At 46.3% G+C, this 234,275-nt stretch overlaps 4 protein-coding genes, 1 long non-coding RNA gene and 2 other non-coding genes across 20 annotated transcripts; 4 read left to right on the top strand and 3 right to left on the bottom strand.

The window, feature by feature from the left end:
- Positions 1-5,646: 5,646 nt before the first annotated feature.
- On the top strand, positions 5,647-9,143 carry PRR29 (proline rich 29). 3 transcript variants are annotated; one of them, XM_036339992.1, is made up of 6 exons: positions 5,647-5,886; positions 6,194-6,269; positions 6,569-6,675; positions 7,641-7,864; positions 7,997-8,067; positions 8,260-9,143. In XM_036339992.1, the coding sequence occupies exons 1-6, from the start codon at positions 5,827-5,829 to the stop codon at positions 8,286-8,288; spliced, it is 567 nt and encodes a 188-aa protein (XP_036195885.1). In that variant the 5' UTR covers positions 5,647-5,826; the 3' UTR covers positions 8,289-9,143. The 3 variants fall into 3 exon arrangements, with proteins under 3 accessions (XP_036195885.1, XP_036195884.1, XP_036195886.1); XM_036339991.1 differs by having other exon boundaries at positions 5,649-5,886; positions 7,997-9,143; XM_036339993.1 differs by lacking the exons at positions 5,647-5,886; positions 6,194-6,269 and adding an exon at positions 6,300-6,389 and having other exon boundaries at positions 7,997-9,143.
- A 102-nt stretch (positions 9,144-9,245) lies between these two features.
- On the bottom strand, positions 9,246-20,201 carry ICAM2 (intercellular adhesion molecule 2). Of its 3 annotated transcripts, XM_036339989.1 has the most exons (7): positions 18,481-20,201; positions 16,011-16,098; positions 14,704-14,842; positions 13,829-13,925; positions 11,818-12,084; positions 10,455-10,775; positions 9,246-9,460 (listed from the first exon to the last, which is right to left on the bottom strand). In XM_036339989.1, the coding sequence occupies exons 3-7, from the start codon at positions 14,791-14,793 to the stop codon at positions 9,282-9,284; spliced, it is 954 nt and encodes a 317-aa protein (XP_036195882.1). In that variant the 5' UTR covers positions 14,794-14,842; positions 16,011-16,098; positions 18,481-20,201; the 3' UTR covers positions 9,246-9,281. The 3 variants fall into 3 exon arrangements, with proteins under 3 accessions (XP_036195882.1, XP_036195881.1, XP_036195883.1); XM_036339988.1 differs by lacking the exon at positions 16,011-16,098; XM_036339990.1 differs by lacking the exons at positions 14,704-14,842; positions 16,011-16,098 and having other exon boundaries at positions 18,481-20,195.
- A 4,782-nt stretch (positions 20,202-24,983) lies between these two features.
- ERN1 (endoplasmic reticulum to nucleus signaling 1) lies at positions 24,984-93,206 on the bottom strand. Of its 6 annotated transcripts, XM_036339983.1 has the most exons (24): positions 70,322-70,475; positions 69,108-69,228; positions 65,020-65,914; positions 63,273-63,483; positions 57,488-57,521; positions 56,388-56,460; positions 52,585-52,657; positions 50,202-50,324; positions 47,863-47,964; positions 46,805-47,066; positions 45,886-45,964; positions 44,739-44,904; positions 40,626-40,744; positions 39,790-40,008; positions 38,480-38,747; positions 37,698-37,788; positions 37,225-37,414; positions 36,374-36,473; positions 35,915-36,114; positions 32,731-32,878; positions 31,611-31,738; positions 30,285-30,408; positions 29,827-29,894; positions 24,984-29,120 (listed from the first exon to the last, which is right to left on the bottom strand). In XM_036339983.1, exons 7-24 carry the CDS (start codon positions 52,586-52,588, stop codon positions 28,869-28,871), a joined length of 2,643 nt encoding a protein of 880 aa, XP_036195876.1. In that variant the 5' UTR covers positions 52,589-52,657; positions 56,388-56,460; positions 57,488-57,521; positions 63,273-63,483; positions 65,020-65,914; positions 69,108-69,228; positions 70,322-70,475; the 3' UTR covers positions 24,984-28,868. The 6 variants fall into 6 exon arrangements, with proteins under 6 accessions (XP_036195876.1, XP_036195877.1, XP_036195875.1 ...); XM_036339984.1 differs by having other exon boundaries at positions 63,273-65,938; XM_036339982.1 differs by having other exon boundaries at positions 63,273-65,914.
- Positions 93,207-102,734: 9,528 nt separating this feature from the next.
- LOC118671589 lies at positions 102,735-104,871 on the top strand. Its single transcript, XR_004972779.1, has 2 exons — positions 102,735-104,558; positions 104,782-104,871. It is a non-coding gene; the product is annotated as an uncharacterized LOC118671589 (long non-coding RNA).
- On the top strand, positions 104,640-104,709 carry LOC118672546. The gene has a single exon (XR_004973110.1). It is a non-coding gene; the product is annotated as a small nucleolar RNA SNORD104 (small nucleolar RNA).
- Positions 104,872-104,897: 26 nt separating the features above from the next.
- LOC118672575 lies at positions 104,898-105,029 on the top strand. Its single transcript, XR_004973130.1, has one exon. It is a non-coding gene; the product is annotated as a small nucleolar RNA SNORA76 (small nucleolar RNA).
- A 991-nt stretch (positions 105,030-106,020) lies between these two features.
- On the bottom strand, positions 106,021-198,144 carry TEX2 (testis expressed 2). 5 transcript variants are annotated; one of them, XM_036339975.1, is made up of 12 exons: positions 197,995-198,143; positions 160,805-162,467; positions 147,971-148,171; positions 145,512-145,851; positions 143,233-143,480; positions 133,657-133,803; positions 129,020-129,119; positions 119,665-119,797; positions 113,786-113,911; positions 111,885-112,094; positions 108,386-108,506; positions 106,021-107,532 (listed from the first exon to the last, which is right to left on the bottom strand). In XM_036339975.1, the coding sequence occupies exons 2-12, from the start codon at positions 162,440-162,442 to the stop codon at positions 107,410-107,412; spliced, it is 3,387 nt and encodes a 1,128-aa protein (XP_036195868.1). In that variant the 5' UTR covers positions 162,443-162,467; positions 197,995-198,143; the 3' UTR covers positions 106,021-107,409. The 5 variants fall into 5 exon arrangements, with proteins under 5 accessions (XP_036195868.1, XP_036195873.1, XP_036195871.1 ...); XM_036339980.1 differs by lacking the exons at positions 143,233-143,480; positions 145,512-145,851; XM_036339977.1 differs by lacking the exons at positions 106,021-107,532; positions 108,386-108,506 and having other exon boundaries at positions 111,956-112,094; positions 113,748-113,911; positions 197,995-198,144.
- Positions 198,145-234,275: the final 36,131 nt, after the last annotated feature.

Below are 234,275 nucleotides of genomic sequence, written 5' to 3'. Positions count from 1 at the left end.
CGACCCCTTTGGCGGTTGAACGACCCTTTCACAGGAGTCGCCTAAGACCATCCTGTATATCAGATACTGACATTACGATTCATAACAGGAGCAACATTACAGTTATGAAGTAGCAACGAAAATAATTTTATGGTTGGGTCACCACATGAGGACCTGTATTTAAAGGGCCAGAAGGTTGAGAACCACTGGTCTAGAAGGAGAGGCTAATTTTTCTAATTTGCACAAGGTGTCTTTTGGATTAGGGATGGGGCTGGCTGGAAAACAAAGCTGTATGTTAAATGTGACTTTTTCTCCACAACCACAGAAGGATGCATGTTCCTTCTTGTGATAATTCTCCTCCTTCCTTTGGGGAAGGGTCCCTACTCCAAATATGTGATTCTGGTGGGGCTGCTGCCTGCAGGACTGCCACCCTGTCCCGGCCACAGACAGGGCCATGTTACCTGGGCGTGGCCAATCCTCTTGGCCACAGTGGTTGGTCCAGAAGCTGAAGGAGGGCCGATCTTAGTCCTCCGGGACTTATATGTATTGATACAAAAGAAAGTGATCGCGCCCGGCCGGCATGGCTCAGTGGTTGAGTGTCCACCTATGAACCAGGAGATCAAGGTTCGATTCCCAGTCAGGGCACATGCCTGGGTTGCGGGCTCAATCCCCAGAGTGGGGCGTGCAGGAGGCAGCCGATCAATGGTTCTCTCTCATCACTGATGTTTCTTTCTCTCTCTCTCTCCCTCTCCCTTCCTCTCTGAAATCAATAGAAAATATATATTTTTTAAAAGTAATCTCTCTCTGCTCAGGACCCTCTAAGTGTGTCTAGAGTCACTGGAGAAAGTCTGAAGGTGCCTGGGGTGTGCCACCCATCTGCCTGAGGAGGAGGGAGTGAGACCAGCACGGAGAGGGAGCGATGAGGGAGAAGGCGCCTGGAGACACCAAACCAGTTAAACTATCCCACCCTGACTCACAGGAACTGGCCTCATCGTGCCCTGTCCCAGCCCCAAACCCCAGCCCGACCAGTCAGTTTCTCCCCTGAGTCATCTGGTCAGGGTGATTTTCTGGGAGCTTCAGGAGGTGCTCCCCATGGTCGCTGGCACCCCAATTCCAAGGCAGCGGACGGACTTTGAGACCGGTCCTCATCACAGGCATCCTACTGATGCGATCTGTGTGCTTCTCTGGACCCAGAAGTGCCCCCAGGGCCTGTTGGACAAAACCCCATATACCAGCCGTGGGCAAACTACGGCCCTCGGGCCGAATCCGGCCCATTTGAAATGAATAAAACTATTGAAATAAAAGACCGTACCCTTTTATGTAATGATGTTTACTTTGAATTTATATTAGTTCACACAAACACTCCATCCATGCTTTTGTTCCGGCCCTCCCGTCCAGTTTAAGAACCCATTGTGGCCCTCGAGTCAAAAAGTTTGCCCACCCCTGGCTCTAGCTCCTTCCAGTCTAGCTCCTTGAGGGACTGAGCCCAAGAAAAGGGCCCCCAGCTGGGTCATCTCTCTGCTGGCTGCGTCCTCACTGGTACCGAAAGAAGCAGGGAAGTTTCCACGGGAATGCTTAGGCGCGGCCCTTTTCTCTCCTTTTCTGGGGGAGTAAGGCGGGAGCTCTTTTTTCTAGTCCCATAAATCCCCTTGATTTTACACACACATTCCCCTATTAGTAGATACGGGGTAACATTCAATGTTCAATTCTTAAGAATAATGCTGCGATGAACACATTTGATGAGCGATCTTTTTCCATGTTTAGCTTAGTCCCAGGAATAGATTTTTACCAAGGCAACAGGGAGGACTTTGGGTACATATTATCTTGGGAGACTACAAACAAAATCCGCCAAAACAAAAAAACAAACAAGTGAAAAGGAAGTAGGTGGAGTGGTCCAGGCTCACAGGAAAGAATAGCAGGCGGAGCCAGTAGCTGCTCACACCGCTCCCCCCGGACCGGACCGATGCTAGATCTTCTACAAGCAAAATGGCTCCGGCAGAGAGACGCACGGCGTTTCCTTTCTTCAAATAGCAAATGCTTCCGTGCCCTCTGACCGAGAACTCCGATCGAATAGACGCAGGATCGTTTTAGTTCAGCCCTGTCTTCCAAAGCACACGATTCGCGTAGGGTTAACGGGTCATCTTCTATCGAAGGTATTGAACCAGTCACCTCCAGCCTGCTCTGGGCTCCCTTTAGAGGGGGGAGGGTGATGGCCTCCCTCCTTGCTGGCCTCCCTGCCTCCAGTTTGCCTCAGCTTAATTCACTGACCACTATATTCCTAGACCAATTTTCTTTAACGTTTACTGCAGTGTTTCACTTCACCAAACACACATTTGTCCTAGAGCTACTAGGATAGCTTTTGCCTGGAGTTTTCAGCAGCCTGGGGGCAGACAGGGAGAGAGTGGGGGCTGGTGTCTCAGTTTGGATCCCCCAAAGGCCTGGATTTGGGGGTACGCCGTTTCTTTGGAAGGAAATCTCAGGAAGCACAGTGAGGGAGTGGAGAAGTGGGAAGAAGAGAAAAGCCAGTAGGCTGTGCGTTTGTGAGCGGGCTGTCACCGGGACCACTGGGGCGCGAGGCCACGGGGAGCGCTGAGAAACGGTGGGGATGACCCCTCAGAGTTGCCCCACGGAGGCCAGGAGGCTGCGGAGCTGACCATCAACTCCTGTCCCTTCATGCTTCAGGGTTGCTCCTGGGACAGCCTCAGGACTGCCTCCCTGGGGCCAGAAAATGCCCCAGGTGGAGACGGTAGATGAATGCAGGGATCAATTGCAGGAGCCCCTGGGGGAGGCTGGGAGGTGTGGTCAGGCCTGACAGCAACTCTGTAGTTTCTCTCTCTTCCTGCCTCCCTCCCTGTCTCTGTATCTTTTCTGTTTCTCTTTTTTCCTTCCTCTCCTCCTTCCTCCTTGCCTCCCTCTCTCTGCACACACACACACACACAAGCACACACACACAAGCACACACACAAGCGCACACACACACACACAAGCACACATATATACCTGTGATCTTAAAAATAGAAATAAGATCTTACTATGCTTATTGATTGTTTTCTCAGCTCTTTTGGACATCATTCCACATTAATACAGGGTGTCTCCCAAAAATGTATACACACTTTGAATAGTTATTTCCAATGGGTTAAATCTCAAAAGAACGAACCATTGGAATTAATAATTATTCAAAGTGTGTACACACTTCTTTGGGACACCCTATGGGTACATTCTGTACAAAGCATGTCAAACTCAAAGGCTAACATGGGCCAAATAAACAAGGTTTAAGTGTATGTGGGCCGCAAAAAAACCAAAAGCTTCAATTTTCATAGAAATGTAGGTTTATTTTGATAGAGACATGTGAATACAAAGGGCTGAAATAAATGAGTCATTGTTAACACGAAATAATAGAACATTTTAATAAAAATTAATATTTTTTCTTCAACATTAACTTACCAGACACTGAATAACTGCACAAATGAATACGCGTAAGGCAAATAAACCTATTTTTCTTGTTCTCTGAAAGCGAAGTATTTCCTGTTGCGCACACCAAACAAGTCAGTCCAAGACTGTTGACGTGGCGATCGGCTGCTAAAATATTCGCGGCTAGTATTAGTGGAGAGAAATGGTGCACCTGTGGGTAAGGTGCGTAAGGGAAATGAATGCAACACGATGATAGTAATCAGTCATTAGCGAACGTTGTAGTTCGTTATTAATAATTATGAATAACAGGATGTTGTAAAAATTAAGTTACGGAATTTTCATTAAAACATTTCTTACATACCGTCACATTGGCTGGGCCACAAAAATATTCGTTGTGGGCCGCAGGCGGCCGCTGGGCCAGGAGTTTGACATGCTTGTTCTCTACCAACATTGTCATTGTGTTCCGCTGGGAAGATACCCCATCGGACACTTGTTCTCTCTAATCCTGGTTGACAGAAGCAAAGATGTGAGGAACCCGATGAATCCTCCTAAAACCTGGCTGTGTGCGTGTCGCCCCCTTATTTCTCTCGTGCTCACATCCCACCAAGAGCTCTCCATTACCCACAGGGTGAATCCCAAATTCCATAGCCAGGCCTTCGAGTCTGACCTGTGTCTGCCTGGGCTGCTGGGGCCTCCCGCTGCCCAGCTCCTCCAGCTCAGCCAGACAGTTTGACTCACTGGATCATCGAAGGCCCTGTCCACACCCTGCACCTGCACCTCTGCTCGGGCAGTGCCCCAGCTTGGGGTGTCCTCTCCACCCACAGAGGGCCTCCCCTCCCTCAGAACTCATCCCTCAGTGAGGAGTCCTCTCTCTTCAAGATCCACGGCGACTTTGCACAGTCTTGTATCTTCGCTCTTTTCATGGGTGGGTCTTCACTCCCAACAGCGCTGAACCAGGAGGCTACACTACGGTGTCCCCGTGTTCAGGAGGCGCCTTGCACACACAGGCACCTCCTCGGTGGAGGCAGCTGATGGTGAGCTCAAGGACAGGTGTGTCTTTCTCCCTGGAAGAGGGTGGAACGGGAAAGGTGCCCTCCCACTCCCCGGGCCTGTGACCTCAGTGTCCCATCTCTGTTTGTTGGTGGCTGTTGAAGTCATTAGAGCAGTGGTTCTCAACCTTCCTAATGCCGCGACCCTTAAATACAGTTCCTCATGTTGTGACCCCCCAACCATAAAATTATTTTCATTGCTACTTCATAACTGTAATGTTGCTACTGTTATGAATCGTAATGTAAATATCTGATATGCAGGATGTATTTAGGCGGCCCCTGTGAAAGGGTCGTTCGACCCCCAAAGGGGTCGCGACCCACAGGTTGAGAACCGCTGCATTAGACCCACAAGGGCAGCAAATGCGCTGTCCACAGACCTCCCCCCTCCCCTGGAGACAGGGACTGAGGCTCAGAGGAGGAGGTGGAACCGGTCTTTCTGATTTTAGACGCCAGGACTGCCGGGAAAGGCTGCTGAAGAGACGTGGCGGGTGGGGGCAGGGCGATGCACGGGGTGCTAATCCCAGCTTCCTGTCCTGATTTTCCTTGACTGCTGCTCGGGGCCTATCTTACGAAGTTCACAGCTACCGAAATAGATCTTTCCTCTCACCTGTTCTTGAGCAAAGAAGGCCTTGGTGACTTCCTGTCAAAGAATGCCTGCTTTGGTAATTTTTCCAGGAGGAGGGACAATAATGGGCCTGCTGCTGCTGAACGCCCAGCTTCTCCGCCTTGGCCAAGGAGCAGGGGGCAGACAGCTAAAGGGGAAGAGGGTGGGGAGGTGGGAGTGGGGGTGGGCCAGGGGCCAGCCACCTGTTTCTGGCCAGGGGCCAGCCTTTTCCGTGGACTTGGTTGATGTTTCCTTCCATGGTCTGCTCCAGAAACCACCCTTGGCCCAAGGATGCCCCTCTGACTCAGAGAGACAGACAGCAGATCCTCTGCCCACCTCACGCCCCCTCCCCTCGCCCCTGGCGGATCCTACAGAACTCTCTACTCCTGCTTAACTCATCATCTGGTCATTGGAGTTTTGGGGCCTGAAAACCAAGTGTCTTGAGTTAGGGCCACCTCTCCGGCCGCTCACTCATTCACTCACCAAACACAAGCCCCCAGGTCAGGGGCTGGGGTGTGTGGGGGTCTGGAGTTACAGGGAGGAATACGGCGTGATACCCAGCCCCGGCGCAGGGGGTTTGGGGGTGGACATCCAGGCCTCTTCGGGGGGTGGGGGGCGTCCTGGGAACCCCACGTCCTTGGAGGTGGAGAAAGGAGAGCTGAAGGCAGCGACTTAGGGCAAACGCCCCAGGAGTCCCGAGCGGGTGGGGCGGGACCTGCGGTTGCCAGGGAGGAGACTTTGGCGTCGCGTCACCAAGGTAACCCTGACCGGAGGAAGCCGGCCATGGCCTCTGGGCCTGGAGGGAGCTGGGGTCATCCCGCACCGCAAAGGGCAGCCCCCGTGGTGAGGCTGAGCAGGGAGCAGAGCCTGCCTTTCCCGCGAGGCCTGCCTGCGGGCGGTGGCAGAGTTGGGGAGCGGTCACGGGGTGGGCGGGCTGGGGAGGGGTGAGAACTGGCGGGGGGGGGGGGGGGGGGTGAGATGAGGAGAGAGACCCAGCTGGAGAGGAAGAGACTTGGCAGGGAGCGGGGAGGCCAAAGGGGTGCTGAGGGGTTAGGGAGGCAACTGGGGCGCGGGGTGGGGGTGGGGGTGGGAAGGGTTGGATCCCCAATCCCTTCTCCTCTTAGCCTGGCTGAGTCACCCCTTTCCCCAGCCCTGGGTGAGGGTTCTGCAGCCCTTCCCATGGGCCGTCCCACCGCCACCCCCGCAGCCAGGACGTGTGAAGGAAGGTGAGACTCCGGGCTCCCTCCTGCCCTGTGCCTCCCTCTACCCGCACCTGTCTGGGCACTGAGGCTGCACCACCACCCGCTTCTGCGCCCCAGGGCCGGGTGTCCGGGGAAAAGGCCCTGGTGGGGGCAGGGGGCTGGGGAGGGGCAGGGGGCCAGGGTGGGGGCAGGGCAGGGGGCTGGGGTGGGGCAGGGGGCCGGGGTGGGGCAGGGGGCGGGGTGGGGTAGGGGCAGGGGGCTGGGGTGGGGGCAGGGAGCTGGGGGCCTGCCTGCTGAACCTGCTGAACCTCTCCGTTCCCTAGACGTGATGGAGCTGATGCTGCTGCAGAACGCACAGATGCACCAGCTGATCCTGGGTCGCCTGGTGGCAGCAGTGCTCAGCCCCTGGCCCGCCTTCTCTGGCCCGCAGGTGGGAGGCTGGGGGGTGGGGCTGGGGGTCCCTAATCCAGACCACGCAGGCCTTGTTTTGAAGCAGACATCCCTGCAGTGTGTCCCTCCCTGGGCTGCAGGTCCAGGAGGACAGGCGCCATCGCACCTGGACCTGCAGGCGCCTGGTACTTAGGGGCTGATGTTTGCTGAGAAGCCAATGAATAAATGAATGACTATGAACACCAGGCAACTTTGGCTGTGCCGGCACAGGAGGGGTGCCCTGCCTGCGTGCCCCCCTGGCTGGGCATGAGGAAAGGCTCCATGGAGGGGCAGGTGGCCTTAGAACAGTAATGGCGAACCTGTTAAGCTCGGCGTGTCAGCATTTTGAAAAACCCTAACTTAACTCTGGTGCCGTGTCACATATAGAAATTTTTTGATATTTGCAACCATAGTAAAACAAAGACTTATATTTTTGATATTTATTTTATATATTTAAATGCCATTTAACAAAGAAAGATCAACCAAAAAAATGAGTTCACTTGTCACCTCTGACACGCGTGTCATAGGTTCGCCATCACTGCTTGGATCCAGCCCTTGACAGCCACATGGGGTCTTGATGGTTGGAGGTGAGGGTGTGTCCACCACCCAGGCTGGCAGAGCCCTCCAGCGGCCCTGGGAGGAGTGGCTCCAGGGCCTGGGGCAGGCCAGGGGCAGCTTCCTGGCCCCCTCCCCAGCTGTGGAGTCAAACCTGGATTCTTCCAGTCCCTGCTCGCCTCTCATTAGCTGGGTGACCTCGACCAGCGGCTCGGGCTCTTCAAGCCTCAGGTTCCCACCTGCAAAATGTCTCCAAAGTGCCTGCTTACATGTAGCAAATACCAAGAACCAGTTGATGATGCAGATCTGGAAAAATAATTTCGAGGCACGGAGGAGTGGGGGTGGGGAGAGCCTGACCCTGTGTCACCTCCCCCCCCCCCGCCCCCCCCCCCACTCTCTCGCAACCCCCAGGTCCACATGGAGGGTCTGAAGGAGGAGAGTGAGGAGGAAGAGGAGCTGGAAGCCCAGGAGGAAGGGCCTCTGGTGTTCCACCACCACTACCTGCCCTGCCCAACGCCCGCTCTGGGCCTCCAGCCTCCCTGGCCAGCGCCTTTCCTTCCCCCTCCGCCACACCAGCCCCCCTGGCAGGATGCACCCAGGATCCAGCAGCGCCCTCCTGCCAGGAAAAGGGGGGTGTAAGTGAGGCGAGACCCTGCTCTGGCTGGGCTGGAGGAGCTGCCTTGGGGCTGGGGCGGGTGGAGATCGCTGTGGGTCAAACCGCAGAGGTCACTTCTGATGGGGCATTTCTTTTCTCATCCCCATCTCAGGAGAGCCGTGCCCCCACCCCCACCCCCCAGTGCCACAGGGACTGTGGGTGCGGATGTACCCCCGGCTTCAGGTAGGGGCAGGGGGTGTGGGCAGCAGGCGCCAGGCCTAGGGATGGGTCAGGAGGCTAGGGGGGTCGTCTTCCCCTGAGGGTGGGGGTACTGTCACTGCTGCAGGCAACTGGCCTGTCCCCTTCCCTTTCCCTCCTTGGGGTCCACTGAGGCAGGAGGGAGTCAAGATGAGGGTGCTGTCTCCCCCCACCCAGATTACTATGACGCTGAGAGCTTACTATGAAGACAGACGCTGGCCCAGGGACCCACACCAGCTGCACTGCGAGGCTGGATACAGCCCCCCGAGGGCCCCTCTGGTGCTCACAGCCACACCTGACAGCCCTTCTCTGCCTAACCCCAACCGGGCCCTCCCCTCCAGGGTGAATCAGTCTCCTCTCCTTCCCATTAAGACCTTGAGCCAGCCCCTCTCTTCTCTGGAGTAAGCTCATTAGGTTCTTCACTGTTCAAGGCCCTCGACCCACGTGAACACCCACCTCTGCCCCACTGTTTGCTTCCCGGGCGAGGGGGAGGCTGGGAACCAGAGCCCCCCCAGACCTCAGTCCCTCACCCCTCTCTCTGGGAAGGCCAGGGCTGCGGGGTCTCCGCTTGGCCTAATAATGGAGCAGGAGGCCAGAGAAGACTGGTTTTGTTGTCCACAGCTCTGTAAAGGCCAAGATGCAAAAGAATCCTGACGGGGAGGGTCCTGGAGCTGCGCCAGATCCCTGGGGGCCCCACCCTCCACTCCACCAACAGGAAGTTGGCTCTGTGGCCGTGTCCTGCTCCGACAGGGAGTGGCCCCAGTTCCCGAGGGCCGTGTGGGAACAGAGTGTCTCTGCCCGGCCAGGCCAGGGCACACCGCCCCAACCCCACCGAGGAGGCTCTTGTCACTTGGCCGATGAGGGTGGGTGCCCGGTGCTGAGGCTGGTCAGCATGGGGGCGCCCCAGGGCTGGGCTGGCCCGAGGCCTCTGTGAAGCAGAGGGTGGAGGGACACTGAGGAGGCTTCTAGGGAGAGAAGTGTCGGCCCGATGCGTCACCTTCCTGGCCGCTGAGTACTCTCCCAGGAGGAGACGCGAGGCACAGGGTTAGGTCCAGGCGTTTGTATTCAGACTAGAAAAGGAAACGCCCCCCAGGTCCTCTGCGGCTTGTCACTGTCCTCCTGCCGTGGCCTGGCCATATCGCTGAGAGCCACACTGAGTTCCAGTGGCTGCCGGGGCCGGGGCCACGACCCCACGCAGGCTATGCCCGGTAGGAGCGTCTCAGCCTCCTCCACGCGGCTTGTACCCCGTAATTGCCGCTCCGCCTCTGGTGCCACTGCTGGCCGAAGACAAAGCACAGCAGGACGGACGCCACAAACAGCAGCAGCAGCACCGACACAACGGCGATGATGATGACCATCTGGTTGTCCGGCATGGGCTCTAGGGGAGAGGGCAGTGGTCTGAGAAGGCCTCCGGGCCTGTGTGCACATATGCATAACCCGTGGACGCAGACAGTGGGGTGGTGAGGGTTGGGGGGGCGGGCGGAGAGAGGGGGCTGAAGAGCGTCGATGGGGGAAAAAGGAGACACGTAACACTTTCAACAATAAAGATTAAAAAAAAAGAAGTGCTCTGGTCCTAGGTGCCAGGGCCCAAGGGGGAGTGAGGTCCACCCTCATCCATCCTGCAGTCACCCGGGTCACAGAGACGAGTGACAGATGGTGTACTAACTAGGGGAAAGGTGAGCTGGGGTCTGGGCTACCAGCCAGGCCTCGGTGAGGCTGTGAGGGCAGCCTGTGGGCTCTGGGCACCATGGTCTGGACAGTGCACGCCAGCCCCTCCCTGGGCAGAGCCGAGTGAGTTTCTACCAAACTCGCTAAAGACAGGGAACACCTGCCATCAAGAGTCACAGAACCGCCCTGGCTGGTGTAGGCGAGCAGGGAAGGGTCGTGGGTTTGATTCCCGGTCGGGTTGTGGTGTGCGTGCGGGAGGCAACCAATAAATGTGTCTCTCTCACATCAATGTTTCTCTCTCTCTGTCCCCTTCCCTCCCTCTCTCCCACTCTTTCTAAAATCATTGGAAAATATCCTCAGGTGAGGATCAACAATAACAAAAAGAATCAAAGAACAGCGGAGTTCTAGAAGACCTGGTTAGGTCAAACTTTTCATTGTAGAGAGGACCCAGAGAGAGGAGGTTGACTTGGTCAAGGTCACACAGCTCACTAACGGCCAAGCAACTAGTCCAGGTCCACTCTGGGGCTTGGAGAGAGCTTCAGGGAGGAGGGAACGTAAGAGGGACCCCTCTCAGGACCCAGTGTGGGGCCCCTGTTGCCTACCCCTCGAGCTGGCAGAGAGTGGGCTGAGGCTCTGACTTCCCTCAGGGCCTAACGTGAAGGCCCTGCCCTCCCGCTCTCCGGGGCAGGCCGGGGCCTCCTCACCATGGATCTCAAGCACCTGGGGCTCTGAGGTTTTTCGGATCAAACCCCCACCACGAGTTTTCAGGTCCAGCTCAGCCCGGCAGGAGAAGTTGTGGCGACCGTCTTCCTTGTGAGCCGTGCTGTTGTGTGTGATCATGGCTTCTTGGGGGGCAGCTGTTTCCCCCTCAAATTTCTGCATGTGCAGGGGCTCCTGGCCACGGAACAAGGTGAGGGTGAGGTTCTCAAGGGGTGCCACCGCCGGCACCCTGCACTCCATGGTGAAGACTTTGCCCACAGTCACCCAAGTGGGCTGCAGCTTCAGCAGCACTTGCTCTGGGGGGTCTGCAGGGGAGAAAGTGGGGAGGTTGGGGGCACGGTCCCAGCGGGCCCACCCAGCCAAGAGCACCCCCTATCAGCACCGTGTGCTCAGGTTCCCGGCTGGACTTGCGGAGGCTGGGGCCTGGCCTGCTCCAGAGTGTAAGAGAGGAAGAAGGAGGCCGTTCAGGGTGAAGGGTGTGCCGGGTGGTAGTTTTACGAACGTGACGGGTTCTGCCGTGGACAAGAATGGAGGTTAGGTGTCTCCAAAGAGAGGGTCAGAGACTGTGCAGCCAACTAGAAAGATGTACATGTTTGCATCTGTCTCCTTCCTCTCCAGAATTTTAAAAACTAAACAGTTGGGCACTTATGTTCAGAGAGACTTAGAAGGGAGTGCTCACTGGAACTGGGCATGAGCTGTGAGTTCTCCCTTAACAGGTGGGGGCCAAAGTCAGACCTGCCTTCATCCTCAGGGTCAGGTTCACGGCCCCCTCAATCCCTTATCCAACGGAGCCCTGGGTGCGGCCTGCATTTCCCTCTGAGCCAGACATCTCACCCCAATCACACCAGGATAGGATGTTGGATCGAGGGCATCATTTATTTGATCCGTTAATGGGGAGGATCCCAGCAGCACCCTTAGTGCCGAGATGTTGGGAGAATCCCGGCCTCTCCAGGCCTCCGTGGCTATGGGCAGGCGTGTGTGTGATGGTCTCACATTTGCCGAGGGCCCTCAAGGGAAGAGAAAAGCACCTGGGGACTCCTCAACCTCCCCTGGAGAGCGTGCCGCCCTCCTGATGGTGCCCCCACCGCTTGTCGTGGGATACGGGGTGTTCCCCGGACGGGGCTGCTGCTGAGCTGGGAGGAGGCTGTGAGCACTGCGATCGCCCTCTTCGGAGCAAGCCTCAAAGGCGGGTTGCCACAGGCCCACGGAGGCCAGCGAAGGGTGGGAGCAGACCCTGAGCCCAGGGCCTCGGTCCTGCTCCTTGCCACCCCAGCAGCCCAGGGAGGGGCAGAGCACCCAGGAGCAGGCGCTGCGCTGGGGGAGGAGGGCCGAGCGAGAGGCACTCACAGAACACGGTGATGCTGGCATTCCTCTGCACCTGCCTCCCAGAGCAGGTGAAGTGGCAATATACGACCGTGTCCGTGGAGACGTTGAAGACCTCGTAGAGCTCCCACTGAGGCTGCTTGTCCAGCAGAGTCTTGCTTAGGGTGGTCTCCAAACCGCTGATAGTGGGCTGCAGACAGCTGGTGCTGCAGTTGATCTTAGAGGACCCTCCGTGCTTCACCACCAGCTGCTCTGGCCACATGTAGACCTCGAACGCCTCCTCGCCAGACCCTGGAAGACCAGAAACTCTGGGCAGCAGATGTCCCCGCTGTCCTGCCCGGTGGAGCTGCCCACTCTGATCGAGGGGGCGGGGCCAAAGAAGAAAGGCCAGGGATGGTCCCTCTGCTCCTAGACCCTTGACCCTTGTTCAGGCCTCGTGGGCTGTCCCCCTGCCTCTGGGTGCCCCTCCTCCAGCCTGTCACCTCCAGGCAGATTCGTCTTCCTCACGCACTTCTCTCTCCACGGAGGGGGACCCCATTCCACCTTCAAGGCCCCAGTGTGCCCTCCCTCCTCCACCAAGGCCTCTCTGAGATGGAGGTGGACTGTGTCTTCGGAGCTCCTGTGGCCCAGGGTTCAACCCATCCCTCCCTCCTCTCCTTTCTTCCTCAAATACGGTTTGAACGCCCGCCCGCGTTGTGCCCGGTACTGTTCTAGGCTCTTCGGAAGTGAGCAGAGCAGACCAAATCCTGCCTTTACAGAGCTCACATTCTAGTGAAGAAAAAGACAACAACAAACAAACACCCCGCCCATTGGATGGTGGTAAGCGCCTGGGAAAGGAAACAGGGGTGTGTGTGTGTGTGTGTGTGTGTGTGTGTGTGTGTGTGTGTGGGGAGGGAGGGGCACTTTAGCACAGGCCTCACCGAAATAACAACATCTGAACAAAGACATGAGGGAGGTGGGGGTGAGCCCTGCCGATATCTGGGGGAGTATTTCTAGGAGACGCCCTGGGTCGGGAGAGGGTGTGTGTGTCTGCCTGCAGAAGAGCGAGGTGTCAGGATGCTCTAGCTCAGCGAGGAAAAATGCAGGGGAAGCAGGTCAGAAAGGAAATGGGACCACCCTGCCCATGGCCCGGGAGTGTCCCAGTGATTCACACTCCGACGGACTCTCCCTTCGCCATTTTAGAGCTTCTAGAAGGCAGGACCCTGTCCCCCACTGTCCTGTGTGTGACAGACTCAGGAAGCATTTGATGCATGGAGACTGAGCCCTCAGCACTCACCTCTCTCTCAGCAACGACCAGGAAGGTCCTCGATCCCAACCAGCTGGGCCCAGCCTGGGTCCTGTGCTAGCACCATGCCCACATGCCCCACGCAGCCCCCAGATGGTAGAACATAATGAAGTGGCAAGAGACGGGCTTTGCAGGTACATGGAGCTGGATTTGAATCCTGAGTTCACCGTGTGCCAGCTCTGAGCCTCCGTTTCTTCATCTGTGAAATGGGCTAGTAATTCCTGTCCCAAAGCTGTTGTGAAGGTTCAATGAGATGGCACTTTAAAAGCATCTGGCAGGTTGTGCAAAACGGGGTGCGTGGCACCTGGTGGTATTTCCCCTCACCGTCCCCTTGACCCACTGGCAGGGCTTTCACTTTCGCTCTGAGGCGAGCCAGAAGGTGAGGCCCTCTGCTGCCCTCTTCTGTCCCCTAAGCAGCATCTGAAGACCAGCTAGGCCGGGAGTGCCTTCCCCTTCTCTTGAACCCCAGCACCCTTCACCTCCTGAGGCCCCTACTCAGCCCACCATTTAGTCTCCATGACCTGCCACATCCACACCATGAAGCTGTGGGGCTATTCAACCTGGTGTCCCAAAGGCCAGGACCCTCACCTGCTCCCAGGTGTCCATACCATCCTGTGCCCATGGCTGGGGCCACTATGTCAAAGCCTCCGAGACTTCAGGGTTAGCACCCCGCCCCTAAAGCCGGGGGAGCGGGCAGCCCACCCTCTGGGCTGGCACAGGCCCAGTCAGGAACCCCAGGCACTGGCTCACCTGGGCAGAAGAGCACAGCAAGAAGAGCTGCGGGCAGGCCCCAGCAACAGAAAGGGGACATCTCAAATGGCATCCACGGGCTGGCAGCTGAGGGGGCCTGCAGAGATAGAGAGTGGGGTCAGGGAGTGGTGGCCTGGAGTCGCGGCGGAGCCGCCAGCCTTTTGTAAGCTGGTGACTGCATTTCCTCTCATTATCTGAGCGGTTCTTGGGAAGCCACGTGGAAGGCGGCTTCCTCCGCCTGGGCTGCAAGAGTCCAGGCAGAAGAAGGCGGAAGCTGCTGCCAAACGAGGCCACAACTTGACCCTTGGGCATGCCCAGTTTAGAGGTGATGAGTGCCCACACGTGGGCAAGCAGGTACACGTGTGTGCGTGATGTGCGTGCACACAGGATTCTGGTGCGCTGTGTGGGCACAGAAGACAGTGATGACTACAAGCCCCAAGTCTCACAGGACACACTGTTGGGGTCCACTCTGGGAAGAAAATACCCTAAGTCAGGACCTGTCCAGAACAGGGTCATCCTAGCAACGCAGATAAAGAGCTGGGCTTTCCTAGGGATACGTGGGTGGGACTTGGAGGCTTCCAGCTAACAGCCCAGCACAAATCTACTTAGACCTTCATACCCACATAGCTTTCAACCTGGACCTGACCCGACCCAGCTGATACAGGGACAGTCTGAGGCCCAGAGCCTCAGGAAATTTCCCAGCCCTCAGCAGCCCAGGCGCAGACAGAGGTTATGGGATCAGTTCGACTGTAGCCCAAATCCTCAGCCTCCATTTCCAGACTTGGCTTGTGGGGTCTCCCCTCCCCATCCAGGTGGGGAACAGGTTGGGTTTAGAGTCTGACAAGCTGCAGTGTGTTTCCTGGAGGCTTTGTCACCTGTTGTAGGATCCTCAGACGCAGTGAGCAGGTGAGGGGGAGTCCGATGGTGGGGAGGGTCTTGCCAGGAGGCTTTTGGTCCTGACACATCCAGCCTTCTTGCTCCAGCTGTGGCCAGGAGGCCCAGGGGCCAGCTGGCCTGGGAGAGACAGGACAGCAGCAGGCTTCCTTGCTTTCTCAGCCCGCCCCCCTCCCCCAAAGATGGGGCCTTGCCAAAGGGATGCCCCAGCATTTTCAGGGCTCGGGCCAAACCTCGTTCCTGGGTTGGGAGGGCGGGGAGAGGCCATGCCCTTCTCTTTGGCTGCTGTTACTATAGTATGTGGCTGTCGAGGGCAGCCCTGTCAGCAGGGACCCGGGGAAGCCCAAGACAGGCCGCTCGCTGGGCCTCGGAATGATACAGAGAGAAGATGGAGAAGAGAGTGGAACTGAACTCCAGCCCACGGTGCGGCTGCAGGAAACACTCCCCCAATCCAAGCTAGAGGCTGAGGGGGCGCCCCAGGGGATCAGACAATGGGCCCTGCTGAGGTGGGGGCTCTGTGGTCTCCACTGGGTCCAAATAATAATAATAACAATAACTACAAAAATAATCACAACAGTAACACAATAAAGTGAACATTTACTGACTGCAGGTCACAAGCACTGCACAAACATTAACTAATTAATCCCCCAACTCTACGAGGTAGGTACTGTTACTGTCCCCATCTTACAGATGGGGAAACCGAGTCACCGTTGGGGCAAACCAGGCCTATGCCCATGGCTTTGTTAGACATATGTGTACTGCATTCTGAGATCTTACATGTCAGTCTCCCCTCCCTCCCCACTGGCCTTTCCATCCATGAAGGCAGAAGCTACAGCCACCAGAAAGTGACACTGCCTGGCACACAGTAGGTCTTAATAACTGTTCAGTCAGTAGATGGATGGATGGGTGGATTAGCAAATGAATGAGAGACAGTCTTGATAAACAACCCAAACGACCTTTCTGGTGGGCCCACTTAGCATATCTTTCTCCTTCTGGCGATGTCTCTGCTGCCCCCCAGGCTACAGCTGGGCTATAAACAGGGACAACCAGGGTCCCATGATCTTTACAAATCCTCAGATTTTTAATGTGATTCAGGCTGGTTCCCTTGGAAACCACAGTTTTCCATGTGACTAGCAAATGGGCGTGACCCGGATCTTGACCCAGGAGTATGGAATGGTTGAAAGTCAGAGGGTGGAAAAAGACAGCCCCGGCAAACAGTAACCAGGAGAAAGCCAGGAAAGCCGCGCTGATATCGGACATAGGGGACTTTTACGATAAAAATACTTACTAGGAACAGGGTAAGTGCCTAAATGAAAAGGTCAGTTCACCAGGAAGTTAGGATAGTTCTAAACTTGTAAGCATCTAGCTTCAAAGAACTACAAAGAGATAAAACCACCATCAAAGCAAGAGGTTTTAATACACTTCTTTCAACTACGAATAATGAAGCAGACCAAAAAAAAAACAAACAAAAACAAACCCAGTAAATGAATAGAAGAGCTGAAACATAGTTTAAAAGCTTGATAGGTACCTATAAATCAGAGAATACAAATTTTTTAAAAGGTTAGTTTTAAAATTCCATATATTTGGTAATGTAAAAACATGCCCTAAAATAACCCATGGGTCAGAATAACCCATTACCCAGAGTAATAACACATTTAAAAAGATTTAGAATTGAATAGTAGTGAAAAAACATATATTAAAATTTATGGGATGCATCAAACATGGTACTTAGAGGGAAAGTTATAGCCTCGATGCTTGTACCGAAAATAGTCTGAAATAAACACCCAATTTAAGTAAGTAGTCAAGAAGTTAGAAAAGGAAAAACAAAGCAAACCCAAAAGTAAACTCAGAGGGAATAATGAGCAGAAATCAATAAACTAGAAAACAAAGGAGACAGGATGGATAAAGCCAAAAATCGGTTCTTGAGAAAACGAATAGAATGGGCATATCTATTTAAAAACAAAAGAAGGCACAAGTAACCATTATTAGGAACGAAAACAGGAACATTATAAGATTAAAAAGAAGACGTTCCAGCCCAGCGGCATGGCTCTCAGTTGAGCATCAACCTATAAATCAGGAGATCATGGCTCAATTCCTGGTCAGGGTACATACCCGGGTTGGGGGCTCAACCCCCAGTGTGGGGTGTGGGGCGTGGGTTGTGCAGAAGGCAGCCAATCGATGATTCTCTCTCATCCTTGATGTTTCTATCTTTCTCTCCCTCTCCCTTCCTCTCTCAAATCAATAAAAATATATTTCAAAAAAGAAGACGTTACAAATTCACAGAAAAAGAAAGCAGAACAGTGGTTGCCAGGGCCTGGTGAGTTGTATGATGGGTAGAGTTTCCGTTTTGTATGAGAAAACTCGAGGTTGGTTACAAGAAAACACGCATTTACTTACCACAGCCAACTATTGCTATCCGGCAAAGAGGACTTTTAGTACAAAGATATTGATAAGGGATAAAATGGGTGCCTAAATTAAAGGATCAATTCATAGTCTACATGGATAAGCATCTCTCTTGAAAAAACTACAAAGAGATCAAACCACCAGCATAGCGAGATATTTTAATACACGTGTCTCAACTATGGATAAAGAAGCACACTAAAAATGGAAAAATGGTTAAGATGGTACATTTTGTGTTATGTGAATTTGACCACAATTAAAAATGTCTACAAATAATTTGTGCCAAGAAGTGTGAAACAAAATAGAATAGGCATGCATATGTGATAAAGCACTAAGAGCATCGGGAGGGTGGCTACATCTGGGTGGGAGCGAGGAACGCACAGGTAGATGCAGGGCTTAGGAACAATACATGCCTGTGTTGAGTGTTGGGTTCAGGCCTTCCATACTACCCTGCTGTATAGAATGTACATGCGTGCTTCATATGTTACATTACGTGCCACACATTAAATGTTACTAACAGGATGCCAGGAGAAAAGAGAAATTCCCACGTGTTAGACAGAAGAGGAGGCTCTATGGCAGCGGTTCTCAACCTGTGGGTCGCGACCCCTTTGGGGGTCGAACGACCCTTTCACAGGGGTTGCCTAAGACCATCGGAAAACACATAGATAATTACATATTGTTTTTGTGATTCATCACGATGCTTTAATTATGTTCAATTTGTAACAATGAAAATACATCCTGCATATCAGATATTTACATGACAATTCATAACAGTAGCAAAATTACAGTTACGAAGTAGCAACGAAAATCATTTTATGGTTGGGGGTCACCACAACATGAGGAACTGAATTAAAGGGTCGCGGCATCAGGGAGGTTGAGAACCACTGCTCTATGGGAATGGGAGGGAAGTGCTCACGGAGGAGAGAGGATTTCACTGGGATTCATCATGAACCCCAGATGCAAGCCCCAGAGATTGGGGACTGTCCCTTCCCAGGATCCGGCTCAGCTCAGAGGGCCCAGGGCATATCCATCTGGGCCCCTGGACCAGAAGGCAGCCCCGCAGCTCTAAATCTGTCACCGAGACAGAGCAGGAGAGGAAGCAAGAGAACAAAAACAGGAAACTACCACAAAGCGTGGTTCATGAACTCAGAGAGCAGACAGGAGCTCCGTGGAGCTGGGGACCTCTGCGATCTCCAGCCTCCTCCCCCAACCCCACACTTAGAGTGTGTGTGTGTTGAGGGGAGGGGGGGCGGGGGGGGATGAAGGTCCAGGGAGGGGGAGGGATTGAAACTCAGGCTTCGATGCTCCATCCCAAATCCTTTCCACTCTGCCCAGGGAGGTGAGAAGTGTGGCCTTACCTGTCATCTGCTGGATGGAGTGAGTGATGGGGAAGGAGCGGTGGCCAGGGGTCCAGTACACCCCGAGAGGTGGAAGCTGCATGAGATGCTGCCGCTGGGTGCCCTGGTGTCTTGGGGTCTGACGTATTAATTCAGGTTTCTTCCTTCCTTCTACCCAGAAGTCACGTGCTTCCTGTGCCTGGTTCTCATCGCTTTCCGTCCGCTCCCCCCCGAAAAAAAAAACAGTGGTTAAAACACACACAGCCAACGATGTCAGCACGTTAACCTTTTCTGGTGTACGGTTCTGAGGCATTCAGTACTGTCACACGCGGTGCCACCGTCACCACCACCCATCTCCAGGACTCTCCCATCTTCCCAGACTGGAACTCTTCCCCGTGAAGCACTACATTCCCCAGCCACCCCTCCCCCCAGTCCCTGGCAACCACTGTTTTACTTTCTGTTTCTATGAATTTGACGACTCTAGGGACCTCCTATCAGGGGGATCTTTGTCCTTTTCTGACTGTTTGTTGCACTGAGCGCAATGTCCCCAAGGTTCATGCATGCTGTGGCACATGTCAGAATTACCTTCCTTTTAAAAATGTTTTCAATTAAATTAAAATAAAAAACTTTTGATTAGAAAGAGAAACATCGATTGGTTGTTCCACTCATCCACGCATTCATGTGTGTGCCCTGACTGGGAATTGAACCCACAACCGTGGCATATAGGGATGATGCTCTAACCCACTGAGCTGCCCGGCCAGGGCAGAATTACCTTCCTTTTTCAAGCTGCATAATATTCTGCTGTGTGGACCGACCACATTTGTGTCTCTACTCATCCGTCAACGGACACTTGGGCTGCTCCCACCTTCTGGCTGTGGTGAATAATGCTGCAATGAATGTGGGTGAACAAATCTCTCTTCAACTCCCTGCTTTTGACTCTTTGGGGTTCATACCCAGAAGAGAGATTGCTGGGTCACATGGTAGTTCTGTTTAATTTTTTTGAGGAACGGCCATACCATTTTCTTCTCTCCTTTGAGGTGCAGTGTCTGCACTACTTAGGGCCTTTGATGAATGATAGAGTTCCAGGGTGAACCCCTGCAGGAAGCTAGTCAACATCACAGAGCTGGGTCTTCCCTGTGCCCCACCACGAAAACCTGTCTGTGACCAAGAACCATCGCTTTCTCAGGTCACGTCACACCTGCCACCTCGCCTAGCAATAAAAAACACACAAAAACAAACAAACAAAAAACTACCCTAGCAGAGTGACTGTCCCAATTGGCAGAAAGAATCAAAGCTGGGTGCAGAGGTGGGTGCTGGGTGGCCAGCGAGGCTCGCCCACAAGCAGGGATCTCGCCCCCAGAGGCCAGCCCCATTTTAAGCTCCTGGCTTAGCCAAGTCACAAAGTAGACGATGTCAGGGACCAACAGGACAGTCAAGGCCATGCCCACACAGGGTCTTCTAGGCCCGAAGCCATCTCTCCTGGTGCTTTTGTGTTTCGGGCTCTTCACAGAAGTTCGTTTTGGAAAGTTCCTGTCTCACTGCTGCCAAAACACAACCAAGGGAGAACGTCGAGGTGGGGGCAGCAGGGCCGAAGGCTTTGTGGAGCCCGTGTGACGTTAGAGCTCTGATGGTACCTGCGGTAGATACAAATTAGGGCCCAGCCAGTGTGACTGAGTGGTTGAGCATCAACCTATGAACCAGGAGGTCGGGGTTCGATTCCCCATTGGGGCACATGCCCGGGTTGCAGGCTTGGTCCCCAGTGGGGGTGTGTGTGCAGGAAGCGGCCTATAGATGATTCTCTCTCATCACTGATGTTTCTATCTCTCTCTCCTTCTCCCTTCCTCTCTGAAATCAATAAAAAAATATATATACTAGAGGCCCAATGCACAAAATTCGTGCACGGGTAGGGTCCCTAGGCCTGGCCAGCAATCAGGGCCGATCGGGGCCTTCCAGCTGCCAGCTGGGTCCTTCCTTTTGGCTGCTGGCCAGGGCCTCCCTTCCCTGGCTGCTGGCTGCCGGCTAAGGCCTTCCTTCGTTCTGTGCCACCCCCTGGTGGTCAGCGCAAGTCATAGAAAGCAATCAAACTCCCGCTCTCCCAGTCGAACTCCCGAGGGGACACTGCATATTAGCCTTTTATATATATATACTAGAGGCCCAGTGCACAAAATTCGTGCACTTTCGGGGGGGGGAGCAGGTCCCCTCAGCCGGGCATGCGCCCTTTCGCAGTCCAGGAGCCCTCGGGGGATGTCCAACTGCTGGCCAACCCGGCAGTCAGACATCGTTAGTGCTGCTGCAGAGGCAGGAGAGGCTCCCATGACCACCACTGCGCTCGCCAGCCGTGAGCCCGGATTCTGGCTGCGTGGCATGCCCCCTGTGGGAGCACACTGACCACCAGGGGGCAGCTCCTGCATTGAGCACCTGCCCCCTGGTGGTCAGTGCCTGACTGGTCGTTCCGCTGTTTGGTCAATTAGCCTTTTATTATATAGGATAGATATATAAAAACTTGTTTTAAAAAATTAGGGCACATGTCGGATTCACATTTTCCCCAGGAGTGATGGCTGGACTTGCCTCTTTTGGAGAAGAATCCCTCCTTTCTCGACCACAAACAGGTTTTCTGGGGAGCTGCTGTCCTCCTACTCCACCCCACCTCCCTGGCCAAACGATTGCTCCAAAGTGGCATCATGGTATTTCAGGCATTTACTTGAGTTTGTTTGTTTTTAACGAGTTGGGGAAAGAGAGTCTTTTCCTGCCAGGTTGCAGAGGTCAGAGGAAGCCAAGCCTCCCTTCTTGGGTCTGTAATAGGCGAGAAGGTCAAATGCTCAAAGAAGAGGTGAAAGTGCTCTGATGGTTCCAGTCCTTAGTTCTAGCCATTCCTGAGGCCTTTCCTGCAGTTTGGCGTCCGCCAGCCAATTCTTTTGGCCTTTTTGCTCGAGCCAGTTTCAGCGGGTTTCTGTCCAGAGCCAGAGACCACGCATCCCCAGAGGACTCGTCAGTCAGCAGGGAGGCTGCAAAGTGAGCTGCACGTGGCCTGCACTGGCCGGGCTCCAGACCCGACTTTGGTGCTGGGTCTTCACGACAGGAGAGGCTGGGAATGTCTTCCTGGAAAGAGAAAAATAAAGTAAGATTTGATGACAACATAACATTACTTCTGCCCCTCCAAACATCCTTCCTCCCTTTTTTTAAATTGCTTTCAGAGCGGAAGGGAGAGGGAGAGAGAGACAGAACATCAATGATGAGAGAAAATCATTGATTGGCCGAAACCGGTTTGGCTCAGTGGATAGAGCGTCGGCCTGCGGACTGAGGGGTCCCAGGTTCGATTCCGGTCAAGGGCATGTACCTGGGTTGCGGGCACATCCCCAGTGGGAGATGTGCAGGAAGCAGCTGATCGATGTTTCTCTCCCATCGATGTTTCTAACTATCTCTCTCCCTTCCTCTCTGTAAAAAATCAATAAAATATATTTAAAAAAAAAATCATTGATCGGCCGCCTACTGGGGATCGAGCTCACAACCCGGGTGTGTGCCCTTGACTGGAATCGAACCCGGGACCCTTCAGTCTGCAGGCTGATGCTCTATCCACTGAGCCAAGCCAGCTAGGGCCCTTCCTTTTAAAAAAATAAATGAAAGGCAATAATTGGAGGTAAGTGTATATCCCGATTTGGAGAACAAGCTGTCAGCTTATGAAGGGCCTCTGAACAGTAATGCCATCAAAATCTGCAGCTATCTCAGCGTTTCCCGAATTCATTTGGCCATTGAGCCCTTTAACCTAAGTGTACTCTCCTTCGGTACTCTGAGGTGCAAACGCAACTGTCCTAAATGAGTCAACCCTGGGCCTTGTTTCTCTCACCTGGTCCTAGCCACACTAGGATGGCGAACCTATGACAGGCGTGTCAGAGATGACACGCGAACTCATTTTTTTGTTGATTTTTCTTTGTTAAGTGGCATTTAAATATATAAAATAAATATCAAAAATATAAGTCTTTGTTTTACTATGGTTGCAAATATCAAAAAATTTCTATATGTGACATGGCACCAGAGTTAAGTTAGGGTTTTTCAAAATGTTGACACGCCGAGCTCAAAAGGTTCGCCATCATTGCCATAGGGCATGTGCGTCTGGGACATGAGACACCCCACCCGACCCAATGCTCAGCTCTCCTGGCCCCTCCCCTCCCCTCCCCTCCCCTCCCCACTTCCTGTGATTCACACCCGCTCAGGCAGCCTCTTCCAGGAACTCACCATAGGGAAGGGTAGGCCTCAGTCATCTGTGCTTATCTGGAAGGAATCCGAGACCAACCTCTGACCCAAAAAACAGTTTCTTCCTAGTCTGTTCAGGATGAGGCCCTTCTCCTCTATTGGAATACCCCCCCCCCCAAACAAACAAACAAACAAACAAACAAAAACAAAACAAAACAGAGACTCCTCATTCACTCACTCACTCACAGAGTCTCCTTTGGCCCCTGGGCAGCTCAGGCCAATGGGCAGCCCCCTCCTGGAGCTGGGTCTGCCCTCCTGGACCCTGTTCCCCCCACTCCTGCTCAAACCTGGACCGAGACAGCAAAGCCAGTTCCTCCCGTGACAGGTGTCTGAGGGCCCAACAGCGGTTTCTTCAAATGTCTGTGAGTTTCTAGTCCCCTCACAGCCCTACCCTTCACCTCAGTCCCATCATTACGATCAAGGCAGGACTTCCTGCCACTTTCTTGGGTTGAAACTCCGCAGTCCAGTTGCTCGGCATCTTCCAGAATCTTGATTGGGCCGCGCTGGTGTTAGTCACTCTTTCCCGTTTTGTGTCACCGCCAGGCACACTCCACGGGCACTTCCGTGGCTTCCTCCGGGTCATGGAGCAGGCCTGGGAGGGGATTCGGAGAGGCAGGAAGAGGAGACAGCAAGGAAGAGCACTCACTGGGCTCACTTGCCCACCCGCTCTGGGGGTGGAGTGACTCAGTTACTGCCCCTCCTGTTTCTGGAACAGAGCCCCCACCAACCACCACCATCTTCACTATGGTTTCAAGGGGGCTGCTGAGCTCTTACCAGCCCTGCTCCTCTGCCCACAGCGGATGGGCCCAGGCACGATTTTGGCCCTGCCGAAGCGTCTGGTCAGTCTCTCACTAAAGTGGAAGATGTCAAGGCCAAGGACCGATGAGGGCACCAATGCTCCAGCACAGTGCCTGGCCCAGTATTAGCTGTTGTCATGATCTCTTGAAGCTAACACATGACCCCAATGAGACAAACATAGAGAGTCCAATAAGTGCATTCGCTGATGGAATACAGTTGTGAATGTGTGTGTGTGTGTGTGTATATATATATATATATATATATATATGGCTAATATGCAAAGTGTCCCCTCAGGAGTTCGACCGGGAGTTTGATTGCTCGCTATGATGTGTGCTGGCAACCAGGGGATGGTGCAGAATGAAGGCCCTGGCCGGCAGCCAGAAGCCAGGGAAGGAAGGCCCCAGCCGGCAGCCAGAAGGCCCTGATCGGCCCTGATCGCTGGCCAGACCAAGGGACCCTACTCGTGCACGAATTTCATGCACCGGGCCTCTAGTGTTTAATAAAGTGCACCAGACACTAAGAAAACACATTGTCTTTGCAGCCCAAAGCTAACTCAGCATGAAAGCAGCAAACCCCATCTCAGTGCCTGGAGCCCCGGCCCCACCGTGCCAGTGGCCCCACCACCTGCTGGCCTCCTCTCTCTGCTCTCGGAGGCAGCTAAGGGTGCTGCCAGCTGCCTTCCTCCCTGGCCTGGGCCAATTCAAGAGGCAGACGCAGTCCTGGCGTAATAGCTGTGTGGGGGACGCAGGAGCTGTCTCTGCTGTTGCATCAAGTGACAGGAAGCAAGCCTGTGTCCAGAGCTTTGCTGTGTCCAGAGCTGCAGACGGCAGGCGGGTGTGTCTATGGTTCTCAGGGACGCTCCGGTGCCCTCTGAGGCAGGGGGAGAGGGGACCACGTGGAAGGAGCCAGTCTTGAAGCTGAGCCCTGGCTACACTGTCCGGGGGCTGGTGGGCCCTTCAGCGTCTCCCTTCAGGTGGTGCAGGAGAAAGCAAAGCCCTCTGATTTTAGAGGGATGGATGGGAGAAGGAGAATGCGTTCCTTTGTGTGCGGGAGGACACACCCTGTGCTTTCCCAGCTCTGTGCTGGCCGAGTCACCCCAGTGGGTTTCTCTCATCCTAGACTTCTTGGTCCAGCATCCTATTCACCATACATGTGCCCCAAATTCTGCTGGAGCCCAAGTCTCACCATGAGGCAAGTCTGTCCCAACTTGGCCACCTTGCTGGAAGTCAGCTCAAACTGATACTTCGGGGGACTTCCTGCAGTTTCAAAGGGTCTTTTCCCACAAAGAGCCACCAAGAAGGATGTCCCAGCCCCACTCCCTGCCGCAGACACCAGCGGGCAACTGCACCTCCACCCGCCTTCCCACTGGCTGAGCCAGCTGCTCACCCTCACCAGCCACCGCCTCGCCCGGAAGGCAGCTGGGATCAACCCCTTGGTCTGAGTGGTGGTCGCATCTTTAAGAAGATGAAACTGGCTTCCAAATCTAAAACTACCTTTATTTGTGGTTGGCTCAACATAAGACGCCATCATCAATCAGCAGAATTATAAAACTGTACAGGAGGTACAAAAATAGGCCATTTTACTTATATAATTACCCTCACATTGTCAAGCTTTAAAAATACACATAAAAATTGTACAATCTGGCAGTTTATAAAATATAAAGCTAAAAAGGAGGATTTTAGGCTCCACAAAGAGGATTGTTTCACATAATTAACACACATTTAACAACTAACCATCCACAGAGAAGACACGATGGCACAGAATCATTTTTAAATCACTTAAAAATTAACATTTTTACCACGACCAAATTATTCACCCTTTACTAACAAAGCCTACTGTAAGGCATCCATCCCGTGGAAGGATACAGTATAACTTTTCCTTTTCCAGTTTTAACATGGTCAGGGGTGTTGTCCAAAACAAATCGTCTGTGCTTTAAGCAAGTGCAATTGTAACTGGGGTATACTTCAGAGTAAAAATTAAATAAATATAAATAGGTTAAATAAATAGGTCATTGCAAAAAGAACACTACGTAAGGTTTGCATCTGAGAACATGGCAGAGTTGACTGGTAATGCTTTCCGGGTACTGGGGACACCCCCGTCACAGCTTTTGGGGTACTGGAAAGGAATACTGCACCCACCAAGCGCAGAGCCCGGGAGGTGGGTGTGGGGACCTTGGCCGCGGTTGTGGGTTAAGGCTGCCCGGTGGGAGGCTCACTGCGGATGGTTCTGTGGTTCTCCACTGAGCACAGGAGAGATTCACATGCTGCTACAGTCAGAACCGGAGTCACGCATGGGAAATCACTGTTTCAAAAGGAAGTACAGAAGAGGATAGACGCTTTGGCTTGAAAGATAACGGTCCAACCCTGGAAGGAGGAAATCTGGCTTATCTGGACGGGACACGCAGTGACTTCCTTGGAAAGGCTGCTGCCAGGCCAGGCACATCTAAACAACTCCAGGACGGCCAGGGCAAAGCAACGCCGGGAGGCATGAAGGAAAGGGATTTCAGAAACCGAAGGAAAGCTAACGAGAATGTAAGGGGGCTCTACGGGTGCTGGGCTCGCTCTCCCTGCATAGAGGGCTTGGACGCGGAGCCAGCCCATCTTCCGCAGGACCCAGCTGAGGAGCACATGGAAAAGGGGAACGGTCTTGGGAAACCCAAAGTATCGGGAAGCTGGCCAGAGTCCAACTTCTGAAACGAGAGCGGCCAAGAGGAGAAAGCACTGCTGTCCAAAGGCCCCCACGTCAGCGAGAGGTCAGAGCAGCAATGAGAGGGAACCACACAGATACCCGAGTCACGTCCACACAAAGCCTTGGCGGGAGGACCAGGGTAAACGCTGATAAGGACCGTTCTTGATGGGAAGAAAATACTTTGCTGGACCCACTGGCCTGGAGCTTTCCCAGTACAACACATGCAGCGGGTCAGAGTGACGTCTCGCCGCTCAGAGCCTACGATGACTATTGCACTGAGACAGGGTTTTGTACTTCGGCGCCCGGATGGCTCAGTGGCTTATCAGGTAACACCAGTGAGTCCTGAAAGTGCAAATGCTCGGATGCCCCATGACATGCAGAGTCTTTTATAAAATGAGTTAGAAAGCTCGAGAAGCAATCAGAGAAAAGTGTCGTAAAAATAAAACCGAATACTTCTAAAAAGCCCAACAGCCTTCTAGGACTCGTACTCCACAGCCCAGAGCTCAGCAGCACAGCAGGAAACCTGAATGCTAGAGGCTGAGACGGGATCTACCACAGGGTGTTTCCATGGCAAGTGTCCACGCAAGACCTCTGCAAGCCTCTGAAGGCCTGGATCCCGAAGGCGATGAGGATAAGATGGACAGAGAGCAGTCTCACCAGTTCCGAGGGGTCCCAGGACACGGGCGCTTTAAGACTGAAAAGGTGCAAACCCCAAATCACGCCCTTCCCCAACCCTGGGCTCCTTCATGCACTGATGTTAACTTGTTGTCTCTCACCACAGGCTCCTATGAGAGCACAGGTTCTATCTTGTCCCTCTCTCTGTCCCCAGCGCCAGTGTCCCAGCATGCGGTGAATCAATGAGTCTCAGTGGGTGGTTAGAAATATGATCAGCAGAAAAGGCATTTTAAAGAGAAGTTGTCCTGCAGGCAAGTTGAGCCAAAACAGAGAGATGACAAGTATCGGGCGGCTAGAAATGACTGGCTACTCTGCAAAGAGAACGCTCAGCAGTGCGGTACAGCCGCACCCGGCAGCAGAGAGCCGGCAGCCCGGGACGTCCTCGTGGCACCTTCCCGCCGGTCCCTCGGGCTGGCGGCACAGTGACCCACGGAACGGAGCTGGCACAGGCAATGAGAGCGGGGAGAAGAACCCGCCTGGCTGTGCGGGTCTGAATGAGGTAACTGGTGAGCTTCACAGAGGTGGGCGCTGTTTAAGAGAACGAGTGATCTCAGGCATCATGGAAGGGATGGGCGTCTACAAAGGCAGAACCAGAGCCTGTGCTGCGTGGCCTCCACACACGAACACCACGAAGACATCGCACAATAAGAAACAGTGACTTCCCGTCAGGCAGTGAACTCCACGGTGAGTCTCCGAGTTCACCGGGTGGGCCTGCGTGAGCCGCTCCCCCGGCTGGAGAACGTACAGGAGACGCTTCCTCACGTGGGACCCTCACTGCATGTAACCACTAAGGCTCTCGGTAGAGAAAAGACAGGAATTGATTAAAACGAAAATTAAAAATTACATTAAATTTAGGGGGAGAAAGGACACGGCGATTTAGGGAACATCACTCTGAGGATGACGTGTACAGTGACGCTGTAATGCTTGCTCTTCACCAGCTGGAGAACGTTCTGGATACGAACACTCTTCCTGGCGGGGGGGGGGGGGGGGGGGGGTACCACACAGAATAGATGTATTGCATTTCTTCTTCATGAGCAAGCTTCACGTGACGCTTAGCTCACTTGTGCTAATGTGGCATTCTACAGTGTGATCAAACTATAACGTTATTAAAATCTGCCAAGAGAAACAAAAAATCCTGCCCACGAGGCACGCGGGGAGCCTGGCCTTGGCCACCAAGCCCCTGGCCACCCTGCTGGCTGCAGGGATAGAGGCCTCATCGCCTGCCCTCTGGCCCAGGGCTCTCCCGGGATGGCCACAGTGGCCAGGTAGGCCCTTGACCCTCCGGTTCCGAAGGCCTGTCCCTGACTGGGTCCTTGATGGCCAGGGAAGTATCACTTCTTGCCCCCAAATGCTCCTAAGCATCCCTAAATGGTCCAGGCCACAAAGCCACCAAAAGCCACCATGGAGGCCACCAGCACGTGGGGCCGCAGCTGCCTCGGAACCGAGCGTCTTCTCCGTTTCCCGCACCTGCGGCCGTGGCCTCCCTTCCGCGTGCGCTGACCCGCCCCAACACCACACGCCACTGCCCCGAGGAAGCACTGGGTCCAGTGACCTGGGACACTTGGGTGCATGGTGCTCGGGACCAGTGACCTCCGTCCCTCCGTCGGTGCCCCTCAGCCTGCTGGTCGGGGAGAGCGGCTCCGGGCCCCGCACACAGGCAGAGCTTAGGCTTTCTTCCTCCCGCTTCCTTCAAGGCCTGCAGGCTGACATCGAACAGGAAGTTTAAAAAGAAACGTGTCTGAAGCCAGTCTATCCAGGAGGAGGTGGAGGTGCCCTGCTGCTGCCTGGGGACGGCCCTTCCCGCAGCTGTTCCCTGGTGGTGAAGCTTTCACCCCCGTCTTCCCAGCTTCCTGCAGGTCAGGAGGGGTCACCTCTCCCCATCTAGGGGTCAGACCCTCCTCTGCCAGCTGCAGAGCAGGCAGCTCAAGGCACTGGTTTGGGAGCTTGGTCTTCTTGCTAAGTGTGGCCCCTGGCCCTGGATTGCAGACAGGGGGCGCTCAGTCACAGCTGGGGCCACAAGACGGAGTCCGGCCTGGCTCAGGGGCGTCTGCAGTCAGGGGGGCCTGAGGCTCGGGGGGCGGGTGGAAGTAGTAGGGCTGGAAGAGCCTCTCGTGGCTGCACAGCTCCATGGCCCGGTAGGTGTGAGAGAGGAGGTGGGGGAAGCGGGATGTGAAGTAGCGCACAAAGTCGTCGGGGAGGGAGCCCAGGGTCTCCCGCACCTCCACGGGGAGCTCCCGGTAGTGGTGCTTCTGCAAACAGGACGACAGACACAGGTCAGTTAGGGAGCCCAGGAAACGCTGGTCAGAGACCCTTTTATTACTCAAGGAAGAAAACGTTAGTTAGTTCTCTGTAAAGGAAAGGGGGAAGGGCTAAGCAGCCCACAATCCATCCTGCTCACCAGGGCTGCTTCCTCTCACTCGGAGACCTCGGAGCTGAGCAAGGCCCAGCGTGGGGAGTGGGTGGGGACCTAGCGAGGCCCCTGGCAGCCTCAAGCGGAATAAAGTCGCCTGGAACTGAAGTGTCTGCCCCAATGGGCTTGGAGGCCTCGTCTGGGCCTGGGCCCTATCTGAAGGCTGCTCAGTGACAGCTCAGGCCAACACCCCCAGGGCCCTCCAGAGACAAGTGGGGCCCCTGCCCAGGGCCCTGGAGACAGGCCCGTGTGGGAAGTGCCCAGAGGGCCCTCTAGGGGTGGACATGGTGCTGGGTCGGGCCGGCAGAGGCACCACAGTCAGTGGAGACCACAGAGAACGCCGGCACCACAGAGCCCACCTCCCAGGTGAGCTGCTCGCCTCAGTTCCCCGAGGACGAAGCCCGTCTACGGGAGGAAAGTCTCTAGTTTGCCCCGTCTGGCTAAGGCCGCCAAGCCTCTGTGAGGTCAGCATTCCAGGCTGGGTGAGAGGGTGCATAGAGAATGGACAGGAGAGGGTGCTGAGCGGCTGGGTTCACAGCCCTCACCTTATTTCTCATGGCTCGGAGGAGGTCTCTGACGGAGCCGCCTTTGTAGGTTCTGAATTTACGCAGATCTAGAAAAAAACAAGGAATGCAATGGAACAAACAGTTTCCACAAGAAAACAATTCCTGAGGCTCCTGGGGACTAGGCGATGGGACTGAAACATCACTGCACTCTCATCGAGGACAGAGCGCCCAGACTGAACCCGGGTGGGGCTCGTCTGCATCCCACCTGCTGATCACACCCCGACCAGAGACAAGCCCCACCCACCACTGATCCGTCACTCAGACAACAATGAAACAATGAAACAACAATGAAATGGTCTGACGTGCATCTAAACCAGTCGACACCCACAGAGAGCCTCCACCCTGCATGTGGTGCTTGGAGCTCCAACAGCCTACGGCTGCCATTTCCACGTTTGCGTCTCAGAAGCGGTTGCAGCTTTGGGGACATCGGTGGTCACCTGTCTGGAGGGGGACGGTGATGTTCTCCCTCCAGTCCATCTTCACCACGGCTCGCCCGCCTCTCTCCAGCTGCTTCACGATCGGGCCGTCCAGGGACTCCTTTTCTATCCGGTCACTCACGTCCTGCAGGGAGACGAGGGCCACAGGTGGTGGTCAGTGTGGAGAGAAGCTGAGCTGGAGGATCGACACCCAGGCAGAGCGGTCACTGCCTCCTGAGTCCTCAGCTGCGCTGAAGCCGGCCTCAGGGCAGGGCAGCTGGACTTCTGCCTCCCCCACCCCAGTGAGTTAACTTTCCCCTGGGAGTGGCCACATCTGCTACTCACTGCAGAGAGGCCCACATGGTCCGTCTCCATGACAGAGATGACACAGATCATACCTGTCCACGGACCCTGAGCCCCTCACCTGCATGTCACACCAGGGAGGACTCTGAGAAACACATCACCTTCCCCAAAGCCACCTGGCAACACTAGGAGGCCTTAAAATAGCCACAACTTTACAGGAGTTCATGTCCACTGATCCTGTAATTTAACCTCAGAATCTATCTTAAGATCTGGGCAAACAAACAAACAAAAACTCAATATAAGGAAATGTTTAAATCTGTGAAACTTGAATGAAATTGTATGATGCCTGAGGTTTGCTTCAAAAAATTCTGGGGCGGGGAGGGGTGGAGAGAGGGCCAAGGCTGACTTAACAATTGCTGGACCCGGCTGATGGCTAACCGGGAGTTCATTATCATATTCCCTCTACTTCTGTGTGCATCTGAAAGCTCCCATAACACAGGTTTTAAATGATGGCACACACATATGATAGAATGTAACAGTCATTAGAATTTTAGAGCTTTAACATGGAAAAATACTTAAAATAGTATATACAGTAAAAAAAAAAAAAAAAGGCAAGATACAAAACTGTACATATAGCTTGATCCTGATCTCACTTTTATTTTATGAAGAAAATACATTGCTGAAACCGGTTTGGCTCAGTGGATAGAGCATCGGCCTGCGGACTGAAAGGTCCTAGGTTCGATTCCGGTCAAGGGCATGTACCTGGGTTGCGGGCACATCCCCAGTAGGAGATGCGCAGGAGGCAGCTGATCGATGTTTCTCTCTCATCGATGTTTCTAGCACTCTATCCCTCCCCCTTCCTCTCTGTAAAAAATCAATAAAATATATTTTTAATAAAAAAAAAAAATATATATATATATATATATTAAGCTGCCAGGCCGACTGCCTCTAGGTATGGGATCGGGGTCATGTGTCTTAGTCCTTGTCCTGCTGCCTCTCAGCGCCTGGCGAGCGCTGCCTCCGTCTGCATGGAGCCAGGCCCACCTGGAAGAACTGGAGCTGCTTCTCGAGGCTCCAGAAGAACGGGTGCTTCAGCACATGCTTCGCTGACGGGCGCTTCTGAGGGTCCATGGAGATCATCTTCTCTATCAGATCCCGGGCGATGACGTCTTCTGCGGAGGAAGACAACAAGCAGCGACGAACGCATCATCACCAGCCCAGTGCCACGGCGGACCACCCCCACCTGACCCGTCTGCACGCCTTTGGACTTAAGACTCCATGGACAAGAATTCGTCTGTAACTTAACGAAGAGCTTGCCCAGGAATCTTCAGCGGATAAGGAGAGTCCTCATCACAGGGTGTGAAAAGGGCTGGAAATACCCACTCAGAGGCTCGGTGACAGCCATGCCCCCTACCCTGAACTGGGGGCCACGAGAATGACGCCCCGGCTGCACACGGGTCAACACGGAGAGAGAGTCAAGGTGAAGCTAAGAACTGAGCATGTTGCAAAATAGTATGTACCTATGCACATATGCCTAGATGACCAGAGTAATATATACAAAGGTGTCATCAGCACCCATTCATCACTGTATAATGGAAATATGGGCCTTAAACATTTCTCTACTGGGAATAAGGGAAATTAATCCATCAGCAAAAACGTAAGTTTTTAATTTTAAAAAGTTAAAGACGTTTTAAGAACTGGGTGTCGTGGGTAAATTGTAACACAGAAAAGCCTGAGGTCAGGAAGAAAGACTTGCTGCACCCAGGCCTGGAGGGTGAGGACCAAGCTGGCCTGTCCTCAGCCCCGCCTGCACCCGCTGACCCCTGGCGCAGGCCAGAGCCAGTCCAGCGTATGACGCATGGGCTGCGTGTCCTTCCGAACGTTGGTGCAGGAAAGACCTCAGATTATATAACCCTCACCAGTCATGAGCTGGAGAACACAGGTCCCCACAGGGGCTGCCCAGGTCATACAGGTAATGGGTGACCTGACGGAAACTCAGCTTCTTGGCTCTAGAAGGAGGTGCTGCAGGAATAGTCCCTCCAGCCACAGGTGGGCTCCTGGAGAGAGCATCCCTGGGAACACAGAGCTGGCACCATCCCAGCGCAGGGGCCTCCGGGCAGCTGAGGAGCAGCTCCTTCCCCCGCACGCCCTGCTGCCCGCTCACCGTGCTTCTCGGGCTGTAAGCAGTCGAGGCTGTAGGCGCCCAGGAGGATGTTGGCCTGTCGCTGCAGGGACTTGCCGAAAGGGTGGCTGCCCTCAGAAACCACGTAGTAGAACACGCAGCCCGCAGAGAAGATGTCCACCGTGTAGGTCTGAAAAGAAGTGCGGGGTGTGAGAGGCCTCTGGGAGCCCCTCTCCCAGCAGCAGGGGAGTGCGGCTGCCACGTCCTCCGCGTTGAGCATGTCGTGGAGGACGGGCTGATGTTTGGGAACTGCTCGGAGCGGTGCTGGGCCCTGCAGGGGCTGCTTGGGTGGCGTGTTCACCTTCAAGACAGGGGCTCTGGGGCCGACTGCCGGGACCCGGCTCTGCCACCGGCCAGCCGGAAGCCCTGTGACCGCTCTGTGTCTGTGTCCTCCAACGGAAAAAGGAGAGAACATGCTATGCTCCTTGGGGTTGTGAAGATTACGTGCACTAATACGTGAAAATTCACCTAAACTGGTGTGTGGCCAGAGGAAGCTCCCTCCTAGCCATCAGCTACTCTTCACCCAGCCGGCAGGTGGCTCCTTGGAGGTGGGGATTTCTGTGCCTTTGCTGCCTGGTGTACCCCAGGGCCTGCTTATGTTCGGCTTAAAACTTAGTTAATAAAGGAATAAAACACTTGCTGCTTCAAAAATAGCCCCAGAAAGAAACTATGTGACAAGTTTCCAGGGAGGTCATTCTGATGTTTGCGTGCACCTCTCACTGATCCCACAAACCCGTTCTGTGTCTGCGGGGACTTTCGGGAAATGTGCAGTGTGGTTTCCAGCCTGCACTACTGGGATGTAACACTAGGTGGCTCCCGAGCATGGCCTGCCGCCAGGCTGCACCACTGATTCTCCAGCAGACACCTGAGGACCCGGGAGGGACCAGGAGCCCGGCACCTTCCACTCCGGGGAAAACACTCCTGTAACAATAACGACCTGCCGTCCACCTTCAGCACAGCCCCAGGGGGTGAGCACAGCGAATGGCATAAAGACCTGGGCAGAGAGGTCCAACGACGACCAGGGCAAGGTTGTCCTAGTCAAGGACGAGACTCAGGTCTTCCAATTCCCAGGCCCGACCACCTTTATCTCATCAGACTGTCCTCACGCGGGTGACAGATTCGGGACAGAGGAGCAAGTCCACCACAGCTGAAGCTCTCACCTGCCACTTCACCTGCTCGGTATCATTCAAACTCCCCGTTTGCCACAGCCTGCGCTGCCTGACGCCCCCAGTACACTCAGCACCGATGCCGGGGCGCTCTTGTCCTACGCGCCTGGGTCCCCTGCTCCCACCAGCTCATCTCTACGCTCAGTTTTGTTCTTTCCCAACCTTATTACTGCCACTTGTTCTTTAATTTAAATACCCCATAAGCTGTTAGAACACGGCTGCCACCAACTCTGAGGTGAGCTGAGTTTTGCAAAGATTCAATAAAGGGGAGAGGCTACAAACTCCTATGAACTGGATGTGGGAGGCTCCACTGTAAGGGACTGGGACATAAATAGTGAACTAGGATTCTGCTCTTAGGACGGGTGTGAAAAGTCTAGGTCTCAAACTAGAAGGCACAGAAGTGGCATGTGAGGTGCTTTATACAGGAGAGGAAATGAACAACTCCATTCAGTTGGACCCGAACACGAAGAAAAAAACCTACGTCAAAGATTCCTATTACTTAACGAATCACAGTACTTGCTTTAAGTTAGTGTTTAAAGTGTGATGAATTTTCTCATGACCTTCATCATAACTGACTTCTTTGGCTCACTGACCAGCTGCTGGTCCCCTGTGAATGGGGTAAGAGGGCTCGACGGAATCTCATCTATGTCAGACTGGCTGACCCCATCCAGGTCTGGATCGGGGGATAAAGGTGCGGAGACACGATGGGCTCTCAGCAAAAGGATGAAGAAGCCAGTGGGAAGGCTCCCGTTGACCCAATTTGAGTGTCAAAAGGAGAAACAGAATAGGAGAAAAAGGACTATAATGGATTATAACACTATTTAAAAAATCCATGAATTCATAGTGACTCAAAAAGAGAGAGAGAGAAAGGGGATCAGAAATAAAACTCCTCTTTATAGAAAAATATCAGCTAACACATGCAGAAGAATTCCCACTGAGGTAAGGAATTCCGGGAGGGACTGTCAGCGGACGCTGTGCCATCGGGTGAATGACTGTTGGGAAAGAGGACACCATCCACGCTGTGCCAACCATCGCCCCACAGGGAACTAACAACAAAGAGGAAAACGTGGTGGAGGGAAAAGCAGGTGCCACCTGCGGTGGGTGAGCCTAGCTGGCATCACTAGCGGGGTCAGTAACAACAGTACAACTGCCGTGCCGTGCCGCCTGATGCCGTGGCCTGTGACGGCTGCTGCAAGAACACGTACCTTCAATCCATTCGGTCCTTGGGACCTACTTTTAGTTCACAGGGACACAAGGACTACACAGGCGAGTTAACACCACCACGAAGACACGAGTGAGCAAGCCCCAATGGGGCTTTCTCCAGACGAGCGCCTCACTCTTCAAACGTCACTGCCAGGGAGCAGAGAAGGTCGGGGACCGAAGCAGATTACAGGGGAGAGCGTCACATGCCATGCAAGGCACCTGACTGGACCCTGGTTTGCAAACACCAGCTCTGTAAGCGGGATCTGGGGCAATGTGAATGTGGACTGTGTCAGAGGTCAAACGTTAGCTGTTGAGGTGTGATATGGTGTAAAGCTTAGGACTGTGCTTGTTCTCGGAAGACACCTGCTAGGGTATTTAAGGGTGAAGGACTGGGGTGCTTCCCTTTTATATTCAACTGCTTCAGCAACAGACAGAAAGTGAAAAATAACTAACATGTTGAATCAGGACGGAGGTACAAAGGTATTTTCTGCACATCTTAAAAATCCTCAAAATGACAAGTTGAGAGAAAAAAACAAAAAGAAAAAGAATACAAACTGGAAGTGCGTTCACCTTATGGAAGCTCTGAGTTCCCAAATACGGGGGAAGTGACTAGGGAAGGAGGGAAAACCAGACACTTGCTCCCGTGGGCCCCTCTCGTCCATCTGGTTGTGAGACGATACGAAGGGCCAGCAGTGTGCTGTTAAACACGTGTCACTGCCCTCCAATCCCGACAGGAGGCTCCTAGTCCTGACAGTGCAAGAGGCTGCAGTTTTCCAAGGCCTGTGCCCGTTACTCACGGGGTTCTCCTTGCAGTCCTCACTCAGCATCTCCGGGGCGATCCAGCCTTCGGTGCCGGGCACCCCCGAGCGGCGGCTGAAGCTGTGCCTGCCCACTGCCAGCTTCTTGCAGAGGCCGAAGTCGGAGATCATGGCCTTGATCCTGCCATGCGCATTGGGCATGGAGAGGAGGATGTTGTGGGGCTTCAGGTCTCTGTGAACTAACACAAAACTCCGGATGAGCCCAGTGTGAACCACGAGCAACATCGGGCCTCCTCCTGCGATGGGAGTGCACCTCCCTCAGACTGCCCAGCGCCCTGCGCCTCTACAGGCTTCAACTGCGTAAGAATCCTCCTCAGACGCTTACACAGCGTGCACACCAGCGACGCAGCAAAGAGCTTCGGCGGAGGCCAGGCCCACCTGGCAAGCCCGTCACCCGGTCACCCCGCCCGGGCCGCGCCCCGTGGGGAAGCCTCTCACCGATGTTGAGGGAGTGCAGGTGGGCCAGGCCGGAGGTGGTCTGCTGCAGCAAGGTGATGGGCTCCAGGCCGAGGTGGGCAAAGTCCTTCTGCTCCACGTACTGCAAGAGACGAAGGCCCGGTCGCGGCTCGGCCCCAGGACTCGGCCCCTCAGTGCATGCTCCTCTTTCTCTTTTTAAAGTGATTCAATTTTATTTAGAAAAGTCCTGCCTCCTTTCTGCTTTAACATTTGGTATTGAGTCAGCTCATTTTCTTTTATCATATTTTAAGAAAGGGAAGTTTTACTGACAATATTCTGTCCAAATCCTTATTTTTCCAAAGACTTTCTCCTCAACGAATAGGCTAATTTAAACAAACAACTAAGCTCCAACTTACTAGTTCACAGCGGGAAAGATAAGAGGGTAAAACACTCAAGTTCACTGCCTCATACAGGTAAACCTACGAGTGAATGAGTGAGCCAGTGTCACGGCGAGTTGGAAACTGAGCAGAAGGAATTATGATCCTAACGACTCGGGTCATCAGGAAGCGTCCTCCCAACCCACACCAGCCCTGGGATCGGGACCGGCCAGGTGTTCCAGAGGCCAAGAGGGAGAAGAACGCTAACCACAGGTTGCCCGAGGCAGGCTGAGGGACACCCCAGTTTAAGGTGGGGTGATAAAACTGCTCCACATTTTGACTTTGTTTAAATGGGTATACAACTTTGCAAATGCATCAAACTGTCTGTCTTAAACGAGTACATATTATATAACTTCAATAAAGTTAATAAAAGGAAATAAAAAGGCAACTCCGGCCATCCTGAAACCGTGCCCCAGGTGCCGGGAGGAGGGAGGCTGCGTGGGCGCGGGCACCCACCTCCTGCAGCGTGGCCGCGCACAGCTCAATGGCGATGTACTGGAACTGCCGGTCCTTCTCGGTGCAGAAGTAACGGATCACGTTTGGGTGCTCGTCAGACTCTCGCAGCAGCTGGACCTCGCGGTCGGCGAAGCTGAAGCACTCGGGGAGGATCCTCTTGACCGCCACGTCGCGGCTGTCGAACATGCCCCTGCAAGACGAGGAGTGGGTTGGGTTGGGAGGTGCAGGGGGCTGTGGAGAGGACAGGAGGCCCGTGGACCCACAGTGTTCCTTCTCCTCTGACACAGCGGCCACTCATCTGCCTCAGAGCCCAGGAGGTTCCGACCAACCACCCGTGGTCACCCCTTCTCTCCCTGGAGGCGGCACTCTTCCGTCTGAGTCACGGCTCTGACCCTGCTGAACTCTGGAGCCTGGCAAGCGACAGGCACTCCTGTCTGTCGTGGTGAAGGCACAGGGCTCTCCAACCCACTCACCGGTACACAATTGTGCCCTCCGCTCCGTGGCCCAGGACGTCCTTGGGACAGAAGGAAATTTTCCCAACCATCACCATGCTGGTTTCCTCATCTGGGACAAAATGGGAAAAAGGAGGGACTGTGTTAAACAAACCCAACCTAAACCTGGAGGTGAGAGTGGCTATAGCTTCCTGAGCTCAGACTGAGACATGCATCTCAGACTCTCTATGCCTGTCCCCTGGTGAGAGACGCTCTATGCCTGTCCCCTGCCCCGGTCCTGCCTCTGCACTGCTGTGAGAATGAACGTCTTACACCTTCCCGAAGACAGGGGCTCGCTACAGACCCACCTCAAGGATTTGCTCCTGAAACACCCGTGTGACATGGGGAGACCAGCTGCAGTCTCCAGCGTGAGACTGAGGACTCTGAGGTCTCCTGTCCTGACACCAGCCTGGGCCACCCTCCAAGGGAAAGTGGACCAACAGCTGCACTTTCTTCCCTGGCCCCTGGCTGGCCTCGGGAATGCTCTCAAGCCAGGGGCCAGTGCACCTCTGGTCAGCAGTGACTGCCAGCCCTTGTGGGGCAAGATGAAAGGGGACCCCGGGGGCTCCCAGAAGGCCCTCTGAGAGGAGAGGCCACAGATGGGCAGAGCCCCGGCCTGAGAGCGGGAGGGAGTCAGGTGAGAACATGTTGAACGCTTGGGAACTTTGTAACCCCGTGGACACTCCCAGGAGGGCCATGTGCTGTGTCTCTCAGGTGATACTCAAATGAAAGAGAAAACGACACCAAGTGGCAAATGGCTTTACCCTCGTCGTCCTGCTCCAGGCAGGGGCTGGTGCCGGCCCTGGAGGCAGAGCTGCTGGAGTGCAGCGAGTGGTTGGAGGCTCGGGGGGACGTGCTGGGGCTGCTGGTGCCCGAGCTCTCCGAGTACAGGCCGGACGAGTCCAGGAGCTCGGCGTCCTGAGCCACGTCCCCGGGTGCGTGGAAGGGCAGCTGCTGCTGCTGCAGGAGCTGGATTTTCTCCAGTTCCTTCTGGAACTGCCGGTGCTGGAGCTGCTGCTGCTGATGCACGCTCTGGGAAGAGAAACACACGTCCAGACAAGTGCGGAGTGTCCCCGGGGCCCCGGGGGAGGCAGGGCTGCCTGTGCCAGAGAAGCAGGTGCACCTTATGTGACCCCACAGGGTGGAGGAGATGGTGGGAAGCACAGGAGGCAGGGTCTGTTCACCGGCTGGTTGTCTCCCTGGCAGTTAGACTTCCCAGGACAGCCCCTTCTTCCCACTGGAGGCTGACGGCCACCAGGCAGGGGCAGCAGAGCTGGACCCGCTTAAACAAGTGGAAAGCACCCCCAAAGTAAAGGGTTTATATGCCCATTCCTATATGGGCATGCGCTTCCCGGGCACTGTGAGCTAAGGTGATAACATTTCAGGGCTCGGAGCAACCTGATGAAGGAATATTCCTCTGGTACATGGTATCCAACGCACGGCCTACAAGACTATGTGACTTTAGCTCACTTATTTCCAACTAGAAAGTGGGAGGGATGACCAGGCCACCTTTCTCACTCTCACTGATATCTCTAATAGCCAGTTTTTAAGGGAAGAAAGTTAAAGGGATTTTCACTTATTATGGCTATTCTTTAAAAAGGAAAATGTAGTTAACTATTCAAAAGGAACTGTAAGCAAGGTTTACAAATCAGTTTGTACAGTCAAACCATAAGATCTTCTCATTTTTTGAGAAGCCAGTGTCTCTCTAATTACAATGCTTTTAAAGATTAGCAAATATTGACTTTTACATGTGAAAAGAAACGTATATGCTTGTTTGCTGTGTTTGCCCGGGCCTCACTGTCATCAGGTGACAGGCACAGAAGCTTGGAAACATGTGGGTGGGCCAAGGGGAGGGGCCGGGCCTCACTGTCATCAGGTGACAGGCACAGAAGCTTGGACACATGCGGGTGGGTCAGGGGGAGGGGCCGGGCCTCACTGTCATCAGGTGACAGGCACAGAAGCTTGGACACATGCGGGTGGGCCAGGGGGAGGGGCCGGGCCTCACTGTCATCAGGTGACAGGCACAGAAGCTTGGACACATGCGGGTGGGCCAGGGGGAGGGGCCGGGCCTCACCAGGGGGTAGGTGATGATGAAGGCCACCCAGCCGATGAGTAGGAAGGTGCTCAGGACGATGGTGGCAATGTCCTTGAGCACGGAGTCCACAGGGGCCTCGGGCTTGGCGGGGGCGTGAGCGAACTTCTCCTCCACACCCTGAGAAACGGTGCTGGGCGCATTCTCTGAAGTCTGGTCAACCAGGTGGATAGCCTTGTGTGGGAGAGGGTGGTTACATCTCTGCAACATTTCCAGCAAGACAAACGAGCCAATCAAGAGAAGCACTGACTGTTCACAAGGAATATGTGAGATGTGCTGGATTTTTTTAAGCCCTCCCGGAGAGCACAGGGCCTACAACTGCTGCCTGTCCCAAAGCGACTGCCTTAAAAATTACTGCTGTGATGTTATCGTTACTCAGTCTGAGCAGCCACTGGACTCCGGTCTCCCCACTTCCTCTCTCCGTCTTCCCTCTGCTGCCAGGGTTGTCCAGGTTTGGTAACACGGTTCTTCTGTAGCCAAGTGATCCCCTTTCCCACCGGTCCCCACCTGGTAGCCTCAGATCTGGTCAGGCCTGTCTCCTCAGCCCCACAGCTGGACACACAGGTCAGCCTCACCTCCAGGCCTAAGCTCTGCTGCTCTCCTTCCTCCAGCGGCCTCTGCTGCTGTCCCAGCCTTCGGTCCCACTGCCTTTCCTGCAGCTTTTGCTAATGGCCATCTCCTTCCTCCCCTCCGTCCCTACCAGCTGTCATTTGCCGTGGACTCCCCAGCGGAGTTGACTGTAAGCTCTAAAGGCAAGAGGAATGCCTTATTCCCACCACCCGACCCGAAGAGCCGTCACTGCTCCCTGCCCCACTCACGTCCTCAAAGCTCTTTTTCTCAGAGTCGGCAGGAATCACATTTTCCCGGTGTTTGGGCAGATTGTTGGGGAATCTCTCCAGCATCTTGGTAGACGCAGACAGCGGCGTTTCATGGTGTCCTGGGAGAGGAAAGGACACTTTCATGAGAACAGCGTCCAGGTGGGGGCAGCCCTCGCGGCCCAGCTGAGGCAGCAGTCGCTATCCACAGAGAGGTCCACAGTGCAAACACTCACGTTTGTAAAGGGAGAGAGCGAACACGAGAGGCAGCTGCCAGGAATGTCTCATCAAGACAGAAGTTTTGCCCAGCGGGTGTGGCTCAGTGGTTGAGCATCCACCCATAAATCAGGAGGTCACCAGTTCGATTCCGGGCCAGGGCACATGCAGCGTTGTGGGCTCAATCCCCATTAGGGGGCATGCAGCCAATTGATGTTTCTCTCTCATCAATGTTTCTATCTCTTTCCCTTCTTCTCTCTGTCTAAAATCAATAAAAACTTTATTTTTTTTAAAGACAAGACATGTTGTTGCTTAATGGCATGCATCCAGTCTTCTCAATCTCATAATGAGGGGCGAGAAGTCTCCTTGTCAGGAGAGGAATTAGGGTGCTGGGGATACGTTTCAGAGCAAGACTTGTGTGCGTGTTCCTAACAGGCTGTCTGCGGCTGAAGCGTTAGGAGGCTTTGTTCGACGTCCAGGGAGTTCGCCCTTCAATGCTTCCCCTTGTAACATCACTCCACTAAGAGTGTCAACTTCCCACCTTGGTTTTCAATTGCCCCGGGGAAGCTCGTTCTTTTACTGTAACGTGAGCTTCCATCCGGGGAGTGGTGAGCTATTCGCGAGAGCAACAGGACATATCTGCTAGGAGGACAGGGTCAGGTGCTCTCAGCGTTCACTCGTTGTTCTCCACACAACTACTTCGTGGCTACCCAGTATTCATCACACATTTATTGAGCATCTATTGTGCGCAAATGACCCCACACACCACCAAGTGTGCCAGTTCACCTCTCCCTGGGCTTCTGGCACTCTGGCCCCGGACACTTTCCTGTTTGTTCTCTCACTGAGATCGGGTCCCACTGTGATCTTTCTGCTATTCTATCCAAGGTTTTACGATGTATTGCTAAGATACAAACAGCAGCTAGTCCAAGCTACGGACATCTTTTGAACTAGACAAACCCTAAGTCCCTCGCTTTAGGTCAGTTCTCTACCAACAACACAACACTGCTCTTCAAGGGAAGCCTCACTTTGGTCTGATCCGCCCCTAGTTGCTCCTTGCTGGCCGAAGACCTCGGAGCCAGGCTTTGCTGGGGAGTCGTACTTCCTCACGCGAGGTCTGCAGACCTCGGACTCAGATTTGCTGGTGGGCCCAGGGACCTGAACGTACCTCCCGGTCCCTCTAAGGCTAACAGAAGACCTTCACTCTAAGAGAAATCATGCCTTCCACGAGCCACCATGGGCAGCAGTGCCCTGCCCGCCCCACCCCTGACGCCCGCTCTTCGTGCTCCAAGTCCTGCCCCTCCTGTAGGGCACCTCGCAACCCACTGCCATGGAAATGATGAGCCCCAATTCATTCGTCTTCCTCCTGTAGTTCCTACGCACAGGCTTCTCCCTCAGCTCGGTAATAGCATGCTTCACATGCTGAACCAAGTATGCTCCAAACAGAGCATACGGGTACTCACGAGACCCGGAAACACTTTCATGTAAATGGCACCTGCGTTTAGTGATTATCTACCATCAGCAGTTATGTCCGGACTCCAGAGCAAAAGCAGAGGCCCTGCCCTGGGTCTGCCGATTCAGGGTCTCGGGGGCTTGAGTGCCTAATTGACAAAGTTCCCGGGTGAAGCTGAGAGCACCCCAGGTTAGCACCGCTGCTCTGGGCAACCCCAGACCAAGTCCCTCAAGCTAAGAGGACTCACTTTATTTTCAAGATGAATGTGATGTGGGGATGTCCTTAGTTTCTTCCACAAAAACCAAATAGAAGAACAAAATAGTTCAACATGAAGAGCGTATCCTTTGGCCTTGGCCCCAGTTTACACAAAGACTATTTAAAATGGGGACGCGTGGGAGTTCCTCAGAAGGGCCTTCAGAACTGAGGATGCTTCCCTAACTACTTCTTTATATTTCGTGGGTTTTTCAGTTTTCTTACTTGAGCAAATTTTCCTTTTTAAAGGGATATCATTTTGCAATGATAAAGCCATGAAGATTTTTTCTGTATTTTTTTAATAGTCTTACATACACCTTTCCTTAATTTCCAATACTTTTCTCACTTCTTAACCATTAGTAGGCAGTCTGTGTTCCCTTAACTGGTACATAAAACAGAGTTGCCTTATCACTTTAGTGGCCGCTGCTCATTAGCTATTTTTTCCCTTACTGTGAGCCCCTTCACACAAGTTTTCCAAACTACTTCTGTTAAAAAAAAATACAGATTTTGCCATTCCTTTGCCCATTTTTTGGTAAAGATAATGACTAAAAGAAAAATGGCTGCAAGGAGTCAGGATGAATGAGAAGAACAAGACCTGAGCAGCTACAAAGGGGATGGTCAGGGCTTGAACACACCCAGGTTCCTCTCTGCACCACCAGCCACACTGCTCCCAGGCCAGCCTCCGAGGCCCCGCACTCCCCAAGCCCCTCCACATTCCCTACCCAGTACCTCGGCTCTGTCCTCTCTCTGCCCAGGCACCAGTCAGCAAAGATCAAGAGGGAAAATGGCGAGGAGAAACCTCACGAGCCCCTGTGCCCTTACGAGGGCACCCCCAGTTCCCTCCTGCCCACCCCACCCCCTGCGGCTGCATCCCCGCCTCTCACCACCTCTGGGGCTCGGAGGCAGCAGAACTGGGACACAGAACGGGCAAATCAGATTCAAGAAGACTCGGTCCTGCTGTAATTACTTGGGACACTTGCCAGAGACACAGCTCTCTCACCTCTGCCTTCATCTGTCACACTCACTGCCTCTGGGTGTCATCTCGATTCTTATCTGGCTGGCGGACAGCGGAAGAGAAGGAGAAGGGACTCCCCACACACACCCAGGATTTTTGCCGTGGCTCCTTGACCCGGATCCAGCCTCTAACTCTTCACCTCCCTCAGTCCCTGCTGGTCTTCAACCCTCGCCTCCCCCCGCCGCCCCCACACCCACGCCAACTCCAAGTGAATTCTCCTATAGAAATCACTCCAGTTTCCTTAACTATCAATGGAAGTAACAAGGGTGCCCTACCTGTGAAAAATAGGAAATGTATTCTAAAGTGCTTAGTGCCAATGCCTGGCACATTAGACATTCAGTGCATGAGATGGCTGCACAAAGTTTACAGGACAGTCATGTGCTGCCTAATGACATTTTGGTCGTTGCCCGATTGCATATATGAAAACGGCCCCCAAAAATTATAATAGAGCTGAAAATTTTCTATTGCCTAGCAACGTCGCCATCATGATGTCACAGCACAACCCATTACTCACGAGTCTGCAGTGATGCTGGAGTAAAGAAACCTCCTGCACTGCCAAGTCATATAAAAGTGTAACACAGACAATTATGTACAGTACAAATATTGACAATAAACATCTATGTTACTGGTTTATGTATTTACTATACTATCCTTTTTGTTATTTTGAAGTGTCCTCTTTCTACTTATAAAGTTTGCTGTCAAACAGTGTTCCACGTTATGCCAGTAGCAGCCTCATACACCTTGTGCTTGCTGTGTCTCTGGATGGCATCATTTCTCTTGGGCTTGATTTAATCTCGTGCTGCTGTGTGCAGGAACACGCTGTGGAGGCTTGTAGCCGAGGAGCAGTATGCTGTGCCGTATGGCCTAGGTGTGTAGCAGGCTGCACCTTCTAGGTTTGTGTAACAACACTCTGGGATGTTTGCAAAATTACAAAATCGCCCAACGACGCATCTTTCAGACCGTATCCCCGACATGACTGTACTTAGTACTTGAGTTTTGGAATAGTCGTTAAACAATTTTTGGGAACTGACTTGGCAACACAGCTGCCCTGTTCATTTCCCTTGGGGGTAAACAGTTCAAGGTCTGGAAGACTAGGACACCGACTAAGCACAGAACAGTTGATTGTAACTAGCAAGGTCGGCTCTGCCCACCAGGAGGCAGCACATGGCAGGGAACCACTCACCGATCAGAAGCCAGTAGTTCCTCAAGTAGTTGAGCTTGTTCTTCCCTTTGAGCCCAGGGTTAAGCTTCAGGTCCGTGCTGGGTGTGATCACACACTCCCCTTTGTCCCCAATGGTGACGCCGTCAGTCTGGGGGCCTTCCAGCAAAGGAAGGGTGCTGCCTCGGGGCTGTGGACAGAGCTGAAGTGAGGCCTGGGCAGCCCTTGCAGGTGAGCAGGCCTTCCCTCCCTGTGACTGTCCTAAGGCACTGTCCTACCTCCGGTTGGGGCTGGTCCAGGACAGTCAGAGCCAGACACAAAGGCCGTAGGACGGCAGGGGAGGCTCCCCCCTCAGGGCGTGAAAGGCTGTGCTGAGGTCTTTAACATGGACACCTTTTCAAATTCTTTAGTCTAGGAACTGGGGACTGGGGACGGGAAGGGTGTGTGTGGAGTTCCCAGCGGCTCCTGTGAGCAGCAGTGGAAGTGAAGGAGAATGCCAGGGCACTGAGCAATCCACGGTCGAGGCACCAGACCAGGGTGGAGTCAGCTCCCCAACGAGCCCGCTGCCGGCTCGGGCACTGCTGGACCTCAAGTGAGGCTGCCCTGCTCACGGGAGCCGCTGCCAACCCGCCTCACTGGGAAGACAAGGGATGCCAACCACACACCTCAGACACCAAGTGAGCCGCCAGGACCATGGGGTTTCAGATGCCCAGAGACGGTGCACTGACCAGGTCAGGAAAGGATGAAAAGGATGTGGGTAGCGAAGAGGAGGAAGGGGAGAGCCGGAGTGTGAGGTGCAGCCTGAACTAAGGCTGAGAGAGATGGACAAGGAACTTCGGAGATCAGCGCACGGGTTGGACCCCAGCAGTGGGGAGGACGGGCACTGTGGGCCTGGGCTGAGGAGAGCTGTGACCTTCGGCCGGGGGTTTAGACTTCAACACCCAGGCCAAGGGGATGACCAGGGCTTCCTGGGCCTAGCAAGCTGTTTTGTCACGCAGCTCTCCTCGAAAGGAGAAGGTGGCATGTGCAGGAAATGTTTTTGAGGATCTAAGATCTTAACCAACAGATGTTTATATATGATTCAAAGTCACTTTTTGCAAAAATGGAACAGGAGCAGTTAGGAGGCTGTATCTGTGAGCCTCCCCCCTCCCCCTCTCGCAAGGGAACTTACCACAACAGCAACCCCCTCGTGGACCATTGAGGGGGAGGCGTAGAGGCTAGTAGAGTATTTCCCAACGTACAGGGTGGGCCTAGGAGAAAAACAGACATATGCATTCCACAGTCCTTTAAATCCTGGGCTTTTTGGAGAGAAGAATCACAGCCCCAGCCCCAAACACCACCCAGAAGAATAGCCAGATGAACTCTTAAGCACTCTGGGGTGTGGAGGCGAGACTCCTGCCCTGGCAGCAGGAGAACTGGACTGCAAGCCCCGGCTGCCACTCACTGCCTGATGTCCTCATCTGCCACGGGCAGGGCTAGGCTCAACCATCCCCACGGCGCCTGCAGAAAGGACTGCGTGCAGGGATCACCTGCGAGAGACTGATGCTTGCGGCCACGGCAAAGCCCCTGAGACGGTGGTGTATAGTTTAGAGAAAACATTCCTGCATATTATCTCATTTGCTTTTCTCCAAAAGCTCTCTCAAGTGGGAAACTGAGGCCGAGGTGGGGATGGAGAGCACAAGCCTGCTGAATCTTAGACACATGCACCCTAACAGTGTAGGCCTGATTTTTAAGTGGATATAACTTACAGTAAAAACTTAAAAAATACATGAAATGGGAAAAGGAGTACATCTCTTATAGTCCCACTACCTGAGATATATCCAAATTGTACTATGAATACTAACTGTCTCTTTCCTATCCCCACCCATCATTTTAATTCATTTAATACTTAAGAATTCTGAAGCGCCAGGGGACGCCCCCAGGTTCTTATATTCTGGGGTTTCTGAATGAGCCAGTTTTGGCTCTCTGTTTTCCTCACGGCTTCAGAGTCGGCTGCCCGAGCCCTGACCCCATGTGTGGTGTGGCACGCTGCGGCCAGCCCAGAGTGTCAGGGTCACAGAGGCCCTTTCTGCCTGAGCCCCCCGACTCACATCAGCTTGCTCTTGGCCTCCGTCTCCTTGGGGAAGGGGTACTTCCACTTGGTGATGCGCCCCACCTCCCCGGACATGAAGGTCAGGTAGCGCAGGGTCTCCACAGCGACGTTGATGTGCATCACCTTCCGCAGCCCCTCCCGCTGCCAGACGTAAAAGGCCACCACAGGGGAGGCATAGTTCTGGATCCACAGGACGTCGCCAGACTCACTGTCCACAGTCACCACCAGCCCATCGCCATTGGACACAAAATGGGACATCTCTGCACAGATCAGACAAACAAAGCCACATCGAGTCTCGCCCTGTTTTGCAACCACATCCTCAGGTCCCGGCAGGTTGTGGCCACTCAGCTAGAGGAAACAAGGTTTCTGGAGTATTCTCCGATCTCCCCCGAACAGTTTCACACGTTTCCAATGAGCTCGCTCAGGCTCTACCACAGCAACACACTAGGAGCTGCCTGGTTTGTAAGCCTAAGACAGGATCACCCTCTGGAAGGTGAGTTACTTAGTGACGTTCGTCAGCGTTCCATTCGCTTAGGGAGAGCAAATAGCCAACGGGGATGCATTTGATAGCAATCGTTTCAAACCTATTGATCAGGCTCAAAGTCAGGGCTGAACACATCTGACCACAGAGCTGGTTTCTGTCAGACTTCCTGACCCCGGTATTAAGTTGGCAGAAGTGGTTTTTAGTTTTCATTTGAGTTGGGGGAATGTTTACTAGACAAATAACTGGAGGGTGAGCCACATGTAGGCAGTGAGTTGTTACTGTCACAGGTGATGCTTTTTCCTGCTTCCCACTGGGCTTCTAGCAAGTTCCTTCTGAGACAAGAGGGACTGGGCAGAGTGCACCTTCCCTCTTCTCAGGCTACCTTGCACCGTTTTACTTGGCTTTCCCTCCTCACTTCTCACCAGGACCTGCCTTCAGCGCTGCCTGTTGAAGTATTTACTCTAATTCCATGGGGAGTCCAGAACCTGCTGACCAAGACTGTCGCAAAGATCGAGCTTTTTCTCCTGGATCACAAGGACCACCCCGCCTGGCACAGCCACCGGAGGACTTACTGTAGTCCACGTCGTCCTCGGGCAGCGAGGCTGCGTAGTCGAAGTAGGTGGCGTTCCACCGGAGCTCTCGGGTTTTGGTGTCGTACATGGTGATGGTGTATTCTGAGGACACACACCAGCCCGTTACCAGAGGGGCCACGCACCCACCAACGTGCTGACCTTATCTAAATTACAACAGACAAGTCCTCCCTAAACTGCCCGCAGAAAAGGCCAGGCCATCCATGTGGAAAGAGAAAAGGCCGTGTGGAGAACTGAAGTCTCAGACTCATGAGTGAACCCAGTCAACAGCACGTGGAGCAGAGACGAGCCACCCCCGTGGTGCCCTTGAACGCAGGACTCACAGGATCATGACCAACACTTAGATCACAGTGTTGTTCTAAGCCACTGAAGTTCTGGGGTGGTTTATTATATAGCAATAGACAGATGATGTTAGAAATTGGTACCTAATAAAGTGGGAAGGTGTTATAACCCAAACCCAAAACATGTGTCATTGACTGGGACCAGGTGCCAAATGGAGGCCGAAAGGTCGATGTGGAGACTGAAAGAGCAGGAAGAAAACTGCTACTGGAAGCCGAAAAGGGGTAACCCAGGTTATGGGGTGGTGACACAATTACCCAATGAACTTGTGGATCTGGCTAAAGAGATTTCCACGCAGAATGCAGAAAGTGCCGAATGGCTTCTCTCAACTGCATGTGATACATTGCAAGACAGATAAACTAAAGAAGAAACAATTTGGTTTTTGAACTGAATAGAGAGGAAATATAGAGGGTTCAGGACTGACATTCCAGCTGAAAAAGATTCTCAATGTAAAAAAAATGGCTTTAGGGCAAAGATGAAGTCCAGGGTGCTACCAGCAAAAAATGGCCTCGGGGTCCAGATCAAATCAGATAGCCCTTGTCAAGTAGCTCAGTTGGTTAAAATGTTGTCTCAATAGGTTGCAGGTTCAATCCCCGGTCAGGGAACATGCTAGTACAAGAAGCAACCAATGAATGCATGAATATGTGGAACAACAAATCGGTGTTTCTCTAAAAATCAATAAAAAAAATAAAGTGAGGCATTAAGACCCTTCTTTGAGACCTCAGAGAGATTTAAGGTGGTATTTCACAGACCTCCTGCTATTAAGGTAGCATTTCACAGACCTTCTGCTAGATCAGAGGGTCCTAAGAGCCGTGAGAGTGTGGTCCATAGCACAAAGTAGAGAGATGTGTGGGTGTGGCTTAATCTTATAGAATGGACTGTAATTTGACACATGCTAAATCTATTTCCCCAGCCCCTGGTTCTGGGCTGGCTTCCTGACTTGCTTTGACCAGCAGACTGCGGTGGAAGGGAGGTTCCGGGACTTCTGAGCCCAGGCCTTGGAGGCATCGTAACGCCCACTTTTACTCAAGCAGAGGATCCAGTCATCATGGAAGGAAGTCCAGGCTCTCTGTGTGGAGCTGAGCCAAGTCCCCAGGCACCTGAGTGAACCCAGCCAACAGCATGTGGAGACCACTGATCCCTATTGAGCCCTCCCTGAATTTCTGACGCACGGAATCCTGAGCAATTAAGTGTTGGTGTTTGAAGCCACGAAGTTAGGGTGGTTTGTTAAGCAGCAATAAACAAACAATAGAGACCTTCCTGCTCACGTACAGAGCCCGGACTGGCCTTACTCACTCTTAGAAAAGCACTGTTTCCACAGCACCTGGAGGAAGGTTCCATCTCTTTTTTAAAGCCTTGGCTACCTGAATGTTTAGACAAACTTAGCGCTCAACCGTAATTTCTTTTTTTTTAAATCCTCACCTGAGGATATGTTCATTGATTTTATAGAGAGAAGAAGGGAGAGAGGGGCAGAGACAAAGAGAGGGAAAGGGGGTGGGGAGAGGAAGAGAGAGAAAGAGTGAGAGCTGCTGTCCTGGGCAGGGACGGGGAGCTGAGGTGAGGATGAGGCCTCACAGAGAGGGTACCTTTTGAGCAGCAATGTGAAAAGAGACAGGATGTTGGCCAGACAGGCCAAAACGTGCATACCTGTTAGAGAGGGACCCACAATTCCAAGTGTTTTAAAATAGCACTGCTTATTCTGGGAGCTGTGGGTAGTTCATTTTCACTGGAAAATGGAGAAGGGGAAAGAGGCAGCAGCTGCAGGCTTTGTGGGCTGCGTACGGATCGGACTGTAACCCTCAGGCACTGAGGAGCCACAGTGGGTCTAGAAAGGGGAACCACGCGGTAAAATCTGTGCTGGAGAAGACGGCTCCGGCCGCCTTCTCGATAAGGAAGCCCGGAGGCAGAGACCCGTGGGGAGGCTACTTCAGGTCCTCTCTAGAAACAGGCAGGTTTGCACACGACAAAAGGCTCCTTCTTACCTGTGCGCCCAAGGTACAGAAGAGAGGTTGAAGGGCAGAGGCTATCTGCAAAGGCCGATGACAAAGTCTGCTGTTTCTCCCCGGTCAGAAGGTCAATGACATACCAAATGTCCTGCTTTTTACCTGAAACGTCACAAGGACACACTGGTTTACACTCATCCTACGTGGACAAATACCACTGCCGAACCAGCAGCCTCTGTCCGAGAGACAGGCCACTGTCTTGTCACCCTGCTCTGAGTTGGTAATGGTAACGTGGAGATAATAAAACACTTGGGCCACAGGGTCTCATAATAACTGAATAACCTAATCGTGTGCAAAAATTTCTCCAAACCTAGTAACTCATATTATCCTGCTTTGATTAGTGGCCTTAAATACAAGTCTAGCCTGGAAAGGGCAACCCTTTCCACACTAGGATCTATATAAATTCACAAGTGCACCCAGGGGTTCAGCGCGCTGCTAACCATCATCCCTATATCGCAACCTCCCTACTGATGAGCTCACGTGGAAGAGGATCTACAGCAGGGGTCCTCAAACTTTTTAAACAGGGGGCCAGTTCACTGTCCCTCAGACCGTTGGAGGGCCGGACTATAGTTTAAAAAAAAACTATGAACAAATTCCTATGCACACTGTACATATCTTATTTTGAAGTAAAAAAACAAAACGGGAACAAATACAATATTTGTATTTGCATGTGGCCCGCGGGCCGTAGTTTGAGGACCCCTGATCTAGAGTGACTGTTTCTGACTCTAATGAGCTGGTACCTGCCACTGGGGAGTGGGGCTGGTTGCAACCTGGTGCTAATGAGATCAAAGTTATCTCAGCCCCTGTTCTAGCCAGGAAGTTATTCCCAGCCACGGGCTACACCTCTCACCTCAGTCAGCTGATTAAAAGGTCTGATCAGGTGGACGGCATAGCCAAACAACTCTTAGGGAAACTCAGAGATGTGCATCTACAGTACACATACCAGAGCATCATGGGAGTGGTGAGTCCGTAGCATGGGCCTCCCATCTGAAGGTCAACACATTCACTATGATGTGTGTGCATCTCTGTTTTGTAAGGTGTGGCCCCTTCCTAACTTACTGGCCAAGTTTCCTATTTCAAGGGACTTTCAGAAGCAGTGCTGAGATGCCAGGGAGAGCCCCGGGTATTCGAATTTGCTAAGGCTGCGCTTAGCTCTAACAGATGTGGCATACACACCAAGTCCACATGTGTGACGCGTGTCCATGGGTCCTAACTTTGTTCTCAGCAACAAATCTTAACATGAAAAAGATCTGAAGACAGAGTGAAAACATCACCAAATAGCTGTGACCGCGGTCCCTTCCCATCTGGCACGGCGCCTCTCTGGTTCCTTCGAGGACCACTGCAGTCTCCACAACCCAGCACCACTTACATGGATGGACTGGACAACTGCCACACTTTTAAATGTGTGTAATGAACTCACTTAAGAGGCACCACACAAAGGTGATGGAACCACAATATCCTAAATGCAGCCTAAGTGACGAATCGCTGGAAGGCCAAATAGAAACCAGCGATACCGATGGTCAGAAGGCGCGCAGAGGGGCCTGGGGCGTGGCGCAGAGGAGAGAAAGCCTGGGCTGTTCACTTCCTCCAATTCCCTCGGCTGGGGTGGAGGGAGGTCCTCACTCTGAAGGTGTGGGAGGAAGCCAGAGCCCGAGTCCCTAGCAAAAACTTACTATTCAGCCTGCACTAGAGGCTCAGAAATACACATACAGGCTCCCCTACCCCCAGGCATGAATAGGCACTGAGCACTTTCAGTTCCTCCAGAAACTGGTGTATAAATACAGGATATTATTACGACTACGATTTCAAGATAAATACAGCTCTCCTTTGTGTGACAAATGCATTTTTATTGACATTCTGGCAGCGACGTGGTAAAGGGAAAGCAGGTGATCCGATGCTTTGGAAGATGTGGCCCCTGTGGGTGTTAAGTGCAGTTTTCACCCAATACTCTGATGCAGGAAATACTAAGACAGCCCTATAATAGATAGGCAGGAGCCTGGCTTCCCTTTCTTGGCTCACACCATTGTATTCACTTAAAATTTTGTCCAATGCTTCTGGGTATGTTGCAATCTTTAAATCGCAGGGGTAGGTCAACACCGCAGCTAAAAGCTTGTTAAATGAGTAACCATATTAATGGTGTCGAGTCTGTTCCCAAGTGGGGGGAGCCCTTTCTTAATTGTTCGGCTGATCCAGGCTCGAACAAGCCTAACCCAGGCAAGAAAGACCTTCAGGCAAGAAAGACCTTTCCCAGAAGGGCTGGCGAGGGGACCGCACACCTCTCTCTCAGAGACGCCACTTGCCCAGCTTCTGGGCTCATTTCCAAAGAGCTCAAAGTTTCAGCGCGGAACACAGGAACTCTTACCCATGTAGAGAATCCCATCTGAACTTCGGCATGGCGATGCCTGTACCAGCTCCGGGATGGTAAAGGGAAGTTTCTTAAAAGAAAAAAAAAAAAAGGCAAAGGGAAAAATAAGTTAACCAAGTCTTACACAATTATTACAATTTTCACAGTATACTCTGCTTCTGTTACCCAATTCTGCTAAAAAGAGAGAAGCACTGTTGATGGCAGATGGGCGTTTTCCTAATTGGAGGCCGAGGAGAGGGGTGCCCTGGGCTTCCAGATCCATTTTGGACAAGCCCTCGGCTCCCAGGTCCCTGGCACTATAAACACTAACTCCTTTACTCCATGGGCCCCCCAAAGTCTCTTTTCCGGAGCACTCCTGGGGGCAACACAGACCTTTTTCTGAAAAGGCTTACACAATTTTATGGAGAGTTGTACAATCTTTGAAATTCTAAGGGGGCAGAAGAATTCGCCCGTCTTGGAAAATTGGCCCAGAGCCAGCTAAGACTGAGGAGAATGTCAATGCTTCTCAGAGTGAGAGAGAGCCATGAGATTCATTCTGAGGAGCAGCAATCTCCGTGCCCAGCGGGAGCTCCGAGAAAAAGAAGTCATCATTATGTGGGCAACATAGGAGCCTGAAGTGGAAGAGAAGTGTTGATGTTTTCTTCAGTAAATAATTCTCTACTGAAAAACAGAAGACAAATTGGACCTTCTGGTGTTAAAGGAAGTCACGGTAAGTGCCAGGAAAAGAAACTCAGAGGAATCCACATTGTTTCAGCTGCATTTCATCATAAAACCGATTCTTCTGAGCCTCCAGCTGACATCTGACGAGTCCTTTTGGTGAAGGCTTGTTTCAGTGTGCTTTATTTTTGGAACATTCTGTGTTTCTGAAACCGTTCTATAGATAACTGCCTCTACTACGCTGCCACCTTTTTCTCCACAAAAGATTTCTCTCTTGCTTCAATAAACAGAACTTGAAATAAGTAATCATTCGGACTTTCCCATCATCCCAAGGTTTAAGCTAAGCCTTAGAAAAGGAAAAATGCCACAGCGCAGCTGTAATGACTGGGCTTCTGCCAGATGTTTCTGAGAATCAGAAAGTCACTGCAAGGCTTCTGAGTCCTGTGTTCTCTGCCAAGCCTCCCGATTCAGGGCCTGAACTGGCAACATGTTGCTCCTGGAGCTGCTAACCCACAACGCAGGAAGGCATCATGTGGGGCGGAGGTCAGAGCATCCTCTGGAAGTTAGAGAGCTCTTCAATCTCAAGTCCAACGTGAAGCTTTGGACTTGGCGTGTTCCTTCACCCCCCGCTTGCCTCCAGGCATAGTTTCCGCTCCTCTCATATGGGGACAACACTGTCATCCCAGAGGGTTGCTTAGAGGTTCAGATGAGACAACGTATACAAGTCACTGGACCCAGTTTCTGGCCAGCAAAGCGCTTCAGTAATGGAGGCTTCTAGTGATGTGGAGAGAAACGTTGAAGGTGAAACACACAGACCTCTATCTACACAAGGCCTGCCCTTCTCCCACCTGTTTCAGAAGTCATCAAATAATTTTAAACTTCCCAAATTAAGGCTCACAAGCCACCTACAGTCTAGACCAGTGGTTCTCAATCTTGGCTGCACATTAGAGGCTTTTTAAACTTTCCACTGAAGCAGAACTTACAATCAGAAAGCTCAGAAAGCTCGGGGACGCGTACGGCTCAGTTACATTTGCAACGTGAACATGCCCATGTAACCAGCACGCAGGAGGGGCACAGAACCTTCACAGCACTCTGAGAGCCCCTTCTGGCCCTTTTCCAACCATGACCCCCTAGGCAATCACTATCCTAACTTCAGAACACCACAGACTCGTTTTTCCCGTCTTTGAGCTTCAGAGAAATGCATCATTCACCGTGGAGACTTTCTTGTTTGCCATCTTCTGTCCCACCTTATGTTGGCGAGATTCGTCTATGTCACAGACTATTCTCATTGGTGTAGACCAGGGGTTCTCAAACTACGGCCCGCGGGCCACATGCAAATACAAATATTGTATTTTTTTCCCGTTTTGTTTTTTTACTTTAAAATAAGATATGTGCAGTGTGCATAGGAATTTGTTCATAGTTTTTTTTAAACTATAGTCCGGCCCTCCAACGGTCTGAGGGACAGTGAACTGGCCCCCTGTTTAAAAAGTTTGAGGACCCCTGGTGTAGACTATGAAACTGTATACAATGCCATAATTTATTTATCCCGTCGACTGTTGGTGCTATTTGGGTAGTTTTCACTTCTTGGTTATTATACATAGTGCCACAGTATATTCGTGTACCTGTCTTTTGGATTACACATACATGCATTTCTGTTGACATATAACCCAGGAGGGGATTACTGGTCACAGATACTGCTACACAGTTCTGACCTGTACTTCCACCAGCAGCATACTGGAGTTCAGTTGCTTTGATTCCCCCCCTTCCCATTTTTTTCCATTTTTCTCTCGTTTTAGCCATTCTAATGAATGGGTGGTAGTATGACACTGTGATTTTTTTTTTTTTAAAATATACATTTTTATTGATTTCAGAGAGAAAGGGAGGGAGAAAGAGATAGAAACATCAATGATGAGAGCGAATCATTGATCGGCTGCCTCCTGCACGCCCCAACCCTGGGGATGCAGCCCACAACCTGGGCATGTGCCCTGACCAGGAATCGAACTGTGACCTCCTGGTTCATAGGCTGACTCTCAACCACTGAACCATACCGGCTGTGATTTTTATTTACATCGTTCTTTATACACGGTGGGGCAAAAGTACATTTACAGTTGTGAGTATGCAAAACAGTTTCTTCTTTAATTACTGTATTGTTTCCCATACAAACAACTGTAAATCTACTTTTGCCCCACCGTATATATTTTGAATACGAGGACTTGGTTGGATATGGGTATTGTGACTACATTGCAGCCTGCCTCTCTTAACAGTGTCTCTTAAAGAAGAAAATTCTGAATTTATTTCGATAATTCAATATATTGATTTTTTCCCTTTTGTTAGTGTGAGATGCTTTTGTTTTGTTTTGTTTGTATCCTATTTATGAAACCTTCACCTACTCTAAGGCCATGAAGATGTTCTGCTACTTTTTGTCTTAAAGTTCACTTCACATTTCCCATTTACACATGCAATCTATCCGGAACAGAGTTTTGTGTGTCTGGTGTGAGGTGGGAGTTGAGATTTGTTTTTTCCACGTGGATATCCCAATTGACCCAAAGCATTTATTGAAAAGATGAACCTTCCCCACTGCACTGTAGCGTTGTCTTTGTCATAAATCAGGTGCTCATATGTGTGGGCCTGTTTCTAAGTTCTCTTATCCTGATGCCTACACTGACTAAATGGACACTTGAAACTGGGATCTAGATTCAGCATTTCTTTAGGGTTCTCTAGGTTTTTACAATGTGTAGCTAAGGTGGAGCACGCCATCTAGATTCTCAAATGGAGATGGGGATACCATGTGCCCCCCCTCCCCCATGCGGACGTCTGCAGGGGGATGGGCAGTGTTTCAAACTACCCTGCTCTCCACACCAATTTGAGAATCACTAGCTAGAGTGAACCCTATTACTGAAGGGAGTATTATACCTTTCCAGGGTGTTGGCTGGGCCATCAGAACCTGCTTGTCTAGATTAATGTTTCTGAACTCTGGCTGCCATTTAAAAGCTGTAAAAACATATTGATGCCCAGGCCCTGCTCCAGACCACCTGAATCAGAATCCTCCAAATGTCTTTAAGCTCTCAGGTGATCTCAATGAGCAAAAGTGGAAGATCGCTGGTCCAGAACCTCTGGAGTACTAAGAAGCTAAATACACTCACCGTTAGGCCTTCGCTGTGCTTGCCCCCAAGTGTATACAGACTGCCATCGTTGGGATCCGGGAGGAAGGCAGGCCTAGAAATGAAGCAATAGTATCAATGACAGATTACAGCTCAGGGCACAAAACAAACTACCAAAGCCATGAAAGCCATGACTGGGGGAGGGGGAAAGTGGTGTGTGTGTGTGTGTGTGTGTGTGTGTGCGCGCGTGTGAAAGCTAATTCTACCCGCAGCTTGTCCACTTTAGCCACAAACAGAATATCACTATGGTGGTGTGTGCTGTACTTGAGTAGGAAAAAAAGCCGCCTGCAAAGGGAAAATTATAAATCATCACAGGAGAGTAAATCACCATTGGGTCAAAGCCTCTGGATGCAGGTAAAATAAGTGAAAAGGACCCAGTGAGCCTGCTTTTCAGCTTTCAAGTCAATAACTTCAACAGCTAGTACTTAATAGTGCAGCATGGCAGATAAACAGGTAGAACAAATCTGCCTTTAGTGTTCAACAAACATTTATTTTTAAACCAGAGGCAATAAAAGCAGACTTTGAAAGCTTGACATCAGAAAGAACCTGCCAAGGACATGGATAAAGGTCTCTCGGCCGGCAGCTTCCCATGAAGCAGCTGCGAGGTGGTCTTTGGTCAAGTGAACCTGCTGAAGGACTATCCTGCTCACACAGAAACCCCGGAGGGTCACCTGAGGCTCTTACAGGCGCCATCCCGCCTTTATTCTAACACACACCTCTAGCAGCAGGTCACCCTCATGTTTCCCTCCGTGGTTAACACAGTGAGAGGGAGAGCTCTAAACCCTGAGGCCTTCCTGAGGACTTTGGAAGCTTAAGTTCAAACCTCAACTTAAGTTCCATCTCAAATAAGCCTTTTAAACAACATTGCCCCCCTCCCCCAAAATGCCACTCACTCCCAAAGGAATTGACTACCCTCTCCCCAACAAAGCTTCTGACGTGGCACCTGTAAGACTTTCTATGTCTCTAACATTTTCTTATACCTTAAACTTGTACATATGTACTCCCAGCAATTGGCTTCATAAATATTGAATAATACAGAAAATGCATTAAAGGAAAGTACTGAAGCAAATCGGAAAACTTACTCTTCAACGTGTGTTGGAACCTGCAGAACTGGATCTGTGTGAAAGAACAACAAAGGCACCATCAGACAGACTCCGAGATGTCAAGACTCCTGGAGAGTTCCCAGGGCCAATTCACAAGCTGTACCGACACCTTAGGTTTATTTACATGAGATAACGTGCAAAAAGGCACTTTAGAAAACGCACAGAGACAAAATGTAAACTCTTATGATTGCCACTGAGATTGGAGAGAGAACTGACAGCAGAATGTAACTGCTCTCAAGAAACGTGCAGATAACTTGGGGGAGGGACAGCGAAGGGAGAACCGTCACAGCCCTCAGTGGACAGTGGGTCAGTGTCACTGTCTGACACATCAAGGACTCTTAAAACCAAAATCATCACCTTGCCAAATGCTTGGAGCAGTACCAGATATTCCCATTGAGAAAAGCAAAACCGTGGCTTAAGCATCAGTTCTGCTGTTGATGAGAATCTGACTGGATGGGAAATGGGTACCCCCTTTTGGAGCAGCAGTATGGCAATCTGAGAGCCTGCAAGTGTTCATTCTCATGATTCTCTTTGACCCAGTAACACAGTAAGCACCCAGCCTGTTTTGTCTTCCGGATGAAAAGTATAGTGTCAGTCACCGGTGACTGACTGGGCGCTTAACGTGTTAATCCCACTTCTATAAAGTGTAGGATAAAAATAACACAGAATATAGAAAATGCTTTCTGTACAAAGATGATCACAGTAGCATTACAAGTTACTCAACTATTCAAGAACATGGTTAATTTATGAAATGCCCACCTCTAAGAAAATTAGGGCTCCAAAAAGAGCTTATAAAAATTTAAAACGTGTACAAATCGCTACACTCTTCTGTTTAGGAGAGCAGATGACACTGTATATAGAGTATTAACGCAGCTCAGAACCTCTCCCATGCACATCGATAAAACTAGATACAGAGGCAAAGAATGCTAATTGTGAGCTATCTCTGTTGAAAATATAAAGTGACTTCCCCACCTTTTCTTTATTTCCTCAAATTTGTACAAAGGTAGGCATTACTTTTTGAATTGGGAAAATGTTTTCTCTCCACGTCAGTGTTATATCTGTAGTTGTCCAAACGGTGGAATTTCTCCTTCCCTAGATTCTCCTGGCACAAATCCAGAGGACTCTCCGGATTCCTGGGCGGGATGGTGGTGGGGTGAGAGGGCGCTGACACAGTGGTGTTGCGACAGAGCTAAAATCCATAGGCATGAGATGGCACAGTGATGAGGTATCTCTAGCATCAAAAACCCCACGGGCGGTACAGCCATGCCATCCACAGCTTCAAAGCTGGGGGCGAGGACGGCTAATACTGTGATGTGACTGTGGACACAGAGTTCCAGGCTCCCCCGGCTCTGCCTATGGTGACAGGCAGCTGTCTGTTTCTCCCAGTCGGTTGGGATGGTCAAAGAAAGCTCTGTCAAGCCTTATCAAATGTTGACTTTGCCTTACGAGCCCAGCTCCCACATGAAGGCATACGGTGTTCACAACAACAGAGGCACATAGACCACATGTGGTCTGTGGGCAGCAAACAATTCATTAAACCAAACACATTATAGGAAACTGGAGAAACTTCCAGTCAGTAAGCACATGTCTGCTGTTCCTACTAATCACCTCTCAGTACAGGCTCACAAACAGACTGATGCAAGAGGCAGGAAATCAGGACCCACAGCACTTCAGCTCACGGTGCAGTGGACAGCCCGGTTACTGCAACAGCCCTGCAGCCAGGCCAGGGGGGAAAAGCCGGAATGCTGCAGCCAAAGGGAAACACTGAGCCACACCAGCGGGGCCAGAGGGCATCTCGTTGGTTCATTTCACAGGAAGACAATGCCGAATTCTAACAAGTCACCAGAAACAAGACTTTGGAGGCCAAGGGGTTTGTGATTCTGATTCATGAGCCTATCTTTGTTGTCCAGCATCTGCTCACAGGGACTCATCTTCAGGGGAAGATTTCCCTGGCTTCCCAGAGCGTATCCACTGGCCACCTGACACTGAGGCCTCAGGTCCCATGTCCTGCACCACAAAGGCACCAGTAGTGACACAGGCCGTCACTGGCAGGAGCCAGGAAAGGATCAGTGGGACAACGATGCCATTGTTTGAGAACCATGCTGTTTTTCTAGGCTTAGGAGGAGATGCACGCACTCCAGTAGGGGAACCTTCTGGCCACCTCAGCTTTCCCATCCACACAGAAAAATAGGTTCCCGGAATAAACACCTGCAGAGCTTAGGGCCACAGATTGGCACAACTATTAACAAGCTCTCACAGAAGCAAGCACACGGCTGCTTTCTTTTTCTTAAAAAAAATTTGAATTTGAGATCTGTTTTAAAATACTACAGAAAAAAATTGTATGGGGGACAGATAAAAAAATGGCAGCTTGTCAATAACTGTTTAAAGATGAAAATGACAACACAGGGCAGTCATGTTGCCCTTCTCTCTACATATGCTTGAAATTTTCCATAATGTAAAAGGTAGATAAAAATAGTGGGAAAGCCAGCAAAATAAAAGCAAAAAGCACCATGTGAAAACATGCAACGAAAGCCCAACACGAAAAGGTGGTTGTTTTTATTTAATAATGAGAACTGGTATCAGGCAAGATTCTTGTTTTTTGTTTTGTTTTTTTAAAAAGAGCCATGAGAAAAGAAACCTGGCCTAACTATCCAAGTATAAACAAATACTGCTACCAAATAAGCCACTCTATCTATATGGAGACTGATAAGGATAAAAGCTGTTTTACTTTCAGAAGGAAATAAAGGGGGGGGGGGGCAGGTTAGCTCACAAGTGTAAAAATGGGTATTATTCCAGGGGAAGGTAAGGGTATCAGATAAAGGTAAAAATATCAGAAGAGGAAAAACAATGGCTAAAAACCTGAAAGTGGTGATTTGTCTCTTGGATTAACACAGGAAGAAACAGAACAACGAACCTGCTCGGTGCTGCCCTGGGGGCAGCCACTGGACTCGACTTGATCCCCCTGGCGGGTCAGGCCGGAAAAGGCACAACCTTTATACTTAGAGAAACCTGGGTGAGATTACCGAACACTCATTGCTCCTGTTTGTGCTAGTCTAATCCTCCTTTTTAACTTGAGACAGAAATGACTCAAAGTAGATGTTCACATCTTTCCTTTGTCGAAGTTCGGAAAGGTAAATATTTAAATATTTTTATTTCCAAAAGAAGTGCTGGCCTCCCTGTATTCCTCGAATACCGCCAAGCGTGCACTTCCCTCAGGGCCTTTGCATTTGCTGCTTCCTCTGCCTAGGTCTTTGATCAAATGTCACCATCTCAGAGAGGTCTTCCATGACTACCTCCTACCCCCCAGGATGCCCCGCCCTCTTCCCTGTTTAGTTCTTCTCCATGACACCACCTCTGAAGTATAGCTGTATATTTTATTTAATGTCTAACTACTATAAACTTTGTGAGGGCTAGGATTCATCTTTTATTATCTGCTATATCCCAAAAATCTACCATAGTGCCTGCACACAGGAGGGGCTCAATATATTTATTAGTTTCCTTCCAATTCTTATTCCCGCCCAGCCTGGAAATCCACAGTTGATCACTTCTAATGATGCAGCAGCTATGTTCTCTCAGTCTTCAACCCAGAAGCTACCAAGCAGCCCCCTCCCCATCCCCCGCCAACCCCCCCCCCCCCCCCACACACACACACACCAGGCTCTGAGCACTGCTGAAGAAACCCCCGCACTCTTGGAGATACCATTATACATCTGTGGCCAGCGGGGCCCCATGTCAAAGGAGATAAGTCTATCTACTTCCGGGTTGGCCTCTGCTGCCTGTTCCTCACAGTTGGTGCCTCAAACCTTTACTCCTGGACTCAAGGCCCCCTTCTCTCCACACACCTGGGCCTCCTGTGGCTCTCTGAAACTCCCTACCCTTCACCCTTCAAGTGTGTCCAACTCTACCACCCTTCCCTTCGCATCTCCATGGAAGGACAAAGGTTTCACCTTCACATTCACAGACATTTCACACTCATCTATCTAGGCCTTCAAGCAGCATCCTATCGCCAAGGATCGTCCAGTCCTCCTGGCTGGCTACCGCCTCCCCTGACTACAGACACACAAACTGGGCTTATACTCTCTTTTGCATGTGCTCTCCTTTCTCTCCTAATGCATCCACTTTACATGTACAGTTCGATGAGTCTTGAAAAACACACACATGCATGTAACCACCCTCACAATCAAGATATAGATAATTTCCATCCCCCCCCCAAACATTTCTCACATCCTTTTAGATGCAATATCCCTGACTCCCACCCCATCTAACCACTGAGAGATTCGTGTGTTTGTTCTAAAAGTTCACAAATGGAATTCATGTAGTAGGGTCTTTTTTTGTGTCTGCATCACACGTTTTTTTTTTTTTTTTTAAATATATTTCATTGATTTTTCACAGAGAGGAAGGGAGAGAGAGAGCCAGAAACACCGATGAGAGAGAAACATCGATCAGCCGCCTCCTGCGCATCCCCCACTGGGGATGAGCCCGCAACCCAGGTACATGCCCTTGACCGGAATCGAACCTGGGACCTTTCAGTCCGCAGGCCGACGCTCTATCCACTGAGCCAAACCGGTTTCGGCTGCATCACATTTTTGCAATTCATTCTTATTGGTGCGTGCCTCATACTTTGTTCTTTTTTTTATAGTGGAAGGAGTACTCACAATTTGCTTTACCTGTTGGTAGACATTTGGGTATTTCTCGTGTGTGTTTTTTTAAAATATGTTTTTATTGATTCCAGAGAGGAAGGGAAAGGGAGGGAGGGAGGGAGAGAGGGAGAGGGGGAGAGGGGGAGGGAGGGAGAGGGGGAGAGGGGGAGAGGGGGAGGGGGAGAGGGGGAGAGGGGGAGGGGGGGAGGGGGGGAGAGGAAGAGAAACATCAATGATGGGGAAACATGGGGGTGGTAAGTCGGCAAAACAGAAAAATGTCTCTGATGAAGTCAACCAAAATTTAAATAATTGTTTCAAACTGGAGCAATAGGGACTGACGGCCTCTCTCTGGAGGTAGCTCCAGGCAGACTTTCTCCCAGGTAGGAAGGAATAATATCCTTTGATTATAGAAGCCACAAGAACAGGCTGCCCATTTGACTGGAGCTTAAGGAACCTTCCAAGATCATTGCCTCCTCTTCCCCAGATGAGCTGATATTTCCGGAACACCCTCTTCTCTGGCGGAATCTAGATGAGCACTGGTCCACTTCAGTCTTCTCTCTAAAGCACAACCACCTACTGACCCCTACACACCCGGTGCTTAAAACCAGCTTCTCTGACTGCAAGACTTCTCCAGGTACAACTAAGATGTTAGGACCAGTTAGAAAGTCTCCAAACCAGCCCCTTCTAAGTGCACTTCTAGCGGGGATTTGAGATGTTCTGAGCCCTTATGAAGCACCGAAGGCCACAAATGAAGTTCCTATCTGCTTTGTGCTCCCTATAAACCTTCCCCAGGCCAAATATTCAAGAGCCTCGTCTTTCCCTCCCATCCCAGCTATTAGTAATTACTGCTGAGACTTAGCACACACATCTCATAAACACATCAGACATCTACCATCAGCTTGGTTCCCTGGTTCATGCCATGCAGGAAAAAGAGCTTGGAAAGCTTGTACGCATGAAACCAAGTATAAAATAAATGGCGGAAACACGTGGTATACGCCATAGGTATCACAGATCACCCAGGTGAGAACTCGGGGAGGGCTGGTGCACTCAGGGAGAACGGTGCCATAAAGTAGGCTGCCCTGGCTGGTGGGGAGGACAAGACTACAAGAGTGAAGAACTATCACCGCTTTGTGGGAATGAGGACACAGGCTTGGCAAGTGTGAAGTGTTCCTTCTGAATGAGAATCAGGTCGGACAGCAGGCAGTGAGACCGTGGAGGAGGAAGCCGAGAGAACTCTGTGATGTGGCGTGGCGGGCACTGGCTAGGAACTGATTGTAGGCGTCTGAGAAGAAGAGAGATGTGATGCAGCCCTCTGAAAAAAGGTCAGCCAGGGCACTAAGCAAATGAGAAAAAGAAGGAATCAGAAAGGGATACTGAGGAAGGCGACTTAATAACCCCAGTAAGATGGCCAGGGTGGGCCCGGGTGGGGGAAAAGGAGGGATGGTCAGGAACCAAAAAGGAGGGGGGAAAGGCCAACAAAACTTAGTCCTGATCAGAAAAGTGAAGTGAAAGAAAGGAATGAGTTAGAGGGCGCACGATTTTAATCCTAGCCAACGGTGAAACGAGATCAAACTAGATCGGCTAGTCTGACTGCAGTAGACAAATGCCATTTCCTCATGAAAAATGCTTGAGGTTCTAACACTGTTTCCTTATAAAAATTATTGGTAGAAACAAGGTCATTCACCCTCCCTTAACTCAAAACTCAAGTCTCCCAAATATGTTTTTCGTGCTCAGGTGAGGCGATTAGGGACTACTTCTCCCCAGTGGCAGCTCATTGCTCCCTCCAGAGGAAAGTACTTCCGGAATCTACACTCTTCACTCGTATTCAGTTGTTAGATCCAAACTGTGGGGAAGAAAGTCTTAAAACATTTCTCAAAATTCAGCTCACATGAGAACATTTTAAAATAGACACCTAATCAAAAGCGTCTCAAAATCCAAATCTCATCAGAACTGAGAAAGGATGTAACAGGTTTCCTTACAGGTAACCTCTGCAAGTCATGCAATGTCATGTGTGATGAAGGTGATCGTGGGGAGATACCAAAGTAACCTAAAAACCCGCCCATAGTGAAGGCAGCTGACTTCTACTAGGCTCTTATTCACCATCACCTTGGCAGGAGTCAGTCAGACCTAAAAACGCACACTGAATGGTACAATCACTTGTGAAGGAAATTTAAGGGGGAGGATAAGGCAATTCAATACTATGACTTATGACCAAATGTCTCTCAGCATGTCCTATTTCACAGAATTCATTCTTGAGTGATGGGAGTGCCAGCAAACCTCGCACGGCATCCCAAGATGAACAAAAGGATAACTAAGTAGTCACAGCCAATAAAAAAGGGAATTTTACTCCTGCACTTCAACATTTACAACTGTGCTCTGATACATACCAAGTAATGCAGCAAAGACTACCCACTGGGGTTGAAACCTATGCTACGTGTGGTGGCTGCGGGCTGAGAGGTATCTCTACAATGGGAGACGTGCTGCTCCGAAGCCAGTCCCGAGCGTGAGGGAGGCTGTGAGCGGGTACAGAGGAGACTGGACACCAGCTGGTGACGGCTGAAGCTGAGTGACAGATACATGAGCGTTCATTATATAATCATCTCTATGTCTGTTTATGTTTAGAATCTTCCATGACAGAGTAAAATACAGGAGACACGTTTCCAAGATGCTCAAAAGCAGAAACAGGCCCTCTCATGGCCCTTCTTGTGAAACTTAATTTTCAGTCCTCCAAGACAATGGAGAACAAAGAAACACTTTTCTTGTGCTTAGCCGATAAAGTAGAAAGGTGGTGATGCATATCTGAAGCCTAGAAAGGTTCTTAGGAGAAAAGAGATTAGGGCTATTAACCCTTCCCACAACTTCCCTTCTCACGTTTCCATCACGCCTCTGCAGGCAGAAGTCGGACACTTCCAGAGGCACACAGCCTAAAGGAGGACAGAAAGCCTCCTGCAGAAGCCGCAAAAGCTGTGTGAAACTCAGATCAAAAACTGGAACTGGAAACTAATGCGACGATGGCACGAGTGGCAGGCGAGTATCCTGAGGAGGCCAAGTCAAGTCTCATCTGCTTTTCAGGGCTCCTGAAGGACGTCTAGTCAGAAGGGTTCTGGAAATCCAGTGGGCCTCAGGTGCCTCCGACATTTCCTGAGCATCCCTGGCTGTTTAGAGGCCCCAACCTTCAAGGAGTTAGAAATTCAGCAGGAAGACAAATGTAAACAAAAATTCGCACCACCAGCAGGAAGTGCCTCCAACACCCAATGGAGGAAAGGGCTCACCCTGCTTGAGGAAACAAGCAAGTAACCTGGGATGAACAGGAGCCTGCCCAGCAGTGCAGGCTGCTGGAGGGGAGGGAGCAGAAGCCAAGGCCCAATGTCTCCGAGGCCTGGAGAGGAGCTGTGGCTGCAACAAGGCGCACCTCTGGGGGGAAAAGGGGAGTTGAGGCTGGAGAGGTGGGCAAGAGCGGATTCAGAAGGGCCTTGCATGCATACTGAGGAGCTCGGTCTTGACTGTCTGTGGGCCAGTGCTCCCCAAACTAATCAGGGAAGGATCACACCATGGGTGATGCTTATCGCCCGTTGTACTTCTTTCCTCATGGACAGGTAACGCAGGAGGGCAGACCACACCTGGAGTAGCACTGCTAGCAGTATTTCAGCAGGGGTGTGGTGTGGTCAATTAGTCTTTTCAGGGGACACGTCTGACAGCAGTGTGATGGGTGAATGGGAAGATAAGACAGGTGCAGGGACCACAGTCAGGAAGCTGCCGCATTCATCTGGGAAATGAATAGAGAGCCTGGCTAAGGCACCAGCAAGGGGGATGGGGAGGGGGAGTCAGATTTGGGAGACACTTCTTCAGCCTGAGTGACAGGACTCGGTGACCGAGTAGCAGAGCATCACTCTATTTCCCAGACTGGGTGGGCCGTGCTGTCAGCACCGGGAGAAACCATAGCAAGAGGCACACGGTAAGAAAGGGAAACTCCTGTGGGAAGATTTTCTTCAAATTTCAAATAACCGATTTAGTTCTGATCCCTCCCTCATAAGAATCCCCAATATTAACCATTCAAGGGACATCTCAGGAGTCCGGGCCCATCTGGTTGGGAAAGCAGCCATGTTGCACAGTTAGCACATTTTTATAATTAATAAAGGGTGGTTCTAAATTAGATCCAGTTCTCCGTGCCATGGAAGGCATGGGAGTAGGGTTGCTAAAGAGTTAAGTGCAATTTGATGAAGATCTGAGTGTCAAAAATCGGTAAACTAGTATTTCAAATTGAGTGTAAGAAGCCGTAAACCAGAGCTGGCAATACCAGAGAAAGTCCTTTGGACCCCAGCAGGCCGAAGCGAGCTTTGTAAAACTAATCCAACAGAAAGCATGAGGACAATATTCTCTGTTTGCATTTGGGCAGAAAGTGCAGAAATAAAACATCCTCAACCATCTGCACTGGTGATATTTCAGAGACAGACAGACAGCAGAAGGTACTACCATTACAAAAATCACAGCTTAGACAGATCACAGCTAATGTACAGTGTCAAACTCAACTCAGTGTCGGAAAGCAAATAAAACTCTTTTTCTGCACTAGGTGCAGTCTGCCACGGTGGTGTAAGAAATCTCCACTTCTGGGAACAGCAACACGTGTTTGGGTGAGGAACAAAAACACCTGCCAAAACCACTCTGTGGAAAGAAAAAAAACAACACTCCCAGCTTGTTGGCCCCTGAAATAAGTAAACAGTTAGGAAACCATGAAATGGAGTAACAGGTAGATATTCTGCAGAACCCCAGTTGGATGAGTTAAAGGTGTCTGTTTGCATCAGCAAGGTTTTTCCATTTGACTTTGCCCACAACTGTGCAGGCCCAAGCCCACGGCCTTCCTTGCCTGGACTGGGGCAGTAGTCTCCACCTGGTCTCCTGCTTCCTCTTGGCCCCATCCGTTCAGTCTCAACACAGCACCTGCTGATCCCGTACAGCGGAGGCTGGGTGTTTTAGTCAGCTGGGGCCGCCGCAACAAAATACTGTAGCCTGGTATTTATTTCTCACAGTTCTTCAGGCTAGAAGGCGAAGACCCGGTGTTGGCATGGTTGGGTTCCTTGAGCTCGAGGATCTTTGGTCCTTCCTTCCTTGAGCTCTTACTCAGTGGGGCTGTCCCTGTTTAAACTTGCAGGGACCAAATATTGAGGGTCTAATATTTAGATTATTAGACCTTAATCAGATTTCTCTAATTCTTCCTTTAAGTGCCTTTTACCTCCTCCCTACTCTGCCTAGACGTGCTACCTCCTTTCCTTCTCCCCAGGCCTCGCTTCTCCGGACTGAATCCAATCTACCCACCAAGGTTCAGCTCCAACATCCCAGCTTCATGACGCCTTTCCTGGCCCCTCCCTCCGGCAGTTCCTAGGACCTCTGTGAAGCGGTCACAACACGCTTGTTGCGGAAGTTCTCCCTGCCAGACTGTGGGCTCCCTGAGGGCCAGTGCTATCTTTTTCTTCTTTGGGCCCACTGAGTATCTTTCACAGACCAGGTTCTGTAAACACACGTTAAATTAAGTAAAAAGGGGCAAAGTCTTTAAGCTCTAAACTACAGGAGAGAACAGACTAATTCTTATGTTTGGCTAGGTAACAAACAAGGCAGGACACCGTTGTGCCCGATACAGCGAGGCTACGTCTAGAAAGTAAGACTTGGAGAAGATCAATTTAAAATAATACAGGAAAAAGCAGAGCAGAAGAATGAAGTGTCCTGGAGGCAAAAATGTCCTGCCTAGGAATACTGCCACTAAGGGACCAGCCTTAACACAAGAGTAAAAATCTTATCGCAATCCTTCTGCACCTTGTTGATTTCCATCTTTGGACAAAATCTGAAATTGTGAAATTTCAACAACTCTGATTTTTTTTTTTTTTAAGCAGTAAAAGACTTAACAGGAATGAGAGACGGTACAGATAACATCCTGTAATGCAATGCCTAAACCCAGCTCTACCATCTTCTTGTGGCCACCGACTTCCGAGAGCTGGTCCTTTCTGTTGCTTAAAGCCCCTGCTGATCCAAGCAGGACCCCACCAGGTGCGGCAGGGCAGTCTGTAGTGCCTCAGCTGCCATCCTCTATGGATGGTAATTAGTTTTGCTGCTGTACTGACAAGATGACGTGTGGCCTCTGACACAGGCCCCTGTTTTCCCATCTAAAATACTATTTGGGGACATTTTATTAAGGAAGGAAAAACACTTGCTGTGCTCATGACAATAATGAGTCACGGATTAGTGACGGAAGAGAACACGCTGGTCAGGCCCTCATCTCGGGCCAAGTGAGGATCATTACTGGACAGAATAACAGAGATGACACGGAAAGCCCCAAATCCCGGGATTTGCATGGCTTTACCTGGGAAGACTGCATGGGAAATCGAATACAGTTTCCCAGCGGTAGGACTCCACTATCACCAGGAAGACAAGACCATAAACTGTGGGAGATTACGAAAGGAGAAACAGGTCCGGTCTTTTACTTCCCTCCATGTAGAGAACCAATCAAGTGGCCAACTTGGATGAATGTCAAATCTTACAGCCCTCAATTATCCCAGCCTCTATAAAAGCAAATGAGTCATTTGCGGTTAGAGAAGATACCTTCTTGTAATTATGATTACAAGATTTTAATTATTAGAACTTAAAAAATTTAACGCGGCATGTGTTTTGTAAAGACCAAGCCAGAACTATTAATAGAAAAGCCTAGAGCTCTTTAAACATGAAATCTGGGCAGAAGCAAACAAAACAAAAAACACACAGCCCACCAGTGCCTCTTCAACTGATGTACTTAGCAGATAATCACAACCCAAGCTGTAAACATACCTTTGAGCCCTATCCTCTCCTTGACTCCATTATCCCTTTTTATTTTATTAAATAACATATAACTGTTTTTCTCTTTTTCTGGAGTATGTTTCCTGGAAGCAGCAGAGCACATTGAACATGTCACCCAAAGACCAAATCCAAATTACCTTCTTTTAAAGTCCATTTGATCGAGCCTGTCCTCTTGCTGACAGCGTGCAAACTTCCATCCAGGGTTGACACAAACAGCAAGGTTTCAGGAAGCGTCACTGTGCTGGAACTTCCAAAAATCTGCAAAGAGATGGAGAAGAACCTTCCTGGTCAACATGATTCTTCACCTGGGGCATGTACCACCAGAGACCTCCGCCCCTGAAAGTTTCTAAAACCCACCAGCTTAGAGATGAGGAAACTGAGGATGGAGGCCTAGGTTCCCATCAAGGGCACCTGTCTGGACAACAGCTGAGTCAGAACTAGGACCCAGGTCACCTATTCTAAGTGACAATCCTTCCTGCAGAGGGACTGGCTTATGACCCAACATGACAAGGACAGGGATTTTGAAATAATCCCTGAGGTAGAAAGTACGCTCAGCTTTTTAACTGACTTCCTTCTCTTAGTTATATTTCACTTTCTAAAACTTGGCCATCTTGCAAGACTGATAAAGAAGAATGCCAACACACCCACACACACCCATACACACTTATGAAATTTTACAGGGCAAAGAATTAGGGGGAAATGTTTAAAGCAAAATAAGGAAAACAGCTCCCATTCTATAATGAGTTTATGTAGTAATAAAGCACCAAGATTTCAAGAGACATGTTATCAAAAATGCATAAAAAACATAACCCAAATTACTCCTCACTTATACTCAAAATACAATTTAAATTAAAATGCACATTTTATGCTCAATGAATTAAAAAAAATTTTTTTTAAAGAAACTAGCCAAAGGTAGTGAAATTCACTTGTTGGTGGTGATAAAAATGGTTAGTGCAGTCTTTCTGGAAAGTATAAACGTGCTCATATTTTTGGTCCTGTAATTCCATGTCTATATCCTTAAGAAATAATTCCAGATATGGGAAAAGCTCTGTGCACAATGATACTCATTATATCCCATTTTATAAATACAAAAAAACAAAACAAAAAACCCAACCTAGAAAGGTCTGAATTTCCAATAATATCTAAATGGCTGAAATAAATTATGACCCACAATGAAGCATTATGTAATCATTAAAACAGCATGTGGAAAAGCTACAACAATACAGAAAAATGCTTATATTCATTGTCACATGAAAAATAAAGAATCTAAAAATGTTTAAAAAAAACATTTTTATTGATTTCAGATAAAGGGAGAGGAAGAGAGAAAATCATCAATAATGAGAATACCTACCGGGTATCAAACCTGCAAGCCCTGACCGGAAATGGGTTGATGCTCAACCACTGAGCCACACTGGCTGGGCTGAATCCAAAAGTTAATGTAACTGTGGTTATAATTATACTGGACAGGTTCTTTTTGTCTGCCTGTCCTCTAGCTTTGCTAGAAATTGTACATACCCTCATCCACACAGATTCCATGGGAGCAGCCGTGTGTGTGTGTGTGTGTGTGTGTGTGTGTGTGTGTGTGTGTGATGTGCAGGTGATAGCTGGAAGGTTTCCTAGGAACATGCTTTTGCGATATGGGCCCATTCGGCAATGCCATCTTGTAATGAGCTTGTCTCTTCTTTTGTCTCTATATTGTCCTGCACATTAACTGGTTCCTGTAGCTGTTGAATTAAAAACAGGCCAACTTGTTTATACTGAAACAGTTTGAATTTTGGCACAAACGTTATTTTAAAAATATGGCTGGCTTTTAGCATGAACTCTAAAAGCTCGGGGGATTACTCCCCTGTGCATGGGAGTCTGACCCTCAAATACCTGGTCATTCTTGGTAAGAGCCAGGATGATGCCCAGTTAATCCCTTAAAAGGGAAAGCCAAGTGGCTCTCTCCGGGACAGTCTGAGGTGGCAGGACAAACACTCCAGCCCCTGCATTCCTTTTCAAGGGGGCGACACAGCTGCCAGGACCTAGAGCTCATCTCACCTCCTTTGTGCCTGGCCTGGAGGGGGAGAAGTTCCCCCTTTATTTTGTCCAGAGCCAAGGCCACTCACCTGGATGGGAGAAATCACAGCCAGCCTTATCGCTCCTGCTGAGCCTATTCTCCGGGTAAAGCCTTAAACCCGAGGAGGAAGGGTCTGCTTCTAATTCCACCTTTGGAACTCGGAAATCAGTTTTAGTTAGATTGGCTAGAAAGTGGTCGGCAAACTGCGGCCCCTTGAGTGTGGCTCTTCCACAAAATACCACGTGCGGGGGCGCACCTACAGTGCGATTGCAACTTCGTGGCCACACTCAAGGGGCCAAAGAGCCGCACGTGGCTTGCGAGCCGCAGTTTACCGACCACTGGGCTAGAAAAACAAGCCTCAGGGTTGATGCCTGCCCCAGCTGGAATCAAGAGGCTACGCACACCAGCTGTTTGGTGTAGTTAAAATTATTTTAGGCCACAGGGGATAGATGAGGTCAAGCTTCACCTAGACCTGCTCACACCTGAAGCAGAATCGTGCACGTTGCCCGGAGCATCTGGCCTGGAGAACAGTGGCCCTACAAAGACCACCGAGGCTGCAGCTGAACAAGACCCAGGGCTGCCTCCCATTGGAAAGGGGATGGGTTTGCAGCTTGATGTGGGATGGCAGGATTATGTTGGTAGGGGCAGTTGGGGAACTGAATAAATGAAAAGAAAAGACCCAAGCATGCCTGGGGGCCAAGAGATAGAAATCGCTGCTGAGCCCCCTCCACCTATCAAACAGTTACCCCAGGAACTGCCCTTTTGCATGCTAGGTCTTGTGATCACACAAGAATTGGGTTGAACTCTCTGGATAGATGAAATGGTAAGAAATTAAACTTGGGAGATTTCATTGAATATGTTTTCCTCCATGTGAAAAACAACTGGATGAGAGAAAGACAAAGGCAGAAACAGAGAAAGAAGCCGGAGAAGAAGAAAGCTGAAAGCCTGGGAGGGTGGGGCCCACTTTCACCAATCCTCAGGCCTCGCCAAGTCCCTGTCTTTGGGCTCAGAGACACCCAATCCTTACAATTAATTCCCCTCTTTGCTCAACCTAGTTGGAACTAGGTTTCTGTCACTCACAGCCCATACAGTCCACACACACACACACACACACACACACACACGCATATACACAGAGCCAATGAAAATATACAGAGAAAAAAAGATGAAGAAAATATTGCAAGATTATTGCCATAGCCTTTTCTCCTCTATTTTCTAAATTTTCTATAATAGGATCACATAATCAGCAATGAATTTTTCATAAGACAGGAGATGGACAAGTTAGCAGGTGGAAGAGAGGCTAGAATTTAAAGGAGCCTCGGCAAGCTCCTAAATCCCAGGTGAAGCGCTTTCCATCTCAGGACATGAGGCAACTCGACCACCTTGGATCATTAATATCCACCAAACAAGGAACCAAAGCTAAGAAGCACAGAGCTCTCCTGGCAAGACAGTGTGCTTCCAAGAATAGAAGAGTTTGTTGTTGTTTCAAAGCCTACAGTACAATTACAATGAACGAAAGGCCCCCAAGTACATTTATCACATATTGAAAGGGCTAATATTAAATAAAATATTAATAGTGCTGCTTCGAGGCTAGCGTGGAAACAATAGCCAGCTGCCTGTCTGAGCCGCCTGGAAACCACAGGAAGAGAATTGTCTACGGTTGGTTGGTGAACTGAAATAAAACACTAATCACCTAACTAACACGGTCTTTTAAACATCTCAAGAATACCAGCGTGGGCTAGACGTTGGATCTGGCAACTGAGACTGCTGACTGTTAATCACAACGTCCACAGTGACATCACAAACCCCTCACAACCGGCAGGTTTTTCTCTTCTTTTGAAGGCTCTCGGCTGTTTCAAATGAGAATGTCCGGGAGCCCCTGTGACCAGTGTCATTCTCTCAGAAGGCAAATGAATATGACAAAATGTCTGGCTCTTCACCCCTGGCATTTTTTTTGAAGCATGCGTACACCTGCTTTCAATACAGTTGCTAAAACTAACATGAATTAAGCTTCTATATGCCTTTGCAATACTACGCAGAGCTGCGAGCTACATGTATCTGAACCTCGACACACATGCTTCCCAGTAATGAACTTGCATTCCCTGCACCCAGGCATGTCAGTCGCCAGTGCTCCCGTTTCCCTACGACGGACGAAATGGCAATGGACCCTGCGGTCACACTAGTTTCCAGAGCCTGACAATGGAAAGAAAATGCTGATGCTGCAGACCTGCGGCAGGCTGACTACCTGGAATCTGACTCATTTTTCAAACTAGTGAAATATATATTCCTGGTTTCGATGGTGACTTCTGAGAAGTAGGCACAGTAACACTGCAGAAGGTAAGAACGACAGTGGTGGGTAATCTGGTCTAACCTAAAACTACACACCCATTAGCTGGTCGGTCCTCATGGAAGTCTGACACACATTATCTCACACAAGGCGACCCCAAGATAATTCTAGGAAACACCCAGACGATGACTAGAGGGTTGGCAATTCAGGGCAGAAGATGCTGGGGAAGTGGCTGCTGGTCAGACGGCTTATTTCACTTGGGCTGGGTGAGTGGTAAAGCAGTCCTCACTGCCGGCCTGCTCCGTCAGGACTTAACGAGTCTCCCTCCCGTGAAAACCAATGCCGCTGCCGGGCTGCAGCCTCATGTTCTATGTTCTGATTATAAAGCAGCTACACCAGTTCTTAAGATGCACCATCCACTTTACCTTCACTGCAAAGACCTGGAAGCAGCTCCCAAGTAACTCACATAGATGATTAAAAGGTGGGTTGCCGACAGTTTCATTCTCTAATATTCTAAGCTTAGCGAATTGTTAGCTGCTCTCGTATTAACTCCTCATATTTCAGGTAAAAAACAACAACAACAACAAAAAAAAAACCTTTCCTAAAACGAGTTCTGAAATAACTTTGTTTAGGAAAAAGTCTTTGATAAAGAGAATTATGGACACAAGGGGCGTGATGTGTTTAAGCAGCACAAAAACAAATGAAACAGCCTCTAGCAAAAACCCACCCATTTCTAACGAGTACTTGGGGCTGGTCAGGCCAGGAGGCGACTTACCCATGGCAGGAGGAAACCACCACCAGAGCCCCAGGGCTTGGTTTTGCTGCCCTGCCTGTCACTGAAGTGACTGCTCATCTCCATTCACCCTCCGCCCCTCAAGGAAGAATGGCAGGGAGCCCACTGCCAGCTGCTCTAAGATCCAGGGCACAGGAAAGGCCAGTGCAACTCAGGGTTTTCAGAGATGCTGCATTTTCCAAAGAAATGCAAGTCTTAATGTTCAGACTCACATTTCAAGAAAGAATCGGTCCACAAGCTAACTGACCACCTAATAACAAAGGCCAGAAAGAAGGTTAATAAAAATAGCACAGAACTCTCATCTCGCAGTCAGTGGGAAGAAGTGGTGCCATGCACACATGTGTCGCATACCCAGCTTTCCAGAGGGATCGAGACCTGATGAATCTATTTACAAACCTGGTGCATCCTACCCCAGGCAAAGGGGGTACATACACCTACAGAGGCCCCTCCACTGGGAACAGGAGAGCCATACACTTCTCAGATGGCATACAGATTGACTGAATCAAACCCAAGAAAGTTAAATTTACATGACAACACTGTAGTGCTAGTTTAGTAGAATAAGTAAAAATAGTTAAAATAAAAATCTCTTCTGTGAATCTTCTCCCCTTCCTACCTCCACTCCAACAGACCACAGTTTCTAAAATAACATCAGAATCAATCATCTGGCTGAGAAAATGGTTTTCCCCCCTTTTGGGAGAACTGCACCGACCAGGATTTGTTCAGGGATTTTTTTGTGTATGTTGTTTTTCCCCCCAAATAATTTTTCCTCTACTTTCATTGGATTACTGTTATAGTGCATAACCCTAACTTTAGTTTTATTTATTTAAGGTTAAGAAAACCATTTTTCCAAACCAAACTAGAAATCTAACAAGGATATTGGCATGTTTCCATAGAATGTCAATACACAATGTAATGTGTACCTAAATTCCTGGAACCTACAATCTGCCATCAACACCCAGTGTGCCTTCTACAGTGCAGGGGCTCCTGGCCAAGGCTCAAATCCACTGGACAGCTGGCCTCAGAAGTAAAGCAAAGTTAAAGTGACCTCAAGTTCATTTTGGTTAATGAATACTACACATTATAGTATTACAGGTAATACTGTACTTAAAACAGGTATGCAAGTGAGGGAAGGATTGCGTAAGAAAGATTTCCAAGAAATTTTGTTTTATACTTAGAACACAAGCATTCTTGAGAAGATTTAAAGCTGCATGTCACCAAATGTGGAATAATAGATTTAAAATGGATTAGAATGTGCTAAGGAATCAAGAGCTTATAATTATTAACAGCAATAATGCTCGGAGGTGAGAAGGGCATTGTTTTCCTGACTTTAATTAGTGAAAGCCACAGGATGGATGAGCTGATTTTAAGAGATATCAGTAAAACACTTTTTGGCTACCAAGGAGAGAGAGAGAGGGAGAGGGAGAGGGAGAGAGAGAGAGAGAGAGAGGGGCACAATTTGTGCAGTAATATGTTAATTCATCAGGAAGTACCCAAAAATATTATTCTGTAATATAGTCCTTGGCAGGCAGTAACTGATATTCAAAAAAGGATGTCCTTTTTTGTGTCTACAATTCTTCTATTTGTAGCAATAGTAACTACTTCAGATTATAAACTTCAACAAAGCCTGGCTATTTGTGATTCTGGTGGCTTTACAACAAATACCCAGCAGAGTACTGTCATTCTAATGCCATTTGATCACATAGAAGACTGTGCCCAATGATGGCCAAAAAGCTGTCTAGAATTCACCAAAGCAGCTACGACTAAAATCAGTGCCAGTAAATGCCAGTACACGCCCATTACATAAAGATCTCTTGTTGGAAAATAGAGCCCACATAAGTATAAGCCTCAGACTGATCAGGAGAGTGGGCTAAACAAAGACTACTTTTGAAGGTTTCTTATGTAAAGGCCTGTTAGACAGACATATCGAAGATTTTTATTCTAATCACACCCTGCTCTCCAACCCCGAACTCATTTACACACCTGACCCAACAGTAAAATCCTCTCTTCCAATTATGGAGATGTCTATATCGCCATCTGACACAGTGACACAGAAAACTCATTGTCTAGTTTCCTGTCTACTGAATTGGGATAGAGATTAGAGGACATATAAAGAGCTTCCCAGACAAGAAAAAGCTAAAGGAGTTCATCACCACCAAACCAGTACTACATGAAATGTTAGAGTCTTCTTTAAGAAGAAGGAAAAAAAAGACAAAAACTATGAGCAATAAAATGGAAATAATTACATATCTATGAACAATTGAATCTAAAAAACAAGTGAACAAGCAGAACAGAAACAGACTCATAGTTGGGGGAATGGGTGAAAAAGGTGAAGGGATTAAGAAGTACAAATTGGTTGTTAGAGAATAGTCATGGGGATGTAAAGTACAGCATAGGGAATATAGTCAATAACATAATAACTACGTACGTATGGTGTCAGATGGGTACAAGATTTATTGGGATGATCACTTATTAAGTTATATAATGTCTAATCACTGAAACTAATATAATATTGTATGTCAAGTCAACTGTAATTGAAAAATAAAAATGATTTAAAAAATTTAGAAAGCCTGGTAAAAAGAAGCTAGAGAAAAAAAAATTAAAACATTGATGATACTAAGAGACTTTTCTTGTTTAATTTTGCCTATATTTTAATGATTTCAGTCTATTACTAAGAACTAGTCCAAGTTCTGTTATACTTCATTTACTTGAGTGTAAGTCAGCAATAATCCATCAACCAAATACTAGTTCCTTCTAACCAGCCTATCAGCTGTTAAGTTTCCGGACATTAGGTCAATAAAGGTAACCATGACATTTGCTTTGGATGGGAGTCAAGTGTCTGCTTGGGATGCAGTAAAGGGCAAGGCCTAACTGAACAGCTCTGTGTGGTTTCCAAACTAAGCAACTGAGGGAGTAAAACTAGTATTGGTGGCCATTCTTGTGTGGTGTAATTAACCACCATCCAAGACAGTTACAATTCTTTGGTTTAGGCTATTCCTTTAACGGGTCTGATAAAAGGTTCCTCATAAATTCACTTTATTCCTGAGCACAAAGGTATACTAGTTTCACAACAGGTAAATATATTTCACCCACTGGTTTGGGAGCCCCAGGCTGTGTCTAAGTCCAAATAGCCAGCTGTTCTGTTTGTCTTCATGGTCCCTCTGTCATCAACTTATATTGACACCATGGGAGGAGGAAATACATTTGGGCATGAAAGGTGCTCTGTGGTCAAGGAAACAAGCCCTGTGCTTAATGTGCTATCAAATCCCTAAGGTTCCTAAGCATTTTATTATTTATGAAAACTAAAACTCAAGCTTTCTCGATCATTTGGTGGTTGAGATTTAGAATGCGAGTATTGCCACTACTATGCTGTTGTCTTCACTAAAAGGCAACAGTAGCAGTTCAGATCTTGTAAAAACTGAGAAATCTAGTAGGCTCATTTACCTTAATCGGAGAGCAGCATCATAAACAAACTAAACTAATAAAGGTCAGACTTAGACTAGTAATTCCTACAAGAAGACAAATTTGATCCTGCAGTTAAACCTACTGTTAGGAAGTCCTCAAACAAAAACCCTATGGGGAAAAAGGCTCGATTAGATACCAAATTTTTTAGTCCTGATAATAGCAACTAATCAGAATCTGTCAATTTTGTTCTTTACCCTTAGTTGGGGATTTCTTTTGGGGGAAGGAGAGTGGAAGGGGTCAAGTAGAAAGTGGATAAATGCTCTAGTCCAGTGGTCGGCAAACTCATTAGTCAACAGAGCCAAATATCAACAGTACAACGATTGAAATTTCTTTTGAGAGCCAAATTTTTTAAACTTAAACTATATAGGTAGGTACGTTGTTATTAATTTAATTAGGGTACTCCTAAGGCTTAGGAAGAGCCACACTCAAGGGGCCAAAGAGCCGCATGTGGCTCGCGAGCCACAGTTTGCCGACTACGGCTCTAGTCAAATAAAAGTTATCTACAAACAACTGCATTTATGACATAATTGCCATCCATGCTTGCCAGATGTTGCCAAGCTTCATAAGAGAAGATACTTGGACTTCCCTTGTCAGAATCCCCACTGTTTGAAGTCCATTTGAGGATTACCTACTTCCCTATTGGCCCAGTCCACCATACTGCCTTCCTGTTGCAAATGAGCTAGATGGTCATTAAGTCCATATGGCTCCATACAACACAGATCAAACTGTAGAACTGTTTACAACTTCTGGAATATATAATTTTAGAGATGAAAAGGGCTGAAGAGATCACCTTACCCAACCCTCTCATTTCATAGAAGTCAAGGCCCAGAGAGGTGAAGTGACTTGCCCAAGGTACCACAGACAGTTAACTGTAGACAGAGGACTGGAACCAAGGTCTCCGCCTTTCTGTCTGGTCCCTTGCCCACTGCACCACACTATAATTTCAATACTTTAAATCATGGTTCTCTGAGAACCGTAAGCTTAAATTATTTCAGGCCTGGAGCTCCCCTCTGAATCCTGCCGGAGAGGATGAAGAACAGCACGCTGCCCTGAGGGAAGGGGGGATAGGATCTTTTGGAAGAGGCCAAAATGTAAACTGTAGATTCTACACAGACACCCAATATACCAAAAGGCACTGCAAATTATACAGGGTGGGGTTTTTAAAAAAATGTTCTGGGTAAAAATTCCTGAGATCCCACTGTAGATCTAAGTGGGTGGGAATACCACCACAGAAAGTCAAAGGCCTTAGCCACCATAAAAAAATTCTTGCGATACATTTATCCAGCCCAGTACTAATGGTTTTCTTAAAAATGCTCTTTGATGATGATGATGATGATATAGTAGCCTCTGCCAATTCCTTTGATGAAGGAAGTCATTCTTTCAAGACCAATGCCAAGGAAACACACATTACTGATTAGCACAGGACAAGCCCTTCGAACAGCAAAGACCATTTTAATGACCAAACATATGCTGATGAGCCTCAAGCACTAAGTCAGGACTGCTCCATTTAGCAGGATATATGCTCACAAAAAAAGGAAACAGGGGTCTGAATATTAATTTTTTCATGTGAGAAAAAATCTTATGCCACCAGGTTTCCATAATTTTAGCATAGGTTTCTATTTTCTAGGATCCTCTGAGAAGCCCATGTAAACATCTCTATGCAATTCTCACACATTTGGGCAGAGATAGGAAATGATAAGAAAATGCTTGGAAGACTGTGTTGGCACAACTCAATCTGGAGAGGGACAAGTGAAGGCTGAGAACAAGAGCAGGGCAAGAGGACTGGCTGGGACCAAGCTACGCTGCTTCCTCCAGCTTATCAAGACGCAGGCAGGAAACAGAAGCAGAAAAGAATGCCCAAGAAGGAGATAGCAAGCCTCTGGATTCAAGGAAGAAGCCCTTCCAGGGACCAAGGAGAGAGGAACTCCCTCCTGAGAAATGGCTGTCCAGGACAGGGATGGGGGAGGGACGCGCTTTTACGGGACACACACTCTGTAGCCAACAGGCTCCATTTTCCCAGGGATCGCTCTTCCTAAAGTTACCATCTGGTCAGGCTTCTGCCTCGTCTGGAGGTCATCCAATCTTACTGCCAATTTCTCCAGGTTAGAAAAGCAGCTTACATGGGCATCTGAATTGTGGGGGAGGCTGGCTAAGCTTCCCAATCTGTTTCTCCTTTTGAACAACATCTCTTTAACTGCTAAGACAGTAAAATAAATATTGAGATTTCCAAAGACAAGAATTATGTAAGTACCAGGGAAGACATCTTATTGAAGAAATTGGTGGGGGAGCCAAAGATACCATCGGAAAGTAAACAAAGTCAAAAACCTGACTGTCCACTCTGACTCAAACCTCAGTTGCTACTCATCTCCTCCCCTCAGGGGCAGACAGCGATGGTATATGGAACAATTAAGAAAAGATTAAAATGGTTTATGATGTTTAAAAAAGAAGGATTTTTTTAAAAAAGAAGGAAAAAAAAAATAACTGCTGAAAAGATTTTTACCAAACGGTACTACATTTTACATTCTGGATTGTATGTGATTATCTGAAAACACTCTAACGTTTGTTAAGCTTCAATGAAGTATAATGTGATTGTTAGAAGGGCAGACTCTGGGGCCAGACCACCCTGGGGAGTCACCTTGATTTTCTCACCTGTAAAAAGGGAATAATAATACTTCTTTTTTTAAAAAAATATATTTTATTGATTTTTTACAGAGAGGAAGGGAGAGAGATAGAGAGTTAGAAACATCGATGAGAGAGAAACATCGATCAGCTGCCTCCTGCACATCCCCCACCGGGGACGCGCCCACAACCCAGGTACATGCCCTTGACCGGAATCGAACCCGGGACCCTCCAGTCCGCAGGCCGACGCTCTATCCACTGAGCCAAACCAGCTTCGGCAATAATAATACTTCTTGACAGGATTGTTGGGAGAGTTAAATGAGTTAATATACATAAAGCTCTAAGAACAATACCTAGTACACAGTGAGTGCCATATAAGTGTCAATTATTATGATGATTAATCAAGAACTGTGCAAGACACTAGGATCTAATCACAACAGAGATCTGATTCCTGCCTTTGTGGAGTTTATGATCTAATAAGGGACCATAGGAGTCAAAGAGCCAGACAAACAAAATGACAAATTGCAGTAAGTGCTATGAAAGAGATAGACAGGGACCCACGAGAGCATAACAGGAGAAGCGAGTTGGGGTTGTGGGATCAGTGTCAAAGGTTTTCCTGAAGGAGTGACCTCTGATTTAAGATCTAAAGCAGTGGTTCTCAACCTTGGCTGCACATTAGAATCACCTGGGAATCTTTTTAAAATCCTGATTTCTGGGCCTCACCCTCCGGAAATTCTGTTCTTTGTTATGGGGTGGGGCCACAACATGAGTAACAACCAGAATTTCCGGAGGATGAGACCCAGAAATCAGGATTTTAAAAAGATTCCCAGGTGATTCTAATGTGCAGCCAAGGTTGAGAATCACTGATCTAAAGGAAGAGGGGGAGGAAGGGAAGAATTTCCTGGGCAGAGGGAACAGCCTGTGCAAAGGCCCTGAGATTAAAGATAATTTACTGTGTTTGAGGACCTAGTGGGCCAGTGCTACTGGGGAGACAAAGCAGAAAGGGCAATGGGACAAGGTGGGGCTGGGAAAGCTGGCCAAAGCCAAGTGTGTGCTCATCCAGCGAGGCCACAAAAATCAGAATCTTCCCTGCGTGTCTTGTTACCTATGCAGCTCACAGAAAGAGAAGGAAGAGGTGCTGTACACATCCGTGCAAAGCAAATATGGAAGAAACAAATGTTCCCCTAAGGCAGTGATGGTGAACCTTTTGAGCTCGGCGTGTCAGCATTTTGAAAAACCCTAACTTAACTCTGGTGCCGTGTCACATATAGAAATTTTTTGATATTTGCAACCATAGTAAAACAAAGACTTATATTTTTGATATTTATTTTATATATTTAAGTGCCATTTAACAAAGAAAAATCAACCAAAAAAATGAGTTCGCGTGTCATAGGTTCGCCATCTCTGCCCTAAGGTGAAGTTTGATACACAAGACACAATCTGTGTTCACACCCTAGGTGAGTCTTCCCTGGTGTTTTATTTTATACCAATGCTGGACTGACGCTGGTTTACAGCTGAGTATCACACACCAAAACTTCATGGGCAAGTTGAGTAGTAAGACTGTTGTATGACGTATGGCCTATAAAGCAAACTCCAACACAAAACCTTTCATGAGACCCTCCTCCGAGGGACTTCTCTGACCAGCCACCAGGCACGGATTTGGAGGCCCAAAGAGTGGAACATGCCTCCTCCTGTCCTTTTTCCACCGGGGTGCTCCATCTCCCCAGTACCTGCAGTCAATTCCAGGCTCCTGTTGCCACAGTAAGAGTAACCATACAGTAAGGCTGAGTTGTTGGATCACGGTCTCGCATTACTCATGCAGGCTGACAAGTTATCAATCTCTTCTAGGCACTCCCTGTTTCACACTTCTTCCTGTTGGCTGACTCGTCTATGTCCAACTTACTCGCTAAATCACTTACTTCAACCCCACTCCCAGGACTGGACTCTCTTTTAACCTACAGATGCACAGAAAGAAGGGCCCTGTTACGTATAAGGTACTGGAACCCCAAGGCTTATAACACTCCTGCCTTCAAGGAGTTAACCATCTAGCAGAGAAACTGTACAACACAAGGGGAAATATGGCAGGGTCCATAACCACGCCTCCTGGAGGCTGGCCTGGCAGTGTGCCAAGGGCCTGTCCAGGGCGATTCCCTACGATTGTGAGCCCATACTCCCCTACTCAGGCCTGCTTGTCAATCCTTGGCCTATCCTGTGTTCACATAATTCCAAGTTAAAAAACTAAAGTTCCTCAGGTATCCCCACAAGCCTGGCACATGCTCGACAGGTGATTTTGGGTGAACAAAGCTGAAAGATGAGACTGGGAACAGGGATATATGTTCTGGCTCAGGCTCTGGGCAAGTCATCAAATTTCTCCTGCCATCAGTATATGATTCTATGAAGGAGGAACACTGAGTTGGAAGCTCAGAAGTGTGATGAGCTATGATTTACCAGGCCCTCATCTCTCCTCAGGCTTTGCTGTAGATTCTTCTCCCCCTAACTGATCAAAACATGCCAAAACCCACCTGAGAATTTGAGAGAGTTTAGAAGTCCTGATGCCTCTGAACACAGTCATCCCCAATCCTGGTCTTTCAACATCTTGGCGTCTCTATGTATCTCAAATTATTGCAACATTGGCAATTAGTAATAATCTGATTCACTTTAAGGTTCAGGGTGGGGGAAAGAAATACCATAGAAATCAACCAATAATATGTGGGAGGAGGTAGGTTACTCCCAAGGACACATGCTGTGGGCTATAAAACCAACCATCTCCTAAACTGAAAGGGAGATCTCTATTCTTCTCCAAACCACAAATCAGATAAGTGATTGAACTTTACTCCAGTTCCAAAAGCCCCAGAGATTTCCAAATACTGAACCTTCAGATCAAGATGTCTTAGGGTTGGTTTTAGAAGCAACTGTGGTTTGGCTCCCAGTCAGTTGAAGAGCAAAACTACAGATAATCTTGTTCTTAATCTCTTATGTGTAAAGGAAACCGTTTTCTTCTTGGTAAAACAAGACCACTGCAAGCGGAAAATGAACCCTAACAGAACTAGAGGATAAGGCCACTAGATTGTTCAGAGGTCAGCGATTCCCCGAAACTGGCTTTACATCTTTCATGCAGTATTTGAATGTGCCCGGAGATCTTATAAATCCTTCCCCCATGGAAGAAACTACTTAATGTTCTTTGAGTAACAACTGAGGTCGCTGAGATAACTGGCTGGCCATGTCCCGCACCTTGCTGTACCGCCAGGCCTTTCAGCCCGCACCTGCTGCAAAGGCCTTCGGGCTGCGAGGCTGAGAGACAGATATCCAGTTCTCACAGAAAAGGGGAAGGTGAGTCTCACAGACTGTCCCCTCCTACAATTTGCTTCCAACACACACATTCTCACCCTGATAAGAAAGTTCTTTTTTGTTTATATGCTTCATTCTTGTACCTTAACTATCGGACTTACTCCTCCCACAAATTTCTTCCACACCCACACCACCCTGGCTACTTCACTCTGGCTACAGAAGGCTCTCTTAAAACTCAGAGATTAATTTCACCTGCAAGGGTGCTGCAATGGGACCTGGAAAGTAATACTGTTTTTATTCCTTAGGCATTTTGATATATGGAGAAGGTAGCAATAAGTAAGCTAAGTGTCACTTTAAATAATTCTAAACATTGTGTAATTCAATAAGTGTATTTGAATGTAAGGCCAATTATTAGTTAAAGTTGATTTTTTTTAAATCCTCCCCCTTGGATATGTTCTTATTGATGTGTTTTTTTTTGTTTTTGTTTTTTAAGAGAGAGGAAGGGGCAGAGAGAGAGCAACATCAATGTGAGAAAGAAACATTGATCGGTTGCCTCCCATATGCGCCCTGACTGGAAATTGAACCCCCAACGTTTTGGTTTTCGGGACGACACTCCAAGCAACTGAGCCACCCGGCCAGGGCAAAGCTGATTTTTTTTTTAAGCAACTGGAATACTCACCAGTCTGGAATGACTTGCTCTTTTAAAGTTGGGCAATATTGGACTATATTAGAAACAAATACAATGCTAGATTCTCTATTCCTAGTTCTGCTGCTAACCAGCAGGATGTAGCGATCCCAATTCTCTAAAAGATAAGCCCAAAGCTGCCTCTAGGCCAGGCCAGGGCTCTGTGATATTACAGGGCACAGGTAGACACATCTGCTCTGTCTAGGATTAAGGTACAGGAATTACTTAATGGCCTCAATCTGGCTGCACATTAGTCACCTGGGGCTTACAAAAATGTTTTTTAAAGAAAGGATGCCAGCCTCCATGCCTAAAGATGTTGATTTCAGTCACCTGGGGTGGGGCCTCCGCACAGGGTTTTTACAAAGCTCCCCAGGTGACTGACTCAGCCAGGGCTGAGAGGCACTGCCTCGAGTCACACATTCCTGGCTGCAGCTGGGCCCCTTCTTGCAGGTGTTTCTCTCGTTCCTAGAGGCCCCTCAGGAGTCATGGGCCATTGGCTTTAAGAGAAAAGATGTCTGATTTAGTTTGGGCAACAAACTCCTCTGATAACTGTAGATCAATGGCAACATTAGGTTCTCTAAAGATCTGATGGCACTGTTTGTTCAGAAAATGTATGAAAAAATTCAGTTTCCATGACAAACGCTCCTGCAGCCTAGACAAACAATTATTCCCCCACTGGAAACAGAGGGGGGAGGGGCAATAATCCACCGGAGAAAGGGTTGGTTTTGAATTATAATTATAAATTAGTCTACTAACTACGGAAATCATGTTTAATACATAAGACGACAACCCTGGATCAGGGTTCATTCTTTAATAGTGAAACATCATGCTGAGTGAAAAATGAAAGTGACTTGGAATAATCACAACCCATTTATCTCCTGGGGCTTGGCAATGTTAAAATTAATCTTATTACTGATATGAGGAGCCCAGCGAGAGGGCACCACACACTATGGGTCGTCTCCACCCAAGCAAACATCCTGGAAGCCCCTCTCATTCTGTAGAAAGGAACACTACCGATGAAATCCCATTAAAGAAGATAGATTACAGCTAAAGCAACATCTTCCTCCCCCCCAAATAACCCACAACCCACTTGCCTGATGATAAACAGCTCCTTGTTTTATTGGTCTTCACAAGACTCAAAGAGGCATTCCATCAGTATTTGCTGAGTGCCCACTACAGTGAGTATGGCCGACTCACCATGCCAAATGCTAGATGCGAAGATAACAAGGCAGGGTCCCTGCCTTCTAGGACAGACCAGCAAGAGAAGTGTGACAGCCCCTATCCCAGGGCACCTTCTTGGTCCTTCCTCTCTTCCCTCATTACCCTCTCCTGCAACCCACCTAAGCTAACCTGAGTCCCTCCATTGCGGTCCAATGTCCGCTGTGTCACTCCCTCTCCCATCATCGCAGACCTACTCCCTGGTGCCAGAATTGCCTGGGAGGTAGGGGCCTCTGCAAAGGCAAACACCCAGGCCCAGCTTGATAATGAGAGTTCTGTCTTTTCAGGATTCCCTGAGGAAGGTGACTGCACTATGGAGGACTGACTTTGGTTCAAGGCTTCTCAGACATGAACTTTCAGTTTTGCTGTTTCAGAAACATTTCTGGGCGAGATCTTACTGATCAACGTGCACCTGCGTAGATATTATTAGACTTCACGCAAAGAAATGAGCTTAAACTGTGAATCAGGTTTAATCTCTCCATGATGGCCGCTAGATTTGGCTCCAGACTTCAGAAGTTTTGCTGGAGAGTCTCAGGTGAAGGCAGTGTTTCCGACTCTAGATGCATCTTTCCTACTGAAACAAAGGGGAGGAGGCTACAACTCTTGTGGGAGGAACAAGAGCCCTTATCTGAGCATTTTCCTGAAGCTTACAAATCTGTCTTCTCTTGCTGGTCCTTGGTCCTTCTCTAGATCCTGTCTGTCACTGCAACATGGCTGGGTCACCTCCTCAGGGTGTGACTGGTGTAGCTGGACTGATTTGTTCTAACAAACACACCAGAACATAAGCGCTGCAGGGAGTGCTCTTCAAAGGGAAGCAGGAGGATTAGGTTCAAGGCTCAGTTCTGTCAATGACACATGACCTCAAGGTCGCATGACCCTCTCTGGCCTCAGCTTTCTCATCTGTCTGCTCTGGGAACAGAGCAGGGCAGTGATCTTTCAACTTAGGGAGGGAAGATGATGCCTGAGAGAGGGCGGTATATGCCGCACCACCACCCCCGAAGGTTCTGATGTGCTCCCACTGTTACTGACATGCATCCTGTTCCTTATGTGGGGATGGAGTGGGGGGAAACACTGAAGCTCATTGCATTAGACCAGTGAGGTCCCTGCCAACTGTCTAATATACTCTGATTCTAGTTATCTTGGGAAGCATTTATACCTTTATGCAGCTATGCTCCTGTTGCTCACAAATATTTCTGGAGTTTTCTGGAAATTCCCTTCAAAGAATATACCTGTGAGTCCCCTACATGGTGGAAAGTCTTTAGTTGGTTTTTAAAAACAACCAAAAATTCTACCCAAGTGTCCTCAGTAACTTGTGCAATCAAGCTGACTAATAGTTTTCACCAAAACTTCAGTGTGAAGCATATGAAAGTTATATTCAAGCACAGATCGGAAGGAATTGGGAAATGTTTTAAGTTGTGTAAGGATAATTGGCTCAAGAGTAAATATTTGCTCTTTTAGGGCTCCCTTTGTGTTTTAGGTTGAATTATTAAACTGATTGACTACATCATTAAATGAAGTACTGAAAAGTAAAACAATTTTAAAAAGACTAACTTATAGGACGTCAACACTGACTCTGAAGGGGTGATTACGTATTTTGAAAGAGACAACATTCCTTTGGATGAGTAAGTTTAGGTATGTTTGTGGGAAAACAAAACAAAACAAAAAAACACCAAAGGCACGATGGTATTGTCAAGTGGCACTTTAATCTGCCCAGGAAATATAGCTGTATGGACAAGCTGTATGTTTTAAGAATAGCAGCCTCCAAAAGGCACAACCAATGCATCAATTATCGACTTACCAATAGGCTTGAAGCAAAACTGTAAATGGCCTCACAACCAACTATAGAAAGAATCTTGTCTCCAGGAGGCAGGCTACCCAAAACCAAACCTGCAGATGACCCCGAGGTATCTGAGGGTGCTCACGGGAGCCACAGCTGCTACAAAGCTGATCTGAAACCGCTGCAGACCCAGGGGCCCTACAAACAATTTACTGAACAAATCAGAACAAAACATTTTCTCAGTAGCTCTTGGTACATAAAGAGTCATCAATAGACCAAAATATAAGCAAAATACAATCTAAATATTTCATTTTCATTTGACTTAAAATCCATGCTGCTAAAACAGCTTACTTTAAAATGGCTATTATAAACCCAATTTAAGGCAAGTTTTGTGCTTTTTAAAACATCCAAAATAGTTTGGGGGCTGGGGGAAGGAGCTGTAAAAGATTACATTTGATCAGCAAATTCCAATTCTAGGAATTTATCCCAAGGAATAATTAAGCAGTTAAGATGCGTTCAAGCCCTGGCCAGCGTGGCTCAATTGGTTGAGTGTCATCCCATGCACCAAGAGGTAGGTAGCTCATCTGATTGCTGGTCAGGGCAGGAGGCAGCCTAAGGATGTTGATGTTTCTCTCTTATTGATGTTTCTATCTCTCTCTCCCTCTCCCTTCCTCTCTCACTAAAAAAATATTTTTAAAAAAGAAAAAATGGTTTATTGCATTGTTTATAATAATGAACATTAAAAACAGCCTCAATATTCTACCTGGTTGAATAGTCAAATTATGGTATATCCATTCAGAGAAGTGTTACGCAGAGAAGTATTACGAGAATGACGTTGCAGAATTAAATTTATTAACAATGAAAGAAAGATCTGTGATATGTTCCAGTTTGGGGAAGAAAAATATTACCTATGCAAATATGTGCGCAGAAAAAAGCGTCTGGAAGTATATATATCAAGGTGTTAGTAAATTAGCCACCAGGGAAATGCAAATCAAAACCATAATGAGTTACCACTTCATACCCACTAAGATGACTATAATCAAAAAGGCAGATAATAGCAAGTGTTGGTGAGAATGTGGAGATATTGGAACCCTCCTACATTGCAGGTGGGAATTAAAATAGTACAGCTGCTTTAGAAAACAGTTTCTCAAAAAGTTAAACATACAGTTACTACATATATGACCCAGAAATCCCACTCCTAGGTATATACCCCCCAAAAATGAAAATATATGGCCATTCAAAAATGTGTATTCAAGTGTTCGTAGTAGCATTATTTATAATAGTCAAAAAAGAGAAACAACCCAAATGTTCCATCAACTAAAGAATGGATTAACAAAATGCGGTGTGACCATATAATGCAGTGTTAACAGCAATAAAAACAAACGAAGCACTGATACATACTACAACCTGGATGAACCTTGAAAGCATTATGCTAAATGAAAGAAGCCAGTCACAAACGACCACATGGAATGATTTCATTTACAAATTATTTATTTGCCTGTCTCAGAGGCTGTGAGAGATGGGGAGTGACAGCTAATGTGTATGAAGTTTCTTTGGGGATGATGAGAACATTATAAAATTGATTGTGGCGATGATTGCACAATTCTGTGAACTGTACACCATTGAACTGTACACTTTAAACGGGTGAGTTATATGATATGTGAATTATATCTCAATAAAGCTGTTAAAGTATTAATAGAGGTAATATTTGGATAGTAGGATTATAGAAAGTTTTTTTTTCATTTAGACTTATGTATGCTTTCTAACTTTTCTACAATGAATATGACTATTTTAAGGGATTAAAAAAATCTTCGCATATCATATAGAAATTTTCCCATGTTATCATTCAGGAAGCACTAAACACATAAAAGATTTGAAAAAAGGGAAATAGACCTTTCCTTATAATAGTGGAAACTGCAAACAATCCATATGACCTCAGCAGGGTGATCACTAGGCAAAGCAAGGCTTAGTACCATGTCAACCCTGGTCCCCAAGCCAGGGCTGAGCACAGAAAGCTCAAATGTTTTGTCATGAGTGATGGTTTACTAAAGTGCTACTAGAAGTGACAAATGCACTCAGAACATTTCCTAACAGGTTATGGGAAACATTCTGTGGGAGCGAGGGCGGGAAACCAAACAAAAATATATAAACACATATTTTTACACTGTTGTATTTGCTGGGTGTTTGCACATGTCTAGATGTAACTTAAATTTTTAAAAAGGAATGCAAGCTAGGAGCTTATGATTACCTTTTAAAGTTCTACTTTCCCAATCCATATCTAGTCTCTTGTAAACATCTCTGAGAATGTGTTGCTCTGTGGCAGGTTACCAAACATGGAATATAGCAAAGATAAAGACAAGGGGAAAAAAAATTGCCAGCCCCTGGGAAATATATTCAACCCGCATGTTTCTTATTCATGGACTGTGATTCACCACTGTTTAAGCCAGCATCACACTCTAATCATATTGCTAGGTTACAGGCCCCAAGTTATTTGTGCATAATAAAAATGGAATCCATTTGATACATTAGGTTTTTCTCTCCTATATCATCTCTTTAGGGAGAACATTTGATCATTATAAAACACACACAATACTGAACCAAAAGATTACTTTGGATCCCCAAACCAAAGAGGTTTCCAATGATTCTTCGACCTGAAAAATGGAGTCAGAATCTGAGACAGGCAAATAACTATCCCCCAGGCCGACGCAGGTGGTGCTACTCCGTCCAGACATGAAGAAACCTTTACGTAGCCCACTGTCCTATACGCTGGGATATGGTCTGCCGTTGAACTCTCTCAAGAAGACTTCTCATACACTTTTTCTCCTTGCTCTGAGAAGCTATGCTACTGTGGAAAGCCCGGTGGTCAGGCAAGTTAATGAAATGACACACAAACACATGTGCACAACTACAGTCTCATCTCATGATTAGCAGCCCTGATAACATGAGCTTAATGAAACATTCTCCTCCTGGCCCCAGAATAAATACTTGCTATCTCCTATTAGGATAATTCATGCAGGTGATAGCTATCAGGATACATGGTAAGCGAGGACATTCCGAATTAACACTCGTGTCTCAGATGATGTTCTCAGTGTGTTTCTGTACTTACATGGTCCTCAGTTCACGGGGACATTTTTTATTCTGCTCTAAAACCAAAACACTGGTTTTAATCATTATGTTGTACACCTGAAACTAATATAATATTGTACATCACTGTAATTAGAAAAGAATTTTATTTAAAAATAAATAAATAAAACCAAAACACTGAATAAAAAAATGATATCCTACATAATAAAAGCGTAGTATGCAAATTGTCCCCTCTACCGGGAGGTTGTCTGGGAGTTCGACCAGGGGGCAGGGCAGGCCTGGGGAAGGGAGGGAGGCCCCGGCTGGCAGTCCACAGCCACTAGGGACCCTACCAGTACACGAATTTCGTGCACTGGGCCTCTAGTATATTATAACGGAAGAAAGTATTTTGCCACACATGCTACAGACCTCTTTGGTACTCGAGAGAAGGGGCACCTCAACACGGGAAAATGAGGACTACATGATAGCGATGATATGACAGCAGTGATGTAACACAAACCAACATGAGGTACAAGATCCAGGTCTAGGATGGAGGGGAAAACTCCCTGGATTAACAGTCTCAAATCCTTAATAACACTGGTATTATTGCATTTTGATCTGAAAGGCTGGAGTTGCAGCCCATGATGAGTCAAGGTCTGGCTCAATCAATCACAAACTGAAAGAAAAATCACAGTATTGCCTCGAATGCTCTAGTTATATCATCAATCAAAAAGAAACAGCATCCAAATATGCTCCTTGCAGATGTATAATATAAAAAAAAAATGACAAAGAGAGTAAAAAGCACCTGTGTTGGGGGATTCGAGGGGTAAGGAGAGTACATTTATCATCTATGAAGTGCAAGGTACCTTCAGGCATGTAAGCATGTTAGCTGTCCCCATTGCACTTACAGAAAACAGAGTCTCTAAGAAGTAAAATAACTTGCCTGAGGGCACAACTAGAACTCAGGTTTGTCTAATTTTACAGTCAGTGCATTCTACACAACATCACTGCTGCCTGGTTTTTACTGCACACTTTGCAATGGGTTTCGTTTAGAGTTTTCATGTAAAAATTCTCACTACATTTGGGGATAGAAATTTTTACTGTGAGATAATTCTGGGAGTGAAATTCTGACCTTTTACCTAAAAATGTAGTGACGCTAAAACATAACCTTTCAATATGGGTCTGGAATATTTTACCAGGAACTCTGAGACGTTTGGATTTCTAAATACAATTTGCAAATATTTACATGAAATGAAACTATATTCCCAACTAAAGCTAAATAGTTATTTGGGGCTGTTTAAGCCTACGTTATTCAATAACTAAAACACTAGACTCCAATGAAAGAACAGCATGGAAATGTGTGGCAAAGAAAACCAATACACTTTGGCCTGCATTATTCGAAATGACCAGTTTCCCTGCCATACATATGGTCATTCTCTTATCTGTGAACATATGCCAAGCAGCAGTTAACCAATCCACCATATAGCGTTGAAGTTCAAAACCTGAACCTAGTTGTGAAAGTGGATTTTTTTTCTGAAATTAGAAGAAAAACTTAAATACACGAGTTCTAACGTGAAGTGTGCACAAACTTTCCTTTAAAAAACAAAACCCGAGTGTGAAAAAGGTAACCTTATATATTATTACAGCTGTTTCCAAATCCTTGTTACTCCAGGAGCATGGAGCATTATTTACCTAAAATGCATAATCTCCAACGAGTTCCCGCTGTGGCACTCAGGTACACATGTCAGTTTTCCACCTGGACACCTGGCACATGATATCCACATTAAAGAGTACACAGTGGAGATCATTAAACAGATCCTGCACCGATGTACCATACCCACATCCTGAACAGTATGTTTTTTTAAAAACCACTCGCTAGGTTCTTCCAACCAGAAGAGGGGAAAAAACAACAAGTGTGTCCACAAAATGTCCTCCCAGCCGTGGTGCCCAAATCCACAGCCAGAGTAAAAGGTCTTAAATAGTTAAATAAATGTAAACCAGGCGCTTCTCCCCCCAAAAAAGATGAGAAGACGTCTCGGACAGCCCCCAGTGTTCTCACAGAAGGAGACAGTCTTTGACTCAAAGTTCGGAAGCGGCTTCGCCGCTGTCCCATATGGGGTCTTAAAAACGAGCCCAATTCCCACAGCTGAACTTGCTTCACGAAGTTTTGGTGCACAAAAGGCTGCCTCCTGCCTCACCAGACCAAGGAACCTGCAAGACAGGTGAGCAGGGTCCAGCGATCGAGCTCTTGGGTGGAAAAGCTCACTCTCTCGCAACTGCATTCGTCTCCCGGAGTTCTCGCGTATTGAAAGTTCCAACCAGGATTATAAACGCAAGGCATTCCTTTCCCCTCGGCTACAGGGCCCTTTCGGTCCGTCCCCAGCGGCCCCCGCAGGCGGAGCCCGCGCCCACTTGTGGGGAGGGTCCGGCAGGTGGCCTTCTGGAGACCAGGGGTGCCACCCGGGCGACACAAAGTTGCGCGCAAGGCCGCACCGAGAAGCGCTGCCCGGGACACCGCGCTGGCCGCGAGGCCCTCCGGGTGGCGTGCGCCTCGGCGTGGCTGGCCGCGGCCGCCACTCGGACCAGCCAGGAGGCGTTCGCTCCCCGCCCGGCGCTGCCTCCTACGCGCGTCTGGAGCCTCCGCCGGGGCGCACGGGGCCTCGAGCCGCCGCCGCTGCGCTCCCAGCTCAGAGTCCGGCGGGGCCCCGAGATGTCCCCCCATCCCACGATTCCCGGTCACTCACCCTGGAGCCGGGCAGCAGCAGCGCCAACAGCAGCAGCAGCAGCAGCCGCCGCCGGGCGGGCATGGCGAGAGCTCCGTCCCGGCTGCCGGCCCAGCCAGCCGGCTCTGGGGGGCGGTGCGGGAGGGCGGAGGACGGGGCGGGGGCGCCGCGAGGACAGCGCGGCGGCGGCTGGTCTTCAGCGAAGGAAGAGCTGACTAGGCGGCGGCGGCACCCCCATTCCCGACCCTTTAAGCGCCGGGCCGGCGCTTCTTCCGGTCGGGGCGGGTCCGGGCTGGGGGCGGGCCCGAGGCTGGGCGGGGCCACCGCGGGGGCAGGGCCAGGCTCGAGTGTGGGCGGGGCTGGCGCGGTGGGCGGGGCCGAGGTCAGCACAGGCTGCTGGCCGGCCCAGGTCCCGCGGCTGGGGTGGCTGGACAGCACCAGCCCAGGCGTCCGCATCTAGGGGCGCCGGGCTGTCGAGGCTGGGAGCTTATCCGGGTGCGGGGGAAAGGCCGGCAGCCTCGCCACGCGGGCGCACCCCTTCCCCCAGGAGGTAGGAGGTACCGCTCATCCCTCCGAGAGACCCCTTGAGTCAGACTTGATCAGGGGAAAGGCCAGGAGACAGGCGGTGCCGGCTGCCCAGAGCCCCGCTTGGTCTTCCCGCCGGCGCCCTCCGGAGGGAGGGAAGCAGCTGACGGGAGGCCAGCAAATCCAGCGCTTCTGCCTGCGCCCATGTCGCCGACTCCACTGCCCTGGGGTCCTCCAGCTGCCACTCAGCTAGTCGGAAGGCCTTTCTTCCTTTTTCTTTTTTCCCCCCCTCAGGAATTCCCCCCTCCAATCATGTCCAACAGGCATCAGTTCCTTTCGGAATAAACCGTGGCCAAATCACTTGCCAAAAATTATCAGTTCCAAAAAAGGAACTCACTTCGGCTGCTGGTGGCATGGTGTTCACGTGGCATTTGCATCTGTGACCTCCTGAAGCTTGGGATGACACGTGTCACAACTCATCGGAGCGAGTGGGTGTGTTTAGGTCCCAAACGAGTTCTGTTTGCGGGTTGTGGGCTATTAGCCTAAATTAAAGAGCCCAGCAGCTGTGTGGTCACTGGGTCCCATGCTGCCCTCCACTTGGAAGAGAAGACAGAGGACATGTTGTTTGTCATGAGTCAACCAAGAGTCGGAGCAAGACACGAATAGATCTTAGGAGAAAAAGGGTAAGTAACTTCTCTAATTTTCCCCAACCAGCTCGTAATAAAACCTAAGATTTTTCAGGGTTTGGGGAAAGAAGTAAGCAATGAAAGAGAAAACAGCAAAGCAGTGGGGGACTGGCCCGGGATCTGGTCCGTGTGCACTGTGGACCAACCCGCCCTGACCGTAACATAGGCATGTCTGAAGTAAGCAGCGTCCTGTAAACAGTTACCCATTCCCAACCCCTACTCCGAGGCCAGTCAAGGGACTAATCCCTACCAATGCCGAGTCCAGAGCAGTTTGAGTCTTGGCCACTGTGAAAGTGGTAGACACGTTTTGAAAAGTGTTATCTGCACGTCTAAATGCAGACAGAGAGGTTTGGGATTGGCGGGGAGCTGGGTTAAAACAGAGGCTGCATCACTCCCGAGCCGTGTGGCCAGGTGCCCAGGGAGGAGCCCTTTAATGCTTACCTGCCCGGCTTGCAAGCTGACAACAGGATCTGTAAGACCACATGCTTGAGTTAGGAAAGAAGTTTGACTAAAAAAACACCCCTTTCCCATGCCTTCTCCTCTGGTGCTTTTTCTCAAACAGAGGAAGTCTAGATGGGGGAACTTTCTGTACTGAAACTCTGGCAGCCTTTGACAATTCAAAATGTCACTGTGACCTTGTAAGCACCAGTGGACGAAACACAAAGGGGAATGCTTAACCTCAATTTGACTCATAAATCACTTTTAAAGATCCAATAAAGAAGGGAAAAAATTCATTTCAAGGAGCCCGGTCAGGTGGAGATATATATATATAATCTTGAACTCAGCTGGACCTAACACCCCCAGGTCTTAACTGCACTGTCATATGCTCTCAGAATTTCTTATGGACCAATTAGGTTGTTCTTACATTTAATCACTGGATATGTTTTATATAGTTCACTTGACTGGCAACTCATACTGATAAGCTTTGGTTTTATTTATGGCAGCATTGTCCATAATCTTGCTCCACAGCCAGGCATTGCTTTAGACAGCTTTTTACTTCTGATAAAGCAAAAACTGGCATTACTGATAAATACCATCAGAAGTGGAAATATTTTGTAGGGTGCCTTTGGAGTAGATCTGCCCATATAGAATACCTTTCTGGAAGTTTCATTAAATAGCAACCTCTAAACCAGGCAAAGGTCATGGTCTTATTGTAAAGATAAATCTTCTTGCACCAAGGTAAAAAAAATTATATATACACACACACATCAGCAAGCCCTGAATAGTATATCTGGATGGTGAATGGTGGGAAAAATGTAGTTAAAATCTTATTTTCATTTCTCTCTGAAACAATTGTTCCCAAATTTGGAGAGCTTTACAAAAACAGATTTCCAACACCTTCTCATGCCCTCTTCCCCTACTGATTCAGAATCTCCAGGGTGGAGCCCAAAGTCTGTGTGTTTTCCAGTTTCCGCAGGTGACTAAGGGTGCCAAGATCCTGAGATCCAGTTTACTCTCCATGTCCCGTGTTCATCCCTGAGGAGTCTCTTTTATTTATTTTAGTACATGTCGCCCTCTGGTGGAACAAATTATGACCTAGCTTTAAAAGAGTTTATGCCTCTTTTCTGTTTAAAACCCTTCAAAATTTCATTAAAAATGATTATGATGTTGGTTTGCAGATAGCTACTTAGTGAGAGGGTAGCTCCCTTTGAAAGAAAAAGCTGGTAAAATCCAAAAGGGAGGTCATGGTTGAAAGTTCAGTAACGTCTCAAAGGAACAATCTTTATGAGAATGAACGGACTCTGGCTTATTTTTAGTGATCCCAGTGCTGTTGCCCCGGCTTCCAGACTTGAACTTACAGCACATGTGGGGCAGCTGTGGGAGAAATGAAACGATGAAACGAGAGTGCCTGGTAGCAGGCTAACTCTCTATCTCCTTCGTGTCCTCATGTTTAGGGGAAACTGAAGAAAAGCCACTGCCACTGTGAGCAGCCTGGTTCTTAAGCAAATAGAACTCTTCCTGTTCTCGGATGATTGGGTCTGAAAAGATGGGACACTCATTCCGAACCGCTTCTCTTTGCCGTAGAACCGAACCTACTACATCCTTTCTTGTATCACAAAAGGGAGTGTTTCTTATTATCGCAGTTAATATTTATGGGGTGTTCTCGATTGTTTGGAAATGTGCAGAAATACATGCTTTACGGGATCATCCCACGTTATCTGGACAGCAGTTCTGAGGTGGGTGTTACTCGCCCCATTTTTCTAGATGCCACGTTGAAATTTGAAAAGGTTAATAACTGAGAGGGTAACACACAGCCAGGGAGAGGCACAACCCGGATTAGAATCCAGCTACCCATATGACTTCAGAGCTTGTCTAGGCGGCCCAGATGCTAGAACGTGTTCCACCACTAGCTGGTTATTATTCTTGCCCCTCGCACAGCATTATGACAAGGTAACACTGTGTGACCTGTAAATGTAGCTAGGCAGTAGCCCAGATTGGTGCGTGTCCCTGGAACGACAACCACAAGTTTATACATATGTGTGGTGACAAAGAGCATTGCCTCAAATGACATGTAAGTCTCCTGATCTTACCTGAGGGTTGTGCAAAAGAATGTAAGAAATACAGCAGACATCCGGGGTTTCTGCCCTGTGGGTAGTTCAGTCCAATCCTGAGTATTTGTTCACTTGCCTCTGAGCTGTTCTGTTTCACACCCATCTGTGCCAAGTGTATTTGTCACCATGGTGTCCATAGTGTTACCAATATATTACTATTTTCAAAGGCCCAATGCAGCACCAATACAGAAACAGTGTCCTCAGAGTGCCACTTCCTCACTGGCCAGTCCCTCCTAACCCCCTGGAGTCTGGCATATTTCCTCAGAACTTTCTGGAAACATCTCTTAAGCAGCTCATAAACGTCCTTCCTCTTATAAAATCCCGGTGGCCATGCTTGATCTTATTTCCATAGGCCTCTCTTCAGTTCGGGTATGTTAATAGTTCCCTTTCCTTGAACTTTTCCACTTTGAATATTACCATTTTCTGTCTCTTTTTCCGCCTTCCAGACTGTGTTTCTCAAGGCTTAATATGTATACCTTACCCAGCCTATCCCCTTTTCCTTAGGAGAGCTCATTCATAGATGTAATCAAATTTTAGAGCAGAAAGGAACTTTAGCTATAATTTCATCAGCTTCATTTTGGAGATGACTACATGGATTACCATTCATTTTTAAAAAAATATTTTTGTTGATTTCAGAGAGGAAGGGAGAGGGAGAGAGAGATAGAAACATCGATAATGAGAATCACTGATCAGCTGTCTCCTGCATGCCCTCCACTGGGGATTGAGCTCGCAACCTGGGCATGTGCCCTAACTGGGAATTGAACCTTGACCTCCTGGTTCATAGGTCGACATTCAACCACTGAGCCACACTGATCAGGCCATTCATTTATTCTTTGAATGAACATCACTAAGGGCTTCTGAGTACATGGATTGGTCCCACGAGGGAACATCACAAGAGTCTGCAAGTTGGTAAAGGTGATAGGACATGCACAGAAATAACCAATATATAGGCTGGCTGTGAAAAGTGTGTGAAGGCAGGAATAAACTCAGAAATAGAACTATGGTGTTCAAGACAGAGTCTGGTGGAAGGAAGGGGGTGAGAAGGGTAAAGCAGAGAGGGCTTCATGGAAGAAGTGGTGCCTGTGCTGGGCCTTTAGTCAGATTTGACAGAGAAATGGATATCCTAGGCCGTGGTCGGCAAACTGCGGCTCGCGAGCCATATGCGGTTCTTTGGCCCCTTGAGTGTGGCCCTTCCACAACATACCACATGCGGGCGCACACGTACAGCGCGATTGAAACTTTGTGGCTCATGCGCAGAAGTCGGTTTTCGGCCTGGGCGAGTCTATTTTGAAGAAGTACTGTTGATATTTGGCTCTGTTGACTAATGAGTTTGCCGACCACTGTCCTAGGGGGAGTGGAGGACCTGAACAGGGGGCTGGGGAAAGGAAAGCACTGTGTGGCTTCATGGGAGCCCAAGCTGACTCATCACTGGGCGTGTGCTTGGCATCTACACAAAGGAGCAGTGGGAGATGGGGCTGGGAAGGCAGCAGGATGGGTCAGTAGGTGGGGCCACTACAGTCAGGCTGGGCTTTCTCTAATAGGCAGCAGAGTGAGAGAGGACTGAAGTTGTATTTCTTTTTTTTTCTTTCTTTTTTTTTAAAGAGACTTTTTTTTTTTTTTTTAAATATATTATGGAGTTTCCTTAAAAAACTGGAAATGGAACTCCCATTTGACCCTGTGATCCCACTTCTAGGAATATATCCCAAGAAACCAGAAACACCAATCAGAAAGGATATATGCACCCCTATGTTCATAGCAGCACAATTCACCATAGCTAAGATCTGGAAACAGCCTAAGTGCCCATCAGTAGATGAATGGATCAGAAAACTGTGGTACATCTACACGATGGAATACTATGCTGCTCTAAAAAGGAAGGAACTCTTACCATTTGCAACGTCATGGATGGAACTGGAGAGCATTATGCTAAGTGAAATAAGCCAGTCAATGAAGGAAAAATACCACATGATCTCACTCATTCATGGATAATAGAGACCATTATAAACTTTTGAACAATAATAGATACAGAGGCAGAGCTGCCTCAAACAGATTGTCAAACTGCAGCAGGAAGGCCGGGGAGGGTTGCGGGGCAGGAGGTAGGGGGGTAAGAGATCAACTAAAGGACTTGTATGCATGCATATAAGCATAACCAGTGGACATAAGACATTGGGGGATAGGGGAGGCTAGGGGACTGTCTAGGGCGGGGGGATAAAATGGACACATATGTAATACCCTTTGTAATACTTTAAGCAATAAAAAAAATATATATATATATATTTTATTGATTTTTTACAGAGAAGAAGGGAGAGAGATAGAGAGTTAGAAACATTGATGAGAGAGAAACATCGATCAGCCGCCGCCTGCACATCTCCCACTGGGGATGTGCCCGCAACCCAGGTACATGCCCTTGACCGGAATCGAACCTGGGACCTCTCAGTCCGCAGGCCGATGCTCTATCCACTGAGCCAAACCGGTTTTGGCCTGAAGTTGTATTTCAAGGAGAGAGTTAGGGGAAGAGGCAGGCGTTTGAGAGACCGTTAGGAGACTGTTCATCTCTAGAGGAAGAGGGGAGAGGACAGATACAAAGCTTGCCAAGGCAGAATGGCAAGCATCTGACTGATGCAATTACACAAACAAGAAGACTGAGAAGAAGGAATTCAACAATAGTTCATCTGACCTTTACCTCATTCAAGGGGCTGTTCTCATTGCTGGAACCGCAGAGGGAGCAAGTAAACAGGAATTGGGGCCAGCTCTGCAAGAGCGGATATGCTAAGTGGTGTGGACAGACTTACTGTCTGCCCCCTAGCGGGCATCTACGCAGGCTGGCCCAATCATATTACTCTATGTGGAAGCCACTCAATGATGGCCCCAAATAATCCTTCTCTGCCTCTATCCACATGCTGCTCTGTCCATCAACAGGGAGAGCTTATTTTCCTCTCTTTCACATTTTTTTTTTGTGTGGTTAATCCTCACCTGAGGATATTTTCCCATTGATTTTTTTTTTTTAAAGAGAGTAGAAGAGAGAGGGAGAGACAGATAGAAACATCGATGTGTGAGAAATACATCGATTGGTAGCCTCTTGCACACTCGACCAGGGTCCGGGCCAGGGAGGAGCCTGCAACAAAGGTACATGCCCTTGACCGGAATCGTACGTGCCCAGGACCCCCATCCCCTTTTAAAAAAAATATATTTTTATTGATTTCAGAGAAGGCAGAGGGAGAGATAGAAACATCAATGATGAGAATCATTGATGGGCTGCCTCCTGCACGCCCCCCACTGGGAATCGAGCCCACAAACCAAGCATGTGCCCTTGACCCAAGACCCTTTAGTCTGCAGGCCAATTCTCTATCTACTGAGCCAAACCAGCTAGGGCTCCCTGGCTTTCATTCTGGACTGGGCCTGTGACTCGTTGTGGGCACAAGTGATATTCAGGGACCCCTCATCACAGGTTTAAGAGCTTCATTTCCTTCCTCTTAGAATACTAACTCTTGGATGCTCCCTCTTGGAAGCTAGCTTAGAAACCCAAGCCATCCAGACACAGGCCACGTGGAGAAAGGTTGCTCTAATCAACAGCTCCAGCTAGGTCCAGCTGCCAGACACCTGGTTGAGCCATCTTGAATGTTCCAGCCCAGGCAAGCCCCTAGGTGACCTCAGCTGATACATGGAGCACAAGAATCTCCCAGCTGAGTCCAGTTAACTCAGGTCATTCTGTGAGCGACAATAAAATGGCTGTTGTTTTAAATCACCGAGTTACAGAGTGGTTTATTGTGCAGTAATAGATAACCAAAACAGCTACTCATCTGGCCACCTTTACATGACCCATGAGTAGGCTTGTACCCAATCTGACTCCGGTTAGAACCATGAAAAGAGCCTTGTTTCCTTTCTAGTGGCAAAGCCAGGAGGTGTGAGGCCCAGGAGCCTCCTCCATCCTGCAAAGAAAGCCAATTCAAAAGCAAGATGGCAGATAGGGAGAAGCATGGATGCAGTCAGGGAGCCCTGGACAAGCTTGAGTTTGATTCTAGTTGGCTCGAGATCAGGCTGCCCAGCTCTCCTCCCATTTAACAAAACCTCCCCCTTTTTATCCCAGCTAGCTTGAGTTGGGCAACTTAAATCAATGAACCCTGATTGAAATGCTGGCTCAGCATTCCTAAGAGCACCAAATCAACGATGTATATGACTACACCTGGCCTATGGCTGATTATAATACCATTTTACACTGACCATATGGCAAACTATATAAAGTCTGACAGTATCAAGAATTGTGAGGGTGTAGCCAATGTGGGAGTGCATTATTTTTGGAAAATAACTTGTTATTATCTAGAAAGTTGGAAATGTGCCTACCCTACCAGACAGCAATTGTGCTTCTATGTACATACCCTAGAGGAACTTATGCACACACAAGAATATTCGAAGTAGCTTTGTAATAGCTTATAATAGTAAAAACTGGAAGCTATTTTAAACATCTAATATAAAGAGAATAGATGTGTAAAATGCAGAATAGCTGTGTACTGAAATGCTATCTTGGTTGTATTACTACAATTACTGGTTGCTTTACATGCATTAACATGAATATCACCAATATTAAGCAATAAAAAGAGCAAGCCACAGAAGAATTTATACCGTATATTCTATATATGTTCTATAAAGCTCAAAATCAAGCAAGACTAAATAATATACAAAATATGAAGAAAAATTAAAAAGAAAAGCAAAACAAGACAAACTCAAAATTCAGGATGGTGGTTTTCTCTGAGTGAGGAAGAATCAGAAGAGGCGAAAGTTACTTCAAAGTTACTGATGCCATTTTTCTTAAACTAAGTGGTAAGTATAGAATATTCAGTTATTAATTATCTTCAACCATACATACACTTTATATGTACTCCTGTATGCAGAGTTATTTCATAATAAAACAAAAATTTCTATTAAACTTTTAGAGTGGGAGGAAGGGAGAGAGGGAGGAGAGAGAGAGAGAGAGAGAGAGAGAGAGAGAGAGAAAAGAGTCACATGGATCAGTGCCTTCTGGTGCCTCCTGCACACACCCTGACTGGGGACCAAATCTGCAACTGGGGCATGTGCCCTGACCAGGAATCAAACTGGTGACCTTCTGGTGCCAGGAATGACACTCCATCCAACTAAGCCACACCAACCAAGTCCATAATAAAATTTTTAAATGAATTTTTAAAAGGAATATCTTACCAGATTGAGCTAAATACTATAATCCAACCATATGCCTACTACAAAGGACACATTAACCAAAATCACATAGAAAGGTTAAAAATAAAGGGATAAATAGACAGTTATATCAGACAAACATAAATACACACAAAAAAAGACAGAAGTAGCACTGCTAATCTAATGTAATATAAATTAGAATTCAAGGCAAAAACCATAATAGTTTAGTGTGTTGTCTCATACATAAATATATGTAATCCACAATGGAAATGTTATCAGTCACCAACCACAATGAGACAAACAACCTAGCCTCAAAATACACAAAACAAAGAATAATAGAAAAAAATCAAGGAAAATGACTGAAGCACAATTTATTTTTTAAAAATACATATTTTTATTATTTCAGAGAGGAAGAGAGGAGAGAGATAGAAATATCAATGATGAGTATCATTGATCGACTGCCTCCTGCTCACCCCACACTGGGGATGGAGCCCGAAACTTGGGCATATGCCCTAACTGGGAATAGAATCGTGACCTCTTGGTTTATAGGTCGATGCTCAACCATTGAGCCATGCTGACTGGGCTAATTTTAATATTTAAATTTCACAGTAAAAATAAATTTTTGGGTGAACAGTTCTACTAGTTTTTGACAAATGCATAAAGTCTTGTAACCACCACCACAATCAAGATACAGAACAGTTCTATCACCCTTCAAAATGCTCTCGTGTTGCTCTTTGTGGTCATATCTCTACCCCCCCCCCCCCCTCTTGCTTCCCCCTCCCCTCCCCTGCTCAATTCCTGGAAATTCTTTGATCTGTTCTCCATCCTTATAGTTTTCTTTTTTAGAATGTTCTATAAATGGAATCATACCATCTTTTGAGTCTGGCTCCTTTCACTCAGCATGCTGCTTCTGAGACTCTGACAAGTTTTGCATGCATCAATAGTTTATTCTATTTTATTGCCAAGTAGCATTCAATTGTATGGATGTACCACAATTTGCTTACCATTCACCCAGGACTTTGGGGTTGTTCCAGTTTGGGGGGAGGGGATTATGAATAATGTTGTTATAAACATTTGTGTACAGGATTTTGTGTTAACATAAATTTCCATTTCTCTTGGGTAAAAACCTAGGGACAGCTAGGTCATATATAGAGTAAGTGTATGTTTAACTTTATAAGAAGCTGTCTGATTTCTTTTCCAAATGGTTGTACTATTTTGTGTTCCCAAACAGTAATGGAGCAAATTTCTTGTTGCTTTGCATTCTCACCAGCATTTGGTATTTGAAGCATAATCTTAACACATCACTATCAATCAATGACAGAGCATACACTCACAATCAACTATAAAATACAGAGATATGGACAATATAATTACAACACAGCTAAGGCTGAACTGATAAATATTTCATGTCAACATTTTACAGATGATAGTAAAACCATCTTCATTTCAAGAATCTGTGTAATATATAAAAATAGATCATATTCTAGTTCAAAAAACTTAAATACATTTCCCACATACTTACAGTGTAGAAACTGTACCACACTGTAATAAATATTGATATTAATAACACACGTTTAAACAGCAAAAAAAAAAAATATCGAAGTGACAAAACACTTGCCAAAATAATTACTGCTCTAAATCAAATAGGAATTTTAAAATTTAACGACTGTAAAAAATAAAAATAAGAGGCCCATTCTACTACAGACTCGTAGGTTGAAATGTTTCATCATTACACACACATCAAAAAACATTTCCTTTATTAAGAGGAAAAAAGAATTCCCAAGGAAAACATATGAAGGAAGTGAAAATAACCAGAAATTGTGACTGTTTACTGTTCCTTTTCCCAGTCAACGAAGCTCTTAGAGCACAGGGTCATATTCCTATGTCTACGGGTGAATAGTGTGCCTGGCTCACAGTATAAGCTCAATATTTAGCAACTTTTAACTTTCCTAAAGGTAGGCCTTTTCTCCTTTGGGCTTCCACAGTAGGCTGCTATCTTAGAGTTTATTAAAGTATTGGAACCACATACGTTTTCCACATCAAAAAAGTCCCCTAAAAACAAATATTTGTTTACCACTCAGAATGTGCCGGGCGATTGGCATTAATCCCCTTAATCATTACAACTTTTTTTTGGATATTCTTTTTCAGAAACTGAGGGTCAGAAAGGTTAAGTGACCAAGGTCATAGAGGAACTCATCACACTATCCAGATTTGGTTGCAACCATTCTCCTTTCCCCCACACAAGCTCTTTCTACCGGAAAAGGTTACAGTGAATTCAGGGGCAAGGTTTGTTTGCCACCTTTGTAGCCACGGCTCCGAACCTAGTTACTGGCACAGAGTATCCCAGACAATTAGGTATTACTTGCGTCCTGTTGTTCGTAAGGTTTTCTTTTGTGGGCCATAGAGAAACGCGCTAATTACCAGCCCGCCACCGAGACCTGGAAAGAAATCGGGAATAATTTAGGACTCTCCTAGCCTCCCAGCTCCATGGTTGGCTTGTAACCACTCTATATTCTGGAGGACTCAGCGAGCACGGCCAATCATCAGGCCACTTTCCAGGCACGTGGCCGGAAGTTTGACTTGCTATTGGTTAATAACAGTAGGGCCCGCCCAAGCACCCTGCCTGCTTCCTTAAGTAAAAGCCGTGGGCGCGTCTCCGTCTTTCGGCGGCTGTAAGCTTGCGAGGTGAGGTTGTCAGTGCGGTGGGTTGTGGCGGGTAGGCCTCGGGTACTCGGGCCCTGGAGCCGGGTGGGAGGCGAGTGGCCAGCGGTGATGACATATCAATCAAAGCACGTGTTAGACTGCTGACAAGGGTGATGCGAACTAGAGTCTGAGCCTGGCCGCCGGCGGGGCGAGGAGGGAACAAGCCGGCGAGGGCGCGACCGCTTACCCCCCGCTCTCTTTGCAGGTCCGGCCGGCCGAGGACGTCGGAGCCATTGCCCTCCCAGCGCTTCGACCCTTCCCTGAAGGCTCTCAATAAAACAGATTGTTCCTACCACTGGTGTGTGTGTTTCTTGTCGTGACGCGCTGCCTTTGAGCCCCCGCTGCGCCTGCGTGTGGCGCCGGGGGTCAGGCTGCAGCGCCAGAGCAGCTGCTTGCGCATAACTGGGGCCTACGGCGCTCTGCCGGCGGCCCTTTTAACCGCGAGCGACACGGCCGCACGCTCTGTCGGGGTCGGGTTTTCCGGGCGTTTGGACTGACCCAGCCTTTGAGCTGAGGTTGAAATGCCCTAAGGAGACATTGGGGATCCTGTAGGCTCTGCTACCGAGTGCCCCTCCCGCCCCCCCGCATTTCCTGTGCTTGCCCTGCAAGTCCCGGCTCTCCGTCAGTGAGACACACGTGCACCTGAAGTTAACCGCGGTGTGCGTGGCGGTAGAGAAAGAAACGGGCTGTGGCCTTGAGCAGCTTAAGGGCGTGGTGTATTCGATAGGAATCGGCTTCGGTCGTGATGTGGGAGGATTTCATCTGGCTAAGGTGTAAATTTAAGGACCAACTGCTTGTTTGGATACTGTGGGGCTAAAGCGTTGGGTGAAAGTGTCCCAGTCCAGTTAGCCTGAACAGCTTAGAAGAGTGTAGCTGTGAAGGTTAGATTTTTATGGTTTACTGGGCACAACATGGGCACCTCGATAATTGCAGTCACTCCTTTGTAATCCAGATTTTTAAAAAAATACATTTTATTGATTTTTCACAGGAAAGGATAGAGAGTGAGAAACAGATCAGCTGCCTCCGGCACACTACTGGGGATGTGCCCGAAACCAAGGTAATGCCCTTGGCTGGAATCGAACCTGGGACCTTTCAGTCCACAGGCCGACACTCCATCCACTGAGCCAAACCGGTTAGGGCTGTAATCCAGATTCTAATTGAACAGTCTAAGCTGCATCACTTCTGAGTAGGAGGAAGCACAGGTGCAGAATAAACTGCACTGGCACCTGGAGGGGGCCCCCAAGAAACAGACTACTAGGCAATACAGTTCCAAACTGTTCCCCTCAGATTAAATGTGGATTAAGGATAATAGCACTTACCTCATGTCGGGTGTGGTGAGTGACTACCTGGGATCCTTAAGAATGCTGGTCCAGTGATCACCCAGGAAATAGTGCCCACGTGTCCCTATTTAATTAGGATTCAGTAGAAATAACAGATGCCTTTATCTAGTATTTGACATGAGATTTATTTTGTGAAAGAATGCAAGCAATTGTAAATCCCCCATATACTATTTTAAGTGCAATAGGGTACAGTCATGTGTCATCTCTTTACAATACACAGTAGTGCATCTAGTCCTCTGCCTTTAGTTATTGCACAGAAATTATAAAGACCAGTGAACAAGACATGCGGACTGACTGGCAAACTGGCCTACACAATGAGAAATTGGAACAGCACACTGACTGGGATGGTCAAATTTAAGTCAAATGGTTAATGGTCCAATTAAAGTAATCAAGTAAAGGTTCAGGTATTTTTTTCAATATATCAATTTCTTTAAAGTCATGTTCAGGCAGGGTGCTGTTTAAAAAAACACTACTAGTACACATAAATTATCAAAAGTTACCCAAGGTAATTTTGATGTTGAATGCAGCTTTAAACAAATTTTAAATTCTCAAAGCAAATTATACAATTAGGGCCTCCACACTTGTAAACGAAACATTCTGACACAAATGCACAAATTAAAGTTGGCAACGTTGAAGAAATGTCACATTAATTTTGAGATATGTAGTGTTTGATGAGCAGGCTTTTGGTCTTGACTCATGATAACAGATGTTAAGTTTGGGTCATCAGAAAAGGAAACTGACCACAATAGATCCCAAACTAGATGAGCAAAGCCTTTGCATACCTATGTAAAGTTTCCTGGAGCACACTAGAAGACGGTGACCTGGTCATGATGTGGTGTTTTAATGTTTTCATGTGCTGTCAGGAAATTATTTGGGATTAGAACCAGGTGGTTATACATCATTGGTAAAAGGCTTGGGATAGTTTGATATTGTGTCAGTGTATGTTCTATGGCTACTTGCTTCCAAGACAAATTAATATGAAGAAAAGTAAGTTGCTATGCATATCTTTATCACCAATGAAATCGTTTACAAAATTCCATTCCCCACCCTCCACATGGTACCACATTGACATTCTCAAAATGCGGAGGGCTGCATCACATAAACTAGGAGTGAGAAAATGTTCCACTTGTGCTCTGGCTGCCTGAGGAAAAGCTTTGAAGTTGAGACAAGGGGAAGGAAGCCTTCCAATTGTAGCTTTGCTCTTAATGTGCTCTTGCTGCCACAAAAACTGGTAGACTCAAAGCCATGGTATGAGTCACAGAACCTCTGGATCCACCTTGATTCTTCCAATCTCCTTTGAGTCAAAGTTTTGCAGTAGGCAATCCAGACACCAGTTGCTGGATGCATGGAATGACACCTCACAGTGGAATGGGCACTGGCAGGCAGAGGGCAGAAGCTGTGGTGAGGAAAGGCCTGTGCTACAGCAGACAGGCAGCCAAGAACCCCGCACCTGGATCTAGATCTCAACACTGGCAATGTCAGGTCTTTACCCATCACAGCTGGTCAGCAGCCTCCACAAGTGTGTCTTTCAGGAGGCAGGAAGTGGAGCGAGGGTCCATGGCTGAGTGCATTATAGGGATATACACATCATCCATGTTTGGCATGACAAAAACTTTCTGTAGGAAGAAAGAACAGCCATGTAGAAAATGTTTTGTTTTTTCACTTTTCTTTTTGGTGATATTAAACTTTCCAGAAATCGGTTTTGTTATATTTAATCTATAGCTTTAAAATAATAAAAAGCTTCAATGGCAGTAACTCAAAACTTACCACTACAAAAATACATGTATTTTACAGGTGAAACTCAGTACAAAGTAAATAAGTTGCTAATAGATAAAACCTTGAGAGACAACTGTGCCTCAAATATCTGATTAAAACTGGATAAAAATAGCTCATCCCAGGGCCTGGGCTACATTGCTATTAACTTTTGGTGGAGAATACAGAAGACAGGCTTGGAGAATGAGCTCTTAGGAAACTCCAAGACTGCTCTAGAAGATCCACAGGGGAGGGACAGGTCTGGTGCATCTTTAGACTCCTGGGACAGGGGTAGCTGTTCACAGAAGGGTTTCTAAAGAATGAACAAACTGAGCAAAGTGGGTATCAGCACGGGAGCAACTTTGCTGACCATGGGTGGGTGCTACTAGCTGGCCAATTTCAGGGCCCACAAAATCCAAAGATGGACCCAGAAGGCAAAGGGCTTAACCTTCGCCAAGCCTACTGGTAGAAGAGGATCATTTTGTTCTTTGGCCTTACCTTTTGGGTTTCCCTTTTGAAGACCACTTAACAGTGGTGCTGTGGATGAGTTTCAGAGTTTCTGAAACCACCTGAAGTTTACACCTGTTTGATCATATGTGTACTTTCCTGGGATGAGGCTCCTCAGAGGAGGGTCCTGACCCACATGAAGTTCAGAGCCTCTGTTCTCTACCCAGAGCTAGCCTCGGTGTGCAACACGAGATGACAGTGCAGGTGTACCTGAAACTCTTGCTCCAGTTTCTTCTCTATCCAGTCTGTCACATGAACTAAAGTCACTTCTCTCTCTCCAAGTTTTGGCCGAGCTTTCAGCTCCACATATGGTGGCTTCCGGAAACCATACCTTTTTTAAAAAGACAAATAATAACCACATTTAGAAGCAAAGAAAGGAAGCAGACAAGTACCAACAGCACACATTCTTCATTTACACAGGCCTTTACCACTATTTAACCATTCTTATTCTGATAATCCCCTCTGGAAAGTAATTCAGCACAGTAACTATGATCTGAACTCCCTGTGTCCTGAGCCATGTGTAGGGCTGTGATGATCTGAGAACAGTTCTGACAAATGGCAAACCAGGAAGCCCCAAAGGAAAAGTCAGTGACCTGGACTTGGTTCTCCTAAAATGGGAACAACCTTTTTGTCTCTATATATACACATATATATCCTATCTAATAAAAGAGAAACATGGTAATTGGCGTACGACCGCTACCCTTCCCATTGGCTAATCAGCGAGATATGCAAATTAACTGCCAGCCAAGATGGTGGCCGGCAGCCAGGCAGCTTGAAACTAACATGAGGCTTGCTTGCTTCAGTGACGGAGGACTCCAACATTCCCCGCCTGCCTTGCAGGCCTCTGAGCCTGCAGTTTAAGAAACATTGTAACGAATATAAAAGCTAAATAAAACCCCAGAAACCTGCTTTCAGCGAGCCCGGGATCTCAGAGCTGTAGTTATACATTGTTTCGATTATAGAACTGAAACAAACCAGATACCTTCTTTCAGCAGCAGAGGCCTCAGAGCTGGAGCCAGAGCTAAACCTGGCCCAGAATTAAAAAAAAAGAAAAAAAGGAGCAGTTGGGAGCTTTAGTCAGCCTGAAAACAGCCCTCAGCCCCTCACCCAGGCTGGCCAGGCACCCCAGTGGGGACCCCCACCCTGATCCAGGACACCTTCAGGGCAAACCAGCCAGCCCCACCCATGCATCAGGCCTCTATCCTATATAGTAAAAGGGTAATAGGCCTCCCGGCACCAGGATCAGTGTGACAGGGGGCAGCGCCCAAACCCCCTGATCGCCCTGCGGCTCTGTGTGTGACAGGGGGCGGGGGCCACAACCTCCCTATCCACCCTGCTCTGTTCGTGACAGGGGAAGGCGCCCCAACCCCCTGATCAGCCCTGCTCTGTGTCTGATAGGGGGGAGCTCCCCAACCCCCTGATCGCCCTATGGCTCTGTGTGACAGGGTGCGGTGCCCCAACCCCCTGATCGGCCCTGCTCTGTGTGTGACAGGGTGCGGCGCCCCAATTCCCCCCCCCCCCCACGGGCCCTGCTCTGTGTGTGATGGGGTAGAGCCATAACCTCCCCATCGGCCCTGCCCTGAGTGTGACAGTGGCGGCGCCCCAACCCCCTGATCGGCCCTGCTCTGTGGGTGATAGAGGGCAGCGCCCCAACCCCCTGATCCGCCCTGCCCTGAGTGTGACAGGGGGCGGTGCCCCAACTCCCCTATCGGCCCTACTCTGTGAGTGACGGGGGAGCTCCTCAACCCCCTGATCGGCCCTGCTCTGTGCATGACAGGGGGGAGCTCCCAACCCCCTGATTGACCCTGCTCTGTGCGTGACAGGGGGTGGCGCCGCAACCTCCCCATCGACCCTGCCTTGAGTGTGACAGGGGGCGGTGCCCCAACCCCCCAATCGGCCCTACCCTGAGCGCGACTGAGGGTGGCATCACAACCTCCCAATCTGCCCTGCTCTGTGCATGACAGGGGAAGGCACCCCAACTCCCCAATCGTCCCTGCTCTGAGCCCGACCAGGGGTTGCACCTAGGGACTGGGCCTGCCCTCTGCCACCCGGGAGCAGGCCTAAGCCAGCAGAGTGTTATCTCTCGAGGGGTCCCAGACTGCGAGAGGGCACAGGCCGGGCTGAGGGACCCCCCCTCCCCCCGAGTGCACAAATTTTTGTGCACTGGGCCTCTAGTATATTATAAAACCCAAAATATACAAGCGTATAAAGCAGAAAGTGAAAGTGGCTTTCTGAATATCACTCCCAAGATGGGACACTGAGAGAAGTGGTCATGTTCCTCACACCTAATATGCATGTGTAAAGAGAATATTCCATAGCCTTTTTCATTCCATACTTCCTACCACACTTACTATGGCTTCTCCAGGGAGCAGACTGGTACTCAGAACTTGGTAAAGTATCCAGACAAGAGACTATGTGCTATCAAACTATCTAAAAACTTCAATTTGTCATGGATCAATGTTTTAAAAACTACAATAAGAATGTCAAGTTGCTATAAATGTCCTAAACATCCTAAATATCTAGACTTATCTTTGTGGATCATTAATAAATGGTTCAGCATTTGAGCATGCATCCTAGAGGCCTTCAATTTTATCTCCCATTGAGCAGTGGCATTTATAACTGATAAAGCTTAGAAGGGAAAGAAATGTTATCAACTCTTAGTATTTAAAAGCATTTTAAATTATGTTTGGAAGACTGTACAGAAAGGTATTAACTGATTATTTTTGGATGATAAGATTATAGGCTTTTTCACCTATGAAAATATTACTTTATTAATAACATCTAAAATGACATTTTAAAGTTTTTACTGGGAGACACCGATAAATCATTAACTGAGGTGTCAATTCAAAAATCCTCTGGATCATCCCCACAAACTCTCCTGAACACTGAGGATGTGTACTACTAGCATGTTGGTTTCACTCTATGATAGAACAGAGCTGTTTCATTCGAGTGTAGTTCATGGTACCATGGGGTCTCTTATGCAATCCTGTATACACTTACATTTTATAGGACATGGAATGTCAATTTTAAATTAAGATTCACAGAGTTATTTTCTTCTGCTGGACCCATGAGTGATTTATTTCAGTGATTCTCAATCCTGGCCAGTTCTTAAATCCCTCAATCCTGGGCACTGGGCTGGCAATACCTTTAACAAATCCCTCTGTAACTGTGATATATAGGTGGGTTGAGAACCACTGGCTCATTCAGTTACAACTCCTTGAATAGACCTCCTACCACAGTTCCAAAGTGCATATGCTCTTGCCTCCTGAACATGTAGGCCCTGCCCAAGGAGTCTTCCCTAAACGCCTGGGACTCTGTTGCATGTGTGATCCCGTCTGTAAATGGCACCTATCTCCAAGGATGCTGTGAGGACTGCCCAGGTCAAGGAGCTACACCTGGGCCAGGCACAAAGAAGAGCTCTACAAATGGCAGCTGTTCTTACTGGTGGATACAGTTGGCTCTAGAGAGGAGGAAGATCAAGAATAGAAACAGCTCATCCCATCAACTTCACCTACTGACCTTGTGAAGGTGAATCTTTAAATGTGAATTAACCATTCGCAGAAGAAAGTAGGTTCCATGAAAAAAACGTGTGAAAGTGCTTCTGCCCAGGAGAAGGTACTTTCCATAATGTCAAGGGCAAGCATGCTGGGATTTTTATGGTCACGCAACAAGGGAAATCCCAGCCGTCCCTCAGGGCTCCTCTACGTACCATATTCGATCACTTGGGGGAGGTGGAATGTTGACTGCCAAGGTTCCTCTACATTCCTGCACTTCCACAGTTAGCAGCAAGGGTGTATTGGAGACTTCTTCAATCTTCTTTTTAATGAACTCTGTCTCCGTTGCTTTTTGGAAATATTTTGACTTGGTAATTTTATCAACAAACCTCATAATCTTACTTGTTCGATGACCTCCAACATACCTTTAAATGAACACAAATAGGTGTTATCTCTACCTAATAGGTCATTAGCACATTCCCCCAAGTCATGACAATAAAAAATGTTGTGAAACATTGCTAAACGTCCCCCGGGCTGCAAAATAATCCCCAGGTAAAACTTCTACTTCAGACAAAGTAGAAACCTCACACAGAGCTGAGTCTTGACAACGGAGGGTCACACCAAGTTCTCATAGGGCAAACTGAGGAGGCATCTCATGTTTATATAGCTCACATACTGAATATAAGTCCAGTGTCCTCTTAGAGAAATCTCACCATCTCTAGATGGCACTAAGAAATCACACTTCATGGACAGGGACAAAAAACACAATTTTTTAATGGCTGCGTTTTAGGTGGCATACCAACTTTGGCAACCACTTTTTAAAGGGCTTAGGAACTTCTAAAGAAAAATGCTACACCAAACTGACATGCCAGCAGGCCAAGAAGCCAAGCTTTTGTATTCAGTCATGTCTACCATAAGACTGCCCTAAGAAGAGAGTATAGTTGCTTTTTACAGTCCTCCACAGTTCCAGAGTGTCAGGAATAGTATGTCTATGTGTGTGGGGAAAAGCAATCATTCCTAAGAAGGTCAAATGGGTAGATTTTAAATAATGCACTCAAACTTTAGAACCAACTCCTCAAACATCTGGGTTTTCTTTTTATCTTCTGTAGGATTTCAAAAGTGAGTAGGCTGATATTTTCTTACAGATGCTTCTGGCTTCTTTATAATCTGTAACTAGAGGCCCAGCGGAGGCATACTGCAGGGGGCTGGGGACCTGCGCCTGACCCGTGTAGCACCGCCTGCCGTGTTGTGTCCGCTGGGGTGGGGGCAGGCGCTCCTGTGTGTTGTGTCTCCGCTCCGGCCTGCCCCCAGCCCCAGGCTCCCCGTAGCTGCTGGAGTGGGGGGCGGCACGCAGTCCCCTCCCGCCCATCTGCGTGCAGCTCCTCCTGAACGGTCGTGATGCTCGGCTAATTAGCATATTCCTTGTTTATATAGATAATAATAAAAACAATATGCTAATTAAACCGGACTTCCTTCTGGACGAAGCCAGGGCTGTGAGGGAAGCCCTGGTCCTGGGTGCCAGAGGGACACTGGTGCCGGCAGCCGGGGGAAGGAAGGCCTACTCTTGCACGAATTTCATGCATCGGGCCTCTAGTCTTTAAATAATGAAAAGATGTGCACAGAGTGGCTGTTTAAGCACTTTGATCATTCCACAGTCCAAGTAACAGGAAAGAGAGTCCCAGGAATGAAGTTCATGATCCAAAAGATCAGCTAAGTGATCCAGTTTCAAAATTCACCAAAGAAATGGCCTGAATGTCTCAGCTTTGTAGGAATTAGCAGCTGGACAAAGCGTCACCCAACTGAAAGGGGAGTAATGCTCTCCACCGAGCACCAGGGGGCGATGTTGTCTAATTTCTGCTCTTTGTGATAGCAGCTCTTCAATTCTATTATTTACTCCAACGGCCCAAGAAAGTCATTTTGTTTGGGACCCTCTTAAGTAAAGAAAGCTATATGGGTTTTTTTGCTTTGGGGCCTGGAATTCAGACAAGCCACTGACTTTAGGTTATTAATGTAAAACCCATTCACTCAATGTGTGGAAGAAGGAAGATCACAGAGGAAAAGGGAAAAAAAAAGCTCACCCCAACTTTTTGCCCTGACTGCTGGAGACCCCACTCACCCTTCGGCCCCTGGGAGAAGTGGTTTGTCTCCCACACTGGGCTCTGGTGCATCGTCTTCCTCAGAGGAGCCAGCACTGGAGGACTCCTCATCGCTGTCAGCCAGACAATACGCCCGGGGCCTGCAACTGAAGAGGACAGAGTCATGACTGCAGCCTTCCCATCACCTAGGCTCTGCTTAGAAAGAGAACACAGCCACTCCACCACCACCACCACTACACAAGTCATCACCCAACCCAAAAAGAGGAGGCCCAATCCAAGAGTCCTGGGACTGGACTGGTTACTTGGGAGATATTTCAGCGCCAAGTCCCCTGGAAGGAACACAGAGGACTTGGGTCTGAAGAGTGCACTTCTGAGCATGCATCAGGACAGGTGGTGGGAGTTTGGTGCAGTCAACACAAAATGCAGTGAGTTCATCAACAGTGCAGCAACAGCCAAATGGAGGGTGAATGGAAAGAATGATGGTTGTTGCAAGGGTGAGGTGCCAGCTTATGGTGGAGACATGACCATCCCTCACCAATGTCGGGGATGTCCAGGCAAGTCCCCTGACTGGCTGACTTAAAAAACTAAGACGCTTTCTGGTTTTGTTACTTCCAAATTATTTAGACTCAACACCCCTTCTTATTCCATACCTGGCCAAGCTACTGACGGTCACAGAAAAAGCCAACAACCAAACAACCACAGGGCACAAATCTAAAGGGACTCTAGGAAGCAATTAACATGAGGACCCAAGTACTGTCCCAGAGAAGTACAAATTTAAAAACCATTAAAAAAACAAGGTAATAAAAAGCCTCGCTGGAGAACAATGTCCTTCGTTAATCTTTCCAGGTTGGATATGCAGTTTCCAGAAGCATGAGGGCTGCTGGATTACCAAGCAGCAGTGAGTGAGTGATCAAGGTTCCCCACTCAGGGTCACTAGGGGTTCTTGGCTGACCTTCAGCCCCACAAAAGCAGCTCCCTTCCTGGATGATGGCTTCACTTCAGGGAGGCAGACGGGCAGGGCCCAACTTTGAGGCTCAGAGACTTAACTGGGACAAAATGAACAAAGGACAGAGCAGTTTCTGAACACTAGTAAGCAACCAATGGTCACTAAGCAGAGGCGAGGCCTTGTGTTTTTGACAAGGACAAAATTACCAGGACAGGCAGTAGAACTTAGGCCCCATCTCTCCGCAGATACAATCCTTTGGGGTTTTCCTCTGATGTTGCCCTTGGGCCACCAGAAGAAGCCTATCGGGGCAGTCATCTCCTAGCTGCCAGGAGCCAAGGGCACCCAAGGGCAGCGCACACACGCTGGTGTGGGCTTGAAGGCCTAGCAAGAGGCTCCAGCACTAGGCGGGCAGGACTGAAATCTCCGCCCCTGAAACAGGAGCCTGGCTGTAAGAGGACCCCAAGAGTGTCCTCCCTGGCAGGACACCGGGATCCTCAACTCCAGCTCTGAAACGTTAGAGCCAGCCCTTTAGCCAACAGGCCTGAGCGTAGTGTTAAAGGGAAACTCCCTCTGCAGACACAAAAGCCTCTTGTCTCTGGCCATGGAAACAGCAACAGCACCTAACTGACTTGTTATTCCTCCTCCATCAGAGGCCCAGCTGGTCCCGGAAATGTGTGTTTGCTGGTCACAAAGTGACTTCAGAGTTTTCCATGGCCAGACAGCCCTCACTAAAGCTTTTTTTATTTTGATTGTACATAACAAAATATAATTTCCAATAGAGCTAAACAGGGTCTTAAGATGAGGCAAGTCAGGGACACAAATCCCCAAGGATAACACAGACATCTCAGAAATGTATCCTTCTCTATCAGTAGTGACTGGGCTCCCTGGCTCCCACCCAGTGCTGCCAGGTAAGGCTTCTGTACCCTGCCTGCTCCTCATCCACCAGCACGAAAGGCTGCCTCAAGATCTGGGACCACAGTGAAACCTGCTGAGCCACTGCCCCCTCCTGTCCCCACCCTCATTTGTCATCTGGCAGCCTCCAGACCGGGCAGAAGATGCCGGAGGCCAAGCACTGCAGTGAGCTATCAGGTTCCCGAATTAATCCTCCACAGGACAGAGAAGAGGACAAATTTTGTGTCTGGAAGTTAATAATTTAAACAACGCTATATCAGTTAAAGCAGATCAGATGACACAAAATTCTGATTTTGACCAAATGTTACCTCTACTCTCTGCAGGGGGAGCTATTTTGTGTGGCACCCAATACTTACTAATTAAAAGTGTAACTAACTGGCTGATACTCAGTTTTATAACTGAATATGCATTTTATGATCTCAATCTATGATGTCAGCATGAACTTCAGAGAAAGACAAACTGCACACACTCTTATTTATATAAGATGTGCTAGAACTAATAAAGCCTAATTTTTAAAAACACACCTCAGAATTCCAGATGAGTGTGATATCCTTTCAAAGAGTCACCTCAAAAGGCTTACTGAGTTTTGCTGCTGCTGCTAAAAATCTTTTTGGAAATATGTTTGGAGCCAGACACATAAGAAAAAGTGAATTATTTTATCACTGATACTCTCTCTCAGACCAAACATTTTATTTCTTGGTTTCACCATTGTTGACGGCTCTGAATGACTTATAGCAATTTCTCACAGTTCCAATTGATCTACGAAGCAGGATGATTTTCTGTCACTCAATAGTTAAAGGAATGTCACAGATTCCAGAGGCAATTCTAAAAAAGCAGCTCCAGAATACTTTAAGACTGAAAGTTTAAGTGAAAGAAGCATAATTAGATTAACAGCCCAGTGAGGTGACTGCTTTGTGGGGGCCACACTCATACAGCGCATTCTTTTTTTTTTTAGTTAAGAGAAATCTGTCCCACAGACACACATGTGCGTATATCCACAGAGCCGGACCTAGTCACAGTGTCTCAGGTGGAGTGGTGGTGGTGGTAGTGGTTCAGGGTACACTGTAGACTAGTGACCCAGCATGGGGACAGAGGGGTCCCTATGTGTGGACTTGCATACTGCGCCCAGGCTAAAATGGTAGAGCATGAACAGGCCAAGTGCCTTACAGGAAATGCCCCACTCCAAGGCCACCTTTCATTAAAGAGCAGCCAACACACAGAACATTTCTCTGACTGGCTCACTTTGGCCTTTTCAGGCAATTCCTAAAGTTAAGGCTGCTCAGTTTACTACCTGAATTCTACTGAGTACATTACTGCCTCAAATTTATGTTAACTACGCATGTAACAAGAGGACTACCTGGGAAATAAAAAGACTAAAGGAAAAACGTCTGCAAATATAAAGTGTATGCACATTTCAAAGGGAAAAGGACTTCACTGGAATAAAGCAATATTGACTTGAATTTCTCATCATCACCCTGAGGGTAATGACGGGAAGATGGGAACCAGCCTCTACCAGTAAGTCGGACTTCTCACAGGTTGAGCAGCATTTCCTCAGACTCCCCAAGGGCACAATCATTTGCACACTTGAAGGAAGCTGAGAAGAGCAGGGAGATAGAGCAGAGACCCTGCCAGAGCGTCCCATCCCGGGAACAAGCCCTTGCCTGAAAGTGAGGCCCTTGACTGGCAGCCACAGAATACAGGGAGCGCCTGGAGGGAAAGGGCTGCTGCTGGCCAACTTTCCAGACATTCTGCGCTTTGGAGAGGTTTAACATCAAGAAGATGTCACCACCAGAGATCACATGCTTAATAACAGCTAAGTGCACACTGACTTCTGTCTCTCCTCCAGCATGTAGCCTCGGTGATTCCGTGCGCTCAGCACTGAGGAAGTGAAGAGTGGATCAAGAATCACTTCTGGGATGAGGTTCTTAGCTATGGGTGGGCTTTCAGAGGCTCTTGATGCTCCCAGAAATTGTGAGCCAAATGGAACACATGTGAGCATTTTCTGGGAGAAGGACCCAGAGCTCTCAGAATTCCAAAAGGGTGCGTTATGCAAAAAAAAGGGGTTAAGGGCTCATCTGCCCAGGCTTTTGGATTGTATGCTTTTAAAATTAAGTGACAGCCAATTACATGTCAACATAAAATTTAACACCTTCACAGGAAGGAGCAAAACATGTTATAACAGATTCTACTGGGGGGAAAAACGAGCTTTAGGTATATATTACAAATTCAATATAATACCATCGCAAAGCAGAGGATTTTTTTTTCACACAGTCTAGAGACGATTGTTTACTCAGAAACATATCTATCCTCTGATCAGCCATTTTAAGAACTTGAAATTGTGCCAAGAGAGCTGGATGAGTAATAGTTAACATGAGGCACCTATGTGGCAAGGATCTCAGAGACCTGGCTGTCCTGGGGCTCCACTTGCTACCCCAAACCTCACCCCCTTCCAATGGAGTCCCAGCAGCTCTTGTGCCAGCACAGGCTGTTCCAAGAAAGGGCTCCTTGTACAAACGCTGCTGACGAGTGTTTGTAGTGCCGTGCTCCCGCTCAGATAGACCTCATGTTCAAGACTGTTTCTGCCTGACACGCTTCATTTTATAGGCAGCTGGTTCTGCCACTCTTTTACCATGAGGCTGGACTGATGATGCTCAGGCGTGCACAGTGATGGGGGATGTGTGGAGTGCAGGGACATAAGTTGAGTCTGACCACAGGACTAGATCCCTCAGCAATTCAAATCAAGGAAGTTTATCTGACTTTCCCTGCCAGGAAAGCCTCTTAAGTACTCCTGATCTCAATCCTCTCAGGTCTACAAACGGAGCCTTTATGTCCAGGAACATGATGAAATGACAAGCTTCCTAGTGGCGTCACATGGGATCAAATAAGACAGCACTGACAGGGTATGAAATGCTACATGGAGACTTGATAAATACCACTCACCAGAAAATACAATCCACAGATTGTCGAATCCAAACACATTTTAACAAATCGAAAAATGAAAGGGAAATAGCACAGATTAAGGTTAGATTGCATACAGCAGGTGAAATTCTCCAATTATTAAAATAGGTACATTTCATTAAGTAACTTGGATAAATCAGAATCATCAAGTAAAAGAACATTCTCATTGAGAATAATGTATGACCCAGCTCCCACACTGCTATTAACACAATATAAATAGAAGTATTAGGTCAGTATTATAACTAAGCAAAAATTTAAGTCTGTGTCTTATATTTAGACTCTGAGAAAGTGCTCCCTGTGAAATGTTCCTGTCACCGCACTGTTAATTCTATGGGAGGCTAAAGATGTGAGAAGCAGATTCCAATCAGCATTTTCAGTTTGGACAAAACAATTATATAATTTAAATTTGTAGTTAGTCATTTAAAAGGTGTATGGGAATGTAAAATTTCCAGCTTATCCATTGTAAGCATTTAAGAAAAAAAAAAAAGCAAACATTATTAATTAGCTTACAAATTAGAAAATTTACTAAACTCTGGGCAATAGATGCAGTATCTTCTACAAAGAGAAGCATTTGCTAAACAAGTCAATATTGTATTATTTAGGGAAAATGAATCTCACAACACTTCAGGAGCACCCCCTTGGCTATAAAATCAACCACTAATTGTAGTGACAGACTACAAAGCAGACAGACCCCCTATGGGCCATAGCCTTGTCCACGTGTGGCTGTTTGTGGCAGTCAGTTGGAGGAGGTACTTTCTGAGTGACAATTTTCTTTACAGGGCATTTTACTGCGTAGACAAGCCTGCCCGCTGGTCTCAGTCAGTGATGCCTTCTGGAAAATCGATACTATGTGCCCCATCAGCAGCACTGAGGCCAAAAGGCACTGAGTGGAGGTGAGGACTCACAGTGTGCAGGGTGAAACTAGGGAACCATTCCCTGAAACGCTCTGTGGTCCAGAAGCACTTACATGGAATGTTTCTCTCTCAACATCAGGGACGACTACACATCAAACCTGCTTCTCAAAGGCTGGAGGGAGAGGTTGGTTCCCCAGGGTTGGGTTAGTAAAGTCATATAGCCCCTTACCCTTCTTTGCCAATTTCTCCAACCTTCAGGGCTTCAACAAGAGGCTCTTTACCTAGTTTGGTCAAATTCATTTTGGTCTCAAGAGTCATCAGAAAGGACCCATTGTAGGACATTTCCAAATCGATCCAGAGTCCTGGAGAAATGGTGAAAAAACAGAAGGTTTTTCCCCCCCAGAAAAACATGACTGCACATGACAATATAAACATTTATATTTGAAAGTATCTAAATTGGTATCACATTGAAAGTCTATAGATATATAGATATAGATATAGGCACGCAAGAGGAACTCGTGAGGAGAAAAGCCTTTGGAAAAGCTGCAAGCAACTGGCAAACTGCCAGCATCTCACTATCATTGAAACCGTCACAGTGAGCTCGGTGCACATGTCAGCCTGGGGTCCCATCCTCTGGGCTCTTCTCACATAGTAAGAGGATGGCTTGACCCAGGGCAAAGCCAGGACAAGGTGTGCTGATTCCCAGCCAGTTACAAGGCAGAAGAGAGGTGCAGACAAGACACTTGACTGCAAGCTGGGCTGTTCTTTAAAGACACATGCAAGAGCCCTGGCTGGCATAGCTCAGTGGTCAGAGTGTTGGTCTGTCCACCAAAGGGTCTCGGGCTTGATTCCCAGTCAAGGGCACGTACCTGGGTTGCAGGCTGGCTGCCTGGGCCCTTGGTCAGGGTGAGTGGGAGGCAACCAGCCCATGTCTCTCACAAGCCTCTTCCCCTCCACTTCTCCCTCCCCCTCTCACTTTCTGTCTCCCTCTCCCCCCCTTCCAGTCTCTCTGAGAAGCAATGGGGGAAAAATATCCTCCGGTGAGGATTAACAACAACAAAAAAAGACACATGTGAGAACCACTGTCTTCCTTAAAATGATCTAAAATTGTGGGGGCAGAAAAGACAGGGACACAGAAAATGGTTCAGACTTAGCTTGGTATAATAAGGACAGTGACAAAAATTTTTAGAACCCTTTCCTTTCTGGAAATTGCCTAATAATGGAAACAAAAGAATTAATGTTCGAGCCGCAGGATTATCCAAATAAAGAACCTATTCCTTGGAAAAGCTACTGTCAATGAGATCATATCTAAGAGCAGCTCACTGGGATGGCCCATCAGCACAAATCTAAATGCAAACAAGGACCAGTCACCTCAGGACCTTCTTCACCAACATTCTATGGCTCGGCAGGTAGGACAGAATAGACTGGGACTAGAGCGCCATAATATCTCATGGACTTTCAATCAAAATATGATCCTTCAAGTGGGTGTTTAAATGTTAATAAACTTTCAGAGATCCTCAGAAAACAAATGACAACATTTAAAGGAAACAGGAAATTAATCTAAAACTATTGTTCATACACAGCAGCATTTTCAAGCAATTACAGTAAATAACCTATCCTCCATTTGGCCACAATCTCAGCTAAAAGCTTTGCTTAACCTCAAGAAGCACTAATGGTATATAATTCCTCACTAAAAGCAGAATAATTTCCAATTTGTTTTCAACAAATTCTTTTTATCATAATTGAAGGTACTCATTTTCCATGAATGACCTGGTTTAATTAAGTGACATGTAGACCAATTATGATTGTCTTCTTTGCTTTATTTCATGCTTACATTAAGCAGTTAGAAATCACCAATTAGCTTGCTCTGCAAAGGTACTGTTACTGGAAGTGAAGGGGACATCTGTTTTCATAAAGACATTTAGTCATTCATCACTTCCAATAGAAGAAGGATCAGGGCAAAAGGCTTGATATTAATAGATTTTAAACTCAATATAAAAAGGACATCAATAAAGAAAATATTTATTCTATATCTCCAGCTTTATTTAACTTAAGAATCAATAGACTCAAATTATCTGGTTGCTGTATGTCTTCAGACATAATCATTTCTTTTGAAAATTCTAGTCAGGTTTTCAATAAATATTAATAGTATGTATTGCCTTTGAAGATTGTTATATTAAAGCCTTCAGAATTTTACTTCTTATAAAGTGAAGGTTTTGTTTGTCTTTTTTTAAAAATGCGGGGATATAGATACAGGCTTAGTAGGCTTCTGGCCCATACCCCAGTCATTGGGACATCCCCTCAAGTGACAGGCTCCCATACCCTACCTTATGGAACCGGAGGCAGGGAAGAGGAGGAAAGAGCATATGGAGCCCAGTCACATGGAAGTTCCCGACCTTTGTGCTCCGGCCTCATTTGCACAAGGCAGACCGCACTGATGTGTGTAGCCCAGCGCCTGGAACATCCTAGCCAGGCTCTCCCCTTTCTCTGCCAACGCCAGCCCACTTCCTTACTTCCACAACTCCTTGCTCCAGCCTAGTTGTTGCCATGGCAGACGGGCCAGACCAGAGGAGGCTGCAGGGCCAAGAGGGAAGAGGCTGCATTGGGCAGCCAGAGAGCATGTCTGGGCGAGGGAGGGGACGAGAGGTGGGCATCTGACTGAGCCTCGGAGTGGGGGACGGGGTCTTTTTTATATCATTGTATATGTCCCATGAGCTCACTCATGGGGTCTTGCTCAGTCCTGATACTCAGTGAAAATGTGAAGGAGTCAAGAATGGTTTGAAAACCTTTAAAAATAGATATAAACTGCAAATATTCCAACAAATTAATATGATATGCTTGCATTCTGATGAGGGAAAGGTGACAATTTTAGCACTAGGAGCAGAAAAACTCGCTTCTGTGACAAGAGTCAGCAGGCAGAAAGCACCCTGAAAACCATGAAGCACAACAACCTGGAGCCGAGGCCAACTGGTTACATAACAGGTGAGTCAGAAGGCTGCTGCCTTGTGAGGCTGAAAGATGGAAATTAACAGTTTCTAGAAAGGCTGTCTTCCCATTGGGGATAAATGTAACAACAATGGGAAGATGGGACACACACTGCTCCATGAGTGGTGTCTTAACTCTAAGGGAGCTGAATGCTACTCATCTAGATGAATGTAGTTACAGAGTTGTTTCTTTTGTGTTCTTAACAAATGTTAAGACTTTATTGTGAGGCATTTCATTTAAAATGCTGGTTTCTGTAACCATCTGCTCTTGGTAATGCTCAAGGACAAAAAACAGAAGTTGAGGAGGACAATTTTTTAAGCCTCTAAATAGGAGTACGCAGTCAGTCCTGAGAGGTTCTCGGAAAGGACATGAACACAAAGTCCTGCCTCATCTTGGGCTGCAATAACAACATACCATACACTGGGTGACTTAAACCACAGACATTTATTTCTCACAGTTCTGGAGGCTGGAAGTCCAAGATCAAGGTATGGCCAATTCAGTTCCTGGTGAGGGCTCTCTTCCTGGCTTGTAGATGGCCACCTTCTCACTGTGTCTTCACATGGCAGAGACAGAGCAAGCTAGCTCTCTGGTCTTTTCTTATGAAGGGCATTAATCCCATCATGAGCAACCTCCCTCATGACCTCATCTAAACCTAATTAATTACCTCCAAAGGCCTTACCTCCAAATACCACCAAATTGCAGGTTAGGGCTGCAACATAAATTTGGAGGGAGGAGGGACACAAACATTTAGTCCTTAACAAATCCCTATAAAACCAGCACTTTATTCTGCAACATGGGAAACACAACTGACAAGGACAATAGCGAACTTCAGTGAGTCTTCATGCAAGGGCCTGTGAGCAGCTCCGATGACTGTTTTTCACTCTACAGCTTCAGAGAAAAGGATCGGTTATCACCACCACCACTACTCAGAGGGAGACTGCAGCAAAAGTTATCCCTCTATCCTAAAGTGCTTATTGAGTCCTTAATGCAAGGTATCAGGAAGTTTACGATTGAAGGAGAAGAAAGATACCTGCGCCACCTGGTGCAGATCAGACTGCGGGTATCACCAGAGACAACTAAAACAGAGGTTCTTTGGCCTTCGTCCTGTATTCTATTTAATAGATTCCATGGCCTTGGGTATAGTTCTTCCATGGCTATATCCACCTAGTAGTTTCACTCAGCTGATCACTGTTTTATTACTATTAAAATAACTAAAAGTCTCATTGGAATAGGTTTAACAGGGCCCCTGTGGCTCAGGAGTTGAGAGAACCTAAAGCCTTGCTCACTGAGCTTGGCCCTCATGCTACCTCATTTCCTCCACCTCTAAATAGTAGTGGTTGATTTTCACTCTGAAAGCATCCAAAGAACAAAACCTCTTAAAATGGAGCATTAATAATATATTACCATGAGCAGATGTTTGAGTTATTCGGCTCTTAGAAGAATTCACCAGTGACTGTTTTATTCCTGGCAAACAGACTGGTGACATATTACTCAGATACCACAGAAAACTAGCATTTCTTGTATTTGGCTGCATCCTTTAGGATAAATGTCATCTTTAGCGTTGACTACCTGTAGCTGTTCTTGTAAACAGCTCTGCCTTCCAAGGTGGACATAGTTGCAAATCAATCTCCTCTCTCACACCCCTACCAAGATCCACAAATGGGTCTTTTTTCTCCCTTTCTATAAAAGTCTTTTTCTTTCTACAACATGATCTAGTTAGAGAAGTGTGCATGTCATTCCTGTAAGTACCCAAGCCCCACATCTGGCCCTGTCACCATGTTCAGCTCTAGATAGCTGCTGTCCTAATGTCGACTGATGACAAGGGTGTTGCAGCAAGGAATGGGCAGGTCACAGCCTGACTCTGGTTCCAGTTTCTGAAACAATCAGTTGGAAGAGTATCTTTAGACCCATCACCAGGCACCAGGCACTTGAGTTATGGTCCGGAAGATGAGGGGTAGATGGTGGAAACTGCCAGTCATGAGTAAAGGCATCTGAAGACAGACAAGGTTCCTATCCTGGCTGGTTATAGTAATCTTTCTACCTTCAGCTGAAATATGGGTTGTTATTTTTGGTATCCTGAAATGGGGCAAAATCAGTACAGAAATGCCCAGGGTAGATGCTCAATGACTATGTGCAGACTTAAATACATGAAGCAAACATCCTGAAGACTAAATGAATTCATCTGATCCTGAGGAGAACAGTCCATATCCTTGGTTCATTCTGACACTGGTCCCAGGCACAAAGATGATAACCTGGCTGACAGAAGAGGTTTCCTACTAGAAAGCTTTTACTAACAACAAGGCTTTGTGATAGCAGCAGACACTAATGGCTTACTATGTGCCACGTGTCCTCTCTGAGCATTTTACATATAACATTTTATCTCCACCACAACTGGAAAAGGGAGGCACTACTGACATCAGTACTTTACGGATGAGGAAACTGAGTCTGAGTGGTTAGTAACTTCCTGAGATCTCACTGCTGGACAGTGAAGAACCAGGGCTCCAACATGGGTGACTTGGTTGCAGAGCCATTGCTCATGGAGGGCCTCTGGCCTAGAAGCTGAGGAACAGGATGGAAGGTGAGCTGCTGGGAGATCTTTGGCAAGTCACACCCACTTTGGGCTTTGGCCTACACATCACACAGCTACAACCCATCAGGGTCTGGGCTAGGTTATCTCTGACTATCCTCTCAAGTCTATGTTATCAGTCTGCCCAATTCTTTAAGTGTCTGGTTCTAAATCAATTTTTAACCATAAGAGAAAGAATATTAGGAGAGAATAAACCAAAAATGTACCATAAAGGTAACCCTGGCTGTCTCTGAATGCTGGGGTAATGGGTAATATTTTTCCTTTTCTAAACAACCCAGTTTTACCTACAATGAGCAACTGCTGAATAAATGAGGAGCAAACATTATCTATGCCAACAGAGTTAATAAAACAACAGGAAAGAGCTTGGCTGAGAGGGGTGGCCTGGTGGATCCCAGAGGCCTGGCCCTGGAGACAGCAGCTTGGGTGGGTATTAGGGGTGGAAAGGGGAGGCCAGTTTTGGGTGAGTTACAGAGACAGGACTCTGGACCCCACTGTACAGCCTGAAGAGAGGAGACCCCCACACACTCCATGATTAGAGACATATGTGGTTTGGGAGGAGTCGGAGATAAGGCAGGAGGTACAAGCCAGTTTCCAGCCACCTGCCATTGGTGGGAAATTAAGATGCCTTGGGTAAGGCAGTTACTTAACTTATTAACTTCATAGAAATAGGCTGTGTGCCCCGGAACTTGGACAGGCCAATGTGGTCAATGTGTGATTTTACTGCTCTGTTGCAAGGCCACGAAAGCTGACAATGGCATTCTTCTTTCCATTTATTCTGGTAGCAGTTGCCAGATTTAAGCTGTAGGATGGGTTAACTGTGAGCCCAGCAGTCTGGCCCCAGGCCTGGTGCTCAGAACCACCACCACTCAGTGCTGCCTAAAGAGGAGCATCTATAGGACGAGTGATCCAACCAGCTCTGGACCAAATACCCGTCCTGAACCAGGTGCCTCCAAGTAACAAGCACAAGTTAGAAAAAATTTCTAAAAAATAGTATGTGTGGGGAGATCCCATGGGAGGTGCCTCTCCCAAGAGCTGGTAAGGCCTCTTCACCCTGGGTTGCCTTTCCCTGGAAGGTGAGCTCTGCTTTTCAGAGTCTGTTTTAGCAAGTCACCCTGATTTTAATTTCGCTGAAAGGAATTTTCCTTAGAGCCATGGAATCCAAAATGTGTATTTCTTTTGTGTTCATTTCTGTTTTACCAACACTTATATTCTTTGCAGACATGGAAAAATCTAACTTGGTCAAACTTTTAAAACCCACAGGCTTTATCATACCTTTCCTCCTTTTTTACACAAGCAGGCAGATCTCTAAAATTTGCCCTGAAAGGAGTTAAATAAGGAGCAAAGCTTTAATTTATCTTGTGCAGTGATTTTCAATGGGTGTGCCACGAGAATTTTTAAAACATATAATACCTGACTAGTTAGTCAGAGGCACTGACTTCTTTTCCCTTAGACTGTCAAATAAAAAAAATGACAACAGCCAGCACAACACTTCCTGTGTGAATGAATCAAAATTATACTTTTTTTTATGATCGCCAAAAAGACATAAATTCTGATGCGCCATAGAATTTTAGTAATTAGTTTATGGGTACTATGAGATGAAAAAGGTTGAAAATCAGTGATCTAGTGAAATATCTCTCTTCAGAGGGACAAGAAAGAGACTGAAGACTTAGATGGTTGGTGAATTTCACTCAGAGCCTGACAGCGTTGCCCTGGGAGGCTGCAGAGTTCAAAGCCAGAGGGACACTCAGATGCAGCAAGGCCCAGCTGTGGCACTGTTCTCTTGTCGTAAGAAATTTCTAATTCAACAAAGGGCGAATTCGGCCCTGAGATAAGAGACTGCCAATGCACTGGAAAACAGAGCATGTACACCTATTATTTACTTTCTTTAAGCCCATCGCTCAGAAGGGTTATGTTAGCTGGTCATTTACCAGCTTGTTACATGCAAGTCAATTCCTAGAGGCAAAGAGTAAAGGGCAACCTAGAGCCTGCTAGAGGCAGAGGAAGAAAGGCAACACTTGTACATTGACAATGGAGCGAAGATTCTAGCTACACACTTAACACATAGATGATGAATCCTTCAAAATTTCACATGTGGTTAAGAGAACTCTAGCTAAATCGTTTGCAAATAATCTTGTCTAGTTTTACTCTTAGTGAACCAGGAATTAACTAAGGAGCACTCAGATTTATTAAAGTGTAGACATAATTTAGTGGTTATAGGTGATCTCAACGTGCAGCATTAGGTGGACTTCTACATTTGCAAATACTACTCTGGTCTACCTTTCCCTGAAATCAATGAGATGCTCAAAACATGACAATATGGGGTCACTATCTGCTGAAACATTGCCACAGAAATAGGGCTACTAATTGTAGCACTAGGGAAAAAATCCCTTTGAATTTATATTAAATGTATACAACACAGAAAAAGATTTCACTAAATATGGTCCAAGAGCCATCTGATATAGCCATACAGAGATACAAGTAGATGCTAGAATGTCTAAATTTTCCAAAACCTTTACTTCAAAACAAATATCACTCTCTTAAAAAGTTGTAATTATCTTCTTCCCTACTTTCTTCCTGAGCCTTTGGAAGAATAATGCAAATCCAGTGGAGGTAGAAAGAGGTTCACTTGAAAGGGATATTATAGAAAAAAAATCAGCTGTTTGCATGATGGGCACATTTTTTCCTGCCTGCTCACAGACTATTCTTGCCTATCTGGCTCAGTCTTCTTTTTACCAAACTCTTGTGTACTAAATTACCCATCGACGTCATTTTAAAACTACATGCCATAAAATACACATAAATCTTTACATTTATTTAAACTCTCTAAGCATTCTAATCAACTCTTTCTTCCCCAACACACACAAGTAGGCATAAATAATGTTAGCAGCATGTCTTAAAAACCAAATCTGAGAACCTTCCTCCAACAGAGAGACTTATTCTCAAAATATTGTCTGACAATATGTCTTCCTTGTGCCCTAACCGGTTTGGCTCAGTGGATAGAGCGTCAGCCTGCGGACTCAAGGGTCCTAGGTTCGATTCTGGTCAAGGGCATGTACCTTGGTTGCAGGCACATCCCCAGTAGGGAGTGTGCAGGAGGCAGCTGATCGATGTTTCTCTCTCATCGATGTTTCTAACTCTCTATTCCTCTCCCTTCCTTTCTGTAAAAAATCAATAAAATATATATTTTAAAAAAATATGTCTTCCTTGTTTAAACACCTAAGTAAGTGCCTTCTAAGAGTGGTAAAAACATAAAGATGTAAAACATGAAGATCAAAGAATCTGCAAACTAGAGGTTGGGGCGAGGTAAAGGAGTGGATATATAGGAGAGGCAACTCCTGGAAAGAGGTCAGGGCTGGGCAGATGCACATGTGAGGCCCAGGACAGGGGAGTGAGGCTCACCCTGCAAGGGCTGCAGCCATACAGAGCAGGGACTGTTTTCTAAGTCACAAAAGCTCAGGCCCCAACTGGCATATGCTTATCTTTGGGCTGAAGGAGGACCTTTAAAAAAAAAAAAAAAAAAAAAAAAAAAAATATATATATATATATATATATATATATATATATATATATAATTGATATTTATAGAGAGGAAGGGAGAGGGATAGAGAGTTAGAAACATTGATGAGCAAGAAACATCGATTAGCTGCCTCCTGCACACATACCCAATTGGGGATGTGCCTGCAACCAAGGTACATGCCCTTGACCAGAATCGAACCTGGGACCCTTTAGTCCACAGGCCGATGATCTATACACTGAGCCAAATGGGTTAGGGCTGAAGGAGGCCTTTTTAAGGATCCGAGAGACTAAAAGGAATAGGAGTGGGAGTCCTGATCTATTCCTCATTTGTGTGAGGCTGTGACTGTTAAGAACAAAGATAACCAACATGAAATACACGATTTAAAAAGCCCCCAACTCCCTCCAAACACAAAGTCTTGGTATTCAACCTGCAGTGATAGAGACATTTTCACACTCATATAAGTGTCATTCCTCTCTAAAGTCAATTAAGAGTTACCTTGGTGATCAACATAAGGCTTGAAGGCCTGAAGGATTTTTGGCACAGCCACCCCCATGTCAAGTTCCGTCAGAGTTAGCTCATTCATAAAGTAGGGGAGCTGGAGAAAAGAAGTAAACAATGAATGAAACGTTAGTACCCTGGTAAATGTTAGAATTCAACATACTCTCAGAAGGAATGATGGTCAAGGTTTTGGGGACACATTTATTTAACCCAAATTTATTGAGCACATACCACTACTAGGCACTGTACTACGGACAAAGCAGTGGATGAGGGAGAGAAGATCCCTGCTCTCATGGGATTTATCTTGGAGAGACAGAAACAGATAACTAAGTAGACAAATAAGTTCAGAGAGTGGTTAGTGCTACAGAGAAAATAAAACAGGAGAGAGGGATGCTGGGGCATGAGTGGGGTTGGCTATGTTGGCTAAGGAGGCCAGTGAAGGCTTCTCTGAGGAGCAGTGCTTGGCCAGAGACCTGACTGTGGAGAAGGAGCTGGCCATGTTGGTCAGGTTAATAATACCCTGTTGGCTAATGTTTGGGAAAATGGACAGCTCTTAGACTACCAGTGGGAGTTAAGAAATTGCTACATTTCTGACAGGCAAAATCACACTGTTTATTGAAATCCTTGAAAAAAACAGCAACACCCACATCCCTTGACCCTGTGCTGACATATTTCATTTGCCCCTGGATTCTAGTTCCTCCCTATACCCCAGGGCTGGCACGAGCAAATCACGCCGATAAGCTCTCTTGCCCTCTGACTTCTGGTTGGACTTGGCCAATGGGATACACTTGTAGGGAGGTAAGGTACAGAGAAGAGTGCTGTTGGACATTTGTCCCCTCCCTCTATTAAAGGGCACAGCTCCTGTCAGACAGGGAGCACCCCCCACCCCACACACACACAGTTGCTCCCCACTGCTGCCAGCCCTGGGGTGCTGCACCGTCCCTTTTGGTTTCTCTACACAGACCCACACTTTCATAAATCGTGCCTTTATTAAACTCTCCTCTTAGGTTCCTCCATTTGAGTGGGACCCCAACTAATACAGCTAACAGTAGGTACTTACTCTAGAGGAAATAACATAAAAGGATTAATATCATGCTTAGAAATTCCTACTTTGCCTCAAGACTACAGAATTAATTCATCTGTGTTTCCGCCACCTCAATTTATGTATGTGTATTTTTAAAAAATCTTTAGTCCATTCCTAATTTTAGTGTAAGATGTAAGTTAGGAATCCACTTTAATTTTTTTCTAGTAATTAGTGAGGTATCTTAACATATTTATTGAACCACCAATACTTTCACTACTAATGCTACCTTTGAAAATGAGATTCCCAATACACTGGAGACTGTACTGAGTACCCTGCTTTCTACCAGTATCAAACTGCTTTTATTACTGTAACTTTATACATTTTAAAATCTGGCAAGTCCTCTTTTCCCCCAGATTTTCTAATTCTCATGAGTATTTCTCCATTTGAACATTAGATTAATTTTGTAAAATTTAGAATAGATTTTTAAATTAAAGTTATGTTAAACTAGAGGTAGCATCTAGCCAGGCATGAATTTATGCCTATTTTGAGTGGACCTCTTCAGCTGTCCCTCTGCAGAGAAACTTACACACTCTTAGGATTCACCAGTCAGAGAACTTCATCTCTGATATTCTGCAGGTGGGGAAGGCTTAATGGAAAGAGGTTATAAAGTCTGTGATGGCCAAAGCAGGATTAGAGACAGTATTCAAATGTGCATTTCTGAGTTGGTGGTTTCTGTGTTTGGAAAAGCTTTTGCCAAAGCATTAATGTTATGTGGTCCCTGACCTCCCAATCAGCCTACTGAATGCTGCTTGGCCAAGAATGTAGCCAAAATCTTGGACCCTTGCCTGCCCCCATGCGTTTAGTCTATTATTGTCATTCTAATACCTACGTGTCAGGAGCATGCTGGGTTTCTATGGGAACAGGGGTCCAACACTGAGCCAGAGGAGCAAATACAGAGATAGGAACATGCTGTCCTTCCTCATGGCCTGTCCAACCGCCCACCCCATCCCATCCTACACCCTGCAGTTCCAGAAGGACCTAAGAATGAGGAGGGGCTGGAGGAGAAAGACGGGGCAGGATGTGGTGGCTCTCATTACCAGTAAGTAGAATGGGGAGGGGGAACATCAGCAGGGTCTGGTAACCTACTTACTCACCTGAGTACCCAATTCTAAGATTTTCATCCCCCAGCCCCTCCTTGTTCAGATCTCTGATCTGAATCAACACTCTGGAGTCCAGGCCCTGGAGCAGCCTCCTTCCTCCCCTGCAGGGAAGGCAAAGAAAGGCCACTCCTCCTGCTCTTTTCAACCAGAACCTCTCTTCTGCCCACCCAAAGGGCACCACAGTGTGACAGAAACTCACTGTATGTTCTTTATCCTCCTAAATGGGGGACTGGCGTGCAGGTGTATGGGACACTCTTGGGTGGGTGGGTGGCATGCTAGCAGCTATATGCAGTAATAGCAGAGGGCCCTAAATTTGAGAGCCCCATGGCAGTGTTAGAGTTTATTTGCTGTTGGGGCAGAAAATCAGCTTGCTTTAAACCCACCATTCACCATATAAACACAAGGCTGCTCTTTCAAAACAAGTCATTATCATGTGCGAGGCCGACAATCTGAGACTGCAGGGCAAGGCCAGCAAAGAGTTCTCCGAATATCAGGCCTTCAAGGGCTACCAGGACACAGGGGTCTTTGTCACAGGGGACTGCTCAGGCTCCTCCAGCCATTCTGACTCCTGACTAGCCATTAATCAAAACTCACTATATTTTGGAATAACTCTTCCAGGGATACCTAAATATTATACCAGGTGATAATAACGAGTTCCTTTGGCAGGGGATCTGGTAGGTTCAGAATTTGGATAATATCTTGCTGCCATTCTGATTATTCCACTGCCAGGGTAAGGTCCCCTCTGGTCTACGGGGCACTTCATGGGTGGCAGCTGAGGTCAGAGTGGAGGCATTGAGGCCAGCAATAGAGTGAGTACTGCCCCTGCCTCTGAACGGCTGGCGCTGCTGGATCTAGGCCCCCTTTCTCCATCCTAACCCTCCAGCACTTCGGGTCTCAAAAAAACAAAGGGAGTGTCAGTTTGTGAACTGCAGAAGCTCACATGTAGAGCAAAGGAGAAAATGAAAATAAAAGGCTTTTCCTCACTTCCTCTGGGATGACAGAACCCACTGTTTTCCACCAAGGGGACTTCCGACTCCAGAGAGAAGCGCGGACACTGCCCCCTCCATTGTTTTGGAATGTGTGTCACAGGGAGAGCAGGGTCCCATCTGGAGTGCAGGCATGCCCTGCTTTCTGCTGCACACTGCCAGGCCCCCAGCTCAGAGAAGGGCCCATAACAGTCTCTGGGAAAGAGAAGTGCCAGCCCAGGAACTCAAGCCTTCCACCACTTCCCAAATCCAAGGGTGAGTGAGCTCCAGGCTGGCTGTGGGCCTCTCATCTCTAAACATGGGAGGGTCATTGTCGCTTCCTGCTCCCTCCACAGACCTGGTTACCAAGGTGGGTTCAATCCTCAACCCACCTGAAGAACACAAACCGACTGGCCCTTGTCAACTGAGGGCTCCCAAATACCTGTCCTGAATTCAGCCTCAAAATCTGCTCTTCTAGCATAGGAGGCAGCCTCTCATCTTCATCGGGGGCTCAGGAAGCAAGACAGAGCTTGTTTGTTACCCAAAAATCAATCCCAGCTCTTCCATGGCCGTTTTTCCCTTCCACTGCAATTTCACTTAGCTCAGTCTCCTAACATGGAGTCCTTGAACTCTCTGAGGTCATGGGCAAGATTCTGTCACTGTGCTTTTTTTCTAGGGAAAGGATCCATCTGTTTTTGCTGCTCAAAGGTATTTTGACCCCAAAGAGCCACTGACTAAATTTGCTGACTGTGCTACCTCTTAGCGAAGATCTGGGGGCCACAGTGACTGTTCCTTGGCTAGGTCTTTGCTGGGTCAAAGGCATACTTCTAAGTCACCTAAACAAGGTCTCTTGGTTACCAAAGGTGATAATAAGTTAGTTATTCAGTGGCAACCATGAGGAGTATTTATGCAGTTTTAAACTCACTTCCAAGTGGGTCTAAATCAGAATTAGGACTGTTTCTTCAGCAAAGAGAGAGCCCAAAATAAAATACCATCTGGCCAGAAGGAAAGGTCAACCCCAGACACATTTAGAGTGCAGTGCTAACTTCCCCAGCTTGCAGAGGGAGCATGACTTGGGAAAGAGGTCTTAAGTAACGAGGCATGTTCCTTAGCATATACTGTGTGGCTCAGACTGTGTGGCTGGGTGGCCTCTGGAAATACTAACTTAAGTTAAATGTTAACTTACAGATAACAGAAGTCTATATGACAAATGTGAACTACAAAAGCTCACATTTTCCCAAACTGAATTCTGGATTATCACCTAGAATGGCTCACAATGAGGGCAACACAGAAAATAATTAAACAGGAACGGTCACTAAGTCTCCAGATGCAATTAGTCATGTGGTCAAAGTCACAGCCCAGATATGTTGTTTGACAAGAACTTACTACTCTCATATATCATATGCTTTAAACTGAGTTATCTTTCACTGAGAATACAATGGTACAAAACTTCCAGAAATTAAGAAATGTGAAGAACTGGAATACCTTTATTTTGCTGAGTTTCATTTGGATTTTCTTAGACACCAGTTCAGACCAGTACTTCTCTCCTAAGAAGTCCCAAAACATTCTCCCAAGCAAGGCGTTCACCCAGGCTTCCTGTTCTTCCTCCTCAGAGGGTGGAGCCTCTGGCAACTGGCAAAAGAAAAGGGGCCAAAATTAGCTAGAAAGCAACTGGAGAACAAGACAGGTGCTTATTTTTATAGTCACTGAAGGTCCTTCCCTATAGAGATGGATAACCACGTGAGTCATATTTCTTCCCTATAAATTACAAGTCCCACATTATGTCAGTGAAGAGAAAAAGAAAAGCCACCATCACAGATAAAAACTTCTCATCCCCTGTTTTATTTTTCTACCAGTCTTCCTATGGATACCATTAGCTCAGCCAAATTGCTTTGCCCCCCCCCCTTCGCCCCTCCCCCTAATTAGCTCAGTACTGATCAAATGTCTGCCTACCTCTCTTCTGGCTCAGGCTCCCTGGATGAGTAACTGTCAGGCTGGTCCTCACCAGGCAGCCCCAGAGTTTCCCAATGCTCAGGACTCTCACATTTAACCTCCTGATTCTGTGACTCATGATTCTCTGGGGTGAGAGGCAGGGGAGTGCTTAAAAACACTGATGCCTGGGTCCTACACCAGACATACTAATTTAAGTGGGTATCAAGATTTTTAGAATCTCTCTCATTGATGTAACAAACAGGTGAGGTTGAGAACCCCAGTCCTGGATTAGAGAGGCACTCTCAGGAATTCAGTGAAACTCCTGTAGCTCTTCCCACCTGGGCCTCAAATGATACAATCCATTTAAAGCATCTGTCACATCCAGTGTGCAAGGTAGAAGAGCAAACCTAGGTTAGTCTCCAATTTCCAAGGCTAATGACACTATGGACTACGGCCTGGTGAGGGTGAAGAAGGGAGAAGCAGCAGTGACATCTATGACAGTATGGTGAGGTTTGGAGGTTAGTGCAGGTAATGCGTGGCGGTCACCATTGTTGTCACTATTGCTGCCCACTGAGGCCAGGCCAGACCCTGTGACAAGACTCCTTCTCAGGCTCCCTCTTTTATGCCGCCCCAAACCCTAGAAAGACAGAACTTTTATGTCTATTTGGGGGATGAGAAAACAGATTCAGAGCCATTCAGTGCCTTGCCTGAGGCCCCTCGTTTATTGGCAGAGCCTGACTCACAGACTCCTTCTCCCGGATCTCCACCTGCTGGGTCCTGTGGGATGGCGGGAAAGGGGTGTGACTGGCTCCTGGCGTGACAGACATTTCCCTATCCTGAGGTTTCTAATTAGACTATAACTTTATAGAAACAATTAGCCTTGGAAAGCAAAGACCAAAGGAACTGGAAGTGCAGAAATCTGCGAACTGTTCACCCTTTCACTTCTATGGTTTATGTAAATGCATTTGTCTTGCCCTCAGGGGTTGCCTGCAGCCATAACACACACCTGACATTCTCATCCTCTCCATGCTCCATACATGTGCATTCATACCAGTGTGATCTGGTGTGGGCAGCTGGGACTGTGCTGATGTCGCAGCTGTGTGCCTAGGCCAGGAGCACAGTACAAAGGGGGCTTAGTGCTCATGAATTTGACACTTGGCGAAGTGATGACTTGTGAGTACTTCAAAGGTCTGTGGCATGTACCTACGTGTGATTTTTCTGAAGCCTGGTGTTCTGAGGGTCTGGCCTGGTGAACCGCTCACTGAGCTTGTGCAGGGCCTATCAGACTGCCCAGCACCCACCTGACCACTAATCTTGTCAGAGCTTGTGCCATCTTTCTCTTTGGGGACCTGGGGCTTAACTTGCATTTTCAACTAATGTTACTGCATGTGAAGGGAGATGTTTTATGTTCTAGGAGTCCTTCACATTTGGAGTATTTTGAAAGGTCTCCCTTATAAATGTTGGTGAGTCTCATTAAAAAAAAATTAAACTCTGGTTTTGAGGCAAGAGAGTAAGAAGCTAGGAAAATTCCTTGACAAGTGGAATAAGGGAAACTGAGACAAATAGTTAAACAAGGCCACATAATTAACAGCCTGCTAATAAATTGCAAGATCTTATCTTCCCTAACCAAGGACACTTAGGAGCAGATGGTTTACACTTCTTCTCCCCTACCAGAGAGTAAGTAGCTTAAATCCTCCAGGTCAGGGAGATAGATAGCAGAGACCCAGTTAGTGCCATTAGTGCCAGCCAAACGCCAGACTGGATGAAGTCAGGAATAAATAACAAAAAACCCAATTAAAGCCAGACAAATCCAAGACAAACATAGAGCAGTAAAGCTGACCAGAGAATGATCCCAGAGTCCCCTATAAGCTCATTTTGATGGATCAGCATATTAAAGAACACACCTGGAAAGCTGTTGAATATTCCGTTGAGACCCTCCCCTGAGACCTCCCCTAAAACTCCCTCCTTTAGAAAACAGCTAAAAACCCTTAAGACAAATGACCCAATGCACACTCTCTCTTAAGCATGACTATGTCCCCCTTCTTTTCTTAGGTGTGTATCTTTTCTTTCTTTCTCTCTCCTAAGCTCTAAGGGTCCCCACAAGATTTGTAACCTGGAAGCAGGGAGCAGTAGGCAGCAGCAGCTCATTCTGGGCTAACCCCCTCAACCTGTCTCCTAGGTCCCTCTTTTTGTCTTTGTAATTTCCTTTCCTGAGTCCATGCAGCCCAGTCTGGGCTCATTCCTGTTGCTGTGACCTTGCCTCTTCTATCTCAAGCCTTTCCTATGTTTCACTGTCCACAGCTTTAATAAATGTATTCTCTCAAAATCACCAGGATTGGTGTTGTGAAATATTTCCTACACATGATGGGGCAAACTGCCTAGTCCTGGTCCCTTTCTGGTGAAAGTTTAAAAAATAATACATGTTGATCATTCTATTTCAGAAGACATGGTTCTACCTCACTCATTTTAATGTCTGAAGAGTATTCTCTCGGTGCTTTTCTAGTGCTGTAATGTCTTTTGATATTAACCAAGACCTTTCTACCACCAGGTCCTGGACAAAGGAGCGGAAGTCTGTGATCAGCGAGCACTCAGTCATGCCACAAATTGTACATGTTATATGGAGTCACTTTTCTCTCTGTCTGAACACCTGCACTCTACCCCTAAGGGGATCTGGTCCAGCGAGGTTACTGTCTTTGAGTCCCATCAGATTAGCTATGTAGACTTCGCAGTAAACACTCACCCTAGGACAATGCTTTCCTCCCTGGGGGAATTCAGGCAGGGCCTAGCTGCTGCCCACATAGGGTACTGCATGTCTTCCTTAGATCTGCAGGCTACATAAGAGAATAGATTTCTCTTTCCCTTCTCAAGCAGGAGAGTCTATGCTTTATTAACCTTTCTTTATAACCCTAGTTATTCACAGTAAACAGGTTTACAAAAAAAAAATTTTTTTTTTAAATAGCAAGAAACAAAGGCTATTTCACAATTTATATTTGAGCCAAAGGCATATGATGTGGAAACAAATTTCAGAAATAACTGACAAGCAGGTTGTTGTTTTCAACAGTTCCTTTTTCTAATTCAGGCTTCTCGCCACAGACTCACTGAGAACAAAGAAAAATCCAAGAACGGCAAAACATTCAGAATGCCTCAAAGCAGTTTATGAACAAAGTCTGGATTCAACAGGCTGCTAGAAAGAACTCACTTCCAATGAATGTCATAAACATTAAAGAGCTTAAAGAATAAATGTACATAGGTTTCCTAATATTGCTATTTGGCTGGAGGAAGGAATGGAAAACTACCCATTTCACTATTTCAACTATATACGTATGTACATTTTCAAAGGGCAACTTTCAGAAAATGGCTTCCAAAAAGCAGTTGGAGAGGTCAATAGTCTGAAGGTGAAAATGACTATCATAACTGAGTAGCTCTTGGGATATATGTTATTAAAAATTAGCCTCCAAAGTAAAGTAGTAGAGATTTTCTTAATTTTGTGGTATAACCTTTCCTATTACAAATGGCCAGGAGACCAGCCCAGGATTTTTTGTTACAAAGAGAGCTTAGTGCCTCTGATCCTAAGGTTTGATCATATACAATCTGGTGCCACTGAGAGTCTCACAAAGGGCCGCTTGGTCTAGGGCAGGGGTGGGCAAACTTTTTGACTCGAGGGCCACAATGGGTTCTTAAACTGGACCGGAGGGCCGGAACAAAAGCATGGATGGAGTGTTTGTGTGAACTAATATAAATTCAAAGTAAACATCATTACATAAAAGGGTACGGTCTCTTTTTTTTTTTTTTTTTTTTTTTAGTTTTATTCATTTCAAACGAGCCGGATCCGGCCAGGGGGCCGTAGTTTGCCCACGGCTGGTCTAGGGGAAGGTACAATGAAGACCCTTCCCCCAGGGTTGTTAGCTATAAAAACAATACATAATCATTATAGAAAACACCCATAATCCCACTATCCAGATGTAATTATTTTAAAACATTTTTTACTATATTTCCTTTCAGATCTATCTATCTATCTATACACACACACACACACACACACACACACATTCTTTTAAAGAATATAAAACTTTTAAAAGACAAAATTGGATCTAATATGGTTTTGCATCCTTTTTATATATAGCTTCATTAAGATTGAACTCACATACCATACAGTTCACCCATTTATAGAGTACAGTAAATAGTTTTTAGTGTATTCAGAGTTGTGAACCAGTTTTAGAGTATTTTCATTACTCCCCAAAGAAACCCTGAATCCATTAGCAGTCACTCCTCAATCCTCCCCAACTCCATTCCTACCACTACCACCAACACCACCCCTAGGCAACCAACCACTAATTTGTCTCAATGAATTTGCCTATTCTGGACATTTCATATAAATGGAATCATACAATATGTGTTTTTTTGTGACTAACTTCTTTCACTAGGTAAAATGTTTTCAAGGTTTTTCCAAGCTGTGGCATGTAACAACAGTACATCATTCCTTTAAATTTCAGAATGCTATTCTATTGTATGCATATACTACACTTTACCCATTTATCAACTGATGGATACTTCAGCTGTTTTCTACTTTTGGCTATTGTGAAGATTACTGCTATGAATATTGGTGTACAAGTATTTGTGTGGACACAGGTTTTCATATCTCTTGGACATATATCTAGGAGTAAAACTGCTGCATCATAAAACTATTTAACATTTTGAGAAACCACCAAACTGTTTTCCATAGCAGTTGCAGCCTTTTTCATTCCTACCAGTAATGAACAAGGGTTCCAATTTCTCCACATCCTCAATAATACTTGTTGTTATCTGACTTTTATTCTAGCATCCAAGTGGTTGTGAATGGTATCTCATTATGGTTTTGATTCACATTTCCTTGATGGTTAAGTCAATGACAGAGTATTCTTTCATATGCTTATCAGCTATTTGTATACCTTCTTTGGAGAAGTGTCTATTCAGATCTTTTGTTCATTTCTTAATTGAGTTACTTACCTTTTTATTATTGAGTTGTGAGAGTTACTTATATATTCTAGGTACTAGACCCTTATCAGATATATGATTTGCAAATATTGTCTCCATTTTGTGGGTTGTCTTTTCAATTTTTTTAAAATATATTTTTTATTGATTTCAGAGAAGAATGGTGAGGGAGAGAGAGATAGAAAGATCAATGATGAGAGAGAATCATTGATCAGGTGCCTCCTGCACACTCCCTACTGGGGATCAAGCCCGCAACCTGGAAACAAACCCGGGACCCTTCAGTCTGCGGGCCGACACTCTATCCACTGATCTAAACCAGCTAGGGCTCGTTTCAATTTCTTGATGTTATTATTTGCAGCATAAAAGTTTTTAATTTTGATGCAGTCCAATTTATCTATTTTTTTATTTGGTTGTGTGTATTTTTGGTATCTTATGTAAGAAGGCTTTCCCTAACCCCAAATCACAGAGATTTACACCTATTTTTTCTTCTAGGAATTTTACAGTTTTAGCTCTTAAATTGAGGCCTATAATTCATTTTGAGTTAACTTTTGTATATGGTGTGAGGTAGGGGTCCAACTTCATTCTTTTGCATGTGGATACCAATTGTTCAGAACCATTTTTTAAAAAGACTATTCTTTCCTCTACTGAATTGTCTTGGTACCTTTGTCTATATCCTTTCTAAGATTTATTTTTAAATTGTATATATGCCTTCACATTTCTTACTTATTATATGAAAAGCACTTTCTGACTTTTAAATGTTTGAAAAGCCAACTTTCAGGAGGGAAAGGATAATCTTTAGAAAATCACTCTGCCAATTAAGATTTCCTGATTACTATTCAATTCCTACTTACTTTGTAGGGTTCTCAACTCCTGATAACACAAAACAGGGAATATCATATGATCCATTTATAGATAACAAGATAATTAGTGCAAATAGTAATAATAAAAAACTATCACTTATAAAGGAAAGCATGAAGAGCAATAAAAGTAGTACAGAAACACTATAGCAGACCTTATTTTCCAGAAATTGTGCAATGATATTTCACATCCCACATGCTCTTCCAAGAAATCTGCTAACCACTCAACAAGAGGTGGAATCCCTGCCCTTCTCCTTGAAACTGGGAGGGCATTTGTGATTGCCTTGACTAATAGGGCACAGTGGAAGTGACATTATTTTACTTCTGAGACTTGGTCATAAAAGACAATACAGTATTCACTTAGCTTTTTCTCTAGGGATGCTTGCCTTCAGAACCTAGTCACCATGCTGAAGAAAGCTCAGGCACCTGGAGAAGAATCGAGGCCCGAGGCCCTAGCTGAGCTCCCATGCAACAACCAGCATCTTGCCAGCCATGAGAGCAAGCCATCTTGTAAGCAGATCCTTCTGCTTTCAGTCCAGCCTCCCCAGATGACACTGTGTAGAGCAGAGAGAAGCCTGCACTGCCAAGTCTGACCAAATTACAAATTTGTGAGCAAGATAATTATTGTTTTAAGCAACCACTTTGTGGGCTGTTTGTTACGCAGTCATAGATAAATAAAACACACCTATGTTGTATTCAGGACCTTCTCAACTACCAGATCATGAGAGCCAGGATGTGACCCACACATGCCTCATGCAGACCAAATAGATGCAGAAGCCCAGCACTAAAACTCATACGCTTTCTTCAAAGGCCCTTCTTTCAAAGGCTTATCTCTATTCACACAATTGTGGCTCTCTGGTTTCCTAACCCATGCAGATTAGAATCATAAAACTAACAGAGTGGGGGTGGGAGATGGGGATAAGTGCTCAAGGAAAAGCCAGCTAGAAAAATACATACCCATACCAGTTAACTGACAACCGAGAAAGAAAGCTGCAGAGTTTGCAGTCTGGAAGACTTGGATTAGGGGAGAAAGGCCTTCTGACCTCAACAGCCTTGCATGACAGGCCTGGATTTCCGTTTGTTGTACTAAGTCTTTATCAAGAAAAGATTAAATCATTCTGCTTGCTCTAAGGGGCCCAAAAGTACAATGTGGTTTTTACATTTTCATGAGACTTAGAAGAGGAAATAAATGTTTACTGGAAAGGTTTGCATTAGAAATCTGCCCCCACCCCAGCAGTGCTGGGTTGAGAGGCTGAGCTCTTGGCCCTCAGGGTCTCCCAGTCCCCTGGGCTCCCACAGAACATGTTCTGAGGAAACAATGTTCTAAAACCTGTTTTCATTTAAGGAGGTCTTTTAAAAAGCAAGCTTTTTATTAGATAATTTTCTTCCATCAGTGCACAATTCTCCCCCTTATTTATTTCCCTGAGTCTGATGAGTCCAGGCAGCTGATAGCACAGGGAGGATGGAAGTTTGGGGTAGGGGGATTCACTAGTGATAAATCAGACATTTCCAGAACAGTTTTATATTAACCTACTCTAGCCTATGGACGGTCTACTTCCTGCTCTTGCTGGTAACTTAGGGCAGAGGCAGTAGCCAGCAAAGGCACATGGTCTTTTTTCCCCTGATAAAGTAGGTTACATGAGGAGGGCTCAAGGCCTCTTCCACACTGAAGAGCTCAATGAAGTGAATCAAGACTAAAGGCACACAACAGGAAGGTATCAAATGCTTCCCATTAAGAACAGACATATGGTCCCTATAAGAGGTCACTTTAGTAACTGAACATGGAAAAACAGGCTTCATGCTCCTCAGGTGGGAGGCTGTGTCTCAGAATATTAGTGGAAAGTGATGGCAGGAGGCCTCATGTCAAACAAGGTTTTTTGTTTGTTTGTGTGCTCTTTGTTGTTAATCCTCACCCCAGGATATTTTGTCCCTTTTATTTTAAAGAAAGTGGAAGGGAAGGGGAGAGACCGAGAGAAAAACACTGATTAGTTGCCTCCTGCACATGCCCCTACCAGGGCTGGGGAATGAGCCTGCAACCAAGGCACGTGCCCTTGATCAGAATCAAACCCTGAGACCCTTCACTCCAAGGGCCGACGCTCTAACCACTGAACAACCAGCTAGGGCTCAAGCAGTTTTAGAATGACCTACCAAAATGGCAGCTGGGGCCATGGTCTCATACCAGGTTTTGCACACTCCATCATAGCAACTGTGAAATTAAGCTACAGTACTTAACTTCTGTGAGCCCAAATGGAGAGACTATCATCTAGTTCGTAAAACTGTTCAAGGGGTCAGAGTAATTCTATTGAAGAGCCTAATAAAGTCTGGCATATGGTAGCTTATATTATTTATCTTATCACAGATGGTAGTGAGTCAATATCTAGATTTTTACACTTTGGAAATAACCCTGGTGGTGAATCTTCAAAAGCACTGGACATAACTAAGGTGTCTGAGAATTTGAGAATACAATGGTCATTGAAGAATTAGACCTCTATTATTAATGATTCTGTGAACTTCCCTACTGATCACCCAGATGCTCATGTGAACAAACCAGGCTGGTACTCTCACACCCCACATCTAATTCATCAGCAAATCCAGCCAGTTCCCCTACGACACATACTCCCAAAGCAGCCCCTTCTCACCATTGGCTGTTACCACCTTGACCTCAGTCCCATTCTCCACTGCCATCATTGCCTCCTACCCACACTTTTCCTCCTATAGCCAATTCTCCAGGGAAAGCCACTTACCTTTTTAAAACTTAAATCAGGTCAATATTACCCCCTGCTCAAAACCCTCCTGGAGCTTCCCATACCCCCTGGAACTGATCCAATGAGGCCCTGCCTTTGTCCCTTGTTCATTGTTCCCCAAACTGTCCTTATCACAATTCTTTGAATACTCCAACCACATATCCTGCTTTGGGGCCTTTGCACTTGCTGGTTCCCCACCTGAAATGCTCCTCCCATACCTATCACCATGGCTCACTTCCTCACATTGGTCAGGCCTCTGCCCAAATGTCACCTCCTCAAAGAGACCCACCTTGACCACTGATCTGAAATAGAAGTTCTGGCCACCTTCTGTACTCCCTTATTTCGCTTTCTTTTAATTTGTATCACCACCTGATGTCTGTTTCTTGCTATCTCCGGAACTACAAGTTACCTGAGGGCAGAGCCCCCTCTTTCCTGTTCATTACTGTGAACAAGACACCAATGCCTAGAACAGGGCCTGGTACACAGAGGTGCTTATGCAGGAAGAAATGAGTTTAAATGGAAGATCTGAAAAGCCACTCCTTGGCAGCCAGAATTACCTTTTTTCCAGCCGTGGGGCTGCTCTCTGCACTCTGCACGGGACTCCTCTGGGGGCTTCGATTCTCTTGGGGGACACATCTGGCCATGTACACGCTATAGTCTAGAAGCATCTTCTGCCGCACACTGCCCATCAGCTCCTTCTGCTTTGGCTGGGACATAATCTCCTCTACACTGCCTTTACTGCTGCTGCGACTGTGGGTCAGGTGTCCTGAGGGACTGCTGTGTCTGCTGTGTGAGGGCAAAATCCCTGGAGCAAAGAAGTAAGGATTGTTAATACAGATGAAGAAAAGGACTGCAAAGTAAATGAAATGTAGAGCAAATTCCACTGGGTTACATTGAGAAAAGCAGCTTAAAAGGTTATCAAATTACTATTTAAAAAACAGTGACAGCCTTAGCCAATTTGGCTCAGTGGATAGAGCACTGGCCTGTGGACCAGAGGGTCCCGGGTTCAATTCCAGTCAACGGCATGTGTCTTGGTTGCAGGTTCCTCCCCGGCCTGGGGCCCTGGTCAGGGCTCCTGTAGGAGGCAACCAATTGATGTGTTTCTCTCACATCGATGTTTCTCTCTGTCTCTCCTTCTCTCTTCCAGTCTCTCTAAAAATCAATGGAAAAATATCCTCAAGTGAGGATTAAAAAAAAAATAGTGACAGTATAAGGTTGTAAGGAAAAGCAGCTAAAATGCTATCAAATGACTATTTAAGAAATACTTATAAGGTGATACTCTCCATTCTAATAATAGATAATTTTTTAGAACAGTTTTTATTCCTCCCTAAGACCATTCAAGGTAATGGGAGCCATGAAATACACTAGTAGGTACCTTTTTCTTTTTCCTGGTTATCTCTTAGGGTCAAATAAAGGACTGGCACACACCCAGGGGCAAATGGAAAGTGGGCAGAAAGATAATTGTTCATCCACAGCTCATGGCAATTCCAAACGTGCCCGCTTCTATTCAATAAGGTTTTTATCAAGCACTTTTCTAGGCCAATTCCACATCAAAAAGGAGAATAGCCGAAACCGGTTTGGCTCAGTGGATAGAGCGTCGGCCTGCGGACTGAAAGGTCCCAGGTTCGATTCCGGTCAGGGGCATGTACCTGGGTTTCGGGCACATCCCCAGTGGGGGATGCACAGGAGGCGGCTGATCGATGTTTCTCTCTCATCGATGTTTCTGACTCTCTATCTCTCTCCCTTCCTCTCTGTAAAAAAATTAATAAAATATATTTTAAAAAAAAAGGAGAATAATCCCTGCCTTTGAACTTGGGCACCTAGTCAAATAAATCACAATTTCCTGTAAAAAGTATTGTAGCTGAAGCATGACTAAAGGACTTTTAGGGCAGAAAGAAGGGGGTGACCACCTCTGCCCAACAGAGTGGAGAGGTGCTTACCCCAGTACTGATTTCCACTGGTAGTGACCTCTGGACTGCCTCTTGAAATAACTGGCATTTTCCTGGCCCAGGATGGGAAAGAGCATTCCAGGTAAAAGGAATAGTATCTATCTCTATATATAACCAAACGAATGTTTGACCGGTCACTATGAAGTGCACTGACCACCAGGGGGAAGACGCTCCCTGGTGGTCAGTGTGCTCACACCTGGTGAGTGCAGCTGCAGTGGCATCAGCCTCTCGGGCCTCTGCAGCCGTGTGCTACCAAGGCAGTGGCCAGTGCAACGGGGCCGGGATGAGCGGGAGCAGTGCAGCACCTAGCCCAGGCTCCTCCCTGGGCCCCTGGAGAGGGCGCAGGCCAGGCTGAGGGACCCCTAGTATGTATTGTGACCGGTCACAATAAAGTTAAGTGAAGTTCCAAGCGAGAGGACATGAGGCAGAGGGATAGAAATGAGCAGAGGTCATGATTATCTATACAAATGCAGTGAGTCTAGATGCCAGAGGATGCTGCATTTATATGGTGATCCCGCATTTTGCTGGGGGACATAATTGAGGCCAGGGGCTTGACAGCACTAGCTGTCTCATTATAAACAGGGTTGTGCTGTTGCTTCTTCTTTCAGAGGAAATTTTTAGAAGTTTTATAATACATAAATATAATCCTAAGGAACCAGCAAAGGCTAAAAACATACACCTGCAAATGGTTCCATCACTGGTTGAATGATTCTGTCTAAAGGGTCACAGTGATTGGCCTAAAAGGCAAATTATTAATGAGAACACACCTTAGGTGGCAGACAGACAGTCATCAATTCAGAGTGGGCTTCCTTCCTTTCTATTTGGGAATTTCAATTCACCTACAGGCCCTTTAAAAATACGTAAACATTTAACACACTTGTCCTTACCTGATTTACTTCCAGAGACACCAGTTGGCTTCTTGATTTCCGACTTCAGCTTAGATGCCAGAATAAATCTCCTAAACCACTCCTCCTTTTCTCGGCCAGTTCTCCCAAAGAGATACAATATCTGATCTCTCTGGCCAGATCTTGTTCCTTCCTGAGGATGGGGTGGCTTCTTAGGGTCCTCAACTCCCAGGTCTCTCTCAGCTGGCGGCTTTTCTTCAGAAGTCTCTTTATCAGTTTGGGCCTTGGACATAAAGTCATCTTGTCGACCAAGCTCGATACAAATGGGATACTTTTTATTCCAGATTCGTTTTCGAGCCAAACTTTTAGGTACAAGATAAATCTACAGAGAAAGGGAAGTGATGATTCACATACTCAATTAAGAATATGCTACACTGTGAATGGAACTCCCATTTGACCCTGTGATCCCACTTCTAGGAATATATCCCAAGAAACCAGAAACACCAATCAGAAAGGATATATGCACCCCTATGTTCATAGCAGCACAATTCACCATAGCTAAGATCTGGAAACAGCCTAAGTGCCCATCAGTAGATGAATGGATTAGAAAACTGTGGTACATCTACACGATGGAATACTATGCTGCTCTAAAAAGGAAGGAACTCTTACCATTTGCAACGTCATGGATGGAACTGGAGAGCATTATGCTAAGTGAAATAAGCCAGTCAATGAAGGAAAAATACCACATGATCTCACTCATTCATGGATAATAGAGACCATTATAAACTTTTGAACAATAATAGATACAGAGGCAGAGCTGCCTCAAACAGATTGTCAAACTGCAGCAGGAAGGCCGGGGAGGGTTGCGGGGCAGGAGGTAGGGGGGTAAGAGATCAACTAAAGGACTTGTATGCATGCATATAAGCATAACCAGTGGACATAAGACATTGGGGGATAGGGGAGGCTAGGGGACTGTCTAGGGCGGGGGGATAAAATGGACACATATGTAATACCCTTTGTAATACTTTAAGCAATAAAAAAAAAAAAATAAAGTATCATGCTAAGTGAAATAAATCAAATGGAAAAAAAAAAAGAATATGCTACACTGTGAATTAAAATATGTAGAGTACAAATGCAAACTTTATAGTATTTTTTACTAAAATGATGAATGTGAAATAATTACCATCTATCTATAACATGACTATAGACTTTAGAATAAAATTTTAGAGATGACTTGTTATTCTTCTTCAAAATTATTATAGAAAGTAGATGTTTAAGAATTTTGCAAGAGCTACGAATATGTATAATTTTCAGGTAGTAATAGCACAATAATTATATAGTGGATCTTCATCAACTAAGTTTGGATATCAACTGAGTTTAATGACCCTGGACCAAACGTAAGCTGGGAGGAAAACAAAAATTTATAAAACTAGATCTAGAGGGAAAACTCTAGTTTATAACTAAAGCTATTTTAAATATTTCTATAATTTTGGAAAAACTTAAAGATCAGTCATATAGTTATAAGAAGAACAGAGGCCCTGACTGGTTTGGCTCAGTGGATAGAGTGTCAGCCTGTGGACTCAAGGGTCTCGGGTTCAATTCCAGTCAAGGGCATGTACCTTGGTTGCAGGCACATCCCCAGTGGGAGGTGTGCAGGAGGCAGCTGATCGATGTTTCTCTCTCATCGATGTTTCTAACTCTCTATCCCTCTCCTTTCCTCTCTGTAAAAAAATCAATAAAATATAAAAAAAAAAAAAAAAAAAAAGAAGAACAGAGAATCTATAACTTTTTGGAATAACAAATAATTTATATTTCTCAAAAACACAAGTATATAATACTTTTATCAAAATGTAGTTATATTGCATATCTATAATTTTCATATTTATAGAGACCTCATTAGTTATTATCCTAGTACCACTACATACAGCTTTTTGTTTGAATGAAAAACTTAACTCTCAAAGTCAGAAGAGTGTGCTATGCCCTTGTTCCTTGAAGTGTGGTTCCCAACCAGCAGCATGGGTACCACCTGGGAGTTCATAAAAATGCAGACTCTCAGGCCCCACTCAGAATTGCTGAATTCAAGTCTTCATTTAAAAAGATGCTCAGGAGCCTGGCTGGTGTGGCTCAGTGGTTGAGCACTGACCCAGGAACCAAGGAGGTCATGGTTCAATTCCTGGTCAGGGCACATGCCTGGGTTGCAGGATTGATCCACAGTGGAAGGCATGCAGGAGGCAGCCGATTGATGATTTTCATCGATGTTTATATCTCTCCCCCTCCCTTCCTCTCTCTGAAAGCAATAAAAACATTTGTAAAAAAATAATAAAAAATAAAATAATGCTCTGGAGATTCATATGCACATTAACATTTGAAAGGTTTTGCTTTAAATTGTACTAATACTGTAAACACACACACACACACACACACACACACACACACACACACCCTTTTTAGGGAAAAAATGTTTTTCATTAATCTGAGTTTCCTAAGTTAGTTGGACTTACCTTGCTGTCTGAGAGGTCGTAGATTTTCTGGCTGATGTAGGTGACCTCTGGCTTTGTTTCATTGTAGCTTGCCCTCCTGGAAATATTTTTATTGGGCTTTGAAAGTCTTAAGGTCCCACCCTCAAGTCGAACAAAGACTGAATGTGTCAAAGTTGCATGGTAAGTTTCTGGATCATAGTTGTAAATTTCATTCATCCAACCCTGATGGAGAAAACGTCTATTAGTAAAATAAGAATAAATACAGGTCAGATTCAATGTGAAAATGATGACCGCTGGTATTTGGGACACTGAAATCAAACTTGATCATAACTCAAGTGTCAATTTATTAATGACTACAGGTTTCTGAAACAAGTGCTTAGCTTGAAGGATAATCAGTGCTGAGGAGTAAATTGGTATGTTTTTTGATAACTAAAAAGCTAGATTTGGAGGAGAATGACAATGTCCATTATCCTATATAAAAGGTTATTTTCTTTTTGTAAAGCTGACAAGCAAATCAAGAAACTCAAAAGTACTGTTCATGTAAACAGAGCAAGTCTTTTGCCCTGACCTCCTCTGGGGGTGAGTTATCCCACCCAACCTGGTCTTCCTCAGTAGCCAACTTGCAAACGATCTTTGAAATTTCACAGACCATATTAACTCATGCTACTTTTCCAGGACCCAGAGAACACCTACCACTCTATTTCTATATCACTAAAATAATATTGTAAAGCAGATAATTGAGAATTAGGCATTAAATAAATCACATATATGATCAATATGTCAAAAATTGAAAGTGTATAGTTACTTACACGAGTAAAATATTGGTCCAGGGTCACCTCTCAATCAACATAAATGTACTTATACATTGATTTTTTTAAGAGAACAAACATTGAAGTGTATGAACAACACACAAAGGCCCAACACACCATAAAATTGTGCTAAAGCTAATCTCGTAGCTGTAATTAATATCCATCATTTAACATTCTGTCTGCCCCACAGATGACATGGGTGGCCCAGATCTCTTTAAAAGAAGTTCTCTAGGGAATTTTAATTGATATCTTCCCACCTCATCCCCAACACCCATTTTATAAATGTCTTTCTAATGAGCAGAGAAATGCTAACGCTCACTACACTGGAGTTGAAATTGTCATTCTTTTCAAGAAATAGCCATTTCTACGGTAAGTACTTGATCTCACCTTGAAGTCTAAAGGGCTTCTGCAAATGAGGAATCCTCAGATTTCTCTTTTATTCATTTATTTATTCATCAAAACATTAGTTGAGTTTCTCTATAGACCAAGTAATGTGTCAGGAGTTGATACAAATATTAAAAACAGGACACTATTCTTGACCCAAATCAGTAGAGAAGAATTGAGCCTTCATTTTAGCATCTTATGACCCCACTGGAGCAACCATAGAAATTTGGCACAAAGAGTACCCTGAATATGTCATGGAAGTAAAATTAGACAAATATACTTCTTCGTCTTTGGAGGTGTAAGATTTATGAGCCAATTATATAGGTTTATGTACTTCAATATAGTTTATTGCATGAGATAGGAGTATTTCTCCCTCCTCCCAAAGAGTCACTTGTATCTATTAAAAAATGTTGAATCAAAAAGCAGTAACCATGAAAAGAGGGTGTGATCTAGGTGTTTATAAAGAAATAGCAATGACCAGAGTAATGAGTAAAAAAAGAGAACAAGCAATACAGAGCACAGTGGGGCCTGAAGTGGACTGTATGGTCATAGCATCTGTTTAGATGGCTCTATTTTGCAAAGTGTAGAACTAAGTATATTTTTTGGTTCACAGTTTTTTGCCTTTTTCTTTAGTCTGTTAGTATGGTGAGGTTACACTAATTGATTTTCAAATGCTGAACTAGTTTTGCATTCTTGGGGAAATTATGTATCGGTCATGATGAGTTGAAGTTGGGTCATACCAGCTCATGAGAGCCTATTCTACACATCTCTTCCCAACTATACCTTCAGTGATTTCATGTTGGTAGCTTGCAACTGACTGGTGGGAGTTCTTACACCATGAAAATCAGTGAACAGTACAAAGAGGGCTTCCAGCCCACCCCAGAGAACCAGTTTATCATCACAACACTATGATTATCCTTTTTATACATTGCTGAGTTTGACTGCTAATACTCTGTTCATTTTCCCTCTAAGTTGACACGCTGCTCAAGCCATAATGACTTTCTCCATGCTAACAGTACTTTATTGCATGTAGTAAAAGGAACAAATATTATACATATGATTTCAAAAATACTAATGTTCATAATAATAGCTGACATTTAAGCTCATATTGTGATCTAGGCACTTCAAGGTGCATTATCTCATTTACTTCTGCGAATTCCCTATAATTTTATAGGTGAGGAAAATAGTGAGAGAGGTTAAGTGATTTGCCTCAAGAGTGGTTAAAAAAAAAAAGTGGTCTAGAGAGTGGCAAATCTGAGACTTAAACCAAGTCTACCTGACTCTGAGGTCCAGGCCCCTACTTCACCTCCACGGCACAGACCCACCTTCAGTCTAACACCTGGTGTTTCCTCAGATCATGGCAATGATGGCACTTCTCCCAGGAAGCTACCCTGATCACCTAAGTTACTTTCCTCCTAGCACTGTATCTGTTAACTGCCTGGTTTACTTAACCACAAACTCCACAAGACAATCACAGTTGTAACAAATGTTTGGCAGCTGAGTACATAAATGTAGCCTTATTCAGAGGGTGGCTGTGAGGATTAAATAAAAGCACACATAAGGACAGTTCCAGATGCATAAGTGGAGACAAGCAAAAGAATGTGCTGGGACCATACTAAGTGCAGGGAGCTATGGAGGTTACTTTAAAGTAGGCAACTTGGCCCTAGCCGGTTTGGCTCAGTGGATAGAGCGTCAGTCTGCGGACTCAAGGGTCCCAGGTTCGATTCCGATCAAGGGCATGTACCTTGGTTGCGGGCACATCCCCAGTAGGGAGTGTGCAGGAGGCAGCTGAATCGATGTTTCTCTCTCATCAATGTTTCCAACTCTCTATCCCTCTCCCTTCTTCTCTGTAAAAAATCAATAAAAAATATATATTAAAAAAAAAAGTAGGCAACTTGGTCATTGTTCCCAACCAAAAAAACTAAGTTATAATTACATAAAACAGCACAGTTAAGGAAATAAGTAACCTCAGAAAGAATCCTAAGAGTAAAAAAAAGTTAAAGCTTTTTAGAACAGAAACTGAACAAGCTCTATCTTATACAGCAGAGAGAGATGGGTTGTGACTGGAGCCCAGGTTTCCTGACTCCCATGTAGGGCTCTTTCCAGAACACTATAAGCTTTGATAGGAAACCCGGAGACACTTATAGGGGACACTACTTAACCCACACTAATCAAGTATCCAAGATGCAGACTGGCCATTGGGAGGCTCAGGTCAAGAGGTGGCCAAGCATGACTCGAGTCCCTCCCATTCTGTACCCTAAATGCACCCCTACAGACAAAAACCAGGCTGCCCTTGCAGAAAGCAATTTCCCAATGTAAATCCTAATTGCCTTTTACACCATCGATCAGTCAATTTTTCTGGGGCTTAACACTCTCCCTGGTAAGCTGCACATGGAACTTCCAGAGTTAAGTGGTCAAACATCAAATCCTGAGAGCAGCCCAGCAACTCAAAGGCCTTCACCCTGTTTCTCATATAATCTCAGCCCTTCACTGCTCAGCTATTCTAAAATTCTCAACTCTGAATTTCTTACCAAGTAAGATATTACTCCAACTTAATTTTGTTATGGGACATGGGAGTATAAACAGATACAGCATACAGTTAGCAACTCAATGCATTTCGACAGTCAACTACAAAACTCAGATATGCTCTCAACCCGCACTAAAGTGACTCAGACAAGCCTTGTTTCTTTCTAAAGCTGGAACTGTTAAAATTGAGACAGTGCATGCCACTGCAGGACAATGACCACAGTCAGCCAGGCTGCAGCTGTCTGGCCCACAGACTGGTCCTGTGATCCCATTTGTGAAGGTCAGGGTTTTCTCTTCAATCTCTGGTGGATTTAGAAGCCATGTCTGGCTGAAAGTACAAACTGCAATCTATTAAGGGACTTATTTAATACTTAGAAAGATTAAAAGCTACAATTAACCTTTTGCAAAATAATAGTCTGGAAGAACTACTATTGTGCTCACTTCTGGTTACAGTGCCAATCAGGAGGTCAAGGCCTGATGCTGAGCTGACCAGAGAAAAACACCAGCCTTTGGCCTGAGGAAGTGATGGGCATTTCTCTATCTTCAGTGCTTGGGGTGCCTGGGCTGACACCCTGCTGTCACAGGGCTGTGCTGGCATTTCAGGCTGCTTGTCACTCACATCCCCTGTATTATTCCTTCACCTAGTCTAACAGGGAAGGTGCAAATCCTAAATAGAACAGAGCCAGAACCTGAGGCCCCTGCTGCTGAAAATTATCTCTAAAGCAGACAAAAAGGTGATTACTTTTCTTTTGTCCCCCAAGCTAAAACGTAAGCAGGGATTTCTTTTAGCCGGGCTTAAACCCTTTTTGATGTATTTATTTGATGGTTTAGAACTGGAGTCATCAGTTAAAACATGATATCATAGATCATGGAGTTAGAGAATATGGCAGGAACAGTTTACTAAACTTTATAGAACTTTAGATGCAAATTTGGTTTTTCCTATAAAAGACACAGACCTATACATATAGAGAACTCATACTATGAATGATAGCCTCAAGCAAAGAGTCAACATTCAAAATAAATGCTGCTTGAAGACACCATCAAGAATAACGAGAGCCCTAGCTGGTTTGGCTCAGTGGATAGAGCGTTGGCCTGCGAACTGAAGGGTCCCAGGTTCGATTCTGGTCAAGGGCACATGCCCGGGTTTTGGGCTTGATCCCCAGTAGGGGGCATGCAGGAGGCAGCAAACTTGGGGGTATAGCAAACTTCTTAAAGGCTAGTTATTGTACAATAAAAAGTCTTTGGTGGATTTAATACTTTGATTCTCTCTCATCATTGATGTTTCTACCTCTCCCGCCTTCCTTTATCTCTGAAATCAATATTGCCTCCTTCCTCTCTCAAGTCAATGTTGTCTATTGACATCTATTAAAAAAAAAAAAGAAGAAGAAGAAGAAAGGGAAAAATAAAGTCCATGAGAGGAGGGAAGCATCAGCATCAATACCATCCACATCCTCCAACTACCTGTTTCAAGGTCACCTTCACAACTATGTCACTAGAAGCAATGGAGTCAGGGCTAAAGCCACAGATTCTGCCTGTACCGGAGAAAATGGGCTTTTATCCCAGCTTTTCCTATCCTTTGGGGCAGCATCTCTCCAATTAGATTACTATACAATACTTTTAGTAATGCAATGGCAAATAGTAATAGAGGTCAGAGACAACAAGCATTCAAATTAGATAGAAAATAACATGATTTCTGAAGAACCACTAAAACAATCAAGGTCTGATTTCTTTTACTACACAATAAGCATTACGCCATATTAACAGTTAAGTGTTGAAATTATAATATTATAAATAGATTAGCAAGCAAATAAATTAATAGCTTTCAAACTTTTTAGATCAGAGTAAAAATTTTTGAGTATGTACCCATAATGTATACATTTACCTATAAATTATGTACATGTTCTAAATAATACAGCTTTTATAAAAAATGAAAAAGGGAAATAAAGATAAAATTTTTAAGTTTTTCCTTTCTGATAGCTTTTTCTATCTTCACCTGACACCTCAAGGCACAATATATATACTTAGGGTCAGGCTCATGATTAATGATAATGAATGTAAATCCATATTTCAAATAATGCTGAAAAATTCCAAGGAGTTTAGCCAAAGGTCAATATATGGTAACCTATGTGTTGAATATCAGCAAGGCTTGTTTATTATTTACATTCTTAGGAAGAGTAAAAATATATACAAATAGAGACTTTGATATTTTCTTCTTGTATAGTGCCTTTAACAACCCATTTTGGAAACCACTGAAAGAAGCAACTGAATGAAACAGGGCCACAACAGAAGCCTGGGCGCCAACACCAATATGTATAGGTTGTGGGGCCATGTTGCTTTTAATCTTGTAGTCTTTGGGGGTACAGCACACTTCTTAAAGGCTAGTTATTATACAATAAAAAGTCTTTGGTGGATTTAATACTTTATTACATTAAATATATATTTTAGAGATGATAATATATCTAACATTGATTTTTTGTTGCATGATTAATACCCTACTCTTCTAAAAACATGATGAGAAATCTCAGTTCCACAATGCCCATAGCCTCTCTCCTCCTCTATAAATGACACCGGGGACAAAACCAAAGAGGATGGTCCTAGTATACCTCGCTGGAATTTAGGAGACATTTTCCCAAGGAAACAATGCTATGAACTGTAGTTATACATTGGCTGACTAGAATTACAGTTCAGGACTAGAATTACAGTTCAGCCATGCCATACGTTAATGAGTCGGATGGAAAATTGGCAAAATGTGGATCATTGTTGAAGCTGGGTGTTGGGTGCATGGGGGTTCATTTTACTATCTCTCTACTTTTGTGCATACCTGAAATTTCCTACAATAAAACGTTTAAAAAGTTCAAATAATCATTTTGGGGTCACCTGACCTCCTTAGCAATTGTTCCCATGGAATTCAGGAAGCCCATGAAGCACCTGCTTGTAAGGGAGAATGCCTGCACTAAACATCTCACCTGATACACTTCTCTGGCCATGAGGGGCCCTGGAAACAGCCAAGTTTATAAAAGCTGTACATGAAAACTCAAGTGACCCATTACAGGGGCAGGATAGTTTCAGTTAATTATAGTGTAGAAATAAATGCTTTTTTATTTCTTGTACTCCTTGTATTGAGAGTTGTAAGAGACCAAATGAAATCAACCCAAGTCTCTTTTGTCTGTATTTAATGAGGCTGTTTTCTCCTTAAGATTGCTCACTCTAATTTCTTTTAAAAAAAGAATTGCATGAAATTGAGATTAAATTTACATGTTTTATTTTCTTCACAAAATTGATAATGTTCTCCGTATAAAATTATTCTTTTACATAGCAAAATCAAAGCCTGTATTTAGGGAATCTAATTACTTTTTAAAAACTATCCCTTTCTGCCCTAACTGGTTTGGCTCAGTAGACAGAGCATTGGCCTGCGGACTGAGGGGTCCCAGGTTCGATTCCTGTCAAGGGCATGTACCTTGGTTGCGGGCACATTCCCAGTAGGGGGTGTGCAGGAGGCAGCTGATCGATGTTTCTCTCTCATCGATGTTTCTGACTCTCTATCCCTCTCTCTTTCTCTCTGTAAAAAATCAATAAAATATATTTTTAAAAAAACTAAAAAAAAAACCTATCCCTTTTATTAAATATCTAAATGTGACATGACCAAACCTTGTTTGGAGAAACAAGGTTCTCCAAAATACATTTCTATTAGTCTTGCAATGGGGTAATTGCAATTTTAGTCAACCTGCTAGGCCATATCTCTTAAAGAGAGAACACTGGAAACTGACACTCTACTGGTGTGTTCTGCAAGTATAAGTCTGAGATAAAGAATTTAACTCATGAATATAGTTCAAAACGGCATGAGTCACACAAACATAAACCCAAGAAACTTATGGAATCTTCACGAACCTTCTCATAATAGATATGTGGAAACATAAGTATACTCCTGGAAAAGTGACTTCCCATTCTTGGAGAAGGAACATCCAACTTGCCTAAGAATGCTCAGCAAAGACAAATATTCCAGGTGCAATATGCTGACTCTAAATGCCCCAGCCTCCCCTGGCCCAAATCCATACTCTTCCCCAGGGTCCCCAGCTCAGAGTACCTAACTAAGCATCCAAAATAACACCCCCAGAAGGTTACCACCTGGGGGTGTTGCTCATAGTGATGCCCTTGGATTCCGCAGCATACATGAGGCTATGTCTTGAGTTAACTTACCCAGGTTGCCATGTTTTAAGTCATGCTAACTTCTTTTAACATTTTAGTCTTCCTCCTGACTTTCACATGTTCACATGTCCCTTTGTGTTGAATGCCTGTGGCAACCTTTTTCCTATCTGATGATTTTCATCAGCTATGGATTTTAAACATTAAGAACAAGCAGGGGGAAAAAGAACAAGCAGGTTTTGGAGGAGGTTTTAAGAGTTCTTCTATGGACTTTGTGACAGCTCTTTGTTCTCACAAAAGCTTTGACTATTTCTATTACAGACAACACAGCCACTGATCAGCAGGATACCTTGAGGCTTAACCAACTGCTCATTCGTCTTTGAGCATAGCTACTACTTGCCTGCAAACTGGCCTTTTTGGCTCACCATCCCACATAATCATCAGCGTCATTTTAAAATACAAATGTTTGAAGTGTGATGGAATAATAAAATCCCCCGGATAAAGTACAGAAAAGCTTTACTTTTCTCTTCCTTTTCCTCAGCATGTGAAGTCACATTGCAAAGCTCCTTAAATTGTTTCAGGAGCCATAAAGGAACCAGGCACTCAGCCCAGACTGCAAGGATTGCCTGTATCCACCAATGAGAACTTACATGGCTCAGAGGTTTAAAAACACTGGTCAAAAATAGTTCTCAAGCATCAAGGTCCCTGCCTAAATGTTTCATGGGGCTCTCAGATGGGAGTTTACGTAGGGTATGAAGTTTGCAGGGTCACTGTCAAGGGTCTGGACCTCTGTACCAGACAGCTTTAACACAGGAAGCTTTTATAGCATCCTTTGTCAGTGACGTTTCTAAAAAACTAAAATTTAGTTTCTTTTAAGTTAAAAAGTTTCCAAACTTGCCCTCAAGAATTGTACCATTATATCCTCTATAAACACCAATTACATAAAATCAGATGTGCAGAAAATAACTCAAAATAGCTGGATTCACCCTAGAAACATGTTCACAGACCTGCTCAAAGTTAGACTTCACTATACTTTCCTTATCACAACATTTGGGTCCCAAAGTTAATGTCAACACTGCTAAATGTTTTAAAGTGTCATAATTTTAAAATAGATCCCAATGATCTCCTACTCAGTAAAATGAATTAAGACCAAAGAATATTTGCATTTGAAATCTTTGGCTTGCAAAATTCACCCAACCCTTCTAATCAATAGTAGTGTCCCTTTTAAAAATAAGGTCTGTTTTTAGTCAGGTTTCTAAAAACAGCCTTGAACACCAAACAAAACCTCTCAAGTGAAAATGTACTTTTCCTCATTAGTAACAAAGCCACTCTAAACAAGTTAAAGCTAAGAATGAAAAACAATTACCAAATTTTATCAGAGTTGTTCAAACATCAATCAGGAAGAATACTCATAAAATAGCCTAAGACAATTTGGATTACAAGTGTCAGTCCATGACAGCAATCTAGAAGTACTTATTCTCTACAAGGAAAATTTAAATACATTTATATAAGCACTGAGGGCAAAAAAAAACCCTTCCTTAAAATGAATAGTCCTGCCCTTGAGGGTAGCTTAATTAGTTGGAGCATCATTCTATACACCAAAAGGTTGCGGGTTCAGCCCAGCTGGTATTGCTCGGTGGTTGAGCGTTGACCTATGAACCAGGAGGTCATGGTTTGATTCCTGGTCAGGACATATGCCTGGACTGTGGGCTCAACATTTCCAAACTCTTCAGAGTATAGCTCACACTGCTCCCAGTGTGCAGGAGGCAGCCAATCAATGATTCTCTCTCATCATTGATGTTTCTGTCTCTCACTCTCCCTTCCTCTCTGAAATCAATAAAAGAAAAAAATTTGTAAAAACTTGCAGGTTCAACTCCTTGTCAGGTTTTGGGTTTTATGCCTCGTCGGGGTGCACATGGGAGGCAATCTATAAACTGGAGTCAACAGTGAAGATTTAAAAATCTTCCCAGAACAATTAAGTACTCAAACCAGTTTAAAGTGAATGTTACAGTCAGTCATTAGGCATTGGAGTTAAAGATAAGTACCATTTTTCTTTGCTAAAGTTGTAAGTAACTTACTTAGAGGGCATGTAAATTACATCATCGCCCTATCGAAAAAGCTTAGCAACCATGAATAATGAGTCTCTTTTGCTTCACTTCAAACATTAATACTAAGCTCAAGTGTGTCACATCCTCAAGACTCAGCACCAGCTTCTCTTTAAATAGAAGCAGTGCCATAACATATTGCCATGTAAAAGAAAGAAAAAAGTCAGAATGCAAAATACGTGGTCTCGTTAAATCAAAACAAAAAGAGTGTATGAGTCTGCATGTGTGTGATGTATATACTCATACATGCAGAAATTGTTTTTTTTAAGTAGGAGATATAACCAAATCATTCTATATAATAAAAGTGTAATATGCAAATCGACCAGTCGGCAGGGGGCGGGGCCGGCGAGGAGGCGGCACCAGGCCAGCCAAGGCTCATGCCAACAGGCAGAGAGAGGGGACAGCGATAGGGGAGGGGGGGATGCAGCAGTGACCAGTGGCAGTGGAGGGGTGATGGGGGGGCGGGGCCATGCCAGCTGGTGCCGGCCCCTGATTGGCCTGCCCCAATGTCTCCCGCAGAGGGAGACTGGCTGCTGTGCCTTCCCCTGATCACCAGGTCGGTGATGGGGGCAGCGCCGTCCCCTGATCGGCCACCTGGCTGCCTCCCGCAGAGGGAGGCCAGACTGTGGCTTAGGCCCCCTCCCCAAGGGGAGGGGGCCTAAGCCATCAGTAGGACATCCCCTGAGGGCTCCTGGACTATGAGAGGGCACAGGCCAGGCTGAGGGATACCCCCCTTCTCCCTCAGTGCACAAATGTTCGTGCACCAGGCCTCTAGTTAACTATAATCCCTCCCAATAGTGTGATAAAGAATAAATTGTTGCCCTGGCTGTTGTGGTTCAGTTATTGGTTAAGCATCGTCCATGCATGAAAAGGTTGCTGGTTCAATTCCTGGTCAGGGCACATGCATGGGTTGTGGGATCACTCCCCAGTGAATGTTTTGTTTTCACATCAATGCTTCTCCTCTTCCTCTCTTCCTCTCTCTCTTTAAAAAAATCAATTAAAAAATCTTTAAAAAATAAATGTTCTCTTTGGTTTTCCTGTGTTTTTTAAACACTGACCATGCATTTTTTGAATAAGATAAAATATTTATGAAATTAAAAATCAAAACAGTTATTTTAGACCCCCAGGGTTCTTTTCCTTGTTTTGTCTGTTTTGCCATAAAGAGATACCATGGTACCGTTTTTTTTTTTTTAGTATTCTTATTTAAATGAGGTGGAGGAAAACCTATTAGCAGAGAAATTAAACAAGCTCTGAACTATCAAAAAACTAAATAAAAAACCCCCAGAAAACATCAATTATTGGCAAGAATGTGAAGGTAGAGAAACTGGAACTCTTGTGCATTGTTGGTGGGAATCTAAAATGGTATAGCTGTTATTGAACATAGTACAGCGGTTCCTCAAAACATTAAAAAGAGAATTACCATGTGATCCTGCAATCCCACTTCTGAGTTTATATTTTAAAAAAAAATTGGAAGCAGGGTCCTGAAGAGGCAGTTGTATAATCGTGTTCATGGCAGCATTATTCACCATAGTTAAAACATGGAAGCAACCCAAGTGTCCATTTACAGATGAATGGATAAGCAAAATGTGGTATATAAACAAACAATAGAATATTATTCAGTCTTAAAAAGGAAGAAAATTCTGCAATATACTACAACATGGATGATCCTTGAGGACATTATGCTAAGTGAAATAAGCCAGTCACAAAATTACAAAGACTGTATGATTCCACTTATATGAGGCACTCAGAATATTTTTAAAAACACACACAAAAACAGAAAGTAGAACTGTTTGCTAGAGGCTAGGGGGAGGAAAGAATGAGGAGTTACTGTTTAACAGGTATAATGTTTCCCTTTTACAAGATAAAAAAGTTATGGGGATAGATGGTGGTAATGGTTGTATACTGTGAATGTATTTAATACCACTGAACTGTACACTTGAAAATGGTTAAGGTGGTAAATTTTATGTTATGTAGTATTTTACCACAATTTTTAAAAATCATATATATATAAAAAATATGTGTATGTGCCTATGACGTAAGAACTATATGAGCTATAACTGTACTTTTATATCATGTATATTATTAAACATACACAACAGCCAGAAGTTTTTAAGTATGCACAAATAAATATAAATAGAAGTTCTAATATTTTCTTCCTGAACCCTAATGACATCCCTCAGGAGGCCCAGATCCTGAGATCTGACATGCACTGAAAGGTGATGTCTCTTTCTCCAGCCCATGTCCCGCTGTGCACAGAGGAAAGAGGAGAGCCAGCAGCGGCCAACCACTGACATTAATTTGCCATCTCTTCCTCCTTTTCCTTCTCTTGCATTAGGAAGTATTTAACCCTTTTCCAGGGCCTCAAGGATATTTAATTCTAACAAAGTCAGCTATAACAAATCCTCAAGTAGCAAATCCCTGGCAAGTTTAGGGAGAGAATAACACAGAAACTGGATGCAAATGCTACTTTCTAGGGCAGTGGTTCTCAACCTTCCTAATGCCGCGACCCTTTAATACAGTTCCTCATGTTGTGGTGACCCCCAATTTCATTGTTAAAAATTGAACATAATTAAAGCATAGTGATTAATCACAAAAACAGTATGTAATTATATATGTGTTTTCCGGTGGTCTTAGGCGACCCCTGTGAAAGGGTCGTTTGATCCCCAAAGGGGTCGCGACCCACAGGTTGAGAACCGCTGTTCTAAGGCCATTGGAGATCCTTGAAAAACTATTTGGTGAATCAGTAAACCGTGAACTAGAATGAAGTTTACTTGATAAATCTCTTGGGTACCTGGAAAACGAAGAGATCCCAAAGTCTTAAAAACACTGCTTATGCAAAAACCTAAGACAATGAACTCACTAGACTAAAAAATTTCAGGCTTGCTTACCTTCAGTATTTCTGGTTCTTTGATATCTAGAGTTCCTGTGTTCCAGTGTTGTTGATTTTTATGTAGTCTGTGATATTTATGAGCACTTGGTGGTGTAAAAAACCAAATCATGCAAACTGCAGTCATGAATCCCAGGCCAATTCCCAGGAAAAGTCCACTCACATAATGGGGGAGGGGGAGGATGAGGTACGCATAGACACACAGTATGAAGAAGCCCAGTGTCTTCACAGGTAACTCTGGGTGCTGCATGGCCAAGTCCACCTCCTCGTCACTGTCAAGAGTTGGAACATCATCCGCCAGCTCCTCTGGCTTGAGAGGTGTATCTAGGAGCTTATCAACTTTACCCTCCCCATCCATTTCCAAATCAAACTCTTCAGAGTATAGTTCACAAAACTCTTCGTCTTCTTTGCTCACTAAGGCAGACAGAGAACATTTCTCAAGGACTAGAGAACTTGTCTTCAGGCCTAAATCCTTTAGACTGCTCACCTGGGAACTCTTCAGTTCCACCTCTTTTGGGGGCTCATCAATGGACTTTGGGTGATCACTTCTGGGGATGCTGGGATTGCTTCCCTCACCATCCCCCTCAGAATCACACTCCTCTTCTTTGATGCTGTAGTTGTGATTGCTTTCCAAGTGACCGTTCAAGCTGGACAGATTGGAGAGCTCTGAAGCACTTGAAGATAAGGCTTTGGGCCTATGGCTGCCACTTTCTTCCCCTATAATTTTGCTAAGGAGCTGAAAAGGCTCATGTATGACTTCTGAAAGGCGTCGCTTAGTGTCTTCAATTTTTGCCTCCATTTCGGGCACTTTAAAAAAGGAGCGTGTATCGGAGGGAGAGGTGAGTGGGGAAGAAGGTGCGGTTTTGGAATCTCCACCTGTGTTTCGTGGCTGGGTAAACTGCTTGAACAGGTGTAAATTCAGCTTGGAATCAGGTGGTTTATAGGACACAGTATCTGACTCTTGCTTGGAGGTGTCTGTGGACAGAGACTTGACTAATGTCTTCATCAAGTGCCTGTGCCTTGGGGGCGGTGGGGGTTCTTTTGGCTCCACCTCAGTGGACAGGGACTTCACAAGGCTCATAAAGGGTTTCGAGCTGGAAAGGGTGGAGGATGAGGCACTGGATGAGAGGACAGGAGACTTGGAAGGAGAGGACAATGGCGAAGAAGAACTGGTTTTCTGCTCAGAAAGGGATGACACACTGGGAGAGCTAGCTAAGGGCCCTGATGAAGATGACCCTGGGGACAGAGCCAATGGCACTGTACTTAATACTTGCACTGCGGGCAGAGGGGCTTCCAACAGCTTTACAGTGTTCTCGGAGACGGGCAAAACAGCAGGCGACTCAGACAGTCCATCTGCCAGGATAGGCTGGGAGGCAGGGCCAGTGGGGTCATGGCCACCCCGAGGTTCAAAATAGAGGTCTTCCTTGGCTTCAAGCCCCGTTACAATGCTTTGGTCGTCTAGCCCCTCCTCAAAATACTCCCTGAACTCCTCCTCCTCTTCCTCTTCTTCCTCCCCGGATGCCGAGAAGTGGATGGCGATAGTGTCTCGGGACACGGACCTCTGCACATGCACTCTGGGGGCTGATGGTTTTGGCATGTCAATGGCTTTTTCGGCATGGCGCCCATTCAGACTTGTCATTGCCAGCTTCACAAGGGCTTAGGCTCTGTAAAAACATCAAGAAAACTGAAGTCAGAAAGTGGTTTCTCCACAGGAGACACTGTCATGTGCAGACAGGAGCACAGACGAAGTTCACTTCTAAATGATGATTATGCTTTTACTTGGCAGATGGCCACTGCTTTTCACTTGCGCAGGTTTAATGGTTTAATTTTCACCAGCTACATTCCAGTTAGGCATTCTCTTTTATGAGCAAACTACAAACCAGTGTTTAAAAGTGCCATATAATCTGTCTTACTTCACAACATCTGAGTAATTGTTTCCTTCCTCTTAACTGGCTCATTTCTATCAGCGATTCCATATTTCAAGGCTTGAAATACCTGCACAATAGATGTTACCAGCATTACTTCAGAAGTCCAACAGGATAAAATGTAACATCCTGGTGATTTTGAGAATCTTGGAAAAAAAATTTCACCAGTGGTTTTCTAGCTATAAAAAGCTAACTGGGGGGACGGGGAGGGAGGTATTGCTTCCACTGCAATTTTCACAGCAATCTTAACAATTACTTGGCTCGTATCTCCCACCAACATATCCTATCTTGCCAATGCAAGTAATTAGCAAAGTACCCGAGAGTTGAAAGGAAAATCTGTAAACTAATTACTATGACCTGTTGGCTTCTTTATTCTCCAAATGGCAGGTACCATAAGGCCAGAGTATTTAGGCAGCCATGAAGACATGGCTGTGTCCTGAGGCTTCGGGAACAAGCAAACATTTTAAACTGAATCCAAGATTCAACAGAGAACTCTGCTAAGGGCTGTGGTGACAGACAAGGAGGCTATGCTTCCTGCCCTGCTGGAGCTAAGTAGCTAGCTGTAGAGAAGAGAGACACCTGAAAAGCTGGGCAGCAAAACATAAGACACCAAGTCCACACTGTGACATCTAGTATATTACCTTTCTTCCTATTCACTTAAGGCCCGTTTATTGGGCACCAGGCTACCTAATAGGCCCTACAAAGTTGAAATTAGCACCACAATCTGGAAAGAGACTCTCTCAAAAAAAGCTGAAACACACTTGAGTGGACTTCAGGCATTCTGAAGAGAGTGAGATTAGTGTGGGAGGTAGGACATTTGCTCAGCCTTTTAAACTGCTGTGTAGGTTGTGGTGGAATGGGCATGATGAGAAAGGGTCAAAAAGGCATGAAGATGAGTGCAGGCATGAAGATGGGCGTGGGCATAGTGTGTCCTGACACCTTGGTCTATTCTCTACCTCCAGGGTGGAAGGTGGGTGTTGGGGAGCAATGAGAAACCATCAGTACAGGAGAGGCATCATGGGAGAGTAGAAAGAACAGTCTTGGGATCAGGAAATAGGACTTCTGGTACTTGCTCCCTTCCCAGCTGACTCTGTGGGACCTTGAAAAAGCCAAGACCTCTCTGGGTTTCAGAATCTTCCTTCGTAAAAGGGGAGATCACCAGTCCTTTCCATTCCTAAAACGCTACATGTTTACATTTACAGGTGGTTGCTCACAGTACAACATAATACACTTATACAAGTAATATACCATAGACCAGTGATTTTCAACCGGTGTGCCTCAAGAATTTTTAAAACAAGCAATACCTGATTAGTCAGGGACACTGACCTCTTTTCCCTTAAATTGTCAAATTAGAAAATTACAACAGCCAATACAACAGTAGCCATCGGTGTGAATGAATCAAAACTAGACCTATTTTTTTTTTTCGTCAGAAATTCTGGTATGCCACAGAATTTTATCTTTATTTTCATTTTTTTGCCACAGAATTTTAGTGATTAGTTTGTGTGCCATGAGATGAAAAACATAAATTGCTGCCACAGACAATCAACATTATGGTGCTTGCTTATTTCTTTAATTTGAAGAACGTCTACATTTAAGTCTTATGTTAAATATTCATGGTCAAAAGGCTGGCAACAGATACTACCGACAAGAGAAAAGGTAAATGGGGGACAGAAAACAGTGATCCTGAATCACTATAAATAATCTAACGATGAGAAGAACTGCAATTCAAAGCCCAAACATCACAAGGCCACATCTGAACTGCACATTCTCAGTATCAATGCTTCAGAGAAATTACTTTCATAAAAACTTTCCAAAAGAGTTTACCTACACTCATCATGACCCTTAGGCTCTCCTATCCCCACTGGATCCAGGAAAAGGGACCGATCTCTATCCATCAGACAAAGCAATTTAAATCCAGGAGCTGGTGGCTGCGAGAAAAGGAGACTCCAATAGCTTTACAGTGTTCTGTAAAGCTAGAAAGACACGGCAAGCTAAAAAGTCTCTGGTCCAAGACAATCCTTCCCTGTTACTCTTAAGCCAATGGATGTGTGGGCTTAGTAAGAAGAAAAATACCAAGTGCAACACATATTTTTCATTTTACTGTCACCTAGTTTTATAAGGGTAATTTAAAAAGAAAATTATAGAGGTAATTTAAACAGAAAGGCTGGTACTTGATAATTCTCAGTAGGTTGAAAAATAAGGGTTATTTAAATTGCCTTAATAACATAAAGGGTGATCTGTAAGGCTCTGTAGTTCTGAGGCTGCTTCATAGGTAGTGGTGGCTGCAAGTGAAGGTGACTATGGGCACAGGTACAAAACCAGAGAGCACAATTTGGGGGTTGAACAGTATGAGTTGGTCCTATGGGGGGGAAATGCTATTTAGCGTCAAATTCTCTCTGTGCCTTACCCTCAGTCAGATATGTTTCCGGAAGCAGGAGATCTCAAACTGTTATGCTGATGGGTCTTTCCTAAGGTCTTGACTGTAATTCCCCATTAAAGTTACTATGCCTCCTAAAGACATTCTTTGCTCTCACTAAGACTAAGAAAACCTCCAACAAGGGTTTCTCTCCCCAGCACTAATACAGGATCTATCCAGTCTAAACACAGGAACAGTGTTTAACCTGAACTAAGAAAAAGCAAAGGCCTCAAACATGACGCTAACAGCCAGTTGCCCTCCCTATCATGAATTCCAACAAAGCTACCAATCTCAGAAGAGTTGGAGTTAGAATACCAAACATCCATAAAATTTATTTTATTTCTAGTCACTCAAAAAGGTTATTATCATTAATTAGGCAATGAAAAAACCAATCAACAATAAATCACACTGTACAATGAAAAACAAAGAGCTATTTAAAGACTCAATATTGGTATTTATTAACTCAAATATAATGTCCTCTGAATCAGGCAACGTTTTGGTGTGGTTTTTTTTAGGGGGGGCTAATTTTCTATTAATAACTGTCCTTCCTACCTCCAGCTGTATTTGAAACAATTCAATCCTGGGGTCCTACAGAGCCATAAAAAGAGAAAGCAGTTCCCTCCAGGCTGCTCACTTATCACCAACTCAACTACTTGGTCCTTCCACTTTAGAACAAATAGTAATGTATCCATTATTATCATTATTATTAATTTCTAATTAATATACTAAATTAGAGGAAGTGCTGGATGAAGAAAAAGAGGAGAAAGGGAAGGAAGCAATTTTAATTGAAAATTAAACTACAGGCATACCTTGTTTTATTGCACTTTGCTTTATTGCCCATCACAAGTGTCACAAACTGAAGACAAAGACCCTCCATCACCAAAAAGATTATGACTTGCTTTACTGCAATACTCTCTTTATTATAATGGTCTGGAACCGAACTTAAAACATCTCCAAAGTATTCCTGCCTGTAGTCTCCAGATATAAAAAGTACAGTAATATATCCTATATAATAAAAGCCTAATACGCAAATCGACCGAACGGCAGAACGACTGGTCGCTATGATGTGCACTGACCATCAGAGGGCAGATGCAAACACAGGAGCTGTCCCCAGCCCACAGGCCCCAGGTCAGCCAAGGTGGGTGCTGGTGCTGCCCCTCCCCATCATTGCCCCTGTCGGGGGATGGGGCCGATGAGTGGGTAGCACCAGGCCCGTCAAGGCGGGTGCCAGTGGGGGCACCCCCTCCCCAATAGCCCCACTGGTCACCTCACAGATCGGCCCTATCGCCGGCCAGGCCTGGGGACCCTATCCATGTATGAATTTCGTGCATCGGATCTCTAGTAGCATCATAAGAGGCAAGCCTGGTTTGGAATATGCCTCGTTTCTCAGATGCATCGCAAATCTTTCAAAGCCATTATTAAAATTCTTTGTCTTTGTAAAATTCTGCCTGTTAAATATTTGCAGCCTCTGCACAAGTTTGCACTTGGACATATGATGTATGAGTACCATCACTAGCATGGCTTGTGAGAGTCAATAGTTTTCATTTAAAAACTTCTTTTGGCAGAGGAAAAGAGGCAAGCCACATTGTATTGCAGAGGATGTCTTAACACCTCGTGTGTGTGTGTGTGTGTGTGTGTATTTTAATCCTCACCAGAGGACATGCTATTGATTTTAGAGAGAGGAGGAGTGAGGGGGGAGGTAGGGAAGGAGGGAGGAGAGGGAGAGAAGGAAGGAGGAAGGGAAACATCAATTGGTTACCTTCCCCTAATCACCCCAGGGATGGAACCTGCAACCTAGGTATGTGCCCTGACCAGGAATCAAACTTGCAAACCTTTTGGTATACAGGAGGACACTCTAATCAGCTGAGCCACATTAGCCAGGGCACTTATCTATGCATTTTAAAATAGGAATTGGTGTTATAAAAAGTAGGGAAGAGGCCTTCAAGACTCCATTTTTCCACCTTGATGCTACAGAGGAAACAGAGAATCTGGTCAAAACCAACCATGGTAGGAAGGTCTGATTTAGCCTAAAAATCTCAAATATATCTTAACAGCTCTCCCTTGATTCATTTAAATTCAATGCAGCAGCTGAAAATTGCCAACAGCCGTTCTAATCTGTTAATACTCCACCTCCGAAAACAAAAATCAATATTCACATTGTGGATAATGAACTAGCTCTAGCCTTAGTTTCATTTAAAAAAAAAGAGAGAGCCCTAACTGGTTTGGCTCAGTGGATAGAGCATCAGCCTGTGGACTGAAAGGTCCCAGGTTCGATTCCGGCCAAGGGCATGTACCTTGGCACATCCCAAGTAGGAGGTGTGCAAGAGGCAGCTGATTGATGTTTCTCTTTCATTGATGTTTCAAACTCTCTATCCCTCTTTTCCTCTCTGTAAAAAATCAATAAAATATATTTTTTTAAAAAAAGGAAAAAAAGAGAGAGAGAGAGAACAAGAAAAGTACTCTACTTCCAGTGTAGGCAATCCTCCCAAGGCACTTAGGCCTTGATTATTAGCAACTTGTAACTCCTTTTCCATTAGTAGGTTCCCTCAAAGTCTCTTCCAGGTCAGCAGGGGCCTGCACTGCAAACAACACAACACAGGGTCCTCTAGTAAGCAACAGGTCCACCCCTTCAGCCACCGCTCCAACTTTTACCTGCCAAGAGGAAGGCCCACCTGGGAAGAGTGCTACATTCCCTGAAGGGAAAAGGTGTTCAAAAGCACAACACAGCCCTAGCTGGTTTAGCTCAGTGGAGAGTGTTGGCCTGCGGACTGAAGAGTCCCGATTCTAGCCAAAGGCACATGCCCGGTTGCAGGCTCAATCCCCAGTGGGGAATGTGCAGCCGATCAATGATTCTCTCTCATCCTTGATGTTTCTATCTCTCTCTCCTTCTCCCTTCCTCTCTGAAATCAATCAATAAATATATATATATTTTTTAAAAGCACAACACCATTATAATTTTGCTTTATAGATTGCTAGATGGTTCTAATAATGAAATCCAAGTTCAGTTCACAGTAACTCATTTAAAACCAGGTCATGCCTCCCGCACAACCGCAGAGGCTTAAGGAGTTTTACAAAAAAATAATGCCAGTGCCATCCACTGGGGAACTCAAGGTGACAACAGATGGACATCTATATGAAAGCAAAAAACTCCTATGGCAATGAAAACTCAGGACAGGTATGCCCAAATAAGATAGTGCTAATCAAGTAAAGAAGTCTGGGGTTTTTTTTTGTTTGTTTGTTTTTTTAGCAGAAAAGTCATTATGTGACGGGGGGTGGGGGGGCGCGAAGAGATGTGGAGAAAAGAATATTGCAGATATCTGAAACAGCAGCACAGGGGAAGGCACTGAGATGGGAACAAGTCAATCAAATCACAACAAGAGGCTCACAAAACAATGAGTTTAGCTACAGCTGGGTAGTGCAGGAGGAAGATTAATATTTGAGTTTAAGGACAAGGAATCAACTTGTAATTTAAAACCTTTAAAGGTTAAGTGTTTGTTTGGGTTTACATATATTTAAATCTTAAGAGCCAGAACCAGGTTCCTGAGAAGTTTGAAAATTGTGTGTAAACATTTTATTCAGGTGAGTGAATGCCTAGAACCAGGGCCGGGGATCAAGACACAACCAGTACTTGCCCTTGACTGGAATCAAACCCAGGACCCTTCCGTCCAAAGACGAATGCTCTATCCACTGAGCCAAACCAGCTAGGGCCATATTTACAATCTTAAAACTATCTTTCCAATTTATCCAATTTATTAATTTACATTCCTACCGACTGTGCATAAAGTATCCATCTTGAACCCTTGTCAAAACTGAACATTATTTTTAATTACTGCCCATCTGATCCATAGGGAAATGGCAAGTCAATGCTTTGATAATCATTTCAAGTTTTTCCCCATCAGTTTCTCTTTTTCTGTTAAATTGCCATTCATATTTCTTGCTCAAGGTTTTTTCTTACTCACTGTGTAATGGATAGTTTACACTTTCTCTACTGTTGTGTTGCAAATATCTTCCCTATTTCTGGCAACTGCTCAGTTAGTAGTAGAATCAGTCACTGAAAGCACATACCAAGTGAAGCCTTGTGACAACAGGTGCAGGGGCTCCGAGGACCAAGACCCTTACATGACAGTGATGGAGCTCATCCATTTCACCTCCCTGAGCCTTGAGTCTTTCACTGTAAATTCTAAATTCTCTAAGTCTATGATTCAGTTTCAATGGAACAGAACCCACTTTTCCATTTTGCACCAGAGAAATTCTTGGCAACTGCTCAAGTCAAGCAAAGGAAACCAGAGTGCACGTGAACTGATTAATGTGCCAAAGGCAATTAAGTAAAAATATTTTTCTAATAATATTGAAACAGTTTGTCTCACATTAACTATTACTTCTAGATCAGTGGTTCTGTTTCTTTGTTACGGGGTGGTAACAGAGTAACAGAATTTCCGGAGGATGAGGCCCAGAAATCAGGATTTTAAAAAGATTCCCAGGTGATTCTAATGTGCAGCCAAGGTTGAGAACCACTGTTCTAGACCTTCTCGACTTGTCTTGCTTATTTAGCCCAGTTGTAGAAACAGCCCTTACTTCTAATGACAGAATCAACTAAGAATGAGATGCAGATAATCAGCACTTGTGTGTGCTGCGGCAACAGAAAACAGGTGTAAATCCTCCTCAAGAATCCCGAATCACTCTGCCATTGCCAAACTATACAAAAGATAACTCCTGCCCAGGAGTCCTCTGCTCTGGCTGTGTGATAAGGATAGAACTCCTATTGGGCTCTCTACCCCAACCCTTTGTTCTTTCTTACTCCAATTAAAAATCACTCCAAGTACAGTCTCTTGGCTTCAACCTCTAGTGCAGTGGTTCTCAACCTTCCTAATGCTGCGACCCTTTAATACAGTTCCTCATGTTGTGGTGACCCCCAACCATAAAATTATTTTCGTTGCTACTTCATAACTGTAATTTTGCTACTGTTATGAATTGTAATGTAAATATCTGATATGCAGGATGTATTTTCATTGTTACAAATTGAACATAATTAAAGCAGTGATTAATCACAAAAACAATATGTAATTATATATGTGTTTTCCAATGGTCTTAGGCGACCCCTGTGAAAGGGTCATTCGACCCCCAAAGGGGTCGCGACCCACAGGTTGAGAACTGCTTCTCTAGTGGATCCAAACTATACCACCTCCATGTTCCCACCACCCTTACTTCTACAGTAGCCTGCAGAGCCTTCTAGCAACCACCTATCCTTAAGAGACACAACTACATGCTCTCTCTCTCTCACACACACACACACACACACACACACTCACACACATACACAATCCTCCTCCTACTCTACTTGTTTTGTTTTTTTTTAATTGGGAGGACAGCAAGGTAAGCAAAGAGTTGGCCTACTGTTCAATATCATACCACTATCTGTATTTTCAGACCAAACCGCCATCTGTACCACCCTCTCTAAATCATTAGCACTGCTGTCTATGTGAGACATCCCCACTATGGGGCCTGAGTCACTACCATTGCCAGGGATCTCCATGCCAGCTAGGGAGGGGATGGTTGGGGTGGGGATTAGGAGGTCAGCTGAGAGGCTGGAGTTTAGGGGGATAGCCTGGAGTTCAGTTCAAGCATCACTGACTTCATAGAGGATGCTAGGACTTGACAATGCAGAGGAGAGAGGGAAAGGCATTTTTCAAATATATATTTTTTATTGATTTCAGAGAGAAAGGGAGAAGAAGAGAGAGATAGAAACATCAATGATAAGAATCATTGATCGGCTACCTCCTGCACACCCCACACTGGGAATCAAGCCCACAACTCAGGCATGTGCCCTGATCAGAAATCAAACCGTAACCTCCTGGTTCATAGGTCGATGCTGGACCTATGAGCCACACCGGCAGGGTGGGAAGGCTTTTTCAATAACTAACCAGACCTAACCAGAATGTTGTTTAGATGAGTCACAGGAACATGATAGGTTTTTGACCAAAAGAGTGAAATGTGTGTAAAGATACCTGCGACCAGAAGTAAGGCCTGTTTCTACAGCTAGAATAAATAAGCAAATTGTTATAGAAAATGAATATTCAACAAGAGTAGGCTGAGTTCCGAAAGTTCATCAGTAAGTGAATTCTTTGAAATTCAAAATTCATTTATCCTGAAGGAAAATAAATGGGAAATAGGTTCCTAAGCCCACAGAAGTTAAATAGTCCATACTATAACTTAACTATAGTACAAATGTACTATAGTTACTACATGGAACCACCATTTAAAACATAACTAAAAAAGAAAAACATTCTGAGTTTCTGAGTTCAGATAATACCAGGACCCTAGGGCCTGTACACACTCTGGAAAAAGACAATTCTAGGGAACATGAAGCCAAAGGCCAGGGGGTAAACCGTGACACTTCTCATCCATCTGCCCCAACCAGACTTCTAGAGTCTGAACTCCGATTTTTAATGCAGCCCAAATTCTGCTTTAATTCATGTGGGAAATTTTCTCATTCAATAGTAGCAAGACCCTGGAAAAGTACAGAAGAACTGGACCTGCCTGCCCCCAGACACATAGGAGCCCAGGTAGCAGTCAGAGGAACTTCTTCCTCCCAGACTACCCCATGCAGCAAAGGGACTGCTTCAGTGACTTCTAAGCATCACCATGCAAAAAGGCATCAGGAAAAAACATGGGAAACTTTCTAATTTGTCCAGAAAACAAAGCAGGGCACACAGATAACTTCTAATTATCATGCACAGGAACTTGGTGGCCACTCGCCAGTGGGGGTTAGGGCAAAAAGCTATCTATAGCCAAAATTAGCCCCAAGAATATTTTCTTTTTTCAATTTTATGAGAATTTCATTTTTATTTATTAAAAATATGCTTGCCCTAACCGGTTTGATTCAGTGGATAGAGCGTCGGCCTGTGGACTCAAGGGTCCCAGGTTCGATTCCAGTCAAGGGCATGTACCTTGGTTGCGGGCACATCCCCAGTGGGGAATGTGCAGGAGGCAGCTGATCGATGTTTCTCTCTCATCGATGTTTCTAACTCTCTATCCCTCTCCCTACCTCTCTGTAAAAAATCAATAAAATATATTTTTTAAAAATGCTTGTGTATGTATATGTACATGAAAATACATTCAAATATTTGACTACTTTAAATAATTTTGTGTGTGACTTCATATGCTTAATATAAAAGAATCATGAGTCCTAACTGCTTTGGCTCAGTGGGTAGAGTGTCAGCCTGTGGACTGAAGGGTCCCGGATTCCATTCCGGTCAAGGGCATGTTCCTGGGTTGCAGGCTTAATTCCCATTAGGGGACGTGCAGGAGGCAACCAATCAATGATTCTCTCTCATCATTGATGTTTCTATCTCTCTCCCTCTCCCTTCCTCTCTGGAATCAATAAAGATATTAAAAAAAAAAAAAGAATCATGAGTTTCCCACAAAGTAATATACATGCTTCAGGTGACCTCGCATAGTCATTGTTGTGCCCACTCAAGTTTGAGAGACTTCAAGGCCAACTAAAGGACAGAACTAAGGGAAAGGCTGAATATGGGTTGGCCATATTCACACACTCTGCCCATAGGAAGACTAACAAATCTCTAATGTGGATAGGAGTTCTCTGGGACACCAGCTTGCTTTATTCTATCATGTTTTAATAATAAGCCTCTGTGACCTTAATAAACATCAATCAATATATCTGTTGCAAGGATTAAGGTAGAAGGTGGTTAGTTTTCTTAAAGGAGCTGAGAACTGGATGGGCCCCAATGGTGCACAGAAAAACTTGGTTAAGAACTCAAACATTAAACAAACCCAGCTTCAGATCCCAGTTTCACTGTTTACCAGCATGTGACCCTGTTCAAGTTACTGCAAAAAGCCTTTTTTCCTTCATATGTAAATAAAATGAAGATAATAGTGCCTACTTAACAGGGACTGCTGGGAAAATTAAGAAATAACAGTTAGCAGATGTAAATTATTATTATCAGCATCAGCAGCAGGTGTGAACATATCTTTTTTATTTATGCCGACTTGACCAGAGTTGACCCCACAGCCATGTTATCGAGGATGAAACAGACAGCTTGTTTCCAGCCTTTTCTAATCCCCTGAACTAGATTGTCCTGACTGACTTCGGGTTAGTTCAGGCAGCGGTGACCATTAAGAATGATAAACAGAGGAGCAAACAGAACTATGGAAAGGTCTACACATTGTAATACGATATGAGAAAGCAGAACTTGGGGCTGATGCGCAAACGTCAAACACAATTACATAAAAAGAATGTACAATCAACAAGATCCTAGGAGGCTACAGGGACTAAGTAATAACAGTTGGTGCTTTACTGTGAGTTATCTTTGCTTTTAGAGTAAAGCTGGTTAAAAGGATCATTTTAAAACTAAGGACACTGGATAGGATCTCTAGTTTTACCAACCTTTTTTTTCTGCCATATGATTTGCAATATTCTAACAAATGATATTTAATAGTAATTGATTAATTCTGTTTACAATTTTCCATTTCAATGCTGATCCAAATTTTACCTAACAATCTACATTAAAAGGTTCATAATAACCTTATGAAATCAAATCACTACCATTGGTGTGAAGATGATAATAAGCATAGCTAAGTAAGCAAGAAACAATCCAGTTGCTTTGATAGTCAAGGGCACTCACATTCAAGGTCAACCTCATTCTAAATGTAGTGAGCACATTAGTTTGGGGAGTAAGACCTGATACCAATTCTAGGAACAATGTCTAGAGTTAGACCAGTCAAGTCCCATAAATTCTTATTATGTCATCCATAGCCAATCAGAACTTGGAATCAGCATGAAACCATATAGACTTGCAATCCAAACAAAAGCAAGGAAACTTGATGATTTGGATAGCTTTTGTGTCCTTATCCCAGGTAAACGTATAGTTTCTACTGAGCCTTTTGAAATGAAAATGTACTCCTGGCTCCATGGGTTCCTTTGCAGATGCCATGCTAGAACCACCACCCCAGGTCAGCTCTACCCAGCAGACTGCAGTGGGACAACTGATCAGCCAGCCTTAATCACTTTCTTAATCCTAATTCTCAAAGGGCAGATGCATTTTAGAATTGGGTAGAGGGGAGATGTACCAGATAATCCTACTGAAAGATGACCCAGCCACTCCTCCCATCTCAGGGCTTATCATAACTGAGGAGGGGAGATTGGAAGACATATTAGAAAAACATTCCCCAATAATCACAGCCTGTGTGTGCACAGTGTGTCTCTCCCCCACACTAGCCAATACCTACCATGGAATTTTATCAACTTGGAATATCAGGAACACATTACACACACAGAGAGAAAATAAAAGGTGATAAAATCACCAGGAACTCAACTGGAGATACGGGACCAGCTATTCCTGGGCAATAGTTTACATCTACGTTAGAAGGCACTACTTTAGAGGCAATTGCTTTGTAAGAGGCTACTGTTCTATACCTACAACTAAAAAAAAAAAAAAAAAAGAGGCCGATTTCCATCAAGTCAATCAATCAACTACTTCAGATATTTTAAGAGGGGAATCAGAGGTGGGCCGGTGCTTCCATGGGCACAGGACATAATCGGAGTAGACTTGAGTTCTGCTCCTGATCTTTGATACATGTGCCTGCATTGTTTCTGTTGTGGCCTCATCTCCTGCAGCTGGTCCTATAGCCCACTCCACCCAGACCCCTGGTATAGAGCTGACCCCTGCCAGGGCCTCCAGAGCTGCCCATTCCTGAAAGCCTGCTTCAACCCTCGCTTGGGCTATCTCAAGGCCCAAGCAGGACAGAAGGCAGAAATGAAAAGCAAGTGGGATAAAAAAGAAACTTGGATGCACAAAGAAACAAGAGAAAAATTGTTCCTTGGTAGATCAGGAGAAATAAGCACAAATAGCATTTCATAACCAGTACACAGCATGGAACCAAACTGTCCAATTTTGGAGGCACCATAAACCTGATGGCCGTACTGGGGCTCTATTGATGTTTCAAAGACACGGAGGCTATAAAGTTATCTTAATGTTTTTCTGTTCACAGGTCCAATAATTGCCTAACAGCAGTGTCTTGCCCTTTCCAGATGATTAGTGCTGAGTTTGTTGGTAGGATTTTTCTTCTAGCTTACATGGGTCCTCAGAGAGTATTCTCTGCCAAAGCAAAACACCAAAACAGGAGAACTTTCTGCCCATCCACCTACAATTAGGATCCCATTAAATCCCACTCAGATGACACCCAAAAGCGCCTTGCCTGGCACTGCTGAAGTGACCCAGGAAGAGCCCCAGCTCAGGAGCAGACCAGATTTTCTGATCTGTCAAATGAGGGTCATGATGGTAAAAGCCCACCCCTTAGATTGTTGGGAGAAAGAAAAAAAATGAGATAGCACTTCATAAACTGTTAAGTTTGGACACTAACTGCATAGAAATGTTGTTATAATATTGTTCTCTCCCCATGGATATGAAAGAGTAAAGTACACCAAGGGAATATTATTACTTGTTCTCAAAAGACCCTATGTTTGGCTGTTATTCTTTTTAAATAAAGTTGTAACACAGTTAGTCTTTTCTTGAGAAAATACAGAGTTTTTTTCTTCCAAACCCTTTATAACAGCAATTTAAATGTCCATGGTAAAGAACATTATTTATGTACTAAGCAGCAATTATTTCTTGGAAGAAAGGAGGGCCAAGGGCCATAGACACAGTCAGACACAGTCCTGATTTGTGAGGGTGCATCAGCAGGATTCTGAACCAGACCTCTAAGTGCTTTACCAACAATATCTCACTTAAGTCTAACAACTCTGCGAGGTAGGTACTATTATTATTTCCACATTTTACAGAAGAGGAAAAAGACTAAAAGTGGTTTAGGCAACTGACCAAGGTAACAAAACTACTAATTAGCAGATCCAGGAATCCTGCTCCAAGGCATGATCTTCACCACTGTACTACACTGTCTCATTCAGATATTTTTATGGATAAATCAATCCAGAGCCAACAGAAGCTTTCTACAGATCCCTGTACTCCAATAAAGAGTTCATCCATTCAACATTTATTGAGCACTGGCTGCCTGCCAAGCTTATCACTGAAAGACAGAGATCTTCACCCTTTCTAGGGGGAGCATCAATTCTGAAAGGATCTTGACTCTAAAGACAACTCAGGAAAGCACTGAAAGTGTTTTTAAAAAGTTGTAGTAATTCACAGAACAGGCTAAAAATACTTTAGTCTCTCTATTGTTAAACCCATCCCCACCACTCCCCAAAGTCTGCTTGGGATAACCATCAACCTATAAAGGCAATATGCTCCATATTTTGAAGACTTTTTCATAGTATAGCAAACCACAGTGTACAGCAAAAAGAAATCCAGCAGGCCCTTATCAGTCCCCGGTACTTCCTACCCTAGCCCACCTCTAATCCATTCATGCAAATGTTCTATTGCATGAATTAAAATCACAGAAAAACAAAATACTGCACATCCCTTTTTGTGTGCGTACAGGAACATACTTCCATCTCTAGGGAAGTCCGTGACAATTAGCTGGGACTTCACTGAGATACTAGCAGAGGCTACATCAGATGAGGCTTCCTGAGAGGCTCCATCTATAGCAAATGTAGCACATTATTGATTACCTGGTGACTTTACTAATGTCTCTGTCTTCCCTTTTATACGGTCTGTCTCAGGCAGTTGCCACCACAGATTTCCCTATGTAAACTATTCCACAAAATGCTAATGTAAATGTCTCAAGGTACTACCAGACAGAAATTAACCTCAAAAATGACAAGCTACTGTCAGATGGGTACTAGACTTAACAGGGTAGTCACTTCGTATGTATATAAATATCTAATCACTATGTTGTACACGTGAACCTCATATAAAATTGTATTGTCAACTGTAACTGAAAAATAAATTTAAAAAATAAAAAATAACACCTACTTAAAGACAAACTCTTATTTCCCCCTCAATGGATAATGTATATAAAACAAGTATTTGGAGTTGATTATAGCTATAAGGCTCTCTTAATTTCACAATTTATGCACTGTTACAGACCTGTTTGCACAAACATTTTACTGTATGCCAAACCTTTCTAGTTGGACACATGGAATTTAAGTTCTGATATCAGAGGTCATGATTTAATATTTCGTACTTGTCATTTGTAACCTGGAATGAGACAATCAAATAATCAGTGCAAGAGCTATGGAGGCACATGAAGGGCATCAAGAGATCATAGCCAGAAGGAGACCTGATCAGTTTGAGCATCAGTCATGGAAATGTCCCTGGAATAAATGGGAATTTGGCTGATATCTCAAGGATGAGTCAAAGTTAACTAAGGGGTGGTAACATGGGAAGTCCAGAAGAGATAAGGGGCCTGAGGCAGAGCATAGCCTAATAGAAGAATTCAAAGAATCCCCTTGGATGTGGTGTAGTGTACACAACATGAGATGGGAGAGATGGGCAGGGACCAGGACATGCAGGTCCTTAAAAGCCACATTGAGGAATTTGTCTTTATCCAAAGAGCAATGAGGAACTAAAGGGTTATTGTATGTGGTCTAGAAGCAGCAATGAAGGTGAGCAGATGAACATTCTGAAAAGCTCACTCTGGCTGCAGTGTGAAATCAAACTGGAGAGAGGCAAGAAGGTTCAGAAAGTCAATTAGACTCTTACAACATTTTAGATGACAGACCATGGTAACCCAAACAAGGGAAGTGGCTGTGGAAAAGAAAGGAAAGACTTGAGATAGAGTTAGATATGAAATGTATGGGACTTGGTGGGTAGGATCTGGACTGAGGAAGAAGGTGCTCTAAGGACAAACCACGTCTGGGAATAAGAGGAGGAACAGGTTTAGGGGGAATGTAGTAGGTTTAGTTTGAAATATCTTAGAGCCAAACACTTGGTGACCTTCAAGGGGGCGATGTCAGGAAGGTGTTGAAAAATCTGGTTCAGTAACTGATACTATTACATATCCACCCAGACAGGAGACTAATGATTCCTTACAAATAACCTAAAACCAATAGAAAGAAAACTTGTTGGATGATGAAGTGTTTTCTTATAGTCAGGAACATCTAACAATACTGTGCAAGAAACATATATAATAATACCATTTCAGAAATGTCTGCATAAGTTCAACTTTTTGGAATATATCTTTCAAGAGAAATTTCATTCCATCTACTATTCTACACACACACACATCTTTCAAACATTAGCATCCTAATTTAAACTAGGCAATCAACAAGAAACTTCAAAATGGAGAAAGAAAAATAACTGTTCCCTAAAATGAGCAGTGAGGGGTGTTTGCATCACCCAAACAGCTCACTTAGTATGCACTAATTTACTAAAAATTTTGAGTTAAGAGTTCAAAAAAAAGAGTGTTCACTTTTATTGAATATTTGTGTCCCAGGTACATCAACACACTCTTTATTTAATCCTCCTGGCCCTCCAAGGTAGGAGTTGTGTTTCTATTCCCCAAGAGAAGTAAAGATACTTGCCTAAGGCATCGTAACCAGGAAGGGTAGAAACTGAACAAACAAGTCTAGGCCACTCCCTTTACCAATCAATGCCCAAAATCAGAATGGGAAGAAACAGCTATTTGCATGCTTCCAATCTTCTACTATATAAATATCTGATATGCTAGAGGGATATACAGTTTAACCTTCCTCTAACAGTGGTTCTCAACCTTCCTAATGCTGTGACCTTTTAATACAGTTCCTCATGTTGTGGTGACCCCCTAACCATAAAATTATTTTTGTTGCTACTTCATAACTGTAATTTTGCTACTGTTATGAATTGTAATGTAAATATCTGATATGCAGGATGTATTTTCATTGTTCGCGACCCACAGGTTGAGAACCGCTGCCTAGAGATATATGCACACACATACACATACACACATACACACACACAAGTATGTGTATAAAGCTCTTTGTCAACATATGTTTTAAAGTCTATTAACTCTCCAGGTACCTTAGCAGAACTTCTCAAGTTGGTACTACTGCCCACGGCCCAGCCCATGACACCCTGCATAGATTCAGGTAGGCCGCTGGCTCATATCGAGCAAAATGGCTGAGGTGACACTGAAGAGGAGGAGGGCAGAGCTGGAGGTACATAGGAAAGAAGAAAACAAGAAGCAGGTGGCCTCAGGCAGATGAGGTAGGCGCCAGATAGGGTGGAAAGAACAGGCATTTCCAACTTGCACACACACTGGGAGCAAAGCCCAACTCTGCCCCTCTCCAGCTGTGTGGCCTCAGACAACTTATATGATCTTTATGAGCTTCAGAAAGATTTTAACCTACAAAATGGGAAAAATAAATCCTGCTACCTCAGAGCATCTGTGTGGGGTGAAAGGAGTTCTACACAAGCCCCTGTACAGGCTTCCCCGTGTATGGCTGGTCCCCCTTCCTTGACTGGTACAGAGTCAGTTTCCTGGTCTGCAAAGGGACAACAATAACAATAGGATGTCGTGAGGATTGAAGAAAGATGTATGGCAATGGGTCTGTCAATTGCAGCCCTATACAAATACTGGTTATTAACATACCCTGGGATTATGGGGTAAAGGCAATAACTGTAGAGCTGATTAACAGGTCACATGTGTGAAAAAAATGTTTTGAACAATGGCAGCATCACTGGCAGAGGTATATGGCTTCCTAAAAGATTGTTTTATAATTTCGAAATTCATGCTTAAAAATGACATTCAGGAAAAAACGTCTTGGGCCAACAGCTGCAGTCCTTCACCCTGTACCCAGGCCCCAGAATTTTGGGACTTGAGTCTGAGCTGAGGTCAGCTGGCTTCTGTATGTGGTGACCATTCCAGGGAAAACATTCAAGTTGTCAGACCTGTGGAGTGACTGATGAAGGCGGTTCATGCATTTTAAAGACTGGACATGCATGCTAGCAGTAAGCTAGGTTCAGTGGCCCAGCTGGACACCAACTTGGAGAGCAGGGAGATGCTCAGTTTGCTTTGAAGCACTGCCAAGAGGCCAGCAACTTCATCTCTCCTGTTCTTGCCGCAGGAAAACTGACAGTAAGAAAAAAAAGGGCACTGAACCAGATAAGGCCGGATCACTCTCTCAAAAAATCAGACACCAAAGTCTGACTCCTCAAAAGGTCCTTCAAATTAATCAGTCAAAAATCTCTGCAAAGAAGCACCACTGAATTCCATGGTCCCAAAGACGATTATTAGTCCCCATAAGTTGGTGTAGTAAAAATAATGGGAAGACTCAGCTCAAATGTCTCCCCTCAGAAAATCCTCATGATCACCTCATCTTAAAAGAACAAACCCTTCATCCACTTTTTCCTCTTTATTTTTCAGAACAACATTACACCTGACATTGTGTTATATGGCTACTTACTTGTTGCCTGTCGCCCCATAGAATATATACTTTATGTAGGCAGAAACTTCCTTTATTAATTGCTGTGTCCTCAATGTTCTACAGAGTAGGCACTTAAATATTTACTGGTTGAGAGAATGAATAAACACTGCACATACTGGAAATATTAGGGTGACCACTTTGTAAAGTATATGATTGTCTAACCACTATGCTGTACACCTGAAACTAATACAGAACCTTGCATCTTACTATTTTAAATGAAGGGTTCTTAACATTTACATGAATGCAAAATTTGGTCTGTGTGTACATGTATATTTTCTGAGGAGAGAATTCATAGTGTTCATAGACTCAAAGAGGTGTATGTCCCAAAAGCAATTAAAACACCACTCATAAGGGCTGCAGGACTTTCTCCTTTAAGATATTTCAGGAAACCAAAGTTTCTCAGAGCCGCCCCTGGTGAACAAGGTTTCAAGTTGAGAACTGTTTGTGATCAAACACTTTTTCCAAGAACAAATACTAGGAAGCCAGAGTACAAGCTGCCACATTCCTTTTGTGGGTGTGGATCCTTCACATTTATGGGGTGCCCAATGACAACTTGCTGGACCTCACGGCTATGCAGTCCCTGAAATCAAGATGGCAAGTCCGTGAGATCTGCACTTAGGATGTTGGTTCTTGGATTTGCTTTGGACTCATGGATGTTGGCATTTCCACAGCAAGACTTTGATACTTCATAATGAGTTACTATTTTTTTTCTCAGAAACACATTATTTTATCCAGCTTCCTAAGAAAGATCTAAATGAATACTGAGTCTCCAATGCTTTAGTACATCATTCAAAACACAGGGCACATCTCCACAGAAACTTTCCTCTCAGGCAATTTTTTTCTTCAATTGGGAGCATTTCTACATCAAATATAACACTGTAAGTCACCATTCCCACTGTTCTTTGGCTCCCTCAACAAACTGTGTCCTAGATATTTAAATTTTTTTCAACATTCTGTAAGAATTAATACATGTACATTTCCCTTCCATTTTTCAAAATTCATTTATTTTTGTTTTGACAAACCCTTGCTCTCTATGACCTTTTTCTAATATGGAAATTTGAATATGATACAAATTTAAATATCCTATAGATTACATGAACTCTCTACTCCCACCAACCCCAGCTGCTAGACCTGCAGTAATAGCACATCCTTTGTTTCTACAAGCCATGGAAGAGGGGGACCTTGTTATTCTGAAAATCTCACTTTCATTCCCAGTCTACCAGTTACCAATATTCTTTCACACCTATGGAAATTTTTGGTCTTTCTTCAAAAATGTGGTCAGAGATACAAAAAAGAGAGGATGAAAATTACTGTTTTCTGCTTTCTATCCCGAATTAAAATCTTCCTCTACCAGTTCTTCTAAACCAAAAGGTCCCATTATATTTGAAAAATAATCAGTTTTAGAAAAAGGTACCTTTACACGATTATTTCCAGAATGACTGGATGTACAGAAGGAAAAATTACCATCTGCTGAGAAAATTGCAAAATAATTTATAACTCTATTTGCTATAATTTGACAATTCTATCTTAAGAGGTAGGAAATGTACCATTGTGAGTTGTCTTGAAGCCATTATCCTAATTGAAATCTATTTAAATGGAATAGTTAGTTCCTTTTCAAGTCACATGAAAGCACATATAGACCAGAGATCTTTCCTATTAAATCAGGGGATGGTATGCCTATAAAGTAAATGTCACCAAAGCAGTAAAGATTTTTAGCCTCAAAATTCCTTAACTATATTCACCATGGTATATGTAAGTGCTGATCTAGAGACCTTCAAATGCTTACACACACACACACACACACACACACACACACACACACACACGGAAGTACTGAATAATGTCCTTAAAAAAAAAATCTGGAAAAGCAGACATGTTCTATTCATCTAGCTGGTTTTCATTCCCAAGTTTTTGTTCTCCACATGTTTTAATGTTTTCTTTAATTACACTGGACCTTTCACTTCTGTTTTCGTAGAAAAGAAGGTAAAACGGATAATCCCAAACAAATGACTTGGGAATGCTCTGCATTTCTGGTAGCTCCCCATTAAAAGGGGTGGTGCTGGGGAAATGTAAACAGAATGGGGCAGAGTGGGGAGGGAGCCCACAGGCACAATGGGGAGCAAAGGGAGGTGAAGGCTTAAAGACGGGCAAGAAATAATCTACCCTCAGGTAACTGACAGTCACCGTCATAACTTCCTCTGTATTTAAAATCCACAGTGTTGGCTCTTTATTAATTTTAGATGAATTTCACAGTAGGTTTTTTGTAATTACCAACAGCTTGCATTACTAGCTCATGAGGTGGCTCTATCAATTAAGAGATCTAGTTTCCTAAGCAGAGGCCTCCCAGATCACATGCTCACCGTGGCATGAAGGTGTGTGCTGCCAAGGGGCTAATGAATTCTCGTAGCAAGAGGAGACCTTCCTCCAAAACCCTTTCAGGGCCAGATCCCTGAACCCCTCCCTGCCCCCAGAGAACTGAGGAACAAATTTGGAGAGGGGAAGAAGCTTACACTACAAAGGTGGAAGATGATCATCTTTGACTGTAATTTAAATTTCTGTTAACAGGGTTCTATTACAATAATGTACATTCGTCGCCAGCATTATCTTATACTAGAGGTCTGATGCACAAAATTCGTGCAAGAGTAGGCCTTCCTTCCCCTGGCTGCCGGCACTGGCTTTCCTCTGGCACCCGGGACCCAGGCTTCCCTCACAGCCCCAGCTTCGTCTAGAAGGTGTCTGGAAGGACATCTGGTCTAATTAGCATGTTATGCTTTTATTATTATAGATATTGGCCTGCCCCTGTAAGAATGAACTTTCTGAAGGCAGTAATTTCTGTCTTTTCTGCCTCTAGCAAAATTGGAATAAAGAATATAAAACAGAATCATACTTTCATGAGCAGAGCTCACCATCATGGGACACACATGAGGTCCACAAGAAAAGGAGGGAGCCAGTGATAGTGATGACAGGTTTGTGTTCAAGACCAGTCAGAAACTGCAAAACTTCTCTGCTGGGGTGAGCTGAGACCTCCTTCCAGGCATTCCAGGGAGGGGCAGAATACAGCATTCAGAGTCACAGGGTTGGGAGTACCAGCCCCCGAGTCCTGTCTACATCATGGCCCCCCTTCTGGCTACAGACAAGAATTACTAGACCTAATAGCAAAGCCAGTGACAGGGAACAAAGGGAAGGAAAAAAAGGAGGAGAAAGAAGAAGAAAAGGTAGTATAAAAGAGATAAGCCCAAGAAAAATTAAAAAGAGGGGCCTTGTGAGAACTTGGGTGGAGGTGGGGGCAATTAGGGCATTCATCAAAAGGAACTAAGAAAACCAAGGAGAAAATAACCTGGCACAAGTTACCTGGCTTGGAGGCCAAGTTTACCCCATGCTCTCCCACAAAGGATATCTTAAGTACTTGAGAAGGGAGAGAGGCCAGTAGTGAGGAAAGAGAATCTCAGGGACCCAGGGATAGCCTGGTATTAGTGTTAGAAGAAAGAAAAGCCAGGCTGGCCTGGGTGGACTCCTACCAGTCAGGGACCTGCAGTCTGTGCTCTAGGTTCTTCCCCTATTAATTGGTCCCTTCATTCTAAAAAGCTGGCTTTAGACCTTTTTAGAAGAGAGGAGCAAAAGACTGTAGAATTGGAGTTCTTCCTTAACCTTTCTCTTTCCAGCCTGATGAATATCAAAGACTCCAGAGCCACCACCAAATACACATACACAAATACCCACAAGATGATGTATTCGATTTGTAAGAAGACAGATTTTTCCCTTCCCTCTCCCCAAGGTCAGATTTAAAGAACTCGTTATATTGTTTTGAGTAAGAGGGGTAGAGTTTTGGTCTAAACCTTTGGATGCTGGTCTTTTGGGAGTCTGGGCCAGACAGAAGAGGGAGAGCAGGGTGAAGTCCTGCTCCAGGAAGATGACAGTCTTCTAATGCCTCCCAAAGCTTTGTTGGAATTTTTACTCTTGGTGCTAAGATCTTAATGGGGAAATAGCTGTTAACTTTCTAAACATTCCACAAATAAAAATATATTGAAAAACAAATTAAAATTCCAAAACATACTTAAGTACTTACTTAAGTTAAAAAAAGAAAAACTGGCACACTGGGCCAGTGTGGCTCAGTGGTTGAGCATCAACCTATGAACCAGGAGGTCACAGTTCGATTCCCAGTCAGGGCACATGTTGTGGGCTTGATCTCCAGTAGGGGGTGTGCAGGAGGCAGCTGATCAATGATTCTCTCATCACTGATGTTTCCCTTTATCCATTTCCCTCTCTAAAGTCAATAAAAATATATTAAAACAAAACAAAACGAAAAACTGGCGCAATGACTTGTAAGGTATTAATCTGAGGAAAAAGAACCTAATTAACCATTTATAATTAACTAGAGGCCGATGCACAATTCGTGCACAGGTGGGGTCCCTCAGCCTGGCCTATGCCCTCTCACAATCCGGGACCCCTCGGGGGATGTTGGACTGCAGGTTTCAGCCTGATCCTGGCAGTCCAACATCCCCCAAGGGATGTAGCAGTGCTGAAGCGGCAGGTGGCAGGGGAGGAGCCTGAGCAGGGGCAAGGTGCCACACCGCTGCCGTTCATCCTGGCCCCACTGTACACTGTGGAAGCGCAATGACCACCAGGGGGCAGCTCCTGCGTTGAGTGTCTGACCCCTGGTGGTCAGTACACGTCATAGTGACTGGTCGTTCCAGTCGTTCAGTCGTAACAGTCGCTTAGGGTCTTATATAGAGAGAGAAGATAATTTATCACATGTAGTGCTATTCAAATAGTACTTGCTTTAAGATTCTTTAAAACCTTCCTTAAGAGGAATGGCAAAAAGGGTAAGGACATCATTTAAGAGATTCACAGAAGACTAACTTTCCCTGAAAGAGTCTGGACCTGCCCAGTGACAGTCCCCACGCACAGCCACAGTCTTCTGAGCAACATCATCTGCTGAATGCTCAAAGGATCAATGGATAACCAGCCTGTTTTAACTCAATGTGGGGACAACCTAATTAATCAGCCCTTTCTCAAGCCTCAAAGAATTTGGCTTGAAATCATCACAGTGTTTGGATGAGGGCTTCTGAAGCCAGTTTCTGGGCTTCCTGTAGTCCAGCAGGGCCACTCCCTTCCTTAGCAATAGCATCACACCACTGAGAGAGTGATGGATGTCCTATAATGATGGCAGAAACAGGAACTGACAGGGCTGAACTACATAAGTGCCCCTGCTATACTGTTGCAAAAATCTCATTCCCACTTAAAATCCCAATTTAGGCACCTGTATAAATAAACTCCTAAAACAGAAAAACATGGCAAAAATCCCCTCAAGGTACCTTTTTTCCTCAGCTTGCTACCAAGCACCCCTCTCACTCAACATTAACCAATCAACAGTTCCCACCTGCTCTGTGCTTACTAAACACAGTGTTGGGTCAGAAGCAAGGGTACCCCACCATAGCATAGAAGGGAGTCCAGGAGGAGCAGGAGAGCGTTTCTGGGAGGGGAAATTGAAGTTAATGGGTCAATTCCAACAGATAACACAAAACAGCTAAAATTCTTATCAGCCCAGAGTAGAGTTAGGATTTAGAAATAGTTAAACCTGCAATTTCTGGAAGACTTCTAAGCTGTGGGTAAAAAAAAAAAAAAATGTATTTTAAACATGCTTTAAATTTTCTTTTTAAGATTAACACTCAGGCATTATAAATTCATATCATTGGAAGGACCTCTTGACCATCTGCCCCAGAAAATTCTAGGCCCTGTACTTGCTACATCTGCTACCAAAATAACTCTATCACCTAAGTCAGAAATTCAAGATGTGTTTTTTCCTTCCATAAGATTTTCATACCACAAACCAGACCTCATGAAATAAAATTCACTGCAGGCTATATTTAGCCTCTGCCAACATCCCTCTCAATCACAGTCAAGCCTCAAGACAAAAGTTAGGCTGACCAAATGAGTTTTGTCTCTGGCTCAGTGCATGATCAACAGTCATTTCTGTTGGGAGTTTTGGCCTTAAAAAAAAAATTAATGTTCCTGCTTTACTATTAACCTACCCCACCAGGATCGAATACCACTCATCATATCCCCAGACATTGGCCTACCCAGGGAAATTAAAACGAAAGCAACCTCTTTCCCATGGGTTTTCTAGTACTCTGATGATTTTCCACTTCGTCCTTGCCTCTGAACTTAGCCAGAGAAAGCAGCTCGACCTTCTTTCAGACTTCCTAGCATAGGTACTGGATAGGAAACCAAGGAGGGTCCACATCAAATTAGTCATTGCTGTAGGCTAATATTCAAGAGGTCACAGGCACCTGGACTTAAGGACACCAAGATGGCTCCTCTTGCAGCTTCCATAAGGAGCAGGTCCATCATGTTATCAAAGGAAACAATATAAGGCAGAAGATGCTCAGCCCAGTGACTGGTGGTTAAGAGCAGGCGCTGTGGAGCCAGTCTGCATGAACCTGAGCTCTGTGCTTGTTCCTGGGCTGCAGTCACTGGCTCCCTTGCCCTCTGATGGCTCTACCCCATGCTCACTATCAACCAGCTGTTCTTTATTTGTTATTGTTAGGTCCAAGCAACACCACTCCCAACACACACACACACACACACACACACACACACACACACTTCTCTCTACCTGCTCTCAGAGGTAAAATTATCAGCAAGCTTGGGTTAGAATTTACCATAGTCCACTTTAAATAAAATTCCCCTCAAACTCTGTATGGCCTACTATACCTGTCAGGGGACCTCTTTTAAAATCTGTCTATGGGGGTAAAATCATTGCTCCCTCAGTCTGGCAGGCAGAGTCTTACAATGACATAACTTGCTCTTTCCATCATAATTGAAATGCTTTCCATCAGCCTCCTATGATCAGGGCACACAGAATGACTCTCTCATAGAGTTTTCTTTTGGAGCCAGATGTACCCACAGTACTTTGCTCTATCCCAATCTACCCTACCACCAGATCATTTTTACCTGGCCCTGCCGTTAAGGTTTCCAGGACACGGAGGCATTTAGCTGCTCACCCTCAGGCAAGAATTTACCTTCTCCTCTCTCAGCGGTGTTCTCAACCAGCTTTGGTGCTAATTTCTACTTGAGAGTTTCTGGGCACCACTAAAGCCACACAGGTCTCTATGATACATGGTTCTGCAATTTTCCTGTATATTTTTTTCTTCTGTCCCCTTAATGCTTCAGCTTAAAACCTTCTAAACCAGACTTGCAAGTCTCCCAGAAAACACATCACTCTGGTCTTCAGGAATTACCTCCTCTCTGGTTATCAAAGTACCTGGTCTAGGGAACCAGTCCCTTCCTTCCAAAACAAAACAAAAGAAACTTACCTAAAACACCAGCTAGCGACATCAATATCAGTTTTCTCTTTCAGAGTCACAATCACAAAAGTTTCAGAAGAAATTAAAACACTATCTCTGCCTCAAGTCCTTCTCTTTTCTATTTAGAATCTCAAAGTTTCCCATGAAGATCCAGGTCTCTATGAGCCCCTCCCCCAAGACAAGTGGATCTCATGAGCACTGGCAAGCTCCTCCCCTCACCTAGAAGTTGGCCTCGGAAGAGCACAGGTCTCCCCAACTGCAGGATCAGATCTAAACACAGCTGCCTCTGTTCTACCCACAGCAGGAAGCCTCTACCCCACAAAGGTGCAAACAGCAATTCCTTCCTACTACTGCCTGGCGGCCTCTTTAGGACTATTAACAAACACCTGCCCAACACCTCTCACGGGCCAGTACTCTGATTTGCTAATTGCACTGAGGGCAGTGGGTAAGAGGGAGGAGAGAAAAACATGAATAGGCAGAATCCCTCCCTTCTAGAAAGAGGAAGATTACTGCACCCTTGACTGTGGGCTGCCAAGGTCAGACTCCAATGCTGAGGTCTCAAATTGGAGCCCCCTGCCATCGATGACATACTCGGTGAGAGAATAAAGCTCCTGAGGCTGGGACAGGAAGCCTGTCCAGACAAGAAGTTCCACCTTTGTAACTTGGTGGGTGGAAAGCCTTTCAAGTTTGGGTCAAGGGCACAGAACATGCTTCTTTTGTAAGACAGTTCTAAACTCACTGGACAGCTAAAACCACCATGGACTCTTCCTGTCTCATGTCCCTTCCTGGGTTAGTCTACTCTTAAAACTATTCAATCCCTCTAACAAACCAAGTTTTAAATTGCATTTTTCAAGTTTCCCTTGTTTTCTAGTGTGCTTGCATTCATTTATTCATTCATCACCCAAAAAACATTTAAGAAGCTTGTGCAATGGGTGAGATACTGTACTAGGTACTGGCTATATAATGGTGAGCAAAATCAAAAAGATCTTCCCTGCCCTCATGGAGGAAGGGGGAAAGCAGATGTCTACTAACAAATATGGAATAAGAAGTGGTGAGAAGTGCTATAAAGGAACAGAAAAAAGACAGTGAGGTGAGGGGGTGGAACCATTTCCTGAAGAATGAGCAGGTGGTTCAGTTCCTGAAAGGCTAGCTCCCTTCCAACAGGAGACAGAAAGGTGCCTGGAAGACAATAAACCCAGAGAAGAAAGGCACCGGCCCAGGCAGAAGTAGAAGGTATGAGGGACTACATCACACAGCTTTTGAGAACAGGTTCAGAATGTAGCTCTTATCCCAGGAGCAACAAGAAGCCTTCATAGGGTTCCAAGCAAGGACTTAACATGATCATATTAGGAATTTTTTAAACCATTCTGATTGCATTGGGGTTAACAGATTAGAAAGGAGGAGAAGTAGCTGTGGGGAGAGCATAAGGTGGTGGCTGCTATCTTCCAAGCAAAAACATGGTCATCTGGACCAGAGGGGGGCAGTGAAGTTGGAAAGAAACCATTCACGAGATGTTTAAAGAGGAAAATCAACACTGGTAAGGCCTAAAGGCCAGCTTGCATTTTCTGCTTTGAAGAGAAATGTCAATTTCCTCTGGCAGAAAACACTTGCTATGTATACTTCGCAGCTCACTGGTATTACATTTCCCTTGGCATTTATTTGTCAGAATTTCTAGATAAATTTAAAGCCGTTCTCCTTATTTGCTCTTAAATCTACTCCTAAAAACTGTCATCCAGTTTTGAAATATGTTTATCAAAGCATCTACTATATGCTAGGGATAAAGAGGTGACCAAGGCCCTTGGCATGTCTCCTCTGAGCCTCTATCAGGGGTGGGGAACATCTGGCCCGTGGGCTGTATAAGGCCTGTGAGATCATTTGGTCTAGCATTAGGGTATGCTAATTAAATGTTTGACCAAATATAGCAGGAGAATTTTTTTAAATATTTTTTTATTGATTTCAGAGATGAAGGGAGAGGGAGAGATAGAAACATCAATGATGGGAGAGAATCATTCACTGGCTGCCTCCTGCACTCCCCCCCACCCCCACCCCGCACTGGGAATCGAGCCCACAACCTGGGCATGTGCCCTGACTGGGAATCAAACTGTGACCTCCTGGTTCATAGGTCAATGCTCAACCACTGAGCCAATGCCGGCCAGGCAGGATAATTTTTAAGTTGATAATTCTGTATGGCCCTCGAATGATGTTATAAATATCAAATTGGCACTTGGCAGAAAAATGTTTCCCACCCTGCTCTAAATCCTCCTGGCAGTGAATATAACTCTCAAAGCTGGGTCATCCAACCTCCTGACACCTTAATATGAGCCACTTAACAGGCTCCTCTCTACCTCTTAGGGACAATCCACAATGCAACAAGCAGCACAAGCACTTTGCACTCAGGGGATTCACTCCTCTTTTCATAAGATCCTCAGCCCCAGGAGACATAGCATCCAATCTAACCTCTCCAGGTTTTTGAACCACCCAAACCTGGCTCTTACAGGAAGACCATGAACCCAATAGGCAGTTCTTCCTTCTATGTAATCAAACTCTTTTCTCTAAAATGTACTCAGTTCAGGAACAGCATATGAATTGTGCTCCTTCATTTGTTGTTGAAATTAGTTTGTGCTGGATTCTATCTTCTCTTGAGGTTTTATAAACTGATGGTGTTATATACCTTGGAGCTACACTGTCCAATGTGGCCACATGTTAAATGAAGATTAATTAAAATTAAAACTTCAGTTTCTCAGTTGCACTAGCCATGTTTCAAATGTTTGATAGTCATATGTGGCTAGTAGCTACCAGATTAACAGCACATTTCCAACATTATTGAAAGGTATATGGGTTGCCTCTTGCATGCACCCCGATGAGAGATTGAACCCACAACCTGGGTATATGCCCTGACCAGGAATCAAACCCATGACCTTTTGGTTTATGGGAGGACGCTCCAACCAACTGAACCATACCAGCCAGGGCTTACTTTTTATACATACTGTATATATACCTTATACACTGCCAAATACTTAGTAAATACATAGATTATTTAGTAAATACATAGATTAACTGAAAGTACTATTTAGTAAACACATAGTCAGTATTTAGTAAATATACAGCTTAACTGAAAGCACTCTAATTTTTTAGGCCTGCTTTTCATTAGCAAGGCTATAAGAGGCTTGCAAGAAACATTCATTTCAGATCCTGAATTTCAACTAACACCAATCCTGTAATTTGCAGCATGTGCAAATTTATTTTGCTCTAGAACCACATCTAAAATATGTTTTCTACTGTGAGAGGAAATCCACCAACAATGCTTCAAATATGGATCTATCTTGGAATAAACCTGGTCAAATGTCAATAATTATTGGAACTGAGTGATCCATACATGGGGTTCATTATATTATTCTTTACTTTTGTGAATTTAAAAAAAAGTTTCAGAATAAAAGTTTATTTTTAATAAAGAATACAATTATATACAAATTCAATCAGTTCTAACAAATATGCTATAGGATAATTATAAATTCTGATATAGATGGGTTCATAGTATTTTGCTGAATATACAAACCAAGCCAAAGAACCAAAGCCAGTGATTCATTTTATGGTGTTCTTTTCCTGTGTGATCCCAAGGTGTGGTTGTTCCTCCAGGTGACAAAGCATCATATCAAATTACACTGGAGATGGGGTTCAAGCAGGTACTGCACATAGCAGCTCTGAGTCACCATGTTTGATCACCTGCTAATAAGGTCACTGATCTCCGCTTCCTCTTATCAGAAAAAAAGGCTAAAAAATCTACCTTCCATATCCAAACACTAAAGAAGACAACTGCAGGAAGGAGCAGAGAAACAACTGCTTCTGGTCCATCCTTCCTTCAAGGTGGGCACTGCACCCACTGCACAGGCTGCTACAGGGACAGCAGAGAGTCCATGGGAAGTGCTCCCCAAGTACAGCGTATTACAGACCATCCAACACCAAGCTACCTTAGAATGCCTCTAGCAGACATGCAAATTAGCCATTTTAATCTTACCTTCAGCCCTCTGGTTACTTTACACATGGAATGATGGAAATGTTGACCAAGAACAAAAGGTCGTCCACTCTAGGTCAAGTTCCCCTCTACCTGAGAGTCAGCAAACCCTTATCCACAGGTCTTCCTGTACATTCCAGGCACTGCTCTCGGAGCTTAGGGACACTAGTTCATTCAATCCCTACAGCCACTTAAGGTGGGAAACTGAGGCACCGACAAATTAAGAAATTCCCAAGGCTCCTCAAGCAGTGTGTGGCTCCTGAGCCCCAGTTCCTCACCTCTACCCTGTGCTGCTCCTCCTGCCTTTCCCATGTTTACCCCTCTCCTTGTTGTCCCTCCTCATTGCAGTCATATTTTCCACATGTTGCTCCCTCTCTTGAAATGCTCTTCCCAACACTTCCAGTTGATAGCTCCTTTTCTTTATACTTTCTCAGTGCCCTGTTCTTTTTCTTCAGAGGAAGATGATTTCACACTTATCACAATTTAATGTATACAATACATATGTTTGTTGACTTATTTATTGTCTAGGCTACATAATGTGCTATGTGCTGGCAGGAACACATCTGTTTTGCTCCCCAGTAGATTTCCAATGCCAAACACAATGCTTGGCTCCAGAAGATGCTTAAATTTTTGTTGAAAGACTGATAATCATTCTTCAGTCAGTGGAAAGGTTTTTAAATTCTCTATTTCAAGCCCCAAGTGATAAATATAACCAGCTTTAGGAACACTGCCTAAAAGACAGCATTAGATATTAAGAAAAGACTCAAAATTGAGTAAGAGTACAGGCCAGCTTATGCCAGCTTTAAGTAACAAAAGAGAAATGAAATTCATAAAATGCATATTGTGATTCTGAAAGGTTATTGCAGGAGCAATCCAAAGGGTGAATTTAAATCTCAAACCCTAAATACGCTTATGACTGAAGAGAGCTCCTCCTGCCCTGGGCTGTTCTCAACTGTTAGGATAAGCTGGAGGCATTCAGTTTGTTACTTCTAATCATCTTCTTAGGGGGAGTCCTAAGAACAAACATCCAGGCAAACCCAATAGACAAAGGTTACCTGGTTGTTTCAAAGCCCACCCACCTTTCCCATCCCACCACCAGTTTCAACAACAAAAGGTTAGATTCTTTTTTAAATTTTTTTTTAATTATTATTATTGATTTCAGAGAGGAAAGGAGAGGGAGAGAGATATAGAAACATCAATGATAGGAGAGAATCATTGATTGACTGCCTCCTGCACACCCCCTACTGGGGATCGAGCCCACAACCCAGGCATATGCCCTTGACCAGAATTGAACCTGAGACCTTTCAGTTCATAGGTCAACGCTTTATCTACTGAGCCAAATCGGCTAGAGGGAAAGGTTAGATTCTTCCCAAAACAGTGCCCACTTATGCTCACAGTGACCTGGCCTATGGCTTTTGTTCACAAAAGGAAAACTTTCATTTCAAGGACTCAAGTCTTCTGCAACCTCCATAAGGGCTATTTGTTAGGTTTAACAAAGGTCTCCCAATATATAACAGATGTCCTGACCTAGAATTTGGAATTTAAACAGGTGTCAGTACATAATAAAAGGCTTGGAATTTGTGACTTCAAAGCAGGGGGAATCTTACTTTTTAAACTGGGAAAACTTCCAGGGTGCATGGCTTGAGAGAATTCTAAGATGAGCAGGATCCACCTGAAACAACCATAGAACTCATACTGGGAAGCAGCATAAATAAGCCTGAGTTCTAGTCGACCCACAAGGCCTTGCACTTGCTCTATGAGGTTGGACAAGTTACTTATCTTCTCTGAATCTGTTTTTTCATCTTAAAATAAGATTGATAATAGTATCTACTACTCATAGGGGGATGTAAGGTTTAAACAGGATAAACAGGTCATCAGGTGAAACCCCCAGGACTGGAAGCAGACCTCTTGATGCTAACTAACCCCAGTGCTCTCTCTACTTCAACCAATGCCAGTCAAAGGCTCCCATACTTCCATGACCTCCCAGCATCCTTCTAATTAATGTCTCATGCACATTTCACGCAATGCAATTAAGCATTATAAACAGTTTAGAAAGGTTATATAAAAGACTGAGTGTTAAAATTCACATCAGCGTGGATTTCCAATCTTTATAATGATATTTGTTTTTAACTTGGGATTTAAAGTTGACAAAGATCTTAATGAATAAGCAGGGCAAAGGGAGCTATCTGTCCATGGCTCGTTAGCTCCTGAAGTTAATGCTTCTCACGGGGACAAGAGTCAGCCAAAGGACAGAGTTCCACACAAATTGGAAAACGTTCCTCTGGTCCACAGGTCATGGATTACTGCCTGGGCTCTGATTGGCACCATCTTACGAGATGCTCCCTGGAGCCACCTGCCAGTTAACTGTCCGTTCTGTCATTCCACAGCATCAACTGTTATTGGGTGCTGCCTATGTGCCAGACACATGAGTGACTTCATGGCATCCTCACAACCACCTATGAAGAATGTACTGCCATAGTTCACCTAATCTAAGACTGCAATGATTGTAAGACACACCAGTATTTTATGTACAAAAAAAGGGAAATCACTGACAACTACAACTGTAACTTCCATAGATTATAAGACACTTTTTTTCCAGAAATGTTAAGATGAGGCAAATTGTACTGTCTTAGCATTGTTTAAATGTAAATACTGTCCCATTTTACAGATAAAGAAACTGATATAGAGAGAGAAAATAATTTGCCCAAGGTTACAGTGCTGGTAAATGGAAGCACAGGGATACAGACCTGGTAAGTCTAATCACCCATCACAAACTCAGACTTCCCCATGGCTACATGAATTACCCAAAAATGCATCAGGTAGAGAGGCAGGACATGGGGTGCTAATTCTTGCTCTACCATGAGCACAATAACTGCAGCAATTCTCCACGCATCTCTGAACCTGACCTTTCACGTGTCCAAAGAAGACACTGTGCCAGACTATCTTGAATAAACTGTCGTTATTCTGGGAAAAGAAACATGGCCTAATGGAAAAAGCATGTTTTGGAATCATAAAGTCCCTGATTGAAATTCTTGCTCCACCATCTAACCAGTTCATCATCCTGGGAAAGTTACTGAACTACTCTGAGCCTCAGTTTCCTCTTCTATAAAATGAGGCTATCTCCCCAGGGGGCTGCTCGATGCGGGAGATGAAATATATACTAGTGTATGGGGAAAGTAATACAAGGCAGAGTTGGATTTCAGCAAATGCTCTCTTTTCTAAACTAGCCACCTACTGATTCTGCTTTGGGACAGAATCAAAGAGCAAATATTCCCTGTGACCTCAGGGAGACCCTCAGGAGAGAATGAGGATCAGATAGAAGAAAGCAGACCTTGAGGGATACTCAGGCAAAGAAAATGAACTGGAAGCACCTGGAGGACAGGGACACTATTTGTTTGATGAACTTCCAAACTTTTGAATAAATGAACTGATAGTGAAAAGGGGGTCGGGGGGAGGAGATCAGGAACTTAACACAACAGAAGATACTAATCAATACATATAAGGATGAAGATAGTTTTATACCACTCCTGACAGAAAAACCAGTCTTTGAAGATTCTGTTTGATACCAAAAGTAACCTACAGCTAGAAGAATTTCCCTGTTGCTCTGTTTTGTTCTTATGGTAATATTCTATGGCCCAGCCGGTGTGGTTCAATGGTTGAGCATCAACCCATTATGAACCAGGAGATCACGGTTAGATTCCCAGTCAGGGCACATGCCTGGGTTGTGGGCTCGATCCTCAGTAGGGGCCATGCAGGAGGCAGCCAATCAATGATCCTCTCTCATCACTGATGTTTCTATCTCTCTCTCCCTCTCCCTTCCTCTCTGAAATCAATAAAAATATTTTTAAATAATAATAACAAAAAGTAATATTCTATGCATTTCTCCCTTTTCATTCCTCAAGAGCTTCAGCAAATCCTCAGAAGATGAGAGCTTTTGACTTGGAGGGAAGGTAAATCATATGGCATGTAGAAACAAACTCTTAACCCGTGTTTTTTTTTTCTCCATCATACCCATAATGCCTAGCAATTTCTGGCACACACCTGACTCCCAATAAAAATTAGTTGAATATTTTTTACTATAAGCAACTTCTTTTTGACCAAAACTCCAAAACATCCTATACATTTATTCTACCTCCTGCTTCTCCTCCAAACACACTCTAAAGCAGTGGTTCTCAACCTTCCTAATGCCGCGACCCTTTAATACAGTTCCTCATGTTGTGGTGACCCCCAATTTCATTGTTACAAATTGAACATAATTAAAGCATAGTGATTAATCACAAAAACAATATGTAATTATATATGTGTTTTCCGATGGTCTTAGGCGACCCCTGTGAAAGGGTCATTCGACCCCCAAAGGGTTGAGAACCGCTGCTCTAAAGCATAATCGCTAACAAACAAATAATACTCTTGGTGGATGCTATGTTGCCAATCTTCTCACACAATGTCGCTCTTTAAACCTCAGCAAGGCCTAGCACACTCTGCCCAACCAAACTCTTGCACTTTCCCTTCCCTCTCATCTGTCCCTGCCCTTGGGTTACTTGTCAGTCGTCTCATTACTACCATCTTCTGATCTGAATCAGTTTGCTAATCTCCTTCCTCTAAGATACGGCACCTTCTCTCGGGGATAAATGTGCAGGCAAGCTGAGTTCCCCCAGACCCCCTCCACACCCCTGCTTCAAGCCTTCACTGACACTCCCAGAGAGGCCCCTGTCCTATCCGGCAAAAAATCCCACTGTCTCCATCACTTCAGGGAGCCGACTTGTTTTCCCTAAGTTTAGACCAACTGCCAACTTTTGGAAGAATTTGAAAGAATACTGAAATAGTTTAAGGGCTGGGTAAGAGCTAACAGAAATGGCCGTTTCACACTTCCAATGCTTCCTGTGAGATAAGCTCCACTGTGTCCCCACGCACTGAACCCACACCCCTAACCGACACTCCCTAACCCAGAGCTCAGGGATCACTTGGTCCTCCGTTTTCCCTTCCAGGTTCCCATATAAAAGTGACTCCGTTTACTTCCAGCTTACATCTGGCTCCTCACTGGGGGACTCCTTTAAGTCCTTTCCATGAAAATCATCAAAACATGCAAGAGGCTGGTCCCCTTCCATTCTCGTGCGTGCGGAGCAGCCATGCCGTGTCAAGACCTGGGACTTCAAACATGCATATGGCACCACCTCTGCCTTCACGGAGCCCACGCTGTTCCTTCAACTCTAAGAATGTCCTCCCTGTACAGTGTCTATGAAACGCAGTGACAAAGTAATTCAGAGCTCTGGGGAAAGAGCGAGGGTGTAAACTGACTGCTTTTACATTTGATGCCCTGTAACCATAACAACCGATGAAGTAACCATCAACCCACTGAGGGGCTAAGTTTTCCAAAAGCCCTTTTTTTCTCTCTCTCTCTCAAAAAAAGGCAAACTCCCCTGCACCAACTCCCGCAGCCGCCGCACGTTCTGGGCAGCGTGCGCGGTGCCGCTGAAGTCCTCCTTCTCCCGGTCCCACCGGCTCCTCCGTGCGCTCACCGGCAGCCACCGCCTCCACCGTCACCCTCGCGCTCCCGGGCAGGACACCTGGCGTTAGGCCTCAGCCCAATGTCACTTGTTAACCTTCCGATCCCCGGCTCTCGGCACGCCGCCGCCTCAGGTCTAAGGCATGCGAACCAGCCCACGGCCACCCGCGACTTCCAGGAGTTGGAGGAAAACAACCCGAGGCGCCGACGGCCACTGACAGATCCGCGTCAAAGTAACTGCGGTTCTCGACTTCCTAGCCTTTCGCGACGACGCGGGCAAGGGGGCGGCAGGAACCCGGGGCCCCATTCATCAATGGACAAGCTGTTTCCCTAGTTGGGATGCGGACGGGTCTCTTGGGCCCTGGCCGAGCCGGGGGGGTGTGGGGGGGGGGGCGGGGAGAGCCGCGGACCGCAGGCTAAGAGGACTGGACGGCGAGCACGACTGGCCGCGGTCAGCCCACACCGCCCCGCACCGCCCCACAGGAAGGAAAGGTGCTCCCGGGGGGGGGCGTCGCGAGTGGGCGTCCGCGTCCACCCCCCGGGCGGTGACAACAGGGCGGGGCCTTGGGGGGCTCGACCCCTGCGCCCCGCCGCGCCAACGGCCGCTGGCCCCTGAGGCACCCTGGACCCCCGCGGGCTGGGACCGCTCCCCCACGCCGGCCTTCTCCACCGGCGCTCCCTCCACCGCCCGCCCGGCCCCGAACGCGCTCACCCCGGATCCGCTGGCTGCCTCATTGTACTCCGCCGGCGTCCGTACTCTGCGGCCGCCCTGGCTCCGGCTTCGGCTCAGCCTCCGGCTGCCGTACAGCCGCCAGCCCTGCCCCGGGAACCGGCCGCCCCGCCCCGCCGGCGGACCCGCCCCGCGCCCGCGGCAGCCGCCACCAACCAGAGAGCGATGGGGGTGGAGCAGGCCGCGCGCCAGGCCCAGCCAATCCAGCCCCGACCGGCGCTCCGAGGAGCGGCAGTGGGAATGGGCGGGCGATTGGTCAGGTCTGTTAAAGGCACCGCCGCCCCCAGAGCTGGGGGAGAGGCAAGACTGCAGAGTTATCCCGAGGAATCCGGGAGGGGAAGAGTAAGAGCTTCCCTCCCAGCCGGGCTGCAGCGCTTTCCCCAGCTCTTTGCACTCACTAATGTCCTCGCCCTGCAGCCTAGCAACAAGTGGAGACAGAACCAGGTCCTGCCAGAGAGAGAAACTGAGGCGCCGAGAACCAGAGGTCTGCCGCTGGACAAATTCACTCAAATTTGGTTTTAGAGACCCGCCAGACGCATCTATCCCCGTCCAGTCCCAAACACTGGCTTTAAAAGGAACATTCCCAGCCTCACTCTGGGGGATTTTAACCGGCAGATTCCTAGGTCCCGCCCAGAGCCTCTAATCTTCTCTATGTGGAACGGGACTGGGGAAAATGTGCGTTTGTCAACAGCCCTCCCCCGAGATGATCCTGATGTACGTGGTACATGTTTCCAGTCCGTCAGAGTAATGCAATTCAAAATCAACCACCAAAAGTAAAGCTAAACTCCTTTTTATTCTCAACATGACTCATGGTGGAGAGACTTGCTAGTTGGGCTGGAGGTCAGTCACCTAATGAGAAACTAGGAACAGTTCCCTGAGTGGGTCATGCTCAGAACTGAACTGAAGGGCTAGGATGAGGCAACAAGCCAGTCTTGTTCCCTCACTCGTGAAACAGTGCTTAGCTATCTTAATGGCAAACACACCCTTCCTCATTGCCATCAGCAGGCCCAGCCGTCATCGCAGGCGGCTGTCTTGCCCTACGGGGAGCTTCCTTCCAATGCCACCAAGCTCTGCCCACCCTGCCAGCCACACTCCTCTCGCCATCCTGGCGTTCCAAACACACATCTGGCCCCGCAGTCACTGACCTCCACTTCAAAGTCAACCCCTGCTACGAGGAATGGGTGGCTGCACACAACAGCCCATATTTTGCTGTGATCGCTGATGGGTGCTGTGTTTGCCAGGGACGGCTCCGCACACAGTGATCAGCCTTGTCAGGACCTTGTGTGGGATCACCACTTGCCAACCCTTGGCCTTCCCAAAGGAAAAGGAACTCTCGTCCCAGCAGGAGAGGGCTCCAGTTGTGCCTGTCTGAAATGTGCATCAAGGGCAGTTATCCTTGGAGAGAGAGCCCAAAACTCAGCTCAGCTACAAATTAAAATCGCACCTCAGGAGGAGGGGTGGGCATGGGCCCTGAGGCTGCACCACTGCAAGGGTCCTTGGAAGCTGGCAGTGTGCCTCTCAGAGTGCCCGCCCACCTCCTTGCCCCTGCCAAGCCCTATATGATTATGAATTAATATACTATGAACCTCACCTCACACGAGAGGCCAGTAGGATCCAACAGTGAACACTTAGAAAGAGCCCTTCTTTCTGAAAAGGGAGAAATTTGAAAGCTTTGAACGATAAATGAACATAGAACATAATGATATTAATGCTGCCTGCCTCTTAAGAGGTTGCTATGCACCAGACGCTATGTCAAGGCCTTTGTACACATTAGTTCATCGAAGCCTTAGAATAACCCTGTGTGGTAGATGTGAGTGTTATTTTTCTCCACGTTATAGATGCAGAAACCGAAGCTCAGAGAGGATAGTGGTGTGTCCAAGATCACAGATTAGCTAAAGAGCCAGCATACATGACCTCAGGGACCAGGCTTCTCCTAACTGCTCTTCCCCAGTGCCTGTCACAATGCCCCTTCTTGCTGTCAGAAAGAGGATAAGAACTTCAAAGGGCAAAAGAAGCAAATATCACTAATTTTCATCGAAAGACAGTGTAATATGGGAGCACTGCCTTGAAGTGTAAGTGCCATTGCTATAACTTACTATCTGTTTCGCCTTGACCAAGTTAAATAATTAAATCTCTTTGAGCCCAGATTGCTCATCTATAAAATGGGATAATAACAATTTTTCCCCCTTGCGCTGGCATGAAAATCAAATCAAATAAAGAAAATACATATGGCCAAAACCGGTTTGGCTCAGTGGATAGAGCGTCGGCCTGCGGACTGAAAGGTCCCGGGTTCGATTCCGGTCAAGGGCATGTACCTGGGTTGCGGGCGCATCCCCAGTGGGAGATGTGCTGGAGGCAGCTGATCGATGTTTCTCTCTCATCGATGTTTCTAACTCTCTATCTCTCTCCCTTCCTCTCTGTAAAAAATCAATAAAATATATATATATATATAAAAAAAAAAGAAAATACATATGAATATATATGTGCTTTGAACTTACAAATGAAAAGAGTAATTTTAGAGCTTGGCCTCTGTGACTCATTATAGTGACCCACGGCAAAGGTTAGGGATTGTGATGCTGGCTTCAGATATTGAGCAAGATTCCTTACTTTGTCCTCCAAATAGCTGCTCTATATTTACAGTATGTATAAAGTGAACTAAATTTTCCCACCTACAGTAGAGGTAGAAGTCATAGAAATTCAAGCCCAAATTATTACTCTGGCATTTGCCCCACCTTTCCCCCAGCCATCACCCCGATCTCTCTCACAACCCAGGCTTCAGCTTAAGCCTACATAGGTTCTGGTATACTTGAATTATTCCCAATAATGATATTTCAAGATAATCTCTATTTTCTCATGAAACTCTAAACCAAAAATTGCTCTAAGATTTTTTTTTATTTTATTTATTTTATTTTATTTTTTCCAGATCATACACCTCAGATACTTTGTTATTACTATTCTTGTTAGGTTTGGGGGTTCTGCTTTAGCAAAACAGCCCAACCAATGCATGCGTCCACATGCACTACAGTCTTACACTGTGCAATCCAGCAGCATATTTCAACATGGGTGTCATGTTTCCAGGTGCTCGCCGTACTTTGCTGGGGTCCAACCCCAGCAGGTCCAGGGGTCCCCAAAGGTGTGGACGGAGTTGGCGAAGAAGGAATGACACGGAGACAGCGTTCAGTTGATCAGCAGCCTAGCCAGGATCTCTAGCCAGGTTCTGTGTCCATGTTCTCTTGCTAGGCTCTCCAGCCAGGTTCTGTGTCCATGTTCTCTTGCTAGGCTCTCTAGCCAGGTTCTCCAGCCAGGTTCAGTCACCAGGTTCTAGTCAGGTTCTCTTGCCAATTTCTGAGGCCAGTTTCTGTCCAGGATCTTTTGCCATGTTCTCTCGCTAGGTTCTCTCTCTAGGTTCTGTGTAGGTTCTGTGTGTAGGTTCTGTCTTCTAAGTTCTGTGTCCTGTTGTCTTGTTACAACTGTATTTATACCAGTTGATTCCAATCCTATCAATCTCTATTCCAAAGGTTAGGGCGTTTCTTATCTCCATTCCAGAGAGTAAAGATTATGTAGCTTAAGCATGATTGTTCATAGTTAAAGTGATTAATTACCCGCCTGGCACTTAGTTAAGGGATTTTATTCCCTCCCTAACTTCAGGGGAAAATCCCTACTTGGGGAAACAACCTTTCTCAGAGAGGCGACCTTGGTTAAAACACATAGTGCCAAGAAGGTGAGCAAACATATTAAGAACAGTATGCCATATATGCCAGGTCCCTTGAAACAGCAAGGATGGACCGGCTCCCGGCAAATTCCCCCTTTTTTATTTTTTAAAAGCAGGCATTAAAAAGAAAAACCCCAAATGCTCTCTTGTATCCATTTTAAGAGTAGGATTGGCGCTTTCCGCTATTACCTGAGTCCTGATTTATCACCCCAGGGAGAGCTTGCCAATCCTGCACTTTCCCGGGATGGAAAGGCTGCAGTGGGGTTAAGGATAAGGCTCCTTGGGCCTACCTCCTCCCATGCCTTTACATTTACCTTTCCTTCCTCAGAAAAGCATGGACATACTTCTTGTATAAAACGTTCTGTCTGACTGGGAGTAACCTTAATTCCTCTGCTAGCAAGAATATGTGTTTAAAAGATCAATACAGAGTCTTATTTCTTTAGACTCAGAATGGCACATCTTCTTAATCTAAAGATCAATACAGAGTCTTCTTTCTTTGGACTCAGTATGGCACATCTTCTCAATCTAAGTTCTGTACTATCCACCTTCTTACCCTACCTATCCTCTATAGGGGGGTCTGCAGTACCCTGGTGGAGTCCTATCGGTCCCGAGTGTGGGGTTCTCAATGGGGGGAGCGGCTTACCTAGGGGAATCCTGTTCCAGCGGTTCCCAAAGGTGTGGACGGAGTCGGCGAAGACTATCCACCCTCTTCCTACGGTGGAGTCCGATCCGTCCCGAGTGCGGGGCGCTTACCTAGGGGTCCCTGTTCGGGCGCCATATGCCAGGGTCCAACCCCAGCAGGGCCAGGGGTTCCCAAAGGCGTAGACGGAGTTGGTGAAGAAGGAAGGACACGGAGACAGTGTTCAGTTGATCAGCAGCCTAGCCAGGATCTCTAGCCAGGATCTCCAGCCAAGTTCTGGTCTGGATCTCCAGAGAGGTTCTGCTTCTCTAAGATTTTTTAATTCAATCTTTTAAAAATATATTTTTATTGATTTCACAGAGAGAGATAGAAACATCGATGATGAGAGAGAATCATTGATCGGCTGCCTCCTGCACGCCCCACACTGGGGATTGAACCCGCAGTCCGGGCATGTGCCCTGACCAAGGATCAAACCATGACCTGTTTCATAGATGGATGCTCAGCCACTAAGACATGCCAACCAGGCCTTAATTCAATTTTTTGACACTGCTTTGCACTTTTGGAGGAAGAAGTGGTTATAAAGTATACAAAAAAAACAAACAAAAAAAGTTAGGAATCCATTGTGCCACAAGCTGCACAATTAATGAACAGTCACTGAGAGATCAGTAAGCACCAGGCACTGTGGTAAGCACTGGGGATGGAGATGAAGGTACTTGTAAAAAAAAAAAAAAAGTGTAAACATGGTGAACTTTTGGCATTAGAGCTAGTAGAGAAAGACCAACAAGTTGATAGACCAGTATTAACTATACAGGCTTCCACAAAAGCAAGCCCAGGAGCTATGGGCACAGAATAGGCACATATGGCCCCTAAAGAACCCCAATAATATTTTAGAGGTGGCCAGACGAAGGCTATTAAGAAGAAGAAACCAGAAAGGTGGTAAAAACCCAAGTAAGAGTGTTGTCACCAAAGAAGAAGAGATTGGAGAAGGAAGGAGTGGTCAACAGTAACATATGCTTCAGAAGGGTCAGATTAAAAGAAGTCCGAACATTACACCTTGGGACTGGGAAATGAGAAGGTTATTGGGGTCATGGACCAACGCAGTGTAGGTAGGGCTGGATATGCAGAGGCTCCCTAGAGCTGGGCTGAGGAGAGGAGCCAAGATAAGAAAATAAAGAGCCTGGATGGGAGAAAAGAGGAGACAGGGTCCCAGGAGGCCGAGGGGGACAGGCCAGTTGCCAGGGGCAGGAAGAGGGTCTGCCCTTACTCCATGAAGAGGGGCATGCAGATAAGAATGGGTGTGGGTGCAGATCCATTCATAGGTCAAGGCCAGGAAGTTGGGGAAACTCCAGGAAGTTGAGGAAATAGAAGTTGGCTTCTATTATTTAGCTCTAAAGTGAGAAGCAAAGTCATCTCTTGAGAGTGGGTGAGAGGTGATAACAGCAGCTTTGGGGGAAACTGAAGAACTGGAAAAGCCACTGAGAGAAAAGAAAGAGGGAGCTGCCAGATTGAGAGGGAGAACCCTGGGCAGCCCTGAGGGCCCCAGGACCACAGAGTTGGAAAGATGGTTATCCAGGGCTCAGCCGCTGGGCCCAGGTGGGGAGAATCCAGACTCAGGATTCTTTAATCTTGCAAAAGTGATTTATGTTCCCTGATATGCAATAGCTAGAAGTCAGTGTGAAGTGTCAACTCTGGACCAGGCTGAATTGTAAATGGGGACAGTGGAGTTGCTAGCCTTTGCCATTTCCATGTGGCTTCTGTACACAGCACCTGTGTGGTTCAGAAGACAAGATGCTCTATATTTGGGTGGCAGTTTAGACAAAGAAAATGTTTGAATTTGTTTTGGCCAGAATTCCCCAGAAAGCAGAACTTTAGACAAAAGCTCACATTCCAATATGTTATGGGGGAGCATGAGCCCAGGGAGCATATCTGAGGCTCAGGGCCAAAGCAAGGATGGGGGCCAAGGTGTTTGATAATGTGTTGTTGGAGTGGTCATATTCCAAGCCACTTAATTCAGAGGGACTGAGCAGCCCAGTGCAAAACATCTTTGGATCGGGATTGGGCCTAAACCGGCAGTTGGACATCCCCCAAGGGGTCCCAGGCTGAGGAACCCCCCTCCCCCCTGCACGAATTTTGTGCACCGGCCCTCTAGTACATCAATAATTACCCTAAATGTAAATGGACTGAATTCACCAATAAAGAGGCACAGAGTAGCAGAGTGGATCAAAAAATAAAACATCTGTGATGGGGGAGTAAGGGGAAGACACCAGTGGTGTCTGGCTCCATTGATGAAAGGCTCGGCACAGGGGCCTGCGCCCTGCTTCTAGGATTCATTGGCCTGACACCCAGTGCGTGTCGACAGAGGTGCCCTGGGCAGGGGCTGAGAGGTGCCAGCTTCCAGCCCGAGGCAGACACTGTCAGAATGTACCTGCTGGAAGCTGGAAGGAGCAGTCACAGAGCTGGCTACTACAGCAGTGGCTGGGAGATCTCAAGTGCTACGTAAGGGATATCTAATACAAAGCCCATTTTCAAAAAGAGGAACCTTACACTATCCTCCCAAAACTGCTATCTTAAATTAGGATGGAGGAATATAAGATTTCAAATATCTTTTTTAAAATTAGCATTGATTGATTTTTAGAGAGAGCAAGAGGAAGGGAGAGGGGAAGAGAGAGAAACATTAATTTGTTGTTCCCCTTACTTATGCATTCATTGATTGATTCTTATATGTGCCCTGACCAGGGATCGAACCCACAAACTTGGCATATTAAGAGTATGCTCTAACCCACTGAATTACCTGGCCAGGGCTCAAATGTGCCTTAATGTTATTACAATGTTCTTTTTAGGGAAGCAGCACTAGGTTAGGGGTCATTTGGACCTGGGCTCAAGTTTTGCCTCTGTCATTGCTGAGCCACGTGATCTTGGAAATGACACGAAACCTCCTTGAGCCCCCGTTTCCTCATCAGCGTATTAGAGATCTTCGCACCATAAGTTATCATAGAGTTTAAGTGTATGTATACATTCTTAATATAGCATCTTTAATAACAGGTGCCCAGTTAATGGAAGCCGTTGTTTTTTACCTGAGGGAAAAACTGTTGCCCGCAGAGTAATAACAACGGAGTGGCATGCTTACACTTCAAAACAGAAGTGAAAGAAGTTACCACATGGCTGCAGAAAACAAAAAAAGACTTCTAATATTTCAAATAACGAAGCAGCTTTTTTCTACATATCTTAGAGTTTCTGGGAAAGCGTCAATTTCAAATATTCTCTCTTGTCCCAGTACGTACACTCATTTGAGAGGCCGTCACCTGATCAAGGACCAGAAATCAGCACTATAGGTATATCCCATCAAGAAGGGGAAACTTCAGTCCTCTAGCTTCCTTTGCTCTGCCCCCTCCTGGGGTGTGGGATACACAGGTCTTCTTTCCCAGGAGGTTCTTCTTCCCAACCTCAGCTGAGAGGGGGAGCGGGGACAGCTTCATGTGAGCGACTTTCAGGAGAACCAGAAACTTGAAGCACAGCAGAGGAGGAACCAAAATCTGCAGGTGGAGGGCTCCTCCCGCTCTACCCCGCCAGCACCCAGACTACATATCCCATGCAGACTTCTGATCCACCACAGAACCAAATGGTTTGCGTTGTTCTCTTATGAAAGTGATAGAAGCTCAATTTCGAGTATTAAAAGCACACACACAGAAACCTAGAGGAAGGAAGAGAAGAACTCACTCATTTTCTTGCCACCTATTAACAACTGTCAAACATTTTGTTTCTATTTCCCTCTGCCTTTTAAAAAGGCATTTGTTTTACATGGCTATTTTACAAGCTATACAGTTTTGTACTCCCTATTGAAAAGTTAACGTTGTGACATAATGAGCAGCAGTACTGCATAGGTTAAGGAAAAGAAGGACTTAGAGTCAGGAGGGTCTGAGTATTCATCTGAGCTCTGCCACTTACTCACTATATGATTTGGGGCATATTATTTATCTTTTCTGAGTCTCAGGGTTTTCATCTGTGTAATGAAGATAACAGACACATGCATTCTCTGTCACTACTTTTCTGTGTAGCCCCCTATCTAGACTATTAGCTCTGTGAGCACAAAGTCCCTTCTGATTGGTCCTCTGCTAAATCCTTGGAAGCTCTGGTGTATTAAAGATGGCCACAAGCCCTGGCTGGTTTGGCTCAGTGGATGGAGCATCAGCCTGCAGACTGAGGGGTCCCAGGTTCGGTTCTGGTCCAGGGCATGTGCCTTGGTTGCGGGCACATCCCCAGTGGGGGGTGTGCAGGAGGCGGCTGATCAATGTTTCTCTCTCATTGATATTTCTAACTCTCTATCCCTCTCCCTTCCTCTCTGTTAAAAAAAAAAAAATCAATAAAGATGGCCACAAAGTCCTGGCCATTCCTCTCATCCAGAGGTAGAGGTTATTTCTCCACCCTTGGAATTTGGGGCTGGCCTTGCATGGTAGCCAGCCTCCAAGATGGCCCCAGTGTCCTCACTTCCTGTTCCTTCATGCCCTGGCATAGGCTAGTCTGTGTGAGAAAAGAGTGTGGTGGAAGTGACCAAGTCTGACTTCTGGGATCAGTGCACAAAGGGCGCTGAGGCTTCTGCATGGCTCTCTTGGATCACTCACTCTGGGGGAAGGCAGCCACCCTGTCCTGAGGACATTTAAGCAGCCTGTAGAGAGGCCCATGTACAGAAAAACATGAATCTTCTCACCAGAGCGAGCACCAACTTGCCAACTATATGAGTGAGCCACCTGGGAAATGGATCCTCCAGTCCCAATCAGGTGTCAGATGAGCACATCTCTGGCTGACATTTTGACTGCATCTCATGAGATATTCCAGGAAAGAAGCACCCAGCAAAACTGCTCCATAATATTTATCATCATTTTAAACCACTGAGTTTGGGCATTATTTGTTATGCAGCAGTAGGTAACTAATACACTCTATAACTGGCTTTGACCAATAAAATGCAACACAAGTGGCATTCTGGGACTTCTGAGCCCAGACCTTTGGAGGACTGATAGTTTTTACTTCCTGGCTCTTGGAAATCAGTCACCAGGCTTTGAGAAGCCAGTAGATGAGAAATGAGGCATGCCAGGTGAAATGGCCAGCTAACAGTCAACACCAACTGCCAGCTCATGAGTGAGCATCTTGGAGGTTCCAGATGACCACAGTCCCAAGCCCCAGTCATCACCATATGGAGCAAAAGAACCACACAGCTGAGCTCAACCAACCCACAGAAATGTGAACAATAGTAAAGTAACTGTTGCCTGGCTAGTGTGGCTCAGTGGTTGAGCATTGACGTATGAACTAGGAGGTCACAGTTTGATTCACAGTCGGCATATGCCCAGGTTGTGGGCTCAATCCACAGTGTGGGGTGTGCAGCAGGCAGCCAATCAATGATTCTCTCTCATCACTGATGTTTCCATCTCTCTCTCCTTCACCCTTCCTCTCTGAAGTCAATAAAAATGTATTTTAAAAAATAAAATAAAATAACTTGTTCTAAGCTCTGAGTTTGGGGCCGATGTGTTGTGCAGCAATATTTAACCAAAACACTGGCCAAACACCTGGTGCATAGGTGGCTTTTTAATAATGTCTGGTGAATAAGTGGATGACCTCTGTTGGACTTCAGTTTCCTCTTCTATAAAACCACAGAGGTTAGGCCATTCCATACTTACATCCTGCGAGCCTCCATCTCTACTGTTTTATGGCTGCTTACCTGGATCCCGGCTACAGGGCCTCACTTGACTCTTGTAGGAAGACCATGCCTGCGGTAATCTCTGTTCCTCACCCCGTGCCAGTCCCTTCTTCTTTCTTTCTGTGGCATGAACACACTCCAGGCACCTGGTCCCCACGAAGCTCTGGTGATTTTGAACATGGGGCTGTGTCACTTGGCAAGAGGAGAGCAGCAGGGGCCCCCGGGCTCATAGGCAGCACCTGCTCAGTTTACCAAGGGGAATTGGAAACCGTCCCATAGGTCCTTGGGACACACAGGCAAAGAGCAGAACAAATGCAGACTACATATCCCATCTACCTTCCTCAAGGCCAAGTCCCATAGTTGTCTTTTGGCTAGAAAATTGCTGGCCTCTCCCCCAGGACCCAGGGCCCCGGTCAAGTTTCCTCAAGTAGAGACAGTCTCGGCCTCTGAGGCTTGGTGCTCAGCGTCTGGTTTATAGGTTCCCTTGTTTGCCACAGAGGCGCCATGATTTTACTAGCGTGGCCTTTGGGGTGGTAGATCTCTATCACTCCCATAAAAAATTTTTTTTCAAAGGGCTGGAGAAGTCAAGTAGCTAGCCTGAGGTCACGAAGCAAACCCCCCTTTCTGGTGGAATTAGAATTGCTTCCCTCCCATTTTCCAATCACCCACCCACACCCTCCTACACCCACCCGCCACTCATGTTACTCTGAGAAACCACAGTGTGACCCATTAAGTGATTATTCAGAAGGGCTATTGGCCCTTCCTGACTATTAGTCATCCGCAAACCATTGTCATCATTGCTGTAATTAGTAAGGTCTCTCTCTCATTAAGCTATGAAGATCGGTCCCAGTCTTTAAAAAGTCACCGAGTTTCTGGAAGCTGGAGGGGCGGGGGACCATGATGTTCTTTATTCATGCAGCCAGAACATACGGATCAAAAACCTACTGTCTTCTAGGTCCTCTGCAAGGTGCTAGAGACACAGCAGTGAGCAAAACCCAGGTCCTGCCTGCAAGGAGCTTGTGGTCTAGTGCGGGAGCCTTTCCTCCTCTTTGTGCCAGTTAGGTTTTCACGGTATGGTTTTCACACATTTCAGAGCGGAGGAGAAAACACAGTGCCTCCTCTTTAGGCCCCTTTACCCACTGCCTGTGGTCCTCATGGATGCCTGACAATCATCTCATGTTCAAATTCTTCTAATAGAGCTCATGGTCTCTGCCCACCCCCATCCTAGTCAGTGGCACCACTGCCCACTTACTTAGCAATGAGTTATTCTCAATTTCATCCTCTCCTGGTCACATCTGATCCACGAGCAAGTCCTGGTTTGGGCGCATCCAAACTCTATCTCTGATCTGTCTGCTTCTCTCCATCTCCACAGCCACCATCGGCCTTCATCTGGATTCTCTGCTTTTAATCTCACTCAATGCTTCCACTTTAAATTGATAATCACAGACCTCAAATGAGCATTCAATCCTGGCCAGCAAGCTTGTATTTCCTGTGCAAATTCACTTTTCTACCCTCTGAGACAACTGATTGCCCTCTCTTCAGATACCCAACACCTCCCTGCCCCCTCAGCTGCTGACCTCATCTCATCCTTCCCTGGGAATACAGGCCCAGACAGACAGAACTCCCCCATCTTCTGAGCACCAAGTCTTCCTGTGGCATTTGTATGCATGCCCTCTGTTTTCTGCCCGTGGGCCTATCAAAGGCCTAAATTCTCTGGCTTTCTAGGAATTGACCACTTTAATTATCTCCTTTCTTTCTCCCACATAATTGATTTCTTCCCATCAACACACAAACATGCTCTAGTATTTCTCTTCTGAAAACCCCCTACCTCTGGCCCAAGACTCCCCACTGCTAAACACTCTCTGCTATCTTTTCTCAGAGTAATTTCTTCCCTTTCCTATTATCCTCTTTAACTCCTGCCACCTTGTTTTTCTGCACATGGGCCTCTCCACTGCTCCCCTGACCCAGCTCTTGTCATGTCATTAATGACCTCCACTCTGCCGAATCCAGAGCTCACTTCTCTGTCTTACTTGACCCTGACACAGTCTTTTTCAGAATATCTATTGGCTACCTCTCAATGCATCCAAGCCTTGTTCCCTTTGTCTGGTCTCTCAGATTCCCCCACAGTCATAGCAAGCGCTGCCACCCGGATCACACGTTGCTGGTGGTCTGTTTCTTGTCCAGATGATTGGCCTTCAGTAGAGACCTCAATCTACCCATTGGTGCCAGGAAATGTAAGAGTGGGGTGTCAGCGAGGGCAGGCCCTGGGGTGTCTGTTACGACCACCAAACAGTGTCCCCACAAGCCTTTTCTCTTCATCTTTAACACAGGGTTGGAAAAGGAAAACTTCACACGCTGATATGGGAGAATGCTAGGATTGCGGGTGTTTCTTTTTCTCTCTCTCAGTTTCTACTAATGCCTTTCTAATGGTGTTTGGGCAACAGAGAAAATTTGGGTGCCAAAAATAAAATGCCTGATAAGAAGAATTGGCCCTGGCCTGCAAGGATCTCGGCTGTGGGTGGAGTGCCAGGGAGGAGGTGCTCACGGTGGGCAGCAATCCATGGATGTGAAAGCCGGGGCCTGGCTGGCATCACGCAAGGCTCCCATGCAGCTGTGATTGTATCTTGGTGACCTTTCCAAGAGCTTGGCTATAGAGCTCACGCATCTGCTGTAATTCTGGTTAATGTTTATGCTGACAGAGTGCCCAGGGAATGACTTGAAACCTCCTTGCCTATTCTCCCCTTTTACAGGCCAATCGATATCCGATCCCAATCTTCCCCATCAATAGCCACCCCCTTCTCAGACCTCTTCACCTTTACCAAACTCTTTCTCCAGTAAAGGTGAAATTGAGCTGGTCACCCTGGTAAGTCATTCCCTTTGGCCCTGGGTTGTGATGCAGAGTGGCCTGGGTCCCTCTGGTCTTGGATATCTCTTTTGTCACATTTCTCCAAAGCGTGATGCAAGTAATTACTAGCATCTCTGTCCTTGAGCTCCAGGAGAGCAGGGATTGGATCTTATCTTTTCCCTCTTCTGCAAGGCCAGCCCCTCCGAGGCCCTCAGCGCTCCTCTTCACCTGGCCCTTATGGACACATGTTCTAACTAGCTAGAGTACGGAGAAGTCCTGTCTGCCTCTAGCCTTGTCTATCATAAGGAAAGAGGGAAGAAGAAAAAAAAAATTCCTGCTAGCTGAGTTGAGATATTTTCAGGCTAGAAGCTCCTGGAATGAGCCAGAGTGCTTGCTCTCACTCCACCGTGGTGGGGCAGACCTCCTTTCTTTCTAGGCTTCAGACGCTTCAAACTGACAAGATTCATCAAAGGAACCGAGCAGCACCATGAGAAAAAAGAGTCTGGATCCTTAGGACGGAGTCTCCAGGGCCTGGGACAAAGCACAACATCTGTCCCATATGTGGTCAGAGGAGGACAGTGGCTGCAGTGACTATACCCAACATCCACGGAGTGCAATGTAACCCCACAGTGGTGGTATTTGTTTAAGAGAGTGAACCCTACCTTAAAAGATCTTATTTCCTAAGTCAGGCGGAATATATCAGGATAGGTAGAAATTCCTGTTCCTGTGGCCAAGCCAGGGATAACAGAGGGGCAGGGTGCTAAGTTTTGCTTTACCCTTCAGGACTCTTGGACACTGAAAAACCAAGACCTACAGGGGGTACCATGTGGCCTGCAGTCTTTTATCAGCCTCCTCTTCTGGATCTGTCCCACTGGGGACCGGCCGCACAGATGCAGTGTGACAGGCTCAAGTCTGGCTGCTGACGCTGGCAGGTTGGCCAGGTGAGGCCTGTGTGTTCTGCGAAAAGAACGCAGGAGGGTGGAGAGAAGGTACCAGCCTACCCGAGGACACAGTGGAGGGTGGGAAGAGGGAGGAGGGAGGAAGGGGAGTGAAACCACAGAGAGGTGTGCATAAAGTGACAAGAAGTGCCGTGACCTCTCCTAAGGGACAGCCCCCAATGCTCAGCGCTCGCCCGTGTCCATAAGACACAAAACATTTTGCTTTTAAAATTTAAAGCGATAGGTAAGTTTCCTCACTCCCCATTTCTGGACAGTTCCAGAAATTTAACCATCCTGTACCAAACAATGACTGGGAAGTGTATGCATGAAATTGTCATCAGTGCATTGATGATAATTGAGAAGAGGATTCTAAGATGTTTGAAGGAATGAGGGTCACATCTCTAAGACTCTTCCCAGTTCTGTAATCCTATTTTTTTTTTTTAAAAAAAATAAAGTTTTAGTAAAACAAAATCAACTCATATGCTATGGTTTTAGGGAGACCTTAAATCTTGTTTGATGGCAAGAGGGAGTTAAGCAAAACCGTTCTAAAAACTACCATTTTTTCCTGCCTTTTGTACTAATTAGGCAGAATAGGAATTATGGGGCTGGCCTCTCTTGTAGATTATATTTTCTATTTCTATATTTTATATTAGCTGTTTTTAAAACTTTTTTAAACATAAATTTTTTAATATGTTTAAACATATACAAAAACAGAGAGAATAATCAACATATGTATACCCATAACCCAGCTTTATCAATGATCAATAATTTTTTTTTTTTACCAATCCCCTATTTCTCCTTTGACTGGATTATTTTAAATAATAATTATAAATATTATTTCACTTGTAAATACTTCACTCTGTATCTCTAGGAAGGGCTCTTTAAAAAGATATAACCACAATACCATTAGCACGCCTAGAAAATGAACAATAACTCCTTAATACCATAAAATATCCAGCCTGAGTTCATTTTCCTGAAAAATTTTTTTCATATCTGGTGCTGTGTATTTATCGAGAGCCTTAAAAATGCTTAGACTTGATATACTTTGCTTCTAGAAATATTTCCTGAATCCAGAAAAAGCTTTCTGGATAATGACATTTTCTGCAACTTATTTATAACCATGAAATTAGGCAACAAATTAAATGACACATGAGGTGAATGGTTAAGTAAGTTAAGGTAAAACCCAACAAAATAGCACTGTGATTAGGGAAAGGCAGTGACGTTAGAGGACTCACTCCACCATTTCCTATTAAGACTTTTTGAAGCACCATTTTACTCACAGATAAAATATGAGTAATAATTGTATCCACCAAATGAGGTAGGCACTACCATTGTGAGGACGGAGTAAAAATGCACTTAAAACACTCAGCAAAGTGCTTGTCTGGCTCCAAATGAGTCCTTAATATCTGGTCACTGTACAATGTGCAGCAATAAACATATTTATGGAGAACTTGTAGTAAAATAAAAAAATATTATAATATCAAGTTTAAACATTATACTGCCCTGGCTGTTTTTGCTCAGTGGATAGAGCATGGGCCTGCGGACTGAAGGGTCCTGGGTTCAATTCTGGTCAAGGGCACATGCCTGGGTTGCGAGCTCAATCCCTAATAGGGGGCGTGCAGGAGGCAGTTGATCAATGATTCTCTCTCATTATTGATGTTTCTCTCTCTCCTTTTCCCTTCCTCTCTGAAATCAATAAAAAATATATTTTAAAAAATTATACTGCCATATAACCACAACCATGTCAAGAAAAAGTGTCCAGAGTTAATCACCATTGAGTGGTGACCCTCCCCAAAAACCTGCTTTTGTAAAAGCAAAGCTAGCTCATTGCAGAAAATTTGGAGAGTGAAGGATAGAAGAAAATAAAAGTAAGACTTGATCAGTTAAGAAGAGGGCAATCTTACGATTTTCTTTTTAAAGTCAACAATGCCTATCCGCAGCAATTACAGGCCACCAAGCCCGTTATCGCCACCTTGTGGTCAAATTGAGCAACTACTCTTAGACAAAAATCCAGGGAAGAATTAAACTGCCAATATTCTATATATATAAAAGGCTAATATGCAAAGTGTCCCCTCGGGAATTCGACAGGGAGACCGAGAGTTCGATCACCCGCCATGACGTGCGCTGACCACCAGGGGGCGGCACGGAACATGGTGGGTGACCAGCGGCGATGGGCACTGTGGGAGCAAGGGAAGCAGGAGGTGGGGAGGCGCTGAGGCAGGGAACCTGATCAGCCCTGATCGCTGGCCAGGCCTAGGGACCCTACCTGTGCATGAATTTCATGCACTGGGCCTCTAGTAGCTCCATAGATAACATAAATGTTATCCCGGGACTTCCCATGGGACCTCCTACCATGGGACCTCCAACTCAAGGTTCATCTCAGTCCATGGACGCTAGGGGGTATCCAGGGGACCTCATGTAATTTTCCAGAGGAGAGAAACATGGTTCAAGGATTTCATATGAGTAGCCCATTATCTATCCTGCATGAACCTGGCTCACCCATCTCAGAGCTAGTCTATGTTCAGCCTGAGGCTTTCTGGAAACTTGTCTCCACTGTGTTCAACTTTCACAGAGGAGCCCCACTGCCTCACTGTCTGCCACCAAGTGCAGAGAAAACCCACCTGACACGCCCAACAGAAAACCACCTGACAGAGGGGTGCCCTGGAGGAGCCTGCACCTGGGTTCTCCACCTGCATCAGATCCTCCCGGCCACCCTGTTGTGCAAGGACTAAACCAGCTCCGCCAAGCTTCAGCTTCCTTTCCAGTAAAGTGGAGGGAGAGACCCCAGGGTCCCAGAGACTGGCGCCTGGATCAGCTGCAGCAGAATCATTTGGGGATCTTCGACATGCTGAGTTTTGTTGCTTCTGCCCGAAGATCCTGATACAAGCGGTCAGGGTCCCTTCCGGGACTGCCAGTCTCTGTCTTCTAACTGCAGAGTCTGGACAACGTCCTCCTGGGCGTGGCTTTGTTTCAAGGACATCCAAAGTGACCCAGACGACATCAGGGGGAAGAGCGGGGCTCTGGAGACAGGGTTCGTCCGGCTCTGCCCCTTAGCTGGCTCTGGCTGACTTTCTCCATCTGTGAGCTGAAGATGATAATGTTCATACCTACCCCCCAGAATTGCTGTGCAGTGAAGGTGACATTATTTAATTATTTAATTATACTTACATTTACATCTAATTATAGTTATTTGATAAATGCAAAGCCCAAAGCCCTTAACATAGTGTCTAACACATAAGAGTTATTAGTAGTCGTGATTATTTTAACTGTTACTATTACTATTATATACACATGGGTATTTTTAAATAACAATAATTTTTAAAAGATACAATCCTTTTTTTTTTTTAATCTTCACTTGAGGATATTTTTTCATTGATTTTTAGAGAGAGTAGAAGAGAGAGGGAAAGACAGAAATATTGATGTAGGAGAAACACATCAATTGCTGCAGGAGCCCTAACCAGGGTCCGGGCCAGGGAGGTGCCTGCAACCAAGGTACGTGCCCTTGACTAGAATCAAACCTGGGACCCTTAGGTCTGCAGGCCAACGCTCTATCCACTGAGCAAAACCGGCTAGGACTAAAAGATACAATTCTTTAAATTTTTTTTTAAAATATATTTTATTGATTTTTTACAGAGAGGAAGGGAGAGAGATAGAGAGTTAGAAACATCGATGAGAGAGAAACATTGATCAGCTGCCTCCTGCACATCTCCTATGGGGGATGTGCCCGCAACCCAGGTACATGCCCTTGACCGGAATCGAACCTGGGACCTTTCAGTCCGCAGGCCGACGCTCTATCCACTGAGCCAAACCGGTTTCGGCTAAAAGATACAATTCTTAAAGAAATCTTTAAAAAGAACATATGGGGGTAGTTAAAATATAGGGTTCAAACCATCCCCCTACGTACCCTCCCAAGGTGAATCCAGGTGGAACAGCCAGGACAAGGACGAGCTGCACCATCTCCAGCAGTGATGCTCCCTGGGAAGGATTCAGGCCCGTGGGCCACACCATTACTTTGGCCCTATCCATGATGAGTCATTTGACATGGGTGCCCAGTGCTGCGGCTGTGCTGTTTCTTCTTTTTAAATAGTCTTCAAAAAATATGTTTTTATTGATTTCAGGGAGGAAGGGAGAGAAAGAGAGAGAGAAACATCCACGATGAGAGAGAATCATTGATCAGCTGCCTCCTGCACGCCCCCTACTGGGGCTCGAACCCATAACCCAAGCATGTGCACTGACAGGGAACTGAACCGTGACCTCCTGGTTCATAGGTTGATGCTCAACCACTGAGCCACACCAGCCGGGCTGTTTCTTGACGGAAATCAATTACTGGTAACTGTAAATGAATTTCCTGGACTGCAGTCCTGTGAGGGTGGGGACTTAATCTCTTTCACCACTGTATACTCAGCCCCCGAATTAATGACTGGCAAACAAAAGGTGCTAAGTATGTGCTGAATGAATGAATGAAGAAGAGAATTGGCCTTCTGAATTATTTTGTATCCATCTCTTGAGGGTTTGGTTAATGAGCCTGAAAGAAGTCAGCTGATACAGGAGCTTCCAGAAAGCTAAGGCCTGAACTAAAGCACTGCCTGGAAGACGTCCTGCTGATGAGTAAGGAAGACCCCTTCCCACCCAACACCTCGCTGCCTGGAGCGCAGGCGCTCCTGGGGGGACAGACAGTGTGTGCTGGGGCTCAGAGGCGGCCAGCTGCCCTCTGCCTCCGGCCCCTCCATCTCTGCTGCTGAGTTTAAGCACTTCTCTGGCACATCCGAGAGGGGGCACAGGTGGCCATGTGGACTGAAGCCCAGCAAGGCTCAGGCTGAAGAGCGGCCTCCACCAAAGCTCCATCACAGAGACATGGATGGATGGCGGCGAGGAAGCGGGTTCGACTCTCAAAAGGTCGCTTCCTCGCCCACACCGGGAGCACACGGCTGTTCTCAAAGGACAAGGCTCAGAACAGAGACTGAGGCTCTGAGGGTCAACCCAACCATCAGAACCAGGCAGAACCCCGGCGGCGCCACAGCCGCTCATCTCGGAGTCGAGAGGCTTGGACCACAGGACCCAGGGGAAGCGAGAGAGCCGTCTGGGCTGTCACTCAGGCACCCACCCCCAAAGGGCGGCCTCCTGCCTTGGGAGGAAGCTGCCACAGTGGGAAGAGCACTGCCGGGGGGGGGGGGGGGGGGGGGGGGGGGGGGGGGGCGTCCGGGTCAGGGCCCGCCTGGTAGAGAGAGCAAGGTGGGCCAGGACGCAGCCAGTCACTGGGGGAAATTCCAGAGCAACGGACCCACACACTGGCCTCTCCCCTGGCTGAAGGAAGGTCAACAAAAAGAGCCCGAATCTGCCCGGCTGGTGTGGCTCAGAGGCTGAGAGTCGACCTAGGAACCCGGAGGTCACGGTTCGATTCCCGGTCAGGGCACATGCTGGGGTTGCAGGCTCCATCCCCCGTGTGGGGTGTGCAGGAGGCAGCTGATCAATAATTCCCTCTCATCACTGATGTTTCTGTCTCTCTCTTCCTCCCTCTCTGAGATCAATATATATAAAAGAACCGAATCTCTGGAATTTTTAGAAAGATTTTACGTAGGCCTTGCTGGGGACGATAGCCTGAGGCCTTGAATGAGCTCCAGCTCGGGAAAAGGGAGGGACGCTCCTCTCTGGGCAGAGGAGTGAGCGGAGAGTCCAGCTGCTGTGTCAGGAGTTGCAGGGACGGTGCATGCGTTTCGATGATGAGCAGTTACACCGATGGGGGGAACGTGTAGGGAGGTGCCGCGTTGAGGTGCCATGGCTCCTGGCCTCAGGGAGCCTGGGGATGGGCTCTGGGGAGAATCAAATGGCTGTGAAACTCCTCGAGGCGAATGTTTATCAGGATGCAGAAGGCACGGGCAGTTTTCCATCATCGTTGATCGCCAGTGTTGAAACTGTAGATGGCCCGGTCACCGCCATGGGTTGCACCTTACGAAGGAATTTCAAGGAAGCGCGTTGCTCTCTCTTGTTTACTGATGAAGTCAGAGAAGCTGGAGCATCTGTTCTTTCCCCAACGCCTTCCAGCAGGTCCTTTCTTCACAGCCCCGGGCCCTGGGCATGGCAGACCTGTGCCCAGGAGTGGGCCCCTCTCCTCCAGTGGGGCCACAGCAGGGCCAGGGCCGTCCCCACAGGGCCTCCAGATCGTCCCCCGTCTCCCTCAAGCTGTCTCCTCCAAACTCCGGGCACACATCCGCAGGCCCTGGCTGTCCCCGGTCAGACTCCCACCTGGGCCTTTGCCCGGAGCTGCCTCTGCCCAGACAGACCCCCCACCCCTCTTCCTGTCACAGATTAAAGGGAGGCGATAAAAATGCTCTAAAATTGGTGGGGTGTGACCCCATGCACTGCAGGGCTGCCGGTTCGATTCCTGTTCTGGTCACATGCCCTGGTTGCCGGCTCGGTCCCCGGTGAGGGCGTGCAGGAGGCAACTGATGGAGGATGTTTCGCTTTCACGTCAATGTTTGTATCGCTCTCTCCCTCTCCTTTTCTCTCTCTCTAGAAATCGATCTTAAAAAATCTTAAAATTGACTGTGGTGGTGGTTGCAGAACTCCGAATAAAAATCACTGAGTTGTAGGCTTTAAAAGGATGAACTGTATGGTATGTGAATTATCTCTCAATCAAGTTGTTATTAAATATACATTATACCCATCCATATATTTATGGCCATTACTCAGCCTGTGCCACTGGGGAGACGAAGATGGATGTTGCGTTGGCTAGCTTCCAAATTTAAAATAGAAGAATGCAAGATGAACTTGGCAGGGAAGAGGGGTAAGTGTGTAACAGGGCAACGAATAAGACCTTGGCTTTGAGCTGTAAGAGGCCAGGTGCTGATTAGGCCTGGTTATCTGTGACCCTGTGAGGGGCCAGGCCTGATCTCCATCTACTTAATGAAGAACAAGTGTGCTGCTATCGAGCTGGGAAGGAAGAAAACTCCTCCCATGATGCTAGGAATCTATAATTAAAGCATAAACGGCACGTTCCAGGCGTTGGAGGCATTCATCATGTCTCTTTCCACAGGCACGCACAGAGGCGGCGGCTTGAAGAATTCTTTGAATTATTTTAAAAAAGAAAAGGAGGGGCCCCCTCTGGTGTTGTGGGCACTGTGAGTGGAGAAGGAGGTGTGTGTGTGGGGGGGGGGGGCTGGAGGGGGTCCCCAGCCGCTGGTGCACAGCTGGACACGTTCTGTGGGCTCACACAGCGTTAGGAATGTTCTCCAGCAGCTGCCACAAGATATAAGCTCTAGGCAGGCAGAGGTCTTTCGTTTGTCCTGTTCGTTGCCGCATACCTAAGGCTGGTTGCAGTAATTTTTTTCGGCATGCGTTGAATAAAGGAACATTTAAATATCAGATTCGACTTCTGTGTCTGACCAAGAAAGAGTAACAGGGACCCAGCCTGAAACAACTTAAAACCCAGACAAAATATATGAAACGGCCTGGTCGGCGTGGCTCAGTGGTTGAGCGTCAACCTATGTATGAACCAGGAGGTCACTGTTTGGTTCCTGGTCAGGGCACATGCCTGGGTTGCAGGCTCAATCCCCAGTGGGGGGCATGCAGGAGGTGGCCAATCGATGATTCTCTCTCATCACTGAGGTTTCCATCTCTCTCTCCCTCTCTGTTCCTCTCTGAAATCAATTTTTAAAATATTAAAAAATAAACACAAAATATATGAAACGATGGTTGTTGAGACACTGGACATCGGGCAGAAAAGGACAGCGATCCCTGAGAGCTGAGAAACAAATGAGGTGAACCCTACACTTGCCCCAAAGAACTGGAGAGTTTTCAGGCCGTGGTGTGGGTAGGAGGAATCCCGAGGGAGCCTGGCAAGGCCCCTTGAATTGACAAGAAAGAGCTGGGCAGCCAGAGGGTTCTGCAAGTCACCAGCTGAGTGCTGAGGAGCAGGTGCGGAAACTTCCGGGACCAGAGCAGAGAGAACCATCTTTGGAGCTCAGGCAGGACCGGGACTGGGCCGTGTCCTACTAGCCCGCGTGGGAAATGTTGTCATTCATGGGTCACTGGCGTTCGCCCGCCGTAGTGGGGGAAAATTAGCCCTAGACTAAACACCGCTCTGATCCTGCCTCGCAATGTTTAACAGCAAGCCTTAAAAGGACAGAACTGTTCCCAAGCAGCTTAGCCCCACTGCAGAACAGAGTTCAACAATATTGGTCAGAATACAGAAATATCCAGCGCCCACCAGGTGAAATTCACAGTGTCTCGGTAACATTCAGGAGAGAAACCACATAGTAACTGGAACTGGAAAAGTTTAATAAGAAGAATGATTAACTGAGAGGAAAAACCCAGAGATGAATTCAAACTTCATTGAACATTCTCCTCTCCATTACCATTCCCTAGCAGACAAGGAAATGCACTGAGCGTCAACCTATGTCACTGGAGGTCATGGTTCGATTCCCGGTCAGGGCACATGCCCGGGGTGTGGGCTCCATCCCCAGCATTCCTTAGCTTGTGGCCCCATCACCCCAGGGCCAGCATCCTCAAATCTCTCTGCCCTGTCACCACACCAGCTTCTTCTCTGTGTGTCAAATCTCCCTTCTTTATAAGCCTCTGTCGTATAAGGAGGCTTGTGGTTGCACGTAGGGCCCACCCAGATGGACCAGGATCATCTCCCCATCAAGATCCCTCATTGAATCACATCTGCAAAGAGACTTTTTCTATGTAAGGTCACATTCACGAGTTCCAGAGATTAGGGTGTGGCTATCCTTTGGGGGCCATTTCTCAGCCCACCACTGGCAGCCATCCTGCTCCAAGTTTAATAACAGGAGCAACTAACCTTCACTGCATGCCTACTGTGTGCCAGGCCCTACGGTGTGCCAGGCCCTACTGTGTGCCAGGCGCTACGGTGTGCCAGGCCCTGCGGTGTGCCAGGCCCTGCTGTGTGCCAAGCACTGTGCTCAGCATTTGACTGGCAGCCTTCTCCAGAGACGCATGGAAATGGGATAGTGATGCTTGTGCTTCGGAACCAGAAAGACCTGAACTGGAATCTCAGATGGGCCACAATTAGCCGTGTGACCTCCAGGCAAATGGCTTATCCTCCCCACCGGTCCCTCACCTACAGAAGGATGCTGCCTTGAGCTATTTTCCTGGGAGGTCTCAAGGATCAGGTTTAAGCAAGATGTCTGGCTTGGTCCTCTGAGTGGCGGACTCATGTGAACACACACATTGGTGAGGGGTGTGCTGTAGACTCTCAGTATGAAAACAGCTAAGTGCCACTGGCGTCCATTCGAAAGGCAGCGTGGCCACTCCCACACCCCTCTCCCCCCAGGGCTGCGGGACTGCAGACTATTCCTTCAAGGACAGCACACACTCAGACACGGACACACACACACACACACCAAGTTTCAGGCGAGACCTGAGCAACTAATTTTCCCACGTAAAATGTATTCTTCCTTCTCTTGTTATTATGGGCTGGGGCAAAGACATAATAAAAACACTCCGAGTCTGGCAAAGAAAAACAACCTGAAATTCGATTTGAAACTGGAAATAATCATTGTGTCTACAATCCTAAAAAAATAAATCAAAGAGTAGCTTTTAGAGCCGGTCTTAAGTTAGGCAGAGAGGTCTGAGTTAGATCCAAGTCATAGTTTTCCTCCCTCAAATGCCACTCCACCTGTACTTTCTTACGGGTTAAAAGTCCCACCAACCCCCAGAGCCACTGGTTCTAGACCAGCCGTGGGCATACTACAGCCCGCGGGCCGGATCCGCCTGTTTGAAATGAATAAAACTAAAAAAAAAAAAAGACCATACCCTTTTATGTAATGATGTTTACTTTGAATTTACATTAGTTCACACAAACACTCCATCCATGCTTTTGTTCCGGCCCTCCGGTCCAGTTTAAGAACCCATTGTGGCCCTCGAGTCAAAAAGTTTGCCCACCCCTGTTCTAGACCCACGGGTGCCCTCTACTTCCCCTCCTTACTTACCCCAAGTTACCCAGGCCTGCAACTTCTTTAAAACAACAACAGAAATAAACTGTGGGTGGGGGTTGCTGATGGTCCGTGTGTGATTAAAGAAATTTGGGGCATGCTCCCTCTGCTGCCCTGTCTTGGAGAATCCCTGGCATATTAGTATATTAAAGGGTTTGCTGCAACTTAAAAAATAAAAAGAACACTTCAACCTAGAGTTTTCTAAAGGCATTTTGCCGTGGAACCCCTTTGCGCTGAACATCCATCATAGTCTGAAGGACTGGTGTTCCTCGGTACACAGTCTGGGAACCACTGGCCTTCCGGCTCCAGTTCAGGTCCTCGGCCTAGCGCGCAGACCTCCACGCGGGGCCTGCCTGCCTGCCTCTCTAGTTTCACCTCCCTTTGTGCCTTATGTCAACCTCCTTGCTTCAGCCACACCTCACCGCTCACATCTCCTCATGCATGCGAGGGTGTTCATGCCTCCAAGCCTTTGCCTGAGCTGTTTGCTCAGCCTGGAATGCTGTTCCCTGCGTCCCTCCTATAGATGCCTCAGGACTGGCTGAAATGTCTCCTGCTCCCGAAGGGGCTTCCCAAGGCTTCTAACCGGAACTAACTGCTCCCTCAATTGCACCAGCCCTGCACTTGGCAGTTGCCTGTAGAACAGCATGTCTCCCTACGCATATTGACAAATATTCATCTGCTGTCTCCGGTTGTAGGCTGTGAATTTCTCAAAGGTAGGACTATGCTTCCTTTATTTCATAATAGGCATTTGCCAGCTGAACTTCCTCTTGTCTTCTAGTCTATTTTCGTAATATATTTTTCTCATTATACAAGTAATTCATGCCTATTTTGTTATACACACACACACACACACACACACACACACACACACACACATATGGAAGAAACACCCATAATCCTAGAGGGATCAGGTGGATGAGTTTCAAACTAATGTTAGCATAAGAATAAGCTGTGTGAGCTTGCTAAAAAGAGAGGTACTCAGTGGTTGAGCATCAACCTATGAACCTGGAGGTCCCGGTTCGATTCCCAGGCAGGACACATGCCTGGGTTGCAGGCTCCATCTCCAGTGTGGGGTATGCAGGGGGCAGCCAATCAATGATTCTCTCTAATGATTGATGTTTCCGTCTCTCTCTTCCTCTCCCTTCCCCTCTGAAATCAATAAAATATTTTTTTTAAAAAAGAGAATTGCTCACCTAAGTGTCCATTGCATAAAGAAGGTGTGGTATATACATTGGAATATTACCCAGCCATAAAAGGAATGAAATCTTACCATTTGTGACAACATAGACAGACCTAAGTATATTATTGCTAAGTGAAATAAATCAGACAAGAAAGACAAATACTTTATGATTTCACTTATATGTGGAATCTAAAGAACAATATAAATGAACAAACAAAACAGAAAAAGAGAACAGAATGATGGTTGCCAGAAGGAAGGGGGATTGGGCGACTGAGCAAAAAAGTGAAGTGATTTAAGAACTACAAATTGTCAGTTACAAAATAGTCATGGGGATGCAAAGCACAGCATAGGAAATACAGTCACTACTATTGTAATAACTAAGTATGGTTATTACAGGTGGGTCCTGTGTAACCACCAAGCTGTACACCTGAAACTAATGTAATATTGCATGTCAAGAATATAATATTGTAATTGAAACATTAATAATATTTTTTCATAGAGATGCTCAACCCACAGCTTTGCCACCCAGCTCCTGCCCCAGTGCGTGTGTGCACATCTATAGATATAAAAGCCTAAAGCGGCCCTAACCGGTTTGGCTCAGTGGATAGAGCGTTGGCCTGCGGACTCAAGGGTCCCAGGTTCGATTCCGGTCAGGGGCATGTGCCTTGGTTGCGGGCACATCCCCAGTGGGAGGTGTGCAAGAGGCAACTGATTGATGTTTCTTTCTCACTGGTGTTTCTAACTCTCTGTCCTTCTCCCTTCCTCTCTGTAAAAAATCAATAAAATATATTTTAAAAAAATAAAAATAAATAAAAGCCTAAGCAACTATTATAACTGGTCGATCTTACGACTGGCCGCTGTGATGCGCACTGACCACCAGGGGGCAGAAGCTCAATGCAGGAGCTGCCCCCTGGTGGTCAGTGCACTCCCACAGCCAACCTCCCACGCTCCCTCCCCCTGGCCTGCGGTCCCAATCAGCCCAGATCAGGACTGGGCATGACAGCCCAGATCAGCCCCGATCACTAGCCAGGCTGAGGAACCCCACCCGTGCACGAATTCATGCACTGGGCCTCTAGTGTTTAATAAACTTCCAGTTCATTCTAAAACACATCTGTCATTAAGCGTCACTGTTCAGGTGATTTCCAACATTTCTGTGCCATCAACAAGCCTGCGGTAAACATCATTGCACATACAGCTCTGTCTACGGGTCCACTGCCTGCCTAGGGTAGCTTCCTAGAGATGACGCTCCTGAGCCAAAGGGCCGTCTGCTACTTAGGGTCTTGGGACCGTTCTTCCTCAGAAAGATTTTGCCTCTCCCCTCTCCCACCAGCAGCTTTGGGGGGTGCTTGTCTCATCACACCCCACAATTACGGCCACTTTGGACAAGAAAGAATACAAGAATAGTGGCTATTAAATGTGAAAGAAAAACTGCCTAGCTGGGTGATTTTTTAAGAGGAACATTTAGCGAGCTTTTGAAGTATAATTACTGTTTCAGCCAGCCGAACGCACAGGCTCATTATTTTCTTTTTCTTTCAGCGCATGGTTGGTAATTTTGTCAAAGCTCTGAGCACCCATCGCTTCATCTGTTCCCCCGGGCTTATGCTATTTGTGTGTTTTCCTAAAAGAGTCTCTCTGTCTCTCTCTCTCTCTCTCTCTCTCTCTCTCTCTCTCTCTCTCTCTCTCTCCCTCCCTCCCTTCCCTCCTTCCTTTGACTTCCCAGAGGCTCAGCTAACAGGCAGGCCCCCTCACCTGAGATGCACCCACCCTGCAGGCAGGGGGTCGACAGCCTACCACCTAGAACAGTGATGGCGAACCTATGACACGCGAACTCATTTTTTTTTGGTTGATTTTTCTTTGTTAAATGGCATTTAAATATAGAAAATAAATATCAAAAATATAAGTCTTTGTTTTACTATGGTTGCAAATATCAAAATATTTCTATATGTGACACGGCACCAGAGTTAAGTTAGGGTTTTTCAAAATGCTGACACGCCGAGCTCAAAAGGTTCGCCATCACTGACCTAGAATGTTGCCCAAAGCTCAATATTCTTAGTTGTCAATATTTCACCTTTTCTCCCTTTCTGCCTCCATCCAACTCTGGCAAGCAAGGGTGGCCCTGGCAGAATTTCTCAAAGTCTAGAGCAGCCGTGGGCAAACTACGGCCAGCGGACCGGATCTGGCCCGTTTGAAATGAATAAAACTAAAAATAAAAAGACCGTACCCTTTTATGTAATGATGTTTACTTTGAATTTATATTAGTTCACACAAACACTCCATCCATGCTTTTGTTCCGGCCCTCCGGTCCAGTTTAAGAACCCATTGTGGCCCTTGAGTCAAAAAGTTTGCCCACCCCTGGTCTAGAGCCACCTGCACCTGAGGAAGAAGCCCTGTGGGCCAGCGGATTCGGGCCTTAGAATGGAAGAGGCCACAGCTCCCTCCCCTGTGCCCACGGAGCGGAGGGTCTGCCCGAGCTCCCGTGTTGCACCAGGAGGAGAGAACAGTGCTGACCAAGTCCATGGACAACAGCCTTTAAATGCTCAATGTTCATCCTCTGTCTGGCTGTTCCCAAGCTAGAGGTCTCTCCCAGAGATTGCTCACACGTGTGCCTAGTGCTGTCTGCAAGGACTTTCCCTGCTGTTTGCAACTGGGGAAAAAAAGCCCCTCGATGGGCAGCTGGTTAAAGAAGCAACGGTCCTTCCATTAGAGGGGACACCGGCAGTGGCACCAGGTAGTTTAAAATACTGAGTCAAGAGAGAAAAAGGAAAAAGACAGTGAGGCAGACCTGCATAGATGGCAGGGAAATGTCTACTATTACATGAAAACAGCCAACATTTATGAGGATCTACCGCATGCCAGGCACCATGGATAAAAAGGCAAAAGCACGTGAGTCCCCCGCCCTGGTGAGATGGGCCTGGCCAGGGTGTGTAACTAAACAGAAACGAGGCTGGAGGAACTGTGTACACCGGTTATTCCTGCGCAGGGGTACTCGAGCAGGGGCATGGTTTCGATGAGGGTTTTCCGATTTTACTCTCCAGGCTTCTATATTGTTTGAGTTTCCCCACAATAAATATGCATTGTGTTTGTAATTAAAATAATACAAAATGAGCCCGGCCTGTGTAGTACAGTGGTTGAGCATCGAACTCTGAGCCAGGAGGTTCGATTTCAGGAGGCCACATGCCCGGGTGTCGGGCTCAGTCCCCAATAAGGGGTGTGCAGGAGACAGCCAATCAATTATTCTCTCTCATGATGTTTCTCTCTCTCACTCCCTCTCCCTTCCTCTCGGAAGTCAATGAAAATATATTAAGAAAAGAAAAATAATACAAGATGAGGAAATGAAGTGCAGGGGACATGCAGAAACGGAGCCCAGGATACAGCCAGGGCCAGAGCGCTGGGACACGATTGCTCTGGCTTCCCATGAGATCATAGGTGTGATCTTTAATTTCTCAAGGAAAATAAGGCGGAGAAACAAAGCCTTTCTGGGGGATGTTTGAAGGTTACCCCAGCTGTTACTGCCTGACCCACAGGTTTCAGGTCCCAAGTCTGGAATCCAATTCAGGGTCAAGTGTTGCATTTAGTTGTCCAGCCTCTTTAGTTTCCTTTAATCTACAGCAGTTCCCTCAGCCTGTTTGGGTCGTTTCAGACATGTAGATACTTGAAAAGTCCAAGCCAATTGTGTTAAAACTGCAATTACTTTTAAACATCAGATTTGAATTCTACATATCCTTGTCCTGTGTAAATTTTCTTATGCCACTAGGTGGCGCTCTCGGTAGGCCTTGGGCCTCAAAAGCCCTTGCGAAAGGGCAATGAAGGGCAAGCAAGCAAGGCTATTTGGTAAAGCACAACATATTGGAAATGCCTTCATATGTATAAAGGTGCTATTCTTTTGAGCACGACTTCTCGCATGTGATTTGTAATCACATTGCTCTGTTTATGGGTTCTGGATCCTAGCATCCTGATTTCGTGGGCCTGGGGTGGGTCCTAAGATTCTGCACTCTAACAAGTGGCCAGGTGACTGGAAGGCAGACCACACTTTGAGGAGCAGGTATTAGAACAAGTACATGAAGAAAGATATCTATGGGGTGCCCCCCCAAAATGTATATACACATTTGAGCTGATAGCTTAATTCGTGTTTCTCTTTAGATTTAACCCATTGGAATTAATAATTATTCAAAGTGTGTATACATTTTTTTGGGACACCCTATATTTATAATTAGGCAACTTTTATTTTTATACCATAATCAGCAATGGTGCTTCTCCTATTGCTGTCCCCCACCTCTCCCTCCCTCTCTCCCTCCCTCTGTCCCTCCACCCCAGCCCTTTGGCCTCCTTGATCTCCGTACTTTAGGGCTTTGTTGTACTTGTTCCCTCTGCCTGGAAATGTCTTTCCGCAGTAGCCTTCTGCTTGGCTGATGTCCTTGGCTCCCTCAAGCCATTGCTCAAATCTCAATTCTTTTCTTTCTTTCTTTCATTTATTGATTGATTGATTTCAGAGAGGAAGGGAGAGGGAGAGATAGAAACTTCAATGATGAGAGAGAATTACTGATCGGCTGCCTCCTGCACGTCCCCTACTGGGGATCGAGCCCAAAACCCGGGCATATGCCCTTGACCGGAATTGAACCTGGGACCCTTTTAGTCTGCAGGCCAACACTCTGTCCACTGAGCCAAACCGGCTAGGGCTATATCTCACTTCTTAATGAGGCTCTCCCAGACCATCCTACTAAACACTGACACCTGCCCCCAGCCCTGCTTCCTGTTCCCTTTCAATCTCTTGATTTTTTTTCCCCGTAGCCTCACCACCTTCTCACATACCACATAATCTACTTATTATGTCTATTTCTGCCTCTCTCTGTTAGAATCCAAACTCCATGAGGGTAGAGATTTTTGTCTGCCACCCCCCCCCCCCCCAATATATCCTAAACACCTATAACAATGTTTGGCACACAGTAGGTGCACAAGAAAATATTCATGCATCTTAATGGAACCTTCAAGATAACGGAGCCCAATACCCTCATTTGATGAAGAAATGAGCTCCAGATCTTTGGGTAACATAAAGACCGGCCCAAGGTCATTTAGACTGTAGGGATATTCTTCTAAATGAACATAATCAAAAGTAAGACTTGTTTCTATGCGTTAATTTTTAAGCTACAACTTTAATTTTTACTAGTGCACTAGGCCTTTTCCAAACAGGATCTGAAGTAGCCAACAAGATCAAAGGTCATGTGAAATGGAACAGTCAGGAATCAAAATGGAAGCGATATCATCTAAACTTTAGATTCTAAAGGAAGAGGGAGCCCACGTAACAGGCACTTGAGGGTAGTAAATTACTCCACGAGGGTGCAGAATTTGGCTCTGAATTCTTTGGCAGCTGAGTTAAACAGGAAGCACGTGGGATTGCAAAGTGTCCGCTGTCTGAGCACCCAGCGGAACTCACGTCCACGAGGCGCTGGTGCAGGAGAACTCTGAGTGACAGCCATTGGACCCCAAATTGGCCAATGTTTACAAAAAAAACCCAAAGCCACAGTGGAAGAATGCAATCCTTTTCAATGCAAAGTCTAAGCGTATAGCATTAAAGCACGCAGCTCTTGTGCCTCAAGTGACTTCTATTCTGATGTTCCAGCTGGAAATAAAGATGAAAACTAGGAAATCTAGAATACATAGTTCAACGTGTCTAGAAATATCTTGCACAAATATCTGAGGTCTCATATCTTGGTAAACATCGAACCACGGGCAATTAATTCATGGATTAGATTTTTAAAAGTTTAACAAATATTTAATGAGTTTTTACTATCAACGTTTGTTTTCCTTTTCCCACAGGGCTCTCCGCAGGCCCAGCTATCTCCCAGCAACAGGAAGGGAAGCCACTTCTGTTTCTTCAAGTTGCATAAAGTATCTGCCAGGGTTTATCATGTGTCCAAAAGAAAGACACCGCGCATTTGGTAAACGCCTTCTGGTCACCAGGGAATTGTCCTCCACCACTGAGCAGGGACAATTGCTATTTTCTAGGAAGGCCTTTTCTTTTTTCTTTTTCTTTTTTAAATATATTTTTATTGATTTCAGAGGGGAAGGGAGAGGAAGAAAGAGATAGAAACATCAATGATGAGAGAGAACCATTGATTGGCTGCCTCCTGCACGTCCCCTACTGGGGATTGAGCTGGCAACCTGGGCATGTGTCCTTGATTGGAATCGAACCCAGGATCCTTGAGTTCCCAGGCTGACTCTCTATCCACTGAGCCAAACCAGCCAGGGCAGAAATGCTTTTTCAAAACCAGGTGTTGTTTGCACAAAGCCTCTCACTACCCTCTGAGTGAATACTAGTCAACATATTTAAAAATGACAATAATTTTTTTCTAATACACCCCTTATCTTTTTCTTTTTTTTAATTTAAAGAATTGCTATTTTTTTCTTTTTTTTGGCCTGGTGTGCTTAAAATTTTTTCCCTTTTGTGGTAAAATACACATAACATGAAGTTTACCATCTTAACCATTTCTTCATACTGTACAACCATTACCACCATCCATCTTGCAAAACTGAAAGATTAAACAACCATTAAATGATAAGTCAGTTCTCCCCTTTCAGCCCCTGGCAACCACTCTTCTACTTTCTCTCTCCATGCTTGTTTGTTTTTAGTATGATTTTTATTGATTTTAGAGAGAGAAGAAGGGAAAGGGATAGAGAGGTAAAAACATCTCTGAGAGACATCAATTCCCTACCTCCTGCATGCCCCCTACTGGGGATCGAGCCCTCACTGGGAATCGAACCGGTGACCTCCTGGTTCATGAGTCATCGCTCAACTACTGAGCCAACCAGTCAGGCCCCTTCCTTGCTCATTTTTTAATCAAGTTGCTTGTTGTTGAGTTTTAGGGGCTTTCTCTATATTTTGGATATGAATCCCTTATCAGATATATGATTTATAAATATTTTAATATTTTCTCAAGGCATTTTTTTCCTGTCTGACCGTGTCTTCAGCTGAGCCCCCTTTGTACCCCCATCACGGATGCATCACACCCACGGAATGTTCTTTCTCCAGAAGGAGCCCAGAGAGCACTAATAACACACTGTACCTCGGTGAGTGGCCCTATCCCAGGGGCCCCGTGGCAGGGCCTCACGGCTAAATCTGCAGGCCCTTCCGAAACAATCAAGACCTCAGATGGTAAATTTGCAAATACCAAGGGGTCTCCCGAGATGGTCATGGCCCAAAGCTTCGTGGGAGAAAGAAGAGCCTCCGCACTCGCCATCTTGCTCTTACTAACCTGCCAGAGCAGCGGCCTGGACCCTGAGCTCAGCTCAGCCCGGGGACACACACTTTTAACTAGTGCCTGGTGGTGTGACAGCTTCTGCAGAGGGTTTTGGATGCTGACTTAGGGTCGGTCCTCACTTTGAAGGCACTGAAATCCACTCTCTTTCCTTTCCCCAGGACCCAGTTCCAGGTTCCTTCTAAGTCCCGACCATGCGCTGCCCCAGGTGCTTGCTTCTGCCTCTAAGTTCTCTTAATAACTGATCCTCTTGCTGCAAATTCTGGCCCCAACAACCCAAGCCCTGAGGAGGGCAGAGGTGGCTGCACCAGAAACTCATGGGATAGTTTCTGGCACTCGCCAGGCCCTCCTGTGCCAAGAGGTTCCAGGAAAACTGGCACATCCCAGGATTGGAGGAAGTAGGGCCGCAACAGGGGACTTTTTCCTAATGAACTCAATCATCTTTCAGAACAATAATCCACCGACGGTCAACTATAGATAGAAAACATCGTTGCAGGCCCCCCCCCCCCCCCCTCAAGGAGAGAGAAAAATGGAAAATATTCCATGCATTGGCTCTCAAAATAAACCACTGGGGATATAAAACTCATCCGTAAATAGAGGAAATATAAGCTTCAGTTTTGTATGATGGCCAATGAACTGGGGGCGAGAGGAGAAAGGGGAAACGGGGGAGAAGAAAGCAGGGAAAGGATGAGAGATGAGAGGGAGGGAGAACGTTGAAGGGCGATAGAGAGAGAAACACAACATTTCCAGAAGAGGAGACACAAAACGCAAGAGAGCACAGTACCGTGAGAGATCGAGGATTCTCGAAAGGTTGTTATGTAAAGGTCAGTCACTGTTGTCATACCTTCCTACTTACAAAAGCATCTTAGAAACATGGCCAGTCAGAGCTGCAAGGACCTGAGCTCACCTTGACCAAGTCACCCTGCACTGGGTTGAATAGTGCTCCTCCCCAGCCCCCACCAAATTCACGACTACCTGAAAGTGTGGCAGGCAATGTGAGCAGAGCAAGGACAATGGGCCAGGTGCAGAAGGTCACCAGAGTGAAAAGCCCCAGGTGCCTAGCAAAGGACGGGACCTCACTCCCTGGGTGACCTTTCCTCTCTAGCATATCACTGGTCGTGCAGCTTGGACCCCTGACCTTTCCTCCCTAGAGATAACATCTAGGCCTCAGTTGTATTTCCACTTGAGGCCCAGGAAAGCAGCCAAACCAGACAGGTGACACCAAGGCTGACCTCAGACCAGCTGCACTGGATAACGACCACCTGCCCTGGCACGGGCCAATCAATCGGTGGAGACCCCGACCCTGAAAGGACACCCCTGGAAAGTTGCTAAATATTATACTGAGATCTTCCCCTGGGACCTCCCCTAAAATCACCCTGATCGCCGATTCCTTTGGTATTTCAAAAACAGTTGAGTAGCTTATTTTGAGAGAGGAAGGCTATTTTTTAACAGTGAAATCACCATTTATTGCTTGATCCGGAGCAGTTTTTTCAAGGCATGCCAAGTCCTGCTGGGGATTTTGGACTTAAAACTATCCATGAGGCAGACCCCTTGATATGAAATGAGGTAGCCACTCTTCGGGGGTTTCGACTTGAGAAAATCCTGTGCCACACACATTAAGCTTTTCGTTGTTTTGTAGTTCTTCACCCTTTGTTGGATCGTGTCTCTGAAAAACCGGTAACAGCTGTGGACCCTCTCCCAGGAAACTGTGTACTCTCCCAACTTTTGGCACCTACTCTCGGGGGTTCACCAGGCTCTGCCCCTGCCCCCCTGGGGACCCAGCTGTGGAGACTGGTCCTCAAACAGCCAGGCAGGCAGACCTCTCCCTCCAGTTCCCCTTTCACTTGAGCCACCTGGTGTAAGCCAGGCCCAACCTGGCCTGTGGCAGAGGCTTTCTCCCCGATGTGCTAATGACACTGGTGGAGCTGAGTTCTTGCTGAGCAGCTTTAGGGACCCTCTCCCGACTCTTAAAGGCTGAGCCGAGCCAATGGGAGGCGGCAAAAATCCCCAGGGGACAGTAGAGCCTTTATGAAAGGGACTGATGGAATCCGAGGGCTGGAAGGGACCTGGGGCTGTGCCTGGAGACCACCATCCCCTCCCTTGCCCCAGGGCCTTCGCACGTCCCCCTTTGTCAGCCTTGCCCCTGGCCTCACCTTTTCTACCTGGTACTCTACCTACCCCCAGGTCTTTGGTTGGACTCAACTTCCTCTCACTTTGCTTGGTTCCCCAAAGTCTATGTTCGGAGGCCTGTGCCCCTCTTTCCTTTGGATTTCTCCATCACAGCATTTGTCCCACTGTTGCAATTGGCTCTCGGCTAGTCTGTATCTACTGTGTGGTTTGTCCCAGGAGAGAAGGCGCCCCCTGATTTTTATAATCTTCCTACCAACAATGTGGAGAAAACGGAGCATGACGGATACAAACTTGTTAGGCAAAATGATTCCCCGGTACTTACTGTGACCAACGCCATCTCATGAAGCAAGCTGACCGCCAGCTCACCCCTATCACCTGAAGCGAATACTCCTGCACCAACAAGTGGGCCCATTACGTTGTTTGCTGCTGTGGATTTTACAGAGTTTAACAAGCACGAGCTGAACCACGTAGCTCCAAGCCACCTGTGTTAGCTCGGGCCACTTGGCTGTTGACAACAAGCCCCATCCCTTGTTGGGGGTGGAGATGAACTGTCTAGCTCAGCGACTCTCAACCTGTGGGTCGCGACCCCTTTGGCGGTCGAACGACCCTTTCACAGGGGTCGCCTGAGACCATCCTGCATATCAGATATTTACATGACGATTCATAACAGTAGCAACAAGACAGTTATGAAGTAGCAACGAAAATAATTTTATGGTTGGGTCACAACATGAGGAACTGGATTTAAAGGGCCAGAAGGTTGAGAACCACTGGTCTAGCTGCTGCCCAAGGCGCTGGCTTCTGTCTCTAAGTTCTCTTAATAAACTTGATGTACTCCTGGGGTTGTCAGCCTCTTTCTTCCGTCTCCAGGCCCCAGGAGATTTTCCCAACAAAGTTTCTTGAGTAAATAAATGAGTAACTAACTGGCTGGTTTCATGCAGGGTTTCTCAACCTTGGCACTACTGGCGTGTTGGACTTGGTAATTTTTTTTGTCACCAGGGACTGACCTGTGCAGTGCAGCATCCCTGGCTCTCCTACCCACCAGGTGCCAATAGCACCCCATTCAGGTGTGACGACTAAAAGTCTCTCTGGACAAAGGGAGGCAAAATCACTGAGGTAGAAAAATCAGTTTCAATGAATGCATGTTGTTGACCTCGGAGTCCAATTGCCCATCTTGAGTCTCTGTCCGCGAGTAGAGTTCAGTTAATCAGTTAACCCTGATGGGGCGCTCAGGGTAGGGTCATGGAATGGGTGGCTGACCTCTTAGGGCTCCTCGGAGGTGGGAGAAAATTCCACCATGCAGTTGCTATAGAGCAGGGGTGGGCAAACTTTTTGACTCGAGGGCCACAATGGGTTCTTAAACTGGACCGTAGGGCCGGAACAAAAGCATGGATGGAGTGTTTGTGTGAACTAATATAAATTCAAAGTAAACATCATTACATAAAAGGGTACGGTCTTTTTATTTTTAGTTTTATTCATTTCTCCGGCCCGCGGGCCGTAGTTTGCCCAGGGCTGCTATAGAGCGTTTCAAGCCTTGTAATGACTTGTTACAATGTGAGTACACAAGGGGGCGCTCTAACTAACACGTTCAACCGCGGAGAAAAAAGGCCTCTCAAGGAGCCGGTGCCTGGATACTTGTTCAGTGATGAGCTTGGACTAGGATGCTTTGCTATGCCATCCGGGTGGGACAGTGAACCAGGGTCCTGGGTTTAGAGAAATCCTTAGTCCTGAAACCAACTATGAAGGATCCCTGCGTGTGTGGTTTCCTTAGAGACATAGACAGTGGGGGTAAATAATTAAAAACCCACTTATGCTCCATAAATAAGTCATAAGCATTAAGAGTCTTCCCGGCTTCCCCAGCAATGGCCCTGCTCTGGTAGCAGCAACGGGACTGACGGAGTGATCCGGGGGCTCTGGCCAGGTTGT

Source organism: Myotis myotis, unplaced genomic scaffold (assembly GCF_014108235.1).
Source record: "Myotis myotis isolate mMyoMyo1 unplaced genomic scaffold, mMyoMyo1.p scaffold_m19_p_17, whole genome shotgun sequence".
Classification (NCBI taxonomy): Eukaryota; Metazoa; Chordata; class Mammalia; order Chiroptera; family Vespertilionidae; genus Myotis; species Myotis myotis.
The sequence above is the reverse complement of the archived record's forward strand: the minus strand, read 5'-3'. Positions and strand labels throughout refer to the sequence as shown.

Excerpts from the sequence above, each read along its gene's own strand:
- PRR29 (XM_036339991.1), top strand. The coding sequence starts at position 5,827 with ATGGCCTCTGGGCCTGGAGGGAGCTGGGGTCATCCCGCACCGCAAAGG. Across the intron at positions 6,676-7,640 it reads CCGCCTTCTCTGGCCCGCAG|GTCCACATGGAGGGTCTGAA; the intron begins GTGGGAGGCTGG and ends CGCAACCCCCAG. Across the intron at positions 7,865-7,996 it reads CCTGCCAGGAAAAGGGGGGT|GAGAGCCGTGCCCCCACCCC; the intron begins GTAAGTGAGGCG and ends TCCCCATCTCAG.
- ICAM2 (XM_036339989.1), bottom strand. The coding sequence starts at position 14,793 with ATGTGTCAGGACCAAAAGCCTCCTGGCAAGACCCTCCCCACCATCGGA. Across the intron at positions 13,926-14,703 it reads GTCTGAGGATCCTACAACAG|GCCCCCTCAGCTGCCAGCCC; the intron begins GTGACAAAGCCT and ends CTATCTCTGCAG. Across the intron at positions 9,461-10,454 it reads CCAGGTGCTTGAGATCCATG|AGCCCATGCCGGACAACCAG; the intron begins GTGAGGAGGCCC and ends CCTCTCCCCTAG.
- ERN1 (XM_036339981.1), bottom strand. The coding sequence starts at position 93,028 with ATGCCCGCCCGGCGGCGGCTGCTGCTGCTGCTGCTGTTGGCGCTGCTG. Across the intron at positions 47,965-50,201 it reads TCTGTACCTTGGGCGCACAG|AATACACCATCACCATGTAC; the intron begins GTAAGAAGGAGC and ends GTGTGTCCTCAG. Across the intron at positions 37,415-37,697 it reads GAGGGCACAATTGTGTACCG|GGGCATGTTCGACAGCCGCG; the intron begins GTGAGTGGGTTG and ends CTCGTCTTGCAG.
- TEX2 (XM_036339975.1), bottom strand. The coding sequence starts at position 162,442 with ATGACAAGTCTGAATGGGCGCCATGCCGAAAAAGCCATTGACATGCCA. Across the intron at positions 133,804-143,232 it reads GCCCCACGGCTGGAAAAAAG|TTGCCAGAGGCTCCACCCTC; the intron begins GTAATTCTGGCT and ends TTCTTTTGCCAG. Across the intron at positions 108,507-111,884 it reads CCCCCAAGTGATCGAATATG|GTATGGTTTCCGGAAGCCAC; the intron begins GTACGTAGAGGA and ends TTTTTAAAAAAG.